This window comes from Pagrus major, chromosome 15, assembly GCF_040436345.1.
Source record: "Pagrus major chromosome 15, Pma_NU_1.0".
Lineage (NCBI taxonomy): Eukaryota > Metazoa > Chordata > Actinopteri > Spariformes > Sparidae > Pagrus > Pagrus major.
In genome coordinates, this window is record NC_133229.1 from 12,593,708 (window position 1) to 12,880,296 (window position 286,589).

General features: G+C 41.8%; 15 protein-coding genes across 21 annotated transcripts; 10 read left to right on the plus strand and 5 right to left on the minus strand.

Annotated features, from left to right (window-relative positions):
• The first annotated feature begins 5,328 nt into the window (after window positions 1-5,328).
• On the plus strand, window positions 5,329-33,740 carry jag1b (jagged canonical Notch ligand 1b). Its single transcript, XM_073481609.1, has 26 exons — window positions 5,329-5,656; window positions 5,864-6,169; window positions 12,691-12,742; window positions 15,122-15,379; window positions 15,895-15,955; window positions 18,167-18,297; window positions 18,395-18,514; window positions 20,357-20,470; window positions 20,556-20,669; window positions 20,765-20,878; window positions 21,305-21,351; window positions 21,837-22,010; window positions 22,436-22,586; window positions 23,661-23,825; window positions 24,068-24,181; window positions 24,322-24,435; window positions 24,611-24,724; window positions 25,142-25,258; window positions 25,999-26,026; window positions 26,463-26,548; window positions 27,138-27,251; window positions 27,345-27,454; window positions 28,828-29,067; window positions 29,673-29,804; window positions 31,096-31,237; window positions 31,836-33,740. The coding sequence occupies exons 1-26, from the start codon at window positions 5,600-5,602 to the stop codon at window positions 32,309-32,311; spliced, it is 3,651 nt and encodes a 1,216-aa protein (XP_073337710.1). The 5' UTR covers window positions 5,329-5,599; the 3' UTR covers window positions 32,312-33,740.
• A 698-nt stretch (window positions 33,741-34,438) lies between these two features.
• On the minus strand, window positions 34,439-71,014 carry slx4ip (SLX4 interacting protein). Of its 3 annotated transcripts, none has more exons than XM_073481367.1 (9): window positions 70,988-71,014; window positions 69,602-69,659; window positions 61,709-61,798; window positions 60,831-60,957; window positions 47,433-47,510; window positions 45,521-45,609; window positions 43,228-43,335; window positions 36,164-36,270; window positions 34,439-36,068 (listed from the first exon to the last, which is right to left on the minus strand). In XM_073481367.1, the coding sequence occupies exons 2-9, from the start codon at window positions 69,626-69,628 to the stop codon at window positions 35,300-35,302; spliced, it is 1,395 nt and encodes a 464-aa protein (XP_073337468.1). In that variant the 5' UTR covers window positions 69,629-69,659; window positions 70,988-71,014; the 3' UTR covers window positions 34,439-35,299. The 3 variants fall into 3 exon arrangements, with proteins under 3 accessions (XP_073337468.1, XP_073337467.1, XP_073337469.1); XM_073481366.1 differs by lacking the exon at window positions 70,988-71,014 and adding an exon at window positions 70,296-70,353; XM_073481368.1 differs by lacking the exons at window positions 43,228-43,335; window positions 70,988-71,014 and adding an exon at window positions 70,296-70,353.
• Window positions 70,899-74,601, plus strand: mkks (MKKS centrosomal shuttling protein). Its single transcript, XM_073481365.1, has 4 exons — window positions 70,899-72,074; window positions 73,231-73,412; window positions 73,661-73,771; window positions 73,874-74,601. The coding sequence occupies exons 1-4, from the start codon at window positions 71,087-71,089 to the stop codon at window positions 74,300-74,302; spliced, it is 1,710 nt and encodes a 569-aa protein (XP_073337466.1). The 5' UTR covers window positions 70,899-71,086; the 3' UTR covers window positions 74,303-74,601.
• Window positions 74,602-75,950: 1,349 nt separating this feature from the next.
• On the minus strand, window positions 75,951-79,129 carry srd5a2b (steroid-5-alpha-reductase, alpha polypeptide 2b). The gene is made up of 5 exons (XM_073482500.1): window positions 78,855-79,129; window positions 76,601-76,764; window positions 76,370-76,471; window positions 76,130-76,280; window positions 75,951-76,017 (listed from the first exon to the last, which is right to left on the minus strand). The coding sequence occupies exons 1-5, from the start codon at window positions 79,127-79,129 to the stop codon at window positions 75,951-75,953; spliced, it is 759 nt and encodes a 252-aa protein (XP_073338601.1).
• Window positions 79,130-81,223: 2,094 nt separating this feature from the next.
• memo1 (mediator of cell motility 1) lies at window positions 81,224-90,598 on the minus strand. The gene is made up of 9 exons (XM_073481983.1): window positions 90,159-90,598; window positions 88,596-88,677; window positions 88,444-88,512; window positions 88,180-88,292; window positions 87,557-87,668; window positions 86,025-86,167; window positions 85,804-85,880; window positions 85,084-85,188; window positions 81,224-84,334 (listed from the first exon to the last, which is right to left on the minus strand). Exons 1-9 carry the CDS (start codon window positions 90,217-90,219, stop codon window positions 84,203-84,205), a joined length of 894 nt encoding a protein of 297 aa, XP_073338084.1. The 5' UTR covers window positions 90,220-90,598; the 3' UTR covers window positions 81,224-84,202.
• Window positions 90,599-93,413: 2,815 nt separating this feature from the next.
• On the plus strand, window positions 93,414-98,017 carry LOC141009799 (spastin-like). Its single transcript, XM_073482504.1, has 16 exons — window positions 93,414-93,741; window positions 93,840-93,923; window positions 94,011-94,094; window positions 94,183-94,349; window positions 94,440-94,573; window positions 94,734-94,827; window positions 94,917-94,991; window positions 95,096-95,167; window positions 95,261-95,336; window positions 95,432-95,523; window positions 95,657-95,736; window positions 95,824-95,866; window positions 95,970-96,049; window positions 96,126-96,196; window positions 96,300-96,340; window positions 97,085-98,017. Exons 1-16 carry the CDS (start codon window positions 93,624-93,626, stop codon window positions 97,208-97,210), a joined length of 1,437 nt encoding a protein of 478 aa, XP_073338605.1. The 5' UTR covers window positions 93,414-93,623; the 3' UTR covers window positions 97,211-98,017.
• Window positions 98,018-113,375: 15,358 nt separating this feature from the next.
• LOC141009859 (opsin-5-like) lies at window positions 113,376-119,854 on the plus strand. Its single transcript, XM_073482587.1, has 6 exons — window positions 113,376-113,514; window positions 114,942-115,147; window positions 117,157-117,256; window positions 118,809-118,913; window positions 118,993-119,216; window positions 119,384-119,854. Exons 1-6 carry the CDS (start codon window positions 113,376-113,378, stop codon window positions 119,852-119,854), a joined length of 1,245 nt encoding a protein of 414 aa, XP_073338688.1.
• Window positions 119,855-121,848: 1,994 nt separating this feature from the next.
• vit (vitrin) lies at window positions 121,849-141,871 on the plus strand. The gene is made up of 23 exons (XM_073482459.1): window positions 121,849-121,880; window positions 127,133-127,223; window positions 127,453-127,518; window positions 128,533-128,689; window positions 128,785-128,918; window positions 129,004-129,081; window positions 129,410-129,604; window positions 130,232-130,276; window positions 131,139-131,177; window positions 131,259-131,309; window positions 131,828-131,890; window positions 132,414-132,476; window positions 134,556-134,630; window positions 135,913-135,978; window positions 136,451-136,513; window positions 137,987-138,049; window positions 138,350-138,397; window positions 138,955-139,020; window positions 139,336-139,483; window positions 139,563-139,666; window positions 140,481-140,707; window positions 140,954-141,467; window positions 141,693-141,871. Exons 2-23 carry the CDS (start codon window positions 127,190-127,192, stop codon window positions 141,869-141,871), a joined length of 2,478 nt encoding a protein of 825 aa, XP_073338560.1. The 5' UTR covers window positions 121,849-121,880; window positions 127,133-127,189.
• A 2,426-nt stretch (window positions 141,872-144,297) lies between these two features.
• On the minus strand, window positions 144,298-177,066 carry LOC141009347 (striatin-like). The gene is made up of 17 exons (XM_073481897.1): window positions 176,708-177,066; window positions 162,627-162,730; window positions 159,038-159,111; window positions 155,944-156,022; window positions 154,753-154,923; window positions 153,791-153,926; window positions 153,535-153,700; window positions 152,636-152,746; window positions 150,843-150,986; window positions 150,601-150,737; window positions 149,111-149,286; window positions 148,505-148,552; window positions 148,293-148,414; window positions 148,044-148,211; window positions 147,805-147,945; window positions 146,313-146,501; window positions 144,298-145,879 (listed from the first exon to the last, which is right to left on the minus strand). Exons 1-17 carry the CDS (start codon window positions 176,918-176,920, stop codon window positions 145,710-145,712), a joined length of 2,349 nt encoding a protein of 782 aa, XP_073337998.1. The 5' UTR covers window positions 176,921-177,066; the 3' UTR covers window positions 144,298-145,709.
• Window positions 177,067-177,254: 188 nt separating this feature from the next.
• heatr5b (HEAT repeat containing 5B) lies at window positions 177,255-199,515 on the minus strand. Of its 3 annotated transcripts, XM_073481683.1 has the most exons (36): window positions 196,370-196,395; window positions 195,683-195,847; window positions 195,385-195,596; window positions 194,666-194,774; window positions 194,423-194,572; window positions 193,581-193,752; window positions 193,317-193,474; window positions 192,980-193,229; window positions 191,208-191,363; window positions 190,697-190,947; window positions 190,452-190,563; window positions 190,218-190,370; window positions 190,030-190,129; window positions 189,831-189,940; window positions 189,570-189,733; window positions 188,825-189,000; window positions 188,571-188,676; window positions 188,273-188,463; window positions 187,856-188,015; window positions 187,432-187,621; window positions 187,050-187,219; window positions 186,815-186,959; window positions 186,540-186,719; window positions 185,979-186,230; window positions 184,717-184,898; window positions 184,530-184,598; window positions 183,452-183,631; window positions 183,131-183,371; window positions 182,370-182,606; window positions 181,943-182,070; window positions 180,468-180,612; window positions 180,075-180,347; window positions 179,563-179,787; window positions 179,326-179,477; window positions 179,005-179,218; window positions 177,255-178,578 (listed from the first exon to the last, which is right to left on the minus strand). In XM_073481683.1, exons 2-36 carry the CDS (start codon window positions 195,806-195,808, stop codon window positions 178,271-178,273), a joined length of 6,147 nt encoding a protein of 2,048 aa, XP_073337784.1. In that variant the 5' UTR covers window positions 195,809-195,847; window positions 196,370-196,395; the 3' UTR covers window positions 177,255-178,270. The 3 variants fall into 3 exon arrangements, with proteins under 3 accessions (XP_073337784.1, XP_073337783.1, XP_073337782.1); XM_073481682.1 differs by lacking the exon at window positions 196,370-196,395 and adding an exon at window positions 199,495-199,515 and having other exon boundaries at window positions 186,815-187,219; XM_073481681.1 differs by having other exon boundaries at window positions 186,815-187,219.
• gpatch11 (G patch domain containing 11) lies at window positions 196,652-198,854 on the plus strand. The gene is made up of 8 exons (XM_073482164.1): window positions 196,652-196,778; window positions 197,000-197,226; window positions 197,323-197,364; window positions 197,475-197,595; window positions 197,706-197,796; window positions 197,941-198,060; window positions 198,287-198,368; window positions 198,452-198,854. The coding sequence occupies exons 1-8, from the start codon at window positions 196,729-196,731 to the stop codon at window positions 198,505-198,507; spliced, it is 789 nt and encodes a 262-aa protein (XP_073338265.1). The 5' UTR covers window positions 196,652-196,728; the 3' UTR covers window positions 198,508-198,854.
• On the plus strand, window positions 199,181-207,456 carry eif2ak2 (eukaryotic translation initiation factor 2-alpha kinase 2). 2 transcript variants are annotated; one of them, XM_073481685.1, is made up of 17 exons: window positions 199,181-199,743; window positions 200,813-200,939; window positions 201,164-201,237; window positions 201,335-201,484; window positions 201,603-201,735; window positions 202,517-202,584; window positions 202,670-202,760; window positions 203,034-203,065; window positions 203,158-203,197; window positions 203,290-203,366; window positions 203,548-203,667; window positions 204,881-205,009; window positions 205,106-205,322; window positions 205,514-205,657; window positions 205,756-205,854; window positions 206,164-206,226; window positions 206,507-207,456. In XM_073481685.1, the coding sequence occupies exons 1-17, from the start codon at window positions 199,637-199,639 to the stop codon at window positions 206,639-206,641; spliced, it is 1,806 nt and encodes a 601-aa protein (XP_073337786.1). In that variant the 5' UTR covers window positions 199,181-199,636; the 3' UTR covers window positions 206,642-207,456. The 2 variants fall into 2 exon arrangements, with proteins under 2 accessions (XP_073337786.1, XP_073337785.1); XM_073481684.1 differs by having other exon boundaries at window positions 199,183-199,743; window positions 205,753-205,854.
• A 766-nt stretch (window positions 207,457-208,222) lies between these two features.
• On the plus strand, window positions 208,223-225,351 carry LOC141009716 (uncharacterized). Its single transcript, XM_073482407.1, is given in 34 exon segments — window positions 208,223-208,446; window positions 209,755-209,893; window positions 209,990-210,102; window positions 210,187-210,310; window positions 210,441-210,496; window positions 210,574-210,735; window positions 210,854-210,986; window positions 211,254-211,321; window positions 211,412-211,502; window positions 211,729-211,793; window positions 211,879-211,972; window positions 212,188-212,246; window positions 212,379-212,498; window positions 212,596-212,724; window positions 212,809-213,013; window positions 214,026-214,166; window positions 214,375-214,464; window positions 214,768-214,830; window positions 214,998-215,123; window positions 218,567-218,694; window positions 219,370-219,508; window positions 219,676-219,731; window positions 219,809-219,970; window positions 220,117-220,249; window positions 220,543-220,607; window positions 220,693-220,786; window positions 221,004-221,062; window positions 221,195-221,314; window positions 221,418-221,546; window positions 221,632-221,836; window positions 222,870-223,010; window positions 223,220-223,321; window positions 223,601-223,663; window positions 223,831-225,351. Coding segments are annotated over 34 exon segments (3,816 nt in total). The 5' UTR covers window positions 208,223-208,336; the 3' UTR covers window positions 223,963-225,351.
• Window positions 225,352-243,118: 17,767 nt separating this feature from the next.
• On the plus strand, window positions 243,119-259,847 carry LOC141009717 (uncharacterized). Its single transcript, XM_073482408.1, has 36 exons — window positions 243,119-243,301; window positions 244,058-244,175; window positions 244,268-244,422; window positions 244,506-244,629; window positions 244,750-244,805; window positions 244,883-245,029; window positions 245,176-245,308; window positions 245,748-245,815; window positions 245,906-245,996; window positions 246,918-246,970; window positions 247,061-247,148; window positions 247,457-247,509; window positions 247,657-247,776; window positions 247,857-247,958; window positions 248,154-248,355; window positions 248,768-248,902; window positions 249,218-249,316; window positions 250,038-250,100; window positions 250,360-250,482; window positions 252,071-252,077; window positions 252,167-252,374; window positions 253,072-253,189; window positions 253,285-253,439; window positions 253,520-253,637; window positions 254,253-254,311; window positions 254,402-254,489; window positions 255,477-255,529; window positions 255,620-255,698; window positions 256,007-256,059; window positions 256,212-256,331; window positions 256,424-256,525; window positions 257,596-257,800; window positions 258,101-258,235; window positions 259,098-259,196; window positions 259,355-259,417; window positions 259,620-259,847. Exons 1-36 carry the CDS (start codon window positions 243,189-243,191, stop codon window positions 259,752-259,754), a joined length of 3,840 nt encoding a protein of 1,279 aa, XP_073338509.1. The 5' UTR covers window positions 243,119-243,188; the 3' UTR covers window positions 259,755-259,847.
• Window positions 259,848-261,691: 1,844 nt separating this feature from the next.
• Window positions 261,692-266,778, plus strand: LOC141009664 (interferon-induced, double-stranded RNA-activated protein kinase-like). 2 transcript variants are annotated; one of them, XM_073482356.1, is made up of 15 exons: window positions 261,701-261,867; window positions 262,623-262,752; window positions 262,867-262,938; window positions 263,158-263,225; window positions 263,332-263,410; window positions 263,671-263,705; window positions 263,801-263,891; window positions 264,142-264,200; window positions 264,273-264,407; window positions 264,475-264,603; window positions 264,694-264,895; window positions 264,989-265,132; window positions 265,519-265,620; window positions 265,827-265,889; window positions 265,984-266,776. In XM_073482356.1, the coding sequence occupies exons 1-15, from the start codon at window positions 261,758-261,760 to the stop codon at window positions 266,113-266,115; spliced, it is 1,551 nt and encodes a 516-aa protein (XP_073338457.1). In that variant the 5' UTR covers window positions 261,701-261,757; the 3' UTR covers window positions 266,116-266,776. The 2 variants fall into 2 exon arrangements, with proteins under 2 accessions (XP_073338456.1, XP_073338457.1); XM_073482355.1 differs by having other exon boundaries at window positions 261,692-261,867; window positions 264,142-264,407; window positions 265,984-266,778.
• The last annotated feature ends 19,811 nt before the right edge of the window (window positions 266,779-286,589 follow it).

Here is a 286,589-nt window from a genome sequence, read left to right on the forward strand (position 1 = left end):
CATTGTCACATATTGATTAATGATTTAAGCTGTAAACATTCCAGTCCAGCTTATTCTCGGACAGCCTTTTCCACAGCAGGGACAGATCTAATCAAACACTGTGAAGCAACTGTGCTATGACATATTACGCACACACACACACACACAAATCATTCAATCACATGATCACAAGGCTCAGCTCAGCAGTATGAGCCCTGGTATTGTTAACCAGGTGGAAATGCTACACTGGTGAGTAGTAGTATGCTAGCCTAAGCAGAGATAATCTGATTTGTTTCACTGACCTCTGGCCTCCCCTCCCCTCAGAGGATCAAACACCTTAATTCCATTAAGGATGTGCGAGGACACACACGGACTGATGATCCAGTCACAGGTTCTTAACCTGACACATGTGTGCTGATCCAGTTGTCTCTTTTGCGTTTCAAAAGTAAAACCCCTGTACTTCCCTGATGTCGTTGACATGCAGAGCACCACTTTGGGAAGAAAAAAAAATGAAAGCAAGACAACTAGAATAAACATGACATAAATGAGTCACCCACAGCATCACCACAGCAATTAGGCACAGTTTGAACCAATGAAAATCAAAACCCATGCTCTCAACCTAACCCTCTATAATCCAATTTTTACTTAACCTCCACATAGCAGCTGGACTCCCTGTGCACAAACCGCACTGAGGTACTCACCACATGCACAGTCAGACATCAGAACGGCATCACCTCACAGAACGGGCTCTCGAGTAAACGCTGAAACTAACAAAGCGGCCACCTTTAACAGTGGAAAATAATATTTATCCGAGCGCCGATTGCTGATACCATCTGTGACACGTTCTGTAAAAGCAGCTCCCATAAACACACAATGTAAACACTGTGATACTTTTAAATGGGACGAACGCTGAAGTACACAGATATCCTCCCTGTCCACTTATCTCCTCCTCAGATGTCCTTCTTCACCTCGCACATTTTTCACTCGTATGCACAAACACTGACTTTGCTGTTGAAATTCACTAATTTACTACATTTCTTTATGGTTGCACATCTCTTTCTTTCACACCATGACACTTCAACTATATGTAGGTCATCATAGAATTTAGCTTAAGATAAGTCAGACCTTACTAGGCCATGTCGTCGATCATTCTAAACTTGAAGTGACTGTGTTTATATTTCGTCATTCACTTGATTATAGAGAGTGGCACATGTGACAAGGGTGGAGTTTTCACTTGAAACAGCTTTCCTAGATCACAAAATAGCCTGTATATCTTCATACAGCAGCAATGGAGGAGGCACTCAGATCCTTTAAGATAAAATATATAATATTTCTGCATTAAAATGTCTAAAAACAACTAGACCGAAATGTTTTGTTGAGTTGTGTACTTACATTATTCCAAATATTTCCAGCAATGTTCAAATCCACACAAATCTGTCATTTCACTGAGTGCATTTTATTTGGTTGCTTTTATTTCCAGGAGAGATTCAGAGAGTGAGGATGGAAGTCTGTGGATGTGACTAAACATGAATTAAATTTTATAACAGTATCTCATCCATGAACAATTTTCTCTGAGTCATGTAGATAGATTTTTATTAGCAACGGGGGTTGTTTGACAATGAAGACACCAACTCCCATGATCCCGTGCTACATGTGTCTTTTATTTTGTTTTGATTGAGAGAATAAATACTGAGCCTTTAAGTAAAAATTGTAAAAAAAAAAAAAAAAATACTCCTGGTGCCAGCGGGCACCATGTTGGCTACCTCTGTTATAGAGTAAGACATATGTGATAAAAACACTCACATCGATTTTGACTAAAGATACCTTGTTTTATGACCTATACAACAATTCTGCTCTGAATAATAATTTTTGTCTCATGTGGTTTTTTGGCAAATAAATCCAATTACCTTGTAATAAAATCTTAAAAATTACATCGACACTATTGAAAAATCCAGTCCAATCTATGAATATGCAGATCATTTTCATTTCCAAGAGTTTAACTGCAGGACTCAAGTTGTCAACTTGAAAACCATTGTCAAGGTGCATCAATGAACCATTCTCAGTGTTTGTGCACCGGCGGTTTCAGGTTTCCACATATATCTTGAGTGAGTTGCATATTGGCACATAATTTGCGTCAAAACTATTTGTGATGTCACAAAAATATCTTGTACATCCCCGTGATTAACTCACTCACTAACTCAACTCTAAGATTAATGGTGAGCACAGATAAACTTTCCCCTTCAACAGATGACTGTGAAAACAGACATCTAGTGTCTAGTGTCTACTGCACAGTGATAGACAACACCCAGATGAAGCAACAATAAACAAAATTCATTTTTGAGTGGAGGTGGACTTTAAACTTACTCCACATTGTCTTCACTTTCAACAAACTGTGCGCAGAAACACATAGGATAACACACAGTAGCCTCAGCTGACGGATCACAGCTCTTGCCAGACAATAATGACATTAAAGTAAATGGGATAAAATTTAAAATAGAGGGCTGGTAGTTTTAAATCTTTTTAGAAGAGAGTGCACCACAGATTTTAGAAAGATAGGGGGGAAGGGAATGCTCACTAGGCACCTAATCCACCACATTCTTGTTCGGGGTCCGAGTCTGAATTCAGGCAGGCTTCAATGCCATGCACTGCGATAGGAGGGGTTGCAAAAGGCTGAGGTAATTGGATTGGAATACGGCATTGAGTGTCAGACAACAAAAGATATCCATCTCTCTCATGGCCGTTCAGCTCTTTTGTTGCTGGCTGGAATTTATTCGGTCATTCACTCTACTCTTCCGAGCCCGGCGAGGACAGAAGAACAGGGGCAGCTAGGCCACCGGGACTGGCTCAGTCTGGTGGTCTCGTATGCGGGCCAGTGGAGTCACAGCGCCTGTGCAGCCGCTGTGCTGTGAGGATGTGTGAACCACGGATCCCCCAAAGCCCAGGGGTCATTTGTGTGATCATTACCATAATCACATTAAGGCTGCAGGAGATTAGCACCATGGCCTCAGAGGAGAAACCCTGTCTGTGCTCCATGACGACTACAGACCACGCTTATAAGGAACAGTGAACACGCTGCTTGGATACCTATTAGTTGTATGATAGATGGGCAAACTGGCAGTCAAGTGGAAGAGAAGCAAGGAGGCATCCTTCTTTAGCTTTTCCTTTCTGCAAAGCGTAGTTTTTCCAGAAATAGAGACATAGGACATCAATTTTAAAGATAACACTTGTTGAAATTGATTTGTACATTTTCTACATTTTGAGCAGACAATTTATGTCAAAAAAGCAGACAGTTAAGATGCATATGTCTTGCTGCTGATCAATAGATTAATTCAACAGGATTTGTGTCTCATATACTTTTTTTTTCATTGACTTAAGTACCACCACCACTCAGCCCCGACATAAGCATCACCTCTGGGCAGGTCATGGGGGCACAGCAGAAGGGACGCCTCCTCAAACCATCCACAATCTCTAGACTCAATTTAGGCTCTTTTGCCATCAAGGCAAAAAAAGAAAATCTCCCTCAGGTTAAAAACGTCTCCAATTAACCCTAATTATCCTGAGAGAGCATTTCAGTGAGGCATGCAACCTGAGATGTCTATCAATTCAGCGGCGGGCGGGCAGGAAGCCATACCTTTCATCTTGAAGTTCAACCACAGGAAATGTGACATCTGAATATTGACAGCAGTGATTTAAGATGGTGGAAATAACACTTAGAAAATCGCTTCTTTGAATGCAAGTGCACCTACTACTACTACCACAAACAAACAAACAAGGTATTTCAATACAAATGCTCGAGGATATTTGCAGGAGCTACCGTGCACATCTTTGCATCTATACTAAAGATAAGATAAAGCTGTTTTGATTCGCTGCTTCAGTGAAAACAATGAACTAGACCTTGGTTGCCTGTATGGATTCTCACAAAAATACCAAGAAAATACCAGAGCTGTGTCCTTATCAGGTACAAACACATACAGCAGAGACGTGTGACACCCTCATAAAGGGCTATAAAGTGTGATGGTGAAACAATGCATAGTTACTGATTGATACAGTCTCTCTCTATGCAATGCCGCAGTTTCCAACTGCGGTTCCTTGATTGTGACCCATTGACTGACCTGTGTAATTGGCCCACACAAATCACTAACCACAGGGGCAGAGGGGGTTCCCATCCTCTTATATGAATGTTTGTGTGTGTGTGGCTATATGTGTGTGTGTGTGTGTGTGTGTAGTCACTGATCCAGTTCACAGATTACCTTCTTGCAGAGGTACGCCAGGCCTCATTTGCCCTTCGACACCAAAGGGATAGTGTGGAAATCATATCTTTCAGCTGTCTGTCAGTGTGTTTTTGTGTGTTTACGCTGTTCAAACCTGGTCTCATTCAGGCTAATGTGCATACTGGCATTATGTTTAGCCATAAACTACAGGTTGATTGTTTGAAACAGTCATTTAAAATATGTGACATTCCTCAGGCAGGCATAAAACCTGCAGGTCTGCCACTCTGGGGCACTGTTGTGTGCACTCCTGATAGTGTTGTGTAGCATTTACATTCAAGACTTGATTTAAATGCCAAAAAATTAAAGGGTCACTGTGTAGATTTGGAGAAGTAATTCAAACTCAGAATTTTAATATTAACAGTATTAATGAGGTAATAATATTCATTCTTTTCAATAACTGAATAAACAAGCTGTTCTCAAGATAGACAGGTGGCAGGGTCTGAATAAAATGTCCTCCCCAAAACTATATAGTGCACCTTTAAAGTATTTCTGAATGGCAAAAAAAAGTGCAAATATGAGGTATTTTTCTACTGTGGAATTCAATGCTCTTCATCCAAGGCTCTGCATTATATGAGGGAAAGACGCCTGACATACCGTACATTTAACAGCTACCGGCCTCGATGCTCATTTTGCGAGCCAGATGATTTAGTGTGCTGCCTAATGGCACAAATGTAGAGGAGAGTAAAACCCACCTTTCAGGCTGACATAAATCTGAATGAGGTAAAATAATAGTATAATCTGTGGTGAGTGCAGTATGCCGCTAACGCAGGATGTAATGAGATATGAGGAGGTATAAATTGATCCTTTATGTTTAGGTTTGTGGTTGTGATCGTGACTTATGATTATCAATATGCCTGCAGGTTCAGAGACGGTTCCCACTGCTTATTTTCCACCACATCATCACTGCCAAGGAGTCTTGAGTGTATGATTATCCTCATAATGTGAGAGAGAGGGGGCGGGCTCACTGTGCCCTGCTCATGAATATGGAGGCCGTGCAGACACTCCCTCTCTGTTGAACTTGTGCAGCCAGCTCCAGCTCGGGCCAGCAGTCAGTCAGTCAGTCAGTCAGTCAGCAGTGGGCTCGGCTGCCGCATGGCCACTGTGAGAAAACTTTTCCTCTTCTAACTAACACAACAAAGTGGGGGAAGAAAAACAAAACCAGGACGGAGAAGAGCTCGGAGAGGCTGAGGGACTCTACTAGGAAGAGGTCTTCTATGAATGTGGAAGTCGTGCTCCGCTCATCAAAGTGGTGTTTCCCACTCGTGCATGTTTAAACCAGAGGAGAGCTCTGGTGCCGTGTGTCGGCCAGACGACTAGTACTTAACGAGAGGCAACAGCAGTCCGGAGGCATGATTCTGAGACGGGGCTCAGTCGTTGCTGCCTTTTTGCTCTGCTTTCTCGCCAAGGTATGTAGGGTGACTTCGGGGGAAAAACAGGGGTCACTCAGTTCAGCTGTTTGTGTGCACTTTGGTTGCATGTGTGTGTGTGTGTGGTGTCGCCTTAAGTGCGCGCGGCTATGCTAACATTTAACATGTAACCTTACTCAAAATTGTGTTCACCTTTTTTTGAGGTCAAAGTTTTCCCATTGCACTCACTCTGCTGTCCCTCAACAGGTGTCAGAGGGATCCGGACAATTCGAGTTGCAAATCTTATCGATGCACAATGTGAACGGAGAGCTGTTCAGCGGCATGTGTTGTGATGGCACACGGACCACGGCGGATAGAAAATGCACACGGGACGAGTGCGATACGTTTTTTAAAGTTTGCCTGAAGGAATACCAGTCGAGGGTTTCTGCTGCAGGGCCCTGCAGCTTCGGAATGGGATCTACGCCTGTCCTCGGAGGGAATACCTTTTCTTTCAAGAGCTCTGTGAGGAATGACAAATCCCGGATAGTTTTGCCCTTCAGCTTTGCCTGGCCGGTGAGTTGGAGACTTTAAAACAAAACAAAACAAAAAAAAACAAAAGAAAAGTGTGTTTTCCGACGCGCCTCTCCAAACAAATAAAAGAGAAAATGTCTGTTTGCAGGGCAATCTGCGCAATTACTGTCAGTCAGTCGTTCTCACTCCCCTGAAAAAGTGGATAGAAAGCACAACAAACAAAGCACGAGTTTCTTTTTTTTTCGTTAGCTGTCTCCCTGTGAATTATCCTCTTAAAGAAGGACCCCCTGGTCTCCTTATTATCTGCACCAATTAACCAGGTGCAGGTATTTTTCTCCTTCAGGCTCAGACCTGTCTGATCAGTCTAAATTATGTTTTAAACTGCTTTTGCATAAGATCAGCAAACATCAGTTGGGAAATCTGAAAAAAGGTGGGTAAATTATGACCCACAGTTAAAAACCTGTAGACAAGAATAAAAATCACGCTTCCAAGAGAAAAATCCATTTTAGTCTATTCCTCTTTAAAGCTTTTACAGACTACAAACTGGTTGGAAACGACATTTTACGATGCATTCTTGAATTGTTCCTCATGTAATTTTTTCCCATGTCTGGCTTTATTCGACACATAAAATGTGGAGATGAAAAGTTGGGTGAGCTGCCTTCTCCCAGATTCCCCCTCCTCTTGCCCCCCTGGCAGCTGCTCATGTTGCACAGTTACAGTAACTTCAGAGCGAAAAACCCACTTTCTGGTTTCCTCAAGTGTCAGCTCTTCTTCGCAGAGTAAATAAATGGGGCTGACAGGCCTGTGGGAGTGTTGTAGCCCTGTGAGAGATATGATTTGCCATGCTGGAGCGCATTTCGATGTAGTGAAAAAAGCAGGACTGTGCACACAGACTGACTGGCCCCACAGCTTGGCCCGCAAACTCCTCCACTGTGCCTGATGGGTGAAAGGCACAGTCCGCTGGTATGTGTGTGTCCAATTACATCAAGGCTATTTTTACCTCAATCCTGATGGAAGTTCTTGTTGTAATTTCGAGCATTGTGCGTAGCGATGGCCTCCAACAGCCTGAATAAGTGAAAGAACTGGAAGCTCGTGTGTGGCTTCCTTTTTATTTTTATGTGTGTTACCTGTGGGCCAGAGCAGATCATTTTGATTTGTGTTTTTCCCTATGATCCGATAGCCAGTAAAACAATGTTCTCAGCAGGGCAGCGTGCAATTTGATATGGTCTGTATTTTTTATTTGCTCTCCACTTAGACACTGGCGCCTCACACCTTTTTCAAAAGACAAAGGTTTCTGTTTATTTTCACGCCATGGCAGCACTAAGTTGGCATGAACGCTCGGAGCCAGATTAGTTTCATCTTACTGGTTTGAAATCATTCCTGCTTGAAAACAGCACTTGTTGACATTGAAATGGAACCTGGTGCCCTTTCAAGTCTGAGAACTGGGCGAGCTGTACTCCTTTTTATTTCCTGACTTCAAACTCCTCAAACCTAATGGAGGGTGTTCTTGGGAATACCAAAACTAGGGGGTTATTCGCCAGTAAAACAAGCTTTTCCATTGTAAGAAATCTCACCTGTAGATAAATGATTTCAAAATCCACTTTATTGTAGAAAACAGGAGTTTGGAGGCTTGTGTGAAAGAACAGGAGCAGCTCGTTAGATTCTCTCGTCCTTCACTTCAAGTGCTTTACTTCAGTGCACATTAACAATCGTCAGGTTAGGTATGATATCACTCTTTGTCCTTTTCATCAGTTGATTGGCTGTTGTGGACAGATGGCAGTGTGGTGCAATTGGGTTGTTGGGTACTCCGAGTTCATGAAGCCCCCACCCCTTCATCCTCTCTTGTGAGCTGCATGAAGTTGGCCTCTTGTCCAGGCCAAGGGCTTTGTTTAAGTCACGCTCGGTTGGACCCCAGGCATTTCATCGCTTTAACCTTGCCACCCACAGTAACTGCTGCACTTAATGAGGCTACACACATGTACTCGGATCAGGTAGGGCAAGAACCAGGCATCCAGCTGAATGCCGTCGGCTGGAGCTTCTTTAACGTTAACGCATCGCTGTTTTTATGGATTTGCCAATGTCTGCGTTGTGCTTTTATCCCACAGAAAAGTGAGGGCCCTCACAGTGTATCAAGCAGGGACAATGGTGTGCCCTCAGTGACTACAGTGAGGATTACAGAGCATAATAGAGGCAGCGCAGCTGTAATGCCAGCGCAGGGCAAGCAACAGGAAGCAGTTGTAGTAGACTCAGCAGTGATGAAGTTGGCTCTCCGGCAAACTGTGACCTTGCCTCTGTGGCCACCTCAGCATATTTACCCATGGTACACACAAGGAAAGAGAGGACCTTTTGTTAATTGGTCTGGGTCGGTCCTTTAGAGGTTAGATCGAGCTTTTAGAAGCACTTATCTGCTCACTTGTCAACAGGGTTCTGTCCCGATTAATCTCGTTGATCCAGTAGCCTAATTCTGCTTTAATTATGCCCATATTTAATAGCATAATTTTCCTCTCAGAACAGGAACACGTTGGCTTGGCTGTGATTGATGTGTTGACAAGTCAAAGCTGTCTGAGAACCGGGATCAGGTGAGTCGCGGAACAATAGGCTCGGCCTCGAGGGCAAACGCTGCCGGCAGCTGTGGGAGTAATGACATGTTTGTTTTATATAGTCTGCTCTGATGTGGCAGTTAAGTGCAAATTACTCAAGTGAAAGAAGGAAGAGAAATGTGTTCTTTCTCTTTTTTTTCTCTCCTTCTACCTCACCCTCTCCTCTACTTTAACGAGGACCTTTTCAGCGTGCTTGCAGTGTTGTGTCAGTGAGACGTTGCATAATGGTTTTGCAGCTTATCAGATTTGTTTCAAAGCGTATGGAAGCACGACATATCGTAATGTACAATAGATTTGTATCACCTGTGGCTTGTTTTTGTTTCCCTTAATGGTTAGTGACCCTTGCAAAAGACAAACGACTGGCTGCTTGTTTGGTTAAATGCTTGATGTGACTTTAGTTCCTGGTCCTGGGTTCATGTTTCAATCTTGTTTGCCTTGTGAGAGATCCAAAATCTTGCTGTGTCACCTCTTTTAGCTGGCAAACTGTGAAATTCTTTCATCGGGGTGAGGCTCCGTCATATTCCTGAACTGACATACCTTATGTATTTTTAATAAGCTGTCGATTGTACAACAGTCTTTCTCCAGCTCTTGTTGTAATAAAATCTCTTGGCAAACAATCCAATCCTTCTTTCCAGGTCCATCAGCTGAAGGTGATAATGAGAGTTGTCTTTTCATGACTGTTGTTGGGATTTATGGCAAAACAGGGTGTGTTACTTTTGCAGTCCCAATCATTGGTTAGATCTCAGTTTGATACCATTGAAGTGATTGACTCAGGATAACTGATACAGAAGGTCAACATCCCTTTGACTGGACTGTTGACATTTCCCCTGTGCTGAGTGTAGGCCTAAACCAGCCTAATCTGTTGGGCCTTGCTTTTATTTAGACCTTTGCCTTTTGCCTGCTTTCCATGGACAAGCTTGTATTTTTATATTGTTAGATTTCATTTTAATGGTGCATCAGATAGCTCCATTTTTCAGAAAAGGTCAGGATGAGAGGCCCGTGTGTGTGTATATGTGTGTGTGCGTGTGTGTGTTTAGGAAAATTCCCCTACTGAGAGGATTCAGTAGTGTTCTTTGGCAAGTCGTTGGAATGATCTTTATCGCTCATGTTGCTTGTCTGTTGGACAGTGTCTGCTTGGCCGGGAAAGATAAGAAGACATATGGCCACACTTATTGCACTTGGACGTGTGTGTCTGTGTGTGTTTGTGTGTGCGTGTATGTGTGTGTTGTGCGCACGCTCTGCAGTTCAAAGCGTAGTTGTGAGTCAGCTGGGAGCCTGGGAAAAGTGAACCTGGCAGTGGCAGACGGTTCCAAGCTGATAACCGCCAGGGAGTTATGGAGTGTTAGTGAATGAGGAGTCAGGCAGTATCTCACTTTCTGGAAGCAGTTATTCGGTCTGGAACTAAACAATCCCAATAATGGCTAGGCAACTCGTTAGATCAAGCCAGTATGACATTGTTGTAGCTCTGCAGCTCTGGTTTACTAGCTGTGAACTCAGTGAGACTTTCAGACAAGTAGGTGAATAGTAAACATTTGTACCTGTTCTTACCCATTACGTTTAAATTTAAAGTTTCAATACTGTGAAATTTAAAGTTTCAATACTGTGAGCTTTAATAAGGTTTATCGCGATCAGTGTGCAGTGAAGTTGAACACAGTGCTGCAATAGCTTCCATGTTGAGGCAAGTCGAAATCGTGCAAGAAATGGGTGTGTTGTATGTTCTTGTTTATCTGCCTATAAAGAATCAGCCAATAACCTGTTGAACAACAGGCTACAAAGTGATTTCATGATTATTTTTTTCCCATCAACCACTGTGGACAGAGTGTGAAGTTTTGTTGTGTATTCACAGTAATCTGTTGTTCCTCCTTTCGTAACCGCCTGTTAAGTGATAATCTTAAAAATGCTCCGATTGTTTGAGAGGTCACTGAAGGGTGAACCTACTGTAGGAAAAAAAAAAAAAAACTCTAATGCCAGAAAGTTAAGTTCCCCAATTTGCGGCTTCTCATATTACTCACAACCACGTCAATTTACTGTTGCAATGATGATTAATATTAAAATTTCGGGAGAGGCAGTTCAACCTACTTGTTCATCATACGTGTGAATTGATGATGGTTATTAGAATGAGCTCACCACGTTTATGACATTGAGTCATACTATATGTGGGATGTGTTTTGGGTGGCAACCCACAAATATGTCAATAGTGTCTGTGGACATGCAGTTGGGAGTGAAGACAGTTGTATATTCTGGAAAAATTGGAAAAAGGTGAACATTAAAGCAAAGCTATGATACTGCTTAATGCTGGAAGAAAAGGGAGAGGAGTCTTGTTCTTCAGTGTTAAAATAACTAGCTGTAGTTGTTGATGACCAGGTATCACATTACCACTGACTCACTCAAGTTCTGTGTCAAGTGATTGCAGCCAATTTTGAGTCAGAATGTACTGTAAAGCCTGTGTTGCTGATGAGCCCTGCATTTCAGATAATAGCTGTCCTGATTGCAGTGAACTATTGGCACAGGATGAGACAAATGTCTCCTGGAAAGATGGAAAGCTGAATGCCTGACAAAACAAGGTGAAGCCATGTAAAAAGATTCAGGAGAGTGACTCATTCCCTTTTCCTTTCTGTTGAAAGCGAACGGGGGGTTTCCTTTTCTGCAGGTTTGTTTACCATGAAGTCATCGAAGCAAAGAGGGCCACAGTGGCCATGCAGAATTTCTGAAATGCCTCCGAGCAGCGCTGCTAGGGGGGAGCATGTGTGTGAATATAACAAGTAGGTGTTTCTAGTGGATGCTCGAGCACTGTAAGTGGATTACACTTTTCTCACAATCGCATACTTTCTCTCCGAGTCTGTCGTGCACGCTGGCAGACACATTGTCCGTCTCCCTCATGGCTGTGGCACAGGGCAGCGTGAATGTGTAAGCCGATATCGGTGTGAGCGCTACCGACCCCGAATCGGACAAAGCGTTTTTGGGAGTGCTGAAATCAAGACAGGCCCTCCAGAGTGTAGCACTCATTCAGTCTCTCTCTGCCTCACTGTCACAAACACTTATATTGTTTTTGTGTCTCATGATTTTTCTGCCCATGTTGACTTTTCCTAAGAAGCATGTACTTACTAAGCACTTCAGTTGGATTGTTCACAATTCCTAGTACAAAGTAACAGAGGTTTATAAATTAGCATAACACTGAACATCCCTCATACCCTGCAAAACAAAAGTGGCTGTGCCTCCTCAGAACATTGGAAATCATCCACTGACTTCTCTCGCCACATTTTATAAACATGTGGAAAAACGGTTTCGAAAGAGAGCGAGGCTGAGATGTGAAGACATATTTTAAGCATTGAAGGATGTACCGTGCTTTTATTGTAGTCCTTACTCAAGAGTCTGTCCTGTGCAGCCCTGCTATATCTGGCTGTTTTCTGGTGCATCAGACACCCTCCTGCTGGGTGGGTGTCCAGCTAGACCAGACCACTGCCCATGTGTCCGTCATCCTAATCGTTGTGACGCAGAGACCTCTGCACCGCCGCAAGCTTATCCTCTCTTAATCAGACCAACAGGGCCATTGTTGTAAGCTAACAGTGAGCACCTCTTGTGCTCGGCCTCGTTGTGAACTAACTCAATGAGAGGGAGATGAAACTTCATTGGCAAGGCCGGTGACGGTTGTGGGAAACCAGAGAGGATTTTTAGTTTTTCAGACTGAAAGTGTGGAAAACAACACATTTAGAAAAGAAAATATTTTCAACACTTTGTGAAAGGGGAACCTGGTACAAGTTAGTTTGCGTGGTAGCGAACAAACAAAAGGCAGTTGACAGTTTTAGAGTCTCCTGCACATTTTTATGAAGCATGTTAATTTAGTATTAATTTAGTAGAATAATTCATGTAATTTAGTTTACAGTTTTGTTTTGTGATTCAGTTACTGCTTGATGATGCTGCTCTTGGCTAACGCTTCCTTTATTTCCGTCTTGTCTTCCTCAGAGGTCCTACACTTTGATAGTGGAAGCCTTGGACTTCAACAATGAAACCAGTGGTGAGTGTTTGTCCTTGTCTGGCATCTCCATCTTGCCTTCCCCTCTCTTTTCTGTCTCCCCCTCCCCTCCCCTCACCTCCCTCCCTCAGGGCAACGTCTGGGAGGAGTCGTGCTGAAGGTCAGAAAAGGAAGTTTATTCTCCCTGAACCCCCTGCCCTCTTCCACATGGTCCACTGGGTGTGCGTGCGTGTCTGCGCTAAGAAAAGTGTGTTGACAGGTGCCTGTAAGGCGGGAGAGCAGGACAGGGAAGCGGGGCGGAAGAAGAAGAGAAGGAAGAAGCGGGGGGGGAGGGGGTGCAGACAGAGAGAAGGAAGTGTGGCGAGGTAGAGGAGGGGAGGAGTACAGAGGGGGCCAGGCTGCACCCCTATGAAAATGTTTTCATTTGGCCGATGACTGATGGCAGGTGCTGCCAGCCAGGGTTGGGGTCACACTGTCTCACTGTCACTGAGGCGTGAAACACAGAGTTCATCCGGCCTCCGCGACCAGCCTGCAGTCACAGTGCGGGGGGAGAGGCCTCTGAGCTACGGTGTCCTGTAGGCTAGTCTTGCACAGGTAGGCTGCAGACTGAGCATGTGCAGCGGAAGAGTTTTTAGCGTACTCCTCGAAGACGGTCACTGTTCTTCCCATGAAAGTGGGAAGATCACAACGGTAACGTGCTGAATCTAAATTCTGGTTGCCAGGTTTGGTTTCAGCCATTAACTATGCTGGGATTCCTGCTGGTTGGCGGTCGTATTGGCGACAGCGTGGCGATTCCAGCTGAGGGGAGGAGGGCCTTGCTTTTTAATGCAGGTCTGTTTGAGGTCAACAAGGTTTCGGTCTTTTCTGCTGTATTTGCCGCTCCCCAGAGAGCTATTAGGGCATTGGTGTGAAAAGCCCCCTGAATGTACACAGTCAATGCTGGTTAAGCCCCTCTGAGCGCCACCAGGCTAGCTCACAGTTCTGATAGCTTCATATGTTGTGGCTGTCCGGACTGAAAATTAAATGCCACCTGGTTTCTAATCTAAATTAAAAGCTTGATTTTAATTTTATAGTGAGAAAAATGTAAATTTTCTATCAGCGTTTGAGAAAAGTTTTGATTTTCTCCGTACAAAATGACTTTAGTGCCGAAGCATGAGCTTTCCAAGCTTTATAAAGCTTGCTTGATTTATGTTTATCTTCGAGCCAGGCAGCAGGTAGCGAGGACGTGCTACTCCTGACACTGCAGGCCAGCGGTCGGTAGAGAAATGCCACACGGCTGAGCTCTGGATTCCAGACCACTGCGAAATGTTACCAGGCACTGTGATTTCAGTACACCCACCCCCCGACTCCCCCTATACACACCACAGCACAGTAAATAAATGACAGTGGGCCACCCCATCCCCCCCGCCCCCCCCACAGCATTGCATTGCATCATACTACACAGAGGAGCGATTCACCTAGCGGTCAACCACCTCTGCTCATGTGAGCGCAGTAAATAATAGCTGTGACATATTTTTCATTCTCTCCCAGGTGGAAGATTTGGATATCAAGTAGCGAGTACTTTGTGTGCGAGTGTATGTGTGGTGTTAACGTATGTGTTCAGTATAGCGTCTGCAGATGGGGCTGAAGATGTTTGCTCACTTTGAGTGTGTTTGCTTTGTGTCCTCACAGCCTCGGCTCTCAGGTCAATTCTTGCCCGTTTGACAGAGCCATGAACTCTTCATGTTTGACATCAAAAAATGAGTCTGTTTCTGGGTCTAGGTCTGTGTGTTTTAAAGGCACACACAACATAGGCTCCACCATCGGAAGTAAAGATAGATACTCGTAAGTGTGTGAAAACAAGTTTACTTGAGGCCTTTTTTTGACTGCTGTTAGTACAAGAATGTATATGAGAGCTTGGAGAAAAGTGCTGATGGCACACTGGCAGGCTTCCCAGCAGTGACTGTGGCATCGGTGTCCTCCTCGCGCTGTAATTTATGGCGGCTGCGGGTTCTGTCCTCGCCTGAGCAGATGCAGAGGGCAGCATCTGAGACCAGTAATATCCTCAAGCTGTAAACCTGAGAATCAGAAACCAAGCAGGGAGAGTTGGAAGAGGGAGCGTGAGAAAAAAAGCAGTTAAGAGTGCTCATTACAGGCAGCCTTTTCCTTTTTTCTGCATTTCCTCCTTGTACTTTTCTTCCTCTCCAGCACACATAGTTGCCTTAATTACATATAATCTGCTATCTGAGAGATCTTCTGCAATTTGTGTCTAAATTTTTGGGGCATTTTTGGGTTCCCACTGTATGATCACGAAGAACATTGCAACCCCAAAGTGCGTAATGTAGGATGCTGCATTCCACTTATCTCTCCCTGGCTTATGCATTTGATGAACACTGAATTACATTTTTTACAAGAATTTTGCGGTCTGTGATGACATTACAGGCGCAGATGGGAAGTTGATTGAGAAAGCCTCTCATTCCGGCATGATCAACCCCAGCCCACATTGGCAGAAGCTGACACACAACGGCCCGGTGGCTCAGTTCGAGTACCAGATCCGGGTCAGCTGCGACGAGCACTACTACGGCTTCGGCTGCAACAAGTTCTGTCGGCCCAGAGATGAGTTCTTTGGGCATTACACGTGTGACTACAATGGAAACAAGACATGTCTGGAAGGCTGGTCCGGACCTGACTGCAACACAGGTGAGCCCTGCAGACATGTAGCAATGTGTGACATCACTTCTAAATGGAAATACTGATCAAGACAGCAGTCCGAGACAGTCGGATTAGTATTTATGACTATGAATGAGTCCTCTAAAGCTAGCAGCCAGACTGTAATCTGTGATTCATGCTGATACGCTGTCTGTTGCGTGGTTCACACTGAATGGAAGACATTGTTTCTGCACGTTCAGAGCAATTTGCCCCTTCCTTTTCCTCTCAAATAAAGCTTTTCATTGCCTGTATGACCAGGAATTAACTCTTACCCTTCAGGAAATCAGACTGGGCAGCCGTCAATTTCCTATTAAATATTTTACTGTGTTGTACAGCAGGGCAAACTTGATTGTTTGTCGACGGCAGTGTTTATTCTTGCAGACTGAAATGTCATACAGGGTAGTAATTAGATAGTTTACGGCTATAATTAAAACGTGCTAAAAAATGGAGCTAAGTTTGAATCAGTTACCAGGCAGTGATTCTTCCTCTTCCTCTTCCTCTTCTAGCTATATGTAGACAAGGCTGCAGCACTGAACATGGATCATGTAAGGAGCCAGGAGGATGCAAGTAAGTTCTGTGATTTATTAGTGTGTTATTGATGGTTTTACTGCACTTTTACACGTAAAATGTCAAACATGGTTTGTTGAATTGCCTCTACTTCTTACGGAGGCTGGTGCCAGAAGCATGTGGTGCGGATCAGTCAGATATGTAGGGATTGAGTCCAAGCACCGGTTCTGTCATGGCATGGATCTTTCCCTGTACGTGCCTGTTGTTCTGGCCAAGAGACTCAGTACCCGGGCTTTAGCAGAGACGCAGGCTGAGCTGTAAAATCTCTTATGGAGCTTTAGACCAGAGCTGCCAGTCTGAGAAACAGGAGAGGCCCCACCGCCAAAGACTCCATGTTGGAAATGTAGCCTATGTGTTTCCCTCTAATGAGGCAAGCGTTATCAGTCTAATCATGTGTAACATTCGGATGAGCCTTAAAGGGTATTGTTTGTGTAGCTAATGGCTTCCTAATGCTGTTTATGCACACAGCCAGAGGAAAAGCCAAGCGCAGATGGATATCAGAGCTGGGGCATTGTGTGCAGTAACACTTGTATCTCCTCCTCATCCTGGAGGAGGCCCTGCACTGCCCGACTCTTCCCACAGCTCAGGCGCTGGTTGCTTTCTTAGTTGTCTGATTTGGCCGCAAATCAAGCACAGGGACGATCAGGTTTGTTCATTTTGTGCCGCAGCTTTGTTGTTTTTCCCAAGCTTTTGACATCATCAGGTTTCTTGTAAGTGCTTGTGTGGCCACTGGCAGAACAGGAGGTTCAATTGCTTTAGTCTGTACAGGTGTGGCTATATTTAAAGCTCTGGGTTTAACTTGTTTTATATGCGCTCTGCCAACAAACCCTCCAAGCAAGCTCTGCTACTGCTGTAGTCAGCGAGTAGTTTCCCATCATTGGGCTGCTGTAGTGTGAATCAACAGCAGTACATAGCAACATTGGTTGCAGGCTCTTTGTCACCAACATTAAGTCAGCCGAGTCACAGCTAATGAAGCTCCGTGGGATTTTCTTTTAGCAGTGGAGGTTCTAAAGACGCCCTCGGCTTTCATTGTTGCCAGTAGAGTAATAACAGTGCACCTGTACACAATTGGCTTGAAAAGCATTAACTGCACAGCCACAACCATACAGATTCTCAAAAGAGGTCTGTTTTAATCTCTAGGGTTGAAATCTTTATGTGCATCAGCAGTGCTACACAATGTAAGTTCACATTCCCCAGTAATTTGGCTGTGTAATAACTGTAAATGATCTGGGATCCTGCTGAGGAATCCTTCCCTGCTTCACAGGAGAGGATTAGCACACTTTTAAGAATAGCCTCTTTAATCACAGACTGAGGTTTACTTAACCACCGCGTTTATTTTTATAGTCCGTCCGTTTCTCGGGGCTAATCAGCGCGGCGCTCCCCCCAGAGGGACACTATGTTTCCTGTCGCTCGGCTCCACAGCAGCAACTGTATCACCACCTTTTTAAAGAGCAGACTTATCAGTCAGGCTGGATTGCTGTCTTAATTATGGAGCCCAGGAAGAAAAAGGGGTAGCGTTATCAGTGTAATTATGGACCTGGACATTTCAGTGGTCAGCAAGCTGCTTTCCCCTCCTCAGCCTCAGGGCACGAGCCTGACTCCTGACTCATGGGAACCAGGATGAGCAGCAGTGTAACAGCCGAGATGAGGGCTGAACTCTGCTGGGATGTCGCTACTGCCAAGCCACAGGCACGGTTTTGTTAAAGGGAGCGTCTGGCCGCATGCTAATGTTAGCTGTGCTAAAGGTCCCAATGGAACTGTAATTTAGTGTTTTGTTTTTTTTCTGTTTGGTAAAATGCTAAATGCTCCTCTGTTTCCCTGTCCCCAAGTATTGTTTAAACGCTGTTGCATAAACACCCTGCTACTTAAGATTCATTTGTGGTCTTTAAAGACTCAGCCCAATTGTGAGGGCAAGAATACTGCCTCTTTGTTTGTTTCATTTGTGCAGTTACATGCTGCATATGCTAACGTGTAGTTCATTAAGTTCAGATTATCGCTGTACTACTTGTGAAGAAATTTGGAATAAACAGAAGATTAAGATATTAGCATTTTCAGATACCACAGGGATTATCTGACCTCACTGTGTTTTTGTGAATTTGCCTCAATGTTTTGCATGTGTCGCTGTGGTGTGTGTTTGTGTGTGTATTTTGGCTGATATCTGTTGTATGTCCCACCTCTGAGGCTGATGGCATGGCTGTGTGTGTCTTGCAGGTGTCTGTATGGCTGGCAGGGCCAGTACTGTGACAAGTGCATCCCTCACCCTGGCTGTGTACATGGCACCTGTGTAGAGCCGTGGCAGTGCCTGTGCGACACCAACTGGGGCGGCCACCTTTGCGATAAAGGTTAATTCCCGTCTCCGATTTCAGTTTCGGTCGCTGTAGGGGCGGCCTGTGTTGTGTGAAAACAAACTAACGCTGTGCGAAACACTCCTTTTCCCAGATCTGAACTACTGTGGCACTCACCAGCCATGCCTGAACGGAGGGACATGCATCAACACAGGACCTGACAAGTACCAGTGTACGTGCGCTGAAGGCTACTCTGGTGCCAACTGTGAGAGAGGTGAGTGGCAGTCAGAACTCTTCTGTTATTGCTAGCAAGCTTTAAAGGGTACATAACTCATTTAAAGAGTAAAGTCCAGGTTACTCGTCATGAATACCTCTCAGCCTGTGAAAACAGTAGTTTGTCTTTCCGACATTGGAATGTGAAAAGAAATTAAAATATCTTAAATAAATAAAACCACAGAACCGAAACAAAACATAAACCCTGCCTTTTATTCTGGTGTCATGTTAGTGTAGGTCTCACATAAACAAAAATGCATGTAAACACACGCGCAATATCAAGGTTAGCAAAAATGACAGTAGATATGTACAATAAGTCAATACCGTAATTATCATGAGAGGCCTAGTAGGGAGCCTAAATCTAAGAAAATAACTCTGACAATGTCACCAGATATGAAGAAACAGTATGGGACATGTAGGAGCCAGTTATTATTATTTTATTTTTTTTTAGAGTCAGAATATCTTGTCCTCTTCTGCTTTGAGTTTGACCATTCTTTGTTTCATTCTTTGTCTTGCAAGTCACCAAACTTTATGGAAGTGCAATACGAAATCAGGGGACTGCCCCTTTAAAGCCTTGAACTGTGGGTCTAGTTATGTTGCTAAAAAATCGAGCAAAGCTGCTTCAACATCCCCAGAACTTCCTTTATTTAATAAAAAGACTATTTACATCTGGAACCTAAAATGGAAATAAAAGATGATCTCATGGGATGTTACACTAATGCTTGCAGGGGTAATAAGTGGGAGAGGTCTGAGCTCGCTGAGCTTATAGACAAAAGGTCAAAGGTGCCTCGAGTTTGTAATCAGAGGAGGTGGTAACTCGGCAATAATCTGTTTCCACTCCAGCGTGAGTGGCCCCCAAGTCAGGTAATCCACCAGTTTGATCTTCAGCGGCCGGTCATCCCTTCGCTCCTCTCAGGCACTTGAGACAGATGGGTGTGGAGCTAAGGTTCAGCTGCTACGAACACTTACCATGGAGATGATGGTTTTTTCCTCATTAAATCTGAGCCTCGCGGGGTGCTGACAGCTTAACTGCAGAGATGTCAGGAAACTGTGCCCTTCGTAACAGGAGGTCCTCAGACCGGAGGATACGTCAGGCTATTGTAACACAGAGAGGCCCAAGGGTGCAGCACCGCATCCTCTCCCCCGTCCCTCCTCCCTGGGGCATACCAAGAGCCGTCCACTGATCACCTCCAACCGCCAAGTTATTCCCTGAGTGAATCATTCATTTTTGATTCATTTAGGACTCACTCATCCTTAACTCGTCCATAAAGGAGAAACTCCAGGGCAGCACCGCCCCCCCCTCCCGCTTGCCCTCCCGCCAGTCTCTCATCTTGTGCCGCCTCTCAGAAGAAGAATGGGGGGGGAGTCAGAGGGAAGTCACGGTGCGTTGGTCAGGTCAACTTAGCATGAAAGATGATTTCCTGGTGGTGTGGTCTGCCGGGCGGGTAATGAGAGTGAGATGGGGGGGATTTTGAGCGGGCTTTTGGGGCAGGGGAAGAGGAGGGGGGAGGTGATGGGTGAGGGAAGGAGTCAACCCCCTCTGCTAACAGAGGAGTGAGGTTTTCCAAGGATGAGAGTCAGGAGCTGAAATGCATTTTTGCATCCGATTTGTTTCCTTGTGAGTCATCGGGCATTGGGATGTCACAGTGAAATATACTCATGGCAGCTACAATAACAGAAAAACATCAATCTTAGTATCAGGTTATCAACCAAAAAGTGTGTGTGTGTGTGTGTGTGTGTGTGTGTGTGTGTGTGTGTGTGTGTGTGTGTGTGTGTGTGTGTGTGTGTGTGTGTGTGTGTGTGTGAGAGACCTGTTTTCACAAATGATTCTTTCTCATTCTAGCGGAACATGCCTGTCTGTCCAATCCATGCTCCAATGGAGGGAGCTGTTCAGAAACCAGCCAAGGTTACGAATGTCAGTGTGCACCAGGCTGGAGCGGCCCCTCCTGCACCATCAGTAAGATTGCAGTCAACCTGCACCCATTAAATGTCTCGTAGAAAAAAATCACGTTGACTAACCAGAGTTGACTTCTTATACTTAGACATTGACGACTGCTCTCCAAACCCCTGCAATCACGGAGGAACTTGCCAGGATCTGGTGAACGGCTACAAGTGTCACTGTCCTTCACAGTGGACGGGGAAGACGTGTCTGATAGGTGAGACGCCCGGCCCCTTTTCTTCTTTCCACCACTTCACGCCTGTCAGCTGCACATGCAAATGCCACAAACCCTCTCTCTCTCTCCTTCTCTAGATGCCAACGAATGCGATAGCAAGCCTTGTGTCAATGCCAACTCATGCCGCAACCTGATTGGTGGATACTTCTGCGAGTGCATCCCTGGTTGGATGGGGCAGAACTGCGACATCAGTGAGTTGAAGGCTGTCAACTGCAGCTGTCCAGCTCCAGCCTCTTTTATTTCTTCCCCTCTGTTCATTGTAGCTGTAATATGAAGGCTTGAAGCAAACAGTTGCACAAGCGCAGCCTTTTTCCTGCAGTGTAAATGAATCTGCTGTATCATTATTAGCCCTGTGTGTGGCCAAGGCTGCGGTGATTAGAGGTGGCTCAAAACAATCCCAGGACTAGTTTCACTTGGCAGCAGACAGGATTGCTCAATACTCTGTGTTGCACTGATTCCGCAGCCGCGCTATCCAACTCTTGCAGAGCGCTCTGTAGCTCCGGCAATGTTTTTAAAGGCCCCTAGCATGGGAAACATAAAGCACAGACTTGTTTTCAAAGACAGACTATTTAGTCAAGCTGTTCAGAATTAATCCTCTGATTTGTTTTCCCTCCCAGATATAAACGATTGCAAGGACCAGTGCCAGAATGGGGGAACTTGCAAGGTACGTGTTGGGTCAAGAACCATCCAGCTTTATCTGGTATCGCTGCTCTGTTTGCCAGCTTGTTTGTTTGTTTTATTGTCTTTTTTCTCGAAGCCCGAGACATTTACAGCGGTTGTATAAATAGCTGCTGTAAATTGTTCTCTCTAAACCGACAGTGGAATTGTTGTGGAATTCCTCTCTGAAATCAAATCTGAGGGGAGTGGGTTCAGAGGGGTTTCTGAGGGAGGGACACGCAAGTTTCTTGACCACACTAGATTGAATTACCATAAACATTATTGTGTTGGGCCCATGCCAGGAAAATGTGTTGAAATAATTGCGGAGCTGTGATAATGTTCCTCCAAACTTGTCGCAGCCCTTCCCCCCCATCTCAGCCTCGCTCCTCATTCTGCGCTCTGGTTTGACAGTTATTGTTTGGACCCCACCCTGTTAAAGCAGTTAATCAAATTTGTGGCTGCATGAGGTTAACCCTGGTTCTTCTCTCCCAGGACTTGGTAAACGGCTATCATTGTGTGTGCCCCCCTGGCTTCGCTGGCGAGCATTGCGAGAGGGACATCGACGAATGCGCGAGCTCGCCGTGCCTGAACGGCGGGCGCTGTCAGGACGAAGTGAACAGCTTCCAGTGCCTGTGTCTGACTGGCTTTTCAGGAAATCTGTGCCAGGTGAGACACGGCTCCCACCACTATCTCAGACATGCATCCTCACTGCTATCATTTAGCATCAGCCCTTGCCCTCCCCACAGCCCCCTCTCTGCCAGCATTGCTGTATCTTTGGTTTCGTTGTAAAGTTTTCCTGCCCCACCCTCTTAAATGGCTGTTGTTCCACAGTCCTCCTTTTTAAAAGGGAGTGCTTTGTTGAAGCTGCTCCTGGCTACAGCGGGATACATTCCTCAGTGCTGAAGCCCAGACTCAGAGGACGGCTCCTATGTCTCTGCCTTGTTTTTCCCCCTTCCTCCAAGTGCTGTGCGTGTGTTGTTTCCTGGCACAGCCTGTAGGGAGGATGCTGTGGGTTTTGCTCTGTTTAGTGTAGCAGAAACTATGTCAGCTATCAGGTTCACCGCTCTCTATTCAATACCTTTCTGCCCTAGCTGGATATCGATTACTGCTCCCCCAACCCGTGTCAGAACGGAGCCCCCTGCTTCAACCGGGCCACAGACTACTACTGCGATTGCCCCGAAGACTACGAGGGCAAGAACTGCTCTCACCTCAAAGACCACTGTCGCACCACCACGTGTAAAGGTATGTCTCCTGCCTGCAGTAACCACAAGCTTTTCACTCTTTGTCTTTTTCCAGAATATTTCTGTAAGGTGATCTGTGTAGCGTGCTATAGTAAAACGCTGAATAAGGCCAGGTCTTCACCATTTGCCTGAAACACTTTGCCCACAGTATTCCCATGAGGGCAATACCTATATTTAAGTTTCATGCATTGAAGTTTCTTGGCCAAGGTGAGCAGTTTTTTCTGAGTGGAGCTCCCTTGATGAATGCCCCCCTCCACCTCCTCAGCAAAGCTTTTCCAATGATTCTCCCCCTCCTCTGAGTTCCTTGAAAATCTGGCAAAAGGCTGATAGCACTGTGTGTGTTCTTGGTAATGACTTGGTGGGCTACCTCTTCTCTTTCCCCCTCAATGAATGTGCACATTTTTCTGTGTGTGTGTGTGTGTGTGTGTGTGTGTGTGTGTGTGTGTGTGTGTGTGTGTGTGTGTGTGTGTGTGTGTGTGTGTGTGTGTGTGTGTGTGTGTGTGTGTGTGTGTGTGTGTGTGTGTGTGTGTGTGTGTGTGTGTGTGTGTGTGTGTGTGTGTAATTGAGTGAGTGGACCAACCACGGAGTCAGATACCAGACGGTGAGATTCTCTCTGCTCTTGGCAAGAATTAAGTGATTACGGGGGAGCAAATTCAGCCAGCTCTCCTAACCTGATCAGACAGGGGGAAAGGAAGGGATTTCAGAGCAGAGTGAAAAAGATCACTCTGAATTGCTTATGAAAGCATAACAGCTTATTGCTGTTGCTTCTATCAGTCAGTTTTTTTTATATGATACAGTTTCTCTCAGTGTATGGGAATTTTGAACCGACTTGCTGGGATTATGATCTGTAAGGGCCTGTTGACTTGTAGATCACGTCCTTAATCTCATCATCTCTCTTGCTCCCTGTCACTTGTTTGCTCCATCACACTTTTGTGAATAGACAAGTCTGACTATAAAGCAGTAACCTAAGTTCCCTATTATCTGGAAGACACAAACTGCATTTTAATGATTATAACAAGTTTTTAAATGGGCGTCATCACTAGTTTCACCCATTAACTGTCTCTACTCTTTGCAGTGATTGACAGCTGCACTGTCGCCGTGGCATCCAACAGCACACCAGGTGGAGAGCGCTACATTTCATCAAACGTGTGCGGACCCCACGGCCAGTGTCGCAGCCAGGCCGGGGGTCAGTTCAGCTGCGAGTGTCAGGAGGGCTTCAGAGGCACCTACTGTCACGAGAGTAAGAGTCCACAGGCACAACACAGAATACAAGATTCAATTTATTTATCATTATACAACGAAATGACAATGAAAAATGAAAAATACATACATTCACGAATACATAATAAAACATAAAACTGATAAATAAGTAATTATCAATAATAGGTGATATATCAGATTGGACTCTGCAAGGAAAAACTTCCTCAAAGTTGTTCTTTCTCAGTCTCTCAGCTCATGTTTTGTTTTTTTTTTATATTTCAGACATCAATGACTGTGAGAGTAACCCATGCAGCAATGGAGGCACCTGCATCGACAAAGTCAGCGTGTACCAGTGCATCTGCCGCGACGGTTGGGAGGGTGACCACTGCGAGATCAGTGAGTAGAGCTTCATATCCCATGACCTCAAAACAAATCCACACCTTGTTCATGTTGTCTGTTCAATAATGCGTCAACATATAAGCGTTTGACGATTGTGATGCTCGTAAATCACTCTCCTTTCTCGATGTCTCCACTAGACATCGATGACTGCAGCACCAGCCCCTGTCATAATGGAGGGACATGTCGAGACCTGGTGACTGATTTCTTTTGCGAGTGCAAGAATGGCTGGAAGGGAAAGACGTGCCACTCCCGTAAGAGCCCTATTTTTGTTGTTTCCACACCCGTGTAGTCTGCCTGTGCAGGTTCATGGTATGTGCTTATGGCTGTATGTAATTACAGAATCTTCTATACAGCATGCATGCATTTATTCAAAATCATGTGAGTGTACAGCTCAAGCAACCTAAAGATTTTTAATTCTCCCCACAGGCGAAAGTCAGTGCGATGAAGCCACATGCAACAACGGTGGCACCTGCCACGACGAGGGCGACACGTTCCAATGCAAGTGTTCCCCAGGGTGGGAGGGTACAACATGTAACATAGGTGAGTCACACAGTCACAGGCGGTTTGATTTAATGTTTCATATTTACACACGCAGATGATTTGTCTGTGGGAGAGCTCCGTCTTGTCTCAGATTTTCATCAGAGCTGTCAGATCTGCGAGGTCCACAAACAGTTTTTATCCCTTCACTCTGTCAACGCTCCCCCCCCTCCTCATCTGCCTCCTTGCCCATTTCTCGCTCTTATGGGAGTGCTGACAGATATCCGCTTAAAATCCCTGATTGCACTGACAATACACTTCAAAGTCGTGGAATGCAGATTCCCTCAGAGAAAAAAAGGAAACCCACTGAAAAAAGCCAAACCAACGGCAGTCTCCTGTGACTGTTTAAGGTTTACGAGCGCTGATTCCACTGATAATCCTTCCTTTGCAAAAACTCTTCTTTTCTTTTCTCATTCTCAGCCAAAAACTCAAGTTGTCTTCCGAACCCATGTGAGAATGGAGGTACCTGTGTGGTGACCGGGGAGTCATTCACCTGCGTCTGCAAAGAAGGCTGGGAAGGTCCCACATGCACCCAGAGTAAGTGCTTCTTAAAAAGGAATGCCAGATAGCTGGGATAAAAGTGGACAGTTATTGCTATAAAATGATGATAAACCTCCTGCTACCAAGTGCAGAGGTGAAGTCCTGCATCTGATTAAATCAGACTCTCCCATCCCCTCTTGATCTCTACCTTTTTTTTTTTTTTTTTTTTTAAATCTCTTTCCTCTCTCCCTGGCTGCTGCCGGCCATGAGAGGAGAACAAGAAGGAGGAGGGAGAAAGGGGCTCAGGAAAGTGGAGACAGATGTTCCACCCCCCCCTCCACCCTCCGCCTTGTCCAACACACACCCCTCTCTCCCCTCTAGTTGTTGCATTCCTGTCCAAACAGTGACATGTCGGCTTGTTCTCCATTTCCCTGGCCTCCCCTGTACGCATGTACTCCAAAAACATAAATTCCCCGACTTTTGTAAGGGAGGGAGAAGCAGCCGGGGTGGGAATCTGGGTGTGGAGGTGTTGTCGGTGGTGGTGGGGGGAGCTGGAAATATTTTTTTTAGGGTGAGAGCCGACTCTATTGTTTGCTCTGTGGTGTTAATAAGGCAGAGCAATCAGCCTGTGTGGCGTCCAGGCGCAACACGCCTCTGCACACGCAAGCTCAGACGTGCTCTGCTGTCATGTGTGCTAAATAGTCATACATGAGAGAGAGAGAGAGAGAAAACAACACACTCACTACTTTCTGTCTCTCTCCCTCCCTTTCTACCTTTTTTTTTTTTTTCTCTTTCAGATACCAACGACTGCAGTCCCCACCCATGGTAAGTGGAAGCCAAACATTTCCTGTAGATTTAAACAGATATAAACAGGCTGCTCCTCCTGTATCGTAGTTTCTCACCTGCAGGCGTTAGCTCTGTCTCTATCTCTCTTGCTGTGTCTCTGCTGAGAACCAGGTTTGCACCCATCCCTGTCATTCCTGGGACGCAATCATCTAACCCTCTTTTGTGAACTCCAAAGCGTTATTTAACCACACGCCACTGGAGCTCACTCCCAAACCCATGTGCACTTGTCCAATGAAAGGAACAAGTCTGATTGCCTTAAATGCTTTAGAGAAATTATTATTATTATTATATGTTGACTGGTGAGAAAATTCCAGTCTGAAATGGTTTAATGATGTATAAATGTCCGTCTGTGAAACAAGCCCGAGGGTATCCTCGGATACAAACTCAAGTCTCACGCCTCTTTTTTTCCCTGCAGCTACAACAGCGGAACCTGTGTCGACGGGGATAACTGGTACCGCTGCGAGTGCGCCTCAGGCTTCGCCGGTCCAGACTGTCGGATCAGTGAGTATTAACCCTGCCTCCCACTCCTCCCTGATCCCTGTCAGAGTAGGCCAGGGCCGCGGGACCGCTGCAGTCCCTCCAAATGAAAGGTCTAGCCGGCCAATTATCTGTGCATTGGGCTGCGGGCCAGGCCGAGCCATTTCGGTGTCACTCCACCGGGCCTTGCTGCTGTCCCTGGGGGAAACCGGCTTAGCAGGCCAACAGCTAATCAGCCATGCTCTCTGACACTGATTACACAGATTGTTTTCCCTCTTAAAGGCTTTCAGATGGCCACATTCTTTCCCATTGCAAACCCTTTGTTCTGCTAAGTCCAGCCTTTAGCTCCTGCATACCTGCTAATGATGCTGCCTTTAATAAAGCTGCATGGGGCAGAGACGTCCAGGGCTGATTTAAAGCATGTTTGCTTGTTTTTTATTAACTGGCGTGTATGTGAATGCACTGTTCAAATGACACATGACCTCGGTGAATTTAGCCTAGGAATTAGATTTGTGTGCTGAAAGCTTAACTCAATATTTGTGTGCTGTCTGGCTGTGCTCTTTATTCTCAAAGGGAGCCATTTCTTACCTCTCGCCCCTCTCCTCTTTGACAGATATTAACGAGTGCCAGTCCTCTCCATGTGCCTTTGGCTCTACCTGCGTGGACGAGATCAATGGATATCGCTGCCTGTGTCCACCAGACAGGACCGGACCCCACTGCCAAGAAGGTACAAATCCTCACTAGATGATAAAGAACAAATCCACATAACAAACACACCTTCTGGGATACATCTCTAATACTGTGGTTGTGTTTAACACAGTGACAAGAAAGCATTGCTCTGTGAATGGACACGTCACCCCTGATGGAGTCAAATGGGACGAAGACTGCAACACTTGCCACTGTTCCAATGGGAAAGTGGTGTGCACAAAGGTATGCCTGAACAAACCAGCTCTGCAATTACTACTAAATGTAGAGGGTGAAGTATTTATGATGGCTCTATACAGCTGTGAAGTGCATGATGTCATTGTTACTTATGGGAGAAGAGCTGTGGAACATAAATAGTTATAGGCTGTGGGTGGTTAAATGTGATTGTCGCCAGAGGTGTCAGGTAGAGCCACAACAACAAACGCACACACACACACAGGGTGGAGTTGGTTTGGGAGTGTCAGATTCCATACAGAGATGATGCAGCTTGTTTTGAAAAGAAAAACAATGCCACTGTGAGAAATCCGTATCAGATGCCAGTTCAGAATTTCCCCAAAGTTACACTGGGTGAAGATTGGCTGATTTACAGTGGAGGCCTGAAGTAGTGCCATCAATCTTATGCTCATCTAACCACCAGATGAACAATAGTGCCTCACTGATACCGCTCCCCTGAGGAACAAAATGGATCATGGGGTGAAAATGATCTTGGCCTGTACAGGCGACCAAGTTAAACATGTCTGATATGGGAACACAATTATATGGGCTTTACCGTCCTTTTGCTAACAGTAACTTGTGTGTTTCATGTCGATAACTGAGGCATATCCCCTGACATGCAATGGAAAGAAATCAATCTATACAGAGCATCTATTATCCTTGACTGGGAAAACCGGTGCCATTGATTCGATTTTTCTAATCAGTTTACAGTCCTGCTCAGGGCTGGGGAGTGAATCACTGGTGTTCAGTGCTACAGCCACATTTCAGTCAGAACTACCAGTTCCTTATCTTTTTTACCTATTGTTGGATCAGACACTTACTGATGTAAATCAAAATTTTGCTAGTTTTAGACTATGGGGGGGGGGCTTATAGAAAAAAAATGCTTTAAAGTACTCAAAGTAAGGTTTCAACAAGAGTCTACAGCCACACTAGCAGGTCTGTAAAATATGTAATTGGGACCAGTGGTGCTTTGAGCTGAATCCTAACTTTAGCTTGCATTAACATTAACATGCTCACATTTAAGCTACTGATTTTGACCTTTTGGTGCAGCTATTTAAGAGGTCACCGTAATGGTGTGTTCACACTAGCGGAGACGAAGCAACAGGCAACAAGTGCATGGAAAACAGTGACGCCTGGCGTGATGTGCCACAGATGAAAGTTTACTTTCAATGGTGACTCAGCAACAACGTGGGTGGACAAGCTTGGCTGTTTTGTAACTTTGTCACTTGAAGTGTGACCATGAGGTCATTCTGATGTACCTTGTGGGCAAACAAACATTACATTTAGTGCCAAAATCATTACTTTTTAATATTTTTTGTAGCGGCTTTAAAGAAAAGTCTGACATTATCTCAACACTGTTTCCCCTGTGGTGTTTTTCTCTCCAGATGTGGTGTGGTCCTACATCGTGCCACCTGGGTGCCAAAGGTCGAGGCGGGTGTCCTTCAGGCCAGAGCTGCATCCCCATCAGAGAGGGCCACTGCTTTGTGAAGCCCTGCCTCGGTCTCGGCGAGTGCTGGCGCTCCAACCCTCCCCCGCCTCCCACCAAATGCCACCCCAGCTCCAGTTACCAGGACAACAGCTGCGCCAACATCACCTTCACCTTCAACAAGGAGACCATGACTCAAGTGAGTTACCTAGGCAGCAGGGAGGGAGAGATTGAATTAAAGAGTTTTAGGGGGTCATTTTTCATGCCTCTCCTTCACCACCACTCTCAAATGAATGGGAGCAGCAAAGTGTGAAAGATCAGGTTTTCACAAGTGCTCAACCATCACTCCTAGTCTGAGAGTCCCGAACAATTCAGTCACATCTCTAAACGTGTTCCAGGAAGAAAAAATGTGGGAATATCACTCTCTTCTCTCTCTGTTTTTTGTTGACTGCATCCAAGTTTTGATGTTCTTGAGAATCAGGCATTCGCAGCTCATGCCAATCCACTCTTAACTCGACCGCACTACAAGATTAATTTCAGGATCATATGGATTTGAGCTGAACAGGACCACTGGCGACTCTGTCACCACATAGTATCATCACACGCCAGTTCCCTAACAAGCATGACAGCAGATAGTGACAAGCATATGAGCCTGCGGTCTTTAATCTAAATGAGGTGGATCCCAACCAGATAGCATGTTAAACCAACTGCCAATGCAGGCCTTGCTCTTCCTTTTCCTTCTTGATTGCTCTCTTATTTTTCCATGCTCATTTACATTTGCTTCTTTTTCTTCTTCGCGTCCAGGGCTTGACTGTGGAGGATGTGTGTAAGCAGCTGAGGCGCTTGTACGTGGTGAAGAATTTCTCCTTGGAGCATTCTGTGTCCATAACCTGTGACCCCTCATTCTCAGCCAGCAACGAGATCCACGTCTGCATCGTAAGTTCCTCCTCCCACTCCCAGTCTGCCATATGTTTGTGTGTCTCTCAATAAGAAATAAAAGTCCCTTTTGATTTATAGCCTGCAGCGCACATTCTTAGCAGTATTAAGACATGTTCTAATGGGTTGTGTGGTGGATTTAGGTTTGGTTGTGTTGTGTCATCTGCTGACAGCAAGTAAACATGATCAAAGGTTGACAAGCTGGTGGGGCTTCATTGAATAGTTCGAAGCTTCAATCCTAATGTTGACATTTAAGTTGTAAATCAACACTGGAATGCTATGCAGGTTTTTTCCTACTCATTCTGTTTAAACTTGTTATTTCTGATAAAGATCAGGCTACACTCAGTTATCAGTATTATATTCTTTGTAGAATTAGATTCCAGTGGCAGCTGTGTAGGATTGTTTCCGACTCGTGTGATCAAAACATTTCCAACAACAAGAAAAAAGGATAGATTTTTATCTTTTTTCTTACAAAATTCACAACATGATTTAATAGGCTGCATTGGCTTTGAGCCTTTTAAAAGCAACATTTTTACTGCTTAAAAAAAACTTTGTGAAGCTCACACTGGTATTAACAGGGCAGCTATCGTCTTCCTCACCCCTGTATGGGTTTGTGACATGGTATATAAATAGAGAATAATTGGTATTTCTAAAATATATTTATTTTCTATTCATCTTTGGCTTTAGGAGGAAGCAGTTTTTGCAGGCAGACTGCTATTTTTCAGTTGTATATTATTCCTGTATAGACAGGTGCAGTACCCTGACAAAATGCCTCACAAGAGGCATGTTAATTACATGTTAATGTGTACATGTGTTACTTGCCTTGTTGGAAAGGAATTTTCTTTCCTAGATCAGGATGAAAATTGCCATTTATCAGGCGACAGTCAGCTAGTTTGTGGCAGTGTTGTCAAGGTTTTAGACCCCCTCCTTTGCACTAGTAGTTGTCGGTCACACCAAACCTCTCCACCAGAGTGTTCGATTTTGATAAATAGGGTTAGGGTTATAATTTGATTGGATTAGACTGCTGCCTTCATGTATCAATGTTTTAAAGGGTAAAACAAGTGACTTCATCAGATGAATCACTTTATTCAAATTGAGGATTTTATTCACAGATTTTTTCGTTCTTTAGGGTGATGCAATCATAAAATATGATGACATACAGTAAAAACTTCACTCAAAAACCTCAATTGAAGTTTCAAATGTAAAAAAGACATTCAGTAAAGCTCTACCAGCTAGAATGTGATCCTAAACCAACAGATTTCAAACCTCACTTTCTTCTTGTCCCCTCTAGTCTACTGAGGACCATCATCTGGACCGGAACCCAATTAAAGAGATCACAGACAGGATAATTGACCTGATTAGCAAACGCAACGGGAACAACACTATCATCAGTGCTATCGCAGAGGTGCGCGTGCCAAGCCCCAGCAAAACTGGTATGAACCGCCTCCAAACTCTGGTTGTTGCCTGTGAATTTTCCCAGACTTGCACACACTTGCATGTGTGGAAATAGGTGGGAGGATGGTTTTTTTTTTTTGTTTTTGTTTTGCTTTTTTGAAAAGATCTGATGAAATACAGCCAAGCCCTAGATATGACAGCAATTCCGAGCACCAAAGAAAAATGTGCATGTTTGAAAAATATTTCCTGACCTCCCACACAACTCGGACCGCCCAGGTCTACCATCTCATGGCAGTTGTAATGGAGCTCATAAAGAGTCTTAGCCAACATTACGATGGAAAGAGCAGAGCTGCTTTGCTACGTGGCTTTAGATTGGCTCGTACTGTGACTGGCTGGATTGTGACTAGTAAGACTCCCGCATGTGTCCACCATTCATCAACCCAGTGACAGCAGACTGCCGCCACAGCCAAATAGAAGCAGCCTCCTCCCTTGTTCAGGGCTCAGAGGTCAGGTTGCACTCGCAAAAGTATGCTAATGATTTAGCAACCTCGGTGTAGCACTATAATAAAACCTTTTGTGTATTGTTTAAATTTGTGGCTTCTCTTTGATTTATGATTGTCCTCTTTCTGCCATCAGACTACCTTGTGCCACTCCTCAGCTCCATCTTCATCGTCATCTGGGTGCTCGTGCTCGTCAGCATTTTGCTGTGGTGCATGCGCCGGCGGCGGAAACAGAGTAACCACAATGGGACGACAGCCACCGGCTCTGAGGACAACACGACCAACAACGTGCGGGAGCAGCTGAACCAGATCAAGAACCCTATAGAGAAGCACGTGGGCCTCACTGTGGCCATCAAAGACTACGAAAACAAGAACTCCATCATTGCCAAAATAAGGACAAATCATCCCGAGGGGGATGAGGACGACAAGGAGAGGCACTTACAGAAGGGCCGCTTTGCCAAACAGCCAGCATACACACTGGTGGAGAGGGACGAGAAGACGCCCATCTCCAATCCCAACTCCACGTCCAAAAATCCTAATTGGACTAATAAACAGGACAATAGAGACTTGGAGACAGCAAACAGCATAAACAGGATGGACTACATTGTATAGCAGACAGCTGTGTTGCCGTGCAACCAAGCCTTACGCCTTCACACCCCGGTGGTGGGTGAAACGGGGGAGCTTTGGCATGTGTAGTTAGTAAACTGTCATGTCAGTCGTGACCCCACAGTATTTTCAGATATTCCCCATGTTAATTTAAGTTTTGACAAGCTGGCTTACACTGGCAGTGACAGTTGCTTTGGTTGGCTGGAAACACAAGGCACTGGTATACATTTCACTGTAGGACTAGTTGCAAAAGTGTCCTCCTCTGCATTTCATTTCCCTTTTTTTTTTCAATTTTTTTTTTTTAGTGGACACATGGAAGGGGCTCCTGGTGTAATTGTTGTACAATGACTAAAAACTACCCGACGTGTTCAACACTAGAGCTAATTACTTTTAGTATGTGTTTGAATTCTTTCTAGTTCCGTTTGGAGAAAGTGCCTTTTCAGCTTTAGACTTAAGCAACTGTCAAATGAGAAAAAAAGATCAACTTTATTATTTATTTTTATTTTGGGGAGGGGGAGGGAAGGGTTCAATGTCAGCAGTTGCTGCCAATATGAAGAATTTATGTGTCGATTTAGAACATGTAGATATGTACATTTTTTTATTAATCATTGTATATATTTGATTTATTAACTTAATAATCAAGAGCCTTAAGATATCATTCCTTTTTATTTATATGTTCTGTCTAGTTTGAAGGTTTTGATAGCTGTGGAAGCCTACCATTTCTTTCAATGACTTAATTTTTTTTTTTCACCGCATTCTATAAAAGCCAAATTTCAAAGAAGACAAAGGATGGGCACTTTTTCGCCTGAAAGAAATACTTTCTCTTTTGTTTTTCCACACATTTTGACATTTCATTACTTGTTGCCAGGACCTTGATTGAAGGCAAGTGAGGTTAGGACAACAAAAGATGATGGCTGCTGCTGCAAGGGATGGACATGGTGGCAGACATATTGCTTGCCACTAATGGTTTAATACTTAAGGGAACAAAAATCCTTCAGCAGCTTCAGTTTAACCCATTGACACATTTCAAAGGCCGTCAAAATCCACCAACTCGCAAGGCAAGTCACATCGACATGACACGCCAGAATTCCCATCTGCTTTAGTCAGCGTAATATCATAAGCTAGACCATGAGTACTTGAACAGTAGGGGGGCGATGGGAACACTGTAGAATCAGATGAAATACACTGCCTTGCTCGGCAAGAATCTGCTTTGTTTCTGTGCACATTTGTTTCTTTTTAAAAAATGAGGCTCTTAAAGACAAACATGTTTTATCTCATTTGTTAACCCTTTGAGATCATGGCAACATTTTGTCCTATTTTTGACTTTTGTGTTATGAACTTGAGAATTATGTGTTGATCTGGCAATATATTTTTGAAAGTCATATTTATTAAATATTTTGTATGAAAAGAGAATTAAAGTTGTCTTTGTTCTGGAGAGCGAGTGAAGAGTCTGTCTGTGATGCATCAAGCCAAACATGTTGGAGCATATGAAAGGTTTCTCATGCAGCCTGGCGTGGGAACTGCTGCTGGAGAGACATCATAGACTTGAGCAAGGTCTCCATCCAAATGTGTTTACAGCTAATTACGTTGTAGCGAGCCGTTCCCGTATTAAGTCAATCCCGGAGACAAAAATACCCTGCTCCTCATGATCCTCACACAATGTTGCTCTTGTGGGTCTGGTTTAAGCAGCAGGCTTAACTAAAACCTTTCAAACTAGACCTGAGAAGTTGTTGAGTTGAACAGATTTTAAGACTTACTCCTCTGCAGAATCTGTTTAAAAGGATTAAAGCCAAGACAAGAGCTTATCAACACCTCTTGGGAATTACCTCAAACATATAAGTACTTTTAACAGTTGGGTCACTAATCCAGCATACTGTCTCCGTCTTCTGTTCGTCATCTCAGGTTACACCCTCCGATACTGACAGAGAATGGGAACAGAGAAGCACTGGTTTATTACCATCACTGTTGCTGGACGGACTTGAAATGTAAAATTGCCACGAACATCAAGCCAGTTGTGACTGTGTGTGAGCACAACAATGTGCAGAGATCTACATGTTATTTCATGTTGGCTGCTTTACAAAAATGATCAGCCTATTTGCATGTTTCCATAAAGATTCAGAGATTTTTAAATCACATTTTATTTATATCATAAAACGTTTTCCAGTAAAATAAAATCAGTAAGTAATGTTGAACATCTTGGGCTTAACATGGGGGTATGAGTCTTGGCCCTGAGTTGCCCCATGTTCTCTCTGGTCCAGGGCCAATATGGTGATATGAACAGCCCTGCTGAGTGTAGGGGCGACGACAGCAGCCACATTTTAACCTGTGATACTGTAGACGTCCTGCTATTCCCAAGTAAAACCACTAATATTTCAATACTGCTCATACACCCACACATTTGGTTCAAGTTCAAGATAAAAGCTGCATAAAACCCTCAAATTTAAAGATACATTTCAGGTATTGAGCAAACTGTATATGAATGAAATCTAACTACGCTTGTGCATTTTTGAGAATGGGGTGATGAAATAAATTTGGAAACAGCAATCAATCACAGCAGAGCTTCAGCGGGGAAACTGGACAGTTTTCAGACACGTAGGAGCCAGTGTTTCAGACTCAGAGCCATGACGTACTGCATGGCTCCTGCCTGTCTGAAATCCCCAATCTTTAACACAAAACCAAATCTAAACTCCAATTAAAGGTTTTTGACTTTCATTTGCGAGCCTCTCTTGACCACCACTACTTATGGGTGGAGGCAAACGTCTGTTTCAAGTATTTGACAAAACGCTCGTGTATCAATTGCTATAAAATGTTCAGCATTTCATCTGTGTGGGTGTGCAGCACATGCGAAAAGAATGGAGATTGTAATAAAACGTGACACGTGTACAAATGCATGTCATCTGAGGAGACTGCATGGGGTAAACATGTAGGCTGACACAATATCATCTCTATCTCCGTGGCGTCAAGCATCTTTACTGTAGCTTGTCTCTCCCCCCCTCAGGACCTCTTCAGTCGTCGTAATCTAGAGGTTCTGTGCACATTTTCACTCCCCTCCTCTGTGAGTGTGGATCTGGAACTAATAGAGGAGCCTGAGGATGCAGGCTTGACAGATAGGCCCCTCAGACTTGCGGCCAGCCTGTTTTGGTTTGTCTGTGCCGTGTTATTGCTTGTGAGGGGGAGCCTCTGGGCCCGTTTCCCTAGAGTAAGCAGCTCTACTTCCAGTGTGGTTTTCTTGCACTCGGAGACTGGGAAAGCCTTGGACTCTGCCTTGGCTTCAGCTGGAGGAAGGGGCGGCAGAGGAAGAGGGTCATGCTTGGATGTTTGTGTGGAGCTCTTGGTGGAGTGAGTTTGCATTGTGGCTGGAGGTCTTCCAAGGCACGTCCTCTTGGCCCTCTGTGGGTGAGGGTCTTCCCCTACATCACTCGGCTTGCACCTCTTGCTGGTCTCCTGACTGATTTCATGTTGGCAGAAAACTGCTGAGGCCCCATTTGGGTCGACGCTGTCTGGAGGACTTCTCTCAGCCTGCTGCTCCGGGGTCAGGCCCTGCTTTCGAGTAGTCACAATTGAAGCTTCATTTAAGGCTCTGGGGAAAGGCACCTTGTGGTCTGCTTCTGGGAGGGCCTGCTGTCCAGAGCTAGACTCAGTCTCTTTTAACTCTCCAGCTCCAAGTTCCCCTGTTTGCTTTTTGGGACAGGCTCTCTGGTCAATCTGCTGTTCCCCCGTACTGGAGCCACATCGCTCTCGCTGGACACTAGCTTGTTTGGCTCTGAAAAAGTGAGCAGGATAAGAGGAAATGAACAGATACTCGAGTGTCCTTTCTGACTGGCTGGGTTGGAAAGTTCTACATTAGATCATACTCACAGCTTTTGAAGCACAGTCTTCTTTGTTTTTGTGGGGCTGTTTAAAGGCTCTTGGGTTTCTCCCACTCTGGAAAAATATTCCGATCTGCTTTGTTCACTCAGCTCAGTCTAGAGAGGACAAACAGAATCGGTGTAAACAAAAAATATTATTCCTGGCATCCCCTGGAAAGGTTTGGCTTCAGAGCAGACTGCTGTCATCATCTGGCATTGTCGGAAATTAAAAAAACATTCACTGGTCTGCTGTGAAAATGATAATATAATGAATGCAATTAAAAGACTGATTCAATGTGACATATAAAAAGTTCACATACATTTATCATCTGATTCTCCTGAAAGTGTTGTCTCCTAACTATTTGAACTATGACACAGTACAAGAGGAATGTGTTCTATAATGCCTTTGGAGACACTTAGTAACACCCCAGCTGGCACAAAGAATTAGTCCCCAACTTAATGCTGTCAAAAGCAACCACCTCAAAGGCTTCAGAAAATAATCACCGGCTTGTCATAGTGTGACATGTTCTTTCATAGTCTCTGTTGTCTGAGGCTTGGACTGACGCTTGCAGCTTGAGGCAGAATTACAAAACGGTGAAAGCACGTTGACAAGTTAAAACAGCGATTAAAGAGGCATCATTAATAATATGATGAAGCAAGGCAGAGGAAAAATGCAACGGAGGCATGAGAATGGAAAAATGCAAAAATGGGGTAAAGAGCACTCAGAGAAAGGAAGGTAAAATAAAAACAAGCGCGTGGAAGAAGACCGCAGGAGCACTTTCACTGGTTTAAATGCAGACAATCTCTCTTCACTCTTGATGACTATTTTTGCAACAGTATGGTTTCATGTATGAATGTCAAACCTTTTCTCCACATGCCACTAGACACCAGATCTTCTGTAAAGCTTACATTCGTAGTTGTTCAGCTAAAATGTCTAACTATGGGTGGAAAGTTCAATATACCCACTTACTAAGGCAACCCTCTGAGGCAGAACAAGGAACGGGCCAAAGATTGGATCTCACCAACATGTGCCCTCAACAGGCCACTAATGAAGGTTAATCACAGGTCTCTTCCTTGGCTGACCTCGAACAGACTCTGGATTTATGAGAGAACAACAGACGCCGGTGGTAAATTGAGCAGAACTTAAAGGTTGAGAGCCTGTCAATTTATCTTAAATTAATTTCATCTAAAAATGTTGGTGGTCGCTCCGGTTTAGAGATTGAGCTGAAGTATACGTTTTTAAGAAGAATAAGCAGCATACAGGTGAAGAGCGTCGTGATTTGAGTAATTTGCTGTAAACTAGGCCAGTTTACCCTTCTGCCTTGAATCTACGCTGCAGGTATGGTACAGCGAAGTAGAATTTCTGGCTGCTCTTTTTCCTCGGCCATATTCAGATTGAGTGGAACACAAGGAACATGGAACAAATTGAGGAGACTGTGAAATGGCAGCACATTTACGAAAAGAGGAATGTACATGGAAGAACTTGAGGGAAAAGTAAATTCACCTCTGAGAAAGACTTGCTACAAGAGGCGGGTACCAAGGTGTTTCCTGGCTGGCATCACATGTACAGCACTGAGACACAGGCAAATAATTCAAAACATATATCGTTATTGTAATATGAGAATATATATCGTCTTTATCGCTATGTGACATAAGTGTTGTCCTGGTTTTAAAGGCTGCTCCCAGTAAAGTGATGCACTTTATATCCACTTTACTGATGATCAATACCAATAGTCGTCCCTACAATATTGTTGCAATATCAGTATTGTAGTGGAGCCAATTTGGTCACAATATTACGATATATATTGATATAAATTATGATATTTAATTTCGTTGCACAGTCCCAACATTTATGAGGTGCTTTTGAGAAGATTTAAAAATATCGAGGTACATATCGTATACCACCCTGCCAAGTTCTTTGTATCATAAACTTCTATATTGTAAGTGTTATGACTGGCTAGCAAACTAGCAATACTGTCAAGCTGTAAACACAGTGTAGTGATTAGTGCAAGCTTCTGTAAAACAAAAATGTCACATGTAAAAGACTGTTATTGTATCTGGCAAGTCTATGGTGATGTTAGCAGCTCTATGAGGATATACTGAAGCTTAGCAGTGCTTTGAGGACAAAAAAGTTTAACCTGATGATGGCCCTAGATGAAAAATTGAAAAGGGGGTCGCCAAAGTTATTACAACCCATCCTGGGGCAGACATGAATGTGTGAACAAAGTTTCATGGCAATCCATCAAATAGTTGTTAACATATTTCCAATCTTTTAACTAAATGTTGAGATATTTCTCTAATACGTGAACAATTTGGCCTGCTGGTGACGTGCGATGAAAGGTCATGAGTCCACCACAATCATTAGGGTTCATCCTCTGGCTGCCATGAATGTCTGCACAAAATTTTATGGCAATCCATCCAATCGATAGATATTTCAGCTTGGACCAAATTGGCGGATTGACTGACTGACTGACAGACCAATGTTCCCATCTAAAACCAATCTATAGACTACTGCAGCGGGAAAACACAACAAGTCGGAAGTTAAAGCTTGGAAAATTCGATGCTGTGGCCACCATGTTTTTCTAATATCAGCCATTTTTCAGATCATTACAATTCCATAAACTGGTTGGTAAAAATGTTCAATGTGCACTCTCAGACGGGGAAAGCCAATGTGGTAAGCTCTGGCATCCGCCAGTTGCTGTGAACACGGAGAAAAAATAATTAATGTATTCTTCCACATGTCACGATACCAGTGACAACATATGACCAGACACACGAGGGGGAAGAAGTAATTGTCCCAAGCTGCAAGGGCAAGCTGGGGCATTGTGGCTTTGCACTGGGTGTTGAGACCTAGCAACTGCACTCTGGTCTGTGGTGTGGTGGACGGAATAAAGAGGCCAGACGGAGGGAGGGAAGTGAATACGGAGGCTGGGCAATGGGGAGAGAGGCGGAGACGGCCAGAAACAAGGGACAAGATACTACAGACTGGATAAGAGAAAAAGAGAGCGTTTAGAGGGGAGAACAACAAAAGAAGAGGCACCCCCCAGAGTAATATCGCCTGACCTCAACAGTCTCTCCAGCGTGCCCACAAACGCAAGAATCCTCACACAGGAAGTTCTCCACAGGCTGCCCTTTGTTTAGAGATGGAGTCATGCTAGAGTGTGGGCAGAGGCTCAGACTCTTTACGCTCTCTCATATCCACAGCTTGGATTTAGGACAACGAAACACATGCAAACTTGCATTTGCCTACGCACCCACACACCCACCCCAACAACAACAATTCTGAGAAAGATGTGGGTGCCGTCATTTGCATTGTAATGCCTTGATATGTATTTTCAACTGTTTAATATGAATAAATGCTGTTTGAAAAATGAACTTGAAAGAAAAATCAACATGAAGTTCTCTGGGAAAGTTTGGTGCCTTTCTGTTCCTGTCGGCACGACTTCAAAAGAGCGCGAGAGTGAAAGAACAGATTGATGGAGAGGAAGGAGCATGAAGAGAGGAAGAGGTTGGATATACATAGCAAGCAGAAGCAGAGAGATGGATAGAAAGTCAGACAGAGAGAGATAGTGCATGAATTATTATCACCAGGGGTCCGGGGGTGGGACGTTCTGTATATAGCAACCAAAGAAGAAAGAAGACAGAGAAAGAGAGGTGGTGCAGGAGAAACGTTAGAGTTACCACAAGCTATGTGGATAAAACAGTAAGTATTGTGTGGGAACCAAGGTGGCCTAATCTTCTATGGAATGATGCAAACTCCCAATAGCTGGAGAGCGTCCCATGAAGCAGGAGGGAGGGACGGTGGTAAATAAGAACCTCAACTCGTCGCCGCCACCACCTCCTCTCCCTCGACAACCATGGATTTAACCCCCCCGCCGCCAGCCAGTCTGTTCGCCCCCACACAAAGCTGCAAAACACTTCTCGTGATGCAACATGTAAAGTACACCAACAGTGCCCTCCCCGGCCCCGGAGCCTCCAAAACAACACGGCTCCACCACGGGAGCTGCAACAAGACAGCACATCTGGATGTCAGATTATAGAGAGATAAGCCTGGCAAAAGGGCAAGGAGAGCAGAGAGAATGAATCATTTGGTTTAAAGGGATACCAGTACTCAAAGATTCTCAAAGCTTGCCTGGTCTGGATGACTCCTGGAAACAACTTCAAAAAGATAACCAGCTACAGGCTCCATAAAATACAGGGAATGAACAGTTTCTCCACTAACATCTCTGATAAGGTAGAAACGCAGATAGTTAGATTATGCTTGTTATCTTTTAATGCAGCTGCACTTGAAAGTAATGCACTGATACGGCAAAAGAGTCTGCGAGTAGTCCAAAAATACTCCACTCTTGTTTAGGATGGCAAAACTTCTCATGGTATCTTGGTACAATGGACGTTCACTCATTCATTTGTACAATGCAATTTTGCTGTATAAAAACAGCTTTTCAGGAACCAAGAACAACAGGCTTTGTTTCAGCTTGATGACCATGCAGTTTTTAGTTTATCCAATGGGTTTTGCAAGGTTTTGGAAGGCCAAAGAGGTCAGAGCCTGTTCTCAGCCCATCATGGCGGCACTGCAAACCTTAGCTGAAGTTGAAACATGAGAATTTCCAGCAAAAAAACCCCCAAAGATGACAAGTCAGAAAGCAGGCCAGCATGGAAAGCTCCGATCAACCATCAACTCATATTTGCTTGTGATCTGCAGCAGTGGCAGCCAGATTGTTTGTTCTTGGGTTACTCTGTCTTTGTACTTACCTAACACACAAAAAACAGTGAGATACCGTCGCATAAAGCCAGTCATTTACTCATCTGTCACAATGTAATGATTCATACCACTTGAAATGCTTGAATCCCTAAAACTATTTGAGTTATAAAAACGGAATTATCTTTCCACTGGAAAGCCTTTGAAGAGCTTTGTGATGGCACATCTAAGTATACAAAATCCTTGAACTGGCACCAAGAAACAACAATAGTACTTCACTGTCAGGGCAGACATACCTCCTGCAGAGATGTTCGTGAAACTAGTCCACAAATTGCACCCCGCCTCCTCTCACCCTCCACCCACCCTGCTCCCACAGAGGAAACATGCCCTGTTTGTCTAAGCTCACCACATCTTCCCTGCAACAAAGTCAACAAACATGCATGGGCACATACTTGTCTAAAATAGAGTCTAGTTCTTATCCCTGAACAATGACAAGGGTTTTTGGATACACCCATGTGTAAGGATTAAGACAAGCTGTTAACTGTTTGGACTCACTATGTGCAAATCAAAGAAAGCAGCTTTAGACGGGATGGAATGACGGGACATGATCATGTACTGTAAAAGATTGTATCTATGTGTTTGTCCTTCGTAGAGAGGAGATCAGCAGACACTGGACGCTTGGGAAAGCACTGCTGCTAGCTGTTGCGAGCTGTGAAGAACAGAGGCGCGCTGAGGTCATGAGTAAACACACAGGCTCGTCCAGAGCTCAGAAGAGGGGGGGACTGGAAACACATCTGCTCTGCCTTTGATCCAAACGTCTGCGGCCCAGCACGCCACTCACCTCAGCTGCCCACTCTGTGCCTGACTAGAAAACAACGGCCACAATCCTAAACACACGCTCTTCCTTCCCATGCTGCCCTCCTCACTGTTGGTGCTGACTCACAATAGGAGCAATTTTTTATGACAGACTTGAAGCTGAAAAAAAATAACATTGTCTAAAGAGATGCCTTTGGTTTGCTTCACACGGTCTCGTGCAAACAAAGCCGTTTCAATGGCCCTACCCCTGCAGCAACAGACAGTTCTACATCTGTAGGTTTTAACACATCAAGGGCATCAGGTATGAGGTATATACATTCTTGTTCCTTAATAGATCTTAATCAGACAGTTGATGTTGCCCCCTTACCTTGTGAGGCAGCTTGATTCTCAAGATCACTTCATCATGTGATCTCTCAAATCCATCTTGCAAGGCTTCAAGCTTTGTGGCTAAAAGTACAGTGGTTCAACCAATCGGTGTGAGACTACTGGTAGCTAAAGGCGCGGTTTAGTTGTGACAACAACTGAGAAAACAACAATGCTGGCTATTATACAGTGTCTAAAAAAAGTATTCACCCCCTCAGATGTTTTCCTCTTTTATTGCTTTTATAAATGGATAAAAGCAATAAAAGGTCATGGTCAATATAATTTGGCTTTTTTGACGAGAATTTACAAAAAATAACAAAACAACAACTTTAATGTCAAAGTGAACACAGATTTCTACAAAGAAATGTGAATTAATTAAAAATATACAATGTAAAATAAGTGTTCCCCCCCATTAAGGTGAATACATAATGGGGGTGAATAAAGTTAACCAAAGTTTCAAAGGACGACGTCCCAGATGGCTCTGTGCAACAAACCAGATCAGGTTAGTTGGCCCCAACTCCACACAACTCCAACAACTCCAGCCATGACAGTCTTGACTTTAAAGGTACAAGTTAGCTCAAACCAAGGCAAAAAGTACCCGAAAGCCTCTGCTCTATTAGTTTCCAACAATTAAATTTAGGGGTTGAATCCTACAATTTCTGAAAGTTTTGGAAAACGGAAAATCAAGCTGACTTAATGCAGCCATTGGCCGGTTTAAGGAGGGAAGAAAGTAAACAGGGTTTTCATTTTCTCTTAACCTCTGTTTTTTCATTGTTTAGACAACTTTTTTCTTTCACTTTAGTGTGTGCAATCAAATGTACCATCATGAATGCATCCAATATAACGATTAGCGCAGCAGGCTTTTCACCCCAACACTTCTAGAGTGGTTAGACAGCATATTATACAAACGTGTTTGTTTTGGAGCATACTGCCGCCTTAAAAATACAGTTAATTTGCAACCAGCTTGAAGATGTAGCTAACCATTACACCAACATTAACTAATTTTTACAAACATGTTAAGATAATTTTACACTACAAGATTTTAGCCCTGATGTTCCAGATCAGAGTCAGACTGGCACACGCTCCCATGAGTGACGATCTGTATGTGTGAACTGTTTAATGACGCGATCCAGGAGCTTGGGGAAAGCTCGCACACGTGTTGCCGACATCTGCTGGATATCTAGTAGGCTTAGTACCTGGTTGACTCGCAGATTGGGTTGAGGGGCCAGGAGCGGGCTCCTGCCAGTTTCCTTTCTCCCTCTCTCTTCTGCTGTCATCTCTGGTTGCTCTCTGAATCCAGAGATCTAGTTGTATGGAGCAAGCAGAATTATAGCTTATAGTTTCTGTCACAATACATAGACACAAGCTTTCAGTTTTTGTACCTGTGTCGTCCTTGCTAAACCACAATACGAGCAAGCAGTTTCAGGCAGTTTGAAAGTTGTGTATTTCAGCCGAGGCATTAGAGAGTTAGCAAGGCCATTATTCACTTTTAGCACAGTTGTTTCCTCAACCAACCCCTGAGGGAAATATCAGGCTATTTGCTGCTAGATGCTCCAGTATGTTCCTGAGCTAATCACAAAATTTGTCTGTCTGCTGTTTGGTGCTAGGCAGGTAGCATACAGTGGGTATGTCAGAGCTGGAAATGGTGCTGATGAGAGCTGTGAGACTGAACCAAAACAGTAAAAATGCATCTGTAAAACCAAAGCGTTGGGGGATAATTCCCATTGCCACATTAGACATATTCATTTGATCCATTGTTGACTGAAAATGATAATTGCAACAAATAAAATTTTTTAGAAATGACAGTTTTACCGTACTGTACCAAAGTACCAAAAATCAAAAATAATTGGTATCCTTGATCCTTCTACACTACTGGAAATGACTAAATCTCACCATCTCCTTGTCTGCCTGAACCACAGCTGAAAATATGACTAATAAGGGTGCATGGGATACGGGAGTAATTCAGCGTTCTCAGTGTGGGAGAGAGACGTTGGCTTTCACAGGACAAAAGGCCAACCATGATGTCACCTTAGTTCCCTCACAACATAACCCCCTGACCTTTTGAGAAGTGCTAATTTGATGAGTCCACATTTCCACTGCGGTTAAGGATTTTTGTTCAACAAGTCACACAAACTGAATCCTAACAACAAACCCAAAACCTCTCTAAATACAGGGTAACTTGGATTTTTTTGGGACAAGCAGGCTCGTGCTGTCAAGAGTTGTGGGATAAAAGACCCCTTCTTAAAACATATGAGCAACGTTGACACAGAAGCCCATTATTTTTTGACAGCAACATTATTATGCTTTACATCAGTTGTGACTCACAGCATAAACTTTTTTTCATTAAAATTTTCGACTTTGGCAACATTCTCTTGGAAAATGCTCCCTTTCCGACAAATTAGATCGGAGTGAGGGACGTAAACAAATAACTGTTTTTGTCATGTGAAAAACTTTAGCCTTGCTGTCTGGTATCTTTCCCTTACAAACCACGCTCGAGGTTGGGCTAGTGAGAGCTCCACCACAAGACTCCCACCCTCCAATTCCCTCCACTTGTACTGTATGAGCCCAGAGAACCACATCCTGAGGAGAGGAACGCAATCGACAGCAATGCCTCCTTGAACTGGAAAATTGGTTACACAATCTGAACTTTTCACTGACGACTGTGTTGCTCCACTAAAAATATTACAATCACTGCTTTCATTGGAAGCCAAACTGTGGAGAGTGCAGAGCCGTTTCAAAGGGAAACAATAGCAAAAACCCCGTCGAAAAACAGCAGGCCGCTGATCATGGGATGTGATGGGAGAGATGTCTGTCCTTGATGTGAGTGCCAAGGTGAGAGGCTCCACCGCCATTTCCCAGAATACTCTGGGGAGGTTGGGATCAAATGAGCAGTGACCAAAGGATAGCTGTGTGTAATATGAATGGACGAAAAGGATCTACAGTAGTAGGTCTTATGACATGGGCAAGAGTAGAACATAATGTACACAGCATGGACTCCTGCAGGGAAATACCCACTGAATACAACTTTATCTGAGTCCAATCGATCAAGGCACATGACATGCCACAACATTCTGCTTTTTGTTGTTGCCACATTTTTCCAAAACAGATCTTGAGTGTTTGAAAATTCACGTTTTCAAGTATCCAGACTTTCTCAAAAGCTAAAACACACAAAATTAGTTTTGGCTATATTTTTGACTACCCATTTTTGTTGAGGTTTACAACAATCCCATGTTTAAGTTTGACAAAAAGAACCCACAGCTGGGGTGAATTGGCAGAATGTCGGAGCAGGAACAAATCAAAGAAGGGGTGACTCTGCAGCTTTGGACCCCGGAGACCCACCCGCCTCCCCGTCCCTCACGTAAACAGGATTGGCATATATAAAGTGAGAGCACAATTTGGCAACACATCCCTATAATAACACACAGACCCGTGCTGGACTTTTTGCCAGGCGACTGGAAGAGGAAATAGAGGAGTATAAACAGCACTCACCGCGGCCAGGCTCAGGTTTCCATGGTGTGCTGAGGCGTCCTCTGGACAGCTCACACACACAACATAGCGTTCAGGAAACACACGCAAATCTGAAGGGAAGGCAGAGAAACAACACAGACCATGCTGCTAGTTAATAACGTGGGCTCACCTCTAATTGTGAGTCGAAGTCGGACAGAGGGAATTGTGGTGGAGGTTTGACTTTACATCTAAAAACACCAAGTATTTACTATCCCTCAGACCAGGGAGAAAATGGAAGTTTACAGATAATTGCTGAGCTTTATGAGCCGCGTAAGCAGCATGAAATATTATAAAATTTTATGTTAACAATGGCTCCTGGGAGCGATCAGACTGTTTCATCGGCTTCAAAGGCAAAGATCATTTACAAAAACAACATTATTACATGCAATATATCATGATAATAAATCCAACTGCACTCAACACATCAACTGGGCAGCCAAGCTGGCGAATATCTGACCTGTGGCCTGTTATATACAGTAGCTTTATGCATGTAAAGAACTTGCATAGCAATGGAAGTTCAAAATTTGTACAGTATTACTCTTCTGTATTGTCATGAGTCTCGTGATACAGTAGTAAATATTGATGAAGTAGTAACTGAACAGGGGCATTTGCAAACTGCATTCTTGTTCCACTTAGCCTACCACTTTCTGTTTTAAGGTTTAACAGAAGTGTTTAATGTAGTCCGTAAAAGCTCATATTCCTCCTCAGTGGTCATTTTTAAAAACATTGGTTTTGCTTCAGTTGTGTGGATTTGTGGTTTATAAACACAGCTAGTGGACACACTTTTGTTAATCAGGAACAGATTTTGCATGTATCACACACTTGCATTAACATACACATGTGGAGTATGTACTGCGAATGATTATGTCGGTCATGGGTTTGGATGTTTTTCGACAACAACTACTTGCGAAATTACCGTAAAATTTGATGTGGAAATTCTTGGCCTTTAACGATAAATTCTCGAAATGAATTAAATAGAATAATAACTAGTCAATTACCATGAAATTTGGTGAGCACATTTATCCACCAAATAAAATAAACCATTTCATTTTAATGACCTTGTGGGTGTTCCCATAATGCCAAGCTCAAGATGAACTTTTCAGTTTTCACCCTACTCATAACTAAAGAACTAGAATAGAAAGACTTGCACTATGTCATTTGTTTTTTTGTTGTGGGCTGAAATTAAAGTGATCTAAATCAGAAAAAACTACTGCATTTTGACAATTAATTATACAAAAAAAAAATCTCACTTTTAGCCTCATAGTTTTCCTAATAAGACTCAAAACTTGACATTTTTCAATGTATAAGTAGCCAATCACAATCAAGACTTTTACCCATCGGTTTTATAGCTAATTGAAATTTTTACATGACCTAACGATTATGTACAGCAAACTCAGTGGACCGAATTACACAACCTTTGACCCCAGGAGACTGGGTCTAATTTGATGTGTAACGGACCTGCTGAGAGAAGCCGTCATCTCAGTCTGCAGCAGGTCAGTGCTGCCGTAACATCCAGGCCCCGAGGGAGCAGATATTAACTTTACTGACAGGAAGAGAGCCATGTCGGTCCCATGAAAAGGTGGCCAAGGGTCACAAGCACTAGATGGGCCATGGAGATAGATTCTCACTGCCCACCATAGACAGCCCTGCAATCTCTCTCTCTCCCACTCTCAGTAGCCTCTCAAGGGAACCACTTAATGGCTGCCTGTTCTCAACAACACCCCGAGCAGGTAGGGACAGGACATAAAAACAAGTGAGGGGGAGAAAAGTCAACATACAGACCACAGATGACTTGCTCCTTCTGTGGGAAATTTGGCTGAGTATGAGTCATTGAGATGTCAATTCTGATTCATTTCACTGGGAATTGATTTATCAAAATATGCAGGTTACGTACCTCCATGGAACTGCTTGGCGATACATCTGAGGTTGACGTGTCGCTTCAGAAAATTGGCGACTAGATTGAAGTTTTTGCCTGTTAAAAACAAAACAAAACAGAAAAACAGTTTTGTGAAATAGAGCAGAAAGACATCCAAGCTCGGGCTGTGCAAAATGTCATTTTTGAACATTCAAAGCTTCTGTTGAGGTTTTTAAATGAAGCTTAAAATGTTTGTTAACATATTTTATGATGCCGTCACCCTAAAAAAACCAAAAAAAAACACTCTATTTGCATAAAGTGATTCATTGGAATAAAATGACATTCTTTTTTTATTTACTCAACTTCCTTTAAGGAATATAACTCATCTGTTTTGTCACATACCTTACAGTACATGTGCTTGCTTATAAAAGGCTAAAAGGTGACAAATATGGACTGAAGCTGAATATTTCACCTGTCCTTATTTTTTAGAAATGATTCAATACATGCTGACTTTTGGATTTTATAACACTTTCAGCACTTTATAACACAAATGTTGTCAAATGATTTAAATTTTGTATGTCAATGTGATGAATGTAAATTCAAAACTTCATTCACTATAGCCACGATTTACACAAAATGACTGTACATGTGACACCATTTCCAGGGCTTGAACATTGCTACTATTGACACCTGTGGGCAACTTCAGATGGGACTTTTTGGATGGTGTGTGCTGGAATTATTAAATTGTATAACCATGTCACAAAAAAGCCACTGTTGGCAATCAAATAATGTTTTGGTCATGCATGTATTCTTCAGTGAGATAAAGTGGTTAATCAAAGTGTGGGAAGCTATGAAAACATTTTTGATCCAACATAAAGCCCTTCATAGGATGAGTTATACTACTTCCATCACATACTGTAGAAGCAGGCTATACTACATCAGGCTGGGCCTTAAGATGAACGTAAGACTAGAGATCAAACTTATAGGAATAAAGCAGCTTTACTTCCTTATCACAAATAACAATGCCCATTCCTACACATTACTCTACTGTTGGCTCTACATGCTTACATACATCAATTTCCTGCTAACCCTCATCTCAATCAGTCTATGGGCCAGCATTTTACAAAACCAGTTATCTCACTCACATTGTGAGAAGCTGTTCTTCCTCTTTAATCTAACTGACCTCCCAGTCTGGCACAAGCAGGGAAACCATGGCCCGGGCCTCTGCTCTATTTGTCATGGAATGTTTGTCATGGTATGTAAGATGTGCTGGGCAGAAACAGTGGCCTGTTGCCTAATCTGGTAGGAATTTGTTGACTTAAAGCAAGGCTCCGGCTAACACGCTATCCAGTTGTTCTTTGTAAACAGGACAACAGTGCTGGGAAGCTGACAGAACATGCTCACCCTTTGGGTACCTACTTGTTACCCTTTTCCTCTTCTTGATACAATGACTGTAAAATTATACCCTGCTTGACTTTACAACCTCCCATCTATGATTTCTTATTCTATTTGGATTCTCATATTGCTGTTGCCGTGTCAAAACCTCACTAACTGCTAAGTATTTTAAGTCCAATTTAAGGATTACATGTCTTCTGCAGTTTGAGAAAATCTTGACCTCCTGCACTTAAGGGTCTTTCAGTACTCCCTGGATAATGTCAAATATGCATCGTCATCAAGCTTAAAAACGAGCCAAACAAGTCTTTGTCTCTGACACGCTGACATTTTGGAAGAGCGACCCGTTGGCAACAATGCTGACAGTCAATCATCAATAAAACTTGGAAAAGTCTCCTCTAAAAGTTGACCTACATCGAGGACAAGTATGTTCCACACTGCATTAGCACCAGCATACACAGAGCAGACAGCATGTTAACAGCACAGGCCCACACACAAGTGTGAGGGGGCTCTGTTAGCTGATGTCATCTCAGCAGCAACTCAATGGCATCTAATTATTGTCTTCAAAAAGGAGCAGTCTTGTGATTCTTTGGATAATGACAAGCAATTACAGAGACAGTCCGCCACAGAACTGCCACAGGTATACACTTAAGTCCACCGGCCAGTGATTAATGACACCAACTCTGCTTTCTTTTTCTCTGCTCTTGTGGCTGAATTAGCAACCAGGATCACTACTTTAGAAAAGACTATTTCAATTTGTAAAAATATACAAAACAAGTAGGAATAAATTAATAAAACAGTCATAAAACCAAGCTCAATCTGTCAACTAAGACTTAATCTTTACAAATAATAGTTAAGTCCTGTACGAATTAAAGTAGTGAGAGAAAACAAAGGGTTATTAAGGCTTTCAACATATGGATGCCTGTTGTTACTATGATACTAAGCAATTACAATCAATATTATTTTGACGGCAAGTAAAATTGTTACCTAGGCTGAGGCTTAAACACTTGTCAGTTTTGCACCTATGGGAATGCGTCTGATCCTGAAGAGCTATTCAGTAGAAATTTAGCCTACAGCAAAATTCACGTTAATGACAATGTTAGAGAGCTTAGTTAGGATTTGTGAAAACACTTTAAAATCTCACAGAGGCAGAAGAAAAATAAATCTCCAATCTGCACAGTGAACAGGAGATGGAGATGAAAAGCATTCATTTTGTGTGACGCTTGACAGCAAATAACAATGCTTGTCTGCACACGACAATGACAATTTAAAGCCTTATTCAGATTTAGTTTCACAATAAAGTTTATCAATTCCATTATAATAATAACATGTAAAACTATATGTGTGATATCATCCATTGAGGTGGTATCGCCCAAGATACTTCAGGGTGTCTGTTCTCATATGAAAAAAGCTCATCTTACCAGCTTTTCTTAGGACAGTGATTGTTACTCAGCCCTATTATTTTTCATTTAATCAAGGACTGACACCAACACATTTACCTAGCACTGAGGATATAAAACCATTAGGGCTCCAGCTTCAGACTGGGAATCTCTGTCCTGCAGCAAGCGGGCCAATAGAGAGGAGATGTGATAGCTTTATGTTAAATGATAAAGAGGGATTTATAGGAATCTTTCAACCAAGAGTTCAGGTAAATCTAGCCACCTTATTCCTAGCCCCAATGACACCTTGCACTCGCACTCTGTTACTTAAGCTAGTTCGGACGAGCACCAGAAATGTCATCCATAGTCGTTTCCCCAGTGACCTCCCAGGAAAGTCGTAGATAAATACAGCACAGTCTGTAAAATATAATGGTAATGACACACTTTTTACGCAACTGGCCACCACATCATACTGAATTTACAACAACATTAATTTGTAGTGTTAACATCTATGTTTGATTCACAGTGTAGTACTTGTTGACCTTTTTATCCATAATGCAATTGAGCAAATAAACAAACCTTCATCAAGTAAAATGCTTCGTATTGTGTGGACTGTCTGAAAGGTATAAGCCACTGACATCAGCTTGGTAGCTTTCCTAGTGGTGCTCTTGTGGTTGTTTGGGGGACTTTTGGGGCTTAAGACCAATCTTCAGCAAGTGAAACACATGTGGGATTGAGGTCAGGTGGTTAACATGGCCACTCATAACAACAAAAGCCAAAAAATGTGTCACTGTCTAAATTCTTATGAGCTGCACTGTATGGGTGGTCATCTTGTTGTCCTTCATTGAATTGTTTTTAGATTTGGGGTCCTTGGAAGTCTGTCTTTTTAATACTTGGTGTACATAAAGTAAGTAGTGGTGGATCAAACATGCTTTAAATAGAGTGTTTTATTAATCCCAAAGAAAAAATGCATTTAAACACTGTATGGTATGTTGAGCATGTTTGTAGTTAACAAAAACAACATTCCTTTATTGGAAAAAAAATCTGAAATTCTGTTATTCTCTAAATAGCAAAGCAGTGATCATCCATCACTCATTCTGGATGTCTACCAGGAGAGGAATGCAGATCTGTATCTCTGTTTTCTCTTCCCATTCTGGGTTCAGGAGGGACCAGGAAGCAAGCATCTTTCACTGCACATTCATGGCTTTCTATGTTTTTAGAAGCTTTGATTTAGTTTGTTAGACTCTTTAGCCTCATGTCTAGCTCTACAACTATTCTTATTGCTTTCCCTGGTGGGTTGAGCTTGCCAATTCCCAGGACAAGCTTGACAGGGACGTCTGGACACAGAGTTGGGAACCAGTGCAACGCCGTGGCCCGAGACATCAGCTGTTGCTCCAACTTCATAACGTCCTGCACAGCGCAGAGTTGCTCTTGGCCCTCTGCCCGGGTTCTCTCGTGCTAAGCTTACATTCATGTTTCTCTCTCACAAACAGTTTGCTAGTGCCTCCTCTGGGAATGAGTGGCCCCTTTCTGTGGCAACTGTGGCCCACAGTGGTGCAATACCCAAATCTGCAGAGTCGAGACTTTAAAGGATTTCATTCGTAGTTCCTTCAGAAGAAGATGGTCTTGCTTAATTGTTTTGAAACCCAATGCACAACAATATTATGACAGGTCAAATCAAACAGTAAACAAGCCAGCACGCCATGTTTTCAGAAATGCGGTAGATAATATTGTAACCGCTTGTATGAAGAGTCTTCTACCATCTTGTAACATACCGCAGGACTACTGCAGAAAAAAGACAGACTCCACAGGGCTGGTGCCAAGGCTAGAATACTGTACTTAAGAGACACACACACACACAAATGCACACACACATCCCTGCAGCTTTCACCGCTTCCTGGGAAAACAATGAGAGGAAAGAAAAGTCAACAAACCAAAAGGCATCCAGAGTGACTGGGACTGTAAAATGGAACAGACAGGGGTGAGAAGCATTCAGACCTGGGTCAAAGGTAAGCCCCCATGGAACAGACTTCATTAACTTCAGTCATATCCTGAGGAGATCATTAAAACAGCTATAGAAAACATAGCCTACTTCTTCTCACCATCCGCATTCCTGGCAGCCCATGCTGTCGTGACTCCTGCCAAAGGAATCCATAAGAATTTCTGCTCTGATATGGAGGCTTTTCTGGACTTCCTAACAGGTCCTGGCCATGCAGTAGGCTGACAACAGTGGGTCCAAGTGCTCCTCGGTGTATTTATATGCACCTGGTTACTCTGAGCTTTCTGCTCAGCTTACCTGATTTCTTTAACGTAATATAAAAGATCTCAGAACCGAGGTTTCCATTATCTGGGTTAAATTAATGAGAAATCCTGTTTAACATGGCAAGACTTCTGCTGAAACAAACCAATTTTATGGCCATGGAAATACTTCTGTCATTTCATTTATGCTCTATCTTTGCAAGCAGATTTTGAGCTGTAGGCGCCCCACCAGTAAACACACCAACACTTTGGCTGTCGCAACTGCAGTGTCTCTAGGCTCGTAGGTAGAGCTGACAGGCCGGGTGGCAGGTGCTACCACAGGCAGCAGTAGGGCAGCCCGGCAGTAGCCCGCCCTGCAGACAGGAGAGGATGAGTGACCCCATGAGGAGTAGCAGAATACTGGGAAGGAGGGCAAAGAGGTCAGTGTGTTTGCCCGCAAAGCTACAGATCAAAAATTGCAGAAAACAGACATTACCAGAGCTACTGTGTGAGACAGTAGACAGTTTGTGTAAAGCGTGGAGAACGCAACCAACAAAGCCAACCAATCACAGCAGGAGTAGGCCAGGTTTTCTGAGAACTGCGGTGGGATCCATAAAGCCTCGGGGGGATGGAGAGTGATGGCAGGTTAACAAGAGAGATGCATTTCGGTCATTTTGCTAACAAGAAGGAAAGTGTCAGTAACGAGGCTACAGATGGGAGCCACAAAAGTACAGTCAAGAGCGCAAAACAAAAATTAGGTCTTTCCAAGTGGTCATTTGTTTTCTATAAATTATTTATGCATTGAATTTACAGAAAATGGCCTATCTCAAGATATTTATCATAATCTGGATATGAAATGCCCTTTACTGGGATGAGATTTTAGTCATATGGCACAGCCATAGTCAGTCCCAGCAGTAAAGGGTAAGATATTAAACTAGTGGTGCTGCATCCTTGCATGCAAAGTAATTAAATCCAAAAATAAAATGGAATTAAATAAGTCTAAATAAAGCAGTTTCCACAGCTGAATAAAAGATCCATTTTAAAAATTCAGTCTCATGTGCAAAACAAGGAAAAAGTGAGTGGCCTCTCAGTCACTTGGTCCAATGTTTCCACCAAACATTGTCCAGGTTGCAGTATTATATATCATTAATACACCTAAATTATGCCAGCACTGCTTCAAAAACATGGCACTGAGTAGGAGTGAAATCTGATTACCCACCAGCTGCATGTAAACCCAGGTTTTACAGTAACTTGGTTATTGCAGTGCATGTAAATGCATTCTCCGATTTCCTGCTGTAACCCAATTTCTCCCATTAACCACGTTTCTAGTGTGCATGTTAATGTAGTGACTGTATGTCAGGAGAACTGCAATTCCCACGCAACCCCTTTATGAACAGGAGTTGAATCAGCAGGACAGTCAGACATCAGTGCCTGAGAATCCTGCTCTTTTGACATCTCTGCTTTGATGTGGACCCCCTCCCACTGTCCTTGAGTGTGGGTGGAGAGTTGGGGCTTAGAACGAGAAAGAGGGGTGGAGTGGTGAAGGATGAGAGAGCATGAGGAAGTTACCCATATGTAAGTGGGGGCTTTCCTGGAAGGACATCACTCTCTGTGTGTAACTGTAACTACGGCCGTAGCAGAGCACTGTGCCTTATCATCCTGCACAACGTCCACCTGAAACAATATTTGCACATGAGTGTTCAATTTAACATTTGGGTGACCCCTTCATCGCAGTTACAAAATACGCCGCAGCATGGTAGCTCAGGCCAACCCATAATGCAGCATGTGACTAAAGTGGTGGGGAGCATTTTGGAGCACAGAACAATTATCATGGGAAAAAAATCTAGCTCTCAGAAACTTAATCTGATGAGAGAAATGCAGTCACAATATAAAATGTCATATTTAATCATCATTATCGCTTAATTAGCCCAAGAGGCCCCTAAATCTCTCTAAGCACTGCCACTGTTTATATTAAAAGAGCATTCAGAATGAGGACAATGCAAACTGCTTATTCTGCGTTAAGCTTCTTTGGATTAATGTTCTGCAGAGAAGTTTGTGGACTGGAGTTATGCACTGTGCTGGTATTTTAAAACTCAGATCAGGGTCTCATTGGAAACAGGCTGTGTCTGCTTGCTGGGCAAATCTGCTACCCTGTGTTTATGGACCCAAATATATGAACCATGTCACACATGGCTTTTTAGGTTTTTCTACCAGTGACTAATGATAACAGGCTGTTAGGCCAAGACAAAAAAAAAAGAAAATTCTGTGTTTAAATTGACAGAAGTTCTGAATTTTATTGAAACATTTAAAAAGAAAAAAAGAAATGTTAAAAGTTTGAATGATGTAACACGCTGACCTTATGCAAACCTAACCAAACAACCTGGAAAGCATTATTCTCTGCAAATAAACTGCACTGCTGTTGTTAAGGCCATGCTAAGGTGGGCTTTCCTGACAACACAGGGCAAGTTTGGCGCACAGCTACAATAGTAATTTTTCCATCTAATTCCAGCTAATCTAGCAAATTTGAAGCAAACTTTGGAAAAGTCTCAAAAACAAAACAAAAAAAAAGAAAAAGAAAACTTTTTGAAAACTTTTCCACCAGCTTCTTTGGAATTAATAAAATAAATAATAAAGCTTAGTTTTGTCCAAAACTGGCGAAAAGGCTGTTCTAATGTTTGTAATAAATAGTAGAAGAAGTAGAATTGGTGAAACAACCAGCTGTTTGCCGCCAACCACCAATAATCCCTGAAGAAGAAGAAAGAAAACCAGTGGCTTGAGCTATCGACAAAGGAATCGACAGAGGTAAATGGAGAGGAAGGAAGGAGGAATCTGTTAAGATGCTTACAGCGGAAGCTGCTTCTTCCTCTGATTCATCATTTTTCCTTGATTTTTTTTTTTTTGCTTTATCACAAGCAAGTAGGCTATATAGTTAAATGTTTCTTTATTATTTCTATTTCCGCACAAGGAATTTTATTTTGAAAACTGACCAGGTGCTCCACGCAGTGCCTGTGTCTGTCTTCCTGCTTCGCTTGATCTGCAATGTGCAGGTTGATGCAGCTTCTGTCCACAACTTTTTCAAAAAAAGGCAAAATCACCTTTAACGAGCGTAAAAACTTTAATGTGAAACTTTAATGTTCCATCAACATTTTCTAATGCAATATTTCGAAATATACTGAAAAAATTGTTGACAGAAACACAGCATTTGACATCGGTCCACAGGAAAACCCACAGAGCTCAAATGTACACATGACACGGCCCCACTTCTTTCAAATTGAAGCAAAGAGCAGAGAAAAATAAGGACATCCTCAGTAATTCCTAAAACAAGGCATTCTGGTCAGGCTGAACACTTAGCATGAGTTCAAGAGAGTGTGTGCCATCTCCCAGACCAGATTGTGGTAAAGGGGAACAGTCACATGAATGTGATCCGTGCTCAGGCTCAGGCTCAGGCCCTAATTATATGGGAAAAGAGTGTGGTGTGACAGCTATGGCGGGGATTGCGGTTGTGTCCTAAGAGACTGCAGCTGACCCTGCGGAGAAAGAAGAAGGAGAGAAAGTGAGACAACATAAAGAGACGACATGAGGAGAGCAGAGAAGAGCTGACATGGAGGGCAGGATGGCAGGGAGAGGAGAGGAGAGGAGAGGAGAGGAGAGGAGAGGAGAGGAGAGGAGAGGAGAGGAGAGGAGAGGAGAGGAGAGGAGAGGAGAGGAGAGGAGAGGAGAGGAGAGGAGAGGAGAGGATGCATAAATGTGAAAAATATAGGACAAAGGACAAAAGAAGAAAAAGAATGAAAGTGTGTGTGGGGGTATGTGTGCAATAATAGGGGGGTGGGTTAACAGTGGAGTCAGACTGTCCTATGTGTTGCTGCTGAGTAAGGCCAGGGGCTTTCAGGAAGGATTTAAAGAGCCACAGCAACACCACAAAGCACCAGGGGGAAGGGGGTTGCCCAGCAGGGGCCAGGGGGAGGGAGGGCGAGCGGGGAGAGGGGAGAGGGGAAGGCTGGCTGGAGTGGCTACTCTGATCAGGATCCATTTCCAGCCTGGGCCTTGGAATTCCTTTGTTCCTGTCACAGGTCTCCGTTTCCCCCTCGCCTTAATCCCAGCCTGCCTCACGCCCAGTAACACAGAGTGGGGCAGGTAACTCTGCCACAGGCATGCCTCTCTATTTACAGACCAGTCCCCACATAGCAGCCACTCATATAAATAGTAATAGCTGTGGTAGCACTGAGAAGAAACAAGGTGGGTTAATGCAGGATGTCACTACAAAAATGCTTCTGTGCTTCAGAAAAGTGCTGTGAAATGTCACAGTGGGAGGCTGAAAGGTTGGCATGCATTCAGTCTCTCAAAAATAGACACCCCACACACATGCAATGGTTTGTATGACTGTGCATTTGTACAGAGAAAGTCTCATTTTGAAAGAACTGTTTTTCCAAAACTGTTTTAGCCTGAGGCTGCAGGCCTTTAGAGAGCCAGAGAAGCCAAACAAAGCTAAATCTATGACAGGGCAGAGCAAAAATTAACCATCTCCCTTTCGGTCTCTACACATCCTCCGCATTCTTCACTGGGAGGGAGATGGTCATTCGTAAACACATTCTCCAACAGTAAAGCTATCCAGCAACACTTGTGCTTTTCCCGCAATGGCCGTGGCCAGGCTGCCTTAAGCCCCCTTCATAGGGCTGCCAAGAGGAGTCAGTGGTACACTGTGCAGCACTCGCAAAGCCCTCTCCCACGGCTATTAGTGACCATTCATCTGGGGAGCCTGGGAAAATGCCTCTCCAGCCTGCCGTGGCCATGGGGAAACAGGCTGGCAGGTGTTCCCTCCCCCTAAGCCCTGGCACCTGTGCAGGGAGAGGAAGAAGGAACCAGCTCTGCCATGGGCTGAAAAGGGACCCTAGGTACCACTCTGCCAGGGCTCCTCGAACTCCTCTGACTGGTAGGAAGACTCTCAAACACCGGGCTAAAGCATACCAGACCTCTGCCTCACAGGGAGAGATCAGTGTGGCTGTATCGATGCTAACAGTAGGCGTGAGACATCTGGTAATGTGCTTTGGCAGTTTGAAATGGCATGTTAACTAAATCCGTGTAAAATGGGCCATCTCAGTTTACACTCCACTCATACACACAAATATATACACCATTATGGAGTGCAACATCAGTATCCCCTTGAGGTAAAACAATACTAGAGCGAAAGCAAATGAAAATCAAGATAGCACACAATCAGCAGTTTAAGTAAACAAATCTAATCTAATGCAAAAAGTAGACGTGTATTGTTCCTGGCAAACAGTCTCTTGGGAAGTCTGTACAGCATGTTGTGTTGTCAAAGAGGGTCATGTCTGAAGTGAACAGGTTTTTGCATTTCAGTGGCATCTCATGAAGACAACTGCGACACTTTTGCTGTCACACAGACCATAACCACTGGCTCCCTTCCTCAAATATCATATCAAATGACAAAAAAACTATTCCTCAAAGCACAGAGAATCCATTATCCACTCATTTTCAATCTGTAATTACTCTGAGAAATGTGGGTGTGTTCAACACGGTCTACCAGGGAGAATGCGAGAGTCCTCTCCCAAGCTCCTCGTTCCCTGGGCTTCTAAAGTCTAGCATGTCCATTCTGCTTGTCCAGAGCCAAAATGTTTGGTGGGAAAAGTTCCCTCTGTTCATCTCTCTAAAAACATAAATAAATCACATCACTATGAGCTAATCATGAAGTCTCAAGTAGCCTGGGTAAAAAAAAAATGAAGGGGGGGGCCTGGGGTTGACAGTTGGAAATTGGCCTCTGCAGCTGAGATTGGAAGAAATGTCTTGGATTTATGTTGGCAGAAGACATGGGATAAGCCCCTCTTTGACATGTTCACTTGGTGCAAAACACACCCAACACAGCAAACATATATAAATACAATAACCCATAGAGATAGCTCCGATACAAACACTTGCACTGAAGGACCTTGGAATGTTAAAAGCTGTTGATGGCTCATTTGAAGTGCCAACAGCTGAGGCTGTTACGCTGTTCTTACTGCTGTCTGTTGGCGGAAGCCCCTGTGATTTCACACTGGCACCAGCTCAAACGCCGCCTCATACAAGACCCCACAATCCCCCCCTCCCATACCATCCCACACATAGCACCACACTCCATCCGCCTATTCTTGGCCCCAACATCAGTGCTGCTACCCTCGCCTGACACCTTTCTCTACATGCAACAATGTGCACGTGTTCCAGCACATACACATCTCACTCCAGGATATCTGCACTTAAATAACATAACAAGACACACACCGATGCAAATAGGTCTTCTGCTGAAACGAATACATGCTTCCACTCACTGCTGCGGACAGTCTGAAAGTCCTGCGAGGATTAGCAGGTTAGCATTTGACCTGCTTGCAGAATAGACGACCCCTATACTTAATACCCGCCCTGAGACTTGCTGGGCTTCCCTCCCTAAGCCTATAGTCTGTCCTCCCCTTTTTATGGCTCCTGCCTGCCTGCTTACTTCTCACAGTCACAATCTCCACCTTTACTGCTCTGCTGCCTCCCTCACATGGGACAATGAAAAGACCAAGAATGTCATTACACTCACTTAAGACCTTTAATAGGACTAGAGCACATGAGCTGTGTAGGCCTGTTTTAGGCCGCTATACCTTTTCATGTTCCAAGAGAGGGGAAAATTCTCCGATATGGTGTGGAGTCATGTTCCACTGGTTACATTCTTTTTGGCAAAGCTGCAAGGAGCCTAATCATTTTTACATGCATATTTCCCTGCTGAAATACTGATAGTCCCCTTGTTCGCACACTGGAGCGAATTTGTGCATGTAAGTGTGTGTGTGTGGAGCCTCAGTCTGTGATCTCCATCATTAGAGATGTCTGTCTCTCCTCAGTCTGTCATGGGCAATATGAGACAGGCTTTTCAGTAACTTTACACTGTCAGCCTGTTCACACCTAGCCCAGGGGGAGGATATATCTCTCCAACACACTGTCGCTCTTTCTGATTCTCACTGGCTCTGTCGTGCATGAGCGCCGGTGGTGCATGCATGCAACCCGTCTGCCTGCCTATGCAGACTGTGTGTTTATCAAGAAAATGACAAAAGTTGACTGTGTTCATGTGTATATGGACACACAGTTTAAGTGGACGAGGAGACTAAAGTGGAGGGTAGTCGCGTGAGAGGCAGAGCTGCAGCCACAGGAGAAACTTTATGGGGCCGACTGCCCTGTAATCCCACTCTCACCATCAGGCCTGCCCTGCTGAGTGAGCCCAGTTTAACTGCCCTTAACTGCTACCTGTGACAAACCTGTCTGCCTCACAACACGCAGCTGGGGGTTCCTCTGAAGCTAGACTTACAGTGCTTCAAAGGCATGTGCGTGGGTGGGTGGAGGAATGTCCTCGCGTTGGATAAAAAGGGATGAATTGAAATAGCTTATTCACATTGGATTATAATTTATTGATTTTTCTCTCTGTGTGTATGGTTGTGTGTTTATATGTGTCAGGGCAACTGCTTCTAGTGTTATCCAGTGAACTCCAAGCAAAGAGGTGTGCCAACACTGCACACACCAAAGGAGGGTACCAAACATTAGGCACTTTAATAGACCTACATTTTGTGCCAAGTTAAACACTTCAACACAATGCAAAATTGGCTATCAGCTCTTGCCTACAGGTCACACCCTGGGCGTAGAGAGCAACCATGTCCCAACTAGTTCTGTTGTCTTTCCTCCCACACTCTCCTTAAAAAGGTAGCCATGAAATAAGACTGTTTTGAAACTCTGTTCCCATCCTCCTCCTCAGAGCTCAGTGGCCCACCTCCATGCTCACAGCCATATCTCTGAACTGAGGTCTAAGAAGATAAATAATGGTTTTCAGTTCATGGCCAAAGTAAACTATTTTACTTATTCAAGAGCTGATGATAGACACACCTAAGACAAAGAAAGGGAAGACTAAGATGACTACATTCCAGAGGAATGAGCAACGGTATAATCAAAACTGAATAAATATGACTTGTACTGATTACCAAATAAGCATTTAAACTAATGCTCCAAGTAAACACATGAAGAAGTTAGACACAATAATGGATCATAAAGCAATGAATTATGTCAATTCAGTTATATCATAATAAATACTGGATTATTTGGCTCTAGTATATAGTGTATTAAAGGTTGCAAGATGGTAAGTGGACTGCATTTATATAGAGCTTTTCTAGTCTTATCAACCACTCGAAGTGCTTTACAATACAAGACCGTATTGATACATTCATTCACGCATTCATTCACTGGTGGCAGGAGCAATAATGATTCATTCCCACACTTACACATCGATGGAACAGCCGTCGGGAGCATTTTGGGATTAAGTATCTTGCCCAAGGGGAGCGGGCATCGAACCACCAACCTTCCTGTTAGTGGAGGACCCGCTCTACCTCCTGAGCCCAAGATGATGGTGTATTACCTTTCACAAAAAAGGCTGAAGCAGGTGCCAGCTCCTTCTTCTGTTTGGGCTGTCTTCTATTGTGGAAGGACTCTGAGTACTGCTTAACCCTCTGGTCCACGGAATCTCGAACCATGGCTGTGACATCCTACAAACAGTGTGCAGGTATCTCAGTTAGGGATGGATTTTTCCATAATACACAATAACATCTTATATTGTTAATAAGTTGTTTGTGATCAATTTCCACTATCTGGAGAATCATGAGTTGCGATAAATATGAATATCTCATGAATGACTTGAAAAGTTGATTTTGAATTGCAACAAGGGGGAGCCTGCATCTTTCCAGTCATTCCAAAATCCTAAGCCTGCCTGCCACCATTGCTTAAAGCTTGGCTTGCTCATTGTATCCCCCACAAGAAAAGTTCAATCGGATGTACTTTGGATTCCAAACTAAAGAATGTCAGAGGGAGATGAGGGGTCCCCCTTCAGAACCTGCCGGAGGAAGTTGTCTGCCCCCCCCGAAACAACACATTTACACTCCCATCTCCACGACCACTATCGATCTATGTTTGCCGAACAGTCCGTTTTTCACAAATAAAGGATGTTCACTAAAAAAAGATTGCCTAATGTCAATACAGCAACATGAGAGGACACGGGTTTTGATGATGAACACCGGGAAAGTAGTCTGAAGTAAAAGGCCAGTAAGACAACTCCACAAGTGGCTGGGTGGAGCGATGAGTGAACAACAATGAAAACCCCTGAGAAGAATAGACAGAAGGCTCAAAGTCATTTCAGATTCCACGCTGCTGCTGTCTTTTGAAAAGGCCCCCAGCAGAACACAAGCCATATATTCACTCACACACTTATTCACACCCACGCCCTTCTCCCGGTTTCTGTACCTCGATGTGGTCCGTAGTAAACCAGCTGGCGTCCTCTCGGCCGCCCAGGGGCAGAACGTGGAGATCCACCAGCACGGCAAAGTTCCCACACTGTAACACAAAGAGGAAGGACAGCCACAGGTTGCTAAGGGGCATTGAGCTCACAGACAACAAAGGAAATCAGAGTGTGGGTGATTGACAGCGAGACAAACCACAACGACCCCCTGTGTCCTCAAACATCACCCCAGGCCTCTCTCGGCAGTCCCTTCCCTCCTGTTTCTCTGTCTAGCCATCTCTTTACCAATCTCTTTTTACAAAAAAGTAAGGCCCTGTCTGTCTCCTCAAATTTCCCCTATCTCAGCGTAAAAACTATTTTCTTGTTCTACAAGTGTTGCAATGTAGTCAGTGCCTCAGGTCCCACAAGCTGCTCAGAAAAGTCTAAAGATGTACCACATAAATGGCGATTATCCTACTTTGGATCAGAGTGGTGATAAAACCCTGCAGATCTACACTAAAGCATGTTTCTGCACTATAACTTTTGAGTGCTGTAGAGAGCTGAGAAGAGGGCTGCAGAGTGGATTCCTCGAGCACTACGTCATCGTGTCAATGACAATAAGCTACAAGGGACAGGGAGGCCAGAAATGCCGCGGCTGGTTAAGTTGCTGTTACATCTTTCTCAGGCCAGCCTGATTATGGTTTACACATGAGTGCAAATGCTGCCCGCTGCACAGAGCAAATGCATGTGGGTCTCGTGTGAACTTCGCCTCTCCCCTGGACAAGGAAGTAATGGATGGACTGAGACCACCCACAACATGACACAGTGGAGCAACAAGCAGTGCCCTAAAACCCCAAAATGATAATGCAGCAAAAAGCATTGAACTGAACGTGGGCAGCAAAGACACATGAAGACAAAACCAGGCACAGAACTGGAAAAGAGTGTGTAAAAAACAGAGATTATTCATTTAGAGTACTTATGCACACTGAAAGCTTTGTTTTAAGCCAGCCTCATCCCCTGAGCTGCAGTATTGCAGACAGAATGACTAAACTCTACAACCCAGACTTGAAGGATGTGACGTGAGAGAACGAATTAGAGGGGTGTGTAGGGGAAGGCCCTCGCTGCTTAGGTCCTAATTCTAGACACAAGCTTACACTTCCCAGCTCCTCACTCTCTCCAGTTGTCTCCTCCTCTTGTTTAAAAAGGAGTTCAGTTCGCTCCTTCGTCAAAGAATGAGACCGAGAAAGTTTTATTCACAGTTATAAAACTGAAGTTGGACAGGGAACCTTTCATCAAGTCACATTAAAAGGCTAAACACTGGCTCTGAGCAAATAAAGCTGACAAGTATTCTTCTTTTATCCGTATGAGAGAATTTTCCTCTCATTGTCTTTCTGCAAATAATTACTGAAGTGAAGCTGCTTCCTTGTTGGTCAACTGGGGGAGAGGGCGCCCCCATATGACCGATCAGTGAATGTCAATCAATTTCAGTCACAGCTAGCGCTGTTCCTCTGCAAGACATGTCAAGTCCTAAGGCCCTAATGTGTGCCAACTTGTATTTAAGTATGTATATGCCTCAGTGGGACAGTGACTAATGGGAAATTAATGACCTTCTAAGTCGCTAATGACTGCAATGTATTAATCTGTGATCCTCTGACTCATCATTCCACATTTTGACATATGTGAAAAACAGCCCAAATATCAAGATGTGATGATGATGATGATGAATAGAAAATTCTCTGTACAAACTTTGCAAAAATATGAACAAAACATGCTTTCACAAAGACAAGAATGCCATGGACCAGAACAGAGCAGAGCCCCTCAAGTATGAAATGTGTGCTCGTTGCCTGTCAGTATCAACTCATCCCTGCAGATCAGTATTCTCTCCATCCTCCGCCCTTTTGTCTCACAGCGGTCCACGGATGACTGGTGGCCTCAGCTCACTGCCTCCAACAATTACCAGTGTGGGAAAGCCTAGCAACAGAGGGTCAGACCTTGTCAATCAAAACACTGAGACGGACTGGTCGATGGGCCCCACAGTGGTTTCTTGGGGTTGGACTTGACACATGCTGGACATGTTTTGGTATCCTGACTTTAGTCTCCGACTTTAGAGATTTGACACTGGGTATAGGAAAAGGTTTGGGGGTGGGGGGATCGATTCTTATGCATAGTGATTCTCTCTTGAAAGATTATGTTTTGATGCAGAAAGCCAATAATTGGACATTTAAAGGGGCTCTATGTAACTACTATGTTGTGCTCGAAGCTGAATGTTGGTTCAGAAGTCCGCCAACACAAACTAACGTTATCTACTGTTGCACTGAGACCAGACACTCAAGAACTCACATACGGGCAATGAAAAAAAGGGATTAATGCATGAAAATTGGCACAAATTTTTACATAGAGCTCCTTTAAAACCCAAGTGGACGAAATAATTATTATATGTATTATAGTTATTTTGTATAGTAAAAGACTGGGCTGTGCATTCTAGAGCCCAAGCAATGTTTATCAAAAGATATAATATAACAATAAGACATTTTATTTTTTTAAGACATTACAATGCAGAAAAAGATGCTTGGGGTAATTCATAATTATTCAATTCCCCATGAAGTTTACTGTTTCAGTCAATTTAGACAGTTAAGTTTATTGTTAAGGTGGAAAATATCCTGCATCCATTACATATCTTTGTCACAAGTGCTAAAAATGTGTGCATCAGCCAATATACTGGAACTTTTTACTCCAACATATCGAGTATTGGTCTGGCTCTGGTACAGTCCTCACAGTCGAACCAAATGGATGGTGAAATGTATGAGAGATAATTCATGTGCATCTGGTTTACGTTTTAAGCTTGGCTACGTCTTGAGTTCTGGTGAGGATGGCTGAGCATAAGCAGATAACAGAAGTAAATACGTCTTTTTATCTTAATTATAAATCATGACAAATATGCTTGAAAAGCAGCAAGTGGTCAAACTCATGTTCAGAAATCAAACATTTTGATGATTCAAGATGCATCAAATATCATTTTATAACCGCATTTCAATCCGTTTATTGCAATCGAATTGAATCATGAGGTGCCAAGAGATTTCCATCCCTAGTACACGAACTCTGCCACGAGGCCCTGCAGTAAATCTCTCACCTCCATGATAAGTTTTGAAGTCATAGTTAATGGTTGTGTGGGATTGGACTGCTTTATGACGATAGGTGTTTCTAATATTCTGTCCCCTGCATGTAAATCCTAACAGGGACCACAAGATTTTTCTTCAAGGGTACATGGCTCAAAATAAAACAAGCTAAAGACCTAAAGAGCAACACAAGGTTAGTTTGATCAATATCCTGGAATGAAGAGAGCAATATAGGGAGTAGCTGGGCCCTTATGGAGACATACAGCTGGGGGAATCCCCTAAAGTGGTTTTCTGCGCCTCTGATTGAGTCTGTGTTTTGGGCTGAAAGCCAGACATCTAGCGAGCCTTAGACTAACTTCCTTTTATCACATTAGAGCAGCAGACAAGGCTCAACTGGGAACTGGACATTAATGATAAACATTGGTCTGCCGCTCACACAAAAACAGCATGTGATTCCCTGGGCTTCTCAGAAATGGGGGATTTTGTCAGGAATGCAAACTAATGCAGTCACACTGATAGAAAAACAATTAATTTGTTTAGCAAAAACTTTCAGTTTGGTGGAGGTGCACATTTCCCGCTGAAGTGTCAATCTTTGAGTCAAGGCTGTGCTGTTTAGGTGCAGCTATCAGAGCTTTTACAAAAGATGTTTGTGTTGAGTGTGGCAGATAAGACAAAAACGCAGCAGAATCTAATTTTACACAAAAGCTCTGACTACAATCACATCATGTGGTCTAAATTTGTCAACTCCCAGCACAAAGAGTGACCTGTAGATCTCTTGGCTGAACTCTGTCATGAACTATGACCTCCATGTATTCCCTTTAAAGCCCAGCTATGGCCCTTCTTTAGTGAGATCTCTGCAAGCAGCCTGATACTTTGTAGATGCAGTAATACAGACCCTGAGCAGACCCACCGAAAATCCAGTATGCCAAAACAAAAACCAGGATAAACAACTTCAAAACAGTCCTCTCTGCAAATACTACCATGTATTCCTTTCTTTATAACACCAGCTCTACAGTATCATGAGCAGGAGCCTAAAGGATTTAATTAACCTGACATATCCATTTGTCAAATTCATGAGCTATCCTATTTTGTGTACTTTGTGTGCTTTGACAAATTTAAGGCAATACTCTGAGCAACTGTCGCTGTTGTTGGACAGAAAGGTTTGATAAAGGGCCAAGTTCCAGAGGAAGTTACTCTTTTCATACATACTAAAGTGGGCCAGCACGGCTTTGTCCTCTGTCTTGCACAGGCTTTTTAGAGTTATGAACAGAGGCTGAATGCTGAATGAGAGGCTGCAAGGAGCGCTACTTAATACCAAATCCTTTATTGTGCCATCTTTTGTGTGCTGTCACACAGTGAATGAATAGGACCGAGTCTTCCTGCAGGCTAAGCTCAACTTCTCTATCCTAATTCTCCCCACCGCCAATCTGATATCCATGACCTGCAGGAAAAAAGGGGTTAACAGAGACAAAAACATTAGTAACATCTGAGTCTGAGGCTGCCCGCGCAGTCTGCAGCACAACATGAGAAAATTCCATTATATTTTCTGTCTGTAAATAAACAAATCCTGACTCGAGTCCGCTGACGGCTCCTTTCCCTTTCTAGTCTTCAGGGCTCTGGTCTATATCACTCTCAGTTCCCAAAACACTCTCTACCTTCCCTTATCTCTCTCCCAGACCCGGCTCTCCATCCTCCCGCCTGTGCTGCTCCAAGTTGGGCACAGGGCCCAAACTCCTCAAGCAGCTTCACCCGCCTCCCCACCTCGCTGCCCTTTGCCATCGCTATCGCGCCGTATAAGAACCAGACCTTCTCGGACTGCACTTAGCTCAGAGGCTAACACTAACCAGCCGCAGATGTTTACACTGGGAGAGAAGGGGCAGCAGATGCGGTCTCACTCAATAAAACTTGCATCTCTCCCACTCTCCCTTTGTCTCTCTCTTTTTCTGACTTTCTCTCTCTCTCTTTCTGCAACTCTGCAAAGAACCCAGGGGAGCCTTTTAGATCTGTGGGTGTGACAACCTTGCTCTCAGGCTTTATTTGCCTCATTCCCAGCTCTTTCTGTGCTGTGAGTCACCTGGGTTTCCCCTTTTTAAAAAATAAAAAATAAAAAAAGACATTCTCTTTTCCAATTCTTCAAACCGCCAGATACCAAGTGGTGAAGCTTGAGACATGATTATTACTGAGGCGAATGTTATTTACAGATACTGCACGGAAGTGTTTTGTTTGCAAAGCTCCTTTCATTCAGGTGAATGTTAGCACACCTGAGGCCTCTTTATTTGATGATAAAAAGAGACACAACCCAAGAGTGGAATTCAAGCAGCAAGAACAGACAGGAATATCTCCAGGTAACACTCAGCAAACAAAACTCAGGCAGACACATCCTTAAGAAATTGGTAGATAGAGAGAAATAGCAGGCTGAGAAGTGTTTGGCCTCATTAGGAAATGTGAATTCTGTACAGAAATGTGGGGCAGTCCTGAGCTGAAAGGGGGCACTTGTCACCTTCTCTTGTGAAAGATTCCCCAAGTTGGAAAGTGTCAAAATGTTTCTAATCAGATTGCAACGACTTTGTACAGAGGCGAGATGTGTGGTCTGATATGAGCTCATCTATACAGTGACAACAACACTAAACAGCACATAAACCTCTGACATTAAACTGCTCTGTGATACCTCAATCTTTTGTTCTTAAAAAACTCCGCCTCAACCGACTACATTAGAAAGTCAGCAGTGCATATTGCTAATAGAAGGCAGATTGCAGGGCTCTGCAGCAGTAATGTCCTGGCAGACAGCGAGCGCTTCAGCGGATCAGTGTTTTAGCCTGCAGGCCCTTTTCGGGAGGTCTGAGAAGTGGCAGGTCACTATATAGTCTAAGCCTATTTGAGAAGGAGCATACCAGCACCTCCTGCAGTTCCTCAGAGCAGGGAGGGAGCTGCTTTGAAAACATCTTAGGAGAAAGAATCATAAAACAAACTGCTGAACAGCCCTACTAAACATAGCATGGTGAATCCAGGAACATAACTCATAATTGCTCCAATAATCCTCACTCTCTGTGCAGACTTTCCAACATTGCCTTTATGGAAACTATGTCTTTTTCAGATTTTTGTTCAATAATATTCTGAGAAGTCAATTCATTCATTAAAAAAACGGGGTGGTAGTGGTGTTTTGTTTTGCGAAAGAGGAGCCCAGACTAGTGCCTTGAATGCTATTGTTTGGTCTGATCCCGTCTAACATACTTGTTTGTGGTTAGCTGGTTAAGCATGGTAGAGGCTGTGTGCATTTTCTCAGGCAGAGTAACACAACAGTATCATTATGTGCCCAGTGGGAAGGAACCTTCCGTGAACCTCCAGGGTTTTACTCTCCCACAACCAACTGAGGGGGGTGGTGGTGGGGTGGCCTGTATGCAGGCATGCATATGAAACAAATAAAGGGAGTGAATGCAATATCTGGTCAACTAGGCACACATGGCATTACGGAGGATGTGAGAGATCAGTGCAAATGTCTGCGGCCCTCGTCCAAAAACTCTCAATAAATGAAACATCAACAAAAGAGAAAGCAGTGGCTTTTCCTGCACTTAACAAAAACATCTGATGCGCATTATTCCTGACAGAGCATCAGACCGAGGATGAACCAATGGCTTTTTAATAGAATGAGTTTCCTCTGCTCTGTATGGCCGTGCCGATTAACAAAAGGCTCTCGGGGAGGCAGTCAGATGAGATTTGCAAAAGGTGACCAGAAACTCTGAATAAAGTGTTCTGAGGGATGAATAATAACATCAGAATGTGAGGCAGGACAGTTGAAACATGTACCTGCACTTCCCCCTAGTGGTCAAAGAATTTGTTACTGAGAAGGACAAAACCATCAGTAAAGAAGATGTTTTAAAACAAAAAATGAATAAAGTAAATTTTGGAGGAGAAAGCACACAGTACATTCCTGCATTGCATATTTTACCCTTCTGCACAACAGCTTTTCAGTGGTTTGGTATAGACCATAATAACTCTAGCCACTTGAGCCACTTGACTGTCTGTCGCAGTTCTACTGTTTGGCAATAACACAAACATAGTTGTTTATCATGAACACTGACAAAAGCTGAGAAGCTTTAATCAAATGCAGATTCATCTTCTTTAGTATCTAGTATGCATATTGTGTGGGGAAACATTTTGTTTAAAGTAATTATGAGGCTATGTGGTCAGTGAAAAGCACCCAAAAGCTATTTTGCTTGAAAACAATAGATTTTACAGCACATGCCATATGTACATGTTCAAAAGATACAAAAGAATGTATTTGTGAACATGTCTGGATGAACAGCTTTTCATTTTGGTACCATTCTTTTGTGATTAGACCATCTTGCTTTGTTACACGTTTTCATGCCAATCTAAACATACAAACTTTGCAAAGAAATAGGTTATAAGCCGTTGACTTGACTTAACCGGTTTATACAATAGAACATAGGTACAGAATTGAATAAAGTTTGCTGAGGAAGGTTCTCAGCAAACATAATTCAAAAATCTACACTTTGCGTACAGAACTTCTCCAAAACTCGTTAAACAGACAAATACATTAAGTATAAATGTGGAGTTAAACACAACACTTAGTATTATATTTTTTTACGTTATTTCCTCTATGTATGTCCATCCCAAGCCTTATTCAATAGTAGGCTTACAAAATTAATGTAGAGCCTTTTTTTTTTTTTACATTTTAGTATAACAAAATATTATTTAATATAACACTATAATACCCTATAACTCAGCATTTTTCTTTATTAAAACACTGCAGTTGGCTCTGTACACTAATTAATTTTCACTTACCTTAATAACAACTTTGAGAGGAGCCATTGCAGTGAACACAGCAGTCAGCTTGTTTCACCTGGAAGAAGTGTATAGTGATGGATTACACATAGTGGCCTAAAACCTACTCTCTCCAGCAACTATACATAACATGTCACTAATACTGTCAGGCTTAGTTTACCACACTTTCCGGAGAAAATAACACTAACGTTAGTCTATTATTGAGTGTCAATGGTTAAGCTAGTTTCGAGGAATATTTCTGGGATATTCAACTCTTTCAGAGATTAACTTTGTATGATGATATTTGTTAAATAATATTGAATAACCTACAGAGATTTTTAATGGTTGTCCTACCCAAGATAATGTCAATCCTGACGTTAACCGACAGCCTAACCTAGCTAACAAAGGTTGGTTAACTTTTGTGTTAACGTTATATCCATTAAGTTCGCTCTAATATATTCAGACTGTGCAAATCAATCTAGACTAAATTAACATCGCTCCTTCAAATGAAGCTAGTCTACAGCTAAAGCATTTTCGTCGTAATATCTCATTAGAGTTTATCTAGCTTGCTACCCAGTAGGTTAACTTCTCGGTTCATTTAATCTGAACAGCTGGGCTCACAAAACGAATGGCCAGTTCTAAGAAACAACATGGTGGCTCTAACGTTAAGCCATTATTATCACACGACACGTTGATAACACTGCACAGGTCTTACATTTGGTCGATATAACGTTGTGTAAGAACCTTAAAATGAACAACAAATTTCATACCGCCAACAGTTTTGAAAGGGGGGCTGCAGGAGATGACGTCACAACCACTTTGTTTGTAGTCCAAGAACGGCAAAAGCTTTCAGCGGATGACTTTTGCCAAAAAATATACCGCGGAAACACTGATTAAGGTAACAAAACAAGTGTCCATCTCTGTTATTCAGCGGGGTAGTAGAGTTATGAAGTAATATGTTGAATATCTGTCGTTACAGTAACAATTTCTAAAAACGGCCAAAAGAATGCGACCGTTAATCGAACAGGACCCCACTGGGACCCCAACGCTGTGATCGCTGCCATGGAAACGACTTGCATATTGAAGAAGCCTGTATCAACGTCGACGTTACACGTTATCTACATGTGTCTAAATATGATCTTTAGTCAGATAATAGCGAGTATGATATTCAATCAACATTGTTTTGTTAGTTATAGTGTACTATGGTAACGGTTGTATCAAGTTTTTGTTTATTTTCTGGTCAGGCACTGCTGTAAGTGTCACTATCCGAGTCGTGGCAAGCAAAGGCGCTTAACGTGGAAGCAGGAAGGTGGCGTTTTCTGTCAAATTATACAGTACAGACAGTTTAAAGGACACTATAGTCGCTTATAATTCGTCTTTCTTTCGTCATTTAGTAAGTAAACTCACTATTGAACGTTATGCCAAGCAACTCCTGTAACGTTTTCCTGTCGACAACGATCCTCCGGTGAATCTGCTGTGCCAGTGCTGTCAGGAAATGTTGGTTCAATGATGTCTCGGCTCGTCAAGAAAGCTCCATCTCTTTGTACGGATCAACCACTGGACAACACTGATATTTGTAACAAGCTTCATTTGCTTCGTCAGCTCCTGACATCTTGCTTTGGCCCGAGAGGAAGACTAAAACAGGTCCATAACAACATTGGAGGGCACGTTGTAACCACCTCAACCTCCTCAGTTCTCCTGTCAGCTGTTTCCTCCTCACAGCCTTTCATCAATCTGATCAAAACCTCCATTCTCAGCCACGTCTCTCGTTTCAGTGAATGTGGTTTGTTTTCTGCTATTCTTTGTTTGTCTCTCATTGAGCAAGCAAAGCAGTCTGGTCTCAGAGGAAATGTGGTTATCAAAGTGAACAAGCACTTGCTGGATTTGTGTACTAGTTACCTACAACAAGAGGACTGTGGTGTTAAAGTGAAGCTGGATTTCTGCAGCAGCCAGAACTTGATCAAATTAGCTCGCAGTAGTATCTCCAGCAAACCAGCGTGTGTGCTAACAGAGCAGGAGACACTTCACATCAGCAGGTTGGCTGTCCAGGCTTTCTTGCTGACAGTTCCCTGTAACAGCCCAGGTACTGTCAGACTTGGCAAAACAGTGATTGTCTCTGTTGAAGGCCACTCTGTGCTTAGCTCTTCAGTGTTTCCAGGTCTAATGGTGGACACGCCTGATGTCTTGCACCTCAACAATATAGAGAACCTGCATTCAAATCCACTGCGCATGGTTTTGTTTAGTGCATCTCTTGCTGGAGATCTTTCTGAACTAGGAGATGGGAGAATTGAGGTGCATCCGGGTGTAGACACAGACTCACAGATCTTAGATCAGCTCCTGGAGCTCGGCAAACAAGTGGATAAAGATGAAGTGAAGCTCTTTGTATGCCAGAAGGTGATCCACCCAGTTTTACAGCAATACCTGAGGAGTCGTGGTATCATAGTGATAGAGCGACTGGGAATCACTCTCATGGAGCCACTTACTCAGCTGACAGGTAAGCCTCTAAATGTTTTAAATCCTGGGTGGACCCATCAAGACAAATCTCATATAAGCAATCCCTTTAAAACTACAGGTTTTTTAAATAAGCGTTGAGATCCCAAAACATCAAGATGGCGGCATTTGTGGCAGCCTTTATGGCTCCTCCACTGTTATTTACTTTAAATATTAGTTTCACATGCCATCCAATTTTTGCTCTTTGTTACATCTCACTTCTTTATCCACAACACAGTCCATGTCTCATTACAAAGTTGTATATCCCATTTCAAAACCATCATAACTAACTGTAAATAGATCTATTTATTTATTTCTAATTTGGGACTTATTATGCTGTTTTTATTTGATTTTTTTCCATTTGTGGAGCAAAAGTCAAGAAACATTCTTTGTATGCTTGCATACTTGGATAATACAACAGATGCTGATTTTGATATGAAAGTATTTTATCCAACTTTGAAGCTACTTAAAGGTTTGAGTTTTACAATTTGACACATTAAAGTGTGTTTACAAGTGTTGGGGAGTGCTACTGCATATGTGGAAAAAATAGCCTTAAACCTTTTTTTGGCTACAAAGGAAGCTGCATTTAATCTAATATATTGCCTCCAGTGATGTCACTCAGTGGCTCAGTTGCATTGTGGGTAATGTAGGGGCCAGGGTCTGAAAATCTGTTGGACTCTATGGACAGTCTAAAAACAAAAGATCAAGATCGTTACAGCAGAACCACAGCTATTGCCTTGATTATTCCGTGCATTCTTCTTTCTTTTTCAAAACACGGAGCCTACATTACCCACAATGCAACTTAGACATTGGGTGACATCACTGAGACCTTTTTTTTTTTAGATTACGTGCTGCTTCCTCTGGAGCCAAAAGGCTTTATACAATTTTATTCCACAAATGTAGTAGTACTCCCAAAGACCTGTCAACACATTTTGATGTGTAAAATTGGCGGAGTTACCCTTTAATAATTTATGCAGGAGCATTGGGGATTCCTGGGGATATAATACTGGAATGTGTGTAAATGTGATCTTTGCCATTTTTGCATTCCTTCAGTTGTGAAATCATGAAAATACATATGTACAGTGTACTGTCCAGTTTTGCGTATCTTGTCCTGCTCTGACTGTGACGTCCTCTTTCATTTCTGTCCACGTAACAAACAGGTGCCCAGCCTGTGGCCACACTACATACCACAATCCCACCCCAGGCCTATGGGAAGGTAAGGGATCTCACTATTAGGCAGTTTGGATCCAAGACAATGCTGCATTTACAGCCTCCTGGGGAGTCAGCGATCTGTACGATGACCCTCTGTCACAGGAACGAGACAATGTTAAGTGAGCTGAAGGTAAGAGGAAGTGAGGCGTGTGCTGAGACTGTACTGTCGGCTTCTGGGGTTTTACTTCTTTCTGTGAATATGATTAATAATAAATGGCTCCATAAAACTCAACTGGTAAAGTATTTCACAAGCAAAGCCGTAGGGACAGACTCAATCCTTCTACAGCATTTTTGATAAAAGCATCCATCCATGAACTGGAATCCAACATCAGCTTGGAATGACCGATGAACTGATGTGTTAGTTTCTGTTTGTTAAAGGTGGTGTGCCAGAAGACAGAGCATGTGTTGAGGCTCACCCTGAGGGAACCCTCCGCTTTACTCGGAGGTGGGTGTACTGAGACCCACTTAGCTGCTTATGTCAGACACAAGGTGAGAACCACTGTTTAGTCTTAAACCAGTCCAGTATTATTGATTCAACTTATCTCCACAGCAACCTCATTTAAACATGTCTTCGTTATACCATATTTTTAGAGCATGAATGAAGTCACAGAGGCAGTATCAGCGCTAGGGTGCTCACAGACAGACTACCTTCTTGGCGTAGAGGGATTCTGCCGCTCTCTGGAGTCTGTGGCCGCAGCGCTGGAGCACGACGGTGGGAATTCTTTAATCGACCTGACTCATGCTCACCACTGGACTCTCCCTGCAGATGTCATGAAAGAACACATGGAGCACAATTTGGACTCCTGTGGCTGTGGACTGGTGGAAAGTAGCCCAAATAAGAAGTGGACTTATCTAAACACTAAATACCCACAGATCTCACCTGCACCACTGGCCAGCGACACCGCTGTGCAGCCACATGTGCTTGACTCCTTCACTGCTAAAGTCAATGCATTGCAAGTCGCTGTAGAAACTGCAAATCTTGCCCTGGATGTGCGATATATAATTCAAGATATGAACTAGCAGAGCAGATGTTTTATTCAGTGTGGAACTCTTTGTAAAGTTTGTAAAGACCAAAATGAGGAATTAATTCAGTTTTTAATTTTCAACTGTAATATTCAGTTCAGACACTAGATGTTAGTATTGTCTCAAGTGAAATTGTCTCAAGTGCAATTTGATTGCGCTCTGGTGTCAGTCAGTGGGAATGTCTTGCCTCTGTCCTGTTGTTATATTGTGATTTACCACTTTGTTCAGTCATTAAAGGGTAACTCCAGCAATTTGACACATTTAAGTGTGTTGACAGGGTTGGGGAGTACTACTATGTGAACAAAAATGTATAAAGCCTTTTGTGGCTCCAGAGGAAGCTGCATGTAATCTGATAAACTGTCCAGTGATGTCACTCAGTGGCAAAGTTGCATTGTGGGTAATGTAGGCACCAAGTTTTGAAAAGGACAAAGAATGTGTGTTAAAGGTGGTGTCCCTGGTTCTGCTGTATCGATTTTGATCATTTGTTTTTAAACCGTCCATAATGAGTCTAATGGTGTTATAGGAGTACAATGCTGGACCAGTGGATTATTTTTCAATACCTGGCACCTACATTACCCACAATGCAATTTAGCCACCGAGTGAGATCACTGGAGGCAGTTTATCAGATTACATGCAGCTTCCTCTGAAGCCACATAAGGCTTTATACTACTTTTTTTTCACATGCAGTAGTTAACTGATGAGTAAAACAACACCTTAATGTGTAAAATTGGTGGTTACCCTTTAGGTTGTTGTATTACTCGTCAGTAATATAATGGTAATTTGACCATTGTGAAAGGCCCTCTCTAGAGTCGGTGTTCGGTTTGTCCATTCTAGGCTACTGTAGGAACTGGGCAGACTCTGTGGAAGAAGACTCACTCCCTCTGAGGATATAAAAGTCTCATTCTAAGATTGCGAAAACACAACAATTCTTAGTTTCAAGTGATTATACACTAATGAAAACATAAGTATGAATATTATTTTCCTTCCTGCCACTAGATCCCCCTAAATCCCACACAGTGGAGCTTTCAGTGATTTCACCACAGTATAAAAGTTCAGTGAATTAAAAGAAGTCAGCCCCTATGGAAGTAATCAGACAAACCTGTATGACCGATACTAAATTCCCACGCTTTTTTGTTATTGTTTCTTCATCACATTGTCTTGCATAACAAATGTTACCAGTCTCGACCTGCTGATTTCTAAGAAACTACCTGGAACATATGCAAATACAAAGACTAACCTCAGGCAATCAAATGTTCCACTAGAATGCGTTCTTGTTCATAATCTTATGCAGTGGTTTGTGTTTGGTAACATTCAGTGTTATTTGTTACATATAAACTTGTATTTCTTATCAGAAGAAATATGTTTTTTCCTATTTATTTCCTATGAGTTTATCGGTGCCTTTTGCAAGTTTCTTCCACAGCAGTTTGTATAAAAAGACTTAAAATAACAAATAATCAGTTAAACGGTTTTGTACAGCACAATATAGTAATGACTGCAGGCAAAATCAAACACATTCTTGTGAGTGACATGAGGGTTATTTCTGTTTAAAAATACAACAACAGGAATGCAGATTCCTGTGCTTGTCTTCTCTTGTCGGTTCAATCATTGTCCGCCCTCACAAGATGACAGCCAGGAGCTTTTCCTTTCAGAAGATGAATGGAATCAAAGCCTTTCGTAACTTCGGATAGTCCTTGAACTTTTCTCGGTAAAAACTGAAACAGGAGCAGAAGATAACAACTGTCATTCATAAAAGGCATATGGTAATGTGGGTAAATTCATGTTCTGTGTCAGAGCTGGTTTGCTTTTCATTAATGTCTTGGGCACCTGTGATGGTAATAAGCTCTTGGTCCAATAAAACACAGGCTAAACAAAGCAAACGAGAGCGCTGGAAGGGACCAGGTGGCTACAGCATAGCCGAACCACTCCACTATCTCTCCTAAGTAGTTGGCACCAGACACATATTCAAACAGACCTCCTGTGGGCGATTAAGAAGACAGTGGAGTGGACAGTGGACAACAAGCAGAGTGAATAAGAGGTTATTTAAGTGCAATCTCCTTTTCTTACCTGTAGGAATCTTGTAAACAACTTCCCCTGGTTTCCTCAAATTACGTAGAATATAGTCACTGTGTATATTGATGGCCATTCCGATATAAAACAGAAGCAAACCTAGAGAAATAGTCAATCATTTGAAATGTTCACAATCTGTGATTCAGATATAACATTATACAATTCATTAGGCTTTTTATATTTTAAAAAATGAAAGTTTTTAAAGCAAAGAATAAACACTGTTCCCACCAGTTTTATAGCGATAGTCAGCTGACCATTCATCATCAAACTGGGCACAGTGCAGCAGGTAATGTCCCTGCAGGAAACCATTCAGACAGCAGAAGAAACCTGCAGCCACCATCACAGCCAGTGGGAAAGGCTTTCCTCTGGTCAGTAGTGAATAGACAAATGTCCTGTGGTTTGTGAAGAAATAGCAGATGCAGCAGGTGCAATGAGAAAGGGGGTCAATAGTGCATTTAATCCATGCTGGTACATGTAAATAGCATGTTTTATAAATGCTTTCACATTTAAGTCCAGGCAAAAAAGGTGCCATTAAGCCTCATTCTTCATGGGTGGTTACCAAAGCATTCCTCTCAGTGTTTTAGCCTTCAGATTGTAGCAGCAGGGGATTTCTTTTCCAAAGCTCCTTTTTCAGTGTCTTCATCTGAAAATGTGTAATGTGGCTCCTGCTTTCACATATAAAGTAGCTGAATATATTGAAAATAGCAAAATGATTCTTAAAAAAATAATAATAACACCACGTGTTTGCTGTTTTCTGTCAGAAAGTACAAAAGTTATAGGTTGCAATCATTGTTTTTGTCAGGCCAGAGGTCAAGAGAACAGGAGCCCGCTTGACCTCTGGCCTCTTCCCCAGCAACAAAAAGCCACAAAAAGGAGAACTAATATGAACTGAGACACTAGCGTCTTATACTTGCTCAAGTTTGAGGAACTGTAGCACAGGAGAGGATGGCTGTCCTGCTGATCCCAAGCAGACAACATGTTCAAGTCAGAAACAGCCTGAACATGTCTGTGACACAAAAGGCATCTCCACTTTGTGACACTGGCAGTTTGCTCACACGTGTCTCAGCACACATGATATCTAATTTATAATTTACTCATGTAAGTATTTAGTTTCTGGCCGTTGTTTTGAGCTTAGTAAATAAAACTCTGTTGATCATTTTGATCTAAAGACAGAAACGTCTCTGGACCTGATCCTTTTTATCCCCTCATCTAGGACTCGCTAATCTTTGTCTCCAAGAGAGGGAAAAGCGTTGAAGGAATTAGGACAAACTTTTAAGCTGATAGTGATGCCTAGTGTGAGGCTCACAGCAGTACTTGGAGCAGGGCTTCATTGGACCATGGCCTGGGTCTCTTAAGCAGTGCCTGAATTGGGGTCACACTTTGTTTTAGAGCACACTATAGGAATAATAAGCCGTACTTTTTGTCAAATTAGACAAAAACTACACAAAATATGGTCTTTATTAGACAGTTAACAAACAAGTTGTTAACTATAATTATATTAATTGATTAGATGTTTTTTTAACCTTACTACCAACTAATAACACCACACCACACACTGTAATTTGACAGAAGTAGTGCCATATCCATCATGTTCAGACAAAGAACAGAACTAGCTCTTTATTTCCTAGTTGTAGGCAGAAAACTAGTATTTTGCAGTACAGTTACATCTTGTAATGTGTCGCTATTTAACCTCTTAGAAAGTCTAGTAAGGCGCCAACAAGGATGCATGTGGCTATATAGGCTTTTAGTAGCCTACCAAGAAACCCCACAGGACTCTGGAGAACATCCAGGCTACAAGAGACTGTTTGTTACTGTCTAATAGCATATCATGTTTTGTCCAATTTGATATAAAATTCGGCTTGTTACGTCTTATTAGTTTACTTAGGGTATAACAGTGTCTAATAAAGACCATATTATTTATATACAAAGTAGGGCTTATTAGATCGTATAAGTGTACTCTAAAATAAAGTGCAACACTTGCTTTAGATTCTGGAGATCCATCAGAACCAGTCAACAGTACTGTACATTAAAAAAGTTTTACTGCTGGGTAAATGTAATAATAAACCAATATGGAAAGAAAATGTTCTGCTATAAAGAATGCAACTAGATCCATTATGAATACATTGATTTAGAGTATCCATACAGTGTATAAGTATACTTTTGATGCTCATACTCTGCATAAACAGGCTGAGTAAATGTATGGTAAATACAACAAAAGAAGTCAATATAAGAATATAATATAATATAAGTGTAAGATATAATACTTCAGGTATAAGAAAATATTAAATAGTAAATATGAGAAAAAAGTCTAAACCTCACCAAACTAAATATAATGTGAAATATCTATCCTATTAATAGGCAAATCTTGTATAGTTGCTTGTATTTTGTATGAGTCGGGGTTTGTACTTTCCAACACACAACTCCAAAGAAACTGATCACATTTTCATACTTGCCAAAACCAGGTTTCAGTCACTGCTTTTACCTTTGGAAGTAGTGCATGCAAAAGGTCCCAAGCAGCAGGTACGTCCCCATACTGGAGGCTTTGTGCGAGGTCAGCAGTAAAAATACAGGGATCAGGAGAGCCGGCATCTCCTGCAAGAACCAGGCTACTCTGGCTGGGACCATCCGTGCCGGAGGAGAGGGTCCCATATGGCGGCCATAGGAGGGCTGTGTCTTCCTGTGATGGACCAAGTGCCCAAGTGCTGTCACGATCATCCCACAGCTGAGATAGCTGACCAAGTCCCCATAGCAGTGCATGTCGAACGCCTGCGCCTCAGGGTCGGTGAGTGTTGCAGCAATCTTTACCGTTTACAAAACTAATGGTAAGCATTTGTATGAAGTTAAATAGATGTAAACAGCCTCTCTGACTCCTTCCAAAGCAAAGAGAGAGTGAGAGAGGTGTGTGTGTCAGCCTGCTGAAATATGAGAGTGCCCCCCTTTTTCAGTGTGGGCACAAACATTGCTGGGGTTAGGTTGTGGTTATCCTTTGCACCTAATATACACGCTGATATTAAACTGCTGGATTTCCAAGAACTACAATAGCAGTGAACAGAATTGCGTGTAATATTACAATCACCATGAAGTCAGTTGCTATATAGACATTTGTGTCAGTCTGAAGTCAACCGGGGTCCCTTGTTTATAAAACATCCTCTGCCTGTCCATTCTGTCAAGACTTTTTAAATTCCCCTGTTTGTGGTTTCAAATGTACCATCCAGTGTACTTTTAAAGAATAATCAGAGTACAGTAGTGAAATAAATATGATCTTAACCTTTCAGCCTACTGATTTCAGTCTTCATAGGAAAAGGAAGAAAGAGGCAGTATCATACCTCGGCCAAAAGTGCTACAGTAGATCATCAGAACTATAACCTGTTCTTCCTGATCTGAGCCCTGACTTGCCTTACTGGCAACACTACACAGCAACTGAATCATGCCTGGTAAGCTAGTGTCTGTAATAATCTGATTCTTGTCACTGGAAGATTCTGTATTTCTTGAGCTGTGTATATTATGTATACATAATATGAAAACTGAACTGATTCTGTCTTTCGTATACATTAATTTAAAAAGTCACCAACATGTTTGGTTGGCCTCATTATGTGGCCTTGAGCATGTTTTCCCTGCATCCAAATTCATTAATCAAGAAGAAGTCTACTTTTCCTTACGAAGTTAACCTTTTTTTAATTAGACGTCAGTGGTCAGATTAAAAAAAGGTGTTTAATAGAAATGCTCAAAATAAGAGCATTTATCTGCATCATCTATAGTAGTTTTGTGTACAAGTACACTCAGTTGTGAGTTTATTCATTAATTAAGTATGCCTTGCTAAAACTAAGAGAATAGTCCTGCAATTAATGAAGGTTATAATGTTCAGTTCAACACTTTATAATAACCATCACTTATAAATGTCAACTTTACAAGAAACAACTGCTTAATAAAAAGTTTATTAATCATTTCATTGTTTGTTAACAGTGAAATAACTTAACTAAAGTTTAATTTACCATTTATTAATGATGGTTATTATATTAAGTGTTCTTAAGAGGCACTGATCAGACTTTATGATCATTTTGGACGATGTAGTTCATGTTGCTGTTGCATTGTATTGCATATACTGACAATGAAAGAAACTGGTGTTTCTATTATCATCATCTATTTGAACGGGCTTAGGTAAAACCACAAACCACTGCCTGAATAATGCAATCATGAGGGCAGGATTTATTACAAGACTGTGGAAAGATTGTATGAGTTTTAGCTTAGTGTACCTAATAAACTGGTGTATAAACAAATAATATACGATATTATCTTTTTAAGTCATGAAATGAAGGATCGTGTTTTCATTGTTCCAACCACCTGGCTCCCTCTGCTGGTGACATTACTTAATGTCGTCACTAGATAAACATAGAAGATAAAAGACATTTATATTTACATTTAATTTGTAAATAATAAAATATACGTTTATATTTACATTTAATTTGAAAACAATAAAATATACATTTACATTTAATTTGCTTTTACTTGGACTTTTGATACTTAAAGTATCTGATCGTAAATGTACTTAAGACTTTAACTCAAGTACTATTTGTATGGGTGACTTACAATACTGTAGTAATCATTTTAGTACAATTATTTTACTCAAGTATGACTTTTGGTTGTTTTTTACAGCATTGGTTAACTGGGTTAAAAACTGCAGTTTACAACCGAACACATTACACTTCATCTGGTTCAGTGCTAAAAAATAAATGAGGCAACTAATCCACTCAAACTGTGGAGGAATACATACAAATAAAATGCATATACCAAGTCAGTAGTAGTTTTCAGTGTGATTGTAAATACCTGAAGAACAAGACACCAGAGCAGACATGCTTTTCAGTACATTTTACTTGTTTTGTAACATGAATCCATGGCCTTATCTGAAGAGCCTTTTGGGATGCTTTGTCAGTGGAACCTGAGATAAAAATAACTCCATTTAGGGAGTAGTTAAGTAGTATATTTTAGGTTTAGGTGACGTTAAAGTTCCTATTTTCTAAGCAAGAAAAGAAGAATACAAAAACAATTTCTAAAAGACAAACAAAGATCCATAAACAGAAAAATGAACAGTGTTGAGGTTCAGCCTTTGTCTCTCTACAGGAATGAGGTGAGGTGGAGAAAACAGAACACCACTCCCTGCTGGAGAAAGGAGATAACAGTTGGTGCCATTTTAGACCAACAGATGAGGTCGGGGGACAGGACACACACTCCTGGAGTGCTGGGTGAGCTGGAGACACTGTTGGGCACTGGGCGAGGGAGAGGGAGAGGGTACATAACAAAAACGGAAAGAACACGTTCTAAAATAAGACTAAAAGTGAGATTACGCTTTAAATGTATATATGTGCAACAGTGATAAAAGGCACAATAGCACAGTGTGTCATGCTTTACTGGTTTCCCTTAAATTAATGTCAGTCTGTGCCCAGTTGGTTCAACCAGACATTGTAGCTCAATGCTATGTGCGACACCTCTTATGGTGCCAAGAGGGATGTTAGAGGACTGCATCGTTTAGGTGGGAACACTTGACTTCAGCAGGAAAAGCCTGTCAGTAAAATTCAAATATCAAACGACAGACATTGCGTGCTGCCAATATCATATTGTCACTGAAAATCTGTACTGCTGCTATGAATCATCAGGTTTTTGCATTCAGCTTTGGGATATGTTTGTTAATCTATGGAAATCGGACTACTTCAGGCAGCAGGACTACATTACACTAAAAACACTATCTTTGTTTTTCTTAACAATTGCGATTCTCATGCTCAACATTTCATCACACAAATATAATCTTTTTTTACAGAATCAGATCCAATACAATACAGGAGAGAGCAACATGTGTCACTCTTCTGGGGAGATTCTTAATCCTTCAAACAAGGATGAAGACTTAAGTCTTCCCAATAACTACTGACATTCTTAAAGGGACAATTTACCCCAAAATCAAAAACCTGTGGTGCTATTTATCCATCTACGTGGCACTCGGCTTGCTGTGCTCAAAACGCCCAAAACACATTGAGCAGTTTCATGTAAGAACTATTTTCTTTCTGCCGAACTACACCTGCCAACTGTATTGCCACACAGAAGGAAGCATGCACCTACTCATGGATGAGAGGCTGGCTATCTAAGGGCTCTGACACATCAGGCCGACAGTCAGTCGTTGGCGAGCGTCAGTGGCCCTAGTTTTTGTGGCGTGTCCCGCACTGTTAAGCTAATTGCACGAGACGAGAAACGGACAAAAAAAGGGGAAAGTCATTTGAGTCTGTTGCTGTAGTATCCATAATTTCACCTATTTAGTGCGGTTTCTCTGTATTTTTCCATCTGCCTCTCTGCCAGTGGCATTTTAACTTTTTATCAGACATATTCTCGATTTGAAGTGGCTATTATTAAACGATGATAATGAATGATGGCACTTTGAGCACCACAAGCTGAGTACCATCTAGTTCCATTATATTCAAGAGAAGGAAGTCATCTCTAGATGGACAAATAGCACAACAGGTAGAGGAAAAATATCTATTTTTGATTTTGGGGGGAACTGTCCCTTTAAATCAAAATGTAAATCACTAACTAGTAAACAGATGTAATCAGAGTTCCTACAATTTAACAACACCATCAACGTCTCAACACCAAAGTCTTTACTACGACGCTGCTTTGTTCAGGCCAAAACAAAAGCGTTGCTGCTCTTACAGAACTGAATTTGTAACAGAGGATGTTTTCCATAGCCTCGCAAAAAAGAAAATCTTTGCTCGACTCTCCTATACAGACATTTCAATGACTACAGATTCAAGGTGGCAGTGTAAACAAAGACTAGAAGTTTCAGTGTTTGGAGTAATTTAGACAATATCCAGCTTCGATTACATCTCTGTAGGGGTAGGCTGGCCTTTGCAAAAAACATCTATAATGCTACAAGAATATAAATGGTATCTGGGAGCAGTGTTGTTGCACACACTAATTTACTGGGCGAACCATGCCAATGGCTTTAGAGCTTAACTGTCAACACTGCTTTTGTTCAACTCTACACACTACTTGAGTAAATACCATCACGTCTAATAAAAATACTAACAAAAGGGAGAAATAAAAGGAATAAAATATGAATAAAAGATAATATTTAATAAACTCAGAGTAATAAAGTTTTTGGTTTTGTACAGTAGAGGGTTAGTGAACGTTGTTGGGTGCAGCCCTTTGTTAGCAACTACAACATATGTTGAGCAATGGTAGTAATTTCCTATGACACTGTTCTCAAAGTCGCATGTAGCTTGAAGTAGTCAGTCAAAACACTCATTTCATTTTCATCCGGCAACATCTCAGTATTCTCCTTTAAGATCTAGTTTTATTATCATTCCTTTTCTGAGGCAAATTACATGAGCACAGATCGCCAAGAGTCCAAATGTAACGATTGCATTTTTACAACTCAAATCCATTGGTCTGTCAGGAAAAACAAAAAAGGGACTAAGAGGACAACTACAGTCCTTGCAAAAACCCAAATAAGCTTACTCCAAGCCAAACTAGTACGCGCTCTTCCCACCTATCTCCTCGAACCAGTCTCTCCTAGATAATCTCAAAACTGCACTTCAAACAAAATGTTTTAACCAAAAGCTCTGAGATGCACTTCAAACTGAGAAGAGGGTGGAGAAAGGTGGAGGAGAGCTAAGAGAAAGAGAGAGACAGAGAGAGAAGACTGTATTGGCTTTGAGTGTCTAGGTCCTTCCTGCAAATTGTGGGCGTAACTGGGGGGGTTGGGGTGAGAGGGAGGGTGTCTAGGTTATGGCGATAGATAGTAAGGGCAGGGTGACGGCGCTGCAGTGGGCCCCGCAAAAGTCGACCTCAATGAACGATGAGTGCCCCGGCAGCGTAACTCACAGAGCTGTCCTGCCAGTTCCTGCACTCACTTGACTGGGCGTAGTTCAGGAAAGAGAAGTTCATTTCTAAACCAGACTTCCTCAGCTCAGCCACAGCCTGCAAAACAGTAACATCCACTTAGTCATTGATTCACACCATGCGGCATGCCAAGAGTGTTTACACACACACACACACACAGTGTTCCATTCTCATGACAGGAGGTATATTATACAACAATTATTCAATTATTTATTCAGCATATCTACAGAATGTTAAATGCCAGCAGGGGCCAGATGCATAAAATGCTGTGTAGATTCACCACTTTAACTGTGTGTACACACAAAATATCAATCTTTGTGGAAATGGCACACGTGCACAAGCTTTGTTTCCACTTCTACAATTATCCATAAATGGATTTAACATTTGTTTGCTGAACTGATTGTGTCGCATGAGCTAGATTCTCCCACAGCACCAGAACAGCTGTCACTACACATGACCATTATGCACACCTCTGGTTATTATAGTGTCTGTACATGTAGCTGTGAACCATCATCGTGGTAACATCTCACTTGTCATTATCAAATGTCAGAAGTTTGATCAATGAATAATCTATAGAGCTCGTAAGTGCACCGTCATACAGGATCAAATTAAAAGATCATTAACAGGGAAGCAAAAATAAAAAAATGTATGATCAAATTCACTCATAATAATTTAAAATTAAGTTAATAAATGTCGTATGGAGGTATGCACATTCTTCCTTTATAAAATTGCCAGTTAGTGTGGGAAAAGGCATACGTGTGGTTTTTGTGCGTACACATCATTTATACATCCAGCCCCAGGTGACGCTCTTCTTCTGTGGTACCTACATTTAGCAGCACTCCAATCGGGTGGCGCCCACAGATGGTGTTGCGGTACTTCTTCAAGTAGTTGGTGAAAGACATGGGATCCAGCTGTTCTATAATGCCCATCCCCTTTAAAGGCAGAGAAACACAAGGTCAGAAAACTTTTATGTGCCCTTGTGTCTTCACAAAGACTATTGTTTTTTAGAGACCGTTTTTTTGGGGTTTTTTTTATAGAGAAATGACATTAACACTTCTGTTTCTGACTTGCTTTTCCATGCCATAATATGTACGAAAGGGCAATTACTTTTACTGCTTCTACTACAGTTTGATGTATGCTCCGTTATTTTGTTTATTATATTTGTTTAATTCTATTTTCTTATGATCTTAAAATAGCAGTAACTCCTGAATGCTGTCTGTTCAAGAAAACAAGCTACATGGTCACAGGGAAAAAAGAAAAATCTATATCAATATCCTCTCTGCCCTGCTGTACTTTAACTTCCTGAGGCATTGTGTATTTTTGGTAAGTACATAAAAGAGTCACATTAAGAACACTTGAAGTACTCATAATATCATTCGTATACGTATTATGGGTCCGGCTCATTGTGACATGAATGTCTATTTAATATGTGCTTCATTTCTATAACAGCTGGTGATGTGGCTGATGATCATTAAAAACTTCTTCTTCTTCTTCACACATTTTATTCCACAAGTGATCAAATATATCTGGTGAATATATTTAGTTACCATTTTATCAAGATGCTCAATAGACCTGTAGATCTCCCCTTGAGATTCATCGTAGTATGTGTAGCGGAAGCGTTGACCTTAAATAGACAAACGTACATCAGTACAAAGCTGCACACAATCATGGCACAGTAATGATGCTTAGTTCAAATTATCCTCACATTACAAACATTACTCCTAATGGCAGAATGTCATTTTCATTGATTTTATTTGTCTGTACCTACCCCAGTGGCAGAAGTCAGATGAGATAATGAAAAGGTTGGAAGGGTCCGCCAGGTACTTGCTGAGCAGCTTCCCATATTCCTGTTCCTTCGACTCACTCAGGGCTCCCACCAGCACGGGGACGATGCTAAACTCGTCTTTGTGGCTGCAACATCACAACACTGAATTAACAACTTGGGTGCAGTTACTGCATCTCATCATCATAAGTCTGCACAATGGTCATCGATGGAAATAAAATCTGCAGTAATTAATTTCTTATTGTGCGTCTGTCACTGAAAATAATGGGAAACCTCCAGCCTACTGAATAATAAGCTGTCATTGGTGAGTTTCGCCTTTATACCCTGGCCTGTAGGCAACACGTACGTTACTAATGTTTCTACTGCAGGGGTTTAGGTTAAACTTGTATGGACGATGTGTGTTGAGCTAACGTGCTCGGTTCACTTCCTACCACCTGATCCCTGCTTTCCTGAACCAAGAAAATGCCTTTGACTCCTGCCAACCTAACAGAAGGTTGTATTATACATATTACACGTTCCATGTGTCCCTGCACCAGTGTGACTCTGGTATACAGAATGTATAGAAAGGCAATGAAAAGAATGAATTAAAACTTAAGTAGTTCTCACACTGTCTTCTGGTTTTGTCAAGATTTTGGCTCCCAGTGAAGTTTTTCACCTCTAGCAGCAGTGGGGCTGAAACTAACCATTATTTTCATGAATGATTAATCTGCTGATTATTTCCACGATTAATCATTTAACCTATGAAATGTCAAGACATTGTACAAAATAATCACTATTTCCCAGCACCCAAAGTGGCTTCTTCAAATAGCTTCTTTTGTCCAACCAATGGTCGACCGACACAAAAGCAAAACGATACAGCTGGAACCAGCAAATGTTTGACAATGATCTATCAAGTTTTAAGATAGTCAGAAATTAATTTTCGACCAGAGAGAAGACTGCTCTCAAATAAAATACTGAGTGTGACTCCAAATGTCCAAACTCTGAACTTGTGGACTTCAGTCTGCACATACTGTGACAAGTTTACTGTCATCATGTCCAGTCTAAGGGCATGACAGAGACCTTTGATTACCTCTACAGCCTTTATTTCTACATATTTCGATATCAGGATTTGGCTGAATAAGATTTCTGGCCTACAAGACTCAAGTAGCATTTTAATAAAGTCATTGTTGTTTTGCTTCTTTGTTTCGTTCTTCAGCAATTGGAAAAACTGCAATGTCACGTCTTTATTGCAATGAATTATGGGAGAAAGTCATCTTGAGGGCCCTTGTCAAATGGATGGATTGTGGGTTTGGACAGCCCTCAGCACTTGCAGACCTTCAGGGAATGTGTCCACAAAGTCCTCAAGTCTGCAAGAGCGGTGAAGTCCGGACATTTGGAAGCAGCCTGAATGTAAACATAACTTTAATTTGTTCCACTGGGCACATTTAAGAAAAAGCTCCATTCTGTGAGGACGTTCCCTCTAAAAGTGTACAGTGTCAACTCTTAAGTTCAATGATTGCCACTCCTATGTGTATTACCTCTCCATGGCTTTAGCAGTGTAAGGCAAGTGCATTTCAATACTGTGCTCATCTTCATCTGTCTGCAGACTCATCCGCTCAAACAACCCAGTTTTCCAGAGGTCAGCATAAACTGTAAAACAGAGGTGAGATCCACTTAATTTTCTGAATGTTATCATGTCCATGTCTACAGATTAGGTCACCTTTGAAGCTGCGCACTCATTTATATTGGGAATCTAGCTGAACAAAACCTCATCATTGAGAAAGCCTTTATCTAAAGAGTCAGGGAACTGGTCCCAGGAGGATGATTAAAAGTGTATCACCTCCCAAGACTGCTTAAGGTCGGCATGTTGGAGCTCTGCTCAGCCAGACTATAACTATCATTATGAAGACAGGTTAAACATAGCTCTGCGCTCTTTTCACAACTTTTCTAAGTGCAATGATCAAGAGTGACTGAAAAAGGGGGTTTGTCTCATTTGGTTTTTAGCATGAAAAATGCACTATTTTCTACAGTTAACCCTATAACTGCTACAGTAATCCCTCAGATAACCCTTAAATACCATAAATAATTAACCAGTTAGCATTTGTTAACATGTTAGATCGAGCCTGTAACACACACACAGAAAAAGACAATAAATTAATACCCTTCTGGTCGATTCTCAGGTCATAGAGAGGTGTTCTATAGATTTCTGCAGGTGACAGGGCACAGCGAGAGAGGGGCACATGGTGTGAAGGTCCCAGGATGAACACCCTACGACTGAAGAGCAACAGAGCATCGTCTCACTCACTCTGTTCACAAAAGGCTATGATCTAAACTAACCTCTGTACACTCTGTGGGGGGAAATGAAGATAAGAAACAGTCTGACAAAGCATTTTTCTGAATAGACATGGAATATTGAATGACTTACGTAACAGAGGGATCAACCTGCTTGTAGGCATGTGCTGCACAAGCACCACAGTAGGTATAGCCAGCATGCCTGCAAGCAAAAGCATGTCAAATTAGAATGACATTGCATCACAGATACCTTTTGACATGTTCTGATTGTTGACGTGTGCTTACGGCGCTATGATGGCTCTAGCAGGTCTGATCGTGGACTGTGCTTTGGACAGCCAGTCGTCTAGCTGTGCGTTCAGCTGGGATCCTGAAAGAGTAGAATACAGAAGAAAATTATCTCAGATCACTGAATTAGGGGGAAGCTGCCGACTCGTACTGCTCTATCTATGCTTCCTTACATGACTAAGAATGACACAGCAGGTCAGCACTAACAAATAACAGTAAAAATGTGAATTGTCTGTCTGATCATCAATACAAATATTAGGTTGGATTTGAAAAACACATCAAAGATCACAAAGGACAATATATTTTTATATCAATGTCACTGCCATGATCCCCAAGAAGGTTTGAAGTCCAAGTCCAAGGCAACAGTGGTTAATATATCCTTGTAGATGATGAGTTAGTATAAGTGCGAAATGGAGATAAACTAGAATGAGATTCAACATAACCACCCCATATTATATTCCTGGTGACACCTACTACAGCTCCTAGTATTTTACAAGATTTCAGTTAAGTACTCATTATGTCAATCTAGAGCCAACCACTGGTGTTAACAATACGATCAAATATGCTACCAGTCTTTATCTTTACATCTGTCCAGAGGTGCTGACATTATGTCAACATCAATCAAACACAGCTTACTGACATACATGAATAATTCTGCAGGAAAAACAAACAAAGGTATCATTTATTTTGTAAAAAAAAACGAACAAAGGAATCAGGACAGACTGACGTTAGCTTCACATACAGCTTATGGACATATTCTCTGCAATATTCAACATAAATATTATGTACACGTTATGTTCTGTCGGAAATGGTTATTGCTAACAATGCAGTAGGGCCAGCTTAAAAGGGACAGACAGACAGACAGACAGACGGGCTTGCTGGGTTTAATAACAACAAACTAGCGGTTAGCTGGTGTAATGGGGGAAGGGGTGCAACATGAACCTTCAATTTTCTGCCCTGCCCAGTCCTTTGTTTCATGGCAGAGAGTATCGTTATGTTATTCAGCAAGTCAGGATTTGGGAACAACACGACCACAACAATACTAGCGATTTATGTATTAATAGTTGCTGGCAGGTTGTTTAGGACAAATGTCTAGTCTAGCCCCCAGATGGCAGCTAGGCCAGGAAGTTCAGCTGTAATGGCCAAGTTAGCGACTGTTAAACTGATAGCTCTGATATCTTGTTAGAAAATGCTGAGAAGCAGATGTCAGTCTGTTCTGAAACATTTCCCCTCGACCAGCCGAGGTGGAAGTGCTGAATAAGCTCGAACCAACCATGCACCAAATGGGATAACAGAGATGAGGGGGGTGAATAAAAGCTAAATGTTAGCTCAGGCTTAGCCGACTTTTCATCAGCTGGATGCTCGTCAGCGTTACACTCACGTCAGCTGTCACCGTCTGCTATGACAAGGCGTGAATTCGACAGTTTCTGATATCATTATAACGAAGGTTTGAAAACGAAAAGCAAACATATACAATAAAACACACAGACATAAGGGGGAAAAAACAACAGCCAGCTAGCATACAGTGTGCTAACACAGACGGGGGGCTCTGTTGACAATTACCCGAGGCAGAGTACCAGCTCCCGGCGTGACTTGCTTCTCTGCACACCACTCGGTTCGACATTTTGGATCCCAAGCTGCCTATCTTGGTTTGCTTAGCTCTTGTCAGGCGAAAAAAGTGAATTTGCAAAAGCCGGTGTCAGCTAGCTCAGAGAAGTAACAACGCCTGCTAGCTGTCTTGCTTGTAAAGACAAAGGGCAGCTCGACTGGAGAGACAGCTGGGCTAGCTAGCTGGCTAACAAGCTCAGTGTTCCGTCAGCTGGACGTTGTGTTGCTACCGGTTAATAAGTTAGCCGGAGAGAGCAGCTCGCGTCAGTGTGATAGACAGTCCGGCGACTGCAATGTCATGCAAATTAGGAAAGGCACAAAATACAAAATCTTTTTAATGTGCCAGTATTTAACTGTATGACGGGAAGTAACAAGCACAGAGCTGTCAGAGTCGAGTCGAAGGATTACTGGTTTGTCTGTAGAGCCAGGTAAGGGGCGTTTCTGAAGGGGCTATCACCGTGACGTCAAAGCATTCTCATTGGTCGCTTGATCAGCCAGCGTGAAGTGATTCGTTAATAAACCCAGGAGGCGTAGCCGTTCCTGAGATGATTGTTTGATTATGAAATTGCATTGCCCGTCAGGTGAGCGGGTACAGTGTGACAAGATGAAGCAGGACCATGATGTCAACTAAATATATACTTTATTATCATACATGGGGACCTCATAACTTACTTAATTATATTGGTGGGTTGACATGGTTTATTCTGGGTCTAATCTTGTAAGTGTGCTCTGGGTCCAGATGTTGTGAACTGTAGTGACCTGGCTCTGTGTGTCACCATTATAGTGTGCACACAGGAGTTTCTGTCTGTTGAGCCAATGAAAGATCATACTTATCACTTATCTATAGAAACACCTGCTGTACACACACACACACAAGTCCAATAATGTATCATATTTACTGTATATAACAGTACATGTCTCTCTCACTAACATCCATGTGCATCATTAAAAGTCATGTAAACAGAACGTGATGTTTGACCGAGGCGACGTAAGAGCTGCAGGCCTTCTTCATTTCTCATTTGCACTTGGACTTCACACAAGTTGACCTGCTGCGAACCTGTCTGTTGGAAAGTTGAAATCTTGGATACTCGATCAACTGGAAAACAAACTGTTGATTCTCTGAGCTGGAGAGAAACTCTGAGGACAACTAGCAAAACTGCTGAAAAAAACCCTGTGGTGGAGCACCTGCTGACCAGAGTCAGACGGTGGATCACCCACTTTGCAGGTAAGATGGACTTGTACTCAGACTGGGACTGGGACTCTGACATCTCTGAGGAAGATGAGGATGAAATCCCTGAACTTAATGTAGCTGCTGTTCATTCTCTTGAGGACATTGTGCCACTCTCTAATGAAGATTGTTGTGAGGAGTTCAGTTTTAGTTTTGAGTCCCGTTAATCTCCCTCAACTTCTGGCCACAGCTCCTCCACAAGGAGATGTAGGGAAGAGAGCGAGGAGGAGGAGGCTGCTGCTAAGAGGTGGTGGTCTGATGACAGCGACTCAGACTGACTGTATAAAAGATGGCCAGACAAACATGAAATCCAGTACACAGTAATGAAGAACTTCACCACACCAGAAAATCTGGCAGGATGGCTACGGTGACCTGTTTTGCCACTGATGACTGACCTTCACGTCCAGCAGGACCTTTGTGTTTGGCAGGGTAGGGGACACCCCAGATAGCGTCTTGCACTGGGACCGTGTCTTTTTCCTCATGATGGCAGAGTCGATGGATTGACATATTTGAACCTTGAGGGCTGGCCTCTGCGTCTGGCTTGGCAAGCAAAGCCCCAGGTAGCCTTTGCATCTGGAAGGGCTGTCAACATCCCCTGTGAGCCTCTTGCACTAGGCTTTTTTTCATTCCCCCACAACTTTGGCACGTGGCTGGGTCGTCCTTTTTCTTTTATCCTGAGGGCCGTCCTTCACGTCTGGCGGAGCCAGTGATGCCCCAGGTAGCTCTTGCGTCTGGCAGGGCAGTCGACAGGCAGTGGAGCAGAGTTTAAAAGGGCTCGTGCACCTAGAAGAACCTGGACAGCAAACTACCACACATGATTTTACAGTGGACATCTTCAACTGGCTCCTGCCATTGACATCTCATGGACTAAAAAGGTAAATATGAGCTTTTGAATTGTAAGAAAATGACTTAGAATAGGCTTTAATATAAGTAAACAGATAGTAATATATGTGATTGGAGAAACCAAATATAAAATATCAAGTATTCGATAATTCCAAGATAATCTTTCTAACCATTTTTGTCTTACTTCCCCCACAGTGGACGAAAAAGGTACGTATGAGCTTCTATCTTGAAGTAAAAATAATTTACTACATATGGTACTCCTGTATATGCTATATATGATCACTAATTCAATAATTCATTTTTTTATTCAAATGAGTATTGCACAGCTCAGAGATTGTTCATGTAACTAACTTTTATATATTTTTCTCTTCTTCTTACTCAACCACCTGAGCTGCTGCTGCTCTCTGTGGACAGAGACTTCTGACTTCTAATAAAATGATCCTCTACATATGGTACTCCTGCTACATATTATCATTAATTCAATCATTTAAGTTCATCTTTAGCCATATAATATTAATTATTGTGTAATTCAGAGATTATATATCTTACTAACCATTATTTAATTTTCTATCCACTCATTTAACTCCCCCACTTGAGGACCAACACATCATTGCCTGGTATGGAAATTGCGCCACCCTCAACCTGAAGCACTATAGAGGCTGACTAATTCTGCTCAGAACATAACCTGGTTACCCACAGGGATCAATAAAGTTTTATCTTAATCAATAATATGTCATCTTCATTTTTTTTGTTGACAATATTTGTACTAATACCCTATTACTTTGGGTTTTTGAGATAAACACTGTATCTGTGTATTTTTCCTTTTTAATCTGTCTTTTCATGCACAAAGCAAAACGTTTATATATTTTTATCATATATAGTAATTGCATTGTGAAGTAAACATGAATCTTTACCAATAATGGACCTGCAACTTCTACAAAAAAACTACAATTAAGTTACCACTGTTCTAAAACATGATAATAGGACTTCCGGGTAGTGATTTTGCCTTCAGTATTCGGTTTATGTCAATTTGATGTGTAGAAAATATGCTTTTATTGTGAAAGTTAAACCGGAAGTCGTATTGGTTTTTACAGCGGAGCGGAACGCGAGGGCGGGGACTGTTATCCAGAGTACACACGGGAAAGCGGAAGCTAGCGGTGGAGATGTTTGTGTCGTGATGAGACTCCCAAATTTTACTATTACATATGTGGCCAAAATTAGTTTTACAAACCACATATTTGAGATTGACCCGGTTATGAATGCGATTTAAAAGCTACACTTGACCGTGTGCGCTTCAAGAAGTGGCTAACTGAGTTACAACTGACAACAAGGAGACAGACGTGACAGTCATGTCGGCTAAAATGAACGCAGGCAGGAGCAAAGACAGCGGTGAAGTTATAAAAAACTACCACAAGCAGGCGTTTGAGTACATATCGAAGGCATTAAGGATCGATGAAGATGATACAGGTTTGTTTGTTGTGTTTAGGAGTTGCTAGCTAATGTGTTGTAGCATGTGACTGACTGCTTTAACAACAAACACCCTCTGCTGTCCTCTGTGATGACAGGAGACAAGGAGCAGGCTGTCCAGTGGTACAAGAAAGGGATTGCTGAGCTTGAAAGGGGAATAGCTGTAGAGCTCACGGGACAAGGTAATATGCAATCAAACGTCCAGATGTAACCCACAGGGTGTGCACTGTTCACATGATTGAGCCATATACTCCATGTTGTGTGTGCAGGAGATCTATATGACCGAGCCAAGAGACTTCAGGACAAAATGATCAGCAATCTCACCATGGCAAGAGATAGGCTTTCTCTTTTAGGTAAGTGGCATCTAGTCTGCTAGTTTTAACAGACAACATTGTGTCATCTAAGCTGATGCTGAAGATCAATACTGCTCTTGTTTCACAGAGGCAACACTGGCGTCTAAGAGGCGCAGTGATGCTCAGAGCAGCTCGAATCATGTGCTTCCACAACCAAAGTCTGTGCCTAAAAGTCAGCCTGCAGCGCGAGCGGTGTCCACCAACATCAGGCCCTCCACTGCTGTCAGACCCCCATCGAGACCAGCTGATACAAAGGTGATTTCTTGATTAGATTTAGTTGTCCATTTGATCTTTTACTCCTGATGAAGTGTGTAATGCTTTCTGGATATTGTCTCTCCTGTGAAGGTGGCCCCACGGGCGGGGAAAGCTCAAAATGGGAGACCTGCAGCTGTAAAACAGCCCCCAAAGAGGGACATGAAAAACTTCAAGAATGTGGACAGCAAACTGGCCAACTTGATTATGAATGAAATTGTTGAAAGGTATTTAAAAGTAACTACAACCTGTACAAAAGACTGCTGCTAGAATACTAACTGAATCTAGAAAATGTAACCAGAATTATATATTTGCTAATGCTGCTCATTACTGGTTTTATTGTACATGTTGTACTGCAGTTAAAGTAGCTGTCTGTGTTCACTGCAGTGGAGCGTCTGTATCCTTTGAAGACATTGCGGGACAGACACTGGCCAAGCAAGCACTCCAAGAGATCGTCATCCTCCCTGCCTTAAGACCAGAGGTGATCACTTAGGAACATTTTGTCTCTGCTCACTAAATTTCTGCTTTTTCGGATGTACATTGAACACTTCCTCATATTTTGTTGTCCAGCTCTTCACTGGCCTCAGAGCTCCGGCACGTGGCTTGCTTTTATTTGGACCGCCTGGAAATGGGAAAACGATGCTGGTAAGTGACGTGTTCTGTCCCACAGATACATTCAGATTTGCATACAGCCCTTGATAGTCTTCAGTGTCATCAGTGTAATCACAGCCTTTACTTCCTCTCACAAGGCCAAAGCAGTCGCAGCAGAGTCAAAAGCCACGTTCTTCAACATCAGCGCTGCCAGTTTGACCTCTAAATATGTAAGAAAAAACCTTTAGTGCTATTATTTTTCTGGAGGAGCTCCAAACAGTACACTTAATTTATTGTAACCTTTCTTGTCTTCACCATCACAGGTGGGAGAGAGCGAGAAGCTTGTACGAGCACTGTTTGCAGTTGGCAGAGAATTACAGCCCTCTGTCATCTTTATTGGTTTGTATTACTCAATTATTTATGGACCAAATGTACCCCAAACACCAAGTTTTATATCTCCAAAATGTCTCATTTTGTTTTTATTTCACATTCAGATGAAGTTGACAGCTTGCTGTGTGAAAGGAGGGAGGGAGAACACGATGCCTCTCGAAGATTAAAAACTGAGTTCCTCATCGAGTTTGACGGGGTAAGAGCAGCAGCAGCAGCAGCAGCAGCTGTCACTCTGCGGCCTCTGAAATTCGATCGTGAAGTCAGCTTCAGTGTTTGAGTCACTGTTGTCTCCCTGGTGTTATTTTCACAGCAGCGCTTCTTTGTTTCAGGTGCAGTCAGGAGGGGACGACAGGGTGCTTGTAATGGGCGCAACCAACCGGCCTCAGGAGCTCGATGAAGCAGTACTGAGGTACATGATACAGCTCCACATGCTGCACAGTGATTTTCTCTTCTTGTACAAGCTCACTAAAACTCTTCTGTTGCGTTATTCTTACAGGCGCTTTGCTAAAAGGGTGTATGTGGCGTTGCCAGATGCAGAGGTATTTATCGGGGAATCATTATTGCAGTTCATAACTATGATCAGTGAACTTGTTCGCTTTTTCAAGATTATTTAGTCACACGATGTAACTCTCATCCCTCCAGACAAGATTCACACTGCTGAAAAATCTTTTGGAGAAGCAAGGGAATCCACTGAGCAAAAACGAGCTGTCCTCACTTGCTAAGTAAGTATTTCCACGGCTTACTATTTTTCAGCTTTTGTGTGTACTTGCATTAATTCTTGGATATGCAACTTGATAGATCAACTGCAGGATATTCAGGAAGTGATCTCACGTCGTTAGCCAAAGATGCAGCACTCGGGCCGATCAGAGGTAAGATGACTTTCTCACATTATCCTACAGTTTGTGTATCTTTTAACCGCCACTGTGAGCTAAACTGGCTTCTTTTATCATGTGAAAATTCTCCCTTACACAGAGTTGGGACCAGACCAAGTCCGAAGTATGGCTGCTAGTGAGGTAATGCTGTTGAAGTACTCCTGATACCAAATATGTTTCATTTATTCTTAAAAAGTGTTGAAACATCTTAAATTCAATTCAGTTAATATAAGGCCTTCAGAGTCATTACTCTTAAATTTTGATTTGGGACATCTTTGATTGCTACAAACATTTTATCTACATAAAAAACAACTCTACACTGGACGGCATATACATACACCAGTCAGCCACAACATTAAAGCCACTAACTGACGAAGTAACGAACACTGATCATGCAGTACAATGCAATGTTCTACTGGGAAACCTTGGGTCCACTTAACATGCACCACCCACCCAAACACTCTTGTAGACCAAGTATACAAATGATGGCAGGATCCATGGAGTCCTCATCCCCCAATCCACAGAACCCAAACGATCCACTGCCAACATCCCAATGCCAGACACCACAGGACACCGGCAGGAGTCTTATCTCCATTCCATTATGGATCAGAGTTGATCTGGTGGCACAAGATTAACTTGCATTATATAAAGCAGGTGTTTTAATCTTGTGGCTGATTGGTGTATACTACATACTTTTAGACTTACCTACAATGATAAAATAAATTAAAGATGATTTGTCCAAAAATCAGCCTTAAATTTGGTTAAATTTTGATTAAAATGATGATGATATTTTTTTAGTGTCTGATTCCTGTAGGCACCCTACTTACCTACCATTATGTAACAGTATTTATCTGTATAGTTATGATTTTCTGTCTGTATTCACAGATGCGTAACATCAAGATGAAAGACTTTGAGGAATCCCTGAAGCGCATTAAGCCCAGCGTTAACCCAACGACTCTTAATATGTATACCAAATGGAACAAAGATTATGGTGACACAACAGCTTTTTGAACTCAGTTCATTTTCACTTGTAAAAAAAAAAGAAAAAAAGAAGGGGGTGAAAGTTAAGCTACAGTTGATTATAATGTTTTAAACTACGGGTACACGATGTCATCAGCACAAATAAACTTAAAGCAACACTAGGTGATTTGGACTCAAAAAAAAACTACCTAGTGTTGCTTTAAAAACCTGGAACAAACCCTCTGTAAGTAGGTGAAGCAATAATATTCAAGCATTATAACATTTGGAGTTATTATTGCTACATTTCCTGTTTTTATGGGAAGGCTTTGCCAGCAAGATTTGTATAATTTACTTTACTGTATTATTACTTTACTATAACACTGTCTTCTACTTGAAACTTGATTATTTATTCTTAAAAATGTCCTACAAAATTACAAGTGATCTTTCTTACAAGTGACCTGCCTCAAGGGGGCAGCATGTTTCCTTAAATCCTGACAACATCACTGATTTTGATTGTTTTGCACATGCATTAGTTGACAGTGTTGATGGTATTCATCACCAAGTTCTGTACTTGTACAGATGCAAGAGTGATACTAATTGGGAGAAGATTTGCCAAATTGGGTGCTTTTGTATGATGAAGTTTTTCCATTTGTTCTTATAGTTTGTAGATACAGATACTTGTATTGCTTTTGAAAGTTGGAGACCTAATGAACTGTTATGTCGCACAGCTCTTTTTCTTTTTTGTTCAGACATTTGTTGACATTTAGTTGAGAAGTATTTCAGTGAGCAGAACTGTAACAGCTTCCCATTCTCCTCATGCACCAAGAAATACATCCATTAAAGTCAATCCAGCTTTGATTTCTTCCTTTTCTTTCACATTGAGTACCAACTGCAGCATCCTTACAAGAAAAATGCCCAGCCCCTTTTTTGAAAAATCTTGTTACATCACTTCATTTTACAATCAGTCATATTAAGAGAGTTTCACATGGTCTCTGAGTTATAATAAGCATACAAAATACACAAAGATTCATATATTAGCAATGATAAAGACTCACAAAATGAGAAAAGAGAAATAAAAGAACAAAATTAGTGTACACTGTGCTTTAAACACATCCTCTCAGCAAACATATTGGCTTTTACCATAAAATCTAATAATCAAACCCACATTTTTTACATCTTTTGGGGGGTGTTCCTAAAAGTGTGTAATAATGCACACATGATGCCAATTCATTAAATCATCTTCAAAGTGTGATACACTTTATTGTTATTGTTAGGGTTGTAAGATTTGAGGTAACCCCAAAAAGAAAAATAAAGGTTTTATAAGTAGGAGTACAACACATGCATTACAGTTCCAATTTGTAAGAAAGTTGATTTTTGAGTCTCATCCCAAACTGGTTAGATACTGACGCTTTGGGATGGCCGTCCCAACCTACAATCCCAAAGCATCAATATTTGTTGGGAATGAGACTTGAAAATCATCTTTCTTACAAATCGGACCTTTTTAAAGGAGCAATATGTAAGAATTTTAGCTGAAAACATACAAATATGAACTAAAATTATCAAGAGGATACTGCTGCAGTTACTCTGGTGATATGCTGGCCACTATTTGATTGGAGTATGCATTTGACAGATGGCTGATTCTTACATATTGCACCTTTATAGTTCTAACTCCTAACTTACATCTGGGACAGACACTGAGGTTTCAGTGGGTGAAGCTTCTCTGTATGCTTCACATATGTAGGTAGATGGTGCTGCTGTTCTGTTTTTACCTTTTGCACAATTCTCTTCTGTGAATCCAACTGCATCTGAGCTGATATTTAGCCTGCAGCCACAGATGTGTGGAATGCAGTTAATTGCTATTAATGAAAAATAAAGTTCATGTCCTGCTGTGTTGACATTCAGTTTGAGTGATAGATAGATGGATTAAGGTTGCAGTTTGGGGTTTGTCTAATAGTTACACTTTTCAGAGCCTTTATTTGTTCGTGCACATACATGTCAGCGCTTCAGAGAAACTGTCACGGTGTTGATAAGTGGAGTTTATATTATGCAGCTCTGTGGCCACGACTTCATATCCAGTTACTGTCTAATCATAAGGCTGGAGACTCAGCTCGGACATAAGTCACCAGCAGTCGGGCATGGCTGATTCCAGCTCAGTAAATGCTTGTGGTCAGCCTTTATTTCAGTGCACTCCAAACCCTTCCACTGAAAAATCTGACTTAAATCCTACCTCTGTCCCTACGGCCCTTCCTATGGTCAGCTGGTGGTGTTGCCTGTGGTTTGTGTGGCCCCGGCAGCTGCATCATCTGCTCCTGCAGATGTTTACAGACTGCAAATGCAAACATTTTCTGCAATTAATTAAGGTGGTCCCCTGAGTTTTATTTCCACTCTGCTCGGAGTTATCATGAGCAGAAGTTTTTTTTTTTTAAAAGAGCGAAGAGTGAGCAAAACACTCCCAGAGCTGCAGCCACACCTATGACTGCTCTCTTTTCCTCAGGGGAGAGATGTTGGATGGTGGAGTGTGTTTTCCAACTTGTCACGACTGAAGAGCTTCTTTCATGATGCCAGGACAGGAATGGAGCGTGTTAGGGGTGAGGGTTTAGTCATCACCTTTTTTCTCTGTTTACCCTTCACTGAGAGCATCCTGCACAGTAAACAAATGGCCTGTATGACGGACCATTTAGTCAAGTTATCTTTGCACCTTTCGACTGTCTGAATATAAAATAAATGCCTTCAGGTGGAAGGATTATCACCTCACATCAACGTTCTTACAAGTAATTACTTTTAAAATAACCTGTAATTACAGTTGCGAGCAGTTATCATGCGTACACAATGTGCTTTAAATTTTCAAGCTGTCAGAAAACAGAGCATTATTGAGGCGGTTTAAACCTCGTAGATGATTGACAGCTTCCCTTTTTGGTTGCGTGTCAGAGGCCCGCACCTCCACAGTGGCTCATTGATGCTTCGACCACGACATCCACTCAAGGGAAAACAGAATAGGTGATCATTTGATACCTCCACTGAAATAGCCCACCCTGTAGAGAGTAGAATAATAGTCAACACAGCGAGGACCTCTGACTGACTGAGCAAACAGTCTGTGAGTGTTTCTTCAAGTGGCCCATTATGAAAACAGTATGTGGATGGGAGGGTTTTGTTATATTGAGTGCAAGTGCTGGGATCATTCTTTGAGCTTGTGGAGGTATTCATTATAAAACTGGCATCATTTGTCATTTGTTCTGCCATACAGTAGTTTGTTACATGCTGAAAGACAGTGCACTGACTGTGTGCTGTTGGAGAGTGGCTGTGACCTCGGATATTTTTAAGAAAAGCCGGATTGTAAATTGTTGAGCTGGTGGAGAGGGATTTCCTTCAATATTTGGGATTTGGACCTTTTTAACACCCTTGGTTTAAAGATGTGTTGAGGCTTACACAGTGGAAAGCCTTCAGGGCTGAGTCTGTCTACTCTTCCAGCACTGGCTGCTACTGTTCCTCTGGCCTGCACACCCAATTCATAACTTCATGTAGCCTGGGAGTGTTATCTTTGTCTCCCAGGGGAGGCCACGGGCCAAGTCTAATCTTGTATCCAATGGCAACGTCTGTCTTTTATTAGCAAATTTATTTATATTTTTTACTTGCTGTTTATTTATGGTGTGTGAATCAGTGGGTGTGTGAGGGGGGAATAAATGGGGTGTTGGTATATAGACATGTACATATACTCATATGTGAACATAAGCTTATTTATGTCAGGTCTGCCTTAGGTCCGAGCTATGGCATTAGAGAACTGATCTATCTAGATTATGTGGAGTTTATACTTTAAAGCTGTTTAAAGGAATATTTCAACATTTTGGGAAATTTAGAGGAGAACATCAATGCTACTCTGTACAGTATATTTGAGGCTACCACCAGTTTAGCTTGGCTTTACATATAGAGGTGAAAAAATGAGGAAAAACTGCTGTCCTGGCTATGTCCAAAGGTGACAAAATCGGCTTACCACCACCTCTCATGCTTACGAATAAACATGTTAAATCGCATTTGTTTAATCCGTAAAAACCGAGGTGTGAAAACATGTTTTGGTCTAGGAAAATTTAGCCTACAAGTTACCAACCAGCAGAGACTTAACCCCCTTTAAAACCACAACAGGTTGTTTTTAGACAATTATGAGACATATTATGCTCAGGTTCAGGTTCATCATTTTATTTTGGGTTACTAGAATATGTTTACATGCTTGAATGCTCAGAAAAACATCAGTTTCCTCATACTGTCCAGTACTGCAGCTCTGTATTCCCCCTCTGTCTGAAATGCTCTGGTTTAGCTCCTGTCTCTTTAAGGCAAGTAACTTGCTAAGTAATGATTGTTAATTGCCTTCTACTCTCAGTTCAAGACAGACTTTTGACTTTTGACTCCTCAGGAACCCAGAAGAGATGTTTGTTTTGCTGCCTGATTTGTTTTCATGGAAAGAGTTTACAGTAACCACCTGTATGACTGTTAAGTTTTCACTCTGGGCCGAGTGATAGGTCTGTGGTAAGGTCAGTAATAGCTAGTCTGACAACCTCACTATCTAATTTGGGAAGCCAGCACTTTTTTACAGGGTGTTGAAGGAAAACAACTGGTGGAAAAGCAACATTTAAAAAAATGTTTTAGCATTTTTATGTATATGATTGACTAGCCACCCGATTCAACTGTGAGGGGATAAGCCACAGGGTATTTGGACAAGTGGTTTTTAAAAACCTTGTGAATTTATCCATGTCTACATTCCTTGAAGTAAACCAACTTAACTGTATTAATGTATTTTCTCTTTCACTGAAGCCTGCAGCCACAAAGTTGTAAAAGACCAGGGTGGACGGAGTCGAGCGAACTCTCTGTCATGTCCGCACATGACCTGCAAAGCCATTAATCTCAGTAACCTCTGTGAGGTGATCAGGAGAAAAAACCCTCATAGAAACTGTGCAGATGTATTGGACTAGATATCAGTCAGTGCAGCTTTTCAACACATCCCTTAAAAGGACTGTTTCTCTCTCACATCCAGATGGCCCTCTGACAAAACATCACAGTTAAGCTGAATAAGACTCTATATTCAATGGAGGATAATAGTGTGGACAAATATTCTCCCCAGATGATGCTCAGGATACATGTTGGCATTGGACTGAGGTGGACATGTTGAGACGTGGGTTTGACGCAGGGAGGGGCGGGCAGACGATGCTGAGGGGAACGGTGCACTGTCAAGGTGAGCTGCAGGCTGCCCCGCGGTGCATTCCTTCAGCTCGTGTGCAGCCAAAACACTTGATGAAAAGTGAAAGTGCAGTGAGGACTGAGCATTTTCACATCGGTAATGCTTTGTCTGTCTGTCATTCTGCTTTTCCCACTCCCCTTGTCCGCCCCTTTTTATCTCTTTGTTGCCCTCCCCTCGGGTCATTCATGTGAGGACAGGAGTGTTTGGCTCCACCTCTGACCCCGGTCAGGTTCAGTATGCAGCAATTAGAAAACCAATCCATTCCCATCTCTCTTTACTTGGTTAGTATAAGCCCTGCCATCAGAGTCCAAGATGAAAAATATATCATATTTAAACAGGTGATTTGATGATGATCATATATCATGTTATGAGTGGGGTAGTAATATGTTCAGTCACTTGGCAAAGGCAGTGATAGTGAACTTCAGCTGCACTTTTCATGAACCCCCACAGGAGAGTGCAAAGACTGCTTAATTACCAGTTGTGACATTGTCTGCTGGTAATGTTTTCACCCTGTGAGTTTGTCTCTGTGTGTGCAATCATGGTAAAATATGGTCTTGGAGACGCCTTTTACAGCGGGAACTACTAAAGAAGCAGTTTTGAGTATTTTGCCCGGTGTTTATATGTCTGTCTGTTACAACCGTACAAGATACAGTCATGAAACTTTACGGGTATGTTGTTGAGATCAAAATGAAGGCCAAGTTTGAAGATGGGCATTATCCGAGCAAAGGGGGCCAGAAGAAGGGGGTTGGCCCACACTTTACGCCCCTGGCCCATATTCATTTGATGAAGTCACAAGTGTGTAGTTGAGCTAAAAATGAAGGCCAAGTTTAAAGATGAATGTGATCCGACACATCAGCACTGAGTACTAACTGTCTGTAATAATGTTGTAATGACTAATGAGTACTCATGCGTCGGCAGGTCAACATGTTGACAGGTGTCGTGGCTGGTGTGATCATCACAAATGGTCTCTGGTTTTCATCTTCGTCTAATTACGTCCACTTAAAAGACTCAAAGGCAAGATTGGGTGACTAATACTACCTGAACTGATATTGTGGCAATGGTCAGTTACAGGCTGTGTTCTAATACTCACTTTTGAGAAAACTACTAAGTGCCCACTGTACAGGGAGTAGTGAATGAGTGAACAAGGGGTGATTTTGGACACAACAATAAACTACACTTAAACAAGAGTTTATAGAAATGCCATAGAAGCTCTGTGAGGCTGTGTTGGTACAGTTGTGCCTTAAGCTAAATGTTAAAAGAAGCATGCTAATGTAAGATTTTACTGTGATAATACAAACATCTTTAGCAGGTTTGTTAATATGCTAGCATTTGCTAGTCAGCACTCAACACAAAGTACATCTGAGGCTGATGGGAATGTTGTTATTTTTGCAGTTATTGCTCATAAATCAAAGTCTTTGAAAAGGTAAAATTTTGACCTGATGATGATGCTAAACAAATTCATTCATTCATTCAATTCTATCCTATAGGGACCCCGAGTGCAGAGCCCAAAGGATACTGAAAGACAACACCCACCCAAACCCACTACGTCTGTTAACCCTGCTGGTGTTTGGATAAAGGTACAGAAGTATCCGCTGCCGTACCACCAGACTACAGGGCAGCTTCTTTCCTCAGGCTGTGAGACTCGTGAACTCATCCTCAACACTATTGTGTAGCATAAAGGGACTTCAACTTACATTTTGTTGTATAACCATGTGTTGTAAAATGACAATTTCATGAATATTGAGCCTTTACTATGTACCAAGAAGGTCAACCTCATGCCGAAAAAGCAAGTGGATTACCAAAATTAGTAATGACAAAATTCCATGCTAGTCTATCCAGTCAAGAGATGTTGATGTACCTCAGACAGGACCAAAGTAGCGGACCGATCTCAACAAAGTGACTGAATTGACTGCCATTTGGCAGAATACTTCCTCTTTATAAAATTATATCTTAAGCATCTTGCTAATGGTTTTATAAGCCTTTTAAAATCAGGATCAAAAAGCACACACAGCTGCAACACTCTTTTGTAAGTAGTGGAATAGGTATGTGCAGAGATTAAAGCAATTAAATGTAGGGCTTTTGGATATGATTTGCTTTGGCAGGTATTGAGAAACACAAATTCCTGTGTTGGCATTAACTATAGAACGGAAAGGACTGAAGCAGTTTAGAGTCACATTGCAGATCTGAACATGTTGGCATGCACACTGTGAGCCTCCTTAAGCAATTAGAATAAAAGATAAAAAGAAAGGGTATTTATGGGTGTGAAATACTACTTGTAATGTAACCTCAGTCCAATAAAACAAATGTGAACCAAACAAGAGAGTAAAAAAAGTCTCCATAGAAGCTCAAAACTTTTTTACATCATGATTGAAGTCACTTTCAATTTGATCACCGGATGTCATACCTATCTATCGTGTACTGTGTTCTTAAGCATTTGATAACACATTAGTGTCGGTTTGTGCAGGACATCAGAATCTATCAAAGATATCCTGTTGAAATAAGCCTACAGAGAGGTTTAGTTTCATAAGGATGTTTCAAAGCCGACTGTCTTGGCCAGAAGCCCAGGAACAGGCCTGGAGCTCTTTCATCTCTCTGTGTCCTACAGCATCTCACAGGGTCTCACAGCACCACACACACATCACACATTTTGTGGTATTTGGTACATCTTTACTTTGTGGTACTGTGAGGTAACTTTGACTGATTATAAATATTCCCTCAGGCTCAAAATCCTTGACTTTTTCATGCAAACATCTATATTTTTGGCAACATTGGTTTGTGAAATGAAGAATCCTGTGGTTTGTGAGACCAGGAATGGCTGCCATGTGCTTAATGCTTGGCCTTTAAACTGAACTTGTTGTCTAGAAGCACTTGGTCAAGGAGCAGAGCTTGACCTCTGTCACATGACCTTTACAACAGAGGTCTCCTTATCCGCAGCATCAGACCATGAGGTGTCTGCTGGGGGAAGGGGGCGGTGAACAGGGTCACTCTGAGATGTTTTGCAAATCACATCATCTTTCTCAATGTTTCCCTGAAAAACAAAAAAGAAAAACTTTAAGGCACATAAAACAGAACGGACTGCAAACTCGACTTTACCCGTACATCATACATCAATGAGGATAAATGTATGAGGGGCTGAGTCACAGGAAAAGCTGCCTCTGGATGCTACTTTTAATCTGATTTTGACTTCCTCATGGAACAGGAAGAAAACCCGAGCTTGTAAATGACTGCAGTAATTATTAAATGTTTAGATGGTGATTTTGATATATCATAGAGTAGCACAGCATCAAGGCTTATAAAGTTTAATGGGCACCATCGCAGCATCCTGTGTAAATCACTGTGTAATTAAAGTGTGAATCAACCTCTGCAATGTGCCCAGTGGTACTTCTGATAGCTGGCATCATACTGCAGAGCCATTCAAGCCTGGCAGCCACAGAGCTTGTTAAGAGGTTTATTTAAACATTCTGTAAAAGCATTAATAAGCCTGAAGGAGAGTGATCTTGTGTCATATTGTGGCTGTTTTCTGAGATAATGAGATTGAGATTATAGTTTCATGTAGCGATGGCAATTTTAAAAACAGAGACAAGTAGATAGAGGAAGGAAGAAGGGAATGCCGTCTGAATTAGGCAATAAACGCTTCAGCCTCTTGGCTTTATTTGCACCCAGGCTCTAGCTATTAGCGTGCTTCTTTAACTGTGTCATGCTGGGTGTGAGGAAGAGATTAACCGTCACCTGATTAACAACTGGGCTGATGGTGTAATCATTTATGGGACAGATGCCACTCAATGGAAGAGTGACTTTACTGTATCCTTCCTCACTGTCCACATTTTTATGTGGTGTTGGTTTACTGATTAACGAGGCAACTTAATTTTAACTGGGTTTGGAAAACAGACTGCAATGAAAAATAGTCTGACAGATTTTAATTGAGACTGTGGAGATGAGAGCAGCATCTATACAATCTGTTGGCTCATCTGTTCTATCAGAGACAGACGCTGTTAACATACAATACCATGTGGCTGGTATTTTAAGTAGAAGCCCAGACCTTGCCAGGTGTTCCTCAGCTGGGCGTTGAAGTGAGTCACTATACAAACTGTCTGCTATGTTGTCCAGGTGGTCAGGAGAGCGCTTCCTTTTAAGTGAGACCAGGCTCTGGAAGGTTAAACCTTCTCAAGTTCATTTAATATGTAGTTTGCATAGCAGCTCACAAAATATATGTGCATGTTTGAACACATTTTTTTTTGTACATTCTGTATGAACTTGATTATACCTCACAGTACATAGTTTCATCCATTCCTCACATCTAAAAATTAACATTTTTTTCACATCCGATGTACATGATGTGAATTATAGATCATATCATATTATATTGAATTTTGATTAGACTCAATGTGTCCTCTGATCGGCAGTCAGGTAGACTGAACACTTATTTATGCACCTTTTTCATTCGTTCCCTGAGAAGATCAATACCATTCTCATGTCTCTACGATAAATCTGAAGCTAGTTTAGCTGAGCCTAAAGACTGGAAACAGTGGGAAACAGTTGACCTGGCTCTGTCAGAAGATTAAAAATTACAATTACAAATTTACAATTTGAAAACGACATGTTCTAGTTTAACATGGAGGTTCTCGGCTCGGGCAGTCAGTTCCTGGCATCTCCGTTGGTTGCCGGCTTGTCCTTGGATGTAGCCAGGCTTGGTGTTTCCCTGGTTCCAGTCTTTTTGACATGTTAAGCTGGTGGCAACGGGCTGTAGCTTAACCTCTCATCGAACTGTAGACTTTATGATAGCACGAGTAGGGTGATTCATGTTCTATGAAGTTCAGTAATTGATAACCAGAGGCTTTAAAGAGGCCTTGAAGGGGCCACAAACACCCAGCGGTCAACAGGTCAGTTTAAAAGTAATTTTGTTTCTTCTTAATTAGTCTCAAACAGGCATGTGTTATGGGTCATCAGCTATAGAAAGTTCAGTTATAGTGTCATCCTTAAAAATGACAAGTTTTTGCAGAGGGAGAGGATAATGGTGCGGCCCTATAACCTCCTGTCACACACGGGTCAGTTCACAGGCCCTGAAGGGGCTTCAGGACAACTGAGAAAATCTATGTTTTTAACGGGGTCACACATTTTTAGGGAGATTTGAAACACTTGATTGATGTGACTTTGATCCTGACTGACAGCTTCAAGCTTGTTTGTGTCTTTCCACCATCGACAGAGGCGCCAAATTGTTACAACACAGCGGGCAGGGGGACAGGTGGGCTTCCCTCGAGATGTCCTTAGAGATCTGTAGCGTGATACGTTGTCAGTTTGTCAGGCTCCTGCAGCTGTAGTTCCGCAGACGAGGTAGGTCACTAATCTCCTAAATCCCCAGAAGGCCAGAGGAGAGTATCCAGGGTCTAGGGTCAGAGCACAAACCTTTCATCCAGGCCGAGGTGGCTGATGCAAAGAGCTAACCGTACTCTATTCCCCACTGTGCCAAGTAGGGTTACAGGGCTGCCAGCTGCTTCAGGTAAGCTTAGTCCGATTGTGTTCACCTTGCACTTGGCATCTCAGTTCCCATTTTTATGCAGACAATACCCAGGTTTACCTCAGCTATGACTCCAACAAATTCAATGAAATGGTTTCACTTATTAAGTGTCTCAAATATTGCGTTGGTTGTCGTCCACTATCGTACACTATACGGATTAAAACGATCACCTGGCCAATGGCCGTTACTGTCCCAAATGCCCTGTGTCCAGTCAGGCTAGTATTGTGACTGAACTCTTTAGTTCTCGCTTGGAAAGGATTAATGTTTTCTGCATCTGATTGTCTCCATTCCTAAACAGGATGCAGTGGGTTTTTTTGCGGCTTTACATTTCCTCGTCCACGCTTTGGCAAAATATGCCCTCATGTCGAAAACTGATGTGCAGACCCCTTCGGGAATGGCGCATATTCAACCCTCAATGAGACCTACTTACATAAGTTACCTGCTTGAACAAACAGACTCTGGAGGAGAAATTGCAAACTGGACCCAGTGCCCAAATAAATGTTTGCATGTGGTTCAGGGCCAAAGATCTTGAGCCACAAAACCAATCCACATCGCTCGTTAGGCTCAACACAGAACCTTTGTTCACTTGCTTTAAAAATGCATACTGAACCATTCATCTATTCTTTTCCTATGGGGTTTATTATGGGGTATTATGCAAAAAGCATTTCAGAAAAGTGCAGCCCCTTTCTCCTGGAAATAGCATATATAGTTTAATAGTTGCAGATAAGACCCGTAATACAAAGTGTTTATTTCCTGTGCTGAAGTTAACAGGACAGTTAAACCAAAGCTCTGTACCACCATGCACTTTTTAAAGTTTTTAAGTGATTATATTTTAAGTAGTAACCTCTACTGCTGCTGCAGGCTTGCCTTGTCAGTGCAGAAAACTGTTTTGGTGCAGAAGGAAGAGGAAAAACAGTCCAGGCTTTGTACCTGTGGTAAAATCACTGCATTAGCTGTGAGCTTCACTGAGGAACTTACGCAACCTTTGACTTACGAGGAGCATTTCACAAATCTCAGAGATATACCATGAATCTCTGGATCACACTGTCCGGGTCTTACCTCACATATAAAGTCTAATACTGATAACTCATCCAAATTATATCAGTGGACCCAGTAACTCAAAGGGATATAAACCTTCCTGTAGACTTTTTATGAGCATCTTCATGTGTGGTATTGATGTATCATGAAAAGTTGTCCTTTTGGTGAAATATTGACAAATGGGCCCACTTCTATGGACTAATATTACTCCTAAGAGATTCAATCCCTTTGAGAAGGAGGTGTGAACATGCTGTGGGCAGGCAGACGTGGTTTATAGGGTTTTGTTACTGGACCTGTGCCATCCTCACCTGTAAGCCAGCTGGATGTTGCTTTAAGTCAGTCGTCTTGCGTGCCTCGGTAGCTGAGTTACAGCACATTGCATTGTGGTTGAAACGATCAGCAGTTTAAAAACAATGTTTTCTAAAAAGAAGCAAAAATATCTTATTTTTTATTTGTTTAAAAAACAATGTCTACATCAAGTCATCTGATCTATTAACCCATATAAGTCCACCAGCCATCATAGAGGCAACAGATAAAAAAAGGCCAGATTTTGATGAACCTCTTTGAACAAACTTTGTCACAGATTCCCTTTTGACAACTGCAAGCCAAAATCTTGTTTCCTTAAATAGCTGTGAACTTAAAGGAAGTTTATTTATAACATTTACTGCTGTGAGGGACATACTCTCCCAATATCATGCACAGATTGACCCAAAAAATGACAGGCAAGCCATTTACCTCCGTACTGTGTGGAGCCTTCATACAAGCAGTCCCTGTGTCTCTCGTCTAGTGACAGGGAGAGAGAAAGTGTGTAGACCTTTTTGAGCAGATCCTGTATTGGTCTCTTGACCTGGTGTATGTCCTCTGTGAAGAGAGGCTTTGTTGCCCTCAGACAGCTCGTAGCCTTTAACACACACCTTCATAATAGTATCTGTGTCTGTGATTTTCCATTTGGAAAATTGTGAGCTTTTAACCTCACATCCCAGGCTTCGCTCTACACAGAGAGAGGGAGAGTAATCATCATAAGCCCTAATGATACAGTGGCCTACTGTGGCTGCACTGTGATCGCCAAGCTTCACACACACGTGCCAAAGCATACGGGCGAGAGTTGAGCTAATCTCGATGTCTTCCTGTAACGTGTTAACACCTGAGTATTGTACAGTGTGTAGTGTTTGTCACTCTGCTTTGCGCTCACGTTAGCAATGTAGAAATGTGTAAAGGTGCATAAAGATCTGGAAGGCTATGAACTCATTGCTCACACACTTGTCTCACGTCTGCTGTTGACAGTCAAAGACTTTTTGTTGTCCTTAGCACCTGCTGAATGCAGGTTCTCCTCTGGCCTTTGACCTGTTAGCTTAGCAGCAGTGTAATCTCAGTAGCAGCTGTTCTCCACTGTGAAGGCACGACCAGCGCTGCTCGCTTGCTGTCAGACAGTCTAATCCTCGCACTTTCACTGTAAGACGATGGCACTCCTAACTACTGTGGGTTGGGAAGATCATTCATGAAAAATAGGACTTTCCAATAGAAACAATAACACTTGTCGTGCAGGAAAGACTAGCACCCTATAGATGCAATATGTAAGAACTGGCCACCTGTTGAACTCCAGACAAATAGGATTGGCATAACACCAGAGTAGCTAACTGCTGTGAACCGTATTCTGTTAATGACTGTATCTACTGTTAGCTTGGTAGCTCAGTTAGCCATGCAGCTAGTCAGAGAGTTGGTGTTTTCAGGCCTTGGGTTAGCTGGTTAGCATGCTAACTTCAGTAGATATCTTTACAACACAATATTTGACATCTTTGACATTAAGATGAGATTAAAACTGTTACTTCTTCACATACTTCCACTAATTGTTGTTCATTGTTGAATGTTTTCAATTATTACATATTGTACCTTTAACTATTGGACATGCGCGAATACATTGTGCTGTGAGATTTCTGCTCGATGCCTCCCACAACCATTATCACATTATCCACTATAACCAGAAAGACTCTGAGGCATCAGAAAACCTCCCTGTCTCTCTCTGAGCTGCATACACAGGGATCACTGCGGGGCTGAAGCTGTGTCATGTGGCGTCTCTGGGTGAAGGCAGGAACGAGCGATGACTGGGTTCAGTGTTTGCAGCTGGACGGGTGACAGTTGGGGTCAGAGGTTCACTTTCGCCTCAGCTCTGTCACTCTCTCCAGACTGGCTTTCAGAGGCTCAAAGAAAGGGTTTGATGAGGAGGACTCGGAAGCGCCGAGGCATCTGGCAGCAGCAGCAGCAGACTTTCCCTCCACATCCTGAGGGCCAGCAGAGCTGCTCTGTGGCAGCCAGAGGAGGGAAACAAGGTGCACACTGTGACATAAACACAGACCGAGGGGGGCGGTTCAGGTTACCCCTTCGGTAGGTGTTTGCCACAGAGACGCTCACTGTGAAGAGGAGAAGGGTGGAGGAGGGGAGATGTGGCGCAGTTGTAAGTTTACACTGAACAAAAGGATTTCAATCAATAAAATTGGACCAGCATGTGTCAGCGAAACCCCCAAAGTCTCCTCTAATAAACTGCTTGTCTCTGACTGTAATACAGTAAATCATGTGGGAGGGTTCCACACACTCACACAGTGCCACATATTCTCACAATGACATCAGAGCACAGTCAATTTGTCAGTGAACACATTAGCTCATACATATACTTCTGGCCTCATTTGATAAATGTGCTTTACATTTAGCGAAGTATAGTCACAATGGCATAACCTTTTGTAAATGGAAGTGATTAGTGGAAACTGGAACATGTCTCTGGAGAGGAGGGGAGGGTTCATAGTCCTGGGTGCAGAAAGTACAAAGGGATGTTTTTGAATGGTAAGGATGACGTAAATTGTTGCCAGACCCTATACAGTACATCTGGTTCAACAACGCTGTTACACAATACCTCCATATTTAGACAATCGAAAGCGACGAGACATTTCCCCATGTTGTTCTGTAGGGCCTGTACTTGAACGAAAAGTATTACTGAGGTTTGGGAGAGACATTTTGCAGAAGATTGATAATGCAATCATGTTTGTGCATTAAATATGAACTTACAGCCAGCAGCCAATAAGCTTAGCTTAGCATGAGTGGAAACAGCTAGTCTGGCTTTGTTTAAACAAATAACAAAACCTACCTACCAGTGCCTGAAACGTTCACTCATAGAGAGCTGCAGGGATGACGTTTTTTTGTAGGCTAACCTGGAAGTTAGCATCGCCCTGGTTCCCTCGACAAAAAGCCTCTGGGACTTCTGAAATTGTATTTTGGAACTATTGCCGACTATAAGCTCTGTGGCAAACACACGTTAATGATAATAGAAGTAAAAAACTAACGTTAGGATAAAAATGTACTACACTGAGGTTGCATGACATGTCTGTAGTCTCATGTAGCCACTTGTTGGCGACCACCTTTTTTGAGATACGTAAACACTTTATAATTTGAGTGTCATAGTTTATGGGGAGCAACAGGCTACTCCAGTGACTTTGTCGAGTCTTAACACAGATGCAGCAGTTGCTTGTAAGCTAATTTTTGTTTACCTTCGGACAAAGCTAGGCTAGCTGCTCTCGCCTCTTTGTGAGTCTTTGTGCTAAGCTGGTAGCTAACTGCTGCTGGTTGTAGCTTCAAAAGCATACTATCTATCTAGTCATAGCATCTATTAAAATAATTTAAGTAACCCAAGTCGGCCTTTCAACACTCAATTAGCTGCAAATAAGATGAGCTAAGCTAAGCTAAAGCAAATTTGGACATTTCACATGCCACAAATGATTGATGAACGATTTAGCTGTAAAGAATGATTTGTTAATGTTTTCTCTTTACTTCAAGATCCCCAGAATCTTACAAATGGGTTTGGCTGCAAACTGTATACTGTAGACTATAACTTTAATTAATTTGCTGTGTTGATGTCTTGCTGGAACAGTTCAACATCCAACTTTCTTGCTGGCTGCTAAACAGGATTGCATTCACGTAAAATATTATTGGAAAACCACAGCGGGGAAAGAAAATGACACAAATAACAGCAATTGCAGAGGAGGCAGGTTAAAATTTGATATATAGCACAGTGTTGGTGTAGGTCTGACTCTGCTGAGGTTCCTGTGTGAGATACGTAGCACAATCAGACTTATTAGTTTAAGATAAATGAAACCTCTCCAAAAAAAAATTCCATTAGTGGACTATAGCTGACTAGACATTTCCTTGTTGGCTAGGAATTTAACCCAAAATCTCTATCTGCTTAGTTGTTAAGAAATAAATAGGATTACAGGTGAAATCATTTGGACAGTGAGTGGTGAGGTATTAGTGACTGCATCTAAGCTGGATTTAACATGAACTCACCAGTCATCCCTACTGGTGTATCACAGTAGTGTCTACTGAAAGCAGAAGAGAGCAGAGCTACTGTGGAGGACAGCCAGGATTCATGCCGTGGAGTAGAAACTTAGGCCATGGAAATAACACTAAAGACTTTTCCTATGAAGGTAGTGAACATACCATGGAGGAATAATAACCTCAGTACTCTGCATACAGACCCTCCTCTGTCTGAACAAGGAGAGACCATTATTGGAGCCTACCTGTTAGTGCTGGGTAAGTCAGCCATCATATCCTCCACTATAATATAATTTGCAGTGTAAAGTTTAATTTTGTATATTCCGTATGCTTTGGGGTAGAAATACTGTATTAATCTTAATTTTAGGAGCAATGGCTATTTTACAGAGAACTTCCAAAGTCATCCCAGTTAACTATTGTTCATTGTACTGACAAACACCCCTGATTAATGTCTGTGAAATGGCACATATGAACTACTGACAAAAGTTTCAAACTTATTCTGACTTCCATCACTCTGCAGTGCAAAAAGTAAAATGTGTCTTGTCCTTGAAATGCCTTTGGCTGAACACTAGCTTGGAAGAGTCACACATTAATTAAATGTCAACAACTGTTGTTACTCTTGTTTCCAAAGGCCAGTCAACCACTGACACAGACACTTTGTGTTGGTGGCACTGTTTGTCTGTTGGTCCATGTCATCTAATGTAGTCGAAGGACCTCTTGTGTAACAGAGAGCGATAAAAAGAAAGGGGACTTTATCTACTAAAATATCTCAACACTTCACTTCCCCTGTTCTGCCTGCTCGTCTCTGTTCTATTGTAATTAAGTTTTACTTGGTAGTTTAGCAGCCAACACAATGATAGAGGTCAGGAATTAGGAACAGTATGATGCAACACATTATAACACTTTGCTCTGCTCTACTTTACTCACTGTCATCCTCTCTGCTCTGCCACACTACTTTACTGTGTGCTATTACGCTGAACTCTACTGCACTGCACTCTACTATACTCCACTCTATTGTACTACTATTATGTACTATACCCACTCTATTATAGTCTACTCTATACTTTATTACTACTAAATACTATACTATACTATACTATACTATTCAAGAGTATACTGTACAATGCTATACTATGCTATTCTATGCTATGCTTTACTATACTTTTCTGTACTATACAACCCTCTGCTATAATATGCTACTGTATACTATATTATACTATACTATACTGTATGAGACCACACTATATGTTACTATGTTGTTGCTATGCTATGCTATACTACACTAGATTACACTATGCTATGCTGTACAATACTATAGGCTACTACACTATTCCTTTACTCTACTATAATATGATATGCAACACTACACTACATTTTTCTATGATATACTAAACTTTAAAATCATGTGTTTTACTTTACCACAATCAACTGTACCCTTTTCTCCTCTCCTCTCCTCTCCTCTCCTCTCCTCTCCTCTCCTCTCCTCTCCTCTCCTCTCCTCTCCTATACTATACTATACTATACTATACTAAACACAACTTTACTGTGTTCTATTCTTCTCTACTCTCCCCTACTTCATTTTACTTCATACTATACTGCACTATACTACACTTTAGTATATTATACTATATTATACCAAAGAAATATGTGGTTCACAGTGTGAACATGTGTTTTCATTTTTGTAGGATGGCTGTCCTGGTTTGGAAACAGTTTAGTGATGTTTGTCCTGTACAGACAGCGGGCCTCGCTTCAGGCAACAGATTTCCTCACTTTAAATCTTGCCATCTCTGATGCCAGCATCTCCGTATTTGGCTACTCCAGAGGGATCCTAGAAATATTTAATATCTTCAAGGATGATGGATATTTGATCACTTGGATCTGGACATGCCAGGTAAAAGCCACAAGAAGACAATATGTGATGTAAGCGTAACATTTAAAGGAGTCATTTGTTTACATATTAATACTACTGTATACATCCTATCAAATTTCACATTTATGATAAGTTGAATCCCAGACGAGCTGTTTAAAACAACCTTAATGTGATGACCGTGCAGTTTGAAAAAAACAAAAACATGTATGCATCTGTTCTCTTTGCCAATCCCAATTAATGAAGTACATTAAAGGAATCTGTGGAAGTAAACCTACTACTTACAGTAAAGTGAGTATGCGTGTTAGTGTGTGTGTACGTGCAAGGGATTATGCTAGTAGCCATGTGGGCTGGAGGTTAAATCTGTAATAAGATTACCACTGTGGAGGCCTTTAAATGGGGGAAACTCTTCCAGCAGCGTGGCACCTGTCAACAACCAGACCGGAAACAAATAAGAGCTGCAGGGAGGACATTTGCTGCTTAATTTAACCACACACAGCACACTTTTATGTTGCTAAATATTGACGAGTTATTTACATTCAAATAAAAGATGAGTTGCTGTGTGTAATTTCAAAGATGTTCTGTTCATTACTATGTTTTTCTCCCCCCACAGCCTGAGCTTGAAATGAAATAGTTGTCATACTTGAGCTTGGAATTCATCCAGAGTATTTTTCTTGCTCAAGGCTAGCTGTGGTGGAAATCGTGATATCCATGCTGCAGTGAGTGAACGAAAACAAGCTGGTGTAACCAGAACACTTTCAGTTTCACAAGCGTAAACCCCAAAATCTGAGCGGTAAATAGAGGTCTGCTGCTCTCAGGCTTCAGTGCAGCCACTGAGATGACCTCATCTCTCAGATATCCAATCTCAGGTTTTCAGGTGGAGGAGAAATATTGGGATAGCAGTACGCCCCTCTCATGTCACCTTCCCCAGAGACAGGTGGGCTCAGAGAGGCAGCGTCAGGAGTAAATCAGGGAAAAGTAAGAAGTGACAGAAATAGAGGAGGGAAGGAGCAGGAGGGTGAAGGAGACAGGCATGTGAGAAGCATTAGCAGATTACTGCATGGAACATGATGGGACATGAACAGTTGCAAGCTGGGCCAGATCTCTGTGTTTTGCACCTATGGAGCAGGATATCAATGAATATTATGGAGCCTTATGGAGACCTTTGATGTTGCAAAGGGGAACGCAGAGAAAGGATTGTCAAAGCAGTGTGTTAATGAATCTAAATGCTCGTTTATGATCCAAAATTCAAAACATCTTTAATTTGAAATGAAGACAGAGGCAGAGGTGAAACACTGATGAGCTGTCGGGATCAATTTCAAGATGCCATTGCCTTACTACACCTGGTTATAAATCTTAAAGGCGCAGTAGACTGAATTATAATTATCCTGGTCTAGACTTACTGTCCAGTAACCTGCTGAATGTGAGGGCGAAAGAAAACGTGATGACTGACAGTAATAGGATTTGGACTAAGGAAGATCACGAAAGTAATCGGAGCAGAGACCTTAACTGATCCATGTCACCTGGAAGTCGCCCAGCAGGGAGCCGGGTGTCGCGCAGTAGGAGCCAGACTGAAACACAGCAGCATAATTCCCTTTAACAAGAGCGGTGATTAAAAGATCATCTCCCCAAACAATAGACTGAATGCTAAAAAGCTTCCTGGCTTAATTCATTTGGCAGTCACTGAACATTTTCTCCACCAGATTTTCGTGAAAATCAAGTTAAATCTATCAACAGCTTTAATTAACAGTTTCCGTTTTAATTTCCCAATGCTGATCCTGCCAGTTAAAGAGCCTGTAGCCCACATCAGAAGAACTGCCTTGGGTCTGGAGCATATTGGCAAAAGAGGCAGGAAGAGCTCTTCAGATGCAGCGTCTCTATCTGATAAAGTTTAAAGCAAAACAAACTCAACAGACAAACGTCTGGAACAATTAGGCAGGCAATGGATCAACGCCCCGAGGCTTCAATGACAACTCAAAGACATTTTAAAGATGTGATGTCATGATCAACCCACTCCCTTTGTTTTCTTCCAGGTAGATGGTTTCTTCACCTTACTCTTTGGCCTTGCAAGCATCAACACCTTGACTGTGATCAGTGTCACCAGATACATCAAGGGATGCCACCCAAACAAAGGTCAGATTTAACCTCCTTTAAGTGAGAGAACAGCAAGGAAAGAGTCTCTGCCTGCCTCGCATTCCAGCAGTTCTTATCTGAAAGAAAAGTGGGTTTTTCAGTGCTAATGAAACCTTATTACCAACTTCAGCTATGGAAATTACCACCACTTTTCTCAAACAATTTCAGTTACATTACGCCAACATGTCATTAAGTTTATTTGAGGTGACATTTTCTATTTTCGAGTGTGACTGATGCTGAAGAATGTCTTAATTATACGGAAATTAGGCCGTGCCTCTGTTGTCGGCATGAGGCAAGAGTTTTAACTGTGTTTGTGGTTGAACATAAAACACGAGCAATATAAACCTGTGCATTTTTTTACATTGGTGGTTGAACTATGAACATCGGTGGTACATGTGGGATGTTGTCAACTGTATCATGTTCCTGAATACAGCTGCAATTCCCGCAAATGGCAACAGATGCCGATCTGAATTACAAAATCAGCAACATGCAACATGAGTTTAGGTCCTAATTAATTGGATTGAGGCTGGTAAAAAAAAAATCACAGTAATATATTGTGTTTCTACTGTAACCCGGACACAATTTCACAGTATCGTGATCACATTATGATACTGTAATAAACATCTGGTTATTGTAAATATTCAAATTTACAATAAGTTTATAGTGATATTACAGCAATGTACCATGTTTTTTCTGTTAACCCAACCATATTGTTCGTTAGCATGTTAGCCTGTCAGCATTTTAGTCCATTAACTGTCTACCCGTTAGCATGTTAGCATGTGTAACTTGTTGGACTACTTGTAGGCCTGTTACCCTGTTGTTAGCATATAAGCCTGTTAGCAAGTTTTTAGCCTTTTGGCATGTTATTATGTGTACCTTGTTGTAAAACTAAAATATTTTATTGCTCAATTACTGTATGGTGCTGTACCCTAATTACAGTATTTCCTTGTAATGTACCATTTTTATATATAAAATGTATATATATAATATCCCAAATAATTACCCATCATGCATTACAAAAGCATATTACAGTAGTTTACTGTCAGAATTTACTGTGGAAACCTAGTGTTTGTTAACAGTGTTAACAAACTTGTGCAGGATTCAAACCAACAATATACAGTGATGCAACCTAACAAAGCTGAGTAACCGATAGCAACAGTTGCACTGTACGCTGCCAGTCCTCTCTCACAAAATCTACTGCACTTATCGTATGGTATATTGACTTAATATATGTGAGCGCTTCTCATAAAGTAGGGCATCCTGATTGATTTTCTTTCTTCCCCTGCGTACAAAGCTATGTGTACTTTGTCAACAGAGGTTCTTTTCAGCTGCAGATGTTTGCAAAGGCTGTTGATATAAGAAAAGACCTCATTGTTCAATAAATGTCACATTCATAACAAGTCAAGAATGCCGCATCTTTACAAGCCTCTCACTTTTTCTGTCCTGTGTGTGCCAAAGTCATAACATCTAACCTTTTCTCACTGCGAACAATCTGTTCTATAACTTGGGAATATCATGTTTTATTCATGTTACATTTTCTTGTTTTTTGCAGCCTACTGTATCAGCATGAACACCATTGCCATAGCACTCATCTGCATTTGGACTGGAGCGACGTTTTGGTCCGGGGCTCCGCTGCTGGGCTGGGGCAGCTACACAGGTCTGTTCTCAGACACCAACCCAACATGAAAATGTATCTTAAAAGCCTTGATCTAAACTCTGTGTCTTATGTGCTTCAGATCGAGGTTATGGCACCTGTGAGGTGGACTGGTCCAAAGCCAATTACTCCACCATCCACAAGTCCTACATCATCTCTATCCTCATCTTCTGCTTTTTCATCCCTGTGATGATCATGCTGTTCTCCTACGTCTCCATCATCAACACAGTGAAAAACACTAACGCCATGTCAGCTGATGGCTTCCTCACCATCCGTCAGAGGAAGGTGGAGAGAGATGTCACGAGGGTAGGCAAAAAGAAAAAAGTTTGTTTCTGAGGTTTTTATCGGAAAAGACTTGATTTGAGACGTAAAATGAGACTCTATAAAGCTCTACTTAAAAGAACACGCTCTGTAATAAACCTCCTCTCACGTTATTCCACTCCTGACAATTGTTACCTCATGTTCCTCTCTAGATTTCCATTGTGATCTGCACGGCTTTCATCTTGGCCTGGTCGCCATATGCAGTGGTATCTATGTGGTCAGCCTGGGGCTTTCACGTGCCAAGCACAACCAGCATCATCACCCGCCTCTTTGCCAAGTCCGCCAGCTTCTACAACCCGCTCATCTACTTCGGCATGAGCTCCAAGTTTCGCAAGGACGTGTCTGTGCTGCTGCCGTGCGCCCAGGAGCGCAGGGAGGTGGTGCGTCTGCAACACTTTAAAAACATCAAACCCAAGGCAGAAGCCACGCCCCCACCTGCGTCACTTCCTGAGCAGAAGCTGGCGGCGAAATACGCCGCAGGAGAGCTGAACCAAGCCAATCCTGACAGTGACTCAGGGGTCAACAGCCCTCCTCAGACTCCTCCACTCGACACGCAGGAGGTGTTTCACATTAACCTGCCTTCCCACATTGAAACATCAGAGTACTGGTGTGACAGGCTCTGACGAACTTTCTCGAATACTTGAATTACAAGGGGAGATTGAAAGTATTTTTGTTTTGTTTTTTGGTATTGAACTGTATGTATAAGTAATGTTAATAAATTATTTTCTGAATCTTAGGTGGGAGTTCAAACCTGTTTCCAGTCTTTATTTTTTTTAACAGATAATGCTTTATGATATGTGATTATTGTTTTAAGGCATTGTGAATATTTATGATTGCTTAAAGGTGCTATATGTAGTTTTGGGGAAGAAATTTAAATCTGAAGAGAAAAATCCTCAATGATTGATTTTAATGACTGAATAAACTGATTAAACAAACTGTCTTCAAAAGTGTCTTTGTTTATTCAATTAGGAAAATAAATATTCATGTGTTTATCTTATTACTTTATTAATATTGTAAATATAAACATTTGGTGTTTAAATTTCTTTAGAAAAACTACATAGTGCACCTTTAAAGGTATAGGCACACAACGCATTGTAAGTATATCTTTAATGCATTATAGACATTGGAGTCAAAATGAGTCATGATTTCTGCTATAGCACACAATGAATATTCATGAGTGCTTATAACTAAGATCATACAGTGCTGTAGTTGCATTATAATGCATTGTAAGTATGTTAACAATGTGTTATAATGCATTATAGACTGGGCTTCATAGAAAGTGTTACCAGTATCAAACAGCAACATACAGTGTGGAGCATCCATAACAGATTGGCCTGAATCTGCTCATAATATGTCCAGCTAATGAAATGTGCAGTCTGTAATGTAGCGAGAGAAAGAGATGCACGATAACATCTGGAAACACTCAACTGTCCTCAAGTAAAGCATCCAATGGCACAAAATTCTGCTATTTCCCTACGCTGCCCTCAGGGGCACTCAGATCTCCTATTTATACCAGCAGACCACACTCAAGAAATGTGTCACCTCACATCTCCATTCACTGAGGCATCATCATGTCAATCAACCAAACTCAGGTGGGAGCAAAGGCTTTCATGAAAGGACGCAGGGTGGCTCTATTTGTACAGAGCAGTGAAAACTCTTTTGGTTCATGGGTGTGGTGAATTAGCACAAGTTTCACACTAATGTCACTGTTGAAAGAGAAATGAGCAACCCTGAAATTGCTCCTTTTTTACTATATCAAAGGGCATTTATCTACTTGAGCCTAGAAGGTTTAATCTTAAAAAAAAGGTTCCCGAGGTGGTGGTTTCTGCAAAGACCATAATCACACGCACAATGAGCTCTTTTACAGCAGCCCTTAAGACCTCTAAATCAAAATGGCAATCAGCGTCAGCATAACCATCCATGTAGTGCATAATAGCAGCAGCTTGTGTGCCAATCTGCATAAACCAACACAGTCTCTCCTTGTTGGAGTAGTTGAAGTTGACATATGACTGTGTTTGTGAGGAGCTGTGGGGGCGCACATGTACTGTAAACCACAACAGCAGACACACACACACCACAAAGTGAGATGTGACTCGAAGTGTCTGCTTCTCAAAGAGGTGATGTTTGGTTTATTTGTTGGAGGAGGAGTGGTTGCCCTGGTGTTTGCGCTTAAATTCTCAGTCAGATGACGAGATGAAAGAAGATAATCTGAGTCATAGCTCCGTTTTCTTCCCTTACAGAGAAAAATGCCAGTGCTAAACAAATCCTCTCCTCGGGCATGTCAAAACTATGAATAATGTGTTCTTCTGTTCTAAAAAACAAACACATACACAAACAAACAAAAGGATGCTTGCCAGATCTCTGCATCCTCTCCTGATGGCCCCGGGTTACAGATCTCCTTCTGCCTGGGTGAAGCGCTCAAGTGCCTGAAGTGGGATGGGCAAAGAGGGGAAACTCTGGCCCCGTCCCGTTCTCCACTTTTAATGAGCGCTCCGATCATGCAGGAGTAAAAGTCCAGGTGGAACAGTTCAGCGCTCGCACACACGCTCCGCTTGTTTTTCAATGAGAGAGTAAGGACTTGGGGGAAAACTGCGCAGGGAATTACTTTATTTTTCTGGTTACGCGCGGAGGACTATTTTATCTTCTCAGGTAGGTTCACCTTCACTGCTGTACGGAGATGAAGATTTTGAACAGAGAGCTGCTTCAGCTTCCACACATGAAGAGGCGATTTTGTGTTTGCTGCTGCGTGGCGTGAATGACTTCTTACGCGTAATTGCGCGTAATTGATGTCCATTGCGTCCAAGCGAAGTTCAGCACTTCTGATCACCTAAATTTCATGATTTATTTATTTATTTATTTATTTATTTGCTTTCACTTTTTATTAACTTTTTCCCTTTCCAGTTTAAACATCTGCTTCATTCCATCTGAGCTTGTGAGATTTGACTTTCTGCCCAAATAAGCGCACCGCTGCCTGAATTCAATGTTTGTTTTACTTTCTGTTTATTTTTCGTGTTTTTTCTGGTAAACACCCCTCTTTCTCAAAGTGACTTTTTCAGGTGAATGAATTCAGCCATGTCATCACCATTCATACTGTACCCTGTGGAAAATGACCCAGCTTTTATTTTGTTATATTTCGATCAGGTTTGCCTCAGCCTTTATTTTGAAATGCCTCTTTTGTCAGAACAATAATAAGCAAACCTGAGAGGTGAATTCTTTAGCTTTTGTATTCATTTCTTGTACATTGTGTTTGACATTTCTTTGTATACTCTGTCTGTATGGTTTGCAGGAGGCTGATTAAGCACAGGTGGTCTCTCCACAATATGTCCAGAAACAGGCTGCAGGCTCTGGCTTGCACTGAGGCTGTGCCAAGAATTAAAGTAATTCAGCCAATTCTGTGCTTGATAAACAAATACTGTCCTAGCAGCGGCAGCAGCAGCCCAAAAGGCTGCAGAATTGACCCTGTAGAGACATGTTGGCTTTCCTGTGTTGTCTAATCTCTCCAGTGATTCTTTAGTTGGCTTGTTGCTACAACACTTGGCACATCTCACATGCTTACAGTACATTTCTGACACCTGAATGTGGGGATTTAACACTCCCTGGCACACTTTCACACACACACACACACAATGGCTGTGTGTAAATACAGCCTCACTTCAAGCAAGCCATCACTCAGAAACACTGTGAGTTCAAGGCTGGTCATGATACTCAAATAAGCCTCAGTTACCCTCAACGGGCCACTCCAGACCAGGAATGTGGGTGCTGCTGAAGCGGAGGCAGATTGAAATACAGTCCTTGAGTTTTGGCGTGAAGCTGCATGGCTCTAAAGATCACCATTACTGATAGAAAAGTGTGTTATCAGAAACTTCCTTCAAACACTATGGTGCACCCGTCACAGGTGTGTGTGGTCTGCCCGTGTTTTTGTGTGCTGGCTTTTTAAATAGGCACAGACAGCTACTGTACATCCTGTTTGCATTACAGCCACTGCATACCTGTGACACTCCTGCCAGGTGTGATGTATAGTACATCCTGCGTGATCAGATCTCTGGTGTTTGCCTGCAGGAGCTGAGAAAGGTGAAATGAAAAAGAAGTTGTGCCTCACGTAGTTTCGTGCATGTAATCCACATCATATCGAGAATGTTATCCCCAATTGAATTGCGCTTTAATTCCTCAAACTCTGTGACCTGTCTGAGCTGCTGGCTTCAGGGGGGCCCTTCAGAGAACCTTTCATCTCCTGCAGTGGCTGTGAAAGTCACTTTGCTTACTTTTTGGTGCAGTTTCTCAAGGTTAATTGTCAGCATGTTGACAGTTTGTTTGATTTGTGTCCCCGCCCTGCAGGAACGAGATGCTCAGTTTGGTTAAAAAATAAAGAAGCCAACTGTAAACTTTGCTATAGGTACAACCCATGCTTTATCTACAGTTCATCACCGGTGTATGGAAGATATACAACACCTAACAGTGTGTAACCCTCCTTGTTTTTGATTTATGGTGGCTGTGGGTGGTGAGTCTCCTCCAAAACATGTGATAAGTTATCGCAGATCTCCTTCGCTGCTTGTTTATTTTCGGTCCTTCAGTTCAATGTGTGTGTGTGTGTGTGTGTGAGAGAGAGAGATTGTGTCTCTGCAAGTCCCCTCAGGATCTATTATCTACTGTACAGGAAAATCCCCACAGTGTTGTCAAAGGATATCATTTGCCCCACGTTTCATTGCTTGGAGAAGGGGGCATTTAGAGTCTCACATGGAGAACACAAATTAAGATGTCTCAAATTATTGTCATTTTTTGCACATTTTCCATTTGGAGTGCCTAAATGAAGGCGTCTTTATGATAAAAGAAGCTCTACTGTACATGGGGGAACACGGTATTCACGGTTTAGATTTCCTCGCAGGTGTATGACAGATCGGTTTTGTAGTTTGCGTTACCCAGTGAAGCGCGCTGACTCACCTCTCGTGTGCTGCAGGTCTGTCTCCTGTACTGTAGATGTGCATATCTGTCCCAGCTTGTTTTCCCAGCCTCAGCTTTCTTCCCCCGCGAGGATAAAATTGTAGTCCTGACTGTGCAGCCGTGATCTACCTGCCTGCCTGTCAAAGCACAACGCTGTGGAAAAATCATGTCAGTGCTCATGAATGTCAGATAAAAATGTAGAGCTGGATTAGGGAAAGTCCTGTCACCACCAACTGGAGCTCGATTTATTTTTACCTTCACATGATATGCTCTATTTGCGGCGTCTTCATCCTAAAATGGCCATCGTTAGAAGAGAAGCCACACAGTTCAGTAAACAAGTAGCAGCTCATACACACGTCCTTGCAAACAGCCTGGTAGGAGTGTGATGCTTTATACCAGAGTGAAGATCCAGCACATGATGCTGTGGTTGAGGACAGGGGTTCCCACATTTTTTTCATGTCAAGAGCTAAAACAATAGATTGCACAAAAGTCCATAGACCCATTGGGAGGATTTTATCTTCAGGAATCCCCTCTGAATTTTTATTGTTAGGCGTGAAGATAAAAAGTATTTACCGCCAACAATGATCACTATAAATTACAGACAAAACAGACACACTTATTTGTTTCTTTGTTGTTCAAACTTCCCAAAAATGTCATGAACGTTAAAATATCTATTCATCCTTTCACCCCCTTCAGACCTCTCAAAGACCCCTGTCCATTCTTGGACCCAAGATCAAACACCACTGGTTGAGGAGATGGTGATTCACATTTGAGCTTTAAAGTAATAGTTCAGTATTTTGGGGAAATGCTATTATTCACTTTCTTGTCAAGTTAGATGAAATTTATCAATATTACATCTGTACAGTACACAGGAAGCAGCTTAGATTAGCAAAAAGACTGGAAACAGGCAAACAGCTGCTCTGGCGATGTCCAAAGGTTAAAAAAATCTGCCTGCCAGAACTTTAAAGCTGGTGGGAAAAAGTCAGTTTAATCCGTTTAAAAACTAAAGTGTAATAAAACATGTCGCGGTATTTTGAGGGGTTATGAGCCAAACTATTTCTTGGCGAGAAACAGTGAATTCCTGGGGTCTTGTCGTCACGGTGAGGTTGCCAGACAACCTGCGGAGGCTGCAGCAGGTCCCTGCACCCCGCCAAGTGATACAGTGCACATAACCTCCCTTAAAACCACAAATTGCTGTTTTACCCTTTGTTTTTGTAATCAAACAAACAAAATGTAATGTGTTAATTAGCGAGCTTTCCAGGTGCTGGTAGGCAGATTTTGTTACCTTCAGACAGTCATTGTGCTAAGCTACGCTAAACAGTTACTAGGCCTAGCTTCATAATTGGCATGCATGATTGATTTCTTTTATTTTTTGTGTCATGCACATTATTTTGCAGCTCAGTCTTGAGCAAAATATTCTGCCAAACAAAATCATTAAAACAAGGTTCCCTCCCTGAAGCACAACTCATAATCATACACACATTTTACACAATATATTATTAGACAAAATTAGAGTGTTTTCAATCATTTTGTCATGTAACTCTCATCAACAAAGCAAATAAGCGTATTTCCTTTAATGAGTCTGTTTCTGTGTTTGTTTGCCAGACAGATGATTTTAATTTGGAGAAATTGTGAAATCCTGCTGCCCACTTTGTGTTCTGTTGAATGATTGAATGATGTTATGTGACGATTAAACTGTGGCATGTGTAACTTTGCTCTCAAGCAGTAACAGTTTCATTGAAGTTAAAAACACAATAAAGCCGACTCTTCATCGCCGTTCCCTTTGTTATCCAGGGAGGAGCGCTGGTCTCTTTTTTTAGGAACTCTGTAAACATATTTACACACATTCAAACCTGACAATGGCTCAGCACAACAATAGTCTGATCTGTTGGACACTCAGCAGCTCACTGGTGCAGTTAGAGTTTGAAGGCCTTGCCCAAGGGCACAGTAGCTGTACCGAGGAAAAGACATTTACCCTCCTGGGATCTTCTAATTACAAACCTATTGTAACAGTCTGAACTGCATCACATCTGACCCTGCCTCAGAGGTCGATGTGTGATCACATGATCAGACTGAACCTGCTGGTGTGTGGTGGCAGTGACATCCACCGCCACCGTGGGAGGTACGACATTCCTCTCTTACCAGGCAGGCTTCAGTCATCACCTCCACAGTCTGGAGCTCCATCCTACTGGCTCGGTGCGGAGCAGGACTGGAGCAGATCTCTGGCTCAGATTGTGATGCAGTAGTTATCAGCAATGCTATCATTACTACAACAGAGCTGCAGTGTCTGGAATGACGTCTTGGCGGCCGACTTCTGTTCTTGTTAACACAGGCTTCAAGACTCTGATTTATGTCTTTACATGGGTACGACTTGGATCTGAATGACAGAGACAGAAAGACATTTTCTGTGTCTAGTGTAAACAGACCGTATTTCAAACGGGGATCCACCTTGATGTGGTTGTTGGTGTCAAACAAACAATCTGATTGAACACAGGTCCCCATTCCTTACACATTAAATTACGCCTGTGGGTGCTCTCTAATTGAGTCTGGCTCCATAGATAGAGGGGGGACTTGTACGTAAAGATTCGTCTCAGAGTCCAGATGTTCACCGTGGAGCTTCTGATTGGGAAACACGTTCAGACTTTTGTAAACCGTTGAATTGAGCTGAAATACGATCCTGAAGAAGAAGAAGTTGCGACAACATGAGTTACAGTCATGGTTTAAAATGTTTAAATGGCCACATGAGTTTTGCATTGGCTGGAAGAGCTCCACAGTTTGTCTCCTATTTATCCAAAAAAGTGTACCTCAATGGCGCAAGTTTACTTTGTCTTGTTCACAGCTGACACTACAGCATACATCACACTTAGAAATGTTGAGCAAAGTGTCCAAAGCTGCTTTCAGGAAACAGGAAATGGGTTTCAGAGGGTGAAACAGTGAGATTCTGCTTCTCTCCTCTCTCTAAGGTTAGGAGGTTATACAAGGACATCTGGCTGACCTGCTGAACCAGCACACCACCCATCATGAACGGAGCATCGCTCACTACCATCTGCCTCGGTGAGCGCCCTCCCCCTCCCCCGGTCTGTCTGTCTCCCTGCAGGAGCACTCTGCTTTTAAATATATCATCCTCTGGGCGCTGTCTCCTTCAGAATCAATCTTTTCTTTACATTCTCGCCATCAAACAGCAGCACCCTCTGTCATAGAGGTCTTGTGTGTACAGTAAACACCATGATGATTATGTTACTTTGTCTGCTATTATGTGAAACGCCCTCTGCCTCACCCACAGCGCTCCTCCTGTCCTGCGCTTGCTGGGCCAAGCCTAACGGATCAAAGAACAAGAAGCCAAAGCAAGGTAGACATCATCACCGGCAAGCCTGTAATCTGTCAGTCACCGTGGTATAGGCTCCACTGCAGTCACAAAAAATGTTTAATTTCAAGATCACTTCATCGCGTAAAGCTCTCAATATTTATATAGGCTGGAAATAAAAACATATAGTTTACGCTGAGATAGAATGTCTTGTGATATTTTAAAAGATAAACTTTCTGTATTTGCTCGCTGAAAGGTTTCTAGACATTAGTGGTTGAAAAGTGAATTTTACTTACATGTAACCATTATTTCAACAGCATTTCACTGAGTCTACGTTAATGTGAAGCATTGCCTAACTAAAAGCTGAAATCTAGTCATAGACCATATTCTCACGGCGGCCATTTTCCTCTGTGCTCAGTGTGGGATGCTCAAATGTCTTACTGCTGTGCTCCGGGTTGATAAAAGCTTCAGGAATCAGACAAACTGTTCTCATTTAAAATGCCAGTGAATGTGAAAATTGCCCTTCATGATTTCCGCGTCCTAAAGTGATGTGATTAGGGGCTGCAACTAATGATTTTTTTCATCGTTGGTTAATCCGTCAATTGTTTTCTCGATTAACTGATTAGTTGTTTGGTCTATAAAATATCAGAAAATTGTGAAAATGTTAATTAGTATTTCAAAAGTTCAATTTTGTCAAAAGCGACATCCTCAAATGTCTTCTTTTGTTCACAACCCAAAGATATTCAGTTTACTATCATGGAGGAGAAATGAAACCAGAATTTATTTGAACTTTTTGTCAGATTACTCTATCAATCAAAATAGTTGCCAATGAATTCTAATAGCCGACAACTAATGTAATAATTGTTGCAGCTCTGGAAGTGATCATATTGCTTGTTTTATCCGACCAAGCCTCCAAAACTTAAAGATATCCAGCTGACTATCTCATAATGCAAAGGAAAGCAACAAACACTCACATTTAAGAATTTGAACCATGTCTTTCATCTGTCTAAAATCCTGTCTTGAACCATCTCGCTATTCTTCTTCTTCTTTCCTCCACAGTCGTTCCAGCCATAGAGTGTGACGTCAGAGCAGGAAAGATCAATCTCCCAGAGTTCATAGTTAAATGTCCCGCACACTGTAAGGAGACAAAGCAGCAGGTCTACGGGACAGGCGTGTTCGCCTCCATCTCCAGCATCTGCAATGCAGCCATCCACAGGTTAACAGTGGACTGATGAATGTGAAATAAAATCAGTATGGCAGTCAGAGTTGTCTTGTAACTGTTATATTTGATTAAAAATGTTGTGTCCACAGTGGCATCATCACCAACACAGGAGGGAAGGTGATCGTGAGAAAGATGGCCGGCCAGAACATCTACAAAGGCAGCAATTCAAACGGAGTGCGCTCTCTGTCTCTACCTAAGTGGAGGGAGTCGTTTGTTGTCTCAGGTATCAGTGATGAAGTAAACAATGTTAAACACACATTGCTGTCAGCTTAGCCCTCCAACCAACAGCTGGCTCCATTGTGTTTCAGTGGGGAAGCCCAAGAAAGGAGTGATCTACCCGTCTATTCTGGACTACGTCCCTTCAAGACCAACCTACGTGAAAACAAGTGGTGAGAGGAGGATGTTTTTACACTCACATCATGCATTTATTTCTGTGAATATGAATTTTAGTGAATTACATTTTGTTTAGACATCTCTAGACATCTATTGGCCCACAAATCACCACATCAGTGCACTCTGGGGACCAAAGATTACTAAATAGACGTCCCTGCGCTTGACTCCAGCTTGTCTAACTTCGCTCAGGTTGTACGAGGAGTCTGAGCGCTGCAGTCTGGTGAAGAATGTCAAGAATGCATTACTACACAGTTGTTACTGTAGACGCTCTTCCTCTCCGTCCATCCGTCTTGTACACCTTCATCTGTCGTCTCCTTTCAGGTCAAAAGGAGGCCAAAACCCCTGCGGTCACCACAGTGCTTCCTATGACAACGCCTGAACCCACCACAACTACAACACCTGAACCCACCACCACCACCACCACCACCACACCGGCTCCCACCACCACCACTACACCTCCACCCCCACCCACTACTACCAAAGCTCGAGCTGCTGTCCATAAAGTCAGGGATGCAGGTGACTTAAACATAAATCATTCTTGAATACATACATGCACAAATTCCTTCTTGTAAATCAATGGATCCATGTATGTCACGTGGAGGATTGTGTATTCAGGATGCCGTTAATGATCCAGTAATACCGATCCACACAATAGATCCACTGCAGCCAGCGTGCCGCCTCGCTGACGTCTCACTAACATTAGCAGCTTGTAACAAGAAATCCTGTTTGCCAGAACAAGCTTTCATTTGTGTGAAACTTAGTGATGAAGACGAATGATTGCAGCTGCTAATTACAAGTCACAACTGCAATCATGACAAATTACAGCGGCTCTGTGATGGAGTTACAGTGCGGCTCAGTCATTCCACTCAATGACTGACTTGACTGTACACTTGATCACCAGACCGTTCATCACTCTTATTAAATGAAAACATTATCAGGCGGTAATCACTGAGTCATCTGCCCTGTTTTGGATAGAAATGCGGCTACAGCGAGCAGACAATGTTACAGTATCTCAAGGTATGTGTGTACATAAGATGGGCTGTGTGCCAGACAACCTCCCAACCGAATCCCTCTCCTTCATTTTCTGTAACATTACCTCTCCCCTCTCCATATTGGCACCCCATTTGTCTCTCTTCTATCTAGGCAACAGTCACCCATACCTTGCCTCTGTGGCAGCTGCAAGTTCAAGTAAGTGGAGCAGAGCAAACAGAGTTCAACACTGGGGTGATTTTTTTTAGGGGGGGGGAGTGGTGGCATGAGGTGGTGGCAGTGGTGTTGCTTTAGACTGGGATGAGCAGGAGCATGAGTTTACATAAAGGGTGCACCAGGGTTCATCATGTGTATTGTGTATTAAAGGAGACATATTGTGCCCATTTTCAGGTTCATAACTTTATTTTGGGTTACTGCTAGAATAGGGTTTCATGTGTTAATGCTCAAAAAACACATTGGTTTTCTCATACTGTCCAATACTGCAGCTCTGCATTCCCCCTCTGTCTGACACGCTCTGTTTTAGCTCCAGCTCCTAGCCAGTCTGCTCTGATTGGTCAGCTTGCACAGGCCTGAGCCAGCACCGCCAAAAACAACAGAGCAGCTTTCTGCTAAATAAATTCTTAGTTGCCAAAGTAGCCGTTTGGCATAAATTATGCAAATGTGTGACATGGTGACGTAGTGTTTTTAACTTTCAAGATCTTTTACATGCAAAAGAATAAAATGTATAAAACACTGAAGGAGAAGAAAAAAATGAAAAAAAGCATAATAAGTTTCCTTTAAAAGTAGTTGTGTTTTTCAAGGTCCAATCATGAAATACTGATGCTTTGGGGTGCCTAACACCAAGTCTTACAAATTGGACCTTTAAAGTAAGATTGTCTTTATCAACAGCACATGCCTTCATTAGTGAAATCAGTTCCTTTAAGCCAAACACTTAAAACAGTAAAGCCATGACTCGGGTTGTTGGTTTTAGAAGATTCAAAATTATGTTGAATTTGCAACATTTGCATCTCCATTTTTGTCAAAATGTGCCCACACTCTCTTACTCTCGATATTGGTATAGGAAAGGCACAGAGTGGTCAAGGAAAAGGCTTCAGCCAAGGTATGTCAACACTCTCACTGATTCTGCAGCTCTCGTAAAGTCCTAATTCAAGTTGAACTAAACCGTGGCATTTCTTCAAAGTATTCAGAGGAGGTGCCTATCCGAATAGATACCCGCAGCGTGCCAGTGCAGGTAAACCAAGCCCTAATCGTCCTTGTGTCTTTTTTTTATTTCATTCTTTCATTTTAAAGAGATTGTCTCAACATCTGCCTATATCTCTATCTTTCTTTTGTACTGATACATAAACTCTGCATGGTATTTCTGCTCTTTATGTGCACAGCTGCTTTAAAACACTTTTACTAGTCTGCTAACACAGGGCCAGACCAGATTGTTCTGGAGAAGCCCGACGTCTGTTCTGTTCTGACTCACGAGATTCTGCTATGTTCACTCTGTTTTACAGTAGCGAGCATTTATTGACCTTTTCTCTTGTATTTACTGTAATACCTCACGGAGAGTGAGTCTTTAACAAGAGTCTACAGCTGGTATCATTCACTCTTTCTCCATTACAAAATGAACACCTTATTTTATTGTGAAATTTGTTGAGGTCATCATACAATAGGTAATATTTACCTCTTATCTGCCAGCTCAGATAAACAGCTGAATATTATTTAATGTTATCTCATACGTTTGTCTATAAATCTTCATCCCAGGTCTGCGCAGGCCAGAGGCAGGGTCGGCTATCAGGAGACCGCCATCCTCTCCAGTTGGCCCAGGTCAGCCTCATCATTAACACACACACACAAATCAGAGTAACGAACAGGTAGACATGGTGGGACAGACAGGGAATGCAGGTCATGGGCATCTAAGGGGACTCTGTTGGAACAAGAATCCAGGAGACGTGGACTGCTGTAAGTCTGACCCTCGTATCCACACCCATAAGCCCCTGTGATCTTCACCCCAGGGTCACCACTAATCCACTCCATCAAGCATCTCGGCTAACATTCCTTTCACGATAACTGCTGTTCTCTGTCATCAGGCACGTCTTCCTATTCATGTTTTCATTCCGCGAGATGAAAAGAGGCAAATTAAGCCAAGTTAAGGCCTATAAATACGCCCAGCATATATCCTTTTGTATTTGATATCATGCTGATATTAAAGCCTCCAACTTCTCTCAAAGCTAAACAGCTGCACTACATTTGTGGATGGAGCCCCCAACCTGAAGCTCTCCTCTGCCTCCCTTTCTTTTCCCTTTTTTTCCTCTTACTCTACCTGCCTGTTTCTCATTGCTACAAACAGCTTTGAACAGGGTTCAGCCGGCCCCACCCGAGAGGACTCCGACCATGAGCCAGTCCAACCCTGGTAAGTATCTCCAGATCCTAAGCGGGAGTCCACAAACTATACCAGCAGACACACTCACTGACATAGAGAAGGAGACATGTCTGATCAAACAGGAGGAAAACTAGGGCAGTAAAACCCTGGTTGAAATGTTTTATAAAGCAGTGCTAATGTTTACCCTCTGTGGATGCTGTGGTTCAACGCTTGGCCATCCTCTGTAAACGACGGGCAGAGGTACAATTACAACTTTCATTGTACCCAACCTCACAAAATGAGCCGTGAGTATGTAGATGTGCCTCAAAGATGAGCGATGATGTGATATCAGCGTCTTGGATTCATCTTGTGCCGTATCTCCACTCTTCTGAGACAGCAGCCAACTCTCAACGTTCTCCTTAAGATAAGACCACGATGAGAAACGCACTCTGTCAGTGCTCTAATAACATCTTATGACAGATCCCATCTGGTCTGGCCTCTTTGCCCCCCTTGTAAACGTTCGCAGAGAGAGGGAGAGAGAGATGAAAGCAGCAGTACCAAGTGGCCCGGTGCTGCTCCCACAGAGATGCCCTGTGTGACCCAGTCCACAGCGCTGCAGGATCTGGGTCCACTCTGCAGCCTGTCAAGAATAGAAAGCTCTCGCCTCTCAAACCAGGCTAGGTTTGGCTCACTGAGGAAGGCGCTTCTGTTTTTGCTTCTGTGGAATGCAAAACCATAGCTCCCTAAAATTAGACAGGACTATATCCGTTTAAATGACAGTTGATTGGATGATATGATTCCTAAAACGCATTGTTTCTGCTGAGACTTAAGTGTGTGAAGCATCAGATCAGTGCAGAGAGCAGCTACTCCAATCGGCAGCTTGTGGAAAATAAAGTGATACTTTATTGATTGCCTTAGGGAAATTCTTTATGCTTGAGGTTGGAGGTCAGGGGTCAGGATCACATACACAGCAACGCCCCTGGAGCCGGCAGGGATTCTGTGTCTTTCTCAAGGACACTCCAGCAGGGTGGATGCTTGCCGACGTTGGAGTTTTGAACTCTGATTTATGAGTTGAAGGGTTTTCTCCACGGTCGCTTTGCCACCCCACTGCCCCAAACAGATGTTTGAATTTATTGCTCAGCTTTCTGGGAATTGTTACGATCCGGTTTAGCCTCGCATTTGTAATGAGTTTGTGACAACACTCTGTAAAAGAGAGTCTCTTTGCTGGTGTGAAAACACAATCAAATTTGTTTTATGACTTTCAGAGAAACGTTACCACTCCTACAGACAAATTGCAGAATGAGCTCCAACCAAAGGTGAGGATCAGTATCCCTGATCCAGCTCTGACCTTGTGGCCGCAGTGATCACTGAAGTGGCAATGATCAGGAGAGTTACACCCAATCCTTTTAAAGCACCTGTTTCATCAGAAAAAACAACACTACTGTCTGCTGTACAGCGCTGGGCCTTTGACCAGCAGCACATAAGGCTAATCTCTGCGTCCTACTATCTACACTGTCCCTGGTTTGACACCAACTTTAGAATAATACTCCCACGCTTCGCTGGGCCGGTGGCTGGGCTCTCCCAGCCCGTCCCAGTCAACAAAGGCCCTGCTCACTAGCTGCAACTGGATGGGAACCTGTGTGTTTGTGTAAGCTACCCGTCCACCACAGGGAGGGGTTAACTGAAGTGTGTTGTCACGGCTCAGTCAGTTTAGACAGATGTAATGCACTGTTATGGTTTTGCTCAACTGTTTGGGCTTCTAGTGTTCAATCAGAGTTTCGATTCATGGCGAGTCGATTGCCAGATGTTTTTTGCCAGCTTATAAGTAAAAAGTCTGTGTTGCCAAGAGGAACAGGTAGAGAACAGAAAAATGAGAACACATTCTCAGAGAGCTGCGCTTCCTCTGTCTCTCTACCCTGCAGGTAAAACGAGTGAGGCTTCACTAAAACAACCTCCAGTTGCTCAGTCACTGTCTGTCTGAGTGACTACTGTACGTTCGGTGTCTGACTCGAGGCTGAACATCTTGTGCATACCCCACTAATAACGTGGCTGCAGGTTTAGTGGAGGTCACAAGTATGCTCTTCCTCGACGCTTGTGCTGAACACAGCTTTCTAATCTTCTCCTGCACAGCTTTTCCCAGAAGGGATTGGGCCCCTCCTAACTTTCCTCGTCCTGATTGGTTTCCGGGAGCTCGACAAGCAGCAGGTACAAAATGGATCATCTTTCTTTCGCAAATTCATAAACATATTCTAATTTAAATGTAAATTATTTCTGTAATGTTCAAATTTACCAGATCATTTGTAATATGATGTTTTCTGTTAAGGTAGGTGTTATAATTCTCTAAAAGATTTGTATGTTTCACTGAATTCAAGCTTTTAATTTGGTAGTCCAATGGCAACTATGTGGCCTTATAAACAAAGTATTGTTTTTTTTAGAATTCTCACTTACTGTATTAACACAAACAGTTTCGTTCGGGGGATTTGTTTGAAAACTGGTGAAAAATAACAAAAAATAAACCATAACATGGTTCCATACAGCTCATCTGGCAAAATAAACATCTCGGGAAGCCCTAAGATCCCAAATTAATTAAAAAAAGGCTTGTTATTTACACCACCGACACCTGGTCGAGCTGGCGCACTCATGTCAGACTAGTTGCGCTAATGCTTTTAGCTTAGCAGCTAGATTTTGGCTTGAATACTGGTTTAAATAACATCCTTTCAAACCAATTTGGTATCTGGGGCCTGTTTGGAGCCATTTTATGTTTTTTTCAGTTTGTTTACATTTTACATCAAGTCAAGTCAACAATGTTTTGGGGACTACAAAACTTCACTTGACTCTCCAACGGCATGGGTGCGACTAGATAACGACTGCATTTTCAATTTTGAGTGAACTGTTCCTTAAGCCTCTACTTAAAGTCTGTCAAAACAAGACTACAAGTTTACAGCCATGCTAGCAGCTCTGCTTCGAGCTAAATGCTAACATTAGCTACCATGTTGACCAAATGGATGTATTAAGAGAAATCCTTCTTGTAATACACCCATGGTTCACAAAGACAATGCTAACATGATGCAGGTATAGTCTTTACCATGTCTACCATCTTAGTTTACCATGTTAGCATGCTAACATTTGCTAATTAGCATTAAATACAAAATGGCTGATGGGAATGTCGTTAGTTTAAAGCAACATTAAGCACCCTAAAGGCTCATTTATGCTCCCTTTATGTACAAAAATAGATGTGTCCGTTTCAAACGATGGGGTCAAATCGGTCTCGCACGGACCTTCACTTTTGATTCACCACCATCCAGATACAGACCAACGCTCCATTGGTCTGTATCCGTAAGCTTTCAGGAAACATGCAGAAATATGGATGGAATGAACGCAGAGTACGGACAGAGGGCTCCGTCTGTATCCTACGTTGAGCATAAATGAGCCTTAAATGTAAGCCCTGTAGTTGCTAATGCCTCCACATTCTCTGCTGTACACTCAGATGTTAGTTATGCAGCTCCAGACTCAGGATACACGTGGAGTGAGACGGACGCTTCTGAGGTGACAGGTAAGTCAAACTCCATCGGAGGAAACACAACATGACAGTTTGGTGTGTACTGCCCCCCCCTTCATAGCGGCAGGTCACTACACCTCGTATCAAACTATGTTGCATGTACCAACACAGCATGCTCGTGTGACTGATACAGATAGGTATCTGCTGACCATGCATGTGTTGAATTGTCTCCATCTGTAAGTACATGCAATGTGTCTCTCAGGATGTTGTGTTTACATGCCATCTGCCTGCCATATGAGAGATTCCTGTGAAGTGTGCGAGAGAAGAGCATAGGGCAGGTTTATTGTGTGTGCACGTGTGTGAGAGACACTGTGAGGTGATGATTCTGAACATAGCCGCTGTTTCCGCTGGTCTGGGATTGGTTGTCGGGAAGACTCTGCGACCAATCACAACCATGGAAATGCGTGCTTGTCCCTCTGAAGTTCATTGTGGGAATACTAATGGGTTTCAAAACATCCTCCTCTAGCTTGGGATCACAGGCCTGATATCTCAGAATATGAGCGCTGGTTTTATAACTTTGGACCATACCGTAAGTGTTTTTTTCTATTTTATTTATTGGGAACTAACAAGTCTTGGGGTTCAGGTTTTATATTTTCATATGGACCGACTGTGATTCTGTTAATGTAAAAAAAAAACCTGTTTTCTCTCAGTGACACTTCACAAAAATTCCCAGACATGACCACATGCACATGTTCCCATTTTATTTTCTGACACAGACATACTTCGGTTTGTTTCTTCTTTAATTTAGTGTTTAAATGAAAGGGACTGTGGCATTTTGACTTTTGAGGTGAGATTTCCCCGGTGTTTCTTCATCTGACTTAAACACTGCCTTATTCAATTAGTTATATGAAGGATATACCTTAAATTACATACAAATTATAATAATAACAATAAAAGGAACAAAAATGTACAAGCTAGTGAGAACTGGGCCGTGACACTTAAAGGAGTAGTTCAACAGTTTTGGAAACATGCTCATGTGCTTTCTTGCTGAGAGTTAAATAACATTTTGCTCTCATGTTGGTCTTGTATGAACATGAAGCTATAGCTAACAACCACTTAGCTTAGAACAAAGACTGGAAACAGGGAAAGTAGTCAAAATTAGCTTTTACATTTCGATTTTTGTGCAAATTTAACAAAAGAGACATAACAAGTTTGTTAGTGAGCTTTACACAACACGTGCATAGGCTGCGTAGTGAAAGCAGCATGTTAGCAAAGAAGCTACAGCAGTGCTAGCATAGTCTTGTGTCTAGGTTATGTCTACACATGATGTGTTCAGGTACAGCATCGAGTGTTGGTCATTATATGACATTATGACATTATATGTCATTCTGTCTGTTTTGACAGCACTTAAAGCCAAACACACAATCACTGTAGTATAAAATAGAGTTTAAGCATAAAACTACGCTTATGATGGGGCTTTTAAACGTTCTGTTCTGTCAGACATGCAAAGACTGAAAAACAGAGCCTCTAGAGGTGCCGATAAGTGGATTTTATTACTTTCGGACGATCCCCACTAGCTGCATCCCCCTGCTTCTAGTCTTGATGCTAAGCTAGGCTAATCACCTCCTGGTTCAAGTTTAGTTAAATGAGTGATATCAATCTTCTCATCTTACCCTTGGCAAGAAAGCAAATAGGCCATAATTGTTTTCCACGAAACGTTTCAGAAAGGAATTCACATTTGAATTTGTTTTTAGTCACAGCCTTCACGCTAAAAAATGCAAACCAGTTACAACATGGCCCACTGACAAGACAGAAAAAGGACACTTTCAGATTACAGGCCATGGTTCCACTTGTTTGACGACACAGCGAGCCACCAAATCTAAGTAGAAGGGACATGGTTTTAAAAGCGAGTGGCTGAGCTGTTTCCAGCGTGCACCACAGAAGCACCGCCACACATGAAACATGGAGCCGGAGCAGCAGGCTGTAATGCTATGGTGTGTTCACATTAATTTCAAGTGTGTCGTGTGTCACTTTCTATCATCACTGATGTCTTTACTTATAGTGCCTCGTGCCACTGACTCAGATGGCAACCGTAGAGTGCCACTGGATACCACCCATACTAGAGGTGAGCAGTGGTTACCATGGATACAAACACCTCTTTGTGTCCTGTGAGACATCAGATTGGACACAACACATTTCAATGCAAACTTCATTCAGACTTTTGTTCTGTCTTTTGCTCTGCTATTCACTACGTGCTGCTTTAGCGTCCTGATTATGAGTAAAGCTGAACAATTAGATATCACATTTCCCATCAATGAAGAAGAAACCTTTTTTTGTGTAGCTATAATGATGGATGATATTAGTAGCTTGCTGCTCTGTAGTAGAGATGTGCTAATGCTGAGCTTCTATGATATCATCCATGCAGTGGAGCCGGTGGACGCCTGGAAGCCAGAAGTAAATCTTTATGAATCAGGTGAGATAGCTTGCACTGCCCTCCAAACGAGTCACTTTGCCAGTAAGTCCTCAGCTCTGACTGTAAGTACAAACCAAACTGAGGTTATCCAAGGAAAAGGCATCTGTGTTTCTGCTCAGCCTTTAATTGTAGGGCTTCAGAGTCAAAGTGAAATGGCATGGTTGCTGGAGTTCCTGTTTGGCATAGTTTGTGCCACAACAAATACTGGCTAAGGTTCGGGATCTCTGGAAAGTGGACAGCTGCAAATGCGCCGCGTTCAGTGGAAATTTTTACCAAACTTTCATGTTGATTCTACAAAAGGGGTTTGCTTTGTGGTAAGAAAATAGAAAATCCAGGAAGATGTATTTCCATGACAACATACAATATGATTAAATTGCCCTAGATGGTGAAAAGGCATAATTTTAATTTTAGAATGCATTTGTCGAGGATTATCAAAAGGACACAAACAATCCTCAGAAATTATGAAAGTGTCTTCTTTAAGTTTAAGGCATAAAGAGTAGATTTCAGCAGAATAGTGAAATTCTGCTTTAATCCCTTGTGTGTTTCTTGATTTTCAGGCTTTAACGTGAGAGAGCAGGAACCTGTACCCAGAGCACCGGAGCCTGTGTCACAGGGAGACCCCAGTATGTCCCTCACACTTCTTTAAAGCCACTATGAGTAGTATTTATATTTCATTATTGCATCTATCAGGTTATTAAATATGGCCAAATATTTTGGCAATCCTGGTGAAAACTGGTGCCGAGTATTCTTTTTTAATGTCCTGCGTTGAAACCTGTGGTGAGTATTAAAGGTGCCATGTAGATTTTGTTCTGTAAACAAAGACAGAACACATTGTATGCATCCTTGCAATCCAACAAATGAAGAATGGATACATACATGACATGACCAAATACATAATTGAATCTGCTGTAACCTTTCTGCATGTCCTGTTGTTGCAGACTGTAAGGTGGACCTGGCCTTCCTGATGGATGGGAGCTGGAGCATTGGGAAGAGGCGCTTTAAAATCCAGAAGGACTTCCTGTCTGACGTGGCTCAGGCCATCAACGTGGGTGTGGCTGGACCCATGATGGGCATCATCCAATACGGGTAACCTCACTGAACCTCACTTAAGTTGCTATGCACCATTTTTAGATAAGAAAACATAATGTGGTTGTTTTGTCTGAAGGGATGACCCTGTGACAGAGCTCAGCCTGAAGTCGTACTCCAACTCCAGAGAGGTGAAGTCAGCCGTGGATAAGATCGTGCAGAAGGGAGGCCTCTCCAATGTGGGTGAGTGACCCGCTGTCAGCTACCAGCTACAGTAAATGCCTACAAACACAAGTGTGAAAGTGAAACGGCTGCAATTATCGCATGGTTTACTGCCCAGGCACATTTTCACATGCAAGGATGGTATTAAATCTAAATTTGCTGCGAGACACTGTTCGCTAAATTACAGTCTTCTTTCTGTAAGCCGTGTTTTTCCTGTGCTCTAACCAAAAAGCATTTGGTTTTACCAGCCCGTGGGGGTCAGCTTTCAGAAGGCAAGTGCTGTTTTTCTGCTCCAGTTGGTGCGTCAGCATGCATCCACCGCCACATGTGTCTTTATGACATGCTAAATTTTGCATTCACGTACAAATAGTGTTGTTTGCGTTTGCCCAGAAGTGCTCTCTAATCAGACAACATTGTAAGTGGTTGTAAAAGCCTCTATAGTCCCCAACAGAGCCTCTCCTGTGCTGCCATCGTTTAGACCACCAGCAAGACTTTGACAGATTAAATGATAGGATGTCACTATTTTAATCATGATATACAGTTAAATGCACTTAATATAGAGAGGTACAAAATACATGAGCTGAGATGTAACATTTTTATGTGGCCCTCTGTTGAATGTGCATAATGAGCACTTACAAAAGTAAATTTTTTCCATGTGTGTTTTTGTTGTACTTCCTTTCCTACCGTCAGTTTGTATTTTTATTCGTGTGTTGAGTAACAACTTTGGTTCTACTCCCTCAACTATCTTTATCTGAACGCATTCCTGCGTTTCAGCCACAGAGTGGATGTAGCATCTTTATAACTGTCTCCCTGCTGCCCCCTGGTGCCCTGACAGGAAAGGCCCTGACCTACATCAACAAGCAGTACTTCAGTGACGCCAATGGAAACCGAGGAGGAGCTCCTAACGTGGCCGTGGTGCTGGTGGATGGCTGGCCCACAGACAAGGTGGAGGAGGCTTCTCGGCTCGCTCGGGAGTCCGGCATCAACATATTCTTTGTCACCATCGAAGGCCCTGATGACAACGAGAAACAGAACCTGATTGAGGCCAACTTTGTTGAGAAGGTGGAGTATTATCACAGAAATGTGTTAAAACAAAGGGTGTCCTGGGTGCCCCAGTGGGTCAGTTGGTGGAGCGTGCGACCCATGTGCAGAGGCAGCGAGGACAAGTCTGACCTGTGGCCATTTGCTGTGTGTCATCCCGCCTCTCTCTCATCCTATTTCCTGTCATATGTCATGCTGTCCTGTAAATAAAAAGCCATGAAAAGGCCAAAAAACCAAGAAAAACAAAGTGTGTCCTTTCTTCCACAGGCTGTGTGTCGGACAAATGGCTTCTACTCCCTGCCTGTGAACAGCTGGTTTGCTCTGAGGAAGGCCGTGCAGCCCCTGGTGAAGAGGGTGTGTGACACAGACCGCCTGGTGTGCAGCAAAACCTGCCTCAACGCCAATGACATCGCCTTTGTCATTGATGGCTCCAGCAGCGTGGGAACCGGCAACTTCCGCACTGTCCTGCAGTTTGTGGCCAACGTCACGCGAGAGTTTGAGATCTCCGACACGGATACACGGGTCGGAGCCGTGCAGTACACCTACGAGCAGAGGCTTGAGTTTGGCTTCGGCCAGTACAACAACAAGGGCGAGCTGCTCAACGCCATCAAACGCATCAACTACTGGAGCGGCGGGACCAGCACCGGTGCTGCCATCACCTTCGCCGCCGACCAGCTTTTCAGCAAATCCAAACCCAACAAACGCAAGATCATGATCGTCATCACGGATGGGCGCTCCTATGATGACGTCAGGGTACCTGCACTGGCTGTCCAAAGCCAAGGTCAGAGGTCAACCTCAACAAAATCTGAAAAAATAGGAGATTTTAGACAGATGCACTAAAATTGGTAAAAGTGAAAAGTGGTATTTCCAAGTATAAATTATATAAAAATATAATTATACACAAAGTTGCTTCCTCCACAGTAAGGTGTCATGCAGTGTGTGTTTGATGTGACAAACGCATGTGAGGAGCCGTCTGTGTAATCTGCTGTCCCTTCTTGTGATCTAGATGTGATCGCCTACTCCATCGGCATTGCCTGGGCTGCCCAGGATGAGCTGGAGTACATCGCCACAGATCCCGACAAAGAGCACTCTTTCTTCGTTGACGAGTTCGACAACCTTTACAAATTTGTACCCAAGATCATCCAAAACATCTGCCAAGAGTTCAACTCCCAGCCCAGAAACTGAGGACGGACTGACGGGTGGAGGTGATCCTGGGCCGTCTTAACAGAACACTGATTGTAAATTTACTCACTCTGTTGCCCAGATGGCGGTGCTGGATTGGCTGCAGTGCCCCATGTTTGAACAGGGAGGGGGTTTGAATTTAGGTGAGGATTGTGGGTTTGGACAAAACAAATCTTTAAGTGAAACAGCATTCGGTCCCCAAAATACAGATGCCACTAATGGTTAAAGGTTTGCATAAACAGTGACGTGATAACACCTCATGTTTACTGTTGTGCCAGTTCTTTTCCATTGGTGCCAAAAAGAGAAAAGAGTATCCCTAATCATTAGCAATGGCACTAATACAGGGTTTATAAGCTGTAACTAAGGGTTTTATTAAAGGAACAGCTCTCCCAAAAATTAAAATTCAGTCATTATCTACTCAACCACATGCCGATGGAAGCCGTGTGTTTCGTCATCAACAAAAAACTTTTGCAGCTCCACAGCAAAACAGCGCGCAGCATTCTCTTAAATGGAGATGGGGACTTCGCTCCATACAGCTTGTCCAGTGTAATCCAAGTCTCTGGAAGCCCTGAGATCCCTTTTTGAACTGAAAAGATGTTATTTAAAACTTTTATAAGCCGTAATCTTCACTGTAGATGCTAAGATAACAGTGTTAGCTCGCACCCAATCCGAAGAGATTGCACGAGCTCAACCGCACATCAAGGGTGTAAATAACATCAACTCAGTTTGGGATCTCAGGGCTTCTGGAGACATGGTCTATGCAGGATGAGCTGTATGGAGCCATTTTTATGTTTTTCCAGTTGTCTTTTCACGTTTTAAAAACAAGTCCCCAATGTACTTCAGTTGTTTAGGAGAATGCCGCAACGCTGTTTTGGTGTGAAGCTTCAGAAATGTTTTGTGGACTACGAAACTTCACCTGACTTTCTATCCGCATTGGGGGTGATTAGATAGTGACTGAATTTTCATTTTTGGGTGAACTGTTCCTTTAATGTCCATATATTGTTTACTAATGCCTTTAGATAAGTTATAAACCATTAATCAGGACAACATTTGGGTCGCCAGGTTGTGAAATACCCCCCTGGATGGTGTTAGCCCTCCTCAGGCATGATCATGCATCATGCCAAATATTCCAACGCACTGTTTTACCTCTAAACATCTGGAAAAATGCTGCAGAACATAAAATTCACCTAAGTTCACTTATTAATAAGTGTTTACTAACAGCTGATTTGATGGATTCAATTTGTAACTTCAAGCTTGTAGAAGCAAGTGCCATGCTGGAGGAGGCGAAGGGATTTTTCACAACTTGGAAACCCAAAAGTTATTCTTCAAATAACGCATTAGTAAATGATTTATCATCAATAAAGCCCTTAAGTCCAACTTAAAGAACCTTTATACAGTTTGAGAAATGTAGATTTAAAGCATGCCTAGCACTTCCTCTTACGGCTTAACATATTTCATAAACCTAATAATAGGGTGCTTTTTTTATACAGTTCTCTGTAAAGAGGATACACTTTCTTAGAATCGGTGCATTTTGATCTTCTTAATAGGAGAGATTTGATAGTAGGGACATTGTTAAAGTTCCTCTCAAGGACTATGGTGCCGACATTGAGCGGTAGTCGAAATGAGGCTTATGTGCAACCAACAAGTGGACCTGAAAGGCAAATCAACAACGTTGGAACAAAGAAGTGGACTTGTGTGAGAAGCGAGGAGAGAGGAGCTTGTATTTCTTAAGAGTGATGAGTGAATGAAAGCAGTTCATCTCATGATCACTCTTGTTTTTCTAATAGTGAGGTTGCTTCTAACAGTGCAGGCATGTCTCAGTTTTGTTGAAAGCTTATTTATGATTTTCTCCCTGTTATGTCCTGTTTGTACATATGCATATTAAAAGCCTTTCGCTAATAATGTCCAGATAATTGATCAATATTTTTTTTTCTGCAATTTTTAATAAAATAAAGAAAAGGAAGAGAACTTAAAGTGGATGACTTCTGCTTATTCTTTTGGTGATTCAATTGCCGCATTTACTGTCAAATCACACTTAGCTCAGGCAAATATTGACACTCAGATGTGATACACATATTTTTAGATTCAGTACGACTTCCACTTTCCAGAGGTATAATTATCTTCATAACGATATGTCCACTGAGAATTAGTCCATAAATCTGCTTGGAAATCACAGGAAACAAGACACTTCTTTGAACTACAGAACTCGCCTTAGAATCGTCATGTTTTTAAGTTTTCTTCTGTATCAAAGTAATCCAGTAATAGTTGTGTGTACATGCATGGCTACATGTGGAACAGGAACTGCTAATAGCCAATTCGGCATACCTAAATGCTGCTAATTATCCAAAGTGTGAACAAAACGCTTAATTCCCTGAATTCACGGTGCAAGTGCAAACAGCTTTTATCAAATGACCGACATCAGAGCCCAGTTAAGATTTTACAGCAGGTTTTATTTTGAACATACTTTCATATACAAACCAGTGACTGAGAAAATGGCTCATTTGAAGCTGTACTCTACATGTACAACATCTTGATTGATTTGCTTTTTTTTTCTTTTTCAAACCCAGGATCACAGTTTACAGTAAACTGGAATTTGCAGGACGCTCCTCTTCCCTCAGTGTTGGATGATTAACTCATTATTTCAAACAGTCCTACTGCTAAACACTGGACTACTGTAAATATCCGGACATGATACATCACATTGTAGTCGAGCATGTCCACACAATTGGGGAAAACTACATACAATACAAGCCATTCAATTCAAACAAGAGCAAACTGGCCAAAATCAGTTAGTTATTCCTAAAATGGACATCTAGAACCAAGTTTGAATTGCAATTATATAACCAAGATGGTTTACTTTGGACACTTATGCTTGTAGTCTTACTTTTGAAGTGTACAATAACTTGAATCTAACGGACAGGCATTATATTTAATGGTCTGTATCACTCTACCAGCCCTGAAATGCACAAAATTGATTCCCCAACCACACTTATCAAAAAGGAGCACTCAAACTCACGCTGCACAGTAAATTTTAAGACTGAATATATATTTTGTTTATTATAAGCATTTGTAATTTTACATCCAATGTTAAAATCAACAACATTGTGACAACCAGCTCAGTTTCTCCGCCCCTCCCCTCCCTCCCTGTTCCCCAAAACAAGCTTGTTAAAATAACATTTTTCAAGACCTTTTTAAAGCAAAGGCACATTTGTCAATACGTGTTTTTAAAAAGGAAAAATAAAGGCAGGCCAGCAAGCAGAGTCAGTCTGGGAAGCAGAGAAGAAGAAGAAGAAGTGAGAGGCTTCCACGACAGCTGCAGCGAGCCTTCAGTACCCCATGTTCTGAAACAACACAACACAAAACCTGACTTGGAGTAAAAGGCCCGGACCCGGTTTGTCTGAGAGGTGAAGGTCAAGGGCCAGAGGGATTTGGGATGAGTGTGAAGTCACAGGGGCAGAAGACTGGCTTGAAACCTCATTTCTCCACTCCAAACACTCTGTAACACTTGTCCTGAGCCTCCTAGCTACGGAGGTTAAGTTTAAGTCTGTCTGGGGGAGGGTGGCGCTGTGGCCCGTTACACCCAGGCCTGCCTGGATGGTAGATGGGGGACTAGAGAGCAGTTCTCCTGACTGCCCTCCCTGCCGACCCTTTCTATGGAGAGACAAGGCCCGTTTGAGGCTAGCGGCTACATAGTCTACCAGTCCGACATGAAACCGGTGGGCTGTGAGAGGTGGGACTAGACCTGTGCCTGAAGGTCCTTCCCCTCCCGTGTCTCTATTGGTCCCCGATCATGGGAGGCTGAGTCACAGAGTGGGGCTGCAGGGAGAGACGCAGCTCCGCGTCATACGAACACTTTGGCGAGAGCATCTGCCCCAGCACTGGCGATGTAGCATTTAGACGGATGAAACGCCACATCGTGGATCGACTCATCGAACTTCTTTCTGTGGGCCGTGAACTCCTGGATGCAGGTTTTACTCTCCAGGTTCCACAGACGGATAGAGCAGTCATGACCTGCAGAGGAGACAACAAGTTAGAAGTGGTACAGCAACTCAAAATAAAAAAAGACATTGTGATTTCCAAAGAAGATACAATAAGTAATTGTGACGTCTGGGGAAAATCTTGACAAGTGAGACTTGAAGTAAGATATTATAGAGTTTTTAATTCATCTATGTATGTCTTTGGGTTTTGGACTGTTGGGTGGACAAAAAAGCAATTTGAGGATGTCATTTTGGGCTCTGAGAAATTGTAAAGAGCATTCCTCACAATGAACAATTAATCCATTAAATATGAAAGTAATCAGGAGATTACTCAACAATAAAATAATTGTTTGTTGCAGCCTGACTACACATTGCACTGGCTCGCTCACGGTCAGATTGGGTCTGAGGCAAACAAACTGTCAATGAGCTGATGTAAAAAGGGCAGACAGTGGTTAAGAAGTACTTACTGCCTGACATGAGATAAAGTCCATTAGGGTCTACAGCTAAGCTTGTGACAGCGTCCAGGTGAGCCACCATGGAGTGAATCAGCTTCCCACTGTTGTTGTCGAAGAACTTGATGTGTCGGTCCTCCTGTGCTGTGATGGTGATGGGGAGAGTCGGGTGGCTGAGAACCTTGTTGATCTGACAGGGGGTGCCTGGTTAAGAACAGACGAGAATAGATATGTCATGGCGGGAGAGGGAATTTACACCAACAGACAGACAGTCAACGTGACTTAAATCATTTGCAACAATGTGGAATTATTATATGTTGTGTGCGGACGTTGTTTACGTTGACATTCCAATGCTTTTGCTCATTTGGTTTACTTTTCAACACAACCCAACCCAGTCTTTTTTTTAATATCTTTTTTGTCTTGACTAGTTTATAACTTCATCTTTGTTTTGATTTGTGTATGCCTATTTTATTCCTTACTCTTTCTTAATGTTTGTAAATATCCTTTTGTAGTCATACAATTCAGGAATATGTCAAACCGCAAAAAAGAAAAGCATGTCATCTTTGACTTTTTAAATAATCTCGCAACACCTCACCTAACTGTTTGTACTTGATAGCAACATGAGAATTTAAACGTACATTTTGACTGAAACAGCTTAGACACACGAGACAGATATACTCAACAATGTCATGATATGCACCACTAAGTTTTATACATTAAGTACTGTGTCAATAATGTAAGTGGCAGTAAATTTGGAATCTGTGGATCAAATCTCAATATAGAAGTAGTATAACAGAATAACATTGCAGATTGTGGTTGAGAACATGTCTGCTAATGGTTTTCATTCCAGCTGCTGCCACTAGATGTTACCCAAGAACCACATTTTCAGAAAGCACATACCCGACTTCAACATTATGACTGAATTCATCAAGTGTTATCCTTTGATTTAGTAATTAAACACATCCTCATTTTTTTATTTGGATTTTCGTATGAATTTCATGGAATAGACACATATGGACATATATATATATACACACACACACACACACACACACACACACACACACATATATATATATCCTAAATCCTAAAATATTTATCCCTAGGATTACACTAATATTGGTGTAATTTGATCTGCAAAAAATAATACAATTCTCCAGCCAATCTGTCCGTTTCTGATGACTTATCTGTCAAAGAATAAATAGTTTTCAAAACTTCCTGTTGTGTTATTGGTTTTGTCCTAGTGAGTGTCTCTTCCTCTGTCAGTGATGGCAAATTTACTTTTGAAAAGAGGTCTGAATGAGCATATAAATCACTCAGCTTGTGAAGCTTCAGTTATATCTTTTGGTAATTTCAAAGGTTCCTCAGATTCTGGGCGTATTTTCTTTGCAACGACTCTACTTGATTAGCTCTGTGGTAATTGAAATACATGCAAACTACTGTCTTCGTTACCCATTCCATGTTAGCTCTGGCTTGAGAAGCATAAATTCCTCTTTTCAGTTCCTACCTGGCTCCAAATTGGACTCCAGGTTGAGGACCAGCTGGCGGGTCTCCATGTTGAAGAGGCCAATCTGCCCGTTTGTAAAGGATGTGACGAGATGGGCCGGTTCACTGCACACCAGGTCTACTGAGGAGGGAACTCCTAGCTCTTGTACACAGAAAGATACATACATGTATGTTAAAATAACTATTCAATTCAAGCAAATATTTAGAGAAAAAGCCATGGTACGATTTTCAAGTCAGTACTTTTGTCTTCGTTGAATACAGCGAGGGCGGGCGAGGTGGTGTTGGCGTCCCACAGTCTCACGGTGCCATCTGCGGAGCAGGAGAGGAGGCGCTGGTGCGCGCTGCTGTACACCAAACCCCAAACTGAGTCGGTGTGTCCGCACATTGCTCCGCGCAGCATCGATGGGTCTGCAACAGAAAAACACAAGTCAGGTACCATGACTCGATCTGAAAATCTCCAAATTCTGACAAAACGCATAATGCTATTACCGTAGGAGTCGTAGGGGTCGATGTTGGGGTTGGGGGTGTTCCAGCACTGGATAGTCCCGTCCACCCCTCCGCTGAAACACTGCTCCCCTGTGTTGCTCATCACCACGCTCAGTACAGCCCCTCTGTGGATCAATTAGTGATGAATTATTAAAACTACTAGTCGATTTAACACTAAAACTAAAACACTTTTTATTTATGTGCTTTGTTTTTACCTGTGAGCCCTGAAAGTGTAGATCGGTTCCACATCTAAAGAAGCACTCCTGTGGACAAACAACATAATCATTAATGTAACATACAATATCAGATAGCAGTGACGACTCAATGTGTGTTGATAATTAGGTTCAAAATTATTGCCTTTGAATTGTACAAAGCTATAAATTTAAATACAATTTGCTGCTATACCAGTGATCCATTAGTTGTAACCTCAACTCTGAAATGACTTCAGCCTCTAAAAATAACCACATCATTACTACAGACTGTGTGTGGGCTGCAGAGCTGTGACGAGTGTTGTCAGTTCATTGTCACATGGGGACAGTTTCCTGTAGCTGAATCGTGTGACAGTGCAGCATCCTCCTTATGGGACTGTAATCAACAACAGAGCTTTTCTTTCTGATGACGCTCAATCTGCTGCCTCAGGTGCAAAGTGACTAAAGCAAACACACTGCTGTCTGAATAATGGTGTCTCTAACAGCCAATCAATACAACAGCATATTTAAAGTTCCTTTTGGCTCAGAAACATAGGAAAAGATGGTAATTTGGTACAGGCTGTACTGGAATAGTGTTTTAGAGGCATTTGACTTGTGTGAGGGTGTTCTTACTTTTTGGCAGGAGCAGTCTTTTGCAGGTTCCACATCTTGAGCGTGTGGTCCTCTGAAGCAGTGACGAGGACGGGCTCAACAGGGTGAAAGGCCAGAGCTCGAATCCCATCAAAATGGCTCCGCAGAGTGAATTTGGGGTTCCATGTTTTTCTCATGGCGTCCTTATTGTTGCCAATCTGAGGAAAGGACATCTAATCAGTACTCAACATACAATTAACATGTTTACTACCTACTCCAAAGGTCAGCTGCAGTTGAATTACATTAATGGATAAAACATTTTGTGAAAGTGAGATTAATAACCAAAAACAGTAGTGAAATATGTTTCTGTAATTTTGGGATGCAATCAGCTGCTTTATAGAACTTTATGACTCTTTTTATGGGGGTTGAGCTGTGCCTAAAAACCAGTTGGTTTCTTCTTCTGTTGTGGTTGTCAGGGAAAAGGTTACAGGGCAGGAAGTTAGGACTCACACGCAATCAAAAGTGAACCAAAAGCAAAAGGGTCAGACTACATCCTGGATTTTAAATGTTTCTATTTGATCCATTCATGGGCTGTATAGGCAGTGAGAAAATGTGCAAAACTGCATAGAGTGCAAAAGTGAAAACATTTCAGTCCATGTTGGACTGAACGTAAACCAGTACGTGTATGAGGTTGTCAGTGGACTTATATTGTTCTAATGTGAATAAACAAGTGTTTGATGCCTACGTTCACTATTGGTTTTTTGGTCTCAGCTGAAGTTATGTTGCAGAGTTGCACTCTCATGCATTCAATAGTAGGATAAGTAGTAGCCTAAGGAGGTATTGTGGAAGGAGGCAGATATCAATAATAGTAGTAGCATTTTGAAAGCACAAACCAGAAAGACGCATGCTGTGTGCAAAATCTGCCTCACAGCAATTACTAACCATGTTAACTGTAGAGCTGCAATGTGAAAACCTCAACCTTTGTAGATTACAGCACACATGTAATGCACTGCAGATGTATTTATGCTTTGTTTATATACTGAGGTGGGTCACACAGATGCTGGTATTGTAAAGATGTAGACTGTTGAAACTGATTTTTGAAATGGCTTTCTAAATAATAATTAAATGATGAAAAAACAGCTGTCAGTTATACAGAAAATCAGATGCTATACATTGAATCATTATGCATTCGAATCGTTGACAGGTGACTCATAATTGAATCAAATTGTGCGCAAGTACTCTCTTGGTGCACTAGGACTCATTTAAATGTTTTTTTTTTTCGTACATTTTTTCTCAAATCAGCCTAGCTTTCAAAGGCATGCTGGAACCTATATCTTCCATTACTACACTTTCAAAGCAGCTTACCTGACAGTCTATAAAAATAACTGTTTGAGACACAAATGGTATGTTTTCAGCATGTGATGCGTCTCTCTCGATTTGCTGCAGATTAGAGGAGGCTCAAATAATAACATGAACAGAAACAGTGAAACGATCCCATTCTCTTAAAATCCATTCTGCCTCTTCATACTTACATCATATGCCAGACTGTCAGCCTCGTTGGCCACGGTGAGTCCAGCAAGCTCCCCCAGGCCAAGCTCGCTCTCCATGGCCTCGTCTGCGCCCATAATGAACGACTTCCCTGAGGTGGGCGGGAATGTCAGTGCCTCAACTGTGGACAGAAGAAAAACATAGATATATAACCACCGTTCACAAAAAGATTAAGAAAATAAACACAGTTCATTCCTAAAATCTAATGGTATTTTTTCTCGAGCACCTTCATCTGTTCGGTTCGCATCGTGCTCGTTGAACCGGACCGCGTTTGGTCGGGACTGGGGCGTGGATGGAGGCTGCATGTGGGACAAGTCCTCTGCATCTCTCAGATTAGCCAGCATGTCTTGCAGCTTGGACCGGTTTGGCCCTGTTTAACGAGGCAGGTCAAAGGTTTTAGCAAACAGACAAAGAGTGATGGAGAACGGAAGGAAAAAAGAAAAAAATAAGAAAACAATAAATCTTTTTCATTAAAAATAAAAAAAACTGAGTAGAAGCTTAAAAAGAGAACAAAGAATGAATATGGAAGGACAGCAGCACTGAAAGGGAAGAAAATAAATTAATATAGTGAGCGAAAGAAGAGTAAAGAAAATGAATGCAAGTCAGCACCAGAGTGTTTGTTAGACAAATTAGAAAAGTGGAAAAGGAGTTGAGGCACGTTCATCTTGGTGTAGGCTGTGTGGAGAGAGTAATGTAACATACAGCGAGAGCTGCAACTAACCATTATTTCAATATTCATTAACCTGATGATTATTTTGTATTTCATTAGTCTATAAAATGTCAGAAAAGTGAAAAATGCTCATCACAATTTCCGGTCTTCAAATTGCTTATTTTGTCCAACAAACAGTCCAATACCCAAAGACTCTTCTTTTACTATCATAAACAACAAAGAAAAGCAACACATTCTTACATTTAAGAAGCTGGAACCAGCAAATATTTGACATTTTTGCCTGACATATGATTGAAATAATTTATCAAATTATCAAATAGGTTGGCGACTAATTTCCTTTCGATTGACTATTCAATTAATCGACTTATCACTGCAGCTCTACATACAGCAGGATTTTGTGAGGACACAGAATCCTTTAGGGAGCCAATTATGGAGGTTTGTGTTTTTTAAATTACAAACATTTGAACACACGTGGGCCCTTAGCATAAAATTGTAACCCTGGTACAAAGAAAGAAAGTATACCAATGGTACAACTACAAAGAAAAAAATCCCTTAAAGAAAGAAATCCCTAACAGATCTCCTGCTGATCTCCTCCACACACCCACAGGAGCGATTACTCACTGACACGGTGCGATGAACAAAAATAGAAAGCCAAGTGTGAAAAGTGATGCAATCAAATGAGGAAAAAAGTGAGACGAACGATTCAATTTTTTAAAAAAAAGCAGCAGATATGCAGAGCTTTGGCATTGTACATGTAAAAATCTAAGAGCTCTCAGCTGCTAAATGAGGTTACATCTAAAGTGGGCTGTTATTCTGAGAGCGGTACTATTCAGCTGAGTCACTTCACTGAGTCACTGAAAAAGCTTTTAATTGCTATCAATTTACAACAGCAGCAAAATTACTTATCACTGTAGTATCAACATGGCTGACAGATGAGGATGAAGATGGTGATAATTATGTTGTTATGACTGAAACAGATGACTGTGGAGACCCAGACAGACACATCATTATGTCTAACTGTCATATTAATCTGATAGGTTGGATGAGATAATGGTGTGAATATAAATTAAAACATTTAAACGGGACAGAAAAACATGCATCAAGCACTACAGTTTGTTGGGGTAGGACGATAAAAGTGACAGATTTGGCATGTTCGAGACATTTGGTATGAAATGACAGACAAAGGGACAGAGCAAGTAGAAGGCATAAAAAGGAGCAGCTGAAGAAGGAGATGAGAAAACACAGCAAAGATGTTCTGTTTATTGATTCAAGGCTTTTTTTTGGAAGTCAGGCTCTACAGAGAGAGGAGGAGGAGTAGGAGGGAGGCAGCAACGCCTGACAGGACTTACTCTTCACCCCCTTTTTCCCCTTGCGCTCCTTTTTGTACTGCTCCTTGAGTTTGGTTATCAGGCCCGGGTCCACGTCCCAGGCCTCAGAAATGGGACCTTGCTCGTCCTTCTCTACACAGGGGGAACAAAACCAGACCGAGAGGCTGTTGAGAAACTGCCCTGGAGGTGCTGAGACCTCTCTCGGACTCTCCTGGAGATTTCTCGATCGTCCAGGAAAGCAGTAGGCCTGTAGGGCCTGAGATCTTTTCTTCCCACCTACGTGAAATTACACTCACTATAACTGGGAGCAGCATTAACAGCCATCCCGTTTAATCTTTTTAATTTTCTATTGGAAGACGTGAGAGTGGTGGGAGGGAAGTTAACACCATGTGGGGAATTCTTTCATTTGAACATTTGGATTCTTGAGTCATGACAAGTCTACTCATAAAATCCTCACTGTGATAATCAAATTATTGTATGACTCAAACCCACGTTCAAATACAAAGAAACACCTCAGCATGACATCAAGCCCTTTTTTTCTGGATTTACATTAAAGAATGGTGAGACTCAAAGGGAATCGGGCTGATTTGACAACACACAGGAGTGGAAGACACATTGTGGTCACAGGCTGGCTATGGGAACACACAGTGGAAGAGATCACACAACTATGGGTTAAAACAGACAAACTCCAAACATCATGATTTATGACCACAGCATGATATATGAATGACAAGTAATCCGTGAACAGTCAGCAAACTATTAGAAGTCATATAAAAACAAATTATAAGATTACAGCATAAAATAATTAGCCATATTCTCAGTACCTCTGTAACTTGCATGTTACATTTGTATATAAATGAAACAAACTCATCATTGTGCAAAAGAAAATACAACATTTTGATTTGAAATCCATGACTCACCCCAATCTGTGCCATCCCCATTGCCTCTGGACTCCGGTGAGGTGTCCATCTCATCGGGGCTGGACAGGAAGTCAAAGCCCTTCAGTGCCTCCTCTGTGTCAGGGTCCTCACTGGTGTCCATACTGGCGGGCAACGTCGACGACGATGAGGGCTTCTTCCTCAGGATCTAAGAGAAAAGTATTGAGGGCGGCTCTTAGTAGTACAGAGACATCTTCTATTTAAAGTTTTGTGAGTGCAGAAGGTGAGGGTTTCTTACCGTCCTGGATTCCACATTAGTCCTGTCCCTTCCCTCGCTGTCCTCTTCCTCATCTTCATCACTGAACTCAGCTGCGGCATTCTCAATGAACTTGAAAGCCTCAAGTACGGCGCTAGTTTCAGAGAGCTCAGCTTTCCTGTTGAGGAACAATGATGCATTAATACACAGTCGCAACGACAATGTGTGACTGCTATCACAGTTCATAAGTTGTGTGTGGGCTTCTTGATTCCATTATGAGGTCAGCATATTATGATACAGCATCAATTACAAAACAAAACAAAAACAGTTTTATATTGTATCTGCACTACTTCGAACTGTCTTTTTTAACTTTATTTTTATTGGCATTTTCTTTGTATTGGTGCACAAAAGCAGGATTAGGAGGAGGAGTCTGAGGAAAAGGTCAGTTTCTCCATACAATTTATTACATTGACAACTACAATCCAATCATCCACTGATTCGCTCTTTAGTGCAACAAACACGTAAGAAATGTTGCTGTGTTGCCCTTCAAGGCCACTTTAAACTGTGCAATTTCCAATCATCCCAATAAAAAAAGTTCACTATCACGAAAAAAGCTCAGTGAAACCTTTGGTCGTCAATCAGAAAGGGTGGAGTTAACTGTCAGACACGCCCACCAATGGCTGTTAAAAACTACACTGTGACAGTGTCAGATATTTAAATACCACCATGTGAATGTTGCTATGATCCTCTTGTCTGAATATGACGTTAAATGATGCCAAAGCTTAATTAGTTTTGTTAAATTTTCAAAACATGAAAGCAGCGCAGATAGATGACACTAGTTTATGACATTTTTCAATTTGAATTTTTCATCATAGCTCATATCAACATTCACAGCACAAATTTGATACTCTTCAGTCTTTGTCAGGCAAATTGTAAGCACAGTGTTACATGCACTGAATTTGTTATCGATTGGTCCTTTGATGGCTTTAGAGGAGACAACTTACCCTCTGGTGCCCATGCCCTTTGTCGATGTGTCTGTCCCATTGACCAAAGGCTCAGCACTGGTCCGTTCACCCGTCCTCCCAGCTCCGTCCCCGGCTAGTCCTAGCAGCGCTCTGACCCGCTGGGACTTTACATCCAGGATGGTGTCTGTGTAGCCCACCTCCTGCAGGTACCTGGAACACGGTAAACAAACTTAAACCTGGTTGTGTTTGGTCTAATCCAATTTTTAAAAATGCAATTTATTGTGAAAGGAATACAAACATATGTAATAATGAGTCTTTCATGCTGCAAAGGAACATTAAGGGCGCACTCACACGAGGCAATCTGTACCGTGCCCAAGCACGTTTGACCCCAAAGTCCGGGTTGTTTGATTAGTCTGACGGTAGAAGCACGGTACACTTCCATGGCATTGGCACGGTTGGAAGAGGTACTGTTGCTCATGCACGAGCACAAGCACGGGTACGCGATGTGGACATGACGTATAATCGATGCGATCAAATGAGGTCTAGAGGTTACAGTAAGTTCATTTGCTACAAAGACTTCCATATGATCAGAGACGAGTGAGAGTCGAGTACTTGCTACTGTCAAAAGTGACAGGTCCTCTGGCAGTCCAGTCTAGTTGATGGTATTAGCTCTGTGAGGCGAGATGAGCTACTCATCAGATGTTACACCTCCCCTGTCGGGATGCAGAAGAAGCTCGAGCAGTTTGAGCGGTCGACCGAGTGAAAGGGAGGGCTATCTTAGCACATTATTGATCTGTCCCCTGACACAGAGTCAAGAATAAATTGGCTGCCTCATGAGCCAGCATGTTGGGGCAGATGATGCGTGAGGCTGCCTGATGGCGTCTGGGAGCCCGGTTTATTTACACGGACTGACTGGAGAGCAGGATGATATGATAAGCAAACTTTCCAGAGCCAGCTGGGTGTACCGGAGATACAAACAAAGCGAAACAAAGAGCAGGTAATGACTGCGTCTGCCCATGTGAGGGAGCTCTTCCCCACTGTTTTCTAAGGCTATAGCACTTGGCACAGTAGAGTACTTCATAAAAGCTGTTAGTCTGAGTACAAGTGACAATACTATTGCTGAGAAATGAAACTAGGAGCCTGCTAACATCCAATTCAGTTAATTTTATTGCAGTGATTTTGCTTTCTGGGTTGAAACCGCCACAGAATGACTAAAACATGTGCACTTACTGTCTGAGGAGCTGACGGCCTTGTTTCCAGGACAGCTGATTGTTGAGCGATCCAGAAGACTCGTTCTCGTTGGCCTCATCTGGAGGAGAAGAGGAGGACACAAATTAGGGCTCCGCAAACAGCACGGCCACTGACATTATTTCCACTCTGTAAACACGACCAGAACATTCCTGCATCACAGCATCCCGGCAACTAGACACATCCAGCGCTTAGCTGCTTTTAGTAGGTCAACAGTGGGTTAGAGTTAAATACACGAGGGGCTTCTCTTTAAAATTGTGCCAGTTATACAAAACTTTTATTGTAAAAATTACAAAACACTCTTGAAGTACAATGAGTATTATCAGCATCTGATATATCTGTTATTGTAGCTCCTGGTTGGATGTAGACCAGAGTAATTATTTGTCAACATGTGCAACTTTAATAACTAGCCTCAATCCAAAGATTCTCATCCCAGTAGGTATTCACTGCATTATTAAAACTGTGTGCACAACAGCTCTAGTTGTAGAAACAGAGAAGAGATTTAAAACTTATTAGTGACAGCTTGTTCTTTGATTTTACAACAACACATTTGGTATTTAATGACGCATTCCGCCACCTTCAAAATGGCTGGTCTCTGCGTCAACCATGTCCCGTGACATACTAGGAAGAGCAGCGACATGTGTCTGTGCTCGCAGCATCCAAGACAACACACACTCTTTATGGCTGTCTCCAGCTCAGACAAAACAAATGATGAGATTCAAAGCTCACTTTGATATTCAACGACGTCAGAACTCCGCTCACGAGTCAGCTGGGAATTTTGTGTGGAGCAAAGAGACGTGTTAATAAGATTTAGATCGGGAGTGTGTGTGGAGGGGTTGATTTGGCGGGGCAGACAGACGAGGGCGCCTCAAAAAGTGGGTCATGCCTAATTCAGCAGGGTGAGGAGCGGGCAGGTGCACCACCATACGAGCAACACTTCCCACCCCTCGGCTGCCCCCACCACCATCCCCACCTAACACCTCTCCCCTTCACGTCCCCTCATTCATCAACACTTCAAGGGCTTGGGCGCTTTGAACGGCCCTCATGAATAGAGATGAGGAGAGGAGAGGAAATGTCGCAATCTGACTTAATGATGGCAGAGGACTTGAACATGAGAGGCCAATTAAACTACGATGACGAGAAACAGGTAGTGCACTGATACAAGAGTGATAGCATGGTAAAATAAGGTCCTGCAATCGAAAGGTGAGAGCAACTTTTAAGATGAATTGGTGTAAGCTTTTTTTTCTTTTTTTTATCTCTAATGATAGTTAGCCATGAAGAGAGTTTGACTTGGCCTTTTCCCAAGAGTTTCTTGACCTTTGATGAATAGCAGTGTGCTCGAAACCCCATTCAGTTATTAAAAAACCTCACCACAACACAGATTTAGTTGCTGTCCTAGAGCTTTTCAATTGCGTCGCACAATCTTCATCAGTAGGTAGAGGTGTCATTAAGGGTGTCACGATTCCATTTTAAAATCAAAGGAAAAGAAAAACACTTCAAAAACACAGAGGACACAGCTAGCTCACAGCCTGCAGCTGTACTTCCAGACACTTATCCTGTGTGCGGGAAGATAAACAAGCGAATGGAATGAAGGTAATTCAGAGATCGGAGATGAATGTGGTTTTAATGTGGCTTATTTCCCTGCCGTTGACATTTTGGCGAGAGTAGGCATAATTTCCGTTTGGTGATCTCCTAAGTCTCCGCCACACTGACAGTTTGTACTGAAAGACATTTAATAAAAAATGTAAAAAAAAAAAATGTAAAAAAAATTAATCGCAAATGTCTTTGCAACCTTTTGGCATCATTTTTCTCCGTAGATTTATCTCTGCTTCTCTCCTCTGCTGTCTGTCTGTGCCGAGGATCACTCAGAGGGACTTTATGGTGCATTCAAGTGCACGTCTTTAACTCTGAAATCGGGGGCATCATGGCTTAAAAAAACATTTGTCAGGGTATAAAAGTCTAAGTCTAACAATAGCATAGCAGTCGGTGCAAAAAAATGTAATTGAATCGAGACTTTAAAATTGGAAGTCAAATTGAATCGTGGATTTGGAAAATCATGACACCCCTAGCTGTCATTGAATTATGGATGATCAAATTTCCAATATTTCTAAGCTCTTAAGGAAAGACATATGACTTCATGGTGCATGGTCACAGCATTCAAAATTAGCATTCATGGCTACAACTTGTCTGTAAATTGTCAGAAAATTGAGAAAAATGCTAATCAAAAATTCCTAAACTTGAAGGTAGTGTGCTTAGATTGATAAAACCCCCAAAATATTCAGATATTAAGAGACAGAAAATAGGTGATATATAACTGTTTCAGCTCTACTTACATGAAAAAAAAAAAAAGAATGATACCTCTTTCCAAGGAGAATATGTCCCTGTTACTGTTAAATTAACATAACCCACTGTCAACAGCTTTCATAGTAGGTACTATCTACAAAATAAATAACCTCTTTAAAACAGCTCTGTGGGTTAAATAGAATAACTGGGAAACTGTTTCTCATAGTTTCTTAAAAGAATTTTTGGAATGTTTGAGCAACACAAATTTAATTAATCATTGTATTTGGGTGGAGACAGAAATATCCAAGGCAAGTAATTTGGGCAAATTAAACCACAACTATCTCCAAGGCTGCGTGACTACATACCAGTAGAGGAAAGTGAAAGCATTTCTTTTTTGTAGTTTGAGTGAACCAATTCTTTAGAGTGTGTCTTCATCAGAAATCAAAATGAAGGAACGATTGTGCTAGACTTATCTTTATTTCTAACATGTAACATAAGGATTGCGCTCTCTCTCTCTCTCTCTCTCTCTCTCTCTACTATTTTAAAGCAATCTGACCGTTTGTTATTCATTGACTCTTTTATAGTATTGTTCAGTACATCTGTAACAACGGCAGCACTATTTCAGCATTCAGGAAAGGACCCTGTGAAGAAAGCTATCGAGGTCAACAAGATTCAACATGAGTGCAGCCTTCACATGCGTACCAGTCCTGTCACTCGAGGTATGTGAATGCAACAATCACAGTGATTTAGTATGAAGAGGTGGAGTCGGCTGTTTGAGCCGCCGTACACTTACCAGAGTCGTAGCTTGGAGGCTTCATGTCGCCTTGATTTAACTCCGTCCCATATTTTAACTTGTGGTACTTTGCTCTGCAAGTAAAGAAGAAAAAAACAGGGCTGATCAAAAAGGTCTGAGAGGAAGCTATTTAAAAAACTCATTATGCGTGGCATCTGCATAAGCTTTGAAAGTCATCCCAAAAGCAACTGCTCTACTTCTCACAAACATGTTAGCTTGTTAGACAGATTCACTTGCATAAATGGCTGAAGAGTAGCATCGTTAAAATCGATATCACAACATTAAAGGAATGTTTTAGAGAGCGCCATGTATGATGATATAGAAAACAGGACTGTAACTAACAATTATATTCATTGTCGAATTTACCTTTTAGTTGTTTGGTCTATAAAATGTCAGAAAATGGTGCAAAATATTGATCAGTGTTTCCCAAAGTACTTGATTAATCAATGATCAAATTAGCTGGCAATTAACAGTTAAAAACAAAACCATTATTTGCTGCACCTCCATTACTAATTAATTGCTTTTGTTTGTTCAGAAAATTGTGAAAAACCGATCATAATTACCCTGGTTCCAAGTTGACATTTGATAAGCTTGTTCTGTCTGATATACTGATAAGATATTAAACGTACCATCATAGGAGACTTAAAAAACAAAACAAAACAAAAAAAACCCAGCAAAAACAACTATTTTTGATTGATGGGCTGACCAATTAATTGACTGATTGTTCAAACTGTCAAAAATGTATTCAAAAATCACATATATGATAATCTAATTGGTGTTAATGCAATAAACTTTTATCATCAGACTCTTTACTCATGTTAAACAAAAACTTGTATTACAATTAGCATGAAATTATCAATTTAGACAAAATGTGTAAAAAGAAAATAATACAAAATACTCCTTCCCAATACTAAATCCAATACCTGATCTTTGCGCATCAGCTGATACAGAGCAATGATCTGATACCAGTTTGTCACAAAGAAAAAAAAGGGATGCATGATATACATATGGAAATTTATAATATCAGCTGATAATGAAATAATAGACGACAATTAGAGCTGATAATATGGAGCCAAATTGTTCTCATTGACTTAACAAGTGCAGCATCTTCACACTCTGATTCAGTGGGTGGCACCTTTAAAGTTGGTTTGCGATCCTACAATAAACACCAAGAAGAAGGAGAACAAACGCAGACAGCCACACAGTGTAGACAAGAGAGCAAAACATGTCGTCGCCATTGTGGATGTTTCTTACAGTTTCAGAAGATTCAGAGGAAGATGACACAATTGCAATTTATAACACGTTCCAAGACGAGGGGGAAAAAAATCTACTAATTTTAACACAACAAATCTTAGCCGTGGAATATTAAATTATCCATCGTTGCTCACTACATCTTAGCCTTTCTTACCCTCAGATGTGAATAAACTACAGGTTTGGAAATGTGAAATTATCAGCTGTCTCATCAGTTTCAACGATGACAATCTGGTAATTCAGTATCAGAAGCATTTCCGATACTGATATGTGGCCTTTCCAGCTTTTGCACTGCTGAGATTTCAGCTTCTTCCAGTGACTGCACACATCCATATCAGAGGTAAGTCAATACAAGGCGAGCTCTCACACCTTTAAGTTCACACAGCCCCCACCACACCACACCACACCACCCTGTGATCCAGAGGAAGCAACCCCCATCCAAATCAAATTCATTCTAAATTGGGTACATCCCACATTCAGAAAGCCATTTCTGATATTGCTTTCAGATACCCTCCGAGACATGACCTGTTGCTTAGCAACCGGGGAAAGTGGTAGTAATCCTGGGTTAAGTGTTGCTCCTGAGGCAGCGTCTGCGGTGATCTCACAGGAGAAAAGTAGATAAATATACACTACAAACAGCCAGAGGATTCCATGCCAAACAAACCTAATGATGATGTTCCCTAACAAAATGTATCTCACCCCCTAGCTGACTGGAGGAATGACCTAACTAACTTATTATGACACCTGTCTAACATAGTTATGTTAGGGCTCTCATTAGCCTGGACCATCTCCCAGCTCCAAGCTCGATTACGACACCGGCAGCCAGTGGTCTCATTTTGTTTCTCATCCAAGTTTTCTTCTTTCTTTCCTTAACCTTTACTTATCCAGGGAGGACTTTGTCTAATTTTGCATTCATAGAATTTCACCCATTCCCAGCTTGAAGTTGTCACAACCAGTGTCTTCTACTGTCCACCACAGAGCAGTTTAGTACTTCCTCTGTTGGTATTGCTGTAGGCGGAGACAGTGACTCGATTGCATGGCTAAAACAGGGACAGCATTACATCACAACTGCACGAGATCGGTCAAAATGTGAGCTACATCCGACGATAATTCTGGTTTAGTACAGCTTAAGTCTGACGGGGCAAGAAACACAAGCTTTCAGACAAGGTTGTAAACAAGAAAAGCACTTCATTTAGGAGGTTAAACTGACAGGGAATGCGCCTGAAATGTTCACGATAATCCCTCATTACACAGGAAAACTGTGTATAAACACAGCTATGGTAAGTAGAGAGGGTCAAAGTTGGACCTGGATATCAGTCTGAAGCCTGTAATAGATGTTTATAACAGACTGTGGGTAATGATTTTACCATTTTTCCATTTCTTTCCCTGTTCTCAGCAATAACCTTGGTGAGGATGTGTTATTATCTCTTGGAATTGTGGCCAAAACTATAAAATTGTGAGCCAACTTGCAATAAACTGAAATATCCTTTTACTAAGTTGACACTGAGCTATGTTGACACTCGTCATAAATTCTTTACATGTTCACACCATTTGTTGTTTTCTCCAGGGCTACTACTTCAGAGTCTGTTTGAATGACATGCTTGATGGCTTTAAGTCACATTAATGTGTTGAAGTCACAAATATACCTCTGTTACAGTGTGCAGCCATGCGTCAAGGAGGGAGGGCAATGCAAAGTGGATCACTGCTGCTGCCACAGGGACCTTTTGTATGATGGTGACAGGCTAATGCACAGGAGAATGACAACAATGCAATTCTTCTGGTTTTCTGGAGAAAGACCGCAGCGGCATTGAGCTCATCTCAGGTGGAGCGAGAATTCCTCTCTCCTCCTTTCCTGTTCCGTCCTTCTACTGAGGACGGTGCAGAGTCATCAGCATCCGATAGCAAACAAAGCCTTCATGCCAACACATGCTCTTGTCCAGAGACATCACACCAGCTGGACTCGGGGGAGAACCTCTCTGGCACGCTCACTCTGTTACGGCTTCTGCTGACACCAGCTGAGACATTGGACTTGTACGCGTAGAATATAAACAAGAGGAAGCTGGGATTTTTTTTTTAAAAAAAGGCAAGCAACCTTTTTTCTTTTTTTTCACATTATCAAATGTGCAGAGTGTGCTAGCTTTGTGCAGGTGAAGCAGACGCTGTTGCCCAGTGAGAATCTCACACGGCCATGTTCTCCCCTTCTCTGTATATCTGAGAGGGAGGAATTTATTTTTAGGAGCGCACAAAACATGGAATCACTGCAGTTGTTGTAGACTAGCAGAGGTATTTGTGTGTGTTGTGGGTGGGCTGAAGCAGCAGTGGGTGGTAAGGCACTCACCTCTCTTGCTTCAGTGCGTACTCCAGCATTTTGATCCTCCTCACAAGGTCTTTCTTCAAGTTCTCCTGGCCCTTCCTCTCCCCCTGCAGGAAGGCGATTTGGGCCTGAAAACACAAAAATAGGATTGTCAGGTCCCATTTTAAAATAGGGAGGAGATTTACAGTAAATGCTTTTATAAATAGAGTGAATGTTTCCGCTGTTTTGGCATCTTAGACATGAGCTAACTAGCAACAAAGACTTGATTTCAAAGACAACCTTCATGAGAGAACATCTGAGAACAACTACTTCTGACAAGACTGAAATAGGATGATGTCAAGTCAAAATGCATGGCATGATGGGAAGTAAAAAGCCAATCATTCTGTGTTATTCTATTTTAATCTAACCTATTCACTCTCCCACACACGCCCCCCCCCCCCTAAAATCCCTTCCCTCTGCACACCACTGTGTCTCTTCAGTAACAGGCAGCAGCTGTTGACGCACTCAGTCTGAGTCAGCACTACATTACATTACATTGCTGGGTACCACACACACACACACATGCATGCGCTTGTGCACATGCTCACTTGTAATGAGAGTGGTGAAGGCTAGCTCACAGTGAGGCATGCAGTTCATGGGCTGCGGCAAATAAATCAGACAGAGAAGATCACATTGAGTAAAGGTGAATCCATTTTACAGCAGGATCAGGCGCTGTACGATTGTAATCATCATATACGCCATCACAAGTAGTCTGCCTTACAAAAGGAAAAAAAATAAAATAAATCAAGACAGATAAAATCTTGCTCGACTGTGATACTCATAGGGGCATCTAAGCCAGGCTAGTAGCTTTCAGCAGGACTACGTTATCTGGTATTACTATTAGGGGTGGTAATCTTTGGTAATCATGATTCGATTCAGATTCTTGATGTCACAATTTGATTCAGGATCAATTTGAGATTCAAAACGCTTATTGATTGGATAAATAGAATGGGAGGCACTATATACTCACTCTTACTCCAGTGCACTGTGTGCCAAACCATTGATTCACTTTCCTACTGAGTTGCAAATGAAACCTAACTGACATTTAACTACAGTGACGCAGTGACTGGGGCCTCATTTGTAAAAAAATATTCTTAAATTTGTACTTAGTCTTAAGATCATTTCTGATGGTGTGTCTAGGTTCAATTCATTAAAGATGCTGAGAATAAAAAACCTTGCTGAAGAAGGTTCTAAGAATCCCATGTGTAATTTACACAAATGCGATCTATAAATCTCAAATTAACTTTAATTGACAGCACTTGCCTCTTGATTTCCTCTTATATAATGGCAGAACGAATGAGGGTTTAGTTAGAAATAGCCATTGTACAAAAGATAAAATCAAACTTGGTAGAGGCAGGGGAGAGTGAAGCCTGGCAACACACATCATTCAGTGGACCATTTAGTGGAATGCTCCTTGGGAGTGTGTCACTGCAGCATGTTGTTCATAAAGCTCATACTAAGTTCACCACAGACTTTGATGCATGCGTGTCCCAAAGCGCAATGACCAACAGGAAAATCCCTTTCGTCGTAGTTGTACAAATAAGACCATTTCCACCTCAAGGTTTTATAAATAGCTACTTCTACACAGTTTACTACATTAGACATACTTGGAATGTTCTTAAAGTCCTGTATGAAAATAATGAATTGAAGATGTAATTTACTGACCAACATCACTGGTTAAATGTTTTTTCTATAGAAATACAAGTTGTTTTTCTGGAGTTTCAATCAATTTCTTCCACCCACCCCTAGTCGCTATTTTCCCATTATGACTACACTTTGCTACTGCCTTGTTTATGTGGTATAACAAACTCCATTACTAAGAGGCTGTGGCATCAAAATTGATTTTCTAATTACTGGAAACTGGTAGCTTTAGGTAAGGCTAACTGTAATTACACTCCAGCTAGCATGAACCTTAATCCTGTTGAGTGAAATCACTGTGGTGTGTTTTCAGAAAATCTGTTTCTCTCAACACAATTATTATCAAACACATAGTTAGTGCCTTTGACTTTATAGCGCAGTATTACTAACTCTAAATGTTGATTTAATGTGGTTGGTGCTCAAGAAAAATCACTTTATAATTAACTAGTTAGTTATGAATTATTTATTTTCATACCATTTGTAAGTTGTGCAATAAAAATGAAATGACTTTTTTTCGGCTTATAGCTTTAAATCTTCCCTTAAGAGTGTACTGCATCTTATAAACTACATATAGTCTGAGGAGCAGTGAAACAGAAACCAAACACAACATAATCTGTATAGTATTTTAGGGGTTACAGCAAGGTGAAGACTGCCAAACGACTGTAGAGGCTGCTCAAGGCTGCGCTGTGTACAGAAAAGAGGAGAAGCATGCCGTTTTTTCCATTTCAACACTTCATCAAAATAACACTCTCTTTAGACTCTCAGTTGTTGAGAAGCGCCAGCAAGACAATGAGCGTACGAGGTGCATTTAGTGTCACTCTGTAGCTAGGAGAAGATGGCAGAATGACTGGAGTGCAGTGTTTGAATCTTGTTTTGAATTAACACAAACAGAAAACATAATCTGAAAGACGGTAAAATGGTAGATCCAAGCACCACGAGCCAAGCTGCTCCTGTCAAACTTCAAAATGCAAATTCCAAACATCCTAAAAGGGGATGAATATTGACTTGATTCCCTGCAATTCACTCTACATGCAGAGGATGGTGTGAGTTTGAGTGGGCTGGATCACAGTTTCACACGGAGAGAGCAAGTAGCGCTGCTGCTGCTGCTGCCTGCAACAATGAGTCATGACAGCACTTCAATCTGCCTCGTATTAATAATAACAGCATTTCTTAGCATCCACAGTTCTCAGCGGAGGAACTACTTACAACCTGCCTGCTTGAGCTCTAGCGCCGTAAGGATTTAAGGTACTGGTTCTCAGTCTGACAGTGTTAACAGCACAGAATTGGCAACAGTCGCATGATTGCAGTCTGATGCCAGCAATTGATGCTCCTGAAAGGTGGATCAGCACAGCATATACATCACTCTACCTATTACATCTCCGCGGTCTCAGATTCCTTATTCAGCATGTCTTATGTGCATCTACCCTCTGCTGGATCCATACTAATGCATTCTGGATTGACAATTACGTTAACAACGTTTAGTATGCATCTGACTTTCCACGTCCCTGAGCCAGCATCAGTAAGCATGAAAAACACAAAGACGAAAGAAAAAAGAAAGGTAGCTCCAAATACGGTTATCTTCACAAAAAGGCCTCATTTATAGGCTCAGTGACAGCAACATGGAGCAGAGCAGACAATGAGAGGGAAAAAAAAACAGAAAAGCCCCAGGAGTCATAGAAGAGTGAGTAAGGCATTGATTTTGTACCTGATGACAAATATTTGTCCCAGTAGCTGGATTGAAAAGATTTTGGATATGACAGGAGGGAAACAGCGTTCTAGATGACAACTTGCTTACAGCCGATAAAGCAGGGATCACTGTGTGCTGTCTTTGTAGGGTGGGAGGGGAGCCACATAGAAGAGGCACAAATAAGGCATTAGGAAAATATTGCATATGGAAAATTATTAGTGTTTGGATTGGGCCAGACTGCTCGGCTCCCAAAATAACTTACTCTGGCTAAAGTGGCTACAGTCCAAATATCAGTTAGGACCACTGCCTCAGGGCATTGAAGCTGCATCACATGTAGCTGCGCTACAGACCTTACAAATACCTCATGAGGCTAATTGCGGAGCTAATATTTGGTAGCTCTTTATATTAAAAGGTCCTTGTCATAACATATAATTGTTTATAGCATAACCCCTGTCCCAACCAGTCAAGGCCGATGGCCACCCCCACCTTGACTCCGAGTCTACTAAGTTTTTTCTCGTCTCTGTCGCCAAGTGCTCGCTCATGGGTGAATGTTGGGTCACTGTAAATGAATGTAAGAGTGTGGTCTAGACCTGCTCCAAGTGAAAAGTGTCTTTTGTTGTGAATTGGTGCTATATAAATAATATTGACTAGGCTTGTGGAAGTAATGGAACAAGAAGGAGCTGTTAGATGGAGGGGCATGACATGCAACAAATGGTGCCGGCTGGAATCTAACCAGCGCTGAGGTGAAAAGCAAAAAACAATGACTTACCACTAAAAAGTGCCATGATTTTTTCAACAGAGAAAACACACTTATTTCAACAATGAGAGCTAAAGCATAGTCACAGAAGAGCAGCTTGACAGGTTGTGGACAGACTCAATATGTTACCTTGCATGGCAAAAAAAGGAGAGTGACTCATTTTTCACTGTGGATGAAACTGTACATCTGCGTTGATTGATATAACGAGCGAGCGTTCACTTCCTCGTCCAAATGAAGCGCTGGCCCTGGGACCCCTGGCGTCTTGCGGTGCCAGAGATAGAGAAGAGTGCAGCTCTGTGAATCTCTGGCTCGCCATCTCTCCCCCATCAAACATTAACCTTGGGAGGAATGCAATGAGTCAACTCGGGCCATAAAGAGACACAGGAAGCATTTAATTCCCGGCCTCACACTGCCTGCATTATTGGCCTATTGGATAAGGGCTCCTCAGTCTGTCCATCTAAGAGACATGTAGCATGGGGCATCCATCTAGAGTGCGGAGCTTTTCAGAGACAGGAAAAGGAGGTAGAGGAGATAGTCTAATAGCGAGGGTAGAAAATAAACACCAGCCACTGGCTAAACACTGGTCAGCTTTTTGGGGGTCAACTTTTGACTCTTAATTAAATGATTAGAAGAAGGAAAAAAGGACTGACTGCAGCTTTCAGTCCTACTTAATCAAAATCTTAGACACATTTGCAGACAACTACACAAACAAACAGATACTCAATGATAAAGTGGCATTATTTTCAATTATGGGTTAAGTATACAATTTTTCCAGCAGGATTTAGGTAGATGTAAATTAAGTTACTCTAATTTGGTCGTTGCACAACCTGTTTAAAATCTGAGCAAGAAAACTGTTTTGTTTCTTTATTTACTGACATTGCTCAAGCATGATAATGACAAAGTTAGGGTGTAGATTATTTAACCACACGTTGTTGGCAGTGGACTACACAGAAAACAGAAGCAAGAGGAAAACAATTCCACCAAATTTTAGCTCTTCTTCTTAACTTAATTTTCACTCAATGAAAGTAGGATGATTATAAACCCATAAAGTCCTAAAATCAGAGACCTTAAAGTCTAAGATTTGTGAATTCCAGACATGTTTTCTCCCAGACTTGTTCTATGTCATCGCCAAAGACATCGACAACACAAAGAGGCCATTTAATCTAGACAGAGCGAACACTGTGAAAAATTCCCGTACATCTGAGTGGCAAGGCTGAGCTCACTCCATTTGTAAAAGAAATTCAGTGGATACTCACACAACCTCAGGGCTTACACACAAACAAAATGGTCACACATGCTGGTCAGAGCAGAACCAGGAAAAGGGGGCTGGTGTAAATCCCACATTTACAATGCAAACAACCTTTCTGTCAGCCAACACTGGGTTTACTCTCACAGTTACCACAAACCAATGAGCACCATGATGGCCGACCTGATGACTGGCCAAGTACATTCCACACATGCCATTACACTAGTAGCAAGAGTGGAAAAAAAAGGCAGCAAAACAACTGAAGCAAGACAGAAGTGCTGGGGACTGTAACGCGGCTACAGCGGTTCACCACAGATAAAACCTTTTTATGGCTAAAACAATTCACTTCAAGTCGGTTAAATCTTGAATATGCCAAAATACATTTGTCAGCTATAACCACTGATAAACATACTAATCACTTTAAAAGATTTACTAGTAAAAATGTATTTTTAAACAGCCTGGCTTTGGCTTTTCTTAACTGTCATTTCCTTTTTCCCTTCCTGAAAGAAAAAGTGTTATTATTGTTGTGTAGACTTTGAATGTTAAATTTTATTTGTTTTACAGGCTAGCCTTATTGATTAATCCTTTAAATACAACAAAATAAAAAGGTATTAAGGTAGAAAGCCATTCTCATAGGATTGTTGCTTCTCTGTTAGACCTAGTTACCCTGGTAGGTTTTTGGACTGGAGGTTTTATTGGTAGTGGTGGAAGATATGAATAAAATATAGCATTCACAGTGAATGGATGTATTAAACCAATAAAATGAAAATAATTATATAAGTCCATTTAGGTCTCTAAAACCGACAATTGCCCAATATGAGACAATGAGCTTTCTAGCTACAGTAGCCAGGGGTAGTGTAGCAGTACTTCTTAAAGGCTTAATGACATCGACTGAAAATCCACAAAAAAGGTTTGAAGAGCCTCCTGCAGCACATTCAACTGTAACTTCAAAACAATTTTTGTACAGGTGTGTAACATCTCTGAAAGCCCACAATCAGATACACAAACATTTCATAACTCACATTACAGCCAACAGCAGAAAGACAAATTAAATAGTACATTTTTATATGAACATGAATTCAATGCTTTTAAAACATTTAACGACCCTGTTTACGGATATTTTTGGCCAATCCTGCAGATGAAATAGCTGACAGATCAAAGATCATCTTCATCAGCGCATCTGATGTAAAAATCATAAAAATCTAATGGTGCCATAAAGTAGAGATGCTCACTGATTTGTAACATTATCTACATCCGGGGATGATAAAGGGACAGTGACCACAATGTTAATGGTAGTGCAATATCTTTGATGTTAGACAAAATCATACTGTCGTACATACTGTAGTAACAAATCAAACTGATTTGTTGCTACGATGACTGATCACTGACTGATTTCTAGGTTGCATTATCCTTTTACCCTCATCAAGGAACCTCTGTAAGTATGAGCTCCGGTTTCACATCCAGCTGTCTCTTCACCTCCTTCACAAGTCTTCTGTAAGAAGCCAACATACTGACTGTATGCACACATATTACACAATCATAGGACTGGCTGTCTGGGTGTGGGTATCAAACAAACTACTAAGCTTAATCTGCTGCGCCGTTTTGGTCCTTCTGTGCCACAGAAGCAGTGAGTTACATTGTGAAATACTGAGTATCTGTGGTTGTGGCTGGAGCTCACTCCTTCAAATGCACATCGATCCACACTGCACAGAGTGAGGATTGCTCTGAGGGTCAGGGTGAGACAGTGAGCTGCTCAAACTGGATTTAATAAAGATTTCTCCTCAGTTATCTGGGTCGAGCTGAGCTGTGTACAATACCCATAAAACAACAGATGATCGTTGCAAGGCCCTAGATTGTTCTCTCATCTGTAAACCTTCACAGAGAGACAGATTTTTTTTTTTTCACCTCATCACGAGTTTCCACTTGAGCCTCATTTTACACTTTGCCGTCACACAGCCAACATCAAGTTGCCACTGCAGTGCTACCTTACAGGGGGGTGCAAACAAAGGCAGCATGTTGGGCATCTTGAGGACGAGGGTGCTGCATCCCATGTTGCTGCATTAATATTGCATAAGGTTCATGGCGCACATGCACACTCTCACATAGTTGCATGCAGGCAAAGAGCTAAATTTTTCAACATCAGCATTTTCTCTGACAAACAGGTCGTGTGACTGTGAGGTGTGGTCCCGGCAGAACCATGTTGAAAACAACGTTTACCACAGCTTCAAAGTCCAGAGACTAAAGAGGCCCTGAAGAGCCAAGAGGATTTGAAATTTGAGAACATAATTTCACAAAAGCCTGCAAAGTGTGGGTCTGAATAGATTTCTGGCAAAATGTGATCATCAGTGTAGTTACTTGCATACATCAGAAGTGCAAGAACCAAATAAAAGGTGGCCGGAGTTGAATCAGAAACATCAGGCTTTATGATTGGCAACTTAAACCTCTGGATCACTGGGGCGGCCCAGTTCTTAAACTGGTTATATGATGCAAAAAAGTACATAGTAAAATGATTTAACTTTGGCTAATGCTGGTCAACATAGAGTAGAGCTGCAACGATCCGTCGATTAATTGATTAGTCAATCAAAGAAAACGTATCACCATTTGCTGGTTCCAGCTTCTAAAATGCAACGATCTGCTGCTTTTCTATGTCACTTGTGATAAATGAAGGGTTTGGACTGTTAGTTGGACACAAGAAGCAATTTGAAGACGTCACTTTGGCTGTGAGAAATTGTGATGAGCATTTTTCAAGATATTTTAGACTGGACGATTAATGGTTCAAACTTTTGGCAGTTTAATCAATAATGAAATCACGATTATTTAATACGAATACTTCATGCATTTACTGCACTTTTTAAAATAAACTTGTCTTTTAACAGTAGATTTCCTTGAACTTGAAATATAATTCAGTGAGCTGAAAGAAACATGCCACAGCCTAGCAGTTTGGGCTTCTAGGCAGGGGTGAAAGCATGCCACGGATTTATAACACAAGACAAAACAAGAGTATCATTGCGAAATACAATGTAGCACAATAATCACTTTATCTTGCATTATCTTGTTTTCAATAATAAATAGCACAACTCCTTTTTTTATGGTTTATGCAGATGAAAAGCTGTAGCCCGTTACTACAGGTTAATATATACATGTCAACGTATAAAAAAAAAAGAAAAAAAAAAAGGATGAATACGAATCCACTGGCAAATTCACAAAGACCCAAGTTGCCCAGTATACTTATAATCTATATCTACATGTATAGCTGGAAAACACTGCTGTTCCATCAGAAACTGGCGAACCAAGATTATTATTATCACCATTTGATCTGGTGAGTGAACCAATTTACAACTCTGACAGACTGACTACCTCACATTTACTGTAAAACTGGGGGAGGTCGGCAACTTTGAGGCACAAGCAGGCAGCTGTCCCTCAATCCCACGCAGACAGATGAAGGCTGTAAGTGTGAATGGAGGAAGGAGAAAGGAATTAGCAGGCCGACACGGCAGCTTTACAGCATGGAGAAAGGCTCTGGTGTGAGTCCAACAGGGACAGTAGAGCAAAGCTTGGAGGAGCGAGCTTTAGTTAATAAACAAGGGTCCCTTCAGGCTCCCTCACAGGAAACACACAAACCCTTTTAAACTACTTACAATTATCTGTACTGTGAGTATTTGATAGACACGGCAATGACTGTTTTTGTGGTGCTTCTGGTAAGTCTTACCACAATCTGTTTGAAACATATGACTGAGGATGGAGTTTAATTTGTGGTCTATACCCTGGTTACGTGACAAAGGCTGTGACTACTTGAGTAGCATTAGTTCCTATGTGAACTGGTATTTTTTTAACAATTGTTTGTATCTGAGAGCAACAACAGAGTACATATATTCTTGGTGAGGAAGCACATACTCTTTTTTTTTTGTACTTTCCCACTCTGTGGCACACACTGAGAGGGCAAATAAAAATAACTGCAGCTTGGGGGTGGACGTAGTTTCGACTGAGGAATGACGGTGACACCCATTTCTGAATGCCACGGTATATGCGTATATGTGTATGTTTGTGCATGGTTCAGTTCTTCTCATTGCCTCACCATTGAGCTAAATATGCCCCAGGCTTCGCCATTCGTAAAAGTAAACATGAGATCACAGTAATAAGTCATCTAACTGAGACAGGCTAATACTAGGCTGCTCCACAGTTCGCCGTGGTCTTCTCTGACATGGAGATAAGTAATCGAAAAGAGCAAAAAAGCACCAGCCACAAAATAATCTTGCTCGTGTTAAAAGCTTTTCCTTTAGAAATACAAGGCACACTTCTACCAAATGTAGATGAGTGGGTCCACGTTTCAGCGTGCATCCACAGAGAGCCACCTTACACCCTGAGTCACCTTCAACCTTCTCCTGGTGTCAAATTATGGCTGCTGACAGATACTTCTGGCAAGGAGATACCCTATGGAGCAGGGATTTCCCCATAACTGGAGGGCTGAGGAAGCACACTGTAGCACTGCCTGGCCTGTTCAGGGTGTAACTCAAGTCAAACTCAGTCATCAGGCCTGGAAAAGATCTATACTGATCAGTACTGCAGGGTGATGTCGATTAAATAAATGTAGCAATTTCAATAAGGTTTTTTTTCTGATAGATATACATTAGATTTGGCAAAGGTATGCAAGATCACTTATAAGTATATAAGCCTTCCACTGTTATGGATTACAACATAGGGCACTGACCAACCATCAGGACCGCCATTGAGCATCTGTGGCATTAGTTTTTGTGGTTGGTCCTGCATCGCTGCCACTAGTTGGACCTTGTCGGCAGCTCTTCATCTGACTGAGGGTGTTGACTCCCCAGTAGAGCCCGTCGGTGAGAGAAATCACTCTGATTGGCTGTTAAGCTAAGCGAAACAGTAATGGAAAAAAAAAGCTAGTCAGCCGTTGGCTGTAGTCTTTGCAGTGTGTTCAACTTCAGCTTTTTGGCCGAGACACAGGGAATGTAAAGCAAAGCAACAGTCAGCCTCTGACACTTGAAGTTCTTGCTGTATCTGGGCCGTTAAATTTCTGCAGACATGAAAAGCAAAAACTAATTTTCTTCTTTGATTATGTTTTGAAATCATTTGGACAACATAATGTAAACACAATGCAATTCCAAAAATAACCACCACATGATTACACTGACTTACCACCCTGCCCAACTAAACACTGCTTTAAAGTCAGTGGCAGCATGCTGTGTGTACAGTGATAATTAAAAATAAATAAACTTCACTCATGTGTGCCATTAATCTAACTTGAAACCCACTCAAATTGGGTTCACCCACCATCCTGTTTCAGTGCCAAAATAAAGAGCTCAAATGATTAGCCAAATAATTGTTCAGGCATTCAATGAAAAATGAATCAAAGATCATTTTGATAATCAGTTAATTAAAGCTGAAACGACTGGATGGTAAATCAGATCAAAATTCATCAACAACTATTTTAACATGCATGTAACCATTTAAATGTAATTTCTGCTACTGGGAGTCTGTCAATCAAAACCCTAACAAAACAGGCCATTTGATGACATTGAGAAGCAGCGTGGGGTCATGGGAGTTATTGTCTTCCTTGTTTAACAAACATCACTGCCAATGAAAATCTATCTGACATGACTCAGACAACACGGTTCATGGATGAGGTCATGTATTTAAGTTTTATTCACAATACGTTTAGTCACTTTCAAGGACTTCCTTTTTTCACTCTCTGACAGATCATCTAGTGTTTCCTAGACAGTTATAGCATCTATGATCTAAAGAGGATATAGCAGCATCGAAAGGGCGCCAGAATGAAACACACTGTTAGCTTGAATAAAAAAATACAGATTTCTCTCGGTTTGATAACTGTTGGAAACATTTTGGATAATGTAAGTACGCAACTCAACAAAATAATTGACAAAGGTCTAGCTGCTGGTAGACATTTCAAGGCGATACATAGCATTACATATTATATCTTTAAATCTTTTTTCTTTGTTTCTGTTTTATCACATTGTTAACTGTTGGTCAGACAAAACAAGACAATATCAGATGTCACCTTTGAAAATGTGATGGACTTTTCCTCCATTTTACGACATTTCATAGATCAATCAATAAATCCATTAATCGTCATGTTCATTAGCAAGATAACACACTACAGGCAGACTAGAGCTGTAACCTATCTAAGCAAATCAGCTTGACCGAGTCAATCAATTGACTATCAATGACCATTCAACCGCAGTCTAATCATGAATGACAGCCGCCTGTGCATTACGTAGAAACGACACAGCAGCAGGACGAGTCGGCCATGTACAGTACAGTTTGTGTGCTGCTCCAGCGGAGGGGAGTGGCTCTGAGCATGACCTAACAGGCTGGCTGGACGACATTCCTACAAGCCCTGGGGTTCGCCTTCCTCCCAGACAGCCGACAGAGGACACAGCTTCAACTGTCTTCCATTCATCGTCTACTACACAACCGACGAGAAAAAAAAATCCTGGGAAGAGCGTATTCACTTCATCTTAAGGGGGTCTTCATCTGAAACCATGGATGTAACCTTTTTAAAACATGCCAGATAAGATAACAAGATAAAATGTCCGTTTAGACTCTATGATTCAAACGCAAGTGTGGACACGATGATGAGCTAGGTGCAGTATGTTGCAGAAGGTTGAGTATTCAGACTCTGCACAGGATCTTCCATTAAGGCTCTTTGCCCACATGAACTTTTCATTATTCATAAATCTCTATTTATGTTGTTAAATGACTTTCTAGCTTTTCTTCCTCACTATGGTCCCTTCCTGAACACCTTCTATGGGGGAATGTAGTTAATGTTTGCAGTATGTACAGCATGTACACATCCCTCAAGGACACAACAAGGTTACATCCCATGTGGATTTTCAAAGCTTTTCAATCCTTGAGTCGTCATTATTGCTGCGGTACAGTGCAGCACTGACATAGAAAGATTTTAATAGAGAGTAAACTGTCACAGTTGATATTTCATTCTTGAAACATCTATTCAGATTCAAGCTGTGCTACAGGGATTATGGTACAACTGCGAGTAAACCTTAGTTTTAGATAGTCAACTGCATGTCAAATTATGCTCAAGACATAGAGACACAGCCTGACATTCAGTTTAGTTGCAACGAAAACAAGAACTCAAATTGAGCGCGCACCGTTTTGCCCGCCACAAACAAACCACCCAGTAAGCCATTTAGCAACCTCACTGTGCTTTGCCGCAGTTGCTGCTGCTTCGCTGATAAGCTTGCTTCATGACAGCAGACAGGAAGCTTAATACACAGAGCCAGATGAGTCAAAACCCTACTACACTGAGCAGGGTATACGTCACCGGTCTAAAAACAATGCCAGTGTCTCCCTCTCGCCTCTTTGTTAGCTGAGGTCAGTCTGTCCAAAGAGTTGCCGGCTATCAGACCCCTATAAGTCAGTGTTGGCTCTGGTATATGTGATCCAACAGATATGGCACAACTGGCTCACAACTGGGTCAAAATGACGGACAGAACATAATATTTTCTAACAAATATTCACACTAAGATCCTGAACATAACAATTGGTCTGGCAAGTCATTTTCCCTACTATAGACACTTATAAGTATGAAGAGTCGATCACGTAGGCTGGCAATCATAGTTTCTATCTTAAATTAGGGTCAGCTAAAGCCACAAACATTCCTGTGATAGGGCTTTGAATATTATACACATTATTCTTGCCAGCCAAAAAAACCCAACCCAACCCAAGTGATTTAACTTCTTCACCTAAATATATACAGTAAGCTGACTCATTTTGCACTACCACACAGTGCCATGAAACACGGAAACAAAATAAAAGGGGATACAAAACGAAACTTGATGGAGAGAAGGTTCAACTTGGACTATAAACCACAACAAAACAAGGGTATTTGCAAGGCATTAACTTAAACATTAACCTCCTTGTTTAGGTCAGGTTTAGTCAGGTTTTTTAGTCAGGTTTCTCTTTACAGCAGGAAAACCTACTGCCTGCCACATCTTACAAATAGCTAAATAACTGACTTGTTTGACGATTAAATAGGGGTCACTTATACTATCAAAATGGTGGACCAATTAATAAGAACAATTAAAAGCACTGTGACCTTTTCCCAAGACAGAAACAACACAGCATTTTTGATTTTCTCTTAGGAGTGGCAGTGACATGGCAGCTAGCTTATAATATAAGATTCATAAACATACATACTATCTCCACAGTCTGTTGTGTGTTATGTGCTGCCTGTTTGTCAACACTAACAGCTCTCAAAAGATCAAAACACTTCTAATTACCTCTCCTCCACTTAATTTTTATGGGTTTAGAAATAAAATGCAATAAAAATCAAGGCGGGGTGCTATACAATTAGCTGTAAGTAGACAAGCAGGCAGGTAGCGGCTGTGTTTCTACACAACGTTTTTGCTCTTTGGTAGTAAATGTAGCTATCACTTGGTCGTTTAATTAGACATAATTTCCTAAAAGCCTACACTAAAAAGCATGTCTTTCACCTCCTAAAGGCAGCAAGAAAGTTTAGTGGTTTAAGTCATAGTAAAGAGGTCGCAAACAGTCGTCGTGCAGTCGGGTCAGGGGGGGCGCTGCAGCTGCTTTAGCTCCTGAGCTAAAGCTAACAAGCTAGCCTGGTTACCAGAACAATCAAAAAAAACTCGACGCGAGTTACTAGAAAGGAGCAGCGCAATGCCCAGGTAGTGCCACTGATATGTGGTCGTGTATACATAAAATGTGGTGGTTCTCACCTGTAATTCGGCCCGCTCCACCTCCCATTGTGCCCTCTCTACTTCGAAACGGGCCCATTCGTGCTGCAGGAAGTGCAAGATCCCCGGGATACTGTACTGCGCCCTAGCCGCCTCCCCAGCGTCGCCATCAGGCAGCGGTCCTTTCCCTCCGCCGGTTAAAACAGAGTTGTTATTATTGTTGAAGAAGACGCCGGGCCCCGCCTGTTCGTCCATGGCCGGGCTCGGTGGAGAGCTCTGCCCGCTGTCTCGCTGATTTGAGGCGCTAGATACCAACGGAAGGGCAAAAACCTAACGACTGCGCTCTGTCTCCTCGACTCGAGGGAATGAACTCACTTTCTGACAGCTAGCTGTCATTGACTGACGTCAGCAGCAGCGGCCACGCCCACAGCGTGTTGGCTGGGGGCGCTCGATTCGCTTACCCAGACTCCCCTTGTTTATGTTACCCGAGAGATAAAATCAGTTGAACACTCTGTTTACAGATCCAGAATCAGTATTTATTCCCCATACTGACTGAAAAATGTCTAACTAAATACAGAAAACAGCAAAGTGAGGTCAAAGCAACTTTATTCACATTTCAAAGAAATGAGGGTGGAATATTACATAGGGCCATTTCAGCAAATCTGCCACTTTATGTTGGTAGCTGATGCTCAATTGTTCATGTCGCTAAAACACATAGATATGAAAAGTACAGCAGGGTGATGTCGATTAAAAAATCAGCTCTGAGCAAAACAACAATCGGTATGATATGCAGCACAACGTACATTAAATAATGTACTTGTTAACAAGGTCCCCAATTTATCAGCAGACCAATTAACTGTCTTTGTTAAAATTACAATTTCTGCCTCAAACAGTTTTTAAGCGTGATGCATTTAATAGTCAAAGGGTTCCAATAAAATCTTATTCTGGGCTCAAAATGATGATCAAAACTATATTCTCAGTTATGTTAAAGAACATGTAGTAGGAATGTTAACCACATAATTTAAGAGAAAAAAAAAATGGAACAAAAAATAAACACTCATCAGTAACAATCAGCAGACTCTAAGGCCATATACTAGACCAGCTTCATTAAACAAAAATGCATGATTGGAATATTAAAGGATAAAATAACTGCCACGTTCATGGTGATGCACAATCACAGAAAAATGGCACGGTCTAAACAACATTTGGATGGTGAGGGATGACGACCAGACAAAAAGGACAAAATCAGGAAAAAAGAACCTACTGAAAAAAGAGATGTAAATTGTATCCCTTTATGAATGTGCATCAAGTCTGGAAATGATACATTCACACAATCAAACCTTACTACAGATTTTAAAGTGAGCTTTTTGTAAAGTGAACATTCAAAGGCTTTTTAACAATATTTACATAATCGCCTCCTTGACTTAAAGAAGAGTTCTCATCCATCAAAAACAAAGATGAGGTGTAGAATAAATAAATACACTTAATAAACTGTAGCTGACATAGACATGACATGTGGTACCACTCTGTTGACAGAAAACAAAACAGACCAAAAAGACAACATTAAGTTAGGCTGCAAGAGTGTACAGTGCATTTTTGGAGAGTTTAGAAGAAGCTCGTCTTCAGTTTGATGGTTGGTGCAGCTTGCACAGTTGGCTGAGCTAGCCTGGCTGCAGCTTTGGCTCGGCTGCTGGCCTGGTTGGCCCGTATAGCAGATTCCAGACGGATTTTAAGCTCAGGTGCTGCACCAATTACTATCTTGAAGGCAGCTGGGTAGAGTGGGCCAATCCGCATTAAGTTCTGAAGGGCAAAATCATGCAGGCCTTTGGAGACTTGGGGGGCAGAGGAGATGGCATTTTCATCCAAAAGGTAGGAGATAAGAGTTGGTACAAGAAGAGCCAGCAACTGCACCCCTATTGAACACATAAAAACAATCAAACATTAAAAACAGATGATAACTAACAGCAAAACTAGTTATTATAACACAAATATTAAATCAATTGACTTTTTTACAGCACATTTGTATCGAATGATGCAGTTTGCTTTACTACAAAGGAACAAGAAGAAGCAGAATTGAGGATAAAACAATACAAAATGTATAAATATGAATAAATAATACAGAATATATAATGCTGTGCAGCATAATGCTGAAATCAATTGTAAAACTGACAGTAAACTAGTGCAGGGATTCTAAATTTAGCTTTTAATGCACCCTTGCTCTGATCTCTGACAGCGCACGTTCAGAGGCACTGAGCTAAGAGACCTGCTTTAATGGAACTAAACACTTTAATGGAACAAATATGGTACTTCAGCAGCCCATTAGGCAGAGGTATACTTACGGTTCTGCTCTTCACCCATCCCGACCAGATTCTCCAGGACCCTGATGCCCTCCTGCACAGCCTGCAGCTCGGCAGCGGTCCCTGGCCGACTGCGCTCCACAGCCTTCAGCTTCTCCACCATGAGTGGAGCCAGAGCATGGATGTAGGGAGTGGACAGGGCACGGCTGGAGTGCTGAAACACTGACAACAGCAGCTGGTAACACCGAGCCTGAACCTGTGGCAAGAACAATGAAATCACTCACGTCAATTCTTATACACCTATTGATCGGGTGTTCAAATTTTGTCCAGGTGTCAGGTGTGTTTGTATACATGTGTGCTTACCCAAGGATCACTGGAGTTGAGGGCATTTCGGAAGCGGTCCATGCAGCCCTTCTGTAGGACGGTTACGCCAACAAGTTCATTGCTGGCAGACAGCAGGAAGAGTGTGATCGCTGTCAACATACTGACCTCATCCATGTCAGGCCTGGAATCATCTACAGGAACAAACAAGCATGGATACTGTCAGTACATAATCATGTCATACTCTGTCATACTATCATGTCATAATACTTTGCTTACCTGGCTGTGAGTGCTCGAGTACAGACGCCAGGCTGCTCCTCACAAGGCCGGTCCACTGTGTCTGCATGCTCTCCATCCGGGCCAGTGGGGAGGTGATGATGGTCTTGATGCCCTGCAGGGCAGCTGACACGGGCACGGGCACCAAGTTGTCAGCAGTCTTAACTGCAGTTTCCCTCAGCACCCCCGTGATTAGGAAGAGCACCGTAGGAAGAATGGTCATGCTTGCTGTAAAGGTGGAAAGGGGTGTGTGAAAGGGGCTATCATTTCATTGAGAGCACCACTATGCTAATTATATTCATACTTAATCTCACTCTAATGCATATAACATCATTGGCATACACTAACCTGAACAATGCAGGTCAAACAGGCTATAATAATGATGAATAAAACATCCAAGTTGGAACAGAAGGTTGAAAGATTTGCTTTTGTATGTGTGTGTGTGTGTGTGTGTGTGTGTGTGTGTGTGTGTGTGTGTGTGTGTGTGTGTTGTTACAGTTTGCCCCGGGCCTCACCAGCAGGAGAACAGAGCGAGGGCAGTTCTGCTAGGATGGAAACTGTGTTGGCCACCAGGCGTGCGCTGTCTTCGGGTAGTCGCTGAGGCCTGAGTGGCACATGGCTGGGTGACTCCTTCACACGTGTGTTGAGCTGTGGTAAGTGGCGCACCAAGATGAACACGAGCAACTCCATGGCTGCGAACACAAGAGACTTGCCAGGGACGAGCTCCCCTGTGTCTCCTCCTTCCCCGAGGCTGGGCTGGCAGTCTTTCTCGCCTTCTTCCTCTTTGCCTGAATAAAATAACAGTGGCCTTGATCACTCAAACAGCCACACAATTGAAATAAGTTAGTCTTGTGTGGGGTAATGTAATGTAAGCAAGGCTGAGCCTGTAGGATGTGTTAGTTCCTGACCCTTGCTGGTCCTCTGTTGCTGCAGATGGTCCTGGCAAGCCCTGATGGTCTCCTGTACAACAGCACTGACCTGGAGCTGGACAGCAGGAGGGTCCCGGGTCAGCAGCAGTCTGTGGAGCACGTTCAGGAGCTCTACTGCCAACAGCTAGAACAGAAAATAACATTAACAGTAATGCCACAGTGAAATACCAGGCATGTACCATATCAAATTAAATAAAAACATCTTCAATTAAATGTCATACTGTTTGTTAACAGATATTCAAGTATATTTTTTGCTATTAAAAGAACAGAAAATTGCTATTGATATATTGATATTGATATTGATATAAAATTGGCTAAAATTGACGCACACACATAGCATGTAGACAAATGCTGTGTCCTAATTTAAGGGGCTGGACTTGCGTCATGGGGCTGGCAAAGGCCTGTCCCATTTCAATTGCTCCTCCAAATGCAGCCAAGAAACACAACCTTCTTTTTTGTGAATTTGTAGGGCACGCCCTATGTATCCTTTGAAGCCCTCAGTATCCCATCAACCACTTTGTGGAGGTCAGTTGTTTAATGGAGTACTGCAGGGGTGCTTGTCGACTTGTAAAGTCAGTAAATATCACGTGATCCTGTCGTATTTACCAGATATTTGCACTAAGGTGGAGATCAGTCACTGGTAAATATCTCACTTTAACTAAACCACTAAAAAAGCTGCTGCAAGGTGTAAATCACAAATGCCAATCAAAAAGCCACTGTTTCCTTTTTGATACTTTGTAAAAGTATGTCTGCAATCAACAAAGCCACCCACTGGAAGTCAAACCCTCGAAAGTTAACTGAAAGTACAAAACAGTTTCCAAAATAAAAACAATGACATGATATAAATATTGTTTCCTAAAATGCAGATACGAATTGCAGCTACAGTTTTGATATGTTATCTATATTTCATTTTAAATGTTATAGAAATGCACCTATTGAGAAATTCTGGGCCAATATCAATACCAATGTTTAAAATAGATAGCTGATGCTGATATAATGTTTTTTGTTGTTATTTATTCCCGCTTCTGTGCCAGGGAAACAAAAAAAACCCTATATTTTTTTTACAAACTTATGAAAAAACTTCTAATATAACCTTTTTTTCACATTAAAAGAGATTCTTTTTCTGAAAAGTAACTGCTCTGAAAGTCTTTTTAGCCCGCTATACAACTACTCACTCTATGAAGTTTTCAGTACTTAGATAGCCTTACAAACAGATGGCAGGGATGCACCAGTACCTCATGAATGCACCAGTACAAAATTGATGTGACACAGCAGATAAACATCAGCCTCTGCCATCAGTGAACGTAATATTATTTGCGGATAGGCCCATAGCAGTCAGTAAGGTGATTATCAATACAGATGCTCAGCTGATAAATCGGTGTAAATGTGTAAATTAAATTCAAATCCCATATCTTTCTTCCTTACAAATGTCATTTCTTCACTTGTGTCTTTACCTGGTCCTGTGCGATGTGGATTTTAGCACATGGAGATTCTAGCAGAGTGAACAGGGCCTGCAGGCAGGACATCACATGTTCAATGGGCTCCTCGGGCCGGGGGAAGCAAAGAAACTCTATACTGACACCTGAGAGACAGAACACAGAAATGCACTTAGGGTGTGTTCATGCTATTCTCTTTTTCTATCCGCCACCACCCTTTCACTGTTGGCAGATGCCAGGCGGATGATCCATCGCTGTCAGGTAAACAAATAGCAGTCACTATGTAAAAGTGAACACATATGTTAGGGTGAGGAGTTTCCTCTGTATAATACCTGAGTATCAAAATACCCAAACTACATCAGTACAGATTATTGATGTGTTCATGAGGGAAAAAAAACAAAAAGTAACATGAAAACTACACCACAAAGGATGTGCATCTCTTTACCCAACATTAGATGCATCCTGTCCTCCACTGATTCCTCAAAGGTCTTTGTGGTGATGGAGGCTCCTTGAGGGAGGGCAGGAGCCTTGGAGGGAGCTGAGGGGACGTCCTCTTTCTCTTCACCAGCTCCAAATCCAGTGCTGCTCAGCCACAGGGCCACAGCATGCAGGACGGGTGCCCACGAACTGCGATAGTGCAGTCTTGCTGTGTCTATAGTCTCCGGAGTATAAAACGCTCCACCTGAACACAGACAAACAATACTGGGACTTTGACTTGTGATTTTAATTGAATTCCATACATATGCACCATATTAATTTAAGAAAACTCACAGTTAATCAAATTTTTTCTCCTGAATTGTATATTTATGTGTATTTTCCCCAATGGTAAACAACTGACAAATTCAGATTGAAGTGCCTAAAAACAGAATCAACAATGTGCTGGAACATCTTATCTGATCAAAACAACTGTTTGACAGTAACCAAGGAGATGTTTTTGTTGACGATTTTATCAAAAACTGTCCAAATCCTATTGAAGGTTTTTTTGGTGAACGGAGTTGCTCTCTGGAGAATTAAATCACATCTTTTATGGGGCTAAACTAGAGCAAACAACTCAAAAAGTAGTGCTTGAAGTTGGCTAAATTTCCAATCTACTACTAGAAAACATTGAAAGTCTACATTGTTCTTTACACACATCCATGCATATGAAGACTCAAGGTGTCAAATAAAACCAAGAGTAGAAAATGCGCCACTGAATCTGTGTTGTACCGTCAGGGGGCAGCTGACTGGAGAACTCAGCAGGCAGAGTGAGCAGAGCGTAGTCCCGCAGCATTGCCAGCCACAGGCGGCTCAGCGAGGGCAGCTCTGGCTGCACCAGAGTGATGAGGCTGTCGGGTGGAAGGACGTCTGCACCCAGATCGTCCTCATCCTCGTCGTCATCTGCATTTCTGGCTGGTTTGGCGGGCTTAGACTCAGCCTCTTTCTTGATCTTCATCGACACCACATACACCTGAGAAGACAACCAGAGTGTTTAATTAGATTGATTATATTCATAATTTACAGTATAACTAATATAGTCGTCACTCTCACCTCGGCCCATGCCTTCAGCACAGCCAGCTTCTCCATCGTGGTGGCACTCTCACTGTACAGCTGACTGGATGAGCCCTTCCCAGCCTGCACCTTGTCTAGTGATGACACGAGCAGGTTGTGGACTCGCCGTAGGTCGTTGAGGTCACTGACGACACCGCTACCAATCCATGTACTGCACACCTGTGGGGGGGTCAAGGTAACAAATGCTAAAACAAATCGAACATTCACAGCACCCACGGCCTTTCAGATGTAACTTCTCTTACAACGCTAGAGAAAAACCTTCATGACATAACAGAGTGTTCAAGGTTGATTAGCTATCATATCTGCCATTGAAGTGGCTGGGGGTGTCAAAAACAGTTATTAATAAATAGCTCTGACGTTTTAGGGGTGTAGAAGTGGAGTAGACATTTGTAAGATTATATCTATCTGAGGGGAATGGGCATTAGAGAGTCAGGCAGCCAAGGGCAGGAGTCTGAGAAGTCTTTCTTTAAGCACATTTACAAATATGCAATGATGCAAATGTTCTTAGCAAATTCATTGTTACACATTTGCTTATCTACACTATAGTAATATTTCTCTGTAGGGCATGTCATGTGATCCTGCAGTTCAAGGTGTGATGGATATTTGGTTTGTTTGGTTGTTATTCGAAGCTGATTATTCTATTCAAAAAAGAGAAACCCTTGAATAAAGCTTTCGGCCTTCAGAAAGACCAGAAATAGTCTCGGTGGGCAAAAACCCTGAGCCAGAAACACAGAGGGGAATGTAAAAGAGAAACAGGTTTTTTAAAGAATACTGCTGACAGGCATGTTTGTTATTTGCCACTGTCACCCGTTCTTCACATCAGTCAAAGAACATCAGGACAGAAAATCTGACACTGCTGGGTTCTAAGGGGGTGATGAGTTAATGCACAGCGGTAATTAACTGTTACTGCAGTGGCATCGCTACAAAAGCCTCGAACATCATCAAAACATCTAAATATCAGTAAGTGCTATTAAATAGAATGAATGTTACAGGAAAAATAGAGCTCGCTGTTCAGTGCCGATAGCATCTCAAACAAAAACAAAGCAGGGTGTCTTACCTGGCATGCCTTAGCGGTTATGTCAGACGGCGTGTCAAGTGAAAACGCAGGTCTGAGGGCAGCCCCGACCTACATGATGACACATGATCGGTGCAACGTTAACTCCCTCAGTTTGTTTCAGATTTGCTGTGTCATTATTAATTTGGGACTTTTGCAGCATAATGCGATTTGATGTGTTTTGACTCACATTGGCCTGGTACTGTTCCAGGATAACGTGCCCTGGGAACTCAGGCTCTGGTACGGACGCAAACTTTTTAATGATGTCCTCCAGGGCCTGAAGGCCGGCCATCCTCAGCTGGTTACTGTGGTCCGTGGCCGCCATGAAGGCCATGCGGATTAGGTCAGACAAATGGAGGACCAACAGATCTCCTGGAGGGACAGAAAAGGGGAGAAAAAGTAGAATTTATAACAGGTTTCTGTTCTTTTCAACACTTGCCAGTCATTGATTAATATCTGCTTTAGTAATCCTTTGATGATGGGTTGTGCTTCAGCAAGAAGCTTTAACTGTTGCCTCCTTCAAGGTCTCTGTGCTTGCTTTTAAACCTTCCTCTTAGAGAGAGTGAATTGAAGATTAAATACAGATGAACATATAAAAATCTGTTTTTAAAGTTTCAGTGTGCACTTGCAATGACTCGAACAAAACCACAAACTGACCTTGTGGCTGAGTTTTAATTCAGCTTTAGCTGAAGTGCACCTTAAAGGGATTAGTTGAACACACCAACATACTGAACCAATGATCCATTCAATCCCAGTCACTAAATTTGGCTTAGCTGCTTCCAGAGCTGCAAAAGTCACTACACTTACTGTCTAGCCTTTAATATGCTTCCTAATTTCTGAGGAGTTTATAGAAATACTGGCTTCTCTCCTACTCCCACTTTTGCTTAGTCATCTCTAGCTTTGTTCCATCTTGACATTAATGCACATGAATGAGCTTTATTCAGCAGGTGACCTTTGAACTGGCTGGAGGTTGCAAAAATATATAAATCACACATATATAAACTAATTTAAATCTAATTTTCAAGCAACCATAATAGTCTGTGCAAAATAGACAGCTAAGATATTGGTTAGTAGATTATTTTCATCATTGATTAATCCGTCGATTATTTTCTATAAAATGTCCAAAAATCATATAAAATGTCAAATTCAGTGTTTCGCAAAGCCCAAGATGACGTCCTCAAATGTCTTGTTTTGTCCACAACCCAAAGATATTCAGTTTACTGTCATAGAGGAATAAAGACGAGGCTGGAATCAGAGAATTTTGATTCGTAAATAATTACTAAAACCAATGAGTCAATCAAAGTAATCGACGAATAATTTAATAGTTGACAACTAATCAATTAATCGTTGCAGCTCTTATTTCAAGCACAGACAAAAGATCACAGGTGTCATAAAACACAAATCCTTCATTTGAACTCTGAGCTACTGTTTTGGCAGCGTGGTGATTGGTACCTTTGGGGTTCTTGGCTTTTGCAGAGCGGGCAGCTGCCAGGTCAAAGTGAGCTTTGTCGTTCTCACACAGCAGGATGATGCGGCATAAGCAGTCCGCAGCAAACACCCGCGTCACCCAGCGCGGCGCAACAGAGGGCTTGGACTTGTCATCTTCGCCCAGGCCTGTGAACATGGTGTCGTCATCCATCTCGTCTTTTTTCTCCGAGTCTTCCTCATCCTTCTCCACCTCGAATACGACGGCTCCTCCTACATCTGGAGGAGGAGACAGACACATTCAGGATACAAGGATTGAAAAGGGCAGGTTGAGTCCACCATGTCAAGTACTGTCCACTCCAGTGTTTGTGTTTGTTTTTGCTTTACTTTACAGGAAGGACTGATACTACGAATGTTTGTGCAAATGAATGTTGGCCTGTAACTCACAAAACATATGAACTGATATTGGGCAACTGAGATTAACTTGAATTGGTTTCTGTGTGATACTTACTCTGGTTTCTGTCCCAGTCTTAATTTCCCTAGAGACACAAAATAGTAATGTGTCATATTTTGTAGTTTTGTGTTTACCTGTAGTTGCTGCCAAAACATCCTTGCAGAGTTTCAGCCAATGCGAAAGCTTTTCCACAGCAAGAGACGACAGCATATGGCCCAGTGTGTCATGGATGTCAGAACACAGCTTCCTGTCGGTCTCCCGATCCAGCATGCCAAACAAAACGCCCTCCAGACCGGTCTCTGTGATGTTCAGATCTGAACCAGGGACAAAGTCAACACAGTAAGAGTCACAGTGTCTCACTGAGATATGTTGATTAAACTCTCTCGTCAGGTTTAGGATTTATACTCACTGATTGTAGTGTCTTTGCTTTCTCCTGCTCTCTTCGCCAGGCTCATGGCATACTCGCACACCTCTGCAGCCTCTCTCTGAGCGAGCTGCCTCAGGCAAGCCACAGCAGCACGGCGCAGCAACAGGTGGGAGCTGCACAGGTGCACCTGCATCGCACAGCACAGTAAGAAATTATGATTAAGATTAAAACAACCTATAACTATCTTACTTGTAGTCTGAAACTCATCATGTCTTACGCAGAGACAGGGCACTAGGCTGGACAGGTTGACGTGGCGTGGAGCGAACATGTGCAGCTGCTGCAAGCATGAGATGGCAGCTGCCTGCACGAGGGAGTCGGAGTGGTCCTGCATTATGGCACACCCAACCAGGCAGGACGAGCGGATGGTGGAGATGGTGGCTCCATTCCCTGGCAAACCAATTAATTAAGAGGGGAGAAAAAGAAAGAAAATGTTTTTAAGTCACTTCAGGAGCCTATACTGGGTTAAAATGGACTATAATGCCACCTGCTGGTCAGGAAATGGTATAGTACATTTACACATTTTTTTTGAGAGATACGATTCAAAGGAGAGAATCACTGTCACATAAGGAGGTTTGTGACTTTGTTTCTACCACAATTACCCTGTAATTCTGGTCCAACAGTAGTAATAAGAGCTCCCAGGCAGCGGCCCAAACACTGGTGCACCTCTGTATGAGATGGAGGCACAGTGAGGAGCAGGGTAAGTACCAGGGATAGGGTGGGCTCCACGTAGCCTCTATACATAGGACCACTAGAATCCACAATCAGAGCCAGAGAGTGCAGAGCCCATGTCTGATACAAAATGGAAGGAGAATATCTGAATTAGTGACATTTTACAAGCACAAATCATGAAAATAAACTTTCATTAAAAAATAAAAAAAGCAACACATTAATCCAAACCAAACTATAGTCCAATTTAGAAAGAATTACAGAAAAAAAGGATAGCTCAGACTTCCGCTCTCTTATTCTCAGTCAATTATGAGTGAATTTTTAAAAAATCCATCCTCCCTGAGTAATTCACTGTACCTGGACCTCATGAGAGGACCCATCCTGGGCCAGAGCCAACAGGATGCTGACACTGGTCTTTAAGTGCTGGCCTGAGCCAATTCCTCCGACGTATCGATGCAGACAGCCGAGAGCCAGTGAATGGCCCGTCCTTGAAACTACATCACGGGCCGACTTCAGTCTGGAAATAGAGCAGGGGGAGAGATATGGATCACATGATTAAAGACCAGGATAGAGAAATGAGCTAGATTCAGTTCAAGATAGATTTTGAGAACAATCAAAGACTGAAACACTGATCTTCCTGAAAAAATCCCTGAGCAACAGTAACATGTTCAAACTGTAACTGATTCTAATGGTGGTATGCTGATGAAGTCTCCCTTTATCTTAAAGAAAAATCTAAACAAAAAAACACAGATGATACAGATACAAAATTCTTACTTGTCAAAGCTGGTCTGTGCCATTCTGGCGATGAAGGTCGCCTCTCCCACCACCTGAGCCATCCTGCCCAGGGCCTCTCCAGCAGCACAGCGCAGGATGGGGTTGGGATTATCCAACGCTCCCATCACAAGGGCAAGTGCTGACTTACGTACCTCCTCAGGACCCAGAGTACTCTTGTTTTCAGCCAAACCCTTCATTAAAAGAGGAAAGAAAGGATACATTTCTCATGGTACGTATTACCTCAATAATGGCACAGGATATTCCTGCCTTGAGGGGATTGTAATACAAGTTTTCTCACCTTGAGGGCACTGAGCACTGCAGTAAAAATGTTCAGCTGAACTGCCTGCTGTCGAACTCCTTTCGCCTGCTTTATGCACTCTGCAAAATGGTCAAGCATCTGCAGCCTGAATCATACACAAAATCGGGTAAAATATTACAAAGAGCTTTGCAACAGTGAATAAAAACACACACTAAACCATCAACAAAACAAACATAGCTGCAAATACTAAAACCATTTTTAAAAATTCCCACAGCAACAACTAAAAGTCTCACCTGTGTTTGAAGGAGACGTGGGGGAAAACCACACCGAACAGCGCCACTGAAGCATCGATGACTGACACGCCCAAAGGGAGAGGCCCTGGGATGGCTTCGCCTACGGGGACACGCAGGTAGATGGAGGAGGGATCGTGTTCCAGAGCTCCGCTGCCAGACGCACTGTTGGGCTGCAGCTGTTTAAATACAATCACACAGTAGTATCAATGTTGATCAAGACATTACAAAATAATTCAAAATGTTAAAGTGGTTTAGAAACGTTTCGAGGTGTTATTATTGTTGGCGCTGCCGTTTCAAAGACAAACAGATCGCTTTCCGTTTTCCTAAGAGTAGCAACTACCAACAACACAGGACAAAACTTGAGTTTATACTCATTTAGTCAATAATGGGAGCATGAAAGCAGATAGAAGTGTGGCCAGTAAGCCTTATTTTTTGTGATTTTGTGACAAAATTGTATAGTGAAAGTGAGGTTTATAGGGAACTAATCTAAACACAGAGGGTGTCAACGCTCTACAGACATTACAATGTGCAATCAACATTTACTTCAGGATGATGACTTAAAGCAAAAATCTTGTCTTTTGCCAGTTTAAATACAGATAGATTATGAACCATTTTACAAAAGACAATAATTATCCAAACCAACCACACACACATCTACATGTCTTCTTTTAAAATGCAGTAGAAATACTGGATTAGTCCAATAATTGTTAAAATAAAATAAATAAATAAAGTTGATTTAACTCACCTGATCCTCTATGGACTTGTGGTCCGTCTCCTGCAGCCAAGAACCCATGAGCACACTGTCGTCATAGTGACAGAGAGAGCGCAGCAGGGAAGTGGTGGTGTTGGCCGAGTTGTCTGTTAAAGTGAACTCTGCCACCAGCTCCCTCAGGAGGGCGTTGAAGCTCCCTACACAAGAAAATTACTGCTTTTAAAACAACTTCCATAAAGGTTTTTAACCTCTGTGGGACAAGGGACAAGAAAAATGTAAAAGTGACCTTGTTACCTTCATAGGTCTTGGGAGGCAACAGAGCCAGGATGTCATACAACCTGAGCCTCACCATCGCTGCACTTGCTTTCAGGTGAGCACCATGGACCTTAATGATGGCAGGGACACTAATAAAAGGAGAAAACATTACAATCATGCATCCTGCAACAAAGATACAAAATATGCCTCTGTCTTTACTTAAAAGCATCACACTCACTGAGACATCATGGTCATGGCACATTCAATGGGAGTCATCAGTCGACGGATCACATCTTCTGTAAGCAGCTCGGGACAGTGGGCCACGAAGCTACGCATGGCTGCAGAGGAAAGAAACAGGAGTGAAGAAATTACTAATGCTAACATTACAGAACATGTGCAGCCATACAGGGAGGTGTGCTTCTTTACCACACAGTGCTCCAGCTCGGCCCTCCAGAGTGACCTGCCAGGTGAAGGAGTCTCCTCTGGCCTTTTCTGCCTCCAGCTCCTTCTGGGAGCGAGGGAACACGTTCCTCCACAGCAGCAGCATCTTGGGAAGGTGATACCGCACGAGGGAGGGACCTGGGCAGTGTTGTCAGTGAGTGAGACAGTGTTGTTGACAAATCAAAGCCAAGAGATAAGAGAGATGTTTAGGAGACTCACCCAGAGTCATGAGGGCACCCAGCAGCAGCCATCCAGCCTGTGTGCGCTGCAGGGACAGTCGACTATTCTGAGCTGCTGTCCGCAGGAGGTCTTCAGCAATACTCACCACCAACTACAAGAAAAGAGCGTTCACAATGTTTTTAATCCATACAGGGGAATCAGAGAGGCTGGCACAGAAGGTCAAGACTTAAATTACAGTTATACAAAAGAAGGGACCAGTAAGATTACATTTTGAGGATACACACCTTGCCCTTGGAGTGGGGGATACCCAGTGGACACTGGTGTACGCCTCCCAGCAGAGCAGCCATAGCAAAGCTGTAACCGCTGACAGCCTCAGGTGAACTCTTCAGGTTGTTGATTCTCTCTGCACAGCGGTCCAGCAGTGGGGTCAACTGATAGGGCAGCGCAACGGCAACGCAGCGCAAGCACCATGCAGCCGCCAAACGAGCTGCCATGCTTGGGTGCAGCAGCACTGAGGTCACTGTTTCAAGGAGGCCTGAAGAAGAGGACATGGAATATGTTTTAAGTTGTGAGTGGATCCAGGATAAATCTATTCCTTTTGATTGGAGACACTTAAGGTTCAATGTATGAGATTTAGAACATTAATATAGCATCAAAAAAACTATTTGCTATTATAAAATATAGTGGAGTAATGGCGTCCTGAGCAGAGAATGAAGTCACACAACAAAGTTCTTGTTCTTTGTTCTGGTAGCCGGTCCGTCCGAAAATGTCCCATTTTGTGTGTGTGTGTCTCACCTATAGAGGGCTCTTGGATGAGCGGTGAAGCTGTGGCACTCAAGCTCTGAACTAGACTGCCCAGCTCTTTTAGGGCACACACCATAACATGCTGACTAGCAGAGACATCGGCTGCCCCCGCCTTGTTCTCTCCACTGATGTCATTCACGACTGCCTCTGGAAAAAACACATAGAGGAGAGAAAGAGGCAAACAAGATGTGTTTGTCAGAATAAAATGCAAAAATGTTCAAGTTTAGCAAGATCAAAAATCCTTAAAAATATGATTATATTTTACTAATTCAGAATGTGTGCAGCATTAATGGATAAAGTGACCTGCACTGAAATGTAACTTTGACTGAGATTTTTCTAAAAAACAAGGCACTCCTTGACAGATAAACAAGGTTATTTATAATCTCCTGACATGGTACACAAAATTGACTATAATAACCTCATTGGCTGGCCACATTAGTCCATGTAAATGCTGTCACACATCTTTAATCACATCAAGAGATAGAATAATTTACAAAACTGAAGAAAAACACTGCTATGCCACAAAAAAGGGCTCTGAGGATTTGTTTTTTTTATACAGAAAAGATAGTTGATAGCTGTATTAAAGGATAAATGTGACAAAAAGAAAAACATCAAAATTTAATCTGAATTTAAGTAACTCGCTGATTAGCCCTTCTGATGGTCATTTATCAAGAACTTTAATCCTCAGAGCCCTAAAGAGGCAACGGTCAAGAAAGATCACATGAAAGAAAAAAGTCACTCAAATGACTTTGAGAAGAGATTTAAAGCAGCTTTTTGGACTTTGGCAGTCATGTTGTTCCATACAACTAAGGATGTGGAGAACCAACTGTAGAGAACACATATACAAGGAGATCCCACTTCAGTTATGGCTCCAGGAAACGTTTTCCAAATTACTTTAAGCAGAGATAATTCACTAAGTCCATTGTCTCACAGATCCAGCTGGTTGGAAAACATACAAGCAGCAAGTGTAGTGAAGAGCCCAGGACACAACCTTCAATATGTTTTTTCATTCTATTTTAACATCAATATAAACCAAAGAACGTATTTTTGACACGTTTTTACATCAGTTTAAGGGTTGCAAAGCAAATCAGAGTAAGAATCATCCTTTGTGAATGAGATAAAGGTGATTATAAACTTGATCCATGTGTTGTTGTGAAGCAGGAAAAAAATGGAAATTTGGAGGAACTGAAATCAATAAAACAATGAACAAACTTGCAAATATTATGTCTTGTTGCTGTGGGGGGAGGAATGGCTTGTTCGTATGATGAGTCAGTGAATTTAGTGGCACATGCAGTTTTTCTGCTGGTGTTAGCCAGATGTCAACAGTCAGAAAGAGTTATGTTATCTGCTCCCTAGGGGATTGTAATGCAATAACAGAATGTGAATTCACAGGCAAACAGCCATGGAGGCTATGCAATAATACAAGCATGAGTGGCTCGAATGCTGAGCTGGCAATGGATAATGTTACATGACATTATGATGCTGCTTCTGGTTAGAAAGAAATGTGGGGAAAAAAAAGATAAGAGGAGCGTGATCCAGAAGAAGCAAAGGCAGAAAGCAAGAGGCAGAGCAGAAAGAGGGAAAGCCATCTCCGCACACAGAAAAAGACAGAAAAGAAAAACCATCTCCGTATGCAACACAAGCGCAAACCATGCAAGACTTTAAGAAAATGAATGAAGGGGGCGAATTAAAAGTGATAATAATGGATGAGTACTTACTCTGTAATGCTCTGAACCGTGATATTTCCCCCCCTTCCTCCTTACCCACAGCCCTCATTTGCTTGCTGATGGCTTGGCAGATTTCTTTGCCGGCTGCGATTTGTGCTTTCTCTCCAAGTAAGCCCCCGAGGGTGGCACGTAGCATGAAGGAGACACAACGGCGTGAGTACACAGCCTCAACATGGGTCTGCGTGGCCCGTGGGTGAGACACCAGGTCCAAAACATGGGACAGGAACGTGGCAAAGTTGCGCTCCAGCCACTGACCACCAAGCGTAGTCACAAACACAACATAGGCCTGAGGAGGATGGAAGAAAGATTACGTGTTAAGAGACTGAATAGGACAAGGCAGGCTCAGATTCTTATGTTTGAGAATTCACCTCACCTGTGTGACGCCCACCCGAACCTCCCTGCTGACAGAGCCTCCCCCCTTCAACATCTCCCCTCCGCTCTTCAGGAAGCCAGATCCACCGCGTAGAAAGCCTGTGGCCATTAGCTCCAGCACTTCTTCCAGAGTGGCCCGCTTCACATTCTGACGCATCACTGAGGAAAAAAGTATTAAGATCATGAAGAAGACATGTGGTGATCTCATCTATTTAACATGAAATTAGCTGAACATAAGCTACACAAATCAACTCTTTTATCCTACCAGCTGCTTGTTTGGGCATCAGGGCAGTGGCCATGACTGTCCCCAGCAGTTTGGCCACTGCCACCCGAACACCATAGTTAGATCCTTCCAAGGCTTTGAAACATAATGTTGCCATGTTCTCCAGTTCTGTAGTCCACATAAATACTGCCTCATTCTGCAGCTCCAACAGGCACTGATCAGGCAAGAAGAAGAAAGATGGAGTCCTGTTAGCAAACATCTACATTTAGCATGTACAGGGAACTTCTAATTGATTTTATAAATACTGCTGATGCATTAAAATGATATGGATGCTTAGTTTATACATGCAATTTTACAACAGGTAGGAGATTTGCGCAACACATTTGAGGTCAATCAACATGAATGACTTCGCAAAAATATTGTTTACGTGGAATAGTGTTTAATTGGAATTGGTATCTTTTCTAATGGTGGAAAGCGCTCCAACTGGCTTTGCTTAAATTATCAGAAGGAGGGGGAAAGAATAAAAAAAAAAAAATGATTAAATAAAATATTGTTGTCCATACAACGATCACAAGAAATCATCTGGTCCCTGTATGTTTATGACTGGAGCAGGAAATGCAGTCTTGAATGTTGTTCGACAATCCACAAAAAAAGTCTCAACAAATAAAAGCTGCTCGTTTTTGGAGCAAAGTTTGTTTTTTGAAGAAAATGTTTGAACATTACACTATGTACTATCAGTTCTGTGCTGCTTCAGAATCCTATACCAGTGCAAGGAGCCTTCACAAATGATAATAATGTTTCCTTTTATTTGGCTGCACCAACTAAATCTAATATACTTCTGTTTACTCCTTCACAGCGCCATTAGATATTTTTCTAAGACCAACCTTTGCTACCGCACAGCGTACAGCCATGGACCTGTCTGTGAGCAGAGAGCGGGCATTCTTGTAGATATCTCTGTGACATGAAGCTGCAGCTCCACCCAGTCCGTTAAGCACCTTCTGCAGGCTGAGAAGGATCTCTCCTCTGCCTTGGGACTGCATCAACAAAGTAAAGGTAAAAGCAGGACAATTACTGAATAATAAATCTCTTTAGTTATCCATTATTGTTCCTATATTCCAAGGTCATACCTCTGCACTCTTTAATGCCTTCAAAAGGTTATTGATGGTGTCTGGAAAGGAGCTTCCAAGCATCCTGCCCATCTTCTCATAAAAAGCTCCAACACAGGCCACTGCAGCACTGCAAAAAAAAATGTATTGTATGCATTACAATTACAGTATACATTATAGTTTGATACAACTCCAAATCATTAAATAAATAAAATGGATTATCTTCTTGGAAATTAAGCTGCAATAAGTGTGGGTTTCTTTGTATTTCAGATAGTTTCACATTTGTTACATACTGTAAGTCTCCTGTAAGTGACTGGCTTCTATTGATAACTGATGATTATAACATAATAACCAGCATAATGAGCTTGATTTAACCTCAAAGCTCCGAACATATTTTTATGTATAGGGAAAAAACAGTTACTTAAAGGTTCATTTCACCTGCAAAAACCCAGCAGGACAACACTGATGCAGCTGTTAGATTCCATTAATATCAGCAAGAAACACAGCACAAAATCTGCTCATGTATACTTAATCCTCCCCTTTTACATAAAATGTCAATTCTGCAGATTAACATTTGGCTTAACTGCTAATACCGTTGAAGGTGGTCCTACAGTATATTACCGTGACTGAAAGCAGTGCTGGACAGCTTATAAGTTAATACAAATGTGTATCACATCAAGCAGTGAAAGCATAAAAAAAAATAGCAGAATACACAGTGCTGTAATTAAACAGGCTCTTACAGTTTTGTTGGCAGGTACGCAGGTGTGTCATCCTTGCTCTTGATGATCTCGTTGCATTTATCCAGAGTCTGGAAAACAGTGAAGGTGTCGCCAATGCTGTAGAGCGTAGCAAGGTTCTTGGCCAGCAGTTTTCTTGTTGGTGGTCCAGGGGCACTGCTGATCAGTCCCGTCAGCTGCTCCACCAGCTTCTTCTGCTTCTCCCTCACATCCACCTGCCATTCAAACACACAACAACATCACACTGCTTCTAAAGAAACCCACTCAGAAAAGCAATGCCAAAATCGATCTGAATAGTCACCCTATTTGCTGCCACGAGCACTTTATCCAAGAACCGTAGCCATTCGAAGATGAAGACAGGCCTCTTTGCCTCAGTGATCTGGGCCAAGGCATCTTCATTGAGCAGCAGACTGTGGGCCAGCTCCATGACGAGGACCTTCAAACACGGTGCTGTACACCTTCGCCTCTGCAATGATATATTAAGGGGTGTGCCTTGTCAGTAGATGTCTCTTCTCTGATATTCGCCCTTTCATCCAATCAGAACCTTTCATCACCTAGAAAGCATTATAACAGCACTTGAGTCACCAAACATCAGTGAATACTAAAGTCATCAGTGAAATGACTTAGGTTTGAATAAGTAATTATTCAGTCATAGCAGCTGTCACTGCTTTGGGCGTTTTTGAATACGCGCTTACATGTTGTATGAAACGTTGCAAATTAAAACGTCAAAGCTGGGAAGCGTTAATACTCTGCTGTTCCGTGTTGACAGCTGCCAGCCTCCAGCTGTTGATAGGCGAGCTGGTTAGCAACCTAAGCTAGCTAGTTCCTCTGCGGAACAAGCTAAACTCCGGCTACATACTCTCGCCCAAACCGAGCGTGAAGTTAGCTTTCTATCGTCATATTTTAAAACATTTAGCTGTTCTAAAACACTTCAGTAACAACACCTTCCAGAAATAGGGGGTATATTTAACCAAATTGTTCATCCTACCTGTGTTTCGACAACCCAGGATGAATGACGACGAGTGTCGGTGGTGTCGCATCAAACTTTGTCCGGTGTGAAACCACGGAAATAATGTGCAGACAATACTGTTAATTCGCAAAAAAATGTTTCACATTATGTGTTTCCTTTTTTTCCCAATTACCTCTGTGCATTCAAAGTAAATATACTTTCTGGATTTATTTGTCAAAAGCGCCGGAACTGTATACTGTTTGTGTAGCTTGTAGCTACTCGGAATATATATGTGAACGAACCAAACATTAGTGAATCAAATCTAAACGCACAACCGGATAATAAATTAAGAGTTGTAGCTGTTCTTTTTGACATTTACTTTCTTTTGCGCGGTCATAATGTCTGATGAGGAAGAAGACTACATGTCTGATGCATTTCTCAGTAAAATGTAAGCGTTTTATGTTTCTACTGTTTGTCCAATGGCGTCGACTGTCAGACTAGAGCCCATAATATAGCTTACTGTCCTGAGGGGTCAGTCCTATGGAATTAAAGTTAATTGTTAAGTGTCAGTTATGAATATGTCTTACATAGAGTTTAAAGCCATTACTTTCACAATAGCTATCATTGTTGTCTTATCTCAATAACTCTCTGTTTTCTACTGTCTGTCAGACAAGATGTGAAACCAGGTGTCAGCATGGTGAGGCGAGTAAAAGAAGCAATGAAGAAGGAGGTGCAGCAAAAGGAGACGAACGTCAAGAACCGCCAGAAGACCTTCAAGGAGCAGGAGAAGGAGAGCAGAGAAGCAGCTTTACACAACTCCATTAGCAACCAGAACAAGGGGTTTGCACTTCTGCAGAAAATGGGTTACAAAGCTGGTCAAGGCCTGGGGAAGGAAGGCAAGTTTCATCCTTAGTGAGTTCTCTTGTTTTTAATCTGTTTTGCCTTTGTTGCCTGTGTTAATGTTGTTGTTACCATCTCTGTTACCTCTTCAGGAGCTGGGAGAGTTGATCCAATTCCTTTAAATATCAAAACTGGTAAGTAATGGATTTTTCTTTTTGTCATTTAAAGTGTATTTTATGACAACACTTGTAACACAGCTGATGTCTTAAAGTGTTAATGTACTTTTCCTTATGCGATGACTCAGACAGAGGTGGCATCGGAATGGAAGAGGTGAAGAAAAGAAAAGCTGAGGAGGAACTTGAAAATTATCGACATAAAGCACGAGCCAAACAACAGAATGAGACCAAATCTCTGGAAGATTTCAGGTGAAGTTTGCAGCTGTCTATAAAATGCACTATGCCCCCAAATATTGTCCCTTCTTATAATATGAACATTTCATAGCCTGTGTGAATAATCTTGTGCTCCTTCATTCCAGGTCAAGAGTTAGGACAGAGAGAGAGGAGCGTAAGATTGAAGGGGATCTCAGAAGGAGTCAGAGAGCCTGTGAGCAGCTTGACAGTCAGAAGGTTAGAGGAAAATATGGCTGTAGCACAGGCTCATAAGTGCACCACCATGCTAATGCTACATCGTGTGCATTCATGTTACATCATTATAGTAACAGCACTTAAAGTTTTCTGTGTGTGAATCTTTTGCCTAAATTGTCTTTTCAGGGCATCACTGTCCCCAGGGAAGACTGGTACTGGCCCAAAGCAGAGACTGATGATGAGGAAGATGATCCTAAGGAGGAGGAGGAGGAGGAGGAAGAGGAAGAGGAGATAGTGGAATTAACAGTCAGTGTTTAGTTTACCTTCCTTATTAAGTGATGTAAATATATTATATGAAGCATACACAATTTTGTTGTCAAATAAGTGTATGATAACCAATATGTCATCGTTATGATGCGAAAACCTGTTGTTTATGGTAACATACTGGTATATAGCAGCATTTCGTAGGATTCAGTGATGACTAATCCAGAGTAAAATTAACGTGTAATTGATGTGTGCATTTCTGTTTCAGTCCTTTGACAAACTGCAAATTTTGACATCCTATTTGAGAGGAGTCCATTTTTATTGCATATGGTGTGGGACCACCTATAATGGTAAGAGTGATGACAACATGCATTTAGTTTTATTGTCGTTTTTAAAGCCTTTGCTGAAATATATATTTTTTCTTTTTTTACAGATGAAGACGACTTGTGCTCTAATTGTCCGGGGGATACAGCAGCAGACCATGACTGAACTTCATAAAAAAAATATGTGCAGTAGTTCCCAGCGAGGAAGCAGTTACAAATGATGGAACCAGGAAACATTATGTGTGTAAAAGAGTGCAGACAGCATTTTGTAACTTGCTATGATAAGAAGTTCAGGCTTTTGGATCTGCTATACATCTGTAGAAAGACATCAGTTTTTATTATGTTGCTTATGGATGGCAGTATTGCATTTTTCTTTACATTTTGAAAACATTTGTGGTAAACTTCGGATACCTTTTTAATATTTATATTTTCGGAAGATGTACAAAGATTTTTGAGACATGTTTCAAGAGCAGTTGCTCACCTGTGTTTTCATTAAATGTTGTAAGAATTATACCTTGTTATTGTATTATTTTATTTAAGCTACTAATAATACAATTGATTGATTTGGGTTTGATTTACTTTAAAATTTAAGATGACATTATACTTCATATTATTATTATTATCATCATCATCATATAATTTCGTGTCACCTGAGGATTTCAATGCAATTATTGTGTTTCCAGAATAATGGATATTCTGGACAGTAAGCTTCCTCCATGATTTTTATTAAATTGGTATTAAAAACTCCAGCTCCCATGAGTCCTCGCGGTAGGCGCGCTGCATAAGCTTCTTGGGAACTGTAGTTGGTGGACGCTAGCAAGATAACCGTTTTGACAGGGTGAAGAAAAGGTAGGCACATATTTTACCGACTTTGCCAACATCTTAAGGAGACGTTGGTTAAAATATAAATATCCGTCAAGATAGTTACTGACAGAGTAAGTTACATGAACACTTAGCTCAGCTGCTAGCTAAAACAAATACGTCACTTTAACTGTTCTAACACTTTGTACATTAACCTTACCCAGTGTTGTATCTATCCGCGGTGAATTATCCCGCTTGGCTCATGTTAACTCAAACAGTTTGGATATTAAACCATGTAGCTCCCATGTAGGCTGCCATGTTGTGTGACGTTTACCCAGAAAACGAAACTTACTCGGGCAGTAAGGCTGAAGCAAAAGTCGGCGTAGCAGAGTCGAGCTGGAAACAGAAAAAGATGCACTATTCTTAAATTTGCACTATGTTAGCCTGTTTTGTACGTTATTTAAGTCGACATTCTGACGTTTGGCTAATTTGAAATGGAAACGGAAAACTACGTGGCTAAACTGAACGAGTATGCACAGAGAACACGGTCGCTGCTGTGCTTTGAGGACGTTGGATCTGTTGGCCCGGATCACATTAAAACGTGAGTTGCATGAATTCTCTTCTCCGGTTTATGTCATGTGAAGTTATAGGAGAATGTGGGATTTGAAGATATCCGGGACAGACCCATGTTGAACGGGAGGATGGTACATTCCCATGGCTTATGCTCGTGGAAGAAAATAGGAAATGGGTGTATTCATTATGTTGCATCAGGCCATTCAGTGTCCGCAGGGACAGTGTTGTCAAAAGTTGACATTGTATACCCTCGACACTGATTTGATATTTTATTTATTGTTTTCTGCATATATAGAAATCCCCTGTGGAAAAAATAAAACAGTAGGAAACTGTTTAAGTAAAATGTTATGGGTGTAGCACCACTTCAGAAGAGGCTGTAGTAGATGCATGGCTGCTGAACTTCAAAATATTACTTAAGCATTGGTTGAACAGTCTGTTGCATTGAGGTAGATATTGAAAGAATAGTACTAATATTGGTACAAAAAAAGATTACCAACATGCTTATGTGAACGTATAATAGTAATACACCTATCTCATTATTGTTCACATATAATACAACTAGAGTGGCAGTCAGTAGAGCGTATACCTCTGCCAAGGCCAAACAGTCTTGGATCCACATCAATTTGTACTCACTCATAGATACCAGCCACCTTATTACATCTGATTTTTACATCAAGATCCAAGCATTATTCCTTGAGAAATTGACAAAAATGACGAAAGTGAGAAAAACATTTCTCGATCAGTCCTTTTATCTGGATCCGCACCAAAAGTTAATGTGGTCTGTTCTGGGCTGAGACCCATCCTCCAACCAAGTTTCATGAAAATCTGTTAAGTAGTTTTTGTGTAATCCTGCTGACAAACCAACCAACCAAGGGACACGGGCGAAAACATAACTAGTGAAAAATTACTTTATACGATCAGTATGACACGTTTAGTTTCCTGATGAGGGACGAATGGGAGTCCAACACTGTCCAGTTAGTGACTTCACCTTTGTGGATGTTCATCAAGTGTGCAGATTCATGTCTGTGTTGTGAATCCTACATCACAACACATTCTTTGTTCATCTTGCCTAAAAGAGTTTTATCATTTCCTCTCAGATTTACCCTAAAAGCGGTCGTGAATGGTAAAGCGTATCCTCATGGTGTGGGGAAGAACAAGAAGGAAGCCAGACAGAACGCAGCTAAAAATGCCCTGACAGGGTTATCGGAGGAACCTGTTAACTCTGTAAGATTATTATACTGCTTTCTTGACTTACTGCATGTGTGAATAAAAATTGCAGAGGTAAGTAGTAATACACACTAGTTTCTTATGGCTTAATTCAAGTCAGAGGGAAGGAAGGAATTGGCATGCGTTGCTGACTGTAACATCGGCATGAATGTTAATGTAAATCTATCAACTGTGGGCATGTTGAACTTCAGTCACTAAATCATACTGTTTTTGTTTTCAAGCATAGAGATGAGAAACACAGTGCTGCATCAATCCAACAAAAGGAGGAATTGAGTCAAAGTCTGTCAGATATCTGGTGAGCACAAATAGTGGCAACACATTGTTTAATTGTTATTATTGTGATAATGTTTGATTATTCAAGGTTTAGAATCTGATTTGTCTTGGTGTTACAGTGATAGGACAAAGAACTTGAGTGTGACACCTAAAGGAGAAGCTTTTACAGAGAAAAATTTCATAGGACTCGTCAACGAGTTCTGTCAGAGAGCAAGGCTCTCCTATGACTACATCTTAGACAAAAGATGCGGGCCACCTCACAACCCTCAGTGAGTATGACTGACTGTAACCTGAGTAGAAACCACATACACTGTATGAACACTCTTGAGAGATATGAAAGAGGTATCTTAACACAATGATCTAAATATTTCCTCCCTGGCCACGCAGATTTTTCTACAAATTAGTGATCAACAATAAGGAATATGCCGTGGGTGAGGGTAGGAGTGCCAAGGAAGCTAAACAAAATGCAGCTCAGCTGGCCTGGACTGCCCTTCAAGAACAATCAGGCTCGCACAGCAAGGTAAACTATATTTCCCGCTGTTTTATTATGATGTTATTATTTTTACTCTACAGTAGAAGTTTGTTAACAGGTTCATTGTGTGTTTGCTGAGCCTTTTACTTGAGCATCAGTTTTTGTCCTGCATGACACAAAAGACACCACCTCTTACCTTCCTTTACACCTCCTCACTATCAAACATGCAAGCCCAGTGTTATTCCTATTTTTTTTTTTTTTTACTTTTCTAGAACACCATATCAAATCAAAGTAATTTTACAATTTGTGTCAAATACGTCAGAATTTATGTGGTAAAGGGACAACAGTTCAAGCTTCACAACAAGTTTAAAACGAGTTCTCAACATCATTTAACCCATTCCTTCCGAGGTTAAAAACAAGATGAACATTGAAGTTACTACCCACTCTTTCTATTTTAAATGTAATTTGCATTCCAAACATACAATGGTTGTGTGTGCAAACACATTTACAATGCAGTGGTTGCTCATAATGACATTTAGGGTGTACAGTATTCACCTTGATTTTGCTTCCAAATATGTGGTATAGATAATCAGACAAACTGGCCACTCCGATGTGAAGCTGTATGTCACAATGTTGATGTGTCCCTGTGTTTATACTAGTCATTTATAGAAGTGGAAGCTGTGGCACCACAAGGTTTTTTGAGCATCTGTGGTTCATCATCATAAAACATGAGAATTATTAATTATCACATTGCACCCCATGTCAGAGAGCATCAGTTACCTCAAAACATGTTACTATGTAACAGCTGGACATGCCTTTGTGCTTTCAGGCGCCTTTCTTGTCAGGTGTATCTGGTGATTCTGGGTCAGCCGGGCTTTCCTCGCCACCAAGCACACTGTAAGACGCTGACCGAGGACTACAACAGATAGTACAGTTTGATGTTGAGTATATTCGACTAATGTGTCTCACTGTATTCTCCAAGGGAGTCCTGCGACACAACACCAAAAAGTGTGCCAACGGCTTCAAATGACTCAGTCATTTTCACCAATTCATCAAATCCTCCCAAGGATGAGGTCTGTTATTTCCTTTGTATCCCTCAAATACGATTATGGTTCATCAGTCTGCAAAGCTCAGTCAACTGCAGAACTTATATGAACTTATATTGCTTTAATTTGCATTTTTGGTGATAGATGTTTAACTTAACTGTTACTTAAATGCCGGAAAGCGACTGTGCTACATGTATTCAGTGAGAGAAAACAATTAAGCAAATGTATTACTATTTCTAATTTTAATTGTACGTCTGCTTCAATATAATTGGCTGTATTTTCTGACTTCCCATTACAAAGATTCAGACTCCTGATGTGAAGCCTAAAATAAGGTAAGCCATATTTTGAGACCCACTGTGAAGCTACAGGACATAAATATTTCACCTGATGTTATTGCTGATTGTAATTTTTCTTGTCTTGTTAGAATTGCAGCAAATTTCCCAAATGCCTGCAAGAGCAAAGAGGTAGTAAGAAGATATTAATCATGCAAGTTAAAATTGTTGGTTTTTGTTTAACATTTTAATCTCTATATCATGACTTTATTCTATTCTTTAAGGATATAATCAATTTCAGTAACAAGAATACAGGAAACACTCAACGTGAGAAAACAACAACCAAGTCTCAAATCTCAAGGTATGGAAAATGAAAACATTGAATTACAAATATTATCATGATTTTTAGCACTGCTGTAGGCATGCTTTTGGTATTAATATATACATATATATACAATTAAGAAGACAGTTGTATATTCATAGAAAATCGTACATGCATATTCACCCTTGTGTCTCAGCAGTACTTGTTTTAATCTCAACAGGTTTAATTCTGAATTTGACTCCATAATGTGCCTCGGCAAAGGAGCCTTTGGTCATGTTTACAAGGCAAAACAAAAACTGCTGCATAAGTATTTTGCTGTAAAGATTGTCCGCTGCAAAGAGTAAGTCAAGTATGAGTGATCTTTCATTTTGTTTCCTTTTTTAAAGGTATACTGTGCAGGATTTTCCTAAAAGTAATGTATCATAGACTCGTGCAAAAATAATCTCTCTCAATCATCACTTGTGTGTGGAGGTGTCTTTGTCCACAGAGACACTGTCCTCTAACTGTATTTTCTTAGTATTTTTCTGTGTTCAGTATCCTTCCAGGTGTTAACCTTTAGACAACGTTGTGTAGCCACCAGCCAATAACAGCACAATGTCGCTTCTAGGCTTCATTCACTCTCTAGCTTGCTTGACCACGGCTGGTTTCGATCTTGGGGCTTCTCTGTACACATGTATGCTGGTTCAGCTTGACTCAGTTTGTTTAGGGACCTTAGCACGGCAGAAAGTTGCATTTCCATTAAGGACAACCCACTTGAAGGTGTGTCACCAAGGGAGCTGCTCTCAATACTCGCCCTCCCTGCAGTATTATCAAAGCTTACTAACCTAACTTAATTTGGTGATAACCATGTTTAATTTCCTAGAAATTCTTCACAAGAAAAGTCCCCTGTTATTTAGTTATTTAAAAGCTTTTATCATGAAGCAGCAAAATCAGGAAATGTTGGGTTTTAACCAGCAGGAACTTAACAAGAATCCTGAAACAGCAGATATCTGAAAGAACAAGCGGACACATGAGAGAAACTAAACTTCAAACCACGGAGATTCAGTTAGAAGTTACAAAAGTACTGAGATCTGAACATAAAGCAACTTCTAAAAAACACCTTTCTCTCTGGTCTCCCGCACAGATATGAGTTGAGTATTGCAACACAGGCTTGTTTCAGGGGGAGATGGGGGTCGTCACGGGTCGGCTGCAGTTGCGGGCAGGGCAGGGCGGGCGTACTTTGGCACTACTACGGAGATGGTCCGTCTTGGATGCTGCAACACTTGATATGTTTAAGCTGGTAATGGAAATGCAGAATAGTGAGGCACAGTTTGACTTCGTTGTAGCCAAAAGTGCTCATGGAAAAGCTTGTCTTGACCATTGAGTTGGGGAGGAGAGGCCACATTTGAATGATGTGTTTACAAACAGGAACTGGCAAATCCTGCATCGTATGCCTTTAAATGAGAATGGCATCTTTTTTTGTATGTGTGTTTTTTTTATTCAGTTTTAGATGCAGTGCAAAATGAGTTGAAAGATTCTTAACTGAGCCATGTTCTTGTTCTGCTCTGCATCAGAAAATCTCTACGAGAGGTGGCGGCATTGTCAGACCTTCATCACTGCAATATTGTTCGATACTTCACATGTTGGTTGGAAGATTCAGGATACCAACAGGACAGTTCAACTGACGGTTACAGCAGTTCACAGTAAGTACCATCCACTTCTTAAAATCCTTAACTGTACTCTTTTTGTTAAACATAAAGGTATGTCACGTTGACGTTTTTCTGTTTCGACTCCTCAAGGTCGACCGGTGATTCTTCGGTAAAGTACCTCTATATTCAGATGGAGTTGTGTGACACCAAAACACTCAGAGTGTGGATTGATGAGAAGAATATTCAGAATGTGAAGAAATCGCTGCGAGACTCCAAGAGAAGAGAAGACAGTCTAACTATTGCTAAGCAAATAGTCAGAGGAGTCGAGTACATTCACTCCAAGAATCTCATCCACAGAGACCTGAAGGTGAGATGAAGTGAATCAATTAATAATTTATCACAGTGTGTAGTTAAGATCAAAATGAAGGCAGAGTTCGAATATGGGCGATTACGGTTTGAGTAATTTCCCCCGGGGACACACCTGTTGAAGATGCACATGTTGTGTGTTTTGGCTGGTATGGTCCCATCGAAAGTTGTTTATTTCTTTCCCATGGTTAGCCTGCCAACATCATGTTCGGTCAAGATGGGGAGGTGAAGATTGGAGACTTTGGCCTGGTCACTGCTGAGAATGACGACGATGCTGAGAACCTGATGGAGAGAACGGTGTACAAAGGAACCCCCTCTTACATGGCTCCTGAGCAGGTAAGATGAACTGAATGTTCTTCAGCATTATTAAATAAATGGTGCTGTTGATTTAAAGTGCCTTTTGTAAATATTGTGTTTCTGTTTTATGACAGAAGAGCAGGAACACTTACGACAGAAAAGTGGACATATTTGCTTCGGGGTTGATTTATTTTGAACTCCTTTGGAACCTCTCTACCGGCCACGAAAGGAAAGTGGTGAGTTGTTCTGAGATCATGCTGTATATGTCAGTATTAAATGTGTACTAAGAAATATTTTTTGCTTTGAGTTTGTTTCAAAGATAAGCAAAGCACTAGATAGTTGATTGATTCGAATTTCAAGAAAAGAAGCCATTTTAACTTGTTGTGGTAGGAAAATGTTATTTATTGAAGATATTATTATTTAGACTTGTGCTTTTCCTACTGTGACATGTCCAAACATGTGACAAAGGCCTACTGGACCGCTTATCAATTTGTATCATGGCAATTACATGTTCTTCCTCCATTTTATCACTGCATGAATTACAGATTTGGGATGATGTCAGAAACCAGAAACCTCCTCAAGGATTTTTGCAACATTTCCCCCTCGAGGTACACCAGCAGTCTTTCTTTTACGTAAAACACATGAAACGGACATATTAGGGTTTGCAATGTTATAACTGTTCATCTGTGAATCTTAGATGATGAGACGTGTATGTGTGTGTATATAAAGTAATCAAAAGATCAAAAGTTTGGACAAAATACTTTGTTAGGGTTGCTCAAGTAAAGTCAGCTTCAGAGAAATACAGTCTAATGGAGCCTTGAACACACTGGCAGCATTTATTGATAAGGAGATCACAATTGCTGTTCTTTTTGTTCTTTTTTGTTGCAGAACCAAATTATAAAGTCAATGCTGTGTGCAAAGCCAGAGGAGCGACCTGAAGCAAGTAAACTAAAGATGGACTTGGAAGAATGCACTCGTGCACTTGCGCTTAGAAATATGCCACGCGACAGCAAGAGTGTCTGATTAATAGCATCACATCACATCACAGGCATGAGTATTTGTCATGTTTATCATATCCCATCATACCTTTGGTTCCAAGGGGAGTGACTTTTATTAACACTTCATGAACTGAGGTGACAAAATGTATTATAATTGTGTGGTATCGATGGGAAAGGACACACAACCATGTGCATTTTATAATCAGGGAAAGCAGTGTTATTCCCTTCTTAACAAATAATCATGTCCTCAGTAATTACTTTGACAACTGGTATTGAAAATGTAACCCTGATTCTAAAAATGTTGGGACACTGTGTAAAACAAAACAGAATCTTTTATTCTTGACATTGACTGAATTTATATAGTCAATCTGTTTTACTTTACCAACATCATAGATTTTTGTAAATATCTGCTTATTCTGAATTTGTCACGTGTCAAACAAGTTGGGACAGGAGCAACAAAAGACTGCTCTCACCTTCCACAGGTGAACAGGTACACTGGTAACAGGTGTTAGTATCATGATTGGGTATGAAAGGGGCGTCCTCGAAAGGCTCACACGTTCACAAACAAGGATGGGGCAAGGCTCACCACTTTGTGAAACACATGATTGTATAAAAAATATTACTACATTGGCACAGAAACACTTCTGAAAACTGTTTGTTCACAGAGATTGCATTCAGTTTGTATTTTGCACACCGACCCAACTTTTTTTGAATTGGGGTTGTACTGTAGTCCGTGCTGGAAATGGTCAAATGAGTTTAAAATGACGTCACATTGCACCTTTTGCTTTGTAATTAATGGGATGAATCGGAAAATAAAACATGGGCAACCAGGGTGTTATAGTCAGTCTTTTGTAAAGTATGTACTGTTTTATTTTATACAATTTGTAAATTTTTTGTGGGCGCTGGATGACGTGGAGTCCTCTACTAATGATCTGCTTTGTTTTACATTTAAATCAGTCACCTTCAGGAGCCACATGCTTGTACTTTATGATTCTGTTATTGATTCCCAAAAGATGACTATGTTCAGATATGGAGATTCAGCACTTGTGACATAGTATTTTCTTCCAAGATCAAGCTGGACAAGTACTTTACCTCCAAGCAATGTGCGCAAAATGTTTTACTGTTTAAGAATTGGCCATGCTCTGTTCTCTATGAAAACAATATGTTCAATCTGCCACTGACTTGAAAGTATGACTGCTTCAAAAACCTTGCTGGAAACCTTAATAAAGTTTACGCTCTAAGACAGCAAGAGAAGCAGTTAAATCCACCACTGTTTCACCCGAATTTATCCAAGGTGCCTCAGCTCCAACCATCTCCAGTGATCAATTGTTTAGCCTTAAAGGGTAAAACCTGTTAGTCCAGAAGTAAAGTGGACTTACAAATATGTTAAAGAACATTACTGTGTTACTAAGAGTATATGAATGGATAGATCTAGTTTAACTTAGACAAAAAAATGAACCCTAATTTCTAACATTTTGGAGGTGCCCCTTTATTAAAATGTCGCCCCCCACCCAGACACTTTGTGTGAGCGCCACTGGATGTGACGTGAATGACGCAGCCCGAGAAATCGAAACTTATCCGTGTCAGGGAGGAAACAGGACGGAAATGGACCACGCAGGAGTGGGAGCAAAGTCAGGATGAGAAATAAAAACATTTTTTAGTATTTTGAACTTTAATATCTCACAGTTTTAAGTTATTTGGGCAGAAATTTCGACAGTTTATGATGGAAACTTCAAACTGCGTCGCTGAACTGCAGTTTTATGCATTTAGAACACGCTGTGAGCTGCAGTATGAGGACCTCGGCTCTGTTGGCCCTGCTCTTGATATAAGGTGAGTAGTTTTCTTCTACCTGTGGGTTGTAGGCCGACATGTCAAGTTGTTAGGGGAGTTGTCTTTTTTTAATGGTACTGTAAATGGAGTGGGGAGCGACAGTGAGCAGCCTTACAGACCCGGAACTAAAGACTTAGACGTTTTCTTTTACCCTTGTACCCCCTTCTAGGGTTGCAGGGGTGATTATACATAGTAGGTGTTGGTGTTTACAATGCTAGCACAGGAGCTATGCAGTATGGGTCGGGGCTAGCTGGTTTGCATACTAACTTCAGTAGATATCTCTGCTACATTATACATAGACGTCATAATATCAAAACTATTATTTCTTTACGTTCTGTTGTTAATTGTAGTTAATTTCTTTTTATGTTTTCAACTAAAATTCTTACTTAATGCAGTAGATTGCAGTAGATAACATGGCTTAAAGAAAATACCTGTTTGCTAGCTCTGGATCAATCACAGTGCTTCCTCTACATTCATTCAGGAGAGGTGGACCACCACAGCTCCAGAAATAATTTACATAACAGTGCATCTAGATTATAAAAGAGCATAGATGTACCCTTTTAATCATAATCAACACTGAGTTATGCTCTGTTGTCTGTAAAACATTTATATGTGAATTAAATAGTTAATTCTCGTATGGTAAATATGATAGAGAAGAGGAACAGTAGGCTATATAAATATCTGATGACAAGAATCTCCTAAGAGCAACTCAAACATGTAGTCTCCTTAAAGGTGCAATATGTAAGACTTGGCCACCTGTCAAATTACTCCAAACAAATAGGGGGCAGAATATCACCAGAGGAACCGCTAGCTGTATCAGCTGTTAGCTAGTTAGCTCGGTTAAATGTGCAGCTAGTGGTCCTATTAGCTGACTCTGCCAAGACTGGGAACTCGAAGCTCTGGGGGAGTGATAGTGATGTTTACTATCCGACTGTCACCTCTTGAGGCAGAAAATAGCTAGGGGCTAGCTGGTTAGCATGCTAACTTGCATACTCTGTGACACAATAAATAGACATCTTTGACATAACATCAAAACTGTTATGTCTTTACAATTTTAGTAATTTTTTGGATGTTTTAAACTAAAATTCTTACATATTGCACTTTGAAGTGTAGTGTGACAATGAATGTGCTATGTTGAATCTTCAGCCTATGAAACATAAGCCTAATTATAATTGAAAATGACATGAGCTTATGAATATACTAGTAGAGGTCCCCAACAGTCACAGTTTAGCAGGTAGTCATGTCATTTAATGCTCCCCTGCCATCATTTCCCATCAACTTTCTAATGATGTGACAAATCCTCTACAGATTCATCCAGAGGGCAGTCCTAGATGGTAAAGTCTATCCTGTTGGTAGGGGCAGAACCAAGAAAGAAGCCAAGCGTGAAGCAGCAAAAAATGCCATCAAGTGCTTGTTGGAGAATGAACATCAGGACTCAGTTGACCCAGTAAGATTATACTGTAGTTCTTCTTTGTATTGTAGGTATTTAAAAATAAAACACCAATTCATGAGAAATAAAGATATTTTTTAATTTTCTTGACAGACAAGTATCACTCAAATAAACTATGTGTGTTGGCTCAATGAATATGGTATGAAGAACAAGGTGAATATAAGGCCTGTGGAGTCAACAAGACTTGGACCAAATAATGCAACTTAGTAAGTCTCCTAACTGCATCTAAATTCTCAGTTATTTGTCCCAATTTATAAATACATTAAATGAAGGTTTTTTCATGATTTTAGTTGGTGTAGCTTCGTGGTTGGTGATGAGGTGTATCCAGCTGTCAGTGGGAAAACAAAGAAGGAAGCTAAGGTGGAAGCAGCCAAGCTTGTATACGATATGATGTGTAGCAGTAAAACTACAGAGGTGAGTAATACACACCAGTTTCTTCTGGCTTAATCATTGTCATTGCATACTGTTGCATGCATTGCATATTCAGCAGGCCACAGTCCACTGTGTGAACTATCTCAAAATTCTACTTTTTTCAATTTTCAAGACTGCAGATGAGAATTACAGTCAAACATCAACTCAACAAAGTGTTTCTGATCTCTGGTGAGTTAATCAAAACGGCAATGCATTATTTAATGTTCACGTCTTCATTATTGTGAAATGTAACTTCTTTGTTACAGTAACAGGATAAGAAACCTCGGTCTTAACTCACAGCTACGCAGCAACAGACGTAGGCAAAGAGGAACAAATTTCATCGGACTTGTAGACCACTACTGTCAGAAAACAAATTGCTACCATTCATACATTGAAGTGAAGAGATGTGGTCCACAAACCAACCCTCAGTGAGTATGAACCTGAACCTCTGTGACCTGAATAAACACGCTAACTCTTGATTGATGTTCAGTTATACACAACATTAAAATGTTAATGCAATGATCTAAACTTTTCCTTTCAACACAGATTTTTCTACAAATTAGTGATCAACAATAAGGAATACCCTGAGGCTGAGGGTAAGACTGTCAAGGAAGCCAAACAAAACGCAGCTCAGTTGGCCTGGTATGCTCTTCAAGAACAGTCAGACTGGGACAGCAAGGTATTTGATATTTTCTACTTCCTTTATATCATTCAATATTTTCTCAATTTTGCAGTTTATGCAGTACAGCAAGCTAAAACCAAGTGTGGAAGTAACAAATTACATTTACTGTAACAAAGTGTGTTTTGTGTGTTCTTTTGTACTTTGAGTATTTTTTATTTATAATCATTGTACTTTGTTATATTTTAAGTTGCATCCATTAAAGAGTAAACAAAACCCAAAAGAACAACCACGTAACATGTCAAATACTTTTTCTTTGCATTGAAGGTGTCCATCAGATCAACAGTGTCCGAAGATGGTGCATCACCTACATTGTCGATGCCATCAACAACATTGTAAGGCACTTACTGTCATTAGCAGGAGAGCAGACCATCGACTTAAATACTGGCAAAGCTGTCCTCATGTCTCTCATTGTATTCCCATAGGGAGTCCCCTGAATCACCATCACAAGACATGCCAGTGAACACAGGTGCTTCAGAGATATTGACCACTTTACCAAACCCTTCTGAAGTTCAGGTAAAACTACACTCACCATGTAATGTTTTAAAGACTGCAGCAGACTAGTAGCAGTATAATAAGAGAAATACTGCATTATTGTTTAGTTTGGTTTTATATTTGTGGTTAAACATGTCAAAGGTGAAATATGACAAATAATTCATATTATCTGCCATCATTTTTCAACAGTACAAGAATTCATTTGGAACATGTGTCAATGTAACAACCACTTTTTTGTGAATTGTAGATGCCCTTAAGTCCAATTGCACCTGAAGATGATGCACCAACCAGGTTGTCAACACCAACTTCACTGTAAGGCACTTATTGACCCTAGTATTAAAACAGATTGTAGAGCTTAATACTGAAAACACTCAGGCCTCTTTTTATTTTCTCTTAGGGAGTCTCTTGCGTCATCTCAAAGCATGCCAACGGATACAAGTGGCTCAGGAGTATTCACTGATTCATCAAGCTCTTCCAAGGGGAAGAGTCAGGTCTGCCCTTTTCTAAACCATCTTAAAGAACTGTGATAGTTAAAACAAAAGCCCACCGTCTTATATTCTGCTGACTCTGTATGTGGACAGAGCAACAGAATAGTAGTAGTGTCGTGTTGAAGTGGTGGGCGACATATTGTATGTCCTAATTTTTAATGTATACAACTTATTAATTGGATCAAGTTTCATTCTTTAAATTTTTTTTGTTCTCCAAGCATGTCGATGAAGACAAGAACATGGGAAGTCGTCCGAATGAGACATCCGCCCAGTCAAGGTATGGAAAAACATTTTCAATGTGTTTGTATTGATATGGTCTTAAATCCTCTCCCAATAAATGATGTACAATCAAAAACATATTTCTGTACTTTTTATGTGTTTGCCTAAACAATAATGTTGATCTCCACAGGTTTACTTCAGACTTTGATCCTATGGAGTGTCTTGGCAGTGGAGCATTTGGTTGTGTTTTCAAAGTAAGACATAAACTGCTGGAGAGGTTTTACGCTGTAAAGATTGTCCGCCGTGAAGAGTGAGTATACTGTTGTACAGTTCCAGTATGCATAGCATGTACAGTATTTGTAAAAGTACTGCATACTGATTCATTTTCTTGTTCTCTTTTGGATCAGGAAATCTCTTCGAGAGGTGGGGACATTATCGGATCTTCTCCACCTTAATATCGTCAGATACTACACATTTTGGATGGAGGATTCAGGATACCAATGGGACATTTCATCTAACAGTTGCAGCTCTTCTCAGTAAGTCCCATGCACTTATGTTACGTTTTAATGGCTATTTCAGGTTAAATGTAATTAAATATCTTTCTGATCTTACGTTTCTAGGTCTGCAGACAATTCACCTGCAAAGTACCTATATATACAGATGGAGTTGTGTGACACCAAAACACTTAAAGTGTGGATTGAGGAGAAGAACGCTCAGTCTCCACAAGACTCCACGAGGAGAGAAGAAAGTCTAAGCATTGCTCAACAAATAGTTAGTGGAGTCGAATATATTCACTCCAAGAAGCACGTCCACAGAGACCTGAAGGTGAGACCAGACTCTGCAGTGTGTGGCTGAGGCCAAGCAGATAGACAAGCTAAATATGTAGCTTCAGATGTATGAGCATTTGATATGCCCCCAGTTTACAAAAATCTTTCTCACTTAATCGTGTGCTTTTACAGCAGAGCACTGATGTTGAGACAGCAGACAGGGTCAGGCAGATCAAGCGATTTGTGAAGGGAGTCTGGGGGTATTGTGTTAACTAGTTCAGTGGTTAGTAGAAACAGACAATCCATTCTGCCTGTTGTTGTGGCTTATTCTTCTGGGTTCTCAGAGGATGTCAGTTGAGTAGGTGGTCCTCCAGTGTGGCCCAGGACACACGTGTATACACACTGCTTAAAGAATGTGATCACCTCTAAGTGATCAGATCAGAAATGCGTCATCAATGCATCTTGGGGGTGTTCACACCTGTACTTACAGCTGTCCACCTGTGATTGGATCCCTCAGGACGCATGTTGATACCAAATGTGAACAAGGCAGGTGATTCAGTCTATTGAAGGAGGAACCAGAATGACAGGGACAGTTGGTATGTGGCAAAGTGAACAGGGTAAAACAGTAGAATGAATATTATGAGCTGGCTGGAGTTGTGACCTTGTTCTTCTTCATTATGAATGTCTGTGAGATGTATGGTGTTTAATGTCTATCAGTCATTTCTTGACTTAGTATCTGCTCACTTTTAAGGCCAGAATTCAATAATTTCTTGCAAAAATGTTATTCCTGGTAGGATGGATGAAGCTTTCCACAGTATTTGGACGGTCAGGTTATTAAACCCTTGAACATAATGTTACCTGGAAATGGCATTTAGATTACATTGAACAAAATAATAATGAAGGGAACATGTGTCACATTTGAATAATGTGTTTTTTTTGTACCTAGAAATGATCAACAAGATAAAGAAAAGATATATAGGTTTCAACCACAGATAGCTTTTTAAGTTTCATGGCATGATGAGCTCCATGTTGATTGGTTTCAATGTCTGTTTTTGCTTTTCAATGACAAGCCTGACAACATCCTGTTTGGACTGGAAGGAGAAGTAAAGATCGGGGACTTTGGTCTGGTAACCAGAGATGATGATGACGACTCTGCTTTGATGGAGCGAACAGGGCACAGAGGAACCACAACTTACATGGCTCCTGAACAAGTGAGACGGTCTATACCTGCAAAATCGTTTTTATTCCAGCCTCACCTGTCTGAGCTGTAAAATTCAGAAGCATACATCAACATGTTAAAACTTTTATGCCAACAGAACATTATTTTAAAGCTTGATTGCATATTTAAGCACCAAAAACGATTAATGGAAGGATAAAATTACGCAGTATTTGTCAGTACTGTATTTATTTCCATCACAGAGGAAGGAGAAGAACTATGACCGGAAAGTGGACATCTTTGCTCTGGGGTTGATATTCTTTGAAACTCTAACTCTTTGAACCTAACATTATGTATTGTCATTAAAGTTTGACAAATGACCCAATGATATAGGCCTATGTCTTATACAAGTAAGAAACCAGCTATAGGTGTAAAGTAGTTGGTTTCTTTTCAGTCTGGTATGTAGCAAAAGCAAATCACTGTTGATACCAGATATGATTCAACTTAATTGTTGACTTTTAAATCTGTCTTGTGTAATTTTTGTATTATTATTATTATTATTATTTGTAATGTTCAACAGAGCATCATTTAAGTATTAGTAAACTCCAGGCTGACTAACATGTTCTTTCATCCTTCTATCTCTGCATGAATACCAGATTTGGGATGATGTCAGAAGTCAGAAGTTCCCAGAAGAGTTTTCAGTGACTTTTCCTCAAGAGGTAGGTTATCATATTTTTATTAAGCATATTTATGTTATTCTAACTAATTAACTTGCCACAAGAAACAGTTCAGCCCTCAACATGCCAGCTAGTCATAATGGTCGCCCACATTTAATTTTAATGGTGCAAAGATCTCAGTAGCAGTTATTTTTGTTGTTTTGTTGCAGAATCAAATCATTACGTCAATGCTTTGTGAGAAACCAGAAGACCGACCTGAAGCAAGTAAACTGAAGGCGGAGCTGGACACGTGGGCTCAGACATTCAACGCACAAAAAAATGCATCAGATGTGTCTGTGTGATGTGATTTTTGTATGAAAATGGTTAATGTACTGCACTTATACTACATTTTAACGTCAGATCCATACAAACCCACACATGCACGCTCACACGTATGGCAATGGATGGCAGTTTCAGGCTCTGTATTTTACTTAGGGACACTCAGCATGCAGACAGGAGATCAATTCATGAACCATGTGAGTAATGAAGGGAACCCTATATTAGGTGTTTTACAGTCAGCGAATGAAATGTGCAGGTTATCATGATTTTAAAAGTAACTTTTGTCTGAATTCACATCTGTTGAGCTTCTTTCTTGGACAATCATGTGCAGGGTTGTTTCTTTTAAGCCATACAGGAGGGACACAGTAAAAACAAAACAAATTAAATAAAATGATAAATTATGATAAAAAATAACACATATACTGTGTACATACTGTGTGCCCATATGTACACATACAGAAACGTTAAAGACTTTACTGTAACAATATCGTGGGACAGAAGTCGGGGATAGTTTGATGAGTCAGTTCATTTAAACTCTGCTGCAGCTGTTGCGTCAGTATCCTTGTGTGAGATTTTTATCCTTTTTAATGCGAATGTCTTTCTTGGCATTTTTATGCATGCAACACACTGATAATTCAGTCATTAAAACCACATGATTACAATCACATGTATTTACATTTTTCTGCAAAAGACCTACAGCAACCTACACCAACCACATGACATTATGCCAGCCGAACAGTCTGTCTGAATAAGGGCCGAACCTTCCTGCCACATCAGATCAATAGTTTGAAAAACAAATTACTGTAGGACACTAGCCTTTATAAAATACTACAGGAAACCATCTGAGAAGCTGTTTTTTCACTCCATGTTTACCAGGTCTGGCTTTCATATGCTTTTTCTCCAAGGGATCCAGTACATGATCATATGTTTTATATTTACTTTGAACAAGAATGTAACCCTGGGTCTCTGAATCAAAAGGAACCATGACTATTGCACTCACTGTAAATTTATAAAAAGATCTATTGGACATATAAATGATACTGTCATACAGTGCAGAAAATCATTTGTTGTTTTTTTTTACTGTTGAATATTTCTCTGTACTACCTCTACCTTTTGTTATATTCTGTCAGAATAAGGGGTGGGTGAAATTTGAATCCGATGTGATATGAAGTAATACAGAGCCTTAATCAAAGATACTGATACCAGTACTTTGTAATATTAAAACTGTCAACTGTACCATCATGTTTTATGCGTTTATTTCAGTCTTTTGTACGCCATTTTTTCCTTTGTTAAAGACTTAATCACATGCATTTTAAAACTCTAGACACTGTTTTACTGTAAAACACAAAAAATGTTTTATGTGAGAATTTCTTTTAAGTAGCGAGGTGACGACTGCACAGAACAGCAGCAGAGAAGCAATGAGATCATGCACTAAGAGTGTTCATGTGCCCACAGCATGATCCAGCATGAAATGGATACAACCTTTTTTGGTATCAATCCTGTTGATGCTAGTATTGATACTGAAGTCAAGACTAGACTTGGTATTAGAAGTATACTGATATTTTTGTTATTTTGATGGGGAAGTTTTCAACTGTCAGCTTAAGGACTGTTCATTTAATCATGGGCTGTGGTAGATAAATTAAAAAAAATGAAGGCAATTTATGACAGGAATTTAGGAATAATTCAGGACTGCAATAGATGATATGAACATGACGAGTGTTTTATGCAGTCTACTTTCTTTGGTTGCAGTAGACAGACAGGATTATTCAGGAGGATTCGATCTGGTCTGCACTTGATGCAGAGGGAGGCGGTAACGTACAGGGCTAGAGCGGTGACAGGAACTTATGTCAAAACCTGCACTGAAAAAGGAAACATTGGCAATAAAGTTTGTTTTGAAGAAGTTTCTTCTCTTCACGTCAAAATACAGAAATAAATGAAATGAAAAAATTTTTAATGTCTGATTTATTTTTTAGTGCCAATGCAACTTATTTAAATACTAACGTCCATGCCAACTTTTCTTTTTCAATTCAGGTTTTGTTTTCGTTGCCAAATTTTATCTTCAATGCTAAAATTCACTGTCACTGTTCTAGCCCCATAGAGCATCAGTCATCACATTTGTCACATTTATACTTAGAGTATATATAAGTAATACTTCCTTTAAGGTTTTGATTGCTAAGGGGAGTGTCTGAGAAATCCTAATTATGCAGTATGTGATAATTGATGGGAAAAGGCACGTATCCTGCTATGTTTTATATTCTGGGAATAATAATCACGAGTAATTACATTATCAGCTGTTATTGAAATAATGTATACTGTGCTGGAAATGATGAAATGAGTTTAAAGTGATGTAACACTACACCGTTTGATTTGTTATGAAGAGGATGAATTGGAAAATAAAACATTGGCAATAAGGCTGTAATAGTCAATCTAGTTGTTCCTCTACTGATCAGCTTTGTTTCAGTCACCTTCATGAACCTAGTCCTTGTACATTATGTGTGTGTGTGTGTGTGTAATTGATTCCCAAAAGACGACCATGTGTAGACATGGTGATTCAGTATTTGTGACTTATAGGAATTACATTTAAAAATGTGTATTTTCTTTCAAGATCAAGCTGGACAAGTAAGTACTTTACCTCCAGGCAATGTGTGCAAAAAGTGTCACTGTTTACTTGTAGAACTGGCCATGCTCTGTTCTCCATGAAAACAATATATTCAATCTGTATTTGATAAAATTCAAAAACCTTGTTGGAAAACTTACTGAGATTATAACTTCAGGTCTTAGACAACAAGTGAAGCAGTCAAATCTACCACCATGCAAAAGAAACTATCCAGGATGGTCTACACGGGTTTTTTAAACAGGGGTCAACCTGCTAAAAATCGCCTATTGACCCCATCCCCACTTCACACAGGTAGGGAAGCCCACCTGTGATTTTTATCTGGGGCGTCACGTTGCACGTCAATGAGGTCACGTTTCACTGTCATAATTTGAGCCATTCAGTCCAGTAACATTTGGAAAGTCTAGAAGAGCCGCACAATTAAATTATTTTATCCCCCTTCAAGTTAGGCGGGCGCTAAACCGGAAGTTAGTCGGCTCGGTCGGCGATCCAGGTATTTTCATACCCGGGAAGCCAGCTTTTTCAAAATGTTGCCCTCACCCTGAAACACTGTGCACACCACTGGACAGACTATAACAAAACAATACAGTCATTGACATCTAATTCCTAAAGACATAATTCTGATATTTCGTCCGCAGTTTTAAGGTGGGTGTCGCTGCTCAGATCCAGTTTTTATTCTCCAGATGACATGAAAGCACGTGGTACACGTCTTTACGTGGAAATGGAACGTTATCAGTGTCAGAGCGGAAATGGACCACGCAGGAGTGGGAGCAAAGTCAAGATGAGAAAGAAAAACATTATCTAGTATTTTGAAGTTTAATTTCTCACAGTTTTAAGTAATTTGGGCATAAATTTCGACCGTTTATGATGGAAACTTCAAACTGCGTCGCTGAACTACAGCTTTATGCTGCGAGAACACGCAGTGAGCTGCAGTATGAGGACCTCGGCTCTGTTGGCCCTGATCTTGATATAAGGTGAGTAGTTTTCTTCTACCTGTGGGTTATAGGCCGACATGTCAAGCTGTTAGGGGAGCTGTCTTTTTTTAATGGTACTGTAAATGGAGTGGGGAGCGACACTGAGCAGACTTATGAGGACTTTGGCCTTATAGACCCGGACTTAAAGACTTCGACGTTTTCTGTCAACCTTGTACCCCATTCTAGCTGTAGCAGTTGTTAGCTAGTTAGCCCGGTTAACTGTGCCGCTAGCGGTCCTATTAGCTGACTCTGCCCGGACTGGTAGCTTGAAGCTCTGGGGGAGTGATGGTGATGTTTACTATCAGACTGTCACCTCTTGAGGCAGCTAGGGGTTAGCTGGTTAGCATGCTAACTTGCATACTCTGTGACACAATAAATAGACATCTTTGACATAATATCAAAACTCTATGTCTTTACGATTTTAGTAATTTTTTGGATGTTTTAAACTAAAATTCTTACATATTGCACTTTGAAGAGTAGTGTGACAATGAATGTGCTATGTTGAATCTTCAGCCTATGAAACATAAGCCTAATTATAATTGAAAATGACATGAGCGCATGAATATACTAGTAGAGGTCCCCAACAGTCACAGTTTAGCAGGTAGTCATGTCATTTAATGCTCCCCTGCCATCATTTCCCATCAACTTTCTAATGATGTGACAATTCCTCTACAGATTCATCCAGAGGGCAGTCCTAGATGGTAAAGTCTATCCTGTTGGTCGGGGCAGAACCAAGAAAGAAGCCAAGCGTGAAGCAGCAAAAAATGCCATTATTTGCTTGTTGGAGAATGAACATCAGGACTCAGCTGACCCAGTAAGATTATACTGTAGTTCTTCTTTGGATTGTAGGTATCTTAAAATAAAACACCATTTCATGACAAATAAATATATTTGTTTTATTATCTTGATAGGCAAGTATCACTCAAGCTATGTGTGTTGGCTCAATGACTACTCAAAATTCTACTTTTTTTAATTTTCAAGACTGCAGATGAGAATTACAGTCATACATCAACTGAACAAAATGTTTCTGATCTCTGGTGAGTTAATCAAAACGGCAATGCGTTATTTAATTTTCATGTCTTTATTATTGTGAAATGTAACTTCTTTGTTACAGTAACAGGATAAGAAACCTCGGTCTTAACTCACAGCTACACAGCAACAGACGTAAGCAAACAGGAACAAATTTCATCGGACTTGTCAACCACTACTGTCAGAAAACAGATTGCCGCCCTTTATACACTGAAGTGAGGAGAAGTGGTCCACCTAATAACCCACGGTGAGTATGAACCTGAACCTCTATAACCTGGACAAATACTACTGAGACTCAATGCTGTCTCTCAATCGATCAGTCCAGTTGTAAACAATATTCCAATGTTAACACAATGATTTGAACAGTTTCCTTCTTTCCAATACACTTTGCAGATTTTTTTACAAATTAGTGATCAACAATAAGGAATACCCTGAGGCTGAGGGTAAGACTGTCAAGGAAGCCGAACAAAATGCAGCTCAGTTGGCCTGGTATGCTCTTCAAGAACAGTCAGACTGGGACAGCAAGGTATTTGATATTTTCTACTTCCTTTATATCATTCAATATTTTCTCAATTTGGCATTTTATCAGGTACAGCTAGCTACAGTTATTTTAACTATGTTATTATTATTTATTATTATTATTATTATTATTACCATTATTGTACTTTGTTATACTTAAGGTTGCATCCATTAAAGAGTAAAAAAAAAACAAAAAGACAACCCCGGATACTTTTGAATGAAACGGTTCCACTGCGGTGAAATTTTACATTAAATTAAAGGAATCTCTAACATGTCAAACACCTTTTCTTTGCATTGAAGGTGTCCATCAGATCAACAGTGTCCGAAGATGGTGAACCAACCAGGTTGTCAACACCAACTTCACTGTAAGGCACTTATTGACCCTAGTATTAAAACAGATTGTAGAGCTTAATACTGAAAACACTCAGGCCTCTTTTTATTTTCTCTTAGGGAGTCTCTTGCGTCGTCTCAAAGCATGCCAACGGATACAAGTGGCTCAGGAGTATTCACTGATTCATCAAGCTCTTCCAAGGAGAAGAGTCAGGTCTGCCCTTTTCTAAACCATCTTAAAGAACTGTGATAGTTAAAACAAAAGCCCACCGTCTTATATTCTGCTGACTCTGTATGTGGACAGAGCAACAGAATAGTAGTAGTGTCGTGTTGAAGTGGTGGGCAACATATTGTATATCCTAATTTTTTAAAAGTGTACAACTTATTAATCAGATTGAAGTTCATTCTTTAAATCTTATTTATTCTCCAAGCATGTCGATGAAGACAAGAACATGGGAAGTCGTCCGAATGAGACATTCGCCCAGTCAAGGTATGGAAAAACATTTTCAGTGTGTTTATATTGATATGGTCTTAAATCCTCTCCCAGTAAATGATGTACAATCAAAAACATATTTCTGTAGTTTTTATGTTTTTGCCTAATCAGTAATGTTGATCTCCACAGGTTTACTTCAGACTTTGATCCTATGGAGTGTCTTGGCAGTGGAGCATTTGGTTGTGTTTTTAAAGTAAGACATAAACTGCTGGAGAGGTTTTACGCTGTAAAGATTGTCCGCTGTGAAGAGTGAGTATACTGTTGTACAGTTCCAGTATGCATAGCATTTACAGTATTTGTACTACTATAAGTACTGCATACTGATTCATTTTCTTGTTCTCTTTTGGATCAGGAAATCTCTTCGAGAGGTGGGGACATTATCGGATCTTCTCCACCTTAATATCGTCAGATACTACACATTTTGGATGGAGGATTCAGGATACCAATGGGACATTTCATCTAACAGTTGCAGCTCTTCTCAGTAAGTCCCATGCACTTATGTTACGTTTTAATGGTTATTTTAAGTTAAATGTAATTAAATAATCTTTCTGATCTTACGTTTCTAGGTCTGCAGACAATTCACCTGCAAAGTACCTATATATACAGATGGAGTTGTGTGACACCAAAACACTTAAAGTGTGGATTGAGGAGAAGAACGCTCAGTCTCCACAAGACTCCACGAGGAGAGAAGAAAGTCTAAGCATTGCTCAACAAATAGTTAGTGGAGTCGAATATATTCACTCCAAGAAGCACGTCCACAGAGACCTGAAGGTGAGACCAGACTCTGCAGTGTGTGGCTGAGGCCAAGCAGATAGACAAGCTAAATATGTAGCTTCAGATGTATGAGCATTTGATATGCCCCCAGTTTACAAAAAATCTTTCTCACTTAATCGTGTGCTTTTACAGCAGAGCACTGATGTTGAGACAGCAGACAGGGTCAGGCAGATCATGCGATTTGTGAAGGGAGTCTGGGGGTATTGCGTTTACTAGTTCAGTGGTTAGTAGAAACAGACAATCCATTCTGCCTGTTGTTGTGGCTTATTCTTCTGGGTTCTCAGAGGATGTCAGTTGAGTAGGTGGTCCTCCAGTGTGGCCCAGGACACACGTGTATACACACTGCTTAAAGAATGTGATCACCTCCAAGTGATCTAAGTGATCAGATCAGAAATGCGTCATCAATGCATCTTGGGGGTGTTCACACCTGTACTTACAGCTGTCCACCTGTGATTGGATCCCTCAGGACGCATGTTGATACCAAATGTGAACAGGGCAGGTGATTCAGTCTATTGAAGGAGGGAATCGCTGGAACCAGAATGACAGGGACAATTGGTATGTGGCAAAGTGAACAGGGTAAAACAGTAGAATGAATATTACGAGCTGGCTTTAGTTGTGACCTTGTTCTTCTTCATTATGAATGTCTGTGAGATGTATGGTGTTTAATGTCTATCAGTCATTTCTTGACTTAGTATCTGCTCACTTTTAAGGCCAGAATTCAATAATTTCTTGCAAAAATGTTATTCCTGGTAGGATGGATGAAGCTTTCCACAGTATTTGGACAGTCAGGTTATTAAACCCTTGAACATAATGTTACCTGGAAATGGCATTTAGATTACATTGAACAAAATAATAATGAAGGGAACATGTGTCACATTTGAATAATGTGTTTTTTTTTGTACCTAGAAATGATCAACAAGATAAAGAAAGGATATATAGGTTTCAACCACAGATAGCTTTTTAAGTTCCATGGCATGATGAGCTCCATGTTGATTGGTTTCAATGTCTGTTTTTGCTTTTCAATGACAAGCCTGACAACATCCTGTTTGGACTGGAAGGAGAAGTAAAGATCGGGGACTTTGGTCTGGTAACCAGAGATGATGATGACGACTCTGCTTTGATGGAGCGAACAGGGCACAGAGGAACCACAACTTACATGGCTCCTGAACAAGTGAGACGGTCTATACCTGCAAAATCTTTTTTATTCCAGCCTCACCTGTCTGAGCTGTAAAATTCAGAAGCATACATCAACATGTTAAAACTTTTATGCCAACAGAACATTATTTTAAAGCTTGATTGCATATTTAAGCACCAAAAACGATTAATGGAAGGATAAAATTACGCAGTATTTGTCACTACTGTATTTATTTTCCATCACAGAGGAAGGAGAAGAACTATGACCGGAAAGTGGACATCTTTGCTCTGGGGTTGATATTCTTTGAACTCCTTTGGAAACTGGCTACTGGTCATGAAAGAGTTGAGGTGAGTCTTTCATAAACAGAACCTAACATTATGTATTGTCATTAAAGTTTGACAAATGACCCAATGATATAGGCCTATGTCTTATACAAGTAAGAAACCAGCTATAGGTGTAAAGTAGTTGGTTTCTTTTCAGTCTGGTATGTAGCAAAAGCAAATCACTGTTGATACCAGATATGATTCAACTTAATTGTAATGTTCAACAGAGCATCATTTAAGTATTAGTAAACTCCAGGCTGACTAACATGTTCTTTCATCCTTCTATCTCTGCATGAATACCAGATTTGGGATGATGTCAGAAGTCAGAAGTTCCCAGAAGAGTTTTCAGTGACTTTTCCTCAAGAGGTAGGTTATCATATTTTTATTAAGCATATTTATGTTATTCTAACTAATTAACTTGCCACAAGAAACAGTTCAGCCCTCAACATGCCAGCTAGTCATAATGGTCGCCCACATTTAATTTTATTGGTGCAAAGATCTCAGTAGCAGTTATTTTTGTTGTTTTGTTGCAGAATCAAATCATTACGTCAATGCTTTGTGAGAAACCAGAAGACCGACCGGAAGCAAGTAAACTGAAGAGGGAGCTGGACACGTGGGCTCAGACATTCAACGCACAAAAAAATGCATCAGATGTGTCTGTGTGATGTGATGTGATTTTTGTATGAAAATGGTTAACGTACTGCACTTATACTACATTTTAACGTCAGAGCCATACAAACCCACACATGCACGCTCACACGTATGGCAATGGATGGCTGTTTCAGGCTCTGTATTTTACTTAGGGACACTCAGCATGCAGACAGGAGATCAATTCATGAACCATGTGAGTAATGAAGGGAACCCTATATTAGGTGTTTTACAGTCAGCGAATGAAATGTGCAGGTTATCATGATTTTAAAGTAACTTTTGTCTGAATTCACATCTGTTGAGCTTCTTTCTTGAACAATCATGTGCAGGGTCATTTCTTTTTAGCCATACAGGAGGGACACAGTAAAAACAAAAAAAATTAAATAAAATGATAAATTATGATTAAAAAATAACACATATACTGTGTACATACTGTATGCCCATATGTACACATACAGAAACGTTAAAGACTTTACTGCAACAATATCGTGGGACAGAAGTTGGGGATGGTTTGATGAATCCGTTCATTTAAACTCTGCTGCAGCTGTTGCATCAGTATCCTTGTGCGAGATTTCTATCTTTTTTAATGTGAATGTCTTGCTGGGCAGATTTGTGCATGCAACGCATTGATAATTCAGTCATTAAAACCACATCATTACAATCGCATGTATTTACATTTTTCTGCAAAAGACCTACAACAACCTACACCAACCACATGACATTATGCCAGCCGAACAGTCTGTCTGAATTAGGGCCAAACCTTCCTGCCACATCAGATCAATAGTTTTAAAAACAAATTACTGTAGGACACTAGCCTTTATAAAATACTACAGGAAACCATCTGGGAAGCTGTTTTTTCACTCCATGTTTACCAGGTCTGGCTTTCGTATGCTTTTTCTCCAAGGGATCCAGTACATGATCATATGTTTTATATTTACTTTGAACAAGAATGTAACCCTGGGTCTCTGAATCAAAAGGAACCATGACTATTGCACTCACTGTAAATTGATAAAAAGATCTATTGGACATATAAATGATACTGTCATACAGTGCAGAAAATCATTTGTTTGTTTTTTTTACTGTTGAATATTTCTCTGTACTACCTCTACCTTTTGTTATATTCTGTCAGAATAAGGGGTGGGTGAAATTTAAATCCGATGTGATATGAAGTAATACAGAGCCTTAATCAAAGATACTGATACCAGTACTTTGTAATATTAAAACTGTCAACTGTACCATCATGTTTTATGTTTTAAGTAACCTGATGTTTCCATAATGTAGGCTAGTTGTCAACAATTGATGAGGGTAGATGCTTTACCTTGCCACTTTTATTGTTGTTGTTGTTATCATCGTTGTTGCAATGTGATTTTACACCGCTTTGATCTATAAATAAAGTCATAATTCAATATCCCTGTTTCAGTGATTTTATGACAAGGATTAGGAAATCAATGCAGAAAAGAATGCAGGAGTGTTTCCACGTCACATTAGATAGCAATCATATAACACATACTGAGAAATTAGTAAGTGCTATCAGAGGTGGGTAATAACGATTTGCATTTACTTCATTACATTTACTTAAGTAACTTTTTGGATAACTTGTACTTTTAAGAGCATAATTATGAATACAATAATGCAGTATATATAGAACTGTGGGCTAACTGTAACGGATTGCCTTTACATTCTGCATAACATTCTCTGTGTTTGCCAGGTGCATGTACAGTGAATTTGGTCAAGATCACTGTGTCACTGTGCAGTCACTTTTCGGCAGTGCCTGCCGAAAAGTGACTGCACCCTGTAACTCTGGATTGCAAGGAGTGATATTGACCAAATTCACTGTACATGCACCTGGTGTACAGTGAATTGACCAAATTCAGTGTACATGCACCTGGGTTCCTCTACTATTAATGCTGAAAAGACAGAGAATGTAACCCCTCCCAATCCAGAGTTACAGGGTGCAGTCACTTTCCGGCAGGGCCTGCCGAAAAGTGACTGCACCCTGTAACTCCTTATTGCAAGGAGTGATATTGACCAAATTCACTGTACATGCACCTGGTGTACAGTGAATTGACCAAATTCACTGTACATGCACCTGGTTTCCTCTACTATTAATGCTGAAAAGACAGAGAATGTAACCCCTCCCAATCCAGAGTTACAGGGTGCAGTCACTTTCCGGCAGGGCCTGCCGAAAAGTGACTGCACCCTGTAACTCCTTATTGCAAGGAGTGATATTGACCAAATTCACTGTACATGCACCTGGTGTACAGTGAATTGACCAAATTCACTGTACATGCACCTGGGTTCCTCTACTATTAATGCTGAAAAGACAGAGAATGTAACCCCTCCCAATCCAGAGTTACAGGGTGCAGTCACTTTTCGGCAGGGCCTGCCGAAAAGTGACTGCACCCTGTAACTCCTTATTGCAAGGAGTGATATTGACCAAATTCACTGTACATGCACCTGGGTTCCTCTACTATTAATGCTGAAAAGACAGAGAATGTAACCCCTCCCAATCCAGAGTTACAGGGTGCAGGCACTTTTCGGCAGGGCCTGCCGAAAAGTGACTGCACCCTGTAACTCCTTATTGCAAGGAGTGATATTGACCAAATTCACTGTACATGCACCTGGTGTATAGTGAATTGACCAAATTCACTGTACATGCACCTGGGTTCCTCTACTATTAATGCTGAAAAGACAGAGAATGTAACCCCTCCCAATCCAGAGTTACAGGGTGCAGTCACTTTTCGGCAGGCCCTGCCGAAAAGTGACTGCACCCTGTAACTCCTTATTGCAAGGAGTGATATTGACCAAATTCACTGGACATGCACCTGGTTTCCTCTACTATTAATGCTGAAAAGACAGAGAATGTAACCCCTCCCAATCCAGAGTTACAGGGTGCAGTCACTTTTCGGCAGGCCCTGCCGAAAAGTGACTGCACCCTGTAACTCCTTATTGCAAGGAGTGATATTGACCAAATTCACTGTACATGCACCTGGGTTCCTCTACTATTAATGCTGAAAAGACAGAGAATGTAACCCCTCCCAATCCAGGGTTACAGGGTGCAGTCACTTTTCGGCAGGGCCTGCCGAAAAGTGACTGCACCCTGTAACTCCTTATTACAAGGAGTGATATTGACCAAATTCACTATACATGCACCTGGGTTCCTCTACTATTAATGCTGAAAAGACAGAGAATGTAACCCCTCCCAATCCAGAGTTACAGGGTGCAGTCACTTTTCGGCAGGGCCTGCCGAAAAGTGACTGCACCCTGTAACTCCTTATTGCAAGGAGTGATATTGACCAAATTCACTGTACATGCACCTGGGTTCCTCTACTATTAATGCTGAAAAGACAGAGAATGTAACCCCTCCCAATCCAGAGTTACAGGGTGCAGTCACTTTTCGGCAGAGCCTGCCGAAAAGTGACTGCACCCTGTAACTCCTTATTGCAAGGAGTGATATTGACCAAATTCACTGTACATGCACCTGGGTTCCTCTACTATTAATGCTGAAAAGACAGAGAATGTAACCCCTCCCAATCCAGAGTTACAGGGTGCAGGCACTTTTCGGCAGGCCCTGCCGAAAAGTGACTGCACCCTGTAACTCCTTATTGCAAGGAGTGATATTGACCAAATTCACTGGACATGCACCTGGTTTCCTCTACTATTAATGCTGAAAAGACAGAGAATGTAACCCCTCCCAATCCAGAGTTACAGGGTGCAGTCACTTTTCGGCAGGGCCTGCCGAAAAGTGACTGCACCCTGTAACTCCTTATTACAAGGAGTGATATTGACCAAATTCACTATACATGCACCTGGGTTCCTCTACTATTAATGCTGAAAAGACAGAGAATGTAACCCCTCCCAATCCAGAGTTACAGGGTGCAGTCACTTTTCGGCAGGGCCTGCCGAAAAGTGACTGCACCCTGTAACTCCTTATTGCAAGGAGTGATATTGACCAAATTCACTATACATGCACCTGGGTTCCTCTACTATTAATGCTGAAAAGACAGAGAATGTAACCCCTCCCAATCCAGAGTTACAGGGTGCAGTCACTTTTCGGCAGGCCCTGCCGAAAAGTGACTGCACCCTGTAACTCCTTATTGCAAGGAGTGATATTGACCAAATTCACTGTACATGCACCTGGGTTCCTCTACTATTAATGCTGAAAAGACAGAGAATGTAACCCCTCCCAATCCAGAGTTACAGGGTGCAGTCACTTTTCGGCAGGGCCTGCCGAAAAGTGACTGCACCCTGTAACTCCTTATTGCAAGGAGTGATATTGACCAAATTCACTGTACATGCACCTGGGTTCCTCTACTATTAATGCTGAAAAGACAGAGAATGTAACCCCTCCCAATCCAGAGTTACAGGGTGCAGTCACTTTTCGGCAGAGCCTGCCGAAAAGTGACTGCACCCTGTAACTCCTTATTGCAAGGAGTGATATTGACCAAATTCACTGTACATGCACCTGGGTTCCTCTACTATTAATGCTGAAAAGACAGAGAATGTAACCCCTCCCAATCCAGAGTTACAGGGTGCAGGCACTTTTCGGCAGGGCCTGCCGAAAAGTGACTGCACCCTGTAACTCCTTATTGCAAGGAGTGATATTGACCAAATTCACTGTACATGCACCTGGTGTCCTCTACTATTAATGCTGAAAAGACAGAGAATGTAACCCCTCCCAATGCCGAAAAGTGACTGCACCCTGTAACTCCTTATTGCAAGGAGTGATATTGACCAAATTCACTGTACATGCACCTGGGTTTCTCTACTATTAATGCTGAAAAGACAGAGAATGTAACCCCTCCCAATCCAGAGTTACAGGGTGCAGTCACTTTTCGGCAGGGCCTGCCGAAAAGTGACTGCACCCTGTAACTCCTTATTGCAAGGAGTGATATTGACCAAATTCACTGTACATGCACCTGGGTTCCTCTACTATTAATGCTGAAAAGACAGAGAATGTAACCCCTCCCAATCCAGAGTTACAGGGTGCAGTCACTTTTCGGCAGGGCCTGCCGAAAAGTGACTGCACCCTGTAACTCCTTATTGCAAGGAGTGATATTGACCAAATTCACTATACATGCACCTGGGTTCCTCTACTATTAATGCTGAAAAGACAGAGAATGTAACCCCTCCCAATCCAGAGTTACAGGGTGCAGTCACTTTTCGGCAGGACCTGCCGAAAAGTGACTGCACCCTGTAACTCCTTATTGCAAGGAGTGATATTGACCAAATTCACTGGACATGCACCTGGTTTCCTCTACTATTAATGCTGAAAAGACAGAGAATGTAACCCCTCCCAATCCAGAGTTACAGGGTGCAGTCACTTTTCGGCAGGGCCTGCCGAAAAGTGACTGCACCCTGTAACTCCTTATTGCAAGGAGTGATATTGACCAAATTCACTGTACATGCACCTGGGTTCCTCTACTATTAATGCTGAAAAGACAGAGAATGTAACCCCTCCCAATCCAGAGTTACAGGGTGCAGTCACTTTTCGGCAGGGCCTGCCGAAAAGTGACTGCACCCTGTAACTCCTTATTGCAAGGAGTGATATTGACCAAATTCACTATACATGCACCTGGGTTCCTCTACTATTAATGCTGAAAAGACAGAGAATGTAACCCCTCCCAATCCAGAGTTACAGGGTGCAGGCACTTTTCGGCAGGGCCTGCCGAAAAGTGACTGCACCCTGTAACTCCTTATTGCAAGGAGTGATATTGACCAAATTCACTGTACATGCACCTGGTGTATAGTGAATTGACCAAATTCACTGTACATGCACCTGGGTTCCTCTACTATTAATGCTGAAAAGACAGAGAATGTAACCCCTCCCAATCCAGAGTTACAGGGTGCAGTCACTTTTCGGCAGGCCCTGCCGAAAAGTGACTGCACCCTGTAACTCCTTATTGCAAGGAGTGATATTGACCAAATTCACTGGACATGCACCTGGTTTCCTCTACTATTAATGCTGAAAAGACAGAGAATGTAACCCCTCCCAATCCAGAGTTACAGGGTGCAGTCACTTTTCGGCAGGGCCTGCCGAAAAGTGACTGCACCCTGTAACTCCTTATTACAAGGAGTGATATTGACCAAATTCACTATACATGCACCTGGGTTCCTCTACTATTAATGCTGAAAAGACAGAGAATGTAACCCCTCCCAATCCAGAGTTACAGGGTGCAGTCACTTTTCGGCAGGGCCTGCCGAAAAGTGACTGCACCCTGTAACTCCTTATTGCAAGGAGTGATATTGACCAAATTCACTGTACATGCACCTGGGTTTCTCTACTATTAATGCTGAAAAGACAGAGAATGTAACCCCTCCCAATCCAGAGTTACAGGGTGCAGTCACTTTTCGGCAGGGCCTGCCGAAAAGTGACTGCACCCTGTAACTCCTTATTGCAAGGAGTGATATTGACCAAATTCACTGTACATGCACCTGGGTTCCTCTACTATTAATGCTGAAAAGACAGAGAATGTAACCCCTCCCAATCCAGAGTTACAGGGTGCAGTCACTTTTCGGCAGGGCCTGCCGAAAAGTGACTGCACCCTGTAACTCCTTATTGCAAGGAGTGATATTGACCAAATTCACTATACATGCACCTGGGTTCCTCTACTATTAATGCTGAAAAGACAGAGAATGTAACCCCTCCCAATCCAGAGTTACAGGGTGCAGTCACTTTTCGGCAGGACCTGCCGAAAAGTGACTGCACCCTGTAACTCCTTATTGCAAGGAGTGATATTGACCAAATTCACTGGACATGCACCTGGTTTCCTCTACTATTAATGCTGAAAAGACAGAGAATGTAACCCCTCCCAATCCAGAGTTACAGGGTGCAGTCACTTTTCGGCAGGGCCTGCCGAAAAGTGACTGCACCCTGTAACTCCTTATTGCAAGGAGTGATATTGACCAAATTCACTGTACATGCACCTGGTGTATAGTGAATTGACCAAATTCACTGTACATGCACCTGGGTTCCTCTACTATTAATGCTGAAAAGACAGAGAATGTAACCCCTCCCAATCCAGAGTTACAGGGTGCAGTCACTTTTCGGCAGGGCCTGCCGAAAAGTGACTGCACCCTGTAACTCCTTATTGCAAGGAGTGATATTGACCAAATTCACTATACATGCACCTGGGTTCCTCTACTATTAATGCTGAAAAGACAGAGAATGTAACCCCTCCCAATCCAGAGTTACAGGGTGCAGTCACTTTTCGGCAGGGCCTGCCGAAAAGTGACTGCACCCTGTAACTCCTTATTGCAAGGAGTGATATTGACCAAATTCACTGTACATGCACCTGGGTTCCTCTACTATTAATGCTGAAAAGACAGAGAATGTAACCCCTCCCAATCCAGAGTTACAGGGTGCAGGCACTTTTCGGCAGGGCCTGCCGAAAAGTGACTGCACCCTGTAACTCCTTATTGCAAGGAGTGATATTGACCAAATTCACTGTACATGCACCTGGTGTATAGTGAATTGACCAAATTCACTGTACATGCACCTGGGTTCCTCTACTTTTAATGCTGAAAAGACAGAGAATGTAACCCCTCCCAATCCAGAGTTACAGGGTGCAGTCACTTTTTGGCAGGCCCTGCCGAAAAGTGACTGCACCCTGTAACTCCTTATTGCAAGGAGTGATATTGACCAAATTCACTGTACATGCACCTGGGTTCCTCTACTATTAATGCTGAAAAGACAGAGAATGTAACCCCTCCCAATCCAGAGTTACAGGGTGCAGTCACTTTTCGGCAGGGCCTGCCGAAAAGTGACTGCACCCTGTAACTCCTTATTGCAAGGAGTGATATTGACCAAATTCACTGTACATGCACCTGGGTTCCTCTACTATTAATGCTGAAAAGACAGAGAATGTAACCCCTCCCAATCCAGAGTTACAGGGTGCAGGCACTTTTCGGCAGGGCCTGCCGAAAAGTGACTGCACCCTGTAACTCCTTATTGCAAGGAGTGATATTGACCAAATTCACTGTACATGCACCTGGTGTCCTCTACTATTAATGCTGAAAAGACAGAGAATGTAACCCCTCCCAATCCAGAGTTACAGGGTGCAGTCACTTTTCGGCAGGGCCTGCCGAAAAGTGACTGCACCCTGTAACTCCTTATTGCAAGGAGTGATATTGACCAAATTCACTGTACATGCACCTGGGTTCCTCTACTATTAATGCTGAAAAGACAGAGAATGTAACCCCTCCCAATCCAGAGTTACAGGGTGCAGTCACTTTTCGGCAGGGCCTGCCGAAAAGTGACTGCACCCTGTAACTCCTTATTGCAAGGAGTGATATTGACCAAATTCACTGTACATGCACCTGGTGTACAGTGAATTGACCAAATTCAGTGTACATGCACCTGGGTTCCTCTACTATTAATGCTGAAAAGACAGAGAATGTAACCCCTCCCAATCCAGAGTTACAGGGTGCAGTCACTTTTCGGCAGGGCCTGCCGAAAAGTGACTGCACCCTGTAACTCCTTATTGCAAGGAGTGATATTGACCAAATTCACTATACATGCACCTGGGTTCCTCTACTATTAATGCTGAAAAGACAGAGAATGTAACCCCTCCCAATCCAGAGTTACAGGGTGCAGGCACTTTTCGGCAGGGCCTGCCGAAAAGTGACTGCACCCTGTAACTCCTTATTGCAAGGAGTGATATTGACCAAATTCACTGTACATGCACCTGGTGTATAGTGAATTGACCAAATTCACTGTACATGCACCTGGGTTCCTCTACTATTAATGCTGAAAAGACAGAGAATGTAACCCCTCCCAATCCAGAGTTACAGGGTGCAGTCACTTTTCGGCAGGCCCTGCCGAAAAGTGACTGCACCCTGTAACTCCTTATTGCAAGGAGTGATATTGACCAAATTCACTGGACATGCACCTGGTTTCCTCTACTATTAATGCTGAAAAGACAGAGAATGTAACCCCTCCCAATCCAGAGTTACAGGGTGCAGTCACTTTTCGGCAGGGCCTGCCGAAAAGTGACTGCACCCTGTAACTCCTTATTACAAGGAGTGATATTGACCAAATTCACTATACATGCACCTGGGTTCCTCTACTATTAATGCTGAAAAGACAGAGAATGTAACCCCTCCCAATCCAGAGTTACAGGGTGCAGTCACTTTTCGGCAGGGCCTGCCGAAAAGTGACTGCACCCTGTAACTCCTTATTGCAAGGAGTGATATTGACCAAATTCACTATACATGCACCTGGGTTCCTCTACTATTAATGCTGAAAAGACAGAGAATGTAACCCCTCCCAATCCAGAGTTACAGGGTGCAGTCACTTTTCGGCAGGCCCTGCCGAAAAGTGACTGCACCCTGTAACTCCTTATTGCAAGGAGTGATATTGACCAAATTCACTGTACATGCACCTGGGTTCCTCTACTATTAATGCTGAAAAGACAGAGAATGTAACCCCTCCCAATCCAGAGTTACAGGGTGCAGTCACTTTTCGGCAGGGCCTGCCGAAAAGTGACTGCACCCTGTAACTCCTTATTGCAAGGAGTGATATTGACCAAATTCACTGTACATGCACCTGGGTTCCTCTACTATTAATGCTGAAAAGACAGAGAATGTAACCCCTCCCAATCCAGAGTTACAGGGTGCAGTCACTTTTCGGCAGAGCCTGCCGAAAAGTGACTGCACCCTGTAACTCCTTATTGCAAGGAGTGATATTGACCAAATTCACTGTACATGCACCTGGGTTCCTCTACTATTAATGCTGAAAAGACAGAGAATGTAACCCCTCCCAATCCAGAGTTACAGGGTGCAGGCACTTTTCGGCAGGGCCTGCCGAAAAGTGACTGCACCCTGTAACTCCTTATTGCAAGGAGTGATATTGACCAAATTCACTGTACATGCACCTGGTGTCCTCTACTATTAATGCTGAAAAGACAGAGAATGTAACCCCTCCCAATGCCGAAAAGTGACTGCACCCTGTAACTCCTTATTGCAAGGAGTGATATTGACCAAATTCACTGTACATGCACCTGGGTTTCTCTACTATTAATGCTGAAAAGACAGAGAATGTAACCCCTCCCAATCCAGAGTTACAGGGTGCAGTCACTTTTCGGCAGGGCCTGCCGAAAAGTGACTGCACCCTGTAACTCCTTATTGCAAGGAGTGATATTGACCAAATTCACTGTACATGCACCTGGGTTCCTCTACTATTAATGCTGAAAAGACAGAGAATGTAACCCCTCCCAATCCAGAGTTACAGGGTGCAGTCACTTTTCGGCAGGGCCTGCCGAAAAGTGACTGCACCCTGTAACTCCTTATTGCAAGGAGTGATATTGACCAAATTCACTATACATGCACCTGGGTTCCTCTACTATTAATGCTGAAAAGACAGAGAATGTAACCCCTCCCAATCCAGAGTTACAGGGTGCAGTCACTTTTCGGCAGGACCTGCCGAAAAGTGACTGCACCCTGTAACTCCTTATTGCAAGGAGTGATATTGACCAAATTCACTGGACATGCACCTGGTTTCCTCTACTATTAATGCTGAAAAGACAGAGAATGTAACCCCTCCCAATCCAGAGTTACAGGGTGCAGTCACTTTTCGGCAGGGCCTGCCGAAAAGTGACTGCACCCTGTAACTCCTTATTGCAAGGAGTGATATTAACCAAATTCACTGTACATGCACCTGGGTTCCTCTACTATTAATGCTGAAAAGACAGAGAATGTAACCCCTCCCAATCCAGAGTTACAGGGTGCAGTCACTTTTCGGCAGGGCCTGCCGAAAAGTGACTGCACCCTGTAACTCCTTATTGCAAGGAGTGATATTGACCAAATTCACTATACATGCACCTGGGTTCCTCTACTATTAATGCTGAAAAGACAGAGAATGTAACCCCTCCCAATCCAGAGTTACAGGGTGCAGGCACTTTTCGGCAGGGCCTGCCGAAAAGTGACTGCACCCTGTAACTCCTTATTGCAAGGAGTGATATTGACCAAATTCACTGTACATGCACCTGGTGTATAGTGAATTGACCAAATTCACTGTACATGCACCTGGGTTCCTCTACTATTAATGCTGAAAAGACAGAGAATGTAACCCCTCCCAATCCAGAGTTACAGGGTGCAGTCACTTTTCGGCAGGCCCTGCCGAAAAGTGACTGCACCCTGTAACTCCTTATTGCAAGGAGTGATATTGACCAAATTCACTGGACATGCACCTGGTTTCCTCTACTATTAATGCTGAAAAGACAGAGAATGTAACCCCTCCCAATCCAGAGTTACAGGGTGCAGTCACTTTTCGGCAGGGCCTGCCGAAAAGTGACTGCACCCTGTAACTCCTTATTACAAGGAGTGATATTGACCAAATTCACTATACATGCACCTGGGTTCCTCTACTATTAATGCTGAAAAGACAGAGAATGTAACCCCTCCCAATCCAGAGTTACAGGGTGCAGTCACTTTTCGGCAGGGCCTGCCGAAAAGTGACTGCACCCTGTAACTCCTTATTGCAAGGAGTGATATTGACCAAATTCACTGTACATGCACCTGGGTTTCTCTACTATTAATGCTGAAAAGACAGAGAATGTAACCCCTCCCAATCCAGAGTTACAGGGTGCAGTCACTTTTCGGCAGGGCCTGCCGAAAAGTGACTGCACCCTGTAACTCCTTATTGCAAGGAGTGATATTGACCAAATTCACTGTACATGCACCTGGGTTCCTCTACTATTAATGCTGAAAAGACAGAGAATGTAACCCCTCCCAATCCAGAGTTACAGGGTGCAGTCACTTTTCGGCAGGGCCTGCCGAAAAGTGACTGCACCCTGTAACTCCTTATTGCAAGGAGTGATATTGACCAAATTCACTATACATGCACCTGGGTTCCTCTACTATTAATGCTGAAAAGACAGAGAATGTAACCCCTCCCAATCCAGAGTTACAGGGTGCAGTCACTTTTCGGCAGGACCTGCCGAAAAGTGACTGCACCCTGTAACTCCTTATTGCAAGGAGTGATATTGACCAAATTCACTGTACATGCACCTGGGTTCCTCTACTATTAATGCTGAAAAGACAGAGAATGTAACCCCTCCCAATCCAGAGTTACAGGGTGCAGTCACTTTTCGGCAGGGCCTGCCGAAAAGTGACTGCACCCTGTAACTCCTTATTGCAAGGAGTGATATTGACCAAATTCACTATACATGCACCTGGGTTCCTCTACTATTAATGCTGAAAAGACAGAGAATGTAACCCCTCCCAATCCAGAGTTACAGGGTGCAGTCACTTTTCGGCAGGACCTGCCGAAAAGTGACTGCACCCTGTAACTCCTTATTGCAAGGAGTGATATTGACCAAATTCACTGTACATGCACCTGGTGTATAGTGAATTGACCAAATTCACTGTACATGCACCTGGGTTCCTCTACTATTAATGCTGAAAAGACAGAGAATGTAACCCCTCCCAATCCAGAGTTACAGGGTGCAGTCACTTTTCGGCAGGGCCTGCCGAAAAGTGACTGCACCCTGTAACTCCTTATTGCAAGGAGTGATATTGACCAAATTCACTATACATGCACCTGGGTTCCTCTACTATTAATGCTGAAAAGACAGAGAATGTAACCCCTCCCAATCCAGAGTTACAGGGTGCAGTCACTTTTCGGCAGGGCCTGCCGAAAAGTGACTGCACCCTGTAACTCCTTATTGCAAGGAGTGATATTGACCAAATTCACTGTACATGCACATGGGTTCCTCTACTATTAATGCTGAAAAGACAGAGAATGTAACCCCTCCCAATCCAGAGTTACAGGGTGCAGGCACTTTTCGGCAGGGCCTGCCGAAAAGTGACTGCACCCTGTAACTCCTTATTGCAAGGAGTGATATTGACCAAATTCACTGTACATGCACCTGGTGTATAGTGAATTGACCAAATTCACTGTACATGCACCTGGGTTCCTCTACTTTTAATGCTGAAAAGACAGAGAATGTAACCCCTCCCAATCCAGAGTTACAGGGTGCAGTCACTTTTTGGCAGGCCCTGCCGAAAAGTGACTGCACCCTGTAACTCCTTATTGCAAGGAGTGATATTGACCAAATTCACTGTACATGCACCTGGGTTCCTCTACTATTAATGCTGAAAAGACAGAGAATGTAACCCCTCCCAATCCAGAGTTACAGGGTGCAGTCACTTTTCGGCAGGGCCTGCCGAAAAGTGACTGCACCCTGTAACTCCTTATTGCAAGGAGTGATATTGACCAAATTCACTATACATGCACCTGGGTTCCTCTACTATTAATGCTGAAAAGACAGAGAATGTAACCCCTCCCAATCCAGAGTTACAGGGTGCAGTCACTTTTCGGCAGGGCCTGCCGAAAAGTGACTGCACCCTGTAACTCCTTATTGCAAGGAGTGATATTGACCAAATTCACTGTACATGCACCTGGTGTCCTCTACTATTAATGCTGAAAAGACAGAGAATGTAACCCCTCCCAATGCCGAAAAGTGACTGCACCCTGTAACTCCTTATTGCAAGGAGTGATATTGACCAAATTCACTGTACATGCACCTGGTGTACAGTGAATTGACCAAATTCACTGTACATGCACATGGGTTCCTCTACTATTAATGCTGAAAAGACAGAGAATGTAACCCCTCCCAATCCAGAGTTACAGGGTGCAGTCACTTTTCGGCAGGGCCTGCCGAAAAGTGACTGCACCCTGTAACTCCTTATTGCAAGGAGTGATATTGACCAAATTCACTGTACATGCACCTGGGTTTCTCTACTATTAATGCTGAAAAGACAGAGAATGTAACCCCTCCCAATCCAGAGTTACAGGGTGCAGTCACTTTTCGGCAGGGCCTGCCGAAAAGTGACTGCACCCTGTAACTCCTTATTGCAAGGAGTGATATTGACCAAATTCACTGGACATGCACCTGGTTTCCTCTACTATTAATGCTGAAAAGACAGAGAATGTAACCCCTCCCAATCCAGAGTTACAGGGTGCAGTCACTTTTCGGCAGGGCCTGCCGAAAAGTGACTGCACCCTGTAACTCCTTATTGCAAGGAGTGATATTGACCAAATTCACTGTACATGCACCTGGGTTTCTCTACTATTAATGCTGAAAAGACAGAGAATGTAACCCCTCCCAATCCAGAGTTACAGGGTGCAGTCACTTTTCGGCAGGGCCTGCCGAAAAGTGACTGCACCCTGTAACTCCTTATTGCAAGGAGTGATATTGACCAAATTCACTGTACATGCACCTGGGTTCCTCTACTATTAATGCTGAAAAGACAGAGAATGTAACCCCTCCCAATCCAGAGTTACAGGGTGCAGTCACTTTTCGGCAGGGCCTGCCGAAAAGTGACTGCACCCTGTAACTCCTTATTGCAAGGAGTGATATTGACCAAATTCACTATACATGCACCTGGGTTCCTCTACTATTAATGCTGAAAAGACAGAGAATGTAACCCCTCCCAATCCAGAGTTACAGGGTGCAGTCACTTTTCGGCAGGACCTGCCGAAAAGTGACTGCACCCTGTAACTCCTTATTGCAAGGAGTGATATTGACCAAATTCACTGGACATGCACCTGGTTTCCTCTACTATTAATGCTGAAAAGACAGAGAATGTAACCCCTCCCAATCCAGAGTTACAGGGTGCAGTCACTTTTCGGCAGGGCCTGCCGAAAAGTGACTGCACCCTGTAACTCCTTATTGCAAGGAGTGATATTGACCAAATTCACTGTACATGCACCTGGGTTCCTCTACTATTAATGCTGAAAAGACAGAGAATGTAACCCCTCCCAATCCAGAGTTACAGGGTGCAGTCACTTTTCGGCAGGGCCTGCCGAAAAGTGACTGCACCCTGTAACTCCTTATTGCAAGGAGTGATATTGACCAAATTCACTATACATGCACCTGGGTTCCTCTACTATTAATGCTGAAAAGACAGAGAATGTAACCCCTCCCAATCCAGAGTTACAGGGTGCAGGCACTTTTCGGCAGGGCCTGCCGAAAAGTGACTGCACCCTGTAACTCCTTATTGCAAGGAGTGATATTGACCAAATTCACTGTACATGCACCTGGTGTATAGTGAATTGACCAAATTCACTGTACATGCACCTGGGTTCCTCTACTATTAATGCTGAAAAGACAGAGAATGTAACCCCTCCCAATCCAGAGTTACAGGGTGCAGTCACTTTTCGGCAGGCCCTGCCGAAAAGTGACTGCACCCTGTAACTCCTTATTGCAAGGAGTGATATTGACCAAATTCACTGGACATGCACCTGGTTTCCTCTACTATTAATGCTGAAAAGACAGAGAATGTAACCCCTCCCAATCCAGAGTTACAGGGTGCAGTCACTTTTCGGCAGGGCCTGCCGAAAAGTGACTGCACCCTGTAACTCCTTATTACAAGGAGTGATATTGACCAAATTCACTATACATGCACCTGGGTTCCTCTACTATTAATGCTGAAAAGACAGAGAATGTAACCCCTCCCAATCCAGAGTTACAGGGTGCAGTCACTTTTCGGCAGGGCCTGCCGAAAAGTGACTGCACCCTGTAACTCCTTATTGCAAGGAGTGATATTGACCAAATTCACTGTACATGCACCTGGGTTTCTCTACTATTAATGCTGAAAAGACAGAGAATGTAACCCCTCCCAATCCAGAGTTACAGGGTGCAGTCACTTTTCGGCAGGGCCTGCCGAAAAGTGACTGCACCCTGTAACTCCTTATTGCAAGGAGTGATATTGACCAAATTCACTGTACATGCACCTGGGTTCCTCTACTATTAATGCTGAAAAGACAGAGAATGTAACCCCTCCCAATCCAGAGTTACAGGGTGCAGTCACTTTTCGGCAGGGCCTGCCGAAAAGTGACTGCACCCTGTAACTCCTTATTGCAAGGAGTGATATTGACCAAATTCACTATACATGCACCTGGGTTCCTCTACTATTAATGCTGAAAAGACAGAGAATGTAACCCCTCCCAATCCAGAGTTACAGGGTGCAGTCACTTTTCGGCAGGACCTGCCGAAAAGTGACTGCACCCTGTAACTCCTTATTGCAAGGAGTGATATTGACCAAATTCACTGGACATGCACCTGGTTTCCTCTACTATTAATGCTGAAAAGACAGAGAATGTAACCCCTCCCAATCCAGAGTTACAGGGTGCAGTCACTTTTCGGCAGGGCCTGCCGAAAAGTGACTGCACCCTGTAACTCCTTATTGCAAGGAGTGATATTGACCAAATTCACTGTACATGCACCTGGTGTATAGTGAATTGACCAAATTCACTGTACATGCACCTGGGTTCCTCTACTATTAATGCTGAAAAGACAGAGAATGTAACCCCTCCCAATCCAGAGTTACAGGGTGCAGTCACTTTTCGGCAGGGCCTGCCGAAAAGTGACTGCACCCTGTAACTCCTTATTGCAAGGAGTGATATTGACCAAATTCACTATACATGCACCTGGGTTCCTCTACTATTAATGCTGAAAAGACAGAGAATGTAACCCCTCCCAATCCAGAGTTACAGGGTGCAGTCACTTTTCGGCAGGGCCTGCCGAAAAGTGACTGCACCCTGTAACTCCTTATTGCAAGGAGTGATATTGACCAAATTCACTGTACATGCACATGGGTTCCTCTACTATTAATGCTGAAAAGACAGAGAATGTAACCCCTCCCAATCCAGAGTTACAGGGTGCAGGCACTTTTCGGCAGGGCCTGCCGAAAAGTGACTGCACCCTGTAACTCCTTATTGCAAGGAGTGATATTGACCAAATTCACTGTACATGCACCTGGTGTATAGTGAATTGACCAAATTCACTGTACATGCACCTGGGTTCCTCTACTTTTAATGCTGAAAAGACAGAGAATGTAACCCCTCCCAATCCAGAGTTACAGGGTGCAGTCACTTTTTGGCAGGCCCTGCCGAAAAGTGACTGCACCCTGTAACTCCTTATTGCAAGGAGTGATATTGACCAAATTCACTGTACATGCACCTGGGTTCCTCTACTATTAATGCTGAAAAGACAGAGAATGTAACCCCTCCCAATCCAGAGTTACAGGGTGCAGTCACTTTTCGGCAGGGCCTGCCGAAAAGTGACTGCACCCTGTAACTCCTTATTGCAAGGAGTGATATTGACCAAATTCACTATACATGCACCTGGGTTCCTCTACTATTAATGCTGAAAAGACAGAGAATGTAACCCCTCCCAATCCAGAGTTACAGGGTGCAGTCACTTTTCGGCAGGGCCTGCCGAAAAGTGACTGCACCCTGTAACTCCTTATTGCAAGGAGTGATATTGACCAAATTCACTGTACATGCACCTGGTGTCCTCTACTATTAATGCTGAAAAGACAGAGAATGTAACCCCTCCCAATGCCGAAAAGTGACTGCACCCTGTAACTCCTTATTGCAAGGAGTGATATTGACCAAATTCACTGTACATGCACCTGGTGTACAGTGAATTGACCAAATTCACTGTACATGCACATGGGTTCCTCTACTATTAATGCTGAAAAGACAGAGAATGTAACCCCTCCCAATCCAGAGTTACAGGGTGCAGTCACTTTTCGGCAGGGCCTGCCGAAAAGTGACTGCACCCTGTAACTCCTTATTGCAAGGAGTGATATTGACCAAATTCACTGTACATGCACCTGGGTTTCTCTACTATTAATGCTGAAAAGACAGAGAATGTAACCCCTCCCAATCCAGAGTTACAGGGTGCAGTCACTTTTCGGCAGGGCCTGCCGAAAAGTGACTGCACCCTGTAACTCCTTATTGCAAGGAGTGATATTGACCAAATTCACTGGACATGCACCTGGTTTCCTCTACTATTAATGCTGAAAAGACAGAGAATGTAACCCCTCCCAATCCAGAGTTACAGGGTGCAGTCACTTTTCGGCAGGGCCTGCCGAAAAGTGACTGCACCCTGTAACTCCTTATTGCAAGGAGTGATATTGACCAAATTCACTGGACATGCACCTGGTTTCCTCTACTATTAATGCTGAAAAGACAGAGAATGTAACCCCTCCCAATCCAGAGTTACAGGGTGCAGTCACTTTTCGGCAGGCCCTGCCGAAAAGTGACTGCACAGTGACATAGTGATATTGACCAAATTCACTGTACATGCACCTGGCAAACACAGAGAATGTTATGCAGAATGTAAAGGCAATCCGTTACAGTTAGCCTACAGTTTTATATATACTGCATTATTGTATTCATAATTATGCTGTTAAAAGTACAAGTTATCCAAAAAGTTACTTAAGTAAATGTAATGAAGTAAATGTAAATCGTTATTACCCACCTCTGATAGCACTTACTAATTTCTCAGTATGTGTTATATGATTGCTATCTAATGTGACGTGGAAACACTCCTGCATTCTTTTCTGCATTGATTTCCTAATCCTTGTCATAAAATCACTGAAACAGGGACATTGAATTATGACTTTATTTATAGATCAAAGCGGTGTAAAATCACATTGCAACAACGATGATAACAACAACAACAATAAAAGTGGCAAGGTAAAGCATCTACCCTCATCAATTGTTGACAACTAGCCTACATTATGGAAACATCAGGTTACTTTTTTTTATCTGCGCACATTCACATTGCACGTGACAGCCTGGTGTTAGCGGGTTTAAGACCAGTGGAAAAGGTGTATAAAAGTAGCCTATTGGATCCAATGGATAAGACTATAACTATAAATATGAGTATCCAAATGTGCATCAAATGTAGTATTCTCAATGGAGATGCTGGCAGTGTTGCTTGCACTGCAGTGGGCTACAAACAATCAAATACAATATCTGAACTACACTAATTCTGTCTCTGATCCCAGGAGCGTCCATGTACTCCACTGACTGCTGCAACTTTGTCACAGACTAATGTCGGCAGATTTGTGAGAATCTGGTGTGACCCTGATCCAAAAATAAACCCCGGGGTATCACATTTATGAGGGGGGGTTGCCCTCACCCTGAAACACTGTGTGCACACCACTGGACAGACTATAACAAAACAATACCTGCAGTCATTGACATCTAACTCCTAAAGACATAATTCTGACATTTCGTCCGCAGTTTTAAGGGGGGTGTCGCTGCTCAGATCCAGCTCTGATTCTCCAGAAGAATCAAATCACGTGGTACACGTCTCTACGTGGAAATCGAAACTTAAAAGTATCAGCAGTCAGATGAATCGAAACAGAGCACGGCTGTACGCAGGACGAGGAGCAGAGAGAAGAAGGGAAGGGAAAAGAGAAAAGTCCAGCTTCGTCTTTTATGATGGAAACTGGAAACTATATCGCTAGACTGAACGAGTATGCACAGAGAACACGGTGTGGGGAGGTGCGTTACGAGGAGCTCGGCTGTGTTGGCCCTGACCATGACAGGACGTGAGTTTAATCTGTATGTTGTCACACCTTGGTATTTATTTTGCTACAGGCATGCTCCACTGAAACATGACGGTGACATGGATGTTGATGAAGGTGGTGGTGGTTGTTCAGTGTCAAGATAATACGCACAGAATAAAGTTAGTCACCAACAGGGTTTTGGAGGAGGCTGGTGTATCAGAACAACTCAGACAACCAACAAAAGAAACAAGAAATATATCCAAAAAAGGGAACTGTAGGATTAAACAGAGGTTACACATCTACCTGTGAGGACCTGTCACAACCTTTTACTTACATTGCAAAGAGATACCTTTACAGATAATACATTTACTTTGTAATTAAAATAAAGCTGTATGGGAGGATCTTATACTGTACAAGGCCATAGTCTTACTGTTTAACCCAACCCAGAACAGAGTGGGTTAACCGCAGCAGATCAATTCTGCTATGTGGTCTAAAAAGGAAAATATGGTCAGGTAAGGTGACAGAGGAGGGGTATAAAGTGGCACAAAATGTAAGTAATTGAGTACAAGTATCTGAAAAATGTACAGTGTTTGAATAATATACATGTTACAGGTTCAGCCCATGAATGTAATCACAACTGAACATGGCTTTAGTGTGTGAGTATCCTGGTTGAGTCACAGTCCTACAGGCTGAATGTGGTAGTTTCGGTTCAGATTCATGCAGTTGAATCCTCTCCAGCTTCACCAGCACTTCCTGTCAACTTTAATGCATACCAACAGTGTGATGATTCCTCTACAGATTCACCCAGAGGGCAGTCCTAAATGGTAAAGTCTATCCTAATGGTGTGGGAAGAAACAAGAAAGAAGCCAAGCAAAATGCAGCTAAAAATGCCCTGGAGTGGTTGATGGAGAACTCCGTAAGATCACAGTTCTTGGATTGTGGATATTTAAAAGTAAAAGAGAAATTAATGGCAAATGTCTTCTTAATGTATGTTTGTTATCTTGACAGACAGAAGAGTCAGCAGAAGCTCCGACTGCACCCGTTCATCAGACAAGTATCACTCAAAGCAACTATGTGTGTTGGCTCAATGAATATGGTCACAAGAACAGGGTGACTATAAAGCCTGTGGAGTCAACAAGAGCGGGAGTATATAATACTACGATGTAAGTTTCCTAACTGCATCCAAATTCTCTGCTATTTTGTCACACTTAAAAAATGCATTGACTAAAAGTTTGTATGATCTTAGTTGCTGTAGCTTCATGGTTGGTGATAAGGAGTATCCAGCTGTCAGTGGGAAAACAAAGAAGGAAGCTAAAGAGGCAGCAGCCAAGCTTGTATACGATATGATATGTGGCAGTAAAACTGCAGAGGTGAGTTATACACACGTTTCTTCTGGCTTAATCATAGGCCCAAAAACTTAGTGTGTTGTGGTGTCACATATTTACCAGTGTGAACCATCTCAAAATTCTACTGTTTTTAAAAATTTCAAGACTTCAGATGAGAATTACAACCATACGTCAACTGAGCAAAACGTTTCTGATCTCTGGTGAGTAAATAACAATGTTAATGCATTGTTTAATGATCCTGTCTTCATCAGTGTGACATGTTACCTGTTTATTACAGCAATAAGACAAGAAGCCTCAGTGTGAGCTCCGACAACAGCTTTACAGAGACAAATTACAAAGGAATTGTCAACCACTACTGTCAGAAAAAAAACTGCCGCCCTCTATACACTGAAGTGAGCAGAAGTGGTCCACCTAATAACCCACGGTGAGTATGAACCTGAACCTCTGTAACCTGGACAAATACTAATGAGACTCAATGCTGTCTCTCAATCGATCAGTCCAGTTGTAAACAATATTCCAATGTTAACACAATGATTTGAACAGTTTCCTTCTTTCCAATACACTTTGCAGATTTTTTTACAAATTAGTGATCAACAATAAGGAATACCCTGAGGCTGAGGGTAAGACTGTCAAGGAAGCCGAACAAAATGCAGCTCAGTTGGCGTGGTCTGCTCTTCAAGAACAGTCAGACTGGGACAGCAAGGTATTTGATATTTTCTACTCTACTTTATGACAAAAACACACTGTCACAATAACTTTCATAAAAGTAAAGATTTATGGCAGGACTGTTGTATGAACCTGCACTAGTTTTAGCTCGGTGTACCTAATAAACTGGCAGCTAATGGTAGTCTGGCAGACTCACGCGGACCATATTCACCACAGCCTACATGCTTTTATTTTGAAAGCCCTTTCCTTAAACTTTCAAGCAAGGCATTTTCTTTTTTTATTCCGGGGATTGCACTTCATTTTTCTCTTTGTTGGCCTTTGCTTAGTGTTTTTTGTGCCACCATGTTAAGGATCACACCATTCTGTCCTGAGTGATATTTTCTAATACCAACAGGGGGCAGCAGCTCTAGACCCCAGGTACTTTTAAATAAATTGTTTCCACTCAATAATTTGTCTTACGTTCTGTGCATTTTTAGGTGTCCTTCCGATCAACAGCGTCCGAAGATGGTGAACCACAGATGGCTGCAGCGCGATCAGCTACACTGTGAGACACCTGTTGTCATTAAGAGAAGAGCAGGTCATTGAGTTAAATACTAAGAAAGCTGTACTGATGTCTCTTATTTTATTCCCCTAGGGAGTCCCCTGAATCATCATCGCAAAGCACGTCGATGAGCACAAGTGGCTCAATAGTATTCATGGATTCATCAAACCCTTTCAAGGCTCAGGTCTGTTTCCTCATAATTGTTAAAAATCTTTCATAGGTAAAACAAAAATCTGCACTTACTGATATTTAAAGACTGCAGCACACCAGTAGCAGCTTGTAAGCGTGAGAAAGTTTTGTTTGGGTGCATATTTTTGGTTTAACTGAAGTTTTAAATCACATTAAAGGGATAGTTCGGGTCTTTTGACGTGGGGTTTGTAGGAGGTACTTATCCCTAGATGACTGTCAGCTATCCCCGTGTGGAGAAGCAGCGTGTAGTGCCGGCAGAGAGTAGAGCATTGTACTGCTGTTAACCAAACCAGCAGCAACATTTGTTTTAGCCACATAAAATAAGTCCCACCTGAAAATATTTATATCCGTTTAAGTGTATGGCACTTAACGTTGCCTTCAAACAGCCTTTCCCCTTGGCACTACATTCCCTCAACTGTACAACATCTGTATTTTTGTGTGTGTGTGGTGTATTATGGAGTGCGGCAGGTACAGCTGTGCTTGTGCATCAAAAGACCCAAAATATGACTTAAAAGTTCAATGTGTGCGTTTGACATTACTGAATGTCAAAGATGTCTGTCCTGTGTTTGCAGAGATGTCACCCTTGTTAGCATGCTAACCAGCTAGCCCTGGCTCGTCCTGTCTCCTAATACCACTTTGTAGCTCAAGGACATAAATATAACCCCCTGTAGTTTCAGTTGGGACATGTATGCAAAGAGTGAGGTGGCTACTTTTCATAAGCTCTCTTGGCTTTTTTAGTCTAACAAATACAAAAAATAAACCTCAAAGATGTCAAGAAAGTAAATACTTTTTAGCAGTGGTGATATGCTGCATCCCAATTGTTTGAAATGACCTTTAACAGGTCAGGCCATATCTTACACCTTGCACTCTTAATAAATGAATGTGCCACAATTAACCACTTTCTTGTGTATTGTAGACGCCCGTCAGGTCATCTGAAGATGACACACCAAGCAAGATGTCAATTTCCCTGTAAGGCACTTTTTGACCCTAGTGTTTAAACAGATTGTAGAGTTTAACACTGAAAACGCTTCACTCAGGTCTCTTGTTATGTTCTTCTAGGGACTCTCTTGAATCTTCACGAAGCATGGCAACTGGTACAAGTAGCTCAGCTTCATGGAGCAACTCATCAAACTCTTCTAAGGATCAGGTTTGTGCTTTTCATCACAATCTTAAAAACTGTGATAGTTAAAAGAGAAATCCACCCTCTGATAATCTGCTGACTCTGCATGTGGAGAGAGCAACAGAATAATAGTAGTGTCGTAGGAGTAAGAACATTTACTTTGTGTAGTCAGAGAAAGTAAAGAGCTACTCATGATCACACCCGGCTATGAAGGGAGTCCCTCCAAAAGACAATATACTACTTGGCTGTTTTGATGTGGCAGGTGACACGTTGTATTTCCTAATTCTTAAAGAGTATACAACCTGAAAATCCATTTTATTCTTTTATTCTCCAAGCTTGCTGTGAAAGACCAGAAAATGGAAACAAGTCATAATGAGACCCAGTCCAGGTATAAAAAAAACATGGATTCACAATGTGGCATGTGTTTTATACTGACGTGGTCTCAAATCTCTCTCCCAATAAGTAATGTGCAATCGAGAAGTCATTTTCAATGTTCTTTACTTTTTTGCCTAAACAGTAGTGTTACTCTCGACAGGTTTACTTCAGAGTTCGATCATATGGAGCGTCTTGGCAGTGGAGGATTTGGATGGGTTTACAAAGCAAGAGATAAACTGCTGAAAAAGGACTACGCTGTAAAGATTGTCTGCTGGGAAGAGTAAGTATGCAGTAGGTGCCAGTGTGCGTAGTTGCATGTGCAGTATTTTGATTAATGAATAATATTCTCTTTTGGATCAGGAAATCTCTCCAAGAGGTGGGGACATTATCAGACCTCCACCACCCTAATATTGTCAGATACTACACATTTTGGATGGAGAATTCAGGATACAACCCTCCCCAGTAAGTCCAATGCACTTATCATAAAGGGAATCAAAAACACACGTTTTTCCTCTTACCTGTTGTGCTTCTGACAGCGCTGGATGTAAACTATAAATGGCGTCCTAAGATAAATAATAGGTTTTTTTGAAGTCTCAACTTTACATTTTCTACTAAAAAGAGAGCAATTAAATAAATGATTATGTTCTTTCTTCCCAGGTTTGCAGATAAATCATCCTCAAAGTACCTTTATATTCAGATGGAGTTATGTGATTCCACACTTACAGCATGGATCCGTAAGAAGAACGATCAGTCTCCGCAAGACTCCAAGAGGCAAGAAGAAAGTCTAAACATCGCTCAGCAAATAGTTACTGGGGTCGAATATATTCACTCCATGAAGCACATCCACAGAGACCTGAAGGTGAGTATTTGATGTCCCCACCAGCAACCTGAGACAGATCCTTGCACAAACTAGACATTGTTAGTTGATCATTAGCTTATTAAGGCATGGGAAGATGTGAAAATTTCACTTCACAATTATCTTGTCCAACATAATTGCGATTCATGATGTTATCCCGATAATCATCAAAGTGTACGTGAGCGAGCTGGACTTCTTTTTTAAGTCATCAAAATTATCTCAATTCACAATTATCCCGATAATGAAAATGACTGAATGACACGATCAACTTATTGTGTTTTTTATTGCGATCTGCAATATATCCTGTATTTTATTGTCCCTATTCTGTATATCTCTTTGAAGTTCACTCGTTCATGTGTTTAGACCCATCACGTGAGGCACTAAATAATTTCTGTTCTTGTTTTTCATCAATAAGCCTGACAACATCCTGTTTGGAAAGGATGGAAAAGTGAAGATTGGGGACTTTGGTCTGGTCACCAGAGATGACGATGATGCTTTGATGGACAGAACAGTAAACAAAGGAACCCCAACTTACATGGCTCCTGAACAAGTGAGATAGTCTATACTGGCGACAACTTTTAATTCTTCTGTGCTATTGTTTTTACAAATATGCTCTTCTCATGAGCTGAACTAGCTAGACTATCTACATGCCCACCACACTTAACAGTGCTCCCTGATTTCCTGAAGCTCAGCCTCACCTGATGGCAGTGAGAGTTGCGAAATCAGAGTGCATACATTAAACTTGTTACAACTTTATGTCAATACATTATTTTAAGGCTTAATTAAATTTAGGCAGTAAACATTTATTATTGAAAGGACGACATTAGGCAGCTTTCTTCAGTACTGTGTTTATTTTCTATGACAGAAGAGGAAGAACTATGGCCGGAAAGTGGACATATTTCCTCTGGGGTTGATCTACCTGGAACTCCTTTGGAAAGTTTCTAGTTACCATGAGAGAGGAGAGGTGAGTCTTTCATAAACAGAATCTAACATTGCGTGTTATCAGTAAAGCTTGACAAATGACTTGTCACAACAACGTTGTATTATAAAGGCTTATGTTTACTATATACAAATAAGAAACCATTAAAGTATACACCAGGGGCCAAATGTATAAACCATGCGTACACACCGAAAATGCACTTGCACCAACTTCCACGCAGATTTCTGAATGTATAAAAATCCACAGAGGGTGAGACTGTGCGTACTGGTACACATCTTTAACACCATGCAACCATACACGCAGTCTTTTCAGTCTGATTTCAGTCCGATGCTTCATTATGTTGCTGATGCCTCCAAATAACACTGTTTTCCATCCGTCAGTTTGATCAATCATTACTTCAATTTCACAGTCCGTAAGATTATGCTTCCTCTTCCTCTATAGTAGATTGTGTGTCAAGTATGGTCAGACAGCTCAAGCATGTGCATCCAATTTTAGGATGATTGAGGTGTGTGAGGAAAAGACGCATGGGAACAGATGTACTTGGGGTTTATAGTAGTAGTATTAGTAGTATTATTTGCAGTATGCTATGTAGACAAAGCAAATCACTGTAGATAGCAGATATGATGGAACTTTTTAAATTATGTTTTCATATTGTTTTTAATTGTAATGTTTGATATAATTTGATTTATTGATACATTTTAGGCTAACATGTTCTTTCATCCTTCTATCACTGCATGGATACCAGGTTTTGGATGATGCCAGACATCAGAAGTTCCCGAAGCAGTTCTCAACAAATTTTCCCCAAGAGGTAGATTTCTGTATTCTTATTATCCTAAATGATTTCCTGGCACAATTAAACAGTATTTCCCACAGGGTGCCTCTCAGTCATGATGGTCATCAACAGAGTAGCAGGAGGACATACAGGTGTTTGCACTGTTGCAACCGTTGTCTTAAGTGCATATGTTGGAGACACTGTGGAGAGGAACTTCAGTGATATTGTAGACTCATAGCATTCATTATTGTTGGTCCAAAGATGTCAGTAGCAGTTATATTGTTGTTTTTTGCAGAACCAAATCATCAAGTCGATGCTGTGTAAGAAGCCAGAAGACCGACCTGAAGCAAGTACACTGAAGGCAGAGCTGGAGGAGTTGGCTCAGACATTCAGCGCACAAAGAATGCTTCAGAAGAATGTAACTGTCTGATTATCACAGGGCTTCACATTCACACACACACACACACACGCACACACACACACACCTGTAACAACAGGTGGCAGTTTGCGTTCAGATCATTAACCATGTGAATAATGAACAACCTGAAAAAGGGACCAGTTATTGTGGATTTTACAATCAAGGAATGAAACATGAAATTAAAGTTGATCGTCTTTATAAAAAGCAACTTTTACATTAACTCACATCTGTCTAGCTTTTTAAAATAATCATGTGCCGGTTCATTTCTGTCAACAGTTGGCATTTTCTTCTATGCTGGTAATGGATGAATGTGTTTCTAAGATGTCACTTTACAGCCTTTGTTTTGCACTGAATATATTGATAATTGTTATGGTCACCAACAGGGCAGTAGTGAGGCTGGGGTATAGGGGAGTTTGCACTTAAAACAGCTTCAGCTGGGAAGCTTGTGATGCTTGAAGATGTGTGTCGCAGCACTACGACTGTAAACAATAGGCATAAACATCAGTCAAGTATGACTTTGTCATATTTATACTATATATAACTTGTACTTTTACTTTGAAGTTTTCGTTTGCTTCTAACAAAAACTCATGTCCTGTGTTATTACATTGTCAGCTGGTAATGAAATACTGTATTCTGTGCTAGAAATGGTTAAACGTGATGTCACGTCACACCTTTAGTTTTGTAATGAATTTGGATGGATTGGAAAATCGAATGTGAGAAACTAGGGTGTAATGGTCGTTTGTGTTTGTAAAGTTTGTACATGTACTGTTTTGTACAATATGTGAATTTAGTAGCAGCTGGATGAAACATGAAATGGATACAACCTCTCCATGTGAAAATGGTGACAAAAAAATGATAACCAGGGACACAAAATATGACAGTTGTTACTGAAAAAAAAACATGTTAAAAATACAAAAAAATATATGAAAATAAAATGACAGAATTCTTAATGTATGTATTATGTGTGAGTGCCAATACAACTTTTTTTCTTGATACAAATGTCGGTGCCAACATTTCTTTTTTCAGTTCAGGTTTTGTTTTCAATGCCAAAATTCATACATTTTTCCCCCGTCAAATAATCATGTCCTGGGTTATTACTTTGTCAGCTGGTATTGAAATAATGTATGTGTGTGATGTTCTGTAACTGGAGCTTGAGTTTAAAGTGATGTCACTCTACACCATTTGCTTTGTAATGAATTGGAAATAAAATATCAGCAAACTATGTTGAAATGGACATTCATCTTCTGTAAAGTCTGTATATGTGCTGTTGTATTTTGTTCATTTTGTGAGTTTCAGTGATTGGGACTTTAATCTGATCTCAGTTAGGGGAATGTGGAAGATCAAGACAAGCAAGTACTTAGTGTTGTAGATTTAACTGTGAAAACAATATATTCATTCTGTAGTTGCCTGCCGAAGTGAAGTGTTTGACTTTCCTGCACTACAAATGCAGTACATGAAGGTATGCTATAGCCTACTGGCAGTGTTGTACAAAAGTACACAAAAGTCATACTTGAGTAAAAGATGAAGTAAAGATAACTGTAGCTGCTCATATCTAATGCAGAGCCACAGATATGTGATCTTCCAGCAGGTAGAAGGTTGTGTGCAGCTTTGATTCTCCAGATAAAATAAAACCACGTGACGTCCCCTGAATGACGTCAATACGCGGAAATCGAAACTTAAACAGTATCAGCAGTCAGATCAATCAAAACAGAGCACGGCTGTGCGCAGGACAAACAGCAGAAACAAGACGGGAAGGGAAAAGAGAAAAGGCCAGCTTCGTCTTTTATGATGGAACAATATATCGTTAGGCTGAACGAGTATGCACAGAAAACACGGTGTGGGGAGGTGCGTTACGAGGAGGTCGGCTGTGTTGGCCCTGACCATGACCGGATGTGAGTTTAATCTGTATGTTGTCACACCTTGGTATTTATTTTGCTACAGGCATGCTCCACTGAAACATGGCTGTTTTTGATGGTATGGATGCTGATGAAGGTGGTGGTGGTTCAGTGTCAATATAATGCCCACAGAATAAAGTTAGTCACCAACAGGGTTTGAAAGGAGGCTGGTGTATCCCAAAAGGGAAGTGTAGGATTAAACAGGTTACACATTTACCCCTGAGGACATGTCACAGCTTTTTAGTTATGCTATGTGGTCAGTAAAATCTATATTTTTTAAGGAAATAGTCAAATCTGGTCAGGTAAAGTGACAGTGGAGGGGTATCAAGATGCACACAATGTAAATACTCGAGTACAAGTACCTGAAAATTGTTGTTGATCACCTGACTTTCAATCAGCATGGGGTGAATAGATAATGACTTGAATGAATTTTCATTTTTGGGTGAACTTTGCCTTTAAGTTGAGTGTTTGACTAACGTACAGTGTTACAGTTTCAGCCTATGAATGTAATCACAACTGAACATGGCTTTAGTGTGTGAATATCCTGGTGGAGTCACAGCATGGATGATTATTACCTCCTGCAGGCTGAATGTGGTAGTGTCGGTTCAGATTCATGCAGTTGAATCCTCTCCAGCTTCACCAGCATTTCCTGTCAACTTTAACGCATACCAACAATGTGACGATTCCTCTACAGATTCACCCAGAGGGCAGTCCTAAATGGTAAAGTCTATCCTGATGGTGTGGGAAGAAACAAGAAGGAAGCCAAGCAAAATGCAGCTAAAAATGCCCTGGAGTGTTTGATGGAGAACTTGGTAAGATTATAGTTCTTTGGATTGTAGCTATTTCAAAGTGAAAGACAAATTCGTGGCAAAGGTCTCCTTCATATATGTTTTTATTATCTTGACAGACAGAAAAGTCAGCAGAAGCTCCGACCACACCTGTTCATCAGCCAAGTATCACTCAAGGCAGATATGTGTGTTGGCTCAATGAATATGGTCAGAAGAACAGGGTGGTTATAAAGCCTGTGGAGTCGACAAGGCCAGGAATAAATAATTCAACTCAGTAAGTCTTCAACTGTAACTGCATCCACATTCTCAGTTATTTTGTCCCAATTCATTAAATAAAAGTTTTTATGATCATAGTTGGTGTAGCTTCATGGTTGGTAATAAGGAGTATCCAGCTGTCACTGGGAAGACAAAGAAGGATGCTAAGGAGGAAGCAGCCAAGCTTGTGTATGATATGATATGTGGGAGCACAGAGGTGAGTAATACACACCAGTTTCTTCTGGCTAAAACTTAGGCCCAGAACTTACTGCCCACAATCCACTGTGTTAAAACATCACATTGCCGACGTCACTGATGCCCTGTAGATGGGCACCAGTGATGTTCTGGCCGGTTTTTAATCACCCTCTGTAGAGCCATCCTGTCTTGGGCCGTGCACAGGCCTTCTAGTTTGTGATGTTTCTAGTCAGGATGCTTTTTATTGATCCTCTGTAAAAGTTGATGAGAACTTGTCACCATAATAAAACCCTAAGTTTCCTGAAGAAGTACAGACAATTCTGTTTTGTTGTTTTGTGTTTTTACCAGAGTGGTGATGCATGATAACCTTGATAGGTTCTTTATGACGGTGATTCCCAGAAACCTATAACTGTTCACCTCCTCCACATCAACTCCACTGATGGGTGGTGGTGTGTGTCTTTTCCTGACCTTTCCATAAAATATTCATGCAAAGAATTTTCTATTTTTCATCTCAAAGGTTCTATTTGTTGTGAGCAACGGCCTCTTAATTGTGTTTGTATGCCACCATGTTGAGATAAGATTGCACCAAATGAACGTGCCACTTTGTAACATTTAACCACTTTCTTGTGTATTGTAGACGCCCGTCAGATCAACTGTGTCTGAAGATGACGCACCAAGCATGATGTCAATTTCCCTGTAAGACACTTTTTGACCCTAGTGTTCAAACAGAATGTAGAGTTTAACACTGAAAACGCTTCACTCAGGTCTCTTGTTATGTTCTTCTAGGGCGTCTCTTGAATCTCCACAAAGCATGTCAATGAGCAAGAGTAGCTCAATAGTATCCATGGATATATCAAACCTTTCCAAGGCTCAGGTCTGTTTTTTCTCATAATCATGAAAAAATCTTTAGCAGGTAAAGCAAAAATCTGCACTTACTGATATTTAAAGACTGCGGCAGACCAGTAGCAGCTTGTAAGAGCAAGAAAGTTTTGTTTTGGGTGTATTTTGTGTTTAACTGAGGTTTAAAATGACATTAAAGGTGCAATGTCTAAGATATGGTCAGCATTTTAGTTTAAAACATTAACTAACATTATCAACAGAATGTGAAGGAAAAAGTTTTGACATAATGTCAGTGTGTTGTATTGCAGATATGTCTACTGAAGTTAGCGTGCTAACCTGCTTGGCCTGGCTCATAATATCACTTTGTACCTTGAGGCGATGGTCTGATGGCCAGTTAAAGCTGGGAGATGTATATAAACAGCAAGTTAGGTCCTTTTCTCTTAGCTGTTGTAGTCCGATAGAAAAATAAACTCACAAATGTCAGAAAAGGAAAATACTCTTACAATCGTATTCCTTGCCAAACAGAATACAAACGTATTTCCCCTGAATTCAAGTTTCTCTCTGTCGCCTTACTAAGATGTGCTTAATTGTCTCGTTAATTCATTGTAAACTCAACAGAAACATACAAAACTTACCGAAACAGTTTTGGTTTATATTTCCACAGTCCGTCTGGTTTGGTCAAAATAAATCCTCAGTTCACAGAGTAAGATGGTTGAGCTTGGCCCCATTGCCTGGCTCCCCCTGTGATCTGAAGTTGTGATCCAGACAGAGTCCAGCCTGCTAGACTGATAAAGCCACTAGCTGCATGGCTTACTTGGCTAATTAGCTAGCTAACTGCAGCTAGTAGCTACAGCCAAAGATACTGTGGCTACAGTCGGAGAATAGTGAGCAGCAGTTAGCAGTGGTGATATGCTGCCTCCCATTTGTTTGAAATGACCTTTAACAGGTCAGGCCATATCTTACACCTTGCACTTTTAATAAATGAATGTGCCACAATTAACCACTTTCTTGTGTATTGTAGACGCCCGTCAGGTCATCTGAAGATGACACACCAAGCAAGATGTCAATTTCCCTGTAAGGCACTTTTTGACCCTAGTGTTCAAACAGATTGTAGAGTTTGACACTGAAAACGCTTCACTCAGGTCTCTTGTTATGTTCTTCTAGGGCGTCTCTTGAATCTTCACGAAGAATGGCAATTGATACAACTAGCACAAGACTATGGAGAAACTCTTCTAAGGATCAGGTTTGTGCTTTTCATCACAATCTTAAAAACTGTGATAGTTAAAAGAGAAATCCACCCTCTGATAATCTGCTGACTCTGCATGTGGAGAGAGCAACAGAATAATAGTAGTGTCGTAGGAGTAAGAACATTTACTTTGTGTAGTCAGAGAAAGTAAAGAGCTACTCATGATCACACCCGGCTATGAAGGGAGTCCCTCCAAAAGACAATATACTACTTGGCTGTTTTGATGTGGCAGGTGACACGTTGTATTTCCTAATTCTTAAAGAGTATACAACCTGAAAATCCATTTTATTCTTTTATTCTCCAAGCTTGCTGTGAAAGACCGGAAAATGGAAGCAAGTCATAATGAGACCCAGTCCAGGTATGAAAAAAACATGGATTCACAATGTGGCATGTGTTTTATACTGACGTGGTCTCAAATCTCTCTCTCAATAAGTAATGTGCAATCAAAAAGTCACTTTCTATGTTTTTTTTTTTACTTTATTACCTAAACAGTAGTGTTCATCTCGACAGGTTTACTTCAGAGTTTGATCCTGTGAGGCGTCTTGGCAGTGGAACATTTGGTTGGGTTTACAAAGCAAGAGATAAACTGCTGAAAAAGGACTACGCTGTTAAGATTGTCCGCTGGGAAGAGTAAGTATGCAGTAGGTACCAGTGTGCATTGCTGCATGTGCAGTGTTTGTGCAAGTATTTTGATTAATGAATAATATTCTCCTTTGGATCAGGAAATCTCTCCGAGAGGTGAAGACATTATCGGACCTCCACCACCCTAATATCATCAGATACTACACGTTTTGGATGGAGGATTCAGGATACAAGCCTTCCCGGTAAGTCCAATGCACTTACCTTAAAGGGCACCTACCACTTTGGCTGTCGCAGCGGCAGTGTCTCTGGGCTTGTAGGCTGAGCAAACAGGCTGGGTCGGTGGAGCAGCAGCGGCCAGAGCCAACCTGTTTGCTCTACCTAAGGAGCCTGGAGAAACTCCGGCGGCGAAGAGAGGCTCTGGAGCATGAGTAACACCGAGAGGAGCAGCAGAGGACTGGGAGAGTCGCCGAAGGGGTCGGTGTGTTTGCTGGCACAACTGCCGCTCATAGGCCGTTGTATCGGACCGCAAGAAAAGCAGACATTACTGCTGTGTGAGTTAACAGTTTTTCAGGCGGAGCACGGCTGGTCCTGTAAGAACTGGTCCATAGTAAAGCTGCTGACACGCTCTTCTGCTGTCAGTCACATGGTGATGGCACAACTGAACTACACACCTGTTAAATGATTGGCTGTCTTAGCACGTTTCATTATCAAGGGACATGATAGGCTGTTTATAAGCCAGGGCGTATTCGCTATGTGCTTTGAAGTTGGTTCGCATTTAATGCATACACGTGAAACTATCGACCATTTTATCTTTTTCTTATTTCTATCAATGACGAGTCTATTGCCGATACATATTGCTATCATTTCATCGCCCAGGCCTACTCTTACCTGTAGTGCTATTCATCCATCAAGATTGTTTTCTTTTGGAACTAGATGGCACTCGGCTTGTGATGCTCTAAGTACCAAAAAAATACATCTGAAAAATGTACGTTTGATACAGTTGGCAGGTGCAGTTTTGGGAAAAAGAAAATAGTTCCTACATTAAACTGCTCACAACAAGCTCTGTGGATTATCCTGAGTAATCGCTGAGCGTCATCTAGTCCCATTACATTAAAGAGAAAGCAGACATCTTAACAGCTGATATTTCCAAAACTCGGCAACTCACACCAAAACAATGTAGATGGATAAGTAGCACTACAGGTAAGAGGAAAAACACGATTTCTTTATTTTGAGGTGAACTGTTTAAGTCTTAACTTCATCCTTCAATTTAAAGGAGAGTAATTAAATCGTGTTTCTGTTCTTACCTTCCTAGATCTGCAGATAATTCATCTGCAAAGTACCTTTATATTCAGATGGAGTTATGTGACACCAAAACACTCAAAAAGTGGATCACTCAGAAAAACACTCGATCTCTGCAAGACTCCAAGAGGGGAGAAGAAAGTCTACACATCACTCAGCAAATAGTTACTGGAGTCGAATATATTCACTCCATGAGGCGCATCCACAGAGACCTGAAGGTGAGCATTTGATGTCCTCTGGTTTACCCTGACGAGGTCTTACCAGTACCCTTAGATCTTTGCACAAACTAGTAGTGAAGCCTGTAAGACACCATTAGTTAATCATTAATCCAATCAAATTGAACAAAAACAGCCCTTCCCAATGAAATTCACGTGCTGACTTTTTTAAATTTGATACTGGTCTCAGGCACACAGATACCTTTTTAAACTGTACGTTCACTTGTTCATGTGTCTCTACCCATCACGTGAGGAGCTAAATGCTTATTTGTTTTCATTTCTGTTTTTATTCTCATCACTAAGCCTGCCAACATCCTGTTTGGACTGGATAGAAAAGTCAAGATTGGGGACTTTGGTCTGGTCACCAGAGATGACGATGATGCTTTGATGGACAGAACAGTGCGCACAGGAACCCCATCTTACATGGCACCTGAGCAAGTGAGATGTTATATTATTGTTTTAAAAACATGTTCTTCTCATGAGCTTAACTAGGTAGACTACCTACACCGATCAGCCAGAACAATAAAAGGTGGTCCTTTTATGGTGGAGTGGATGACACTGATCATCTCATTACAATGAAATGTTCTGCTTGGAAACACTGGGTCCTGGCATAATGTGGATAATGTGCCACCCAAAAGACTCAAAGGATCTGCCTCCAACGCCCCAGTGCCAGACAACCCAAACCCCAGAGATCCTGTCGAGCCCATGCCTTGATGGGTCCGAGCCGAGTCCAATCCTCGATTGCGGCCTCCATGGATGGGCCTTTGTTCCAGCATGATTAGATTGTTATCTGGTGAATCTGGAGGCCAGGGTGACGCCTTAAGGTCTTTGCCATGTTCCTCTGGCCACCCCTTAGCAATTTCTGTGGTGTCACAGGGTGCATTGTCCTGCTGTGGGGGTCAGTAACATCAGTGATTGGCATTGTCTGCAACCGTGTTTAGATGGGTCGTATGTCTCTATGAACATCCACGTGGATGCCAGAAAGGTTTTCCAGCAGAACACTGCATTGTAAAGGGTTAATCAGTGTTATTAACCTGTTATTCATTTAACCTGTTAGTCCTTTTAATGTTGTGGCTAATCGGTGTGTATGACTACCACAGAAATCAACAAATCAAAAAGCAAACATCAAATGTGTTACAACTTGTGCCAATAAAACACTGTTTTATAGTGTAAATTCAAGCTGTCAAACCAGAGCTGAAGCTTCTTTTACATAATGAGCATAATTAGTTCATCTATCATCGTGATAAAGGATAACATTAGGCAGCTTTTGACAGTACTGTGTTTGCTTTCTATCACAAAGTGTAAGAGGAACTATGGACGGAAAGTGGACATTTTCCCTCTGGGGTTGATATACTTTGAACTCCTTTGGAAAGTCTCTACTGGCCGCGAAAGAGGAGAGGTGAGTCTTTCATAAACAGAACCTGGTAGTAGTATGTTTGAATTTTTCTTGTTTTTAATTGTAATGTTTGATATCATTTGATTTATTATTATTATTTTATTACATTTTAGGCTGACAAACATATTTTTTTAATCCTATTATCTCTGCATGAATACCAGGTTTGGGTTGATGCCAGACATCAGAAGTTGCCTGAAGAGTTTTCAGTGACATTTCCCCGAGAGGTAGATTTCTATATTCCTATTATCCTAAATGATTTACTTGCACCATTAAAGTAGCAGGAGGGCATTGCACTGTCGCAGCCCTTATCCAAAGTGCATATGTTGGAGACGCTGTGGAGAGGAGCTTCAGTGATATTGTAGACTCATAGCATTCATTATTGTTGGTCCAAAGATCTCAGTAGCAGTTATATTGTTGTTTTTGCAGGAGCAAATCATCAAGTCGATGCTGTGTGAGGAGCCAGAAGGCCGACCTGAAGCAAGGGAACTGAGAGCAGAGCTGGAGAAGTGGGCTCAGACATTGAGCACACAAGAAATGCTTCAGACAAATGTAACTGTCTGATTATCACAAGGAAATGTGATAATAGGGGAATGGTTACTACACTGCACTTAAATAGTGCTTGAATCTGAGATCCATGCAAGTCCTTCACAGGGTCTCATATTCACACACACACACACACACACACACACATGTAACAACAGGTGGCAGTTTGCGTTCAGATCATTAACCATGTGAATAATGAACAACCTGAAAAAGGGACCAGTTATTGTGTATTTTACAATCAGGGAATGAAACATGAAATTAAAGTTGATCGTCTTTATAAAAAGCAACTTTTACATTAACTCACATCTGTCTAGCTTTTTAAAATAATCATGTGCCGCTTCATTTCTGTCAACAGTTGGCATTTTCTTCTATGCTGGTAATGGATGAATGTGTTTATTAGATGTCACTGTACAGCCTTTGTTTTGCACTGAATATATTGATAATTGTTATGGTCACCAACAGGGCAGTAGTGAGGCTGAGGTTTAGGGGGGTTTGCACTTAAAACAGCTTCAGCTGTGAAGCCTCAAACAATGAGGAGTCCAAACAGGACAAGCAAACTCAAAATGGACTTGGAAGAGTGCACTTGTACACTTGTGATGCTTAAAGATGTGTGTCGCAGCACTATGACTGTAAACAATAGGCATGAACATCAGTCGTCATCAGTCAAGCATGATAATTTGTCATATTTATACTATATAACTTGTACTTACTTACTACTAACAAATAATCATGTCCTGTGTTATTACATTGTCAGCTGCTAATGAAATACTGTATTCTGTGCTGGAAATGTTTAAACATGATGTCACATCACACCTTTTGTTTTGTAATGAATTTGGATGGATTGGAAAATAAAATGTGAGAAACTAGGGTGTAATGGTCGTTGTACTTTGTAAAGTTTTACATGTACTGTTGTATTTTGTATAATTTGTGAATGTTAGTGGCAGCTGGATGATTTGAAGTCCTCAACTGGTGATCTGCTTTGTTTTTACGTTCAGAAGAGTTTGTATTGGACTTCAATCAGTCATTCCTGCACTAAATGCTTTTACTTCATGATTCTGTTAGAAACCCAAAACTGAGAGCAGGATGGTTGTGGTCAGATATGAAGATTCAGCATTACATACAAGTGACACTTAGTATAGAAGTATTTTCTCTCAAGATCAAGTTGGACAAGTAAGTAGGACTAGGAGTTAGGAAACAGGCTGCAGGAGCAAGGAACTTTGAGTTTGGCCTATACCATTTACAGGTATAGGTAAGGCTGAGCCACAGCAACTGAAGGCAGCTACAGCATGAGTGGGTGCACCCTCTGCTGGGCCTTTTGCTGTTGTACAATGCTATGACCAATTCACCACTTGATCACACTCACCCAGCTCAACCACAGCATCAGCAATGCCTTTATCTACAGCCATGTCCATAGTCTAATCCCAATAAAGGTGACTGGGCCTTTGCTGTCCAGGCCCCTCAGCTGTGGAACTGCTTTCCTGGAGATGTTAGGCAGGCAAACTCAGTATCTTCTTTAATATCTCCACTTCAGGCTCACTTTTATCTCATAGCTGTTTCTTAAAGGGGCACTGTGTAAGTTTGGAGAAGAAATTCAAACTCAGAATTTTAACATTTACAGTATCAATGAGGTAATAATACAAACTCAGCAAATTGGTTTTTTTTTCCAAGCTGCTCTCAGAGGACAACAAAGTCCCCAGGACACTGTTTGAAGCTAAAAAGGTGGCAGGGTCAGCCACATATAAACAAAGTAATTGTGTTGTCCTTTAAGGTCAGTTTGTTTGTTTTTCCAGTCATGAAAATGAAGAAAGTTTGTTTATTCAGGCATAAAATATTCAGTACCTGAAGATCTTTCTCTTTAAATGTCTTCCCCTGAACCACACAATGCACCTTTAACACCCACATGACGTAAACAGAGAAATCGAAACTGAAGTATTAAAGTCAGATGACCGGCCGGAACACGCGACAGTGGAAGAGAGACTGACAGACCCATCTCAACTGTCGACAGCTTTGGGTAGTCATTCATGATGGACGAAAGAAACTGGATAGATAAACTAAATAATTATACACGGAAAACACGCAGTGAGCTGCACTATGAGGACCTCGGCTCTGTTGGCCCTGAACATGACAAAACGTGAGTAGATTCACTACCTGCGGGTTGTGCATGTCAAGGGATTGTTTTGTTTTTTGCTGGGTTTTTTTATTCTTGTACTAAAAACCACATGGAAATCGCTTGAGGAATCTTAAAGCTCAGCTAATAGGGTGTTGCATGTATGAGTCCTAAAACCCGGAATTGAGGAAGCATGTGTGCACTTCCGGCTCCCTTTTCTCAAAGTCAGGGGTTTATGAATGGGTTTTCGGTTAAATACCTGAAATAAGGTGTGTAGTTGACACACGTTTTGTTCTACGACATACACGAGACAACAGCAGTTGTCGGGGACATTAGACGTGATGGTGTGATGATGAACCTGAAGCAACAGTGTTGCCAGATCCCCTTAGAGAAAGAAGCAAATTTATTTTTTATTTTATTTTTTATTTTATTTTTAAACTTTTTTTACACATTGCAGTTTACAACAGGTAACAGGACAAATGGCTATACCTTTTTTTTTTAAAGGTCCAGAAGCCAGAGAGGCCACTTTTGACCTGTTTACTCGTTCATACTGTACAGCAGCCTTTTCATAAATACTGGACCCTGTCATTTTACATTTTTCTTTTATCTCTTTATCTCTACAGCCTTTGAATTGTACAATACTTCAGATCGTGAATAACCTTGAGGAGTCCCACAGCTGACACAACATGAATGATTGTTACCCCTTACAAGCGAATTGTGCAGATTCATGTAATATATTGTACCTTACCTGTATAACAAATACGATTAATCCTCTACAGATTCACCCAGAGGGCAGTCCTGAATGGTATAGTGTATCCGGAAGGTGTTGGGAAGACCAAGAAGGAAGCCAAGCGTAATGCAGCTAAAAATGCCCTGCAGTGCTTGCTAGAGATCAAACCTCAGGACTCAGTAAGATTATAGTTCCTCTTTGCTTGACTCGAGCATGTTAGGTAGTAGGTGTTTAAAAGTTAAGAACCAATTCATGGCATGTATCTCCTTGATGTATTTGTATCCTCTTGACAGACAGAAAATGCTGCAGAAGCTTCCACTGCACCTTTTCTTCAGAAGCATGAAGCAGCCAAGCTCGATCATGAGGTACGTTAGAGTGAAACTACAGAAGTCAGTAGTTATACACAACTAGTTTAATTTGGCTTAATTGTTGCCCCAGAACACTCATGCTGTGCTGACTAATATGAATTAGTCAAATTTACTCGGTTATCACCAATATGTTCCTCTTACTCCTTCTAATTAAGTCTTACACAAGATGCACTGCTAACAGTTAAACATAATCAATTCATGCTTTTTGTTTTTAAGACAGGGGATGGGAAACACATTTCATCAAGTCAACAAGAGGAGGAATTTAATCACAATGTGTTTGACCGGTGAGCATAAACAGTGGCAACAAATAGCTTAGTTTTGATTGTTTTGATTTTGTTTGGTTGTTAAAGGTTTAACAGTGTCTGTTTTGTCTCTGTGTTATTTTGATAGGACAAAGCTCTGGAGTGTGAGAACTACAGATGAAGGTTTTACAGAGGCAGCCTTCACCAAAATGGTTATGGACAGAGAGGTATTTGTTATTTCTTCTCCTTTATAATCATCAACACTATGTTGCCAGCTTATAAGATACACAAGTACACACAAGTAAAACTAATGCAATCTAATACAACAGTCCTGTATAAGTCCTATCTTCAAGAAAGTTATGATGTTCAGTTTTTGTTGAAACTGTTTTTAAAAAGCGTTTCTGTAATTTAGCCTCAATATAACACAATACTATTCAACAGAACCAAAACGTCTAACATTATGTCAAACACTTTATGTGCATTTTAGGTATCTGACCGATCCACAGCACAATCAGCTGCATGGTGAGGCACTTGCAGAATTGTCATTAGTAGGATAGTAAGCCACTGAGTGAAACACTCAGAAAGCTGTACTAATGTCCCTCATTCTTTTTCCCTAGGGAGTCCACTGACTACTTATCACAAGGCTCGCCAATGGACACACGTAGCTCAGGATTTTTCACTGATCCATCATTCAATTGGGAGATTCAGGTTTGTACTTAAAAACTGTTTGTTTAAAAACTGTGATAGTCAATGGAATAATCGTCCTCTTATATTCTTCTGACTCTGTATGTGGAGAGAACAACAGAATGGTAGCAGTGGTACAAGAGCAAGAAAGTTTATTCCCAAAGACAATATACTACTTGGCTGGATGACACGTTGTATGTTGTAGTTCTTAAAAAGTACAACTTAATAATCATAACAAGGTTTAATATTTATAATCTATTTTATTATTCTCAAGGGTTCCTTTGGAAAAGAGAGTGTGGGAAGTAATCTGAATGAGAGATTCACCAAGTCAAGGTATGAAAAGAAATTGCAATGTACAGTAGCATGCATGTTTTATACTAACATGGTCTTAAATCTCTCTTCCAGCGATAATCTGGGCAAGTTTGCTTCAGAATTTGATCGTATAGAGGGTCTTGGCAGTGGAGCATTTGGTTGTGTTCACAAAGCAAGACATAAGGAGCTGGACAAGTACTACGCTGTAAAGATTGTTCGCTGGGCAGAGTAAGTATGCAGTAGTATGTGCTTTATTTGTGCAAGTACTGTTAACTGAATAATTTTCTTCAATCAGAAAATCTCTTCGAGAGGTGGGGGCATTATCAGACCTCCTCCATCGTAATATCGTTAGATACTACACATTTTGGACTCAGGATTCAGGATACCAATGGGACCTTTTAGTTGGTAGTTCCAGCTCTTCCAAGTAAGTCCCATGCACTTATGTTAACTTTTAACATTTTGTTTCAAGGTGAAGGTGATTAATTGTATCATTTCTCTTGACTTACTTTCAAAGGTCTTCTATCAGTATTTCATCGACAAAGTACCTCTACATTCAGATGGAGTTGTGTGACACCAAAACGCTCAGAGTGTGGATTGATGAGAAGAACACTCAGCGAGCCTCCAAGAGAAGAGAAGTTGCTCTAACTTTTGCTCAGCAAATAGTCAGTGGAGTGGAGTACATTCACTCCAAGAATCTCATCCACAGAGACCTGAAGGTGAGATGAAGTGAATATAATCATTCATTACATTGATCACCAGCCATGAGTGAAGCTACATGTATGTTTGTTTGTTTTTCCCCCCATGGTTAGCCTGCCAACATCATGTTCGGTCAAGATGGGGAAGTGAAGATTGGAGACTTTGGCCTGGTCACTGCTGAGAATGACGACGATGCTGAAACCCCGATCGTGAGGACGGCGTACAAAGGAACCCCCTCTTACATGGCTCCTGAGCAGGTGAGATGGTCTATCCTGACATTTACTGTAGATTCTTCTGTATTATTACATATCTGCTGCCAAAGGGAGACATTAAAGGTACCCTGTTGAGATTTTTAACCAGTAGTTTCATTTGTGGTGCTCACAGCATAGGATACATCAAAGTATGTTATTATGATTCATTGCTACTTCAAAGAGAAAGAAAAATTAAGTTATGGTCTGTTTTGCGATTTTTTGTATAGATTTAATGTACTATAATATGTTTGTTTGTACAGACATAACATCTGTAGACACCAGAATGGCTTCATGAACTACTGGATTATTTGCAAACAGTGCCTTGTTATTTTTAATATAAGAGAAGACAATAAGTTGCCTTTTGTTAATACTGTGTTCTTGTTTTACAACAGAAGAACCAGATGACTTATGACCACAAAGTTGATATATTTGCCGTGGGGCTGATATTCTTCGAACTTTTTTGGAAAATATCTTCTATTCATGAAAGGCAAACGGTGAGTTGTTCAGTCACAATCCAAAATTGTATTTAGTGTGTATTTATCAGTAGTTAATAACCTGCAATGTGTATTCTTTTTAGCTCTTTGTCAAAAGCATTTTTTAAAAGCAAATATCTTATAATTATGTAAATTCAACTAAGCATTGTTTTAAATGATCGTGTGCGTCAAGCCAGTGACAAGTTCTTTCTTTTTTGTCACTGCAGGTTTGGACCAAGATCAGAACACAGAACTTTCCTGAAAGGTTCACTCGCAATTTTGCTCAAGAGGTATATTAATTTTTCCTTTTTGTTAGTGGGGTTGCAATATGGATATATTGTCAGTATGTTTATGTTTTGTTTTTTTTGTTTTTTTTTCCTGCAGTACATCATAATAAGGTCAATGCTGTGTGCCAAACCAGAACAACGACCTGAAGCAAGTAAGCTCAGGACAGAATTGGAAGAGTGCACTTCCAGACTGAAAACTCAGCAGGACATAGGCAGCAGGTCTTATTGATAATCCAAAGGGCCATCTTTGTAAATCATGTACTTCAGAGGATGTTGTTGAGTCTACAGATTGTAAGGCCCACTGAGGCAATGTGATCTTTTGACTTGAACTAGCTATGGTCTGCTAAAGTTAGCAGCAGTTAGTGGTCACTCTGGTATTATACTGACCCCCATTTGTTTCCAGTTTGGATATGACAAGTGGCCAATTCTTCATATTGTACCTCTTAAGCAGCTTAGATTGGTTGTCTGACCAACTTGTACTTGCAGTATGGTTTTTCATGCAAATTACAGAAGCTTTAATTTCTTTTACTGATTCATCTATTTACATGTCATTTAAAGTATGAACGAATAATGATAATACTTTCACAGTAGAGCTAAAACCATGGGGGAAAATATTTACAAGCTTATTTTAGAGTATAGTCATTACAAAAGTATCCTACATGTTTATTTTTCAGTGTATTTGAAACATACAATATGTTCAATACAATACTGTGCAGATACATTTTCAGCCAATGTCAACTTTTGATAAGTTTAAACCATGTAACTGAAATGTTCTGACATTACAGCAGTAATGTACTATTTCAAGGACAACAGCATTTTCACTAAGTCCATATGAAATAATGTATATTTTGTTTTTTATTAAAAAATAAACAACTTTTATGGCTTGAAATGTTTAAAATGTGTATTTGCAGTTTTGTTCACGTAATTAGTATTTGAATACACCACAAGAGGGCAGTCTTGTCTTCTTAATTTTCATTTATATCACACAATTCTCTGCTTCCCAAGATTATTTTTCTGACTGTTGTGTTTTGATGTTTGAATAATGAGAGAAACGAGAGAAATAGAGACAACATAACTTGTTTTTCTGATGAGAGAAACAACATTCACCTTTATCCAAACCAATGGTTAAACATTTCAAAGAAATGATCATGCAAAACATAAGTGCATAGTGGTTCAGTCTGGGATGATGTAAAACAGCAGATTTTGTACACATACAGTACATGGTTGTTGTTGTTGTGTTTTGTAATGTGGCCTGTAGGGGGAGCTGTGGCTCTATGGTGCTCAGGCTGCTCACAGTGTGGCTGCAGACTGCAGGCCTCCTCAGCCTGTGGGAGAGAAAGGTTTATTCACAGTGAGAGGGCCAAAACCGAGGGAGCTGTGTGACATTTAATCATGCCTCCAGCGCATGCTTGATGATTAGCATCTCTGTGGAAAACAACAGTAACAAGTGCCAAATGCAGGATCCCACACAATCACCTGGCCCTGGTGCACACAGTCACATAGGCCCCCGGTAATCAGCACAAAATCAGCTCCTGCAGCTCAGTATGGTAACTCAACAATCACCACGCTGCAAAAGTGGCCTAAAATGTGCTTTGTGTCTGTGAATAGAGGCCACAGTGTAGGTGGATCGACTGCCTTGAGGTAGATTGAATAACTTGGTGATAACTTCTGTCTTCTCAGTCAGAGACTTGCTGTAAAAAGGAGGTAAAAGGCTGCTGACATAGACAGTTTGTAGATCCAGGATTACCTTCTCCTTCCTCCAGACAGTACAGTTTATTTTGAACCTTGCATGCTGATATTCCCCTCAAATCTTTGGGAGTAATTAGGATCTCCAGGAGGTCCGTCTGAAGTCCAAGATTTAATTTGCAGTGATTCTTGTCTCAAAAAATGTAATAACATTACGAAAATTTAAAAACTGCATTGTTGAATGATTGTTTGGCCACGTGGGGGCAGCATAACCAACTGAAAACACATTGACATATTAACATAAGAAGTTGATTTGGTGAACACGTTCGGTAATAGTTTACTGGTTACACATCGAGCAACCATATTGTAACTTAAGCATTTATCTAGAGTCGTGTTTGTGTCTATCTGATGAACATAAGTCCAATATACACCAACTCCTAAGGAAAATATCTGGCTCTTGAGCAGCTAAATGCTCCGCTATGTTCAATAGCTGGTTGCTGGCTGTTTAGCAGGTAGCACCAGATGGCTTAACAGCTCTCATAGGAATGAATGGGGCTCTGCTTCTAAGGCTGTGTCCGGTAGTAATAGGTCCATGGCTAATGTTAGCTAATGTTAGCAACGTTAGCTAGTGCATCAAACAGGCAACCATTTGAGGGTGCAGATGATTTAAAAAAACAGCAGGGTTGTCACATGGAAGGGGAAGGGGTGAGATGGATCGTCTCATTTAGTCACTGAATGTTATCAGTAACACCTTTAAGCTGTTAAAATGCTCTGTAGAGCTGAGGAAGGCTACAAGGCTCTACGAGCGACACCTCAGACATCACTCATTTGATCCACTTGATTAATGCAGCCATGAGATAGTTGGGATGAGAACAGAATAAAATCATTTGACTCTTTTTGTGTTTATGCAGCATGTCGAAGCATTTTAGACCCAAGATGAATAAAGTGTCACTGCTTTTGTCGCTATATTTATGTGAGAGTCAAAACTCAATTTATTCTGATTAAATATTATTATTACTAACTGTCGCCAGCTGAATTCATCATTTTTATTTGAAGATGTCATTTAGATATCAGCTGCATGAGCAAACTTTGAAACATTCTTCCCTTGACATTTACGCCACCAAAACAATGAGCTCCCTCATTTTAGCAGTATCGAAGATAAGACACCTGGTATGTTTCCAATCTTCCACAGCTGTCGCGCTTGTGCGAGCAGGGTTATTGGATGTATTGAGGTCACTTCCTCTGAGAGCAGTGTGGGCACTGAAGCAGCGCTCTAGTCAGTGGCCTGGACCATGTAGCCGGGGGTAAAATGGACTCACCAGTCAGGAGCACAGCAGTTGAGTGTCTCTCCAAAGTCCCGGGGGTGGGAGCACACGATTACTCTGTGCGCAGCCTCGTTGCAGAAGCAGCAACCAGAGTTTGTTCTGCTCTGTGTGTTTAAGATTCAGGCTCGCTGCGAAGACAAAACTATCTCCCACCAGCAGGTATCAAAATGACACTTGAGGATCTACGTAAGTTGTCAGATAGTGCTGTCATCTTCCCTGCCTGTACGTGTATTTCAGAAGTTTCTGATGTTAAGTATGAGCCCACTTAACCTCTGGTGAACTCCAGTTAACTGGAGCATGACCACACGCTGTGCCTCGCCGGAGGCCCTGCTTGGCTTTTACTCTGGACTTTCCACATCTCCCGAACCACATCCTGCCACTGTCCACTCCACTTAAGGAACACTGCCAGGGTTGTTTAAAGGGCCATACCAGTGATTTTGCATGTTTTAACCTATTTTACTACAACTCATGGACATAATCTTTTTTTTTCTCTGTTCCAGGTAGCCTTTGATTCCCTTAATTTCCAAACAATAGGAAGATGACTTAGAACAAATTCTGCTTGTTGTACACTTAAAGTCAAATATAATATGACTTTTGATTAATCTAGTTTTGGTTTTACCAACCCCGAATTTTTATACCCAACAGGCAGACACACTGCAGGCTACCCCCACAATATGGCAGCCTCTAATCTTAGGCCCTTAGACTTAGCTAATTAATTCATGAATTAGTAAGTGTGTTAAAAATGACAAAGTATGTTGTGGTCCTTTAAACTAAAGGTACATAGCTATCATTGGGGTTATTTTTTCAAGGAATTTGTGAGATCTACAATTTAAATGAAAGAAAAAGAGACTAAAGAAAATCAAGGTCCAAGTATTTTGTAGGGCAGTTTCAGTATTTTACATTTAAATGTGATCAAAAAAGGGATTTAATATTTAAAATCAATAATGATTGCCAAAAAATGCCAAAATATACGATAATATGATGTCAGCATAATGAAATATGGATCCTAGATCTGCCATGACCTCTTTTTCAGCTTCAGACTTGGTGGAGGCTGTGATAATGAACGTGATTTGCGAGTGCAGCTGTCGTCCTCCTCCCGCCAGACAACGATCATTCGAAGCTACTTGGAGGTGGAGTTTGAACTTTCTCACTCAGGTATGCTGTGTTCAAGTCGAGTTGGTTTGAATGCACCAGTAATGTATTTTTTCAAATACATGTTCCTGAAAAACTACACATTTACACCTATTTGCTATTGTGGTTATGACTCGGATCATTTTCCCTGAAATATGGCAATTTCAAGCCTCTGGTACAGTAGTTTAATGTTTCCCATTTTGCAACGCTTGGTCTGGCCCTATGACCTTAGTTTTGCTTAAATACTTGCTGATGTCAAATTTACATTTACCCAAGATACTTTATTGTATCCTGCTCCAACCATGTGAGTCTGAGGTTGTGAGTGGTGGCTTAAAGTCATGAACATGATGGGTTTGGCTCTAAGGCCCTGTGAAAGTGAAATGGCAGTTTTTTTTAGTTTTTCTGAAGGAGTTGATGTCTGAAGTTAAAATTCTGACTAAAATGTATAATATGACAACAGATGGTATCAGGAAGTATGGATGCATGGCACAAATTTTCAATAAATATAATTTTATTTCACAATGTGCTCTTCACAGACTGCACCGGGTCAGACTGCAGGAGAATGCTTCACCAGATATACTTTGCAGTGTTTTTCTTCCCCCTCTAGAGATTATTCTGAATATAGGACAAAAAGTTCTGCTGTCACTTTTCCTCTGAAGCCATTACAATCGAGTTCGACCTGTGTATCTGAGCTCCCATTTGAAAGAGAAACACCTTGTGAGTCACTCACATCCACCTGACTCAGCTGCAGTCAGCAGAGGAGATCAGATCCTCTTCACAACACCTACAGTACATCCTCCCCCAAGCTCTCATACTCTGGTTACATAAAACTCATTTCATGTGAGAACTCCCAACTGGTCTGCATTAAATGCACTGTAAATCAGAGACAACAGACTTGGCAAAGTTTGCTCGACGCTTGCCAAATATTCGCTCATATATTACAATATTCATTCTCACTTCTTTTATTTACTCCTCAGAAGTACCACCCCACCGTCTCCTGAGATTTAGCCTCTCAGATGGAAGAAATATTTTCACATCACAGGATTTCTTTTGGTTAGCTGTTGTTGTCTTTCGCTGCCGGGTAGACTGTCTCAGCGGCTGCCTCTTTGCTTTCTCTACTCACGCTGCTGTCTTGGTTTGTCTTGTCAATCTAATTGATGTAAACAAATTTCCCTCTGTTGAAAGATATGTTTACTCTATTGTATCTCATATTCATCTCTAATGTAATTTTCATGACACCCGGGAAGATGCGGCATTTGATGCAAGAAAATATCTCTCGATTCAAGACGTAAAATGAAACATTCCCACAGAGAAGTCGTTTTTCATTCACGTTAGTGCTTAAAGTTGAAAAAATAAGTGCCAGTTCTTCCCTTGATCACATATTGGTGTGTGCGTCAGCTGGTTACAAAACATAAAATGTACCACACTGAACTTTTAACTGGTTATGAAATACTGACGCCTCTATATGACCTACATACCTAAATTAAAAAACTATTTTTGTAGACAGAATACTGTGTGTGAACTGAGGGTTCTCACAGCCTGAGGAAAGAAGCTGCTAAAACAAAGTTTACTTCATCTTCATGTTACAGTTATTAAACTTACATAGACACAAAACGACACATAACGTCATCGCTATGCAGCTGTGTTTATAAAAAAGTAATTAAAATATGTTGCTTGTCACTTGCTTTCAAAACAATGGCACTAGCCACATGGAGATCTTCATGACAGTAGGTGGTGTTGTTCATATCGCTTTTGTCCACGGGGGTCCTTTGTCCTTGCAGCTTTAAAGCAACATTATGTAACTTTTTTCACATTAAAATAACCTCTTCAAAATCGTGTTGATGGTATAGTGTCTTATAATAGGGTGAATGGCGTCTCTGTCTCAGCCACTCCTCCCCCCATCACTTGTTTCTGCACTATGTAACTTCAGCAAGAGGGTAGGATCACAAATACTGAGATTTGGATGTTAATTTCAACCAATTAGGAGCAACCTCCTCTGCCTCTATGAACCAGCCTTCCCTGACGATTGGTCAGAAGCTAAACTCAAACTGAGATAGCGAGATAGTAAGCAGAGTGAAAATAAAGGTTCACAAACACTTGGAACGTAGGAATGTGGCTCCAAATGTAAACAACTATCGGGAAGAGAAGTGTGAAGCGGGAGGGGAATATTTCAAACAGCCCTGAGAACTGAGCTAGTGGCTACTTAAGCAGCACGTTCAGCTGAATGGAGTAGGCTGCTGTATTTTAACGTTGGTCATGATGGTGGCACATGGAGAGCCCATCATTTTTCCAGGTGGTACATGGTGTAAAAACTTTAAACCACTGTAGGCTACTAGGAGATACTATAGCTAATGTTCATAACATACATTAAAGGAGACAACCATTTCTTGTTCCATAAAATAATGCTCTGTTAAATTTCACAGTTTAAGTGTTTGCAAAAAAGCAATTCTGGTGTTGGAGTGTGTGTGTTTTGTTTTACTGGCACATGTGGGTAAAAGCGTGGTACGTGTCAGTTTTCTTGGCTTGCTCTGTGTGGCAGCTGAAGGAGCTGTCAGAACAACTTGACTTACGCTGCCTTGTGTCACTTTGTGTGGGCTGGTAATTTACTACAAATGATATTGCATTCTCTCTGTTGACAGCCTGCCAACGCTGTCAATTGGCAAAGCCGGAAAAGTCGTTTGTCAACTTCTTGCTCCCTCAAATCCCCTGACTGCCGCGGCTCGCAGCTTTAAAGGTCAAGGGCACAACGGCAGACTCAACTGGTAAATCTTTAATAAGTCAAACAGTCAGCCCCTGCCTGGAGTTCAGCAGTTCATCCCAGAGCAGCAGGGGAGGCGGCAGGGTGTCGGGAGGATCCTCTGAAAGCTTCTGCAGCCAGTTATTCCCCTGTTTTCCTTTGCAAAATTGACACCTCCTGACAGCCCAGCTGTTGTGCCGATTTCGTGCCCACAGGAAAGACATGTGTGAGCTGATGCAATCATGACGCCAGTGTGGATTTCTCAGGAGGAATATGGAACGACAAAAAGGAAAGAGCCAAGAAAAAGCTGTAGTCAAACAGGCACCGCGGTGCTGTGTGAAAAGACATAAACGGAGTCAGAGTTTGTGTCTTTATCTGTGACAGGTGTTAGAGCTGAAGGTTACAACATGTACCCGCTGCAACCACCCACACGAATGTTTACTGGATCCTTCCAAATCAAGGACGGAGACATCTGAACATCCTCCTCATTGCTGTCATAAATATATCATAACCGTGGTAAATACTAGCATACAGGTAGTTCTCTAAAAGACTGTGAAGTAAGACTTTTATTCGCTTTTAAATGATTCAGGAGGAGGTGTCTACATCTACTCCTGCACCTGCAGACTGAAGCTGTGAGATAGCATTCAGGCTCCGTGTGCTATTAAAGGCTCTATAGTGAAGTGTTTATAGTCGAGAAATTAGAATATTCAGCACCGGCATAATCAAGCGAGGTGACTTCGTTGCATAATTTAAGCAATAAGTGACAGTAAATTCAGGTAGTGTGATGGCCGTGGTGATTAACTGAGCCCAACAGCACTCTGGTTGCAGAGAAATAAGAGAAAAAGGCAAGCTCATGAAACTGGCAGATGAAACGAAAGATAGAGTGAATCGACAGGAATGAATTACTTTTGTAATGTTTGCGGATTCATGGTCGCCTCTTCCTCTTTGTGTCAGTAGTAATTACACAGGCACCTATGGGAGAGGCAGGGAGGGAGATGAAAGCGCTGTGAAACCAGGACATGAACAAAGCCAGAAACAGAAAGAGGAGGCCAACGCTTGAACACCAAGCCATGACAGACAGCCTTTGGGGCTGTTTTATTCAGCTGCCAGGAGCTTTTTAGGATTCGTTTTATCTGCTCTGCCTTCCCACCCACCCACACGCCCACCCCTCTGGATGGTGCTCCAGATGATTTGTGTCCAGTTTGGCTTCACTCGAGCCAACACAGCGTCTAAAAGCAGACACACTCTGCCTCCCTCTCTGCAATCAGCCCACCTGTCTTGTGTTTGAGAGGCTGTTAAACCTCTTTTCTACCTGAGTGGGTTTGTTTGCATTTAAGCAAAAGGTCACTTTAGTTTGTACATTTCAGGGATAAATTGAAAGTATATTTTACGACTTACTTTTGATCTTTTTATCTGGATTTGGCTCTACGTGGATGGTGTCTCATATGAAAACATTCAGTGACTGGTGAGAGCAGCAAATCATTTCTTGCTTAAACATGTTAAGCATATCAAAGTCCATGAATCAAAGAGCCCACCACCATAGGTTGGATTAGATGTAGGAGGTGAAACCACCAATAAATCCTCATTCAGTCTCATACTTTAACATTTTTTTCTTTTTTTGGCAGAAAGATCTTTTCCATCCTTTGCTACCAAAGTTAATCTTTCTACTATGTGAATCTTCCTCATGAATCCAAGCTAATTAGGACTAATTAAGACTAAACCACAGCCATGCTAACAGCTCTGTCTGGTTGCACTTGAGCTAAATGTGAACTTCAGCATGCTAACATGCTCTCAGTTTGATGCTAACAAGACGATGATGCAAAGTAGGTCTAATGTTTACCATGTCAGCCATCTAAGTTTAGCACGTTAGCATGATAACATTTGCTTAATAGCACTAAACACCCGTTAGTGATGATAATCAGTCGGCTGTAGAATTAAGTCATAAACCAAAGGTAATTACCCACATTGCATACAAATCCAACTGTCAATAGTTGTTGACACAATATCAGATTTTCACAACACTATTATCATGGCCAACAATAATGTTATTACAGCGATATCAACCCACACGACGGGTAGAGTCTAGCTCTCATCCATCATCTCCTCTGACACGATGTTGTGCAGCAGTAGTCACCACACGCTGCTAGTAGCAAGCATTCATCTGCTATTTAGACCTCAGCTTTGCTTCCAGTTTTGCCCATTAGAGCCTCATTATAAAAGAGATGTTTTCTTGACCGGACACCTCAAAGTGCCACCAAGGTCAATAATGACTCTATTTATTAGCTGAAGAGAGCAGTGTGTTTACTGGGGAAACTACAGGTCACAACCCCTGGTGTTAGCCACTGCTGGTAGCACTAGAGGAAAAGTCAGGGGATCACCACAATTATTATTATAATGTATCCTCTGGTAACCACAAACATTTGTAGGCCTTTAACATTAAATGCCGATTAATTACGTAGTTGTTCAGTCTGGACAAGTGGTGGACGGACTGACCAGCCTTGCCATCCTTAACACAGTGCAACTAGCATGACTAAAAACACAATATAATACATTTGTTACACGGGTTATGAAGTTGAGGTTGATCACAGCTTCATTCATAGAGGATGCTGTCCTAGACAGCTATATTGATTCTTATTGGAAAGAAGCCTATTCTGTCTGGTTTCCTCAAAGAAATCAATACCAGTCAGTGAATCCTTTGTCAGGTGAAATTCAGTGTGTCAGCAGTTAACAAAGAGGCAGGTGGTGCCTGATTAGAGATCGGACTGCTTGTTTTCATTCTTAGTTAGTGGTGGAAGGTGTGCTCTGATCTCTTACTTCAGTAAAAGTAGCAATACCCCAGTCCAGAGATACTCTGTTATGGGTTCAAGGCATGCACTGAAAAAGTAATGGTATGTAAATAGACTTAAAGTACCAAAAGTAAAATAACTCATTTTGCAGAATGGCCTATTGGATTATTATTACTGATGCATGAATGTGTTCATCACTTTAATGTTGCCGCTACTAGAGATGGGGATCATTTTAATAATTCTCTGAACTGCAGGTAGAATTTATACCTCAATAAAGTATTTTCTTCTCTAAACCTATAATTATATGTCATTATCTATTTGTTGTATTGTTGTCGTAACTAGTTATCAAATGAATGTAGTGGAGCAAAAAGTGCAATATTGGCCTATTACTGGTGAAGAAATATGACGTAAGAGAGAAAAGTATTTGGCTGTATTTCTACGACCAGTGTATTGTTTATTAGGTTAAGGATTATTATTATTATTATCTTTATTTACTGATCAAATTTCTTATCTGAGTTTGTGTTTAAAATGTATTCACAGTTTATATTGAAAGTGAAACACATGAAGGATCCCTTAAATGATTGATAACATTTTTCTTCTTTTTGATGTTTTATAACGGAAAGTGTATGAAACCCACGACAAAACTCTTCAAACATGTCATTGTGCAACTTAGGGATGGAATCATCGTGAAAATAAATTACTCCCCTTTTTGCAGCGGACGAACCAGAACCCCTTCAAGAACCCCTGGAGGTCCCCAGAACCAACAATGTTGTAAAATACTTGAGTAAATGTAAAGTCCCACTATAAATCTTCATATATTGTCAGTGTTTGAATTAGTTAGCTCATTTTAGTGCGGACATTAAAGCACTTTTTTGGTTGATGTAATGAATATTTGGCTTTTTGTGTGTATTCTTGCTGCTGGTGCACTGACAGCACAATGACTCCCATCATTTCTGTTGCATATAAAGCTCTCTATATACTGTATATAACCTGATAACACGTCCTTTAAAGGCCCCTTTAGGGATAAACACAGTTGAATCAAATTCAATGAACGGCACATCTGTGCTCTCAGAAATCCTTTTAGGGATGGTTGAGAGTCCCCATTGCTGGCACGCGGCTCCTGTGTTCTTCATCAGACCCAAATTTGTGGCATTACACTCAGAGAGCCATCTCATAAATGGATTTCTTGTTGTGTGTGAAGCCTCATAGGGGAATCGGTGCACCATGTGGCCATCTGTCTTCGTACTTCCAGCCTCCTGAGCCACTTTCCCAGAAATCAACACCCTGCGGTCTGAGTCACCCTCGCCATCCTGTCGTCTGCATTTATTTATTTATTTTTCTCATCAAGGTCTGTAAGCACTATCAAGTGTTTTTCCCCCCTATGAGCTCATGCTGTGCTCTGTCATTAGAGGCATGTCATTCTGCAGAAAGCATTACAGATAATGCCGTCCCTAAGAGCTTTTTCCCAGCCGTACATTATCTCCTTTGAAGGACATATAGGAGCATGAGTGGGAAATGTATGCACCCTCTTTCATGGCTGGGAGGTGCTGGAATCAATGGTAGCCTATTGATTACTGACACCACATCCATTTCTGTGTGATATTTCAAGGACCAGTGCATCTGCGCCTTCTTTTAGCACTTTAGCTCTGCTCCTCTTTATGACAGCGCTGTGCATAATGACATCTTAAGGCTCCTGAGGTGTGGGAGGCAGAGGTACAGTAGGTGGCTGAGGCTGTAGAGAGCTGATGCTTCTCTCCTTTAGACAGTTGTTCACTGAAGCCTTTCACTTATTTCATTTCAGAGGTTGTAGGATCCATCGGAAACACCAATTCACAAACCAAAATGAATACACCTAATGTGCTGATGCAACAAATACACATAAAATACCACTATAACCTACTACTCACTGCACAGTAAATATGTAGCTGGAGCAAGCAGATGCTTAGCTAAGCAGAAAGGCCGGAAACAGCCAGCCTTATCTTGATTATTTAATCAGTGCAAAACCCCAAGTGCTAAATCTTTATCTCACAGTTTAACCAGCGGTTATGTGCCAATCCATTAGATGGTACGAGATATAATGTGTTAACTAGTGAGCTGTAAAGGTGCAGGTAACGTTAGCTGTTTTTTCAATCTTTTTGCTAAGCTAACTAGCTGCTAGCTCCAGCTACCTGTTTAATGACATGATCAATCTTCTCATCAAACTCCTCTAGCGAATAAGTGTATTTCACAAAATGACAATCTATTCTTCTAAAGGTGCAATATGTAAGAATTGGCCACCTGTTAAGCAGTAACTAATAACTGCTGCTAACTAGAGCTGCTAATATCTAGTTAGCTTGATTAGCTGTGCATCTAGTGGTCCGGACTGTTAATTCTTCATATTATTCTGATACTTTTCTTCTTACATATTGCACCTTTAAGTCTTAAACATGCAACATCAGACATAATCTCATTATAATAATATTTTTTTTAATACAAGGACTTGATAAGACTGATAAGGATCCCTTGAATACGTGCGATGTGAACATGATACAATTTACAAAAAAAAGGTTATGGCTTTTTCAGATTAACAAAATCTACGTAATATCTTGGTTATGGAGAACAGCAAGGAACCAGCGAAAGAACAGAGAATTACACAAAATAAAACACTCTTTTCCTTTTTTTGGAAGACACCTGTAACCTCACAAACAAAACCCACTGCAACATGTAAAAATGGAATAAAACACAGCTTAACAAAAACAGAAAACACATTCTGTCACAGAATAAGAGCTGATGGAGTTCATTGCACCGCCTTATAGTGATGGACGTCCCTTTCCGATCAGGAATAAATATTAATACAGATATAATGATATTATCGCTCCCTCTCAGCACCTGGCCACGTTCCCCCCCATCTGCCGGCTGTCTGGGAGGACAATGAGTGGCTTCACACGCCAGTGAAGTCACCGGCCAAATTGGCCGACTCCATTTGCAGCCACAGACCAAGTTGGCCTCCCTGTGGAGTGGCACTTGGATGTTTGGTCTGCCTACTGTTCTGCTGCTAATTGTGTGGCAGCAAAGGCGACTCTGGCAAATGACTCCCTCCATCGCACCATTGTGTTTTCCTGTTTTTCCGGTGACAGCGCCAGCCTGGTGGGACAAGGCCGGGGTGCACAAAAGCATATTTGGACGACTTGACTTCTGCTCTTTTTTGTTTTTTGGCTTGGCTATATGTCACTTTGACACATTTAGCATTCATTACACCATCTGGTAATTAGACAAATGTTCAGTTAAGTGCACCATAGTAATTACATTACATAAACATTATATTCTGAATAATTTTCAGTCTGTAAAAACACCTGGATCTGCCCCCCGGTAGCTCACACACTGACAGTGCCTCCTCCAGGGGGCACTGTTGTATCAGGCTACATCCCACTGATGGAGGGAGGGAAGTGGCATGGCTGTCTACCTATCTGTGTTTGTGTTCTCACTTTGTAAGACAATGGCACTATATTCTTATCCAATCTAACCTCCACCTGGAGAAAGAGACGGATTGCATGGCACTTTCCCTCCTGCGGCAAATTAAAACAGAATCCCATTATAGAAAAGCAGATAACATTCCCACAATTCAATACCACTGTTGTATGACCAAAACAGGAAATATGGTACATGTTGACTGCAGGATATATATCCTTTCAGACTGGTATAATTGAACGGCTCTCAGCGAGGAGAGTCCATTAATCGATACCATGCGTGATTCTGAATGATAGCCGCTCTGCTAATAGAACTGACGAGCTCATTTGAATTATGGCCGAATTACTGGAGGAATGTTGATCCCTGCGAGAACAATAGGCCTGATCCCAGTCCAGGGAGCGTGGCTGTTTTATAACCATATGCAATTAGTAAGAGGTTACATATGTTGTCTGTGTTGTAGAGACGGAGCTAGGAGCTTTCAGATCATGCATAATGTGCTGTATAATTTCCTTGACCTTGCCCTGACTATTTTATTGCATCGCACTCCTCAAACTCTTTGATTGGCCTGCCCCTCACATCTCACCCCCAGCTCTTTTTCACTACCAGTTAAACCCACTCTCTCCTCAGGTATTTGAATATGGATGCCATCTTTCACCGTGTTATTGGCCTCCTTCTCCCCTCCCGTCCTTCATTACAAATGATCTCTCAGCACTAATGAGTACATGTCTAAAAATACCCTCCTTGTCCAGAGAGCTGGATGTGTTGTGGTGCGTATTGGGCTTTAACAGATGTTAATGGTTGTGGAACATCAGAGTGCTGTAATGAATAGAGGCACGGCGACTCTGACTTCATTTAGAGAGAATATTTTAATATTCAACATGCGTCCGCACCCACCCACTGAAATTCTGCAGCCGTGGATTCAGCTCCGACGCCCCCCTACACCCCTCCTGGCTACCTTTTTAACATACCGGTGGTGTTCTCCGTTACCATGGTTACACCGCATGACCTTTCCTGGGAGGTCGAGCTCGTGTCAGTGTGTTGCTCGAAAAAAAGGTTTCATTCCAGCTTTCCGACCCACTGATGGTCTTTGCTGTTGGAAGTGTTCTCCGGTTTGACGGATGAGGGAAATGTTCCAACTGGACTTGACTCGGGGGTGAAAGAAAACGTGAGGTGATGGATGGAGCCGTCACCACCCTCGTCTAATTAACTGACAGGGTCCCCTCATTGCCCGCACAAAGTTCCAGTGACTCAATTGGTAGAGAAATGCGTGGGCACGGCCATATTTGCTTTAAGCCAACCTTGTCGACAGGCGAAGAAAGGAAGTATACTCGAATTAAGTTTATGTTCACTTGAGACGGGCTGGCAGTTGATACTGGAGGTGACAACGCAGACACAGTTTAACAGCGAGCCACTAATGTAGGCTAATATTTATTAAGAAGCTTTATTTATGTATGTTTCCTTTATGTTGACTCAACTTGTTGCTCAACTTGAAATCCTTATTATAGGTGCAATATGTAACCTGTTGAATTCATACCCCAAACAAACAGGGGCAGCAAATCACCAGAGTAACTAACTGCTGCAACTGTAATCTATTTATACATCCATGACTGGAGCCTGGGGCTAGCTGGTTAGCATGCTAACTGCAGACATGTTTGACATAACTTCAAAACTGTTACTTCTTCACATTCTGTGTATAATTTAAGTTAATCTCTTACATATTGCACATTTATTGAAATAAATATTAAATGTTTTCTGTATTTCCTCTTCAGATTGTCTGTGATTGGTGTTAGGGCTCGTTTTAGCTTCACGTGAGGTTATGAGGCATCAAGAAGATGACTGGTTAGTGAAAAGGCTAAATTTGGTTCAGGCTAAGCCCCACAGAATATGACAGGTTTGGGTTTGCCTTGAGGCTTTTGAGTCTGGCGTAGTAAAAGGATTGGCACGCAGCCTGGCTCTCACTAAAACCAGTTAACTCACTGTGCACACAAATATATATATAAAAATATCTCGGTGTCAAAGGTGTAATATGAAAGACCTTTAGTTGAAAAATGTTCAAAAAATAACTAAAATTATCAACAGAACATGAATAAATAGCAGTTTTGACATTATGATGTAAACGTACTATGTTGCAATGATGTCCACTGACGTTAGCATGCTAACCAGCTAGCCCCGGTCCATCCTTATCCATAGCTCCTGTGCTCACAATGTAAACACAAACACTCCCCTGGTTCCTAAGCTTCAAGTCAGAACCACTAGCTGCACGGCTAACTGAGCAAACTAGCTAAGGGAAGCTACTGTTAGCAGCAGTTTGCGGTAACTATGGCGATTTTGTTTTGAGTATGAATTTAAAAGGTGGCCAATTCTTACATATTGCACCTTTAAGTTAGATGCTTGAGCAATTGAAAGACTAACAACGCCTGGGAACAGTGACTTTCCACCTTGGGGTTTGTAGAAAATACGTGCCAGAGCGTATTCAGATGTAGAGGTGACGGGACGCTAGTGGTTCCCCCCGTTTCCAGTCATTATGCTAAGTTAGCGTGAAAAAATCACCACAGAACTGGTGACAAGCGTGGATGGGACACAGCTGTGGAAGAGCTTGTTAGTCAATTTATAAGGATAAAATCTTAAACTCCAGAAATTGCCGCCAGCAGCAGCCACACTGTTTGACTGAGAATGATGCTGGGATTGATATGTTACTCGCTACAACAAAAAACAAAACCCCTACCACTCAACCTCAAACAAGAAGCGGGCTAACATGAACATGATGTCAGGCTGAACGCGTGAAGTGAATCAAAAGAGCAGGCTAACTAATTCCATACACAGACATGGAGTGGTAACAATCTTCAAATGTTTCTTCATCCACAGATGCCAGAGTTACTCTCCTTTCATGATCAAAGCGGTAAAAGATGGTCGTGTTCAGCCCCAGAGAGAAGGCCAATGAATAAGATTGGAACCATCAACCAATCAAACACTTGCTGTGAAGAAAGCTAGCATGCCTTTGTCTGAATCAGACACAGCTGACGAGTCTCTAGACTTTCCACAGGCAGACAGCGATAATGCCTCGTTACAAACCTGGGTATTACACAGTGATGCATGATGACTGTGTGGCCACATGGGGAGAAACTCTGGATGATTTCATCAGGCCCATGAGTTCATTATGACCAAATCAGAAGTGCCAACCCAGCAAAATGTTTGCAGCATGAGCGTCAGCTGTAAGCGGGACCCCACACCCTTTTCCTCCATCCGTGAGAAACCGAGGGGAGACGTGGAGAACAGACCTCCCCCTGTTCCTGCCCAAGGGTTCAAGTCTAATTCAGACAAGATGTTGGATGTTCAACAGCCTCCTTTTCTCATTTGCCGTGCACATCGAGATGAAAAGGTGGCGAGCGGCAGGAGCAGACCTCTCTGGAGGGGTTTCATTAGATATTACAATCTAAGCTTCCTCCAAGGCCAGGGTCAAAGATGGCTCCTATTTGCACCTTATTTCATGGCCAGGAAGATAATCGACCCACGCAGAGTCCATCTGGTTCACATGGAGGTCTTGTGTAGGAATGGCCTTTGTAGCACGCGATGCAGCGCAGCTCTAAATGAGAGGCAAATCAGGACTGGGAGAAAGTTAACAAACGAAGAAAGAAAGAGAAATTAAACCATTTTGTAACCAGATGAAGTCAGCGCTTCGTTTCTCCGAGCTTAGTGGGTTCAGGTTTGCAGACTGCAACATGTGACGATCTCATGAGTTTCCAGGCCGCGACTATCAGTGAGTCTGTTGTCTTTGTACAGTGTTGCCGAGCGTGATAATGCCAGTGTAACCTCCCCCTCTGTCCTCATGGTCTGCTTTGTGTCCTTCACAGGCGGTAATCAGATACAGTGGACTGATTGTGGAACAAACGACCCGGGGCAGTCCAGCTGCACAGGAGTACGGTTTCAACCCTGAAATGATGATGTCACCGCTCCCATGTGACAGGGCTCAGTTTCACTGTCAGATCAATTATTCACAGCGTTTAATTGGATCAGCTGAATCCAGATCGCTCGAGGGATCCATTTCCAGTAACAGCAGCTGCAAATAAACCCTGAGCCAGCACACAAGACATAAGGCTCCAGATCGATATCCTCAGACAACGGCACACCTCACTGACTTTATAAAAACTACCCAAGTGACGTGCACGTTCGCTTCAAGGGAAGGAGACGATCCATATGTTGAAGCATACATTTCCCTTTTTAGATTAATCTCAGCTGCTCCACATGAGAGCGGGAGGGGAGGTGATGACCTCAGAGCGCTGGACGAAGGCCCGTCTGCGATGATGCTGCATTCATTAATCACACAGTCGCGTACAGTGGCGTTCGCAGCCGCTTAGTCATCAGATATTCCCCTCTGCTCTCGCCTCTAACTCGTTGCCGGTCTCCCAGTCAAAGGTGGTCTTTGTGTGTGAGGGCAGGGGGAGGCTGACCAAGACAGTCCCACTCCCCCATTAAGACTGGTTTTCAGGATATAGAGTGTAGTGTTGGGAGTCTTCCATTCACAAGGCAAGCGATCGAAACACAAGGCCTATATCTCTGTGGAGAAGCAGAGAGAGCAGCCCATTCATCTTCGGCCTAGGATGGTAATCACACGCGCGAACGTCTCGGGGGGGTGGGGGGAAGTTGCTTTTCCAATCAAACACAGTCATCTCTGTTTTCACATGAAACCCACAGTGTTTATCTTGTCTTTAATCAAATGTTTACCAAAGGTTACCCACCTTGTTCCATTTATTATTATATAAATCTATTAGAGGTACCTCCAATAGATTTTGTGCAGCAGTGGTGGTAGCCAGCTAGCTACTTTGAACATTGCTAGCTAGCTTTAATAAGTGTTGTAAACATTTGGGATAACGTAAGTACACAACTCATCACAATATATAACAATGTTCTAGTCGTTTTTAGACAGTTTTAGACATTTAAATAACATTCAGCCTGCCATTACATTCACGTTACGACGCCGCTGTTGTTCGAATCATCTGCCCTCTCAAGTGGTTGCCTGTGCGTTGCGCTCGCTAACGCTTTTAGCAAGCTAACACTAAAGTTGCCAACGCTAACTAGCAAATATTAATGTTGGTAACGCTAGCTAACATGAGCGTTGCTACTGGTAGCTAATGTTAATGTTGCTAACGCTAGCTAGCTAATATTGTACAGTATGCTGGGCTCATACTGTACAAATGAGCCATTTTTATGTTTTTTCCCCCACAAACCGCCGACTATCTAGACTTGATCGCTGACAGTAGTGATTCCAGTCACGACTGTTGGCTGACAACCCTTGTTAGAAACTAAAACCAATTTTCAGAATCTCATTCACAATCATAATAATGGTTTTAAGGAAAAGTAATTTTATTCTGCACCTTTTTACAAGCTCTGTAGCTGTATTTTGTCATGATTTGTTTACATAAAAATGTAACTGACCGTTAAGTAATCCAATGTATGTACTCAGTCATGTCAGTCGCTAAAAGCCTATAAGTTGCTGATTGAAAAGATTTATTAGGCCCCAGTTACCCATAAACATGAAATGACCCTGAAGGCATGAATAAGACTCTTTCATTCCCTCCGTGTGTGCAGACTTATGCAACCTACACATGCAGAACTCACAAAGTGTCTTTAGTAGGTTCTCAGACATGTGCTTGGGTATAAAGGTAACAAAAATGAGCAGAGCTGTGACTCCATTCATGTCATACCCTTTGACTGGAGAACATTGGCTTCTTTGACTGTCATGGACTCTCCATCAGCTCGCACCTCACTGCTCAGCCTCAGGCGTCCACAGAAATAGTCTCAAACGAAGGCTTACTGCACTCATTGACCTTTAAAATACGAGCGGCGACATTTTTAAAGCAAAGCTCGTTGGAGGCCTCTTTTTTGAGCATACATCTTTACCTAGGGGTGAGATGGTTCCTTCAAACATTAGCGTTAGAATCACAATTAAAAATCAATGGGATTCCTGCGTGAACCAGAGCGAGCACAGAGAGTGCTGATCAATGTTTCCAAGAGTCTAATTCTATTAATCATATGTGCTGAGGGGGTGTGGGCTGCCTCATGCAACATCGGGGCACAACGCCCTTGTGACTGGTGACCTTTCCTGTGGTTCTCTTCAACCTGAGGGGACACGCTGTGGAGACTCAGCTAATCGGCTTTGTTCACCACTCAACTGCGGCTCTAATAAGCCTATTGATCTGGGTAAGCATTGATCCAGTGTTCAGGCTGGAGCAGGTTGTGTGGGCAAATGGTGAGGGGACACTGGTTTGGTTGTTAGGTATTGGGAGTTGCCTTTCCTTTTCCTTCAAACTGGTATTTCGAGAGTTTTCTATGAGGATTAGCTTCACTTTCATCTCAGCTAGTAACAAGCGGAACAAGACAACATGAGCTCAACAGGCCGTATAAATGCTTAACATCACACTACGTATATAAAAGGCCTTGTATCCGTGTCATTGTCCCCGTCTATCTGTATGCAATTGAGGACATACCAGTCATAAACAGCTCACAGTGAATGGTTTTCACATTATTGAAGATGCTGAGGGATGGTAGGCGTGGGACCGTTTACATATTCAATATGTGTATACGATGAAAGGGGCATTATGTTACGTCAGCAGAGACACCTCAGTGGAATTTACTGGCAGGCTCCGCAATAATAAAGTGGTGTTGGAAGTGCTGCGTTTGTCAGAAGCTGCTGTTCATTCATGTCATGAAATATGTGATTCAATTTTGCGCTTGACTGGTCACAGTATGCAGCATAATGTTTAGTTAGTCATATGGGACGTCATATACAGAATGGTGGGCTTGTGCTGGCATTGCAACATTGCAGTGTGAACATTTGTGGCTCTGGTGATGGCAGCCTTGCTTTGTTAAAGTACCACTTTAGTCCAGACTGAAATATCACTGAAACAGCTCGTATGGATTGCTGTGAAATAAGTCTAAGTCTTGTCTATATTAACTAACTCAGTTAAAGGCACAGTATGTAGTTTCTGCTGCTAGATATCTCTCATTCAAAACAATACAATAGCACATCTTTAACACTGTTATTGATAACATTCAGCCACTAAATGTGTCGTTAAATATCCCCAATTTCATTGCATTCACGTCACAACACGGCTGCTGTTAAGAGTCATCTGCCCCCTCAAGTGGTTGCCAGTTTGTTGTAGCTAATGTTGCTAAGGCTAGCTAGCTAACACTAACGTTGCTAACACTAACATCCCTAACACTAACGTTCCTAACACTAACATCACTAACGCTACCTAACATTTACATCGCTAATGCTAGCTAGCTAAAGTAAGGGCAGTACAGTACATCCTGTAGAAATCACCCATTTTTACATCTTTTGTCACAAACTGGCAACTACCAAGACACTTGATGCTGACAAATCACATTATACCAACAGTGTTATACTATTAGACTCCTATCAGCCTCAGCTGTACTTTGTGTTAAGTGTAAATCAACAAATGTTAGCATGCTAACACGCTCAACAAAGATGTTGAACATCGTATGTGCTAAATGTCAGCATGTTAGCACTTTCATTGGGAGCATGTTAGCATGGTGACATCAGTGTTCAGCTCAAAGTACAGCCTCACAGTGA

Excerpts from the sequence above, each read along its gene's own strand:
- heatr5b (XM_073481682.1), bottom strand. The coding sequence starts at position 195,808 with ATGGAGCTGGCCCACAGTCTGCTGCTCAATGAAGATGCCTTGGCCCAG. Across the intron at positions 188,016-188,272 it reads GCACAGACCAGCTTTGACAA|ACTGAAGTCGGCCCGTGATG; the intron begins GTAAGAATTTTG and ends CTCTATTTCCAG. Across the intron at positions 178,579-179,004 it reads GATGGGTGAAGAGCAGAACC|GGGTGCAGTTGCTGGCTCTT; the intron begins GTAAGTATACCT and ends TGTGTTCAATAG.
- slx4ip (XM_073481367.1), bottom strand. The coding sequence starts at position 69,628 with ATGGCTCCTCTCAAAGTTGTTATTAAG. Across the intron at positions 61,799-69,601 it reads CTCTCAAAGTTGTTATTAAG|TGTGGGAACTTTGCCGTGCT; the intron begins GTAAGTGAAAAT and ends TTTGTGTTACAG. Across the intron at positions 36,271-43,227 it reads CCAATCTGCGAGTCAACCAG|ACTGAGCTGAGTGAACAAAG; the intron begins GTACTAAGCCTA and ends TGTCCTCTCTAG.
- memo1 (XM_073481983.1), bottom strand. The coding sequence starts at position 90,219 with ATGTCGAACCGAGTGGTGTGCAGAGAAGCAAGTCACGCCGGGAGCTGG. Across the intron at positions 88,678-90,158 it reads GAGCTGGTACTCTGCCTCGG|GATCCCAGCTGAACGCACAG; the intron begins GTAATTGTCAAC and ends CTACTCTTTCAG. Across the intron at positions 88,293-88,443 it reads CAGGTTGATCCCTCTGTTAC|TCGTAGGGTGTTCATCCTGG; the intron begins GTAAGTCATTCA and ends GTTGCTCTTCAG.
- jag1b (XM_073481609.1), top strand. The coding sequence starts at position 5,600 with ATGATTCTGAGACGGGGCTCAGTCGTTGCTGCCTTTTTGCTCTGCTTT. Across the intron at positions 20,879-21,304 it reads GGGGCAGAACTGCGACATCA|ATATAAACGATTGCAAGGAC; the intron begins GTGAGTTGAAGG and ends TTTCCCTCCCAG. Across the intron at positions 21,352-21,836 it reads AGAATGGGGGAACTTGCAAG|GACTTGGTAAACGGCTATCA; the intron begins GTACGTGTTGGG and ends CTTCTCTCCCAG.
- vit (XM_073482459.1), top strand. The coding sequence starts at position 127,190 with ATGAACGGAGCATCGCTCACTACCATCTGCCTCG. Across the intron at positions 135,979-136,450 it reads GGACGCTTCTGAGGTGACAG|CTTGGGATCACAGGCCTGAT; the intron begins GTAAGTCAAACT and ends ATCCTCCTCTAG. Across the intron at positions 141,468-141,692 it reads ACTGGCTGTCCAAAGCCAAG|ATGTGATCGCCTACTCCATC; the intron begins GTCAGAGGTCAA and ends CTTGTGATCTAG.
- LOC141009859 (XM_073482587.1), top strand. The coding sequence starts at position 113,376 with ATGGAAATAACACTAAAGACTTTTCCTATGAAGGTAGTGAACATACCA. Across the intron at positions 118,914-118,992 it reads GGGCTGGGGCAGCTACACAG|ATCGAGGTTATGGCACCTGT; the intron begins GTCTGTTCTCAG and ends TATGTGCTTCAG. Across the intron at positions 119,217-119,383 it reads TGGAGAGAGATGTCACGAGG|ATTTCCATTGTGATCTGCAC; the intron begins GTAGGCAAAAAG and ends GTTCCTCTCTAG.
- eif2ak2 (XM_073481684.1), top strand. The coding sequence starts at position 199,637 with ATGGAAACGGAAAACTACGTGGCTAAACTGAACGAGTATGCACAGAGA. Across the intron at positions 205,010-205,105 it reads GACGGTTACAGCAGTTCACA|GTCGACCGGTGATTCTTCGG; the intron begins GTAAGTACCATC and ends CGACTCCTCAAG. Across the intron at positions 205,658-205,752 it reads CTTACATGGCTCCTGAGCAG|AAGAGCAGGAACACTTACGA; the intron begins GTAAGATGAACT and ends GTTTTATGACAG.
- LOC141009347 (XM_073481897.1), bottom strand. The coding sequence starts at position 176,920 with ATGGACGAACAGGCGGGGCCCGGCGTCTTCTTCAACAATAATAACAAC. Across the intron at positions 152,747-153,534 it reads TGGGGATGGCACAGATTGGG|AGAAGGACGAGCAAGGTCCC; the intron begins GTGAGTCATGGA and ends CCCCCTGTGTAG. Across the intron at positions 148,553-149,110 it reads AAGACTGCTCCTGCCAAAAA|GAGTGCTTCTTTAGATGTGG; the intron begins GTAAGAACACCC and ends GTTTGTCCACAG.
- LOC141009799 (XM_073482504.1), top strand. The coding sequence starts at position 93,624 with ATGTCGGCTAAAATGAACGCAGGCAGGAGCAAAGACAGCGGTGAAGTT. Across the intron at positions 93,924-94,010 it reads TGTAGAGCTCACGGGACAAG|GAGATCTATATGACCGAGCC; the intron begins GTAATATGCAAT and ends TTGTGTGTGCAG. Across the intron at positions 94,095-94,182 it reads AGATAGGCTTTCTCTTTTAG|AGGCAACACTGGCGTCTAAG; the intron begins GTAAGTGGCATC and ends CTTGTTTCACAG.
- LOC141009664 (XM_073482355.1), top strand. The coding sequence starts at position 261,758 with ATGATGGACGAAAGAAACTGGATAGATAAACTAAATAATTATACACGG. Across the intron at positions 262,939-263,157 it reads CAGCCAAGCTCGATCATGAG|ACAGGGGATGGGAAACACAT; the intron begins GTACGTTAGAGT and ends TTTGTTTTTAAG. Across the intron at positions 263,411-263,670 it reads AAATGGTTATGGACAGAGAG|GTATCTGACCGATCCACAGC; the intron begins GTATTTGTTATT and ends TGTGCATTTTAG.
- LOC141009717 (XM_073482408.1), top strand. The coding sequence starts at position 243,189 with ATGATGGAAACTGGAAACTATATCGCTAGACTGAACGAGTATGCACAG. Across the intron at positions 249,317-250,037 it reads GTTACCATGAGAGAGGAGAG|GTTTTGGATGATGCCAGACA; the intron begins GTGAGTCTTTCA and ends CATGGATACCAG. Across the intron at positions 254,490-255,476 it reads CAAACCTTTCCAAGGCTCAG|ACGCCCGTCAGGTCATCTGA; the intron begins GTCTGTTTTTTC and ends TGTGTATTGTAG.
- mkks (XM_073481365.1), top strand. The coding sequence starts at position 71,087 with ATGATGTCTCGGCTCGTCAAGAAAGCTCCATCTCTTTGTACGGATCAA. Across the intron at positions 72,075-73,230 it reads GCCACTTACTCAGCTGACAG|GTGCCCAGCCTGTGGCCACA; the intron begins GTAAGCCTCTAA and ends CGTAACAAACAG. Across the intron at positions 73,413-73,660 it reads CAATGTTAAGTGAGCTGAAG|GTGGTGTGCCAGAAGACAGA; the intron begins GTAAGAGGAAGT and ends TGTTTGTTAAAG.
- srd5a2b (XM_073482500.1), bottom strand. The coding sequence starts at position 79,129 with ATGCACTGCTATGGGGACTTGGTCAGCTATCTCAGCTGTGGGATGATC. Across the intron at positions 76,472-76,600 it reads TGACTATCGCTATAAAACTG|GTTTGCTTCTGTTTTATATC; the intron begins GTGGGAACAGTG and ends CTATTTCTCTAG. Across the intron at positions 76,018-76,129 it reads AGAGCTTATTACCATCACAG|TTTTTACCGAGAAAAGTTCA; the intron begins GTGCCCAAGACA and ends CTCCTGTTTCAG.
- gpatch11 (XM_073482164.1), top strand. The coding sequence starts at position 196,729 with ATGTCTGATGAGGAAGAAGACTACATGTCTGATGCATTTCTCAGTAAA. Across the intron at positions 196,779-196,999 it reads GATGCATTTCTCAGTAAAAT|ACAAGATGTGAAACCAGGTG; the intron begins GTAAGCGTTTTA and ends ACTGTCTGTCAG. Across the intron at positions 198,369-198,451 it reads GTGTGGGACCACCTATAATG|ATGAAGACGACTTGTGCTCT; the intron begins GTAAGAGTGATG and ends CTTTTTTTACAG.